At 41.3% G+C, this 288,358-nt stretch overlaps 2 protein-coding genes and 1 pseudogene across 9 annotated transcripts; 1 reads left to right on the top strand and 2 right to left on the bottom strand.

The window, feature by feature from the left end:
* The first annotated feature begins 13,072 nt into the window (after positions 1-13,072).
* HAPLN1 (hyaluronan and proteoglycan link protein 1) lies at positions 13,073-106,227 on the top strand. Of its 3 annotated transcripts, none has more exons than XM_075128560.1 (5): positions 13,073-13,399; positions 62,727-62,850; positions 76,876-77,244; positions 91,987-92,289; positions 102,125-106,227. In XM_075128560.1, the coding sequence occupies exons 2-5, from the start codon at positions 62,754-62,756 to the stop codon at positions 102,412-102,414; spliced, it is 1,059 nt and encodes a 352-aa protein (XP_074984661.1). In that variant the 5' UTR covers positions 13,073-13,399; positions 62,727-62,753; the 3' UTR covers positions 102,415-106,227. The 3 variants fall into 3 exon arrangements, with proteins under 3 accessions (XP_074984661.1, XP_074984660.1, XP_048707305.2); XM_075128559.1 differs by having other exon boundaries at positions 13,073-13,492; XM_048851348.2 differs by lacking the exon at positions 13,073-13,399 and adding an exon at positions 61,974-62,117.
* Positions 106,228-135,189: 28,962 nt separating this feature from the next.
* On the bottom strand, positions 135,190-135,270 carry LOC125637473 (U4 spliceosomal RNA; annotated as a pseudogene).
* A 13,519-nt stretch (positions 135,271-148,789) lies between these two features.
* VCAN (versican) lies at positions 148,790-284,991 on the bottom strand. Of its 6 annotated transcripts, none has more exons than XM_048850440.2 (16): positions 273,355-273,602; positions 272,027-272,102; positions 264,003-264,380; positions 249,579-249,753; positions 249,327-249,454; positions 235,792-236,085; positions 221,517-224,999; positions 186,628-192,183; positions 184,539-184,652; positions 182,610-182,723; positions 174,987-175,145; positions 173,546-173,628; positions 154,527-154,671; positions 151,897-152,079; positions 151,224-151,364; positions 148,790-150,783 (listed from the first exon to the last, which is right to left on the bottom strand). In XM_048850440.2, the coding sequence occupies exons 1-15, from the start codon at positions 273,379-273,381 to the stop codon at positions 151,234-151,236; spliced, it is 11,046 nt and encodes a 3,681-aa protein (XP_048706397.2). In that variant the 5' UTR covers positions 273,382-273,602; the 3' UTR covers positions 148,790-150,783; positions 151,224-151,233. The 6 variants fall into 6 exon arrangements, with proteins under 6 accessions (XP_048706397.2, XP_048706398.2, XP_048706399.2 ...); XM_048850441.2 differs by having other exon boundaries at positions 148,790-150,679; XM_048850442.2 differs by lacking the exon at positions 273,355-273,602 and adding an exon at positions 284,681-284,991 and having other exon boundaries at positions 148,790-151,364.
* Between the last annotated feature and the right edge of the window lie 3,367 nt (positions 284,992-288,358).

Here is a 288,358-nt window from a genome sequence, read left to right as displayed (position 1 = left end):
TCTTTTATGCTATAAAATACCAAGGATCAACTGTGTCCTTATAGATTGCAAAGTTGTTATCTAGGCTCTGAAGAAGAATATTTGTTATCTGCTTGGAAATACAAACATTTCTCTCATTCACACACACATACAGAGAAATCACCAGTCTTCATAACAGAGCGTACGTTCACAGATTTTATTTCTTTGAGTCACACAACACCGCAGTTATGTTTATTACTTTAATAACTCAGTGTGGCACAGACCACTTGAAAGAGGCAGAATATCTCAACTTTTTATCTGCGAAAAACAGAATTCAAAGCAAGTGAACTTGGTAGCTTAAAAGCTGGCAATGTGCAAATATATTATGGAATTTCCAATCGAGGTTTACCTGAGTTGATCTTCTACTATTGCCATTTGAGACTGCAGGTGTTTTAGACACCCCTAAATAGGATGTTTTATTTAAACGTATTGGAAAGCTCAACTTACTAGCCCTGTGAATAAAAGTTCAAATACTTTAATACCTTGGGTTTGACTCTATTTTGCCTGGGTGGGGGAAGGGTGGTGAGAGGATGCCAGGAATCTCTCACCCCCTTGCACCTTACACAGAGTTAGGTGCATTCTTGTGAGAGACCACAGCCACTGTTTTGTGCTACTCCTAAAGTGTCTATCCGAAATGGTGAAGATATGGCCATAGCCCCTCAATCTATGTAGTGGCTAGCAGAGATGGCTTGGCATGGAGGGCACTGTGGTGTACACTCAAAAGAGTATTTAATTGGCTCTGCATCCTGTGTTCCTTGGGACCTCCTATGAAGAATGTTGTGGGAGTCAGTCAGCCAGACTTCTTTCTTGGGTTTCCTGCGGCAGCTTGGCTCCTCTGATCTTCTTCCAGCTTAAAAACTACACTATGACCCTTTCTGGTAATTTAGGGGAATACTGCTCAGACAATAAATGCTTGAGAAAGTTCTGTTCTTAAATTCCCCTGTCACTTTTGAATGGTGAAGAGAGATAAGGGATGAGAAAAAACAGAATGGATGATCTTGTGGTTAAAACATAGCACTAGGAGTCTCAAAGCCTGGGCTCCCTTTCTGGATCTTCCACCAGGGGCCTAATTTTTTTTTAAAGGTGAAACCTGAGGTCTGAGCATTTGGGTGCCTATTTGGGTGCAAAATATGTATTGCAATTAGGTATGCAAATAGCTGATCTATGCATACATTAGCTGTAATTGTGCATGCAAAAGTAGGCAAAACAAATATATGTTCAAGATTACATGTGGCTCATGTATCTCAGATTATAAAAATCTGTCTGTTAATTTCTCTTTGCCTCAGTTTCCTCATCTGTATAATGAAGATGAGACCTACCTATCATACAGGGCTCTGTGATGGCAAATACATTAATGCTTGTAATGCAGTTTGAGAACTGCAGTAGGTGTGATATAAATGCAAAGTAGTCTTATTATGAATCTTCAGTTTGGTGAGAGAGACGAAAAGATAGTGTTGACGTGCTCATATTCCAGCTCATAGATTGCCTCCAGTAAATTTCTGAAGCACACTATCTTGTTTGTTTGAGTCTAACCACTGATCTACATGGTCCTCCAATGAAAACAGGACCATAATTCTTCTGAGCAAAACATAGGGAGCTTAAGCTACGCCTACACTACAAATTACTTTGGTATAATTTACATCACTAGAGGTATGAATAATCCACACACACCCCCTCCCCCGAGCGACATAAATTATACCGACCTAAGCACCAGTATAGTCAGCACTAGGTCTGCAGGAGAGCTTCTCCTGTTAACATAGCTACTGCCTCTGGCTGAGGCAGGAGTTATTAAGCTGACGGGAGAGCTCTCTCCTGTGGCTTAAAGTGTCTTCACCAGAAGTGCTACAGCTGTAAATAATCTAATGTAGACATAGCCTTAGAGAAGAGCAGGGCAAAAATACAAATGGCTATGCATCCCAGAAGAGGTACTAACAAAAATTATTTGAAAAGATTTCACAGAAAAGCCTGGAGCAGTCCCAATTTTAGAATACCAATCAACTTCCAAGGCAAGATAATATAGATCAGAAGACCAAAAAAAAAAAAATGAATATTCTGGAAGGACGTGTATAAAGGTTGTGGGATGAAGAGCTAAGTTGAAAGTATATTTATATGAAAATGTTTGTGTTTTTCCTGAAATGATCAGACAAGATGAAGACCACAAGCTTTTTTATGAGTCCTTTATAGCTCTTTCTAGGGAATGTGTCACTAAAGTAGCATAATTTGGGTTTGTTTGAGGGTGGTTTTTGTGTTGCATTTCTTGAGCAGTATAAATAAAACTGCAACATACTGAAAAAAAATCAGTTAAGAATACTAAACTGGATGATTTACCTTTAGTTGCATAAACACACCAAGTTAGTCCTCCAACGTGCAACCTGGAAAGAACAAACTGATGTTGTATAAGGTCTGAACGGGGAAGAAACAGCAAGGAAATTTATTGGTTGATAACATATTAATAATTTTAAATAATTGGAAAAGCTGGATGCTGAGCTGCTGTAAAACAACATGGCTTCATTAAAGTTCTTCCTTCTTCTTTAGTGAACTTGAAAAACTAGAGTTTTAACATCAGACCTTTTGTTATAATTTATGTCTGCTCCTTGGCTTCCAGCTAAACACATTTTAATTACACATTATAAATATTTGTGACCATATTTATTGTTGAATTTTCTCCATTTGAGGATCTAGTTGCAAAAGTGTGGAATTTTCACTAATGTTTATGTTGTATTCTACTTAATATACTGTCCTTGTTTTTCTGCAGATCTGTACTGATGGATCATGCTGTCAGCTGAGTATCTATCCCTGCACATTTGCTGCACAGATCAAACATTTTTTTAACCCATGCTTTCCCCCATTACTTCATACTTTGTTCCTCAACAAGATCAACCATGCCTCATTCTGGCTTTCTAAAAAACAGGCATCTTGGCAGCTTCTTTTTATAGATTAACTTTGAACATCTCACGAACTGTGAATACATTATCAGAAGAATAATCAGTGTTCAACTGAAACAGAACAGTCCAACAGCTAATCCTAAAATAAACAGATATATCTTTAAAAGCAAGCAAAGATCATGTTTGTCTTGTCTGGTTACTCCATCCAGTAATGTAGTTAAGGATTAGTTGTCAGAACCCTGGAGTTCCAGCTTTAGAATGTAATTCACAGCTGTTAAACCTGTCTGGTTAAAGAAGATCACTAACAAAATGAACTGGAAGCTAGCTGAAAGACAGTAAACTGAAGTAATGATGAGTGGCAGTTAACAGAATTGAAGGGAGATATTTAGTGGGGTGTTGCCAGGGTTGGTGTTGGTGTGATGTTAACACATTCATTAATGATCAGGAAGACATGAGTAAGAAGAGTGTTAATTAAATTTGAAGAAGATAAATTGGGAGGTGCTAAAAACTGAGGACAAACGATTAATGAGAATGGGCAATATATTTCCTGCTGGCTAGTAAAATAACAAGATGTGTCTGGCACATTGTCTGAAAGGCTGGGTTTTTGGCAAATCACACATGGAGTGAATTCCAGAATTGAAGGACCCCTAATCGTCTCTATCAAATAGATATGTGTGTATGTTTATTACTTTGTTTTTCTGAATAACTACTGACTAACTATGCCTAATTTTTAAATTATTTTGAACCCTGTAAGAAGAATGTTGGCATGGCAAAATTTTGTAGATGAAAATTAAAAGGTAAATAATGTCTTCAAGAATGCACCCAAGTAGAGTGCATTAAAATAATCCAATTCAGTAGTGGGAACTGTGGTGAGGTCCATATCCTAGAGGAATATTCACATTCTCTGAGCCAGCCAAAGATGTTGAAATAGATTTCAAGCCACTGCTATAACTTGGAGCTCCAAGAGTGATGATGGATTCAATTCCATTATCAGCCTGTTGATGATTGAGATGTTCTCAATTAAGAGCAATTTTAATCCCTGTCAACTCATCTGTAGGTTCCCTATTACATACCAGCATTGTTCCCTATCATGTCTGGCTTGACTTTAATCAAGCTAGCTTTCATCTGGGATCCTTTCCTGACCAGATACTGGGAAAGCAAAGACTGCAGAATATGAAGTTGAAGCAAAGGAAATGTAATTGACTTTCATCAGCATTATGGATACTGCCGCTGTGTATGCTATAAACTATGCTTATATCATGTATTATGTGGGAATAGTGTTTTGCATGTTGAGAAATGATGGGCTAGATTCACAGAACTTTTTTGTGCTTAGCCTGGATGATTGAAAGTTTTTTGACTTATGCCTTTTGAACCACATTATGTATAGTATTACTCTCTGCATTTAGATGGTTTGTTCTGCACCTATAATTTCACTCCTCCAGATGATTTCTTAAGTCTTTCCTGCCATCATTTAAAAGAAGTTCAGTGTCTTTTTCCAGGCATCCAGTACTTAATCTCTCCCCCACATCTGTAGCCCCCAGGCATGCTATCATTCCATTTGAGATCTTTGGTTGGTAACAATTAGTTGCAATTATTTCTCATAATACGCACACTTTTTTGTGTTACACTGTTATCACAGACATATTTCAGTTACAGTGTTATGTACACATAGCACACAAACAGTAAATTCCAGCTCCTGTATGTAAAACTAGGAACCTGCTAACAACTAAGTGAAGCAGTACAAGCTGGGTGTAATGAAAGGTTTGTGACAAGGTGACACATACCACTCCCCCCCACCTTAATTTTAAGACATTTGCTTGACAGACACTGGAGTCTGAAAGTTTTGGCAAAGTGAATAAAAAATAAATAAAAAGGAGGGAATTTTAAAATTAAATTATTTATTTAATTATAGCACCTCCAGGCCCCAATCACGATTGGGATGCCCTTGGGGTGGGTACAAACATGTAAGAGAGAGCTCCTGTCCTAAAGAGCATAGTCCCACAGACACAAAGGTACTTAGGCACCTAAATCAAGGGGTTAGGCACCTAAGTCCCAGTTTTAGGGTTCACTGTGAAGCAAAATACTCCCACCCAACCCTGTATGTATCTAAACTCACTTGGCCCCTAAATTTTTCAGGGTAAACATTCCCCAAGTGCCTACATTTCTGCCTCTGGACGTACACACTGCTGTCTCCCTCTAGACATCCAGCTGCCTATCTCCCACCTCCACCCCAGTGCAATCCACAAATCAGGAGAAGATAGGCATTTTCCCACCTATCTCACATGCAGGGCCCAATCGTGTGTTCTGAGTCTGCTCACCAGATCGGGTCCCATTCACCATCAGAAGAAGGAGGTAGTTGTGGTGGTGCTGCCCCTCACCTTATAATCTCAAGAGCTAGAGCAGTGATTCTCAACCAGGGGTCTGGGTCTGCGAGCAGGTTTCAGGGGGTCCACCAAGCAGGGATGGCATTAGACTTCCTGGGGTCAGGGGCAGAAACCCAAAGTCCCACTGCATGGGGCTGAAGGCCGGGGCCCTGAGCCACCCCGGCCTGAAGCCGAAGCCTGAGCAACTTAGCTTCACAGGGCTTCCTCTGGCGTGAGGCCTCGGGCAATCCCCCTGCTTGGTACCCCCTACCACTGGCCCTGGTTTTATATGCAGAAAAACAGTTGTGGTACAGGTGGGCTGGGGAGTTTTTATAGCCTGTGAGGGGGAGGGGAGCTCAAAAAGCCCTGGGTTAGAGCATTCACCTGGGATGTGGGAGATGCAGGTCCAACTCCCTTCTATGCCTGAGGGGGTGAAAGGATTTGAATCTCCCACCTCTCGGGAGAGCGCTCTAACCACTGAGCTACAGGATATTCTGGTATGGGGCACTCTCACTCTCTGCAGTTGAAGCTGTTCCACTGTGAATAAATAGTCATTGGAGCAGGGGGACTAGTCTAAGGCGCCTATCTCTCTCCATTCCTTGGAGCCAAGGTGCCTAACTTAGGCTTTGTGAATGCCCCTCTGCCATGTACATTGGCCAAACCGGACAGTCTCTACACAAAAGAATAAATGGACACAAATCTGACATCAGGAATCATACCATTCAAAAACCAGTAGGAGAACAATTCAACCTCTCTAATCACTCAGTGAGAGACTTAAAGGTGGCAATTTTGCAACAGAAAAGCTTCAAAACCAGACTCCAACGAGAAGCTGCTGAACTTGAATTAATATTCAAACCAGATACTATTAACTTAGGTTTGAACAGAGACTGGGAATGGCTTGGTCATTACACTAATTGAATCTATTTCCCCATGTTAAGTATCCTCACACCTTCATGTCAACTGTCCGAAATGGGCCATTGTGATTATCACCTTCAAAAGTTTTTTTCCCCCTGCTGATAATAGCTCCTCTTAATTAATTAGCCTCTTACGGTTGGTATGGGTACTTCAACCTTTTCATGTTCTCTGTATGTATATCTTCTTACTATATGTTTCATTCTATGCATCCGATGAAGTGGGCTTTAGCCCACGAAAGCTTATGATCAAATAAATGTGTTCATCTCTAAGATGCCACAAGTACTACTGTTCTTTTTAGTGTTATTCCTGTGATTTTTTTTTTTTAAACATCTGTGTTTGGTATTGTGATGCTGAGCCTTGTGTGGATCTGGGCCTTAGAATCTAAATAGAGGACAGAGGACTATTGCTATTCCCATTTTACAGATAGGAACCAAGACACAGATTAAGTGATTTGCCCAAAGTCACACAGGAAGCAGAGCCAGAAATGAACCCAGAGTTCCTGAGTCAGAGCTTTAACCACCTCTCTACACTACTTTGGAATTAGAATTGCAGGGTGGACTTACAGTAGAGCAGTGCAGCTTTTAATGTAGTAAATAAAATTAAATAAGTAGCAGATAATCAGAATGGATACTTATGAATTAATAACAATCCATCCAGTCAGTATATTTATGGGAGCACAATATTTAAAAGGAGTGTAAACCCTGTGTCACCTTTTCAAGGGAACAAAAACATTGGTTGCTTGACAGAGGTGGTCTTCTAATAAGGTTACCCAAGAGCTGTATATTTCTATGAATTAGCGACTTTGTGCCTTGGGAAAAGAGAGCCCCCATCCATCAGAATATAGATCTTTCAATTACTGTACCTCCAATAAGCAACTGTTCTAACACTCCAACATAATATTGCATTTAGTTTTTAATCACTGGGTCTAAAAAGATAGTCACTGAAGTAGAATGGCACATGCTGAACACCTTCTGCTTTGAATCTGTGCCTAGCTGATATTTTTGATAAATGCGTTAAGCTAGAATCTTGGCTAGGGCTCTAGCTGTTTTGCATTTTTGAGGTGCTCTAAGGAGGCAACTGTGGATTCCCTGTGATTGAAGAGAAACCTGTGGTAAGACAGAACGGTGATAGCTCACACTACACCACCTTCTCCTTTCCATCCCCACATTAGAGGGCAGGGAGGGGGAAGGACAGAGTGTAGTGATTCTTGACAAGCACAGCAGACCCTATTGAACTGCTGCAGCTTGTGTCACTCAGAGGGGTGCTTCAGCTGCTTTAAATTATGCCTGTGGAGCCCATTTCAGCCCCAGCTGGCCCACACTCAGAAGAGAAAAGGTGCTATAAACCACTGCTCTCCTCAGCATAAACTTGACACTTACAATAGCTAGCAGCAAACATTTGATACTATTTCATTATCTAGTTTTACGAACCCATAATGCACTGGATTGAATGTTGTTTTTCAAGGTTTTCTAGATGTATTTACGTCAGACAACTTTTGTTTATTGTTCTCTAGTTACCTGAAACTGTTTTATAATTAGAAGATATATTGAATAGCACTAAACTTTTATTTTCTGGATATAACTTTTTTTCTTTAATACCTTCTCATATAATAAATAGGGTTCTTAATACATCTCTTGCAGTGAAAAACACAGTAGAGTCATTAGGCCAGATCCTAAACAAGAGCTTTTCCCATTGGTGTAGGTACTCGATCTCCCGAAAAGGCAGTAGCTATGTCAACAGGAGAAGAAGCCCTCTCATCAACATAGTGCTGTTGACACCGGGGATTACGTCGGTATAACTCTGTCACTCAGGGGTACTGATTTTCCAAACTACTTAGTGACATAGTTATTTTGACATAAGTTGGTAGTGTAGACCAAGCCTTGGAAGACTTCATAAATAAATGCATTGGGCCTGATTCTCCTCACATTTACTCTAGCTTTCAATCACTGTAACTGACTTAATTACTCTTGCTTTACACTGGTGTGAGTGAGGCAAAGCAGGCCCATTATATTTAGTGCTAGGCAAAACTTTCATAAAACTTCAAACAGGATCTTGTTGCAGGAGTGGCGTGGAATCCTCTTCCATGTCTTCAGCATTCTTCCATCTCCACTAAACACTACAAAGAGGGTTAAGATAGGTGAGACAATACCTTTTTACTGGACCAATGAGAGTTGTACTTTTGGAAAGGAATAGGAGGCAAATTCTTCTTTCCCCTATAGGAGCCCTCTTTAGGGGAGTCTAAAATAATCTTTCCTTCCTCTACCCTGACACAGGTGTTGTCAACTGGGTGGAAGAGCTGATTGTTGTGTCTTGTTTCCAGCTCTCTTCCCCTCTCCCTTTACCAGCACTGGCAGGGAAGCTGGCTGCTATGTTGTCTGTCCCCAGTATGGGTCTCTGATGACAATAAGGATGCTCAATGCACACAGCTAGCCTTTAATGGGTGCTATTGTCCTTTTGGGATATCAGTAATGCAATTCCTGATAACATCAGCCAATCCACCAGTCTGGCTGGATGCAGTATATTACAGCAATCTGTCACCCACTAACACCCCTTTTTGTTCTCAGAGTAGCAGCTGTGTTAGTCTGTATCCGCAAAAAGAAAAGGAGGCCTTGTGGCACCTTAGAGACTAACAAATTTATTTGAGCATAAGCTTTCGTGAGCTACAGCTCACTTCATCGGATGCATTCAGTGGAAAATACAGTGGGGGAGATTTATATACACAGAGAACATGAAATAATGTGTGTTATCATACACACTGTAAGGAGAGTGACCAGGTAAGGTGAGCTATTACCAATGGGGGGGGGGGAACCTTTTGTAGTGATAATCAAGGTGGGCCATTTCCAGCAGTTGACAAGAACGTTCTTGTCAACTGCTGGAAATGGCCCACCTTGATTATCACTACAAAAGGTTTTCTCTCCCCCCCCCCCCCGCTGGTAATAGCTCACCTTACCTGATCACTCTCCTTACAGTGTGTATGGTAGCACACATTGTTTCATGTTCTCTGTGTATATAAATCTCCCCCACTGTATTTTCCACTGAATGCATCCGATGAAGTGAGCTGTAGCTCACGAAAGCTTATGCTCAAATAAATTGGTTAGACTCTAAGGTGCCACAAGGCCTCCTTTCCTTTTTGTTCTATGACTCTGCAGTCAGCGGTGTTAAGGGGCCACTCCACCTTGAATGGTCCCTTCGAGTACCTGCTAACTACTTATGCTAAAGAATCTGTTCCTTTGTTGCATTTTGCTGTGATGGTGGGAGTACTTGTGCCAGACCTGAGCTCTGTGTGACTGGAAAGCGAGACTCTTTCACCAGTAGAAATTGGTCCCATAAAAGATATTACCTCCCCATGTGTCTAGCACACCATGGGCTAGTCATCAGAGCCCAGGCTGGGCACGCAGTCAGGGGCCTGAGTCTGGCTGGCCATGACTTGATCAATGACCTTGGGGAAGTCTCTCTGACTTCACCTGTCTCCGCTTCCCAGCGTGTGGTGCGCACGGCCACTGCCGCCTTTGTGACGAGCTTTGCGCTCGGTCCAGGTGTAGTGTCTAGACTGCTCCCCTTCCGCCTGTTTGCTCAGCGCCCTGGCTCCCCCGCATCGGCGTGGACTGAAGTGCGCGGGTCTGAGTCAGTGGGGGAAAGCGAAGCCGAGGCGGCGCTGGGGAACGGCAGCCGCGGGCTGGGCCTGGCTGAGACAATAGCGCCACCTACAGCTCCCGGCCCAGAACAGACCAAGCCCGCGGGGCTGGAGCTGCTCGGGGAAATGTTGCTGGCTGCCGCGCTTCTCCCGGCAGCTCGCCCCAGCCTGGCTCCGGAGGGCCGCTCTGGGGCGCCTCGCTCAGCCACCTCCCGTCAGAGATCCCCCCCCCCCCCCGCCACCTCCACCCCAGGCTTTGTGCCGGCTCTGCTTCCTGGCTTTCTTAGCATCTCCCTGCTGTTTGATCTCCTTCCCCCCAGCTCTGCTGCTGTCCCCCCGCCTGCCCCTTCCCCAGCTCAGCGCTCCCCGAGGTGGGTGTCCACTCCCTGCCCCATCAAAGGGAGTTCTGTCATGGAAAGCCGCGGCTGTTTCCTCTCCAGCAAACGCTGCTTGCTCAAGGCGGGACTCAATGGGCCTATATGTGCTCCCTGGAGTTATAAATAAACCCCTGTTTGTTCTGGAGGGAGGTGTGTGGCCCGGGAGCTGTCTTCTCCACGGTTATTTTGGTGAAGAGACTATGTGTGTGTGCTTAGCTGGTTCTAATACTGGCCCCTGTGGCCCACTCCTCAATCACCCCCAAAGCATTCCTCTAGATAAACAGAGCCAGCTTGTCTAGCTCCCAGCAAGGGAATTATAATTGTTTAAATTACCACAGACACAAAAATCCCATACATATCAGGGCAAAACTAAAATGGGAGGGCTTGAGATCAACTTTATTAGATGTCTCCTCAGCTTTGGTTCCTTATTTGTGAGTTGGGGCCCATATTCTACTTTATTGGATGAACAAGAGCAAAAGATGGTTCCTTTTAAACTGTGGCCCCCAAGCCCACAAATTGTACTATCAAAATGCAAGTCTAGCTACTTCTATGGCATTACACAAAAAGCACAACAAAACAAACAAGACAGCCCCCCTCCCCCCCCCCCACACACACACAACCCTGCACTCTCAAGCATGAGCATGGCAAAACCCTGAACCAACACCTGAATCCAGCCAAATTTTGGTCCTGAGCCCCTATATCCTGATGCCTATATAGGTTCTGTCTGCTCCTATAGCACCAAGCAATTCCAGCCCCGCTGCATCCCAGAGTGAGTGACATAAAACATGGATCTGACAGGAATCCTGCAAGATCCATCCTCCATTAACGTAACATAAGAACATAAGAAAGGCCATACTGGTTCAGACCAAAGGTCCATCCATCCCAGTATCCTGTCTGCCAACAATGGCCAGTGCCAGGTGCCCCAGAGGAAGTGAACCTAACTGGTAATGATCAAGTGATCTCTCTCCTGCCATCCATCTCTACCCTCTGACAAACAGAGGCTAGGGACTCCATTCCTTACCCATTCTTGAGTACAGCACAAACATAATCATTTGATGCAGTAGGAGAGATTCTAGACCATGATGTTACTATCCTCTCCTATAAAATAATTCCATGCATTGTGTTTCAGTGAAGTCACAATAACCCAAATCTGTCATCTTGATCTGTCTGGATACAAACAAATTTCATTCCATAACATGGGAATTTTGCAATTGGATTGGTCTATCAGATGAGAATGATCACATTATATGTAGTTTTAGTTGATCCACTCTTGACAGAGATTTTCAAAGCAGTCTAGGGGAATTAGAAACATCTTCAATTTAAATATTTTTACAATTAATGGAAGATGTGTCTAAATCCCTTAGATCTTCCATGATTTTTAATCCCATTTAAATGGAAGATGTGTGACTAGACTTCTTTGACAATCTCAGTGGCACAGGGCATAGCTTTTCTACTGTAAAAGGATAGCTACATTTACTGTCTCTCTAGAAAGAAAACCTCTTTCAGTTGGAAGGTATGGCCTGGACCTTGCTGGACACAGCCTTGTATTTGAATATTTTCAAGTGTTTGTGTGCCAGAATGTATCAGGGACCAGTTTTTTATCCTGGAAGCAGAACAGCTAAACTTAGTTTCTATTTGTGCAGTAAAGGTTAGAGGTTGGTGGTCAAAAATTTGTTGGATCTGGCAAGACCCAGGTGCCAGGTACATGCATTTGTACGAGTCTTGCGCCAGGATTTGTGGAATTTTCTAGTCCAGTAGTCTTGACAACATGTATTGCCTATTTTGATTGAACAATTTAGAGACTTGGGGCCAAAAAATGGTAAGATCCAGCAGGCTTCAAGTGCTGGTATTCTGCTGATGCATCAGCATCTGGTTTTCTGCAGTGGAACTGCAGTAATTGCACTTCTGTGTTTAGCTGGTAAATTAAGGGGGGAGCGGGTGCGGGGGGGGGGCGGTTGGGGAAAACATCACTGACTGAATCCAAGAGAATCCAGGTGCTGGATACACGTTTTGCAGTGTTAATGTGCCAGTTTCCAACAGAGTCTGAGTTTTCCAGTGTAACAAGTTACAGACTAACAGGGCTGCTACTCTGAATTCGCAAAAAGAAAAGGGTGCCACAAGTACTCCTTTTCTTTTTTTTTTTTTTCCTATTTACATTATATGATATGGGTCCAAAAGATGCCAAGATCTAGATGAATCCAGGTGCTAGATCTGGGTTTGTGTGCTGTTCAAATGCAGGGTTACATCAGGGACCAAAAAAAACAAAAAAACAAACAAAAAAACCCAAACAAACATTAGTGCAGTAGTAGCATCTAGATTTCCACTCATTTCATGTCATGGAATTTGGCATAGTGTCCCAGGTGAGGGACAGCCATTGCATGGATCAAGCAGCTAGGTTTTTGCAACGCTCATCCCCCATGATATGTCCGATATTTTTGGTGTCCTAGGAGCAGCGAGGCTGTTTTCTCTTTAGGGGGTTAAAATTGGGGCGTGGAGCCAGAATTTCTCCAGATCCAGGTTTTTGTGACACTCTTGCTGTGGGTCAGTGAGGCTCTCCTTTTTGTCATAATTGAGGCTTGAGTTGTTCTCTGGTTTGATTGTACAGTTTGGGGCTTGGGACCAAAAACCAGCAAGATCCAGTTAGATCCAGCTTTCCCCTTCTCCTCTTATCTCAACGCTTCACTCACTTTCTTTTCCAGAAAAGAGCATCTTCCCATCTTTAGATATAAAGGGGGAAAAGGGCTTGGGGGGATGGAGAGACAAGTTGTGCCAAGTATCGTGTTTCGGAGGGTGTCACTCACTCTCACTTGAGTGATCCCTTCCTGTGAAAAAACTCTGTCAACTGCTCACTTGGCTTTTAACCTGGGGCGTGCGTGTGGTGTGAGGGAAGTTTTTTAGCTGCCGAGGAGGGCAGGACATCAGGACACTCATAGAGAGGAGGACGTCAGGACAGATGTGAAGGGACAGTGCGTTGTATTGAGACTCCGCGGTGTTCCAGCCTCTCTGGGCACTCATTCCTGGGGTTTGAATGCGCGTTGGGCTGTAATTAAGAGCTCTTGGAGGCGTACTTAACTTGTGACGTGGTGCTTTTCTTTCCCTCTCGGTGAGAAAGTGGCTCCCTCTTCCCTGAATCAGGACCTCTGCCATTCAGAGCCACAAAGAGCCATTCTGGACATATACTTACACACACGCACACACAAACTTAAGGTGAGCACCAAAAACTTCCTCTGCATTTTGCGTCCTCCGTTCCCAACTGCTGGGGAGTTTTGAGAGCATCTTAACTTTGGAGCTCTGGAAAAGGTAAAAACAAAACAATTTTTTTCGGAGAGTGGGGGGGAAGACTTTCTTTCAGATGTAGAGTATCCAGCAGGTAACGTCTCAAGGCATCAGCTATGATAGTGTACTAAAGGGATTTTGAAGAGATCTACTTTGGCAAAAGTGGGAGAGAGAGCTTGAAACTGACTACCCTCCGTTTATCTGACTTTAAGTGCGCTGTGTTAACAGATGAGATGAGGGATCATATTGCAACCGCAGATTTCTGTTTGGAATATGAAAATGGTATAGTTTAGTCCACTGGCTTTCTCCTGTGAGATTATACATTTCACAGAGATTAAGGTTTCCGAGAGGTAACTTCCCCATCTGTTAAAATCCTATAAAGAGTTTACAGGACTTGGGAGGGGGAAGATAGTGTGGGTTGAATGAAAAGCCGAAGAGCTGTGAATGTGTTTGTCCCACCCATTGCTTTAGGTCTGATCGTATTAGATGGGGAAAGAATCTGGTATGATCCATAGGTTTTTTTTTTCCCCAACATATTTTGCCTATTGTCAACGGAAATTTGAGATAACATATCTTTTGGGCACAGGCTTTTTTATTATCTCCACTTTAACAAGAACGCTAGGTTGCTGTAGTGTCATGAAAGTTAAATCTCTGAGATTTATCGATGCTATAATAGCTATGTAGCCTCAAAAAGTGTTTATTTGCTTTTCATTGTTAAAAGTAGAAAACTCTCATTCCAAATGCTCCTCATGCCAAAATCAAAAGTGTTGGCTATGGATGGTTGAGATGCAAGTGTTTAGTTGGAAAGAACTTGTATAATGTGTTCAAATTCAGTTGTCATAATGCGTTACATTCCTTTATCCCTGGAAAAATACACAATACAGATATTGCAATTAGGAATTTTCAGTGTGGAATGTGTACATGGATATGTTCCAGTATGACATCACACAGTCAAACAACCTTTGAAGAGTTTCTTGAAAGTTAGCAGTACTTGAAAAAAAAAATCATATGAATTAATGTCTGAAGTTGAATGCAATATTGATTCACTACAAATTAACTTTACTAAAATGTAATGAGTTTTTAATATTTATGCAGTCATGTTTCATTGAGTATAAGTATGAAGTTAGCAATACAATTTTCTTTAGTTTTGTTAATGATAAGAGAAACTTAACATATGATATTTGAAAATATAGATGCCGAAGAAGCGTAACTGGTGAGGGTACACGATTTTGATAAAGCTGTTCTGAGGAGCCAAGCTCCACTGAGTTTAACTGGCTAAGGTTCTTGCCCATATGTACAATCTTTTAATGTAAAAAATATATGTAATATTTCATTTCAGATTAGCTGTCCACTGAACTGACAATCACTATAAAAGGGAAAAAATGAGTTCAGTGGAGAACAACTGCTTTCTTAAGTGAAATAAATAATAAAGTCAATGCAGTAATCAAGACATTGCTGGTCTGCAATGAAAATGAGCCAAAAGGCCTGTCTTCCTAATAAGAGCCCTGAATATCTGAGGAGTTTGAAAGGAGAAAAACCATTTTGTTATGAAGTGAAGCATTTAGCTGCAACAATTTTCTGTTTCAGAGAAATGACTGACAGTATAATTCAAAAGTATTGAAGAGATTTGCACAGTAAAGAATCATTTCATTATATCCCTGATGGGTTGTTTCCTCTCACTTTCTTTTGGCAGGGTTAACACAGCTAGTGCTTGTAAGAAGGGTCTAAGTAGTACATCGAGTTGCGCTTATGCAGGATGGTTTCTGAAAATACAGATTTGAGAGGATCCTAACATGCTTTATATCCTTGTTGTGCACTCAGTGTGTAATAAGGGGTGGGAAGGGTGTTTTCTGGCAGATTGGGAAGACTCCAGAGTCTTAATGTGGACTTAATGTAGAAATGTGACAGGAAAAGGGTATTGGGGTCTCTATGCATGGGCTTTGGAGCCAAGAGAGCTGAATTCAAATCCTGACTTGCTTTGTGACCTTGATCAAAATCACTTAACCTCCCTACCCCTCTATAAAATAGGGAAAATAACATTGGTCCATCCTTTATGAAGTGCTTGGAGATCTTCTGGTGAAAAGTGATTACACAAGTGCAACGTGTTATTATTGGTATCATATATCTTAATCATATTGAGAGATATAGTAAGTAATGACAAGAACTAAGCACTTAGGTCTGAATTAATATTTGTTTCTTTTTATATGCTTTTCTACTGAAGTGGTACCTAAATTATCATTAGATGTTGAAATACTGTGCACTTCATATATTGCATTTTTAAACGATTTATTCTATCAATTAAAATTCCCAGAAAATTAAACGTAAATTTTTGAAAAAATCATTTTCAGATGACAAGCTTCTTCTGTTGCTTGTAAGGAATTATTAGACATTCTGGCTCCACTGTGAGTAACTGTAGAATACAGTCATGCAGTTGAAAAGGTAGCTTGTAATTTGTAGGTAACAAAATGTTCTTTGGGGTAAAAATGTCTGAATATATTTAGGATTTCAATCAATGGCATTTAAGGAGGATTAGAGGAAACAGCTGGCTAAATAAATATTAGGTGTAGGGTGGATTCAATGGTATAAATTAATAATGCTGTTCTTTATTTACTCTATGAATGGGAGGTTTTGTGAAGATAAGATGACTTAAACGTGGTCACTGTATGCCACCTAGTGGATGCTGCAAATTGGGCTTTCACTACAGTATCATCTTCTATTTTTTTAACTATCCACACATCTGTAACTAATCTAGTGCATTACTTAACAATAACAAGTCAACTTTATTCAGTTTTAGCATAAGAGGCACCAGCTAACTTTGTGTGTGTGTGTGTGTGTGTGTGTGTGTGTGTGTGTGTGTGTGTGTGTGAAATGCCAGTTGGTTGCAGTAAAGCTCAGTTTAATTCTAGTTTAACATAATTTGACACCAATAGAGCTTTAGCTGTTTCCAAGGGATAATTAAATCATGCAGTAACTAATACCCACAGCTCACATATAGTCAGGCATTTACGGTATTTTAAGCATATATTAAAGAAGTGAAGTGTTTAGGGCTTTTGTGCTAATATTACAACAGGAAGGGATAATGATCAGCAGTAAGTGTTTCAAAGGTACCTCCAGCAGTGCTTCCAAAAACTCCTTTACCAAGCAGAATGTGGTGCTAATAAAACTATTGTTTGGCACTAAATATTTCTTTCCTTGCCAGTAATAGGCAAAGGAAATATTTGATCATTTCCCCAGAAAGGGTCCTCAGCCTCTCCCTCTCCCTTTTCCTGATTTCCCCCCCCCCCCCATCTTTTTCCTCTCTGTTCCCCAGCCTCCCTAATGTTCTTTCCTTCCCTTGGACCTCTCCATCTCTTCCCTTCATTAGGGAAGGGGAATATGTCTCTTGGTCCACTGGTTTCCTCATTCAGGTATAGATCCCCAGCTGATGTAAATTGTCATTGCTCCATGGAAGTTAATGGAGTGGTGAGAACTTATACCAGCTGAGAGTCTGCCCCTCAGTCTGAACTTTGGGAGTGAGCTTCCAGACCATGTCATCTTCTGACTTCCTGCCTATCCATAACTCAAGTGGCAACCACTGAAACCTGGCCTATGGAGCCAACTACAAGTCTCATTTCTGGGAGGCACAGCAAAGCATCCTCAACTCAAGACTACTCAATGTTGTGGGATCAGGCCCTATACACTTCAGCCACCCCGACTTTTGTCACAATCTGAATAGTAAAGCAAATGGCAATGCTGACACTGTATAGAGCAAACTGTCCTTTTCATTCACAGAGATTCAAAACAGGTTCTTTGTTTCTGTAATTAGCACAACAGAGTGGAAACCTTGAACATGATCAGTTGCTCTGAAAACAAACATTTAAAAGAAGCATTAAGAAATCACAGAACAGTAATCTGTCTGAAGCCTCCACTGGGTGCTTTGAAAAGTTTTCTCAAGAGCTGTAGTAGGCTGTTAATGTGACGCCTGAGCTAATGGCTGAAGGGGGGTGGGGGGAGGCAGGAGAGAAGGAATTTGCTCTCCCATGAATCAGGCAATTTAAGTTGGAGAAGATAAAATGGCTCATCAGAAAATGTGCTAATTGATTTGATTCCATGCTTCATAGCTGGAATAACCTGGAATTGAGAGCAGTTGGAACCACCACTGGGAATCAAACCCAAATCGAAATAAAGAGAATCCTTGATAGGCCATAAAGTCTGTCCCACAGTAAAGCTTTTTTACTAATGGCACATTGAGCCACCGTCATTCTTCTGCAGCAGTGCACATCAGATATAATGACAGAATCTACATCATTAATCATGTGATAGAATGAAAATAAAATCATTGGAACAGAAAATTGTTATTGGATATGTACCTCCCGCTTGAAAAAAAATGTAATCTTGACATTTATCTAATAGCAAGAGACCATTATCTTGCAACAGCATTCCATTAACAGTATCTTTTAATTATTTTAAAGGCTTACAGGATACAAGGAACATATGGGCAATGGAGACAGGTTAGATTAGAGATGTGTTTGGCAGAAATCTGAGTAGCAGAAAACAAATGCTTTGATGGAGAAGAGAGAAAAATTGTTTAGTGATGGTTCAAATTTAGGGTTGATCATTTTCAGCCCACATTTTTACAAGGTGATGGCTGTATTAATGAAGCCTTTCCATTTTTAGTTTTATGTTACCAATATTGTATTTCCTGGTGAGTTATCAAATCAGCTAAACTGTATCAAAAAAAGCCTAATTCATTATACTAAATTATAATGATATCTATGAAAGGTTTATAATATATTTTCTTTACTCTCTATGGTGCCTTACACATGGTAATGCCATATATATATGTGGGCATATATATGCATGCATATATATTACCATGTCTTAGGCACCATAAAGGATATGGAATATATATATGGGGCGGGGGAGGATTTGCGCCCTCAAGCATACTCCCTTTTGGAACGTGTAATTTGTTCATCAGACCCTGATGATTGAAAATCTATTGTTTTAAATTTCAGGCTGTGTCTGGTTTTTGGTTTTCAGCACATTGACTATTACTTCAATGTTTTTAAACTGGCATCTCCCTTGTTCCCATGATTGGTGGCCAGCGCTGCTTGTCACTGTTTTGAAACCCATCTCCATGAAACCCATGGCACAGTGCAGCTTCATTCACTTAGGGCCAGATCCTACAAACCACCATATGAGTAGCTTTGCTCACATGAGTACTCAATTGAAATTCATGGGAACTCTAATGGGATTTAAAGGAGGTTACCCATGTGAGTAAAGTTGCCTGCATAAGTGTTTGTAGGATTCTGGTCCTTTATTCACAAATTGGATGAACAAAAAGAAACATGTACAATTCCAGTCCTGCAAAACTTTATGTACATTGGTAATTCCATTGACTTCTGTACAGCTGCTCTTGTGAGTAAAGTTATGCATGTGTTTAAAGGTTTGCAGGGCTAGGGCCTAAAATGGTTATATCTGTAATCAATGAATATATATGCTTAATACGTGAATTGACTTTACTTAGGCTGGCAGTATGAGAAAATATTGAAAGGCTAAATTGCTGAAGCAACTCAAAAATTGAAAATGAATAACTGTTCAGCTATTCAGGTTTCAGAGTAGCAGTCGTGTTCGTCTGTATTCGCAAAAAGAAAATGAGTACTTGTGGCACCTTAGAGACTAACCAATTTATTTGAGCATAAGCTTTCGTGACCTACAGCTCACTTCATCGGATGCATTCAGTGGAAAATACAGTGGGGAGATTTATATACATAGAGAAGATGAAACAATGGGTGTTACCATACACACTGTAATCAGAATGATCACTTAAGGTGAGCTATTACCAGCAGGAGAGCAGGGAGGCGGGAACCTTTTGTAGTGATAATAAAGGTGACCATTTCCATCAGTTGACAAGAAAGTCTGAGGAACAGTTGGGGGGGGGGATAAACATGGGGAAATAGTTTTACTTTGTGTAATGACCCATCCACTCCCAGTCCCTATTCAAGCGTAAGTTAATTGTATCCAGTTTGCAAATTAATTCCAATTCAGCAGTCTCTCGCTGGAGTCTGTTTTTGAAATTTTTTTGTTGAAGTATTGCCACTTTTAGGTCTGTTATCGAGTGACCAGAGAGATTGAAGTGTTCTCCAACTGGTTTTTGAATGTTATAATCCTTGACGTCTGATTTGAGTCCATTTATTCTTTTACGTAGAGACTGTCCAGAATGACCAATGTACATGGCAGAGGGGCATTGCTGGCACATGATGGCATATATTACATTGGTAGATGTGCAGGTGAACAAGCCTCTGATAATGTGGCTGATGTGATTAGGCCCTATGATGGTGTCCCCTTAATAGATAAGTGGACTCAGCTGGCAACGGGCTTTGTTGCAAGGATAGGTTCCTGGGTCAGTGGTTCTGTTGTGTGGTGTGTGGTTGCTGGTGAGTATTTGCTTCAGGTTGGGGGGCTGTCTGTAAGCTATTCATATTTAAGAAAATCTGACTCTGACTGAAGTCTTGCACACATGTTCCGTACTTTACTTCCCAGAATATCAATGTCAATGTTAATTTTACCACAAAAAAATCTGCATAATTCAATAAATGAAATAAAACTCCATATAATATTTAAAAATACATGTAGAATATTAAAGATACATTCCAAAGTTTTTGGTGTCTGTAGTAACATAAATGTGAACATATTATAACATTCAATCCAAAATAAAGTTTTAAAAGTAGCATATCAGAAAGAATAATTCAACTAGGCGGTGTAATTATTAGACTTAAATTCCAATTACTTCTTACTCTAGGTACAGCTACACTATTTATTTGTTTGTAACACTATAGCATTACTGTACTGCCACCTTGTGGCAGCAACACAACACTGCAAACAACTTATACCAGTATTTTTACTTTACAGGTATAGCTCACGAAAGCTTATGCTCAAATAAATTTGTTAGTCTCTAAGGTGCCACAAGTCCTCCTTTTCTTTTTGCAAATACAGACTAACACGGCTGCTACTCTGAAACAATAGAGAAGTTTCATATTTTAAATGTAATGGCCAGACAGAAAAACTAATGAATATATAATTGTTCTTCTTACATTAAATGTGCTTCAAATTTCTAGAAATCTGGACCATGTCAGGTTATGCCTACTCATAGGAACTTAAGCTACTGCATATCCTTGATAATATAGTTTTCTTCTTTGTTCTTACAAATGCTTGCTCCTAACTGGATTTCATTGTGCACTGACTAGTCAGACAGATTTTTTACTAACCCACTGTTATGCGTTGCTTTTGGATCACTGTATTACTGAAAATAAAACTTTATTTATGTGGGTGGATGTTCATGTGTATGTGTGACATACATGCACAAACATATATAAGCTCTCCTGCTGCTCTAATGTATTCTGGAGACCGGATGGGCCCTTCAGTACCAAAGAAATGATGGGAGGGAGAGGAAGAATGCAAAGGTGGCCTAAGGCCACCTTTCAGTTCCTTTCTAGATTTTATTTTTAAAGTTATATTATTACAGTATTTATTAAAACTATTTAGAATGATTTGTTTAAATCTGGTCAGAGTGGGTCAAGTTCTGTTCATACTTGTGTTGGTTTAAATCCAGAGTAACTCCACTGACACAGTGGAATTTCTTCAGAGTTGCACCAAATTGAGAACATATATAGGCTCTCTGTCTCTCCAGAAACCACCGGTGCCGCCATATTAAAAAGTGGTGTGAACCAGGGGTGAAAAATGTGCCTTTATATCTGAAAATGCATGGAGAGGACCATTAACAGGATAATAAAATGTCTGCGCATGAGGCCAAAGTCTCCCTTTACCGCCAGTGGTTGCACCACCAGTTGGTATTTTACCAAATAAAATTAATCCTGAATTTCTTTCATTCCCTGTTCATAATTGAATTCCTATTTAAAACACTGACAGTGAGTAGTTCTTCCTAGTCCATTGTATTTGCCTGTGGGAAAAGATGCCACAGCCTCATAACACAGTGAGCTCCATTTTGATTTACTTGTATTGCTTTGCTAGTAGTTTTGTCCACTAAGTGTCACTTTTGTTCTTGATATTTTTAATGTGCAATTTATCCCAGGAATTCCCCCTCCACCCACCCTAGCTCAGCTGTTGCATCTGCTTTTCAATGAATTCCTGCTTTTGACACATTTATTTTCCAGATGAGTTAACTGAAGTACAACGGGATAGAGTTTCAAAAGTAGCCTCTATACCAGGCATGGGCAAACTATGGCCTGTGGGCCACATCCGGCCCATGAGCTGATTTAATCCAGCTCTCAAGCTCCAGCTTGGAAGTGGGGTTGGGGACCGCTCCGCGTGCATGTGCCGTGGCTCCGCGCAGCTCCCGAAAGCAACAGCATGTCCCCTCTCCGGCTCCTATGTGTAGGGGCAGCGAGAGGGCTCTGAGCACTGCCCCACCCCAAGTGCCGCCCCTGCAGCTCCCATTGGCCAGGAACTGTGGCCAATGGGAGCTGCAGGGCAGTGCCTGCGGATGGGGCAGCGTGCAGAACCGCCTGGCCATGCTTCTGCTTAGGAGCCGGAAGCGGGACATGCCTTCCCCTCCCACACCTTGAATTCCTCATTTTTAGCCCTACCCCAGAGCCCACACCCCCAGCCAGAGCTGTTACTCCCTCCTGCACTCCAACCCCAATTTCATGAGCATTCATGGCCCACCATACAATTTCCATACGCAGATGTGGTCCTCAGGCCAAAAAGTTTGCCCATCCCTGCTCTATACTCTAGTTGAGCCTGAACTTTCATGTGCATTAACAGCATACCAATTTAGAAAGATGTAATCAGATGTCTGATTGCTTGGGGGAAATTTTCAAAGGCACAAAAGGCAGTTAGGACTAGGGAGACAATTCCTTTTGAAAATCGATGGGAATTTAACACCTCACCCTCATCTGAAAAATCTCCCCCCCCCCCTTCAACCTGCATGCTATAATATGAGTTTTTACATGTTCAAAATTGCAGGGGTTTAGAAGATGGGTTGAGGTTCCTTTGAAAATGTAGCCTAACAATTTCAAAAGACTTCCACGGGGTCATACAGTGAGTGTCTCCTCCAGGAAAGGATTGCTACCTGTTGTCTGTACACATTTAACTACATGATCTTCTCAACTACATTTCAGCTCCCATCTGACTCCAAAATAACTAACTCTAATCCAAATAAATGTACCCAAAGAATTATTCTTTTTATCTCATATTGAAATTCTGAGATGACATGAAAAAGGAATCTTTGTCTATTCTTTTCACTGCATTCAAGCATTCATCATGGGAAAATGGGTTGATAGAAAGTTTAGATTGACTATACTTCAGAAAGGATAAATATCAGCAAAAATGTAGAGGTAATTAGGAGATAATGTCACTTGAATAGAGCATTGTCACAGGATAATGTTCTCCTGCTATCAGAGGAATAGCTATACCATTTATGGAAAATACTGTAAATGTCAAAACAAAGCAGAGACATTTATTTGCAAACCAGAGGACATTGATCCTGTAAAATTGTTCAGTGATCATGATTTTTATTTTTGGTACACCAGATGATTGATGGAGATGCTGTTGTTTTATCCAAGGGTTGTTGGGACGGTATTGCACCACTACTGAATAGCTTCATTTTGTTTGACTTTCAACTTTCTCCTGGTATTACAGCATGGAAATATGTCTACTTCCTCTGCCTGATTGGGGTTTGTCCAAATCTATATATAGTTCTGTGGTATAGAGTGTACAAAAATCTATCTCAGAAACACTCTATCCTCTTTGTTGAAAGTGTCATGCAGTGACTCATCTTTTATTATACAGGAAACTTCCAGTGAATCGGTAATTTACATATTTTATACACTCTCTGTCAGTCATTTTTATTTCTGTGATCACTATACAATTTTATAGGGTGTCGTTCATATAAAAGGATAATAAAAACTGCAAGAAAACAGCAGCCTGCTCATGGGGCAAAAACTTTTGATCACAAACAGCAGCTGAAGGGAGGGTGGCTGTGTGGCTGGCAGGAGCCGGTTTAGCACCCAACCTAAGTTTAGCCTCAGAGCTGCTCTAAATTATGCCAGTTAGCAGCAGTCCCCAAAAGGCTGTTATACCCATTCCAGAGCTCTGGTTCTATCCCCTCCTGTCCCCCTGGCACCAGGGTCAGGAGGGTGTGGCATAGACAAAGCTACACTGTCTCTTCCTGAATCAGGGATTCCTTCATGTCCAATTAGGGGAAGCTTACAGTCCTTTCATACTGCTCCAGGGCTGCAGCATGAGCAATAATCTGGCCCTACTACTGTGATTAAGGGTTTGCAGGCTCAGGGCCTAGCTGTATACTGTGCAATATGCAATTACGATTTCCAATATGCAAAATAGGCAAATTAAGGGTTTTCTTCAGCCCACAACTACTACTGACGTTGCTCCTTTTTCTTAGGTGTCTCTTTTGCAAGTGGCCATTTATAACTTGCAGATTTCGACAAAATGAAGATACCAACTCTGGTCTTATGCAGATGCATAAACACCTTGTATATGGGAATGAAAATCATGGGGATGATATGGGGGATCAACGCTGGCATCATGGCGGAGAGCATCTGGCTCATATTTTACAAACATGACAGTTTAAATTTAGCGTAAAATATAGTGTCAGATTCCCCAGGAACTGCAATGGTCAGTGTTGCCCACTCTTGCAATTCTCATATCTAGTGTGTTTTTAGATCCCCAGCTTCTGGAGTCATATGATTATATGAGAAGCTCAATTTCCATTTAAAATAAAAGTTTCTAGCCTTCATTCCTGCAGAAAAAAGCTTGAACATGTGAACCCTAAAGTTTAAAAAACCAGGAGGCAAATAAATAAAAAACCCTCAACATTTATCATTTTTAAAATCTCATTATTTTTAGCTGATCTAATGATTTTTCAATGCTTGGAGTTGTCAGTTCTAGAAGGGAGACTTTTAAAATTCCTACAGTCAAACTCTATTCTGCATTATTTCAATATGTATCAATTGGGGTCATGGGAATACTACCAAGGGAGTCATTAATTTTGGCTAAAATGGGATGGGTACCTTCACAGCTCTTGGATATTCCATAGCCAGAGAAAAGGAGGTGGGGGCAATATGAGATAATAGTAAATCTCTCTGATTAACAGCTCCTTTAATCTGGGGATTATCCTGAGGGAAAAAGAAAGGGCCATGCAACCAGAAGTTCAAACTTTACCAACCCCTTCAAGCATTATGATTGGGGTTGGCTTACAAAGAAGGACTCCAAAGAAGAGGGAAACTGAAGCTGCAAAACTCTCTTCCCCAAACAACACAACAGAGATGGGGAAAGAAAGCTCCCATTTCCAGGTAAATATTTTTTAAGACATTGCCCAGTCCCATTCTCTAGTTTTAGCTAGTTCCATATGATCTCATTTTCATGAGCTCCCTTCCCTAAGGCAGGTCTTCGATTACTCTCTCCCCATGCAGCTTTGAATTGTTTTTGGCTTTGACTTTCAGTCCAGCTCCTCCCACTAAATAGAAAGCTATGGATATGTCATATTTGATTCAGTGCAGAGAGCATCTTTTGTGTGCCATATAATCTTTAACCCCACAATGCCAAGGCCCCATCACTTCACATGGGTGTATATTCCTAAACAGTGACTAGAGTAAGCCAAATAGAATTGACCCTGGCACCATTTTCTTCAATATGAAATAAAACAACATAAGAATATGTCCAAAAACACAGGTGCACAAAGTAGATAAGTTAAGAGCAAGGTAGAGATCACTGCACAATTTAGTACAATTTTCCATTTAATTGCTGGAGGAAATTATAGTATAATTACTAATCAAGGAACTTGAGTGATATTCCAAGCTCCATTACCTTGCTGCATATTAACTATCTGCCACTGGGATTGAGAACTTCTCCACGCAGACTGTAGTGCCAGCAAAGTACTTGCAGGGAACCATTATTTCTATGGAGTTAATACCTTGCCATTTAAGAGTGGTAATTGTAGCTGCTACACCATAGAGAGAATATAGAATAATATTAATTGGAAAGAGCACACAGGGATCTGTGAACAGACATTATTTATTTTCTTTTAATTATTTCCCTTATCTATTAATTGTTCTGGGGAGGAAGGATAGCCCAGCAGCTAAGGCATTAGCTTGGGACTCTCAAAACCCAACCCTAATTCTCCATTTAGCCACAGACTTCCAGTGTGACCTTGAGCAAGCCATGTAGGTCCTCATGGGGAGAGTTAGAGCCCTCAAAAAAGCCAGCACGCTGAGCAGAGATCTGCTAACCAATATACAGCCAGAATAACTGGTGTTATGTGAGTAAAATGCATGGAGTCTGGGTTATTACATTCACCTCCCACATGCCAAAGCAAGAGGTGGGACCTAAGCCCCTCCCCACAAAGGGAGTTTGATGCCCAATGCCAGGCCCGAGAGAGGTGCCTTTCTCCACTTGGGGTTCACAACTGTGCACCCTCTCTTGGAGTTGGGCACCTAAGTGAGGTTAATGGGGTTTTGTTTATGGAAAATGGGATGAGGAGGTGATGTTGCAGTGGTTATAACCTTATAAGAAGGGGTTGAGGCACTCACCCAGGATGTATGGTATCCAGGTTCAAAGCTCAACACTGTCTGATGTAGAGCAGAGATGAACTTGGCCCTCTGACCCTCCCACGTAAATGCCCTAACCACTGGGCTATAGGGTAGTCTGGGGCAGGTGTCTCTCCATCTGAAGCTGTTCTATTTTGTATAAGTAATTAAATATTCACTCACCCAGAGAGTGCATTAGAATGACTTTGTAGCCCGCTGGGAGATGGGAGACCCAGGTCCAATGAATGAGTGAGTGCTCTGACCACTGGGCTCCTCTTCCAGCATCTTTTATACAGAATTAGGCATGCTGTAAACATGCTTACTGGATCAGGCCCCAAAAGGCAAGATAGGTGAGGACAGTTTGTAGATCCTGTTGGGGCGCATGTGTGAGTTCGGTAAAGAGCTGCTGGGTGTCAGGACTTCAGTGGCTTCACACATGCCCACACCCTAAAATTTAGACACCTCGGGGACTTTATCAGTGTAAACTTAGGCACTAAGGGATCTTAGGTACCTACAGGGTTAGGCACCAGCTGAGAAGTGATTTTGTGAATGCCAGTGACACCTACATGTTGGAATTATGTACCTAACATGGCAGTTAGGTGCCTAAATCCCCTTTACAAGTTCTACCCTCTGTGCCTCTGTCCACCATCTGCCAAACGGGGATATAGCACTTCCCTACCTCGAGGGTGTTGTCAAAATAAACACATTAAAAATTGTGAGGCACTCAGCTACTGTGGTAGCGAGGGGCCAGATTAGTACCTTAGTTAGATTGAATACAGCACCCAGAGAGTTTGCTTTACTGTAAAAATAGGTCATGATACCTGCCCCCAAAACCTTATAACTTAATTTTAGACAAAGTATAACAAATGACCAAGAGGAGAAGTGGAGAAAGGGCAAATAAGCTCACACTTATTCAATGTAGTTGTGCACACATCTTAGCGGCCCAAGATAATGCGGTTTAAAAAAAAAACCCATATGTAATAATTACAGTAATGAATTGTTGTCCCATATGGACAATTCTATTCATCTTTTAAATACAGGGGACCTGATTTATCATCCAGTTTGGTACGCCCACTTCATACTCACTTTGCACAGGTGTAAATGACTACACAAGGAGGAAGACAGTGAAGAGTTAGGTCCAAAATGTTTGACGCATTCAGGTTATTGTTCCACACAAAAAGACAATCCTAGCTCATATTTGGCTGAAAATGGTCACATGGTGAGTCAGTAACTTTCCACTGTTTACTTCTTCAAAGGTTAATACAGTGGCCTGAAAAATGTTACACAGTTACCGTAGATTGCATATGCAAATATCTTTCGGCTGGTGGCTTGGAGGCCAATAATAGATCTTTCTGACCTTCTAACTTCATTTCCCCTTTGGTAGTTTAAAAATAGTTAATGTACAAATTCCTGGCTAAAGGGGGAAGATTTCTATATATTTTTGAAAATATTCAGAATGGATGAAATAAATGATTTCATTTTTATGAACGCCAACTTCCCCTCTCAGGTCTGTAAATTTTGCTCCCCATCTCAGCTCAATGGCTTACCATCATTGTTACTGGTACAGTGACAATAATTTTTACAGCCTTGTACCAAAGGAAGGATTCAAGCCCCTGGTGAGGTGATCTCCTCCCTGGGATGCCATCAGAGGAAGGCTGATTTAAGCGAGAAGATATGCTGACTCTCCCTGATGCCCTGGCTATATCCCCACCCCAGTCAATGTTGCCCACTTTTGTGGCAGCACTGGTTGGCTCCAAGCCCTCAGTGGAGCAGGAGTTGTGGGTGGGATTGTGCCATCAGGCAGACTTTCCTTCTTTGGCATAAAGTGTAGCTGGTCTGAGTAATTAATGTAGGCCCAAACCTGGCAATCAGCACAAGGTCAGACCACCAAGATTTGTTCTGGTGATTTGTTCTTCCCCAGGAACCCGAGGAAGGAAATTCTCCCTCCTGGGTCCATGCAGTATTCCCTTAAGGCACAGCAGCCCCCATACTACCTGCATCCCCACTGCCCTGGGTTGCAGTGGCTTATGGATCACCAGGATGCAGATGTGTGCATAAATTACACACGTGTATATACAGATATATTCATATGAATGTGTACTTGACAGTGAAGGGGTGGACAAACTGTGGCCTGCGGGCTGCTTCTGGCCCATCAGATGTTTTTATCTGGCCCTCGAGCTCCCGTCGGGAAGCGGGGTCAGGGGCTTGCCCCGCTCTGCCAGCCTGGTGCTCCCCAGCCCCTGACTCACAATTCCATTGATGAGCACCACCTTCCAGCACGCAGAGCCACACTGCACAGGTGCGACTACACTGCTCTATTTCCGGGATCGGAACCCCACCCCTACGCAGCAGCCCCTCACCTCCCACGCGGCAGTGCGCCCAATCCTCTCCCGGTCTCCTATGGCCCCCGCCCTCGAGAGCCTGGAAACCGCCGTGGGGCCGCACCTGTCCCAGCTGGGGTGCCTCCATCCATGGCTGTGCATGGTATGGCTGCCTTGGTGTCACTGCTGGCAGGGCCCCTAGGAGTCTTCGGTACCACCCCTGCGGAGCCCACCCCGCCACGCCAGAATCCATGAGTCCCTCCTGCCCCCACCTCGGTAACATCCCTTATGGAGCCCCCCATGCTACACCCGATAGAGTCCCCCTCCCCCACCAGACAGTCATGGCCCACCATACACTTTCCATACCCAGATGCGGCCCGCAGGCCAAAAATTTGCCCGTCGCGCCGTATCTATGTGATAGAGCAGTATATAGTACAGTACGGTGCAGGATAATGTCACTGGATGCATCCAAAACGTGTATGCAAAGCCCTGTGTCCTACGCAACTCATTAGACCTAAAATATATGGCCTGAACTCTGGAATTACGTGGCATTATCCCTTCAGCTCCTCCAGTCATGACTACCTACCCAGTTCAGTTCAGCCCAATCAATATAATGTCTCTTTCTTTATTTATTTCATTTGATATTCAGTTTAATCTCTTTTATTCTGTGTCCATATGTTCTGGAATTTTGTGTGCTGGAATGTTTGTCTTGCAATACATGACTGAACTATAGAAGTTGCCAGGGGAGAAACTGGTGTTTTTGACATAGGGTAGGGGACAACTAAGGCTTTTGGCACCCGGGAGAGTATGAGAGGTATTCTGGGGTTTTGGTAATCAGGAGGCAATTGAGATTTTTTTGTACTGGGGTCAGAATGGATCTCCATTTTCTCCCCTTTTGCTCAGACACAGAGCTGACCTTCAGTTTGGGGTGTTGGGAATTGAATTCCACATCTCTCACCCCAAAATCATTGATATTAACTAGCTGTCCCCTACAACACTGCCCCGGTATCTGCCATTATGTCTACGAGCAATGGCTAAGCATGCTAGCTTAGGGTTGCTGCTAAAATGATCACCAATGAAATAGTTAACAATATTGATATTTAAATTGTAACCAGTAATCTTTGACATTACTACCCCTTTGAACTGAATAGGAGTAGTATACACTGAAGTGGTTCCATACAGCTAACCATATGAAGGTTACCTTCATAGCCATGATAATAATAATACTTATTCCCATGTGGCACTTTTCATACGTAAATCTCAGATCACCTTATACTAAAAAGATGAGTAAGTATCATTATCCCTATTTTGCAGAAGTGGGGAGGGAGGAAGCAGAGACCTCATTTTGTAATGTATATTTTTAAATAAAAGCTTATATTCCAGAGCACAATTATGTGCCAGTTTGAAAACAATAGGAAATTCATAGATCCTAAGGCCAGAAGGGACAATTGTGATAATCTAATTTATTAATCTTCCTATTTAACACAGGCCATAGAACTTCCAAGAATAATTCCGAAAGCACATCTTTTAGAAAAACATCCAATCTTGATTTAAAAATTGCCAGTGATGGAGCATCCACCATGATCCTTCGTAAACTGTTTCGATGCTTAATTACTATCAGTGTAGAAGAGTACACTTTATTTCCAGGCTTTTCTGTGGCCATACAGTCACATTATACATGGGACTCTGAATGTATTCATGTATATCCAGCGGTCACCAACTCCCTTCTAAGGATTGTGGAGGGGTTGCAGCCTCTGTTCCTGTCCAAAGTTGTCATATAGAGCCATCACAATGTCATAAACCACAGACCAGCAAGCAGTACAATGGCGCAAACTATTTTCTGTCATTAACTTGTCTCAGCTAACTTGGGCTGTTGAAAACTTTTATTGACCTTATAGCTTATAACTGCAATAAGTTGTGAATGAGACATATGGACTGAATAATCCTTGCTCCAATGAAAAGGGAGTACAGTGCTATTTAATCACTGTCATGAAATGTTTGTCCTTGCTATTAAGAAACAATATTCATTTTGTCAGTCGTCAGAATGTCCAACCAAGAACAGAAGCAATATCCCTCCATTTCTCTGGTTGCCAGTTAACTAGAGCCTTTAAAAGATACTGTACTTCCCCACACACTCCTCTTCCCCTGTGTTCCATCCCTTTAAATTATTCTGAAAGAAATAACTCAAGTCTCTTGATAAAGGTTAGACAAATTTTTTAAAGTTTATATCTGTTTTAGGGTGTTGATTTTTTTCTCCTCTAATTGCTTCCCGGGTAAACATATGCATACCAAATCCTTTAATCAGCAGCAAACAAACAGGGTAGTAGAAAGCTGAAATATCACATTACAGACAATATAGTTTCTGAAGGAAGGATAAGAGGTTGCTTGAGCTATACTTACAATTATCTATTAACAGAATGAAGAAGCTTGAGCGTAACAAACGTCCAAAAGGAGTAAATAGAGTAACAGTTTAGTCTAGAATAGAACCATTAACATCATATCTAGATGTTCAATTAAAAGATACTGGCTTGGACTTTTGGTTGTTCTTTCGGGATCTGCTTCTGTTTACTGTATGGCCCAATAAGTATCTACAGACAGCTGAACTGAAGGTGTAAGTCCTTCCATTACAGATCTACACCTTATGTTCTTTGTTTTCCAGGCTAAACGAATCAGATATTATTCATACGGAACAGTGTTATGGTACAGAAATATCCAACAAGTATATCATATAACCGGGAAATCACAAAATGTACCTTCCATTTTTATTGCTCCTGAACTCAGAGTAAATAATGAAAATTAGTGCTGCAACTGAGATACTATGAATAGGCCCTGAAAATATGGGTATACAAGGGAAATACTGCCAACCTATGACTGTGCCAGTATAATTTTTCCAACAAAGTCTAATTTAGGACATTCAAATAGATTTGTTTGCAGTAGTGGACTTGGGCATAAGTCTTTTGCTTATGGCAAATTTAAAAGGTGTCATTTAAGGATAATTCCATGGAAAAATCCCTCATAAAATGTGACTGCAAGTCCTTTTATAGTAAAAATTAACATAAATTCCCTCTTCTCAAACAATCTCTGCCATTACAGCCATCTCTCCCCCTCCCCAGTATATATTAAGTGTAAGGTGTGATGCATAGCTTCAATTCCTTCTTTGCTCCTTGGGAAACAATTGGTCACAACCCCCTATTGCCATCCCTCTCTTTCCCTGCACTAGTTCAGTTCTGGTGGCTAGTGATTTGTAGGTGTGGGAGCAGGGATTCTATCACTTCCAACTCCTATTTGCCCATTTACGTAAAGAGAGAAGTAGCAGCAGCCATGCGAAGCCATCTCTTCTTCCTGCACCTGGAGTCTTATTTGCCCCTACAACTTTATGTGTAAAACTGGATTACAATCTGTATCTAAGAAACTGCCAGCTTTGTAGTGGTAATATTTAAACATGCAAGGCTACAGTGTGAGGGAGGAACTCCCCCATTCCCTCCTAGAGTTGCTAGGTGTCTGGTTTTCGAGTGGAATGCCTGATCCAAAAGGGACTAAAGTGGCTCTGGTCAGCACTGCTGATGCGGCCGTTAAAAGTCTGGTTCTGAAGGCTGGCAGGCTCCCTACCTGGCTCCGCGCAGCTCCCCAGAAGAGGTGATATGTCCCTCGGCTCCTAGGCAGAGGCGCGGCGCTTGGGGCCTCATGCATCCCTTGCCCCAAGTGCCAGTTCCACAGCTCCCATTGGCCGGGAACCATGGCTGCCTGGCTGCGCCTCCCCTTAGGAGACAAGGGACATGTCACAGATTCCGGGGAGCCTCCCAACTTGTCGCCCAGAGCCCACACCCCAAAACATCTCCTGCACCTACAACCTCACCTATATTGTGCCCTAGTCAAGTAAATTCCAGATAAAGATATCAGTATTTGAATGCATGAAAAGAACTTGTCCCAATACAATGTGATCTTCCAATGATTCTTTAAAAATGCAAATGTAATTTAATTAATGCTGGTGCGTAATTTTTTTTTTTTTTTTTTTTTTACATATATGCTTTTAAAACTAGTAGGTTTTAATTAGAGTGGTGGCCTGATTTTTAGAAATAGAGTTCTACTGTCTGCATAATTTCCAGAGAGAATAGAGTATTGTAAAGCCCATCTACTATTTCAATGCTTTTCTGTTATCTCCACTTTGAGGCACATTGAAGAAATTTTACAATAAGATTAATTCTTTAAGTGGCTCAAAGGAGGAGGGTTTTCTTTTAAAACATCTGTCACTGAAAGATTATTATTGTGATGAAGCTAATTAAATTATTTTGTTTTAACCTTCCACTAATTTCGTTGAAATTTGCTTTTAGTATTATTTTGATATATAACAACCTACGGGCTTTACTGAGACTAAAATTTACAACCACTTCCTGCCCTGAGGTTTATGGGACCCAGTGAGTCACATACCATAACTGTGCACATGATCAACCTAATTCAGAAATAAATTAGCTCACTGTGCAGGGACAAAGGCTGGAGTGGAAGTTTGGATCTTGGTGTTGCAGAGCTGCTCAAGGGACTGAAATAGTCCATTGGATGAACTCCCCAATCCCTGTGTGCAGCGCATTGCTACTAGTTAGGTCATGTCTACACAGGAAAGCTTTACCGGTATACTATACCAGCAAAGAGCTCCCACTGTGAAGAAAACTATAGTTCTGGAACCACTTTCTCCCCTGGCCCATTGGGGCTGCATGGGCTATGAGAGTTAATTCATTTTTAGGTCAGAAATAACTGTTTATGGTCCTGGTGGAAAGGAGAGAGACAGATTGCAATTAATTAATTCTTGAGGAATTAAAAAAAAAGACCTTGTAGAAGATAGGGCTGGATGTGGGGGGCATCTCATTCCAGTGATTGGAAAGAAGATAAAGAGGTCGTGAGGGGGCACATCTACACTAGAAAGTTTTGCTGGTATAACTACGCCAGTTAAGGGTGTGACTTTTTTGTGCCAACATAGCTAGGTTGGCAAAAGTCCTAGTGTAGATACAGTTATACTAGCAAAAGCACTCTTTTGCAGAGCTTGTTTCATTTACCAACCTGGTATAAACTATCCTGGCATAAGCACTTTTTGTCAGTATAACAGCGTCTTGAGTCAGTTGAGCCCGTACCAGTAAAGCTATACCAACAAACCTTTTCTACTGTAGATTAGATTGTATTAGACATGAGTAGTAGGTCCTGAAACATAAACCCTTGTATCAGAGGCCCGATATGAGGCCTAAGACCTGAATTAAAGTAATGGTCTAGACTTTGTTAACATAAAGCCAAGTTAAGCTGTGAGCAAGAGGCGGGCCCTGCTCAGAGTCTGGCAAGGAGAGGGCTGATGTTGCAAAACACACATACCTAAAAGGTACTGGGCACTAGAGATATAAACATATGCCAGAATGGTACCAGAACACTCTGATACTAGCACATTCCACACAGATAACAAGGAACATGCTGACCCATCCTAAAGACAGGGGCAAAAGCGTAATATGATGGATGGGGTTGTTTTGATCGAACCAACATGTACAAGGTGATAGGCGGCACCTTACTACGTAGAGGGATTGTACCTCAATACATCAGGAGTGAGGTGTAACTTGTTTGTACCTGTGCATAAGAATGCACCCCTGAGGGGCTGTCTTTGTCGGGCCTAGGGGGCAGTGGTAAATCCTACTACTTACTGAACTGGTCCATTGTCAGGGAGCACATATGTACTAGCAGAACTGTAGATACCTGTGTGACAGGTTGGGTCGCAGAAACCCCCTTGGGACTGTCACCTGATGTGCTGAGACTACCTCTGAGCCTGTTTTCCCTGCCAGCTTGGGACTTCAGTACCCTGTCTTGTTGAGCCAGACATGCTAGCCTGCTGCAAACACAGACCCAGGTCTGAACCATGTCCCCCAAAAGCTGCAGACTTAACTGAAAACTGCTGAAGAAGTGCTCCTGTCTCCTGCACCCAGATACCCCATTCCCAATGGGATCCAAACCCCAAATAAATCTGTTTTACTCTGTATAAAGCTTATACAGGGTAAATTCATAAATTGTCCGCCCTCTATAACACTGATAGAGATGCATAGCTGTTTGCTCCCCCAGGTATTAGTCACTAACTCTGGGTTCAATAATAAGCAAAAGTGATTTTATTAAATATAAATATAAAAAGTAGGATTTAAGTGGTTCCAAGTAATAATAAGTAATAATAAGTAATTACCAAGCAAAATAAAACAAAAACATGCAAGGCTAAGCCTAATACAGTAGGAAACTAAATGCAGGTAAATCTCACCCTCAGAGATGTTCCAAAAAGCTTCTTTCACAGACTAGATTCCTTCCTAGTCTGGGTCCAGCAATTATTCACAGCCCCGTAACAAAACACAGTCTCTGGCAATAAACCTGGCCTGGTGCCTTTGTACCTTATCAGAGTCTGTGGCCTTTGGGGTTTCTCTTGGGGTCTGCTGTGCCATCTATCTGCTCAGAGCTGGGGCAGCACGCAGAGGGAACACACACACACAACCGACTGTTATCAACATTGGATAGAGCAGAACAGCACACTAGTGATGCTTGACAACCATGAGTACTACCCTCCTGTCTGTTGTATGGGAAGCACTGTCAGGCATGAATGTCATGAGTTCTTCCCCACCTCCATCAATTTAAGGGGATTGGTATAAGGAGATTTCAGATCAACAGTCTCCTGTACTCCCTGCTGCTTGGTTCCTTAAAAGCTCTTCCTCATCTGAATGGCACTCAGCCAACCAGTAAAGAACTGTTCCACCTCACCACCGCCACCACACACTTTAGAGACACTATAGCTGCGGTAGTGCTGTAGCATAGACAATTACAGTGACAGAAGGTGTGTTTCCTTCACTGTAGTAAATCCATCCTCTTGAGAGATGGTAACTAGGTCAACAGAAAAGGTCCATAGCTGCTTCTACAGTGCGGGTTAGGTCGATCTACTGTGTTCCAAAGGGCATGACATTTTTCACAACTCTAAGCAATGAGGCTAGGTCAGCCTAAGTTTTAGGTGTTGGCCAGGCCGAGACCAGTAAATTGGGCTGGACTGAGTCTTCTCATTTGGCTTCTGGGATTAGGAAATAAATTTGTGTCCTTCCCTGTAAAACTGAAACTAGCATTAAGAGGCACACAATGGAGCAGCCTCCATTGCTCTGCTGCTCATATGGCTCATGAAACTTCCACAAGATAGCAGCAGCTGAAGTAAAATGTGGGATGGATACAGTCCTATATCTTTGTGGTTTTTATTTTTTTCCAATGTATTATCATAGGCTCAAACCCTAATCCTGATTTATATAAGCAGTATGATTGCCCTTTAATGCCGCTTAATACAGCTCTGTACTGGGCTAATTAATCCTGAGGATAGTCAGTGTTAATACATAAGTGTGGTGGGAAAATTGCATCTGTTCCATAGCTGTGAAGGAACTTAGGGTACAGAAAATGGACACAAACATAGGTGGAGGGTTTAATAGTTGGACTCCAGGGAGATTACTGATGAACCCAGGAAGCTGAATAACACATACTGCCTCCTCAGCTGCCCTGGAACCTGCATGACACGTATAAAAAAAGCTTAGGTTCTTTGGAAGAGACATGAGTTTTTCCTGCTGGGTGGCTTGGAGGTCTCAAGAGGGGAAACACGACATGACTGCGGGGGTGGGGAGGCATGCTGTGGGCTTCTCCAGGCAGGAGGGTGTGCTCTGGGCTCTGGCCGTGGGGATGTGTGCAAAAGATGGGGCCGGGGAGGGGGAAGTGCTAGCCTCCCCAACGGGGCTCCACCCACCGCTCATGGATGCAAATGAGCTCCATCATTCCAGAGCAGTCCTTTGTCGATCTACAAGCTGTGCCTTTTCCCACATGGGTCAATTAAAGTTACTGCAGCCCCCCCACTAAGCACTGGCAGGAAAGGACAGTTCCATTCCTGTACAGCGACATTGGGGCATGATGTATCTCCATTCCAGCAGTTTTCAAGAGGAGCTCCTTTGCTTAGTAGCTCCACCACTTCTATATGCTTCTCATCTCTATTTCAAAGCTATCACCTTGGCAGTTTTCTGTGGACCTCAGAGCCAGTTCTGTCTCCCTTGCGGTCATTGAGGAACGAGGAGTTTATAATAGGAGATCCCACTCTCTTGGTCTATCACATTGCTAATCCATAGGACCCAGAATCTGCCTTCCCAATTCATGTTGCAATGTAAATCCTTACTCACACAAGTAATCCCAGGCCACAGAACAACTCAGATAAATAAGATGCTACTCAGTGTGAGAGAGGGTGGCAAATCTGTGCTTCATATCATTAGTTATATGGCAATTGGAGGCAGGGGTGCCAGAATGGGGGGCAGAGGGGTGGCAGGGAAGCATGGCCCTTCCACTTTTCGCCACGGGTTCCCCCACCCCTCCTCTTCCCCTGAGGCTGGAGCCCAGCTGGGGACTGGGCCTCATCAGTGTGGGGTGCCATGCTGTGGACCCCCACCTGGCCGAGGCGGGAGGGGCCAAGAGCAGCCCCCGACCCGTGTCTCCACCCTGCGGGCCCTCCACCCAGGGCAGGTGGAGGGTCCACAGCTCCTCACAGCTGCCCAGCAGCGCAGCTCTTACCATGGCCGGGCTGCAGCTCCAAGGCTCCACCGCCGGCCAGAGTCAGGTTGGGGTAAGAGCCATGTGGACAGCTGTGGGGAGCTGCGGACTCTCCTGCCCTGGGTGGGGGGCTTCACGGAGCTGGGTCATGGGCCAGGGCCTGCTATCAGTCCCCCAACCTGGGGCAGGTGGAGGGTCCTTGACTCCTGGACCACTGTGGCTTCTGGCTTGGCTGGGGGCGGGGCCTTGGGCAGAAGGGGTGGGGAGGGGCCTCGGGCAGAAGGGGCAGGGTGCAGGTAGGGCCACGGAGGCAGCGAGAGCCCCTGGTCCCTCCCCACACACACACTTTTCGGCAGGGTCTTCCACCCCTGATTGGAGGGGGGAGGAATTATTGTTTGCATGACCAATAAGCGTTATATGGTTATCTCATGAGTATGCATATAAATCCATGGCAGTGAAGCCAAAGTAACGGAAACAGATCCTGAGGACATCACAGCACAAACAAAATATCTTACTTTTTGTCTGAAACAACTACAGTGCTGACCACTGAAAATAGGGTTGGCCAAGTGAGGCCCAGGAGCCCAGAGTAGGTGAGTCCTGCAAGTTTCCTATTCATTTCTACTGAAGATCTCACAAGATCCCACTTGTGTCCTTGTAGAACTCCACTAATTTTCAGTCAGTTGTTATTGTTGCATCTCAAATTGTCATACTCTATATTTCTTTTCTAGCCCAATAGGCCAAATTTGTTGTCTGACATATTTATGTTGTCTGACATAATTAAAACCATTACATTTTTTTGGTCAACCAGAGGTTCCAATTCAGAGAATGGCAAAGCAATCCTTTTCAGCAGGGAATTGGAGCAATCAAGTTTTTGAATTGCTCTGCTCCAGCTCCGCTCCGGCACCCATAGTACTGCTCCAGCTCCGCTCTGACTCCGCTCCACGCTCCACCTCAAATTAATTTTTAACTAAATAAAAAAGTGCATACTGTAATTTTGCAAAAACATTATTTTTATTCAGACTTTTAAAACAATTTAAATGTCATCAACAATGATATAAACTAGAATCATTCATAATTCATTTTGTAAAAAATTATTGCAGCAATCAAGTCGTCTTTCATAGCCTGCCGCAAATCAATTAGAATTAACTTTAAAGCCGAAAACAGTCGCTCTACACTAGCTTGAGTTGCTGGCATGCTCGAAGCAATTCTACAGGCAGCCTGAATGTGGTGTGGGTAGCTGTGAATGGCCTCAAAAACAGACTTAAGTTTTAGCCTACCAATAGACTCCATTGCCTCACAATCTTCCCGAAAGTTTCTCTCGAACAATGCTTCGTTACAATTATGAATCGCAGAAACTCGCCGGTGTTTTTCTTGTTTATCCAATTCCTTTTTGAAGGCGTCATCTTCTGAAGAATTGGTGCTTGAATTATCTCCATTTCCCTGTGATGGCTGAAGATGTCTCAGGGATGGACGCTCCAACAAGTTCAGAATGGAGAGGGAAGTTTGAGAACAGCCTGCTATTTCTGAAGGATGTGAACTTTCTGAAACTGCAAATTCGATTGTTGATGACTCCTTTTGTTGTGTTGCATTTTCTTCAACCTCTTTCGCCAAGTTCAAATGTAGCGATAGATTTTGTTTTTTGAGTCATCGAGCAATATCAAGGAGCCCTTCCTTTGCTTTTGGTATTTCCCTTGAGGTAAGAAGAGTCTGATACCTTGGGTCAACATAAACTCCAGCAAGGAAATGAATATTGCCAAAAAGCTTCTCTTCGCGTTTCTGCATGGAGGATAGAATTCCTTCTGCAATTTTTCCACCACTTTCTTGCAAGAATTTTGACACTTTTCACCATTCCATCATTAAAACTCCCGGGGTTATATTGACAGCTTGAAGATTCATGGTTGTTTGGTTTGGCTTTGCCAAGAGGTCTTGCAGGTTCTTCACTTCGTCCCATTCAGCTTTTCTTAACTTGAGTTCTCTTGTTCTAGCAGCAGCCACTTGTTCACAGTAAGATTGAAAAATGAGAAGCTGATCAATCATTGCAAATGTTGAATCTCAGCAAGTCACAGTAATCAATGATTGAGTTACACCATATAGATCAAGCAGAACACTTCCAATACTTGGGGTTTGTAGTTTGACAACGACTTGTTGAATTTTTGCCAGAAATTTCTTCGCATGTTCTTTGTTCAGTCCATCCCAGATTGCCAACTGAAGAGTGTGAATACCACACCTCATCAGTTGGACTTTTGAGTTGTCCTCATGAAGCCATGTTGGAAGTATGAGGCTCGGGTCATTAACCCATTGCACAACAGCATCCATGTTGAGTTTGATTTCATCCATTCCTTTAGTTCCTTCATCAGGCAAAATAGCTTCAGTTCTGTCCATATCCCTGTTCTCAGAGGTAGAAATGGTTTCATTGTCCTCACTGAAATTTTTGACAGCACACATCATGTTTGCTGGATTGTCAACACAGATGCTCAGCACTTGCATTTCACTGATCCCAAATTTTCTAAAATAGCTTTTACTTGACTTTTCACGTACTAAGAATTGTGATGCCCTTCAGTGTCGATTATGTCCAGGGTTTTTACCACAGCTTTATCTTTTCCTTCTTCATAGTACTGAGCATTGATTGCAAGGAAATTGCTGTTTCCATGGGTTGCCACATCCATTTTCAGGTAGCACAATTTTTGCTCCAAAGCTGTCTTGAGCTCTTCGCAACCAGACTCAGCTGTGCTGACAACTAAATGATGAATCGCATCGTGCCCCGTCGAAACGCCAAGCTGCCGACCCATTTCACCTGCAATTTTTTGGAATTCTTTGTTCTTTAGCCTGAAGGTAGTGAGCGGTGTCAAACTCAAACAAACCATTTCCATCAGCCCTTCATGGAAAGGCATCCATGGTGACTGTAACCTTTGAGGACTTCAAATAGGAGTCAAGTTTTGTTTCCTCAGTTTTGGGTTTCTCTTCAGATGAAGCTCTGCAAAAAATCTTTTCTCCAGGAGTTTTCAAAGAGCCAGATGAACATTGTTTAGCCACATCAGCTTTCTGTTTTGCCTTCCTGGTCCTTTTTTGTAACCAGAGCCGCATAGTTTTCAGGATGGTTACATTTTACATGCCGCTAAAGGCGTGAAACTTTTCACGGCACTTGCGTCACTTGTCTTGAAGCTACATGGTTTGAGCTCACCATTCACTTCCTTTTCCACCTTGCATGTTGCCGATTTCTTCTTTGCTTTTCCCAAAAGCCCAGATTTGGGCTTTTCAAATTCAAAAGTAAAGATGTCATTGAGATCCTTTTCTGTAAATCGGCTATCAATCATGAGGGGCAGATTTTTTTTTTTTTGAAGCCATGGCCAAATCTTCTTGCGCTGCTACCATATCCAAATGTTTCTTGTTATGATCTTCAACAAGCAATGAACAAAAGCATTACATTTTTTTATAATGTACCTGCTTGTGATATCTTAACCACTTAAGGAACTTCGAATTTATTTTGGATTTTCTGGACAAAAATGATTGCATTTTCTTTTTACTATTATTATTATTATTATTATTATTTTATTAAAGTATATTTTAACATTTTTACATGTTTTTTGCAGTTTTAATGAAGTAAGAAGTATTTTTAATATACATAATGAATATAAATTTTTATTTATAAATTGCAAGTTAGTTTTTCTTATGAAATTTTGCTGTAAAATATTCAAAATATTTTATCTCAAAAACGCTTTAATATAGATATATCAATGAAATTTGGTTTGTGCCATAGCGTTAGTATGTGTTATCACTGTTCTACAACATTAATTGTTGGGAAGTAACGAGGCTACATGTTACAAGGTTGAAAATAAACTTTAACGGGAAAGTGGCTTCAAATTGCAAGCACAGTCCTTTTAGTAAAGAGATCAAATTTTCGGAAATATGTTTTTGCTTCATCAGCCTGAATAGATTATACAAGATAGAGCAAATAACAGGTTTTATCTTGTATACTGTTTCCAGCCTGATGAAGGAAAAACATATTTCTGAAAATGTGTCCCTCTTTACTAAAAGGACTGTGCTTGCAATTTGAAGCCGCTTTCCCGTTAAAGTTTATTTCCAATGTTCTATCATTCAAATAAAATTATTTAAACTACAGGTGTCGTGAAATGGGGGGACTGGGCAAATTTTATTTAATATTTTTTAAATCTTTGACTATTTAACAGATACAACCCTGGAATATGATTTAATGCTGGAACATGCATTAAAATGGTACTCTTAATTTATTTTTTATAATTAACCATTTCTGAGAAAACTTTAAAAATTTTAATCTGCTTAGATGCTTAGAATGATACAAACAATTTTACTTATTACTTATTTTTCAACTTTGGAACCATAAATTTTAAATGTAATAATAAATAATAACCAAAATTTATTAACTTATTATGGAACATAATATTACACTTGTAGCCAGGGGCAGTCGACGACAAGCCTTTCTTGAAATATGAAATAAAAATGACCAACTGCCAGTTTGGGACGCCTATGGTTTAAATAATTTTGGATAATGTAATCTGCTAGCACATACTAACGCTGAGACACTAACATAATTTCATTACTTTATATTAAAGCATTTTTGAGATATTAATCAGAAATTAACTTTTATCACCTCCTTGAAGGGACTGTAGCTCCCTTAGGAAGAATTTTAGGATACGTGTTCACAGAAACGTTTTTTCTTAAAATGACCTAAGGATTGTGTTGGACATTTTCCAGTCACTCTGGATATATCACAAAAATCACTCCTAATTTATGCAAAAATGTTTACTGTATATTTATATGCCTGCTGCATGCGACTTTTTCAGTAAATTTAAAATTACAAACAATGCTACCAAAAGACCATTGAACAGATGACATATAAAATAAGTCCGCCAGAGTGACACAGGACCATGTATAAATGAACAAATGTACTGGTAACAGGAGCCCATGTGAGAAATGAGCTTAAGTGGTTAATATTTCTTGCGATATCTTAATATATCAATAAACAAAAACATTATTTTTTTTGCAATATACCCATTTGTGATATCTTAAATGTTGCGTCTTGCGTCACACTTTTCCGTAATCACAGCACTCAGCGCGTCTCGTTGATGAACCCTTACAAAAGAAGTATCAACACATACCAATCTAACTAATCTATGCGAGTACGTACTCGCCTAACCTTGGCGCAAGGGTGGGGGCAGTCTTCAGTGTTGTCGGATGTCTGATCATTATCTGATTCTTTAATAAAACATATCTCCAAAAAACGTTGTAATTTTGTATCTGTACATTAAATCTTGATTTCGGCCCAAGTACGAATAACCGTGACATATTACGTAAAGTGGTAAAGTAGGTGTTAATATCAATTGTTATACCATCTGAAACTTTTTGGCACCTTTAGGACTTTCTTGCTAAATATAATTCATTTTGGACTGAAAATGAAAAAAAACCGGAGCAGTGGAGCAGTCAAGATTTTCTGTGCTCTGGCTCCGCTCTAGCTCTGTACAAAAACCTGCAACTCCACTGCTCCAAAGCCCTGCTTTTCAGAAATCTACACAGCTTTGTAACCCAAAGAACAATAAGCATTTCAATCCTTAACCTGTTTTACTAACCTATTAGAGTTCTTTGAAGGGGTCAACAAACATGTGGACAAGGGGGATCCAGTGGACATTGTGTACTTAGATTTCCAGAAAGTCTTTGACAGGGTCCCTCACCAAAGGCTCTTACATAAATTAAGTTGCCATGGGATAAGAGGGAAGATCCTTTCATGGACTGAGAACTGGTTAAAAGACAGGGAACAAAGGGTAGGAATAAATGGTAAATTTTCAGAATGGAGAGAGATAACTAGTGGTGTTCCCCAAGGGCCAGTCGTAGGACCAATCCTATTCAACTTATTCATAAATGATCTGGAGAAAGGGGTAAACAGTGAGGTGGCAAAGTTTGCAGATGATACTAAACTGCTCAAGATAGTTAAGATCAAAGCAGACTATGAAGAACTTCAAAAAGATCTCACAAAACTAAGTGATTGGGCAACAAAATGGCAAATGAAATTTAATGTGGATAAATGTTAAGTAATGCACATTGGAAAAAATAACCCCAACTATACATACAATATGATGGGGGCTAATTTAGCTACAACTAATCAGGAGAAAGATCTTGGAGTCATCGTGGATAGTTCTCTGAAGACGTCCAAGCAGTGTGCAGCGGCGGTCAAAAAAACAAACATGATGTTAGGAATCATTAAAAAAGGGATAGAGAATAAGATGGAGAATATCTGATTGCCCTTATATAAATCCATGGTATGCCCACATCTTGAATACTGCAAACAGATGTGGTCCCCTCATCTCAAAAAAGATATACTGGCATTAGAAAAGGTTCAGAAAAGGGTAACTCAAATGATTAGGGGTTTGGAACGGGTCCCCTATGAGGAGAGATTAAAGAGGCTAGGACTTTTCAGCTTGGAAAAGAGGAGACTAAGGGAGGATATGATAGAGGTAACTAAAATGATTAGTGGTGTGGAGAAAGTGAATAGGGAAAAGTTATTTACTTGTTCCCATAATATAAAAACTATGGGCATCAAATGAAATTAATGGACATCAGGTTTAAAACAAATAAAAGGAATTTCTTCACACAGCACACAGTCAACCTGTGGACTCCTTGCCTGAGGAGGTTGTGAAGGCTAGGACTATAACAGGGTTTAAAAGAGAAATGGATACATTCATGGAGGCTAAATCCAGTAATGGCCATTAGCCAGGATGTGTAAGGAATGGGGTCCCTAGCTACTGTTTGTCAGAGGGTGGAGATGGATGGCAGGAGAGAGATCACTTGATCATTACCTGTTAGGTTCACTCCTTCTGGGGCACCTAGCATTGGCCACTGTTGGTTGACAGGATACTGGGCTGGATGGACCTTTGGTTTGACCCAATATGGCCATTCTTATGTTCTTAACCTACCTTTAGCTCAAGGACAGCAGATATTACTGGCATCTGAAATAAATTACATTGTTATTCAGGAAACTCCAATTACCCATGGCATCCATCCTAAAAATCATCAGTTTGGAGCCACACACCACAACGTACAGCATGGCTTTTGACTATTGTTTTCCCAATCTCTCTGTCAGATGGTGAGTTCCCCTCAACTCTGCGCTTTCTGTGGCTTTCCACATATTCCATTTCCTGGTGGATCATTATAGCGGCACTTATTTTTGTAACACAGAAACAAGGGGGTTCCTGAATATAGATTTTCCAGCCACACTTCAGTAACCTTGACAATATTTCACACTGAAGCTAACTGGTGCTATAACTTTGCTTTTGTACTAGACAACGTGAGCTATGGTTTTTGTATTCTATTTTGTTTAAGCAAGTTAGAGAGTTTTACTTCCCAAGATATCTTATTATGGCATTATCAAATGGCTACACATTCTTTAATTAACCTTAGTTCTGCATTTTTCTATTCATTTGAGAAATTACCCATAAATCTTATATTAATCCGCTATAAAAATAGTGTGTGGGGGGAGGGTTTGATGAGTCAGAACTTTCACAGTATTTCTCTCTTGTCCTTGACCTAAGACATTCTGTGTTATCTACCTTTTCAAGGCAATGACAAAGGATGTTAAGTTAGTTAGTAGTCTGGTAGTGGTAAGCTTCCCACCCTTTCACTTTGAGCTGCTGTTTTCCTTTCCTTTTAAAACCATCCTAGATCCCCAAGTCAGTAAAGCTATTGTGCATATCTATAGCTAGGAAGACAGACAGTTTATGAAGATTTTGTATTGCAGTTCTAGGGTTGCCAGGCATCCAGTTTTCGACCTGAATGCCTGTTCAAAAAGGGACCCTGGTGGCTCCGGTCAGCACTGCTGACCGAGCCGCTAAAACTCCAGTCGGCAGTGCAGAGGGGCTAAGGCAGGCTCTCTGCTTGCCCTGGCTCTGTGCAGCTCCCGGAAGTGGCTGGCATGTCTGGCTCTTAGCACAGGGGCAGCCACAGGGACTCCATGAGCTGCCCCTGCCCTCAGCTCCCTCTCTGCAGCTCCCACTGGCCAGGAACTGTGGGCAATGGGAGCTGCGGGGGTGGCGCCTGCGGGCGCAGGCAGTGCGCAGAGCACCCTGGCCCCTCTACCTAGGAGCCGGACATGCCGGCCACTTCTGGAAGCCACCTGAAGTAAGCGCCGCTGGTCAGAGCCCACACCCTGAACCCCCTACCATACTCTAGCTCCCCCCAGAGCCCTCACCCCTCTTGCACCCCAACCCCTAGAATCATAGAATCATAGAATATCAGGGTTGGAAGGGACCCCAGAAGGTCCCTATCCCAACCCTGAGCCCCCCACACACTGTAAACCCCTCAGCCCCAGCCCAGAGCCCCCTCCTGCACCTCAAACACCTCACCCCAAGCCCCACACCAGAACCCACACCTTAACCCCCTGCACCAGCCATAAGCCCCCTCTGCACCCAAACTCCCTCCCAGAGCTCGCACCTCCTCCTGCACTCCAACCCCCGTCTCAGCTCTGCGTCCCCTCCTGCACCCTAAACTCCTCATCCTGGCCCCACCCCAGAGCCCACACCCCCTGCTGGAGCCTCCCACACCTCAACCCCCTGCCCCAGTGCTGAGCCCCCTCCCACACTCCAAACCCCTCAGCCCGAGTCCAGAGCTGCCTCCTGCACCCCAACCCCTGCCCCAGCCCTGAGCCCTCTCCCACACTGTGAACCCCTCAGCCCCAGCCCAGAGCTTCCCCTGCCCATCAAATACCTCATCGCAAGCCCCACCCCAGAACCTGCACCCCCAGCTGGAGCCCTCACCCCCCCGTACCTTAACCCCCTGCCCCAGCTCTGAGCCCCCTCCTGCACCCTAAACTCCTCATCCCTGGTCTCACCCCAGAGCCCACACCCCCAGCCAGATGTCTTACCCCCTCCCACACCCCAAAGCCCTGCCCCAACCTGATGAAAATGAGGGAGGGTGGGGGAGAGTGACTGACGGAGTGAGAGGAAATGGAGTGAGTGGGAGGTGGGGACTCATGGCACGGGTGAGGTCTTCGGAGGAGTGGGGGGTCATGACTGTTCATTTTTGTGTGATTAGAAAGTTGGAAACCCTATTCTGTTCTATGCATATCATTAGTGGTGGTCTCAGAAGCAATGTAAGATGCCTCACCATGCTTTGAGCATAATTTATGCAAATCTTCCATTGCAAGAGCCAAACCATTAGACCAGCCACGTGTGCCTGCGTTCATTTGTATCTTGCAGATATTTACTTGTTTGAGTCAGAAATAACAACACTCCCACCTCCAGTATCAAGTCTATTTAGTAAAGTTACAAAGGTTTGCAAGCCAGCCTTAAACTGTTGATGTATGCTTTCAGGAGACTAATTCTAAGAGAAAGCAATGATCCTGCATCTTTTAAAAGACTTGTAAATGATGGCATCATGTGTATTCCAACATCTGTAGGTAATCCAAGCACAGTAGGTAAAAGTGTTTCAAATTTCATTGAACAAAGAGTAAACATCAGCTGAAAGATTGCAAGTGTTTTAGGAAAGCTTACATAGAATACCTAATGCCTTTGTTACTTTTTAACCAATGAGTCTGAATAGTTGATAAAATCATGTTTTGAAATAGGATATGGAGTAATACGCAATCTGATTCTGCATCTTGGAACGTCTTATTTATGACAGTCAGAAGAGTTTGGGACTGCAACAAAAGGAGAAACAGAGAAAGTTTCTGCTTTTAGTGAGGATTAATTATCCTACTGTAATCAACGCCTTTACCTTGAGTTAACTATATCAAACTATAGAATTATAATTGCTATCTGTCTACATCTATAATATCTGAGCTAGTCATTCACAGTTTGGGATATCATAGCCTGATCATCTGCATCTTTGCAGACTCTGACTGACTGGAGAGTCTGTGGAAGTTACCTGCTTGTTACCATATCTGTAAATCAGCTAAGTTTTATTTTTATAGTAATTCCATGAGTCTGATACTTACTTTACAAGAAATATTGAATTAGATCACAGAATTGCTTTCAGGCTGTACGATGATAATTTCATGATATTCTCATGAGATGTTTATGCTGTTGGAACTATTAAAATATTAATTTGTACACGATACTGAAGAAACAAAGTTTAGCAGTAGACTTTGAAAGGATTTTTTTTACTTTTAGGCAAATGAAGACTATTTGTCAGAAATCCATGTTCTCAGCAATATTCTTTATCTGTTTCCAACATAATTTATCGAAAGAAAAGTTAACTAAACAATTATATGACTCATGTTTTCCAGAATATTTCTCAGTATCCATCTCCCTACATTCTGATGAAAACATATTAAAAATTAAAGAAAATGTTTTTTCTGAAGAAATATATGTATACACACACACACACACACACACACACACACACTGCATGGTGCCTCAGGAAAAACAAAATCTGCTGTTTTTAGTTATAATTGATGTGGAAAAGTCCCCCTTCCCTTTCATCTATCTTAGTTACCTATATCCCCCTCTCCCATAAACACAGTATTGGAACACCTCACAGTCTTTAATCTATTTATCCTCAGAACACTCCTGGAGGTAGGAAAGCACTGTTATCCCCATTTTATGGGTTCTGAACTGAGGCCCAGAGAATCTAAGTGACTTGCCGAAAATCTCACAGAAAGTCTAAAGCAGAGCAAATCCGTAGCAGAGCAGGAACACAAGTTCTAGGCTCATGTCATAGCCTCTGACATAGAAACCATCCTTTCTTCCCTTTACAGTAACAGATCTCAGTAGAAAGTATATTTTATTGTAGTTTCAGTGAAAAAATACTTTCAAAAGAACATCAGATTGTGTTTTACAGTTAATCCATACGTGACTTTCATTCAGATGTACACATATAATTCTTATTGTGGTATGTCCAAATGAAACTATGTATCACGGCAGTAAGAAGCAGATGTTTCATGAACACACGTATGTTTGTCAAATTAAAATGTTTATTTAAGTGATGATTCAATAGAAATTTGCCCATGCAACGTGTACAGCAGTTTAAAGAAATACACACTTTTAAATATGTTTTGCAGCAGATTTATTGCATTACCGTTACTATTTCTTTAGAAGACTGAGCTGTCTATGAAATAATTTCTTGCTACAAGCTGCTATTCTTCAGTATGTTTGGCAGCACGTCTTTATGCACGTGTATATATAGAGAGTGTGTATGTTCCTGCTTGTCACTAATTCCTCTTGAGTGCATAGATTTCTGGCATGTCTCCAGAAAGGAAACTTCTGTTTTATTTTGCAGCAAAGGAAAGTGGTTTTTTTTTAAATATGGAAAATTATTTTTCCCAGCTATTAATAGCCCTTTTTCCTGATGGAAACTATGCAAGACCTGGGCCTCGTAAAACTTGTAAGTCTTTGCCACCTGCTCTCTGCCCTGCTCAATCAGGAAGGGGAGGGGGGAAGGAGGAGTGTTTGTATGTAGGTGAAAGCATCACAGGAAGTTTGAGGGGTGGAACCATATTACACTGTATGGAGGTGTTTCCCAGCCAAAGGAGAGGTCCTGAAAGGATGCTCTAGCCAGTGTAAGTTAGAGCAGCCCTTAGGCTGCTCCGAATTATGCTGCAGATCAGTTCAGCCCCCATTCAGGAAACCAGAAAGGTGGCTTAAAGTGATCTTTCACTTGCCACCCTGGTTCTTATACCTAACAAAGCTCAGCTGGATCTAGGTATATGGCCTATAGTTAAGCAGTTACATATCTGCTTTAATCCTTAGAACCCTTAAGATGAACACAGTACATTGAAGGTGAATGATGTGAGTTGAGTTTCTTCTCTCCCTCCTTTGCCATCAGTCCCACATCCTCCCTACCCATACATCAGGGGCTCTCAAATTTTTGCTGGCATGAGCTCATTTTAATGAAGTATTTCCTGCCAGAACCTCAGACAGCATGGATGACACCATTTTGAAGAGCAAAATGGCATCCTACACATAGTACGACAGTGCACACAGCGTATGTACAATGTCACACCACATGGAGGATTCCATTTTGTAGAGCAAAATGTCATCCTCCTTACATCATGACCTCACAGACACACACCATACATGTGAGTTCATGCTATGCAGAGCAAAATGGCATCCTTCATAGACTAGGGATCACCATGAACCCATCTGCTGATGGCACAACCCCATTTGGAGTCCTGACTCACATTTTGAGAAACACTCCCATAGGGCCTGATCCAAAGCCAGTGAAATCAATGGGAATCTTTCTATTCACTTCAGGGAGCTTTTGATCAAATCCTTAGTCTCCTCCCTCTCCTTCTCCTGCTTTGGATGAGTACCCTCCCACCAGGCATAAAAACTAAACCTTTAAATTTTTTTTCACAGCAGAAGAAGAATCTGATTTTTCACTGTCAGACAATTCACAAACAGTTGTGGTTTATAAGTAAACTTCCCAACAAAAATTCACATTCAGCCTAGAAGAAGTATGAAAGTTTGGACTGGAAAGTTGGACTGAGAATAACCACATCCAAAAGGAGAATTTGTTCAAAACTTATGAGCATGTAAATACAGTGGGTTGTAATGTAAGCCCACAAAGAACCCAGCCAATGCTTTAATACATCAGGCCTGGCAGTTTCTAAAGGACCTGAGGGATTCAGGCACCAGCTTCCATAAACTTTCAATGTGAGTTAGGAACCTAACTTCCTTAGGCCCCTTTGAAAATCCCAGTCAATGTGCAGGCACTGGAAGTCTCTTGCAGCTATACCTGCCTATGGCATCAATATATGCATTGTCACAGTACACGCCATGAGCCTGTCCGATCATACCTCTACTCTACTGTAGAACTCCTGCTGAGCTCATTGAGGAATTCCGTGAGCAGAGCATCTGGAGGGATTATGTTATGATGCCTACTCTAGTTGCACTTTCATGACACTTGCATAGGCAATACTAACAGTCTAAATACAAGAATCCTATTCTCTTTGAGGTACACCAGCTTGACATCAGAACATCTCCAGTGTCTCCAGGAGTTACTCCTGATTTACACTAGTGCACATAAGAGCATAATCAGGCCATACATTTTCTTCTTATATGAAGACACGTAGACCAGAGATAGCTGGAGGAAAAAAATATAGTGATCATTGTATAATGAAAATTGATTTATAAAAACAAATGTACCAAAATGTTGGCTTACAAACAGTAAAAGCATTTGAATAAAAAAGGAAGAGCTGCTTCCTCATCATATTTCCTGTCATACTCTTTTATCCTTTCTTCTTTTTCTTTGTCCATCCTCCCCTTTATTCTCTTTGTCATCCCATTGGAAGACAAGGATACTCATACAAGATGAACCCTAGGGAGACAAGATGAGAATGCTGTTACTTAATGACACAGGAAGAAATCATCAAGCTATACAGGAATTATTTCTTGCTGAGCACATAAAGCATGCCAGGGCTGTCAAATGAATGCTTCATTTTAATGAGAAACAGTGCCAGAATTATGACTTGTGCCTTTAAAAGTGTAATTGGTAATAACAGAGATGCTATACAAATGTAAGCCATTGATTATGGCAACACAATTCTTCTTTATTATTCCTCTTTCTCATCTAGTCCTTAATTTTAAATTTAAAATAAATATTAAATGACTATTTATAAAGGCATCCCATGCCTTAAGATTCCTGGGTGTCTGATAATATCATAACTAATATATACAAATAGTACAAACTATGGAAATGAAAGTACCCAGTTGAGGAAAAGGTACCAATGAAAATGCTTAGCACTTATATACTGCTTACTCTCTTGAAGGCTCTTTGCAATCATTCATGAATTAATCCTCACAATCCTCCTTCTCCTGTAGGTGAAAGTAATTTATTGTCAGCTCAAACTTTCAAATGTAGATGGGTAAATTCATATTTAGGTTCTTAACTGAGTGGCCTGAAGCTCGGAGGTGTTGGAAACCCCATAGTTCACATTGGATTTCAGTGGGTGCTGTGTGTACTCAGCACTGCTGGAAATTAGGCCCTTCTGCTAAGAACCTAAATGTAAATCTAAGTGCCTAATTTTAGGCACAAGGTTTTGAAACGTTCAGCCACATTGGCCAGACAAGAAATCTGGGACATAGAGATTAATGACAGGTTTCAGAGTAGCAGCCTTGTTAGTCTGTATCCGCAAAAAGAAAAGGAGTACTTGTGGCACCTTAGAGACTAACAAATTTATCTGAGCATAAGCTTTCGTTAGCTACAGCTCACTTCATCAGATGCATACCAGTGAAGTGAGCTGTAGCTCACAAAAGCTTATGCTCTAATAAATTTGTTAGTCTTTAAGGTGCCACAAGTACTCCTTTTCTTTTTTTAGAGATTAATGACAAATCCTGCATCTTGGAAGGGGGTTGGACTAGATGACCTTTGTGGTCCCTTCTTACCCTATGGTGCTATGAATCTAATATTATGAAACACAGATAACTAAAATTAGGCACCTCGGGAGGAGAGTTTGGAAGCTAGGCACTCAGCTCCCATTGGCTTTCAGTGGGCACCGGACATCTAACTGTCTTTGTGACTTTGAAAATCTCCCCCTAAATCTATATCTAGGTGCCTAAATAAGTGGTCTGATTTTCAATGTTGCTGAACACCCACAAATTCCATTGACTTCAGTAGTTGCTCAGCACCTTTTCAAATGAGGCCACTCATTCAGTTGCCTAAATATGTGTTTAGGTGTCGCACTTTTAGCACAAGTGCCAACATTTTTGCCTAAATGACTTGCCCAAAGATATTTATTTATTTTATTTTAATGTAAATATTAGTAAAAAGATACCTATCCAAGGCTCTTGGTGTCCAAATAGAGTAGCAATTAAATCGCAGCATAACCATATTCTGAATCAATCTTAGCACCAGGCTGAAAACACAAGAGTTCTTGGCTGCCTGTCATATTTGACCTTGCTTCTCTCAAATATATGAATAATACACAAATTACTGTTATATCATGTCATATTTGAAGGAGGATCACTTCTGAAGGCCCTGACTCCTTTCCTCTCAAAAATATAACACGAGTCTGTCATCGGTTCCAATTTGCTGAGGACCCTAACGAGAGGTGAGACACCAAACAATAATTTATACAGATTGAGCCAATAATGTTTAAGGTTACGGCTTTATGTACTAAATATAGATCTTGAACTACAATGTTTGAATTACAGGCAGCCCCTATAGCAGGGATCGGCAACCTTTGGCCCTCAGCCTGCCAGGGAAAGCTACTGGCTGATCGCAGCTCCCAGTGGCTGCGGTTCACCGTTCCAGGCCAATAGGGACTGTGGGAAGCGTTGTGGGCCAAAGGATGTGCTGGCTGCCCTTCCTGCAGCCCCCATTGGCCTGGCCTGGCAAGCTGCAGGCCAAATGTTGCCAATCCCTTCCCTATAGCTTGCAGAGAATGATCCTCTTTGACTTTCATGCATGAAACCCTTGTATATTCATGGTGTACCATTTTGTATTAGCTGGGGTCTATGAGTTATTATTTTCCAGGATGGTCCCAAAATATTAGTAATCTGTCTTCAAGGTTGTGAACGCATGAATCATTGTTGTAAGGTCCACAATTGGAAGAAAAAAACCCAACAGCCTCCAGATAGGTCAGTGATTAAAAAATAAAAAGCCAGTTCTAATCTATGCTAAGTGTGGGCTTCCAGTTTCAGATGATGGTCAAATATGGGTCCCCGTGTGTTCAAGATAAAACTCATCTATCCTAAGTCACTGCAGAGACACTTGAGATATTTCCCTCACCCTGAAAGCAATTTATCTGCCCTCTTGCTGGAGGACCAATAGAGGTACAGGGGGTTTCAGCTATCTCTGAGGAGTCATTCTGCATTTTCATTGAGCTATTCTGTCTATGGTTAGAAGACTATTATGGCAACTTGTTATCCACAAATACTGGCAGTCTGGCACTTACATGTCCCACATCCTCACAAGTTTACAAATTATCTAAGACTAACGAAGTGGCAAGGGAGAAGCCAGTGGAAAACTTGTTTTGATTCAGAATGACCACATCATAGATAGAGCATTTTTACATTCCTATTCTGTGGCTATGAGAGGCAAATCAATCATTCTTTTCCTTTACCATAGCATCAGCAAAATCCCATCCCACCAACTGTTCAGAGTGGTGGACAGCCTGCTGATCCTGACCGGCCTGAACTCTGCTGCGCAGCAAGGTGTTCTCATGACGAGGAATTTCTGTGTCTATTTTTGATGCAACGAAGATTGGATTTAGGCTGACTTAGCTAGCAATTAAGAGGGCAGTATCAGGCAAGAAGTTAGAAATATACCAAATTCTCCAACTGAGTTTCATTCAATTTTGCTAAATGAGGTCTTAGACATGTTGGTGGAATTGTATCCTGTTACCTGAATACCCTTGCCCCAGTAAATGGTAAAGACTATGATGAGAAGGATTGTTAGCTTTATGAAGAGAGGGTGCCAGCTGCCCTTAAAGAGGAAGTATAGCTGCACAGGCTCTAGAAAAAAAACCTCTTGCTTAATATCTTTGACATTTACTGCCCAGTCTCTATCCTTCTATTTTTAGGGAAGGTTACTAAGGGTATGTCTACACTACAAAATTAGGTCAAATTTATAGAAGTCGATTTTTTAGAAAGCGATTTTATACGGTCGATTGTGTGTGCCCCCACTAAGCGCATTAAGGCTGCAGAATGTGTCCAGTACCGAGGCTAGCGTCGACTTTCGGAGGTGGGGTTGGGGAAGGAGGGAAGCACCAGGTGGGGTAGGGAAGGACAAGGCCACACTGCACTTCAAAACTTGTTGAATGCCAGCCTTCTGTTGCTTGGGCAGTCCTCTGGGGTGGAGGGGTTGGGTGCCCAGAGGGCCCCCCTCTCGCTTTCGTGGGCATCTGGGTGAGGAGGCTATGGAACTTGGGGAGGAGGGCGGTTGATTACACAGGGGCTGCAGTGCGGTCTGTGCCTTTCCTGCACCTCAACCATACGCTGGAGCATATCAGTTTGATCCTCCAGTAGCCTCAGCATTGCTTCCTGCTTCCTTTCATCACGCCGCTGCCACCTCTCTTGTTGCTCCAGCCATCTATCCTCTCACGCGTCCCTCCTGTCTTTGCGTTCATTTTCTGCTTTCCTGGACTAAGCCATTGTCTGCCTCCACGCATTCTGCTGGCTCTTTCAGTTTGGGTGGACTTAATGAGCTCAGAGAACATTTCATCACGAGGGCGTGTTTTTTCTTCTTCTTATCTGCGCTAGCCTCTGGGTTGGAGATGGTAGTCGCAGCGTTGAAACATTTGCAGCTGCAGGAGGAAAAAAAGGGAGATTACAATTGAAAAAGACACATTGGCCATTTAAAAGGAGGGGCTGATGTTTTCGGGTTAACGTGCAGCACAAACCCAACTAAACCCCTCCCCCCCACACACACACACAATTCTCTGGGATGATTGCTTCACACCTCTCCCACCGTGTGAACAGCGGGGATGAATTCTTTACAGCCCCAGGCAAATAGCCCAGCAGGAACGGCCACCTCTGATGTCCCCTTAATAAAATTCCCCTATTTCAACCAGGTGACCATGAATGATATCACTCTGCTGAGGATAACACAGAGAGATAAAGAACAGAGGTTGCTTGAATGCCAGCAAACACTGGGACCACACGCTGCCATGCTTTCTTATGCAATGATTCCAGACTACATGCTACTGGCCTGGCGGGGTAAAGTGTCCTACCATGGAGGATGCAATAAGACTGCCCTCCCCAGAAACCTTTTGCACAGGCTTTGGGAGTACCTCCAGGAGAGCTTCACTGAGATGTCCCTGGAGGATTTCTGCTCCATCCCCAGACACAGACTTTTCCAGTAGCTGTACTGGCCACGAATGCATCCCAAGTCTTCAGGGCAAATTAATCATTAAACATGCTTGCTTTTAAACTGTGTATTATATTTACAAAGGTACCAGTCACTAGAGGTGACTTCTCCGCCTTGAAGGTCCGGGAGCCCGGGTTGGGAGGGTATTGGCTCCAGGGTGATAAACAGTTCCTGGCTGTCAGGGAGAACGGTTTCTCCGCTTGTCTGCTGTGCGCTATCATCAACCTCCCCCTCCTTATCAACTTCCTCTTCCCCAAAATCCTCATCCCTGTTGCGTGAGACTCCCTTGCAGGAGTCCACATACATGTGTGAGGTAGTTGTAGGGGCACCCCCTAGAATTGCAAGCAGCTCATCATAGAAGTGGCATGTCTGGGGGTCTGACCCAGAGTGGCCGTTTGGCTCTTTGGTTTTTTGGAGCTTAAGGAGCTTGCCTGAGCTCCTTAAGTTTCACGTGGCACTGCTGCAGGTACCTGTTATAGCCTCTGTCCTTCATGCCTTTGGAGATTTTTTCAAATATTTTGGCATTTCGTCTTTTCGACTGTAGTTCTGATAGCATGGATTCATCTCCCCATACAGTGATCAGATCCAGTACCTCCTCTTTGGTCCATGCAGGAGTTCTTTTGCGATTCTGGAACTCCATGGTCACCTGTGCTGATGAGATCTGCACTCACCTGCAGCTTGCCACTGAGGCCAAACAGGAAACGAAATTCAAAAGTTTGCAGGGCTTTCCCTGTCTACCTGGCCAGTGCATCTGAGTTGAGAGTGCTGTCCAGAGCGGTCACAATGGAGCACTCCGGGATAGCTCCCGGAGGCCAATACCGTCGAATTGCATCCACACTACCGCAAATTCGACCCGGCAATGTTGATTTCAGTGCTAATCCCCTCGTCGGGGAGGAGTACAGGAATTGATTTTAAGAGCCCATTAAGTCAACAATGGTGCAGGGTTAAATGGATCTAATGCTGCTGAATGCAACCTAAACTTGTAGTGTAGACCAGGGCTAAGAAGATGGTATCGGCACAGCTCTAGCTGATCTTTATTTCATTATCAATTACCTACCAGTTTAGTTGTAGGCATGGGATGGTACTGCGGTGCTGTTGCTATATGTAGCTGGCAATCATCTCCGAGAAATGTATGCATTTATTCTTATTAATAGGCATCTCTATGGCACTTATTACTATTTTAAGATGAGGAAGCACAGACATAGAGAAGAGCACTGACGTCCCCCAGCTAACATAGGAAGTTTGTGACACAGTTGGGAATAGCACTGAGATCTGTCAGCTCTGAGCCTTGTCCTCTCCCCTCACCAAAAGATCAATCTTCTTTTTCCCCTGAAGTAGCCACTTTGGTTTTATTGAATCTATCATCTGCATTTGATAGTATTGACCACTGGTTTTCCATATAGGGTTCCATCTTATCACCTTTCCTGTTCAATGTGTGCGTACAGCCACAAGGGACAATGTGAGATGTTTGGTCCTGCAGTATTAGCTATATAGCAGACACTCGGAACCATATGTGTATTTACTCAAACCTAGAAACTGTGGTCACTCTGCTTTCCTTGTGTCTGTCAGAGGTGTGTAAACAGGTAGAAACAAACTGGCTTAGGTTCAAACCAGATAAGATGGAAGTGGCACTGAGCGTGGTTTGTTGAAGATGCCTTCTACTGGAGGTATATAGCTGAGCTTTGCTAATCACTTGTGGTCTTGGGATCATTTTTGAGACATTGTTGCTCTTTAGAGTCTCCGGTAATAGCTTTGGCATGCAGTGCATTTTCTCATTACAATGGGCCAGGAGGCTGCAACCATGCCTGTCTGGTGCAGACCTTCCCATGGCAATCAGCACATTTGTAACCTCCAGGCAGGAATACTGCAACTTGCTCTACTTGGGGGCTAAAGGGCTCAGGAGTGAGAGCAGAATGCAATGGCTTGTATCTGTGAGCCACTATGAGTACATAACACTAATGCTCAGCATTCTGTCGACTTCCTGTTTGCTTTCAGTCATAGTTTAAGGCGTGGTTATAATCTAGAAAGTCATAACTGCTACCTCAGGGATGCCTCTCTGTCCCATTTACCCAGGCTGCTGTTTCCTGGGATTAAACACTCCAGGGTGGCAATAGGGTGTTCTTAGACCTGCTGCCTCCAGTTGTCTGCCAGAACTCGAGTTTGTTGAGTTTGTTCAGGACAGTGAGACCAGTTTGCCTAGTTTAGCTCTTGAGTGATATTAAGGAATCATAAGGAATGGGGGGAATTGATTAGTAAGCCTGGGTTCTGTTACATTTTCTTATTAGCCACTGTGCTTCAAAAATGTAAAGCCAAAAGGTGCCCCACTGGTGATAAACATGTATGCAGGGGGTCAATCGTGCACTCCCATACAAAAACCTACAGGAAAGGAAAACTGTGAGATTCCCCATATACAGTTTCCTAAAGATTATTCTTTGTGGAAGAAGCGGTAGGTCTAGACCCAAACCCTGAGGACTCCACAGCAGGTCAGGACCATCCATTCAGAGACCCTGTGCCTCTGCATTAGCTCCAGGAGCTTCAGCTTTCCTCCAGTTCCTCATAGTGCCGTTATCACAATTCCTTCCTCTGCCTCTGCCTCTGCCTCCTTCTGGCGCCCGCCTAGCCCCCAGATACACACATACACACGTAATGAAGTGGGAGTTCTGCTGCTGTGAGGTTCCTATGGGATTCTGGGTGGTAATGAATGTCCTCCTTGCCATACCTCCCTACTCCTCTCCTTCCCCAGAGGAGCAGATGGTTCCACAGAGTCTGAGGCAGTGGGGATCGTGCACCGATCCCCACCTGTCATCACACAAGTGAGGTGAGAGACAAGCACAGAGGTTCCCCTCCATGTGCATACCGAGGGAAAAGATTTGCCATTTAAGCTATTCTACCTCCATTTTGCAGTCTAATACAGGCAGCGTGGCAGTGCAGACACAGAATCACTGGTGTGATCATGAGAGATGGAGACAGAGAACTGCCTTGTAAAATGATTGTGTCAAGGTTCCTCCCCCACTCTGAACTCTAGGGTACAGATGTGGGGACCTGCATGAAAAACCTCCTAAGCTTATCTTTACCAGCTTAGGTCAAAACTTCCCCAAGGTACAAAATATTCCACCCGTTGTCCTTGGATTGGCCACTACCACCACCAAACTAATACTGGTTACTGGGGAAGAGCTGTTTGGACGCGTCTTTCCCCCCAAAATACTTCCCAAAACCTTGCACCCCACTTCCTGGACAAGGTTTGGTAAAAAGCCTCACCAATTTGCCTAGGTGACTACAGACCCAGACCCTTGGATCTTAAGAACAATGAACAATCCTCCCAACACTTGCACCCCCCCTTTCCTGGGAAATGTTGGATAAAAAGCCTCACCAATTTGCATAGGTGACCACAGACCCAAACCCTTGGATCTGAGAACAATGAAAAAGCATTCAGTTTTCTTACAAGAAGACTTTTAATAAAAATAGAAGTAAATAGAAATAAAGGAATCCCCCCTGTAAAATCAGGATGATAGATATCTTACAGGGTAATTAGATTCAAAAAACATAGAGAACCCCTCTAGGCAAAACCTTAAGTTACAAAAAAGATACACAGACAGAAATAGTTATTCTATTCAGCACAGTTCTTTTCTCAGCCATTTAAAGAAATCATAATCTAACATTTACCTAGCTAGATTACTTACTAAAAGTTCTAAGACTCCATTCCTGGTCTATCGCCGGCCAAGACAGAATATAGACAGACACACAGACCCTTTGTTTCTCTCCCTCCTCCCAGCTTTTGAAAGTATCTTGTCTCCTCATTGGTCATTTTGGTCAGGTGCCAGCGAGGTTACCTTTAGCTTCTTAACCCTTTACAGGTGAGAGGAGCTTTCCCCTGGCCAGGAGGGATTTCAAAGGGGTTTACCCTTCCCTTTATATTTATGACAGATTGTGTTCCAGGCTTCCTGCAATCACATGGTAACTTTCTTCTCTCACTAAGGAAAAAATAATTTGGAACAGCACATCATAATCTCTTCAGAAAAAAATTAAACCTATGAAAATAACTAGTTAACATTACACTTTATACATCACAATGTTTGAATACATCTTCAAACAATATTTCTTACCTAAATGGTGGAATTGTTGAATAAAGGTCTGTTACTGATTTTTAGACTATGCTACCAAAAATACAATTAATAATGATAGTAGTAATCTAGATTAGTAATGGCCACTTAAATATAACAAAATGTACTCTGGTTGATGAACCAAGGGGGAGCAAATTGAGACAATTTATAAACTGAACACAAAGTAAAGCCCTAAAAAGAGATTATGTAAACTAGAACAATCTAAACCAGTGCAAACTTCTTGAGCCCAGAAAACCATTCTCATTTTTCCCCAACATTCACTGACTCCCATAGTTGTATTCATTTTAATATGAAAATATTCACACCTATCATTTCACCCCTGGAGTCTTCCCGGACTGCTGCAGAAGCAGAAACTGAGATGGTTTTTTTTTTTTTTTTTTTGAGGCTAGAGTGGAAGATGCAAATTGCTTTGGCTAATAGTTTCTAGAAAACCTACAAAACACTGAGTGTCAAATCACTGGCCATGATAAGGGGCGAGGTCAGAATGCACCTTGATTCCGAAATTCTCAATATCCACAACAGCGCCTTGAAGGCCATTGTAGGTGGTGATAAACTAGAGAAGTCTTGAGGCAGCTCTAGTTTATGCTGATGGTCGAACTGTTGCCTGGCAGCCCTAAGGATATAGCCACTTTTTTCCTGCTGCAACTTAGTCCTGCATTGATCACAGCTCAGCCAGACCCAAGATTAAGATGCTGCATGACTTTTTCAGGGGAGAAGGATGAATCTTTAGTGAAGGAATCTTAATATATTCTCCCCCAGGACCTATCTTAAAGTCCCCCTACGATCTGGTGTAATTCCGGTGCATTTCAAAAGCAAAGTCAGCCTGGCAGGGATGGTAACCATAGCAGGAGATAAACTTGATCAGAAGCAGGAAAAGCACACACACAGATCCTAACTTTGTGTGTGTGTGTGCACATGCATGCATACGCACACAGGCATGTATACTGACCATTTCTTGGCTAGCCCCTCTAAACATAATCATTTGGGAAAACCCTTTTAATGACCTATTGTAAATTATTTCCATTAAGAAAGCTGATACAGCACTGCCATCCTCAACATATAAAAAATCATGAGATAGAGCTTCCAAAAAATCAAGAGATTAATATAAAATACACAAGGGTTTTTGGTTTTGTTTGTTTGTTTTAAAATCACATTTTGGGCCTAGTGTGTGATTTCTGCATTTTGAACTCTTAAATCTAAAGATCTGGACACCCATTCGTGTGCACGTTTCAGTATGCAAACTGAACCTGAAATAAACACAACAATATGGGGGGGGGGGGACTTCCCCACCCATTGTGCTTCACTTCCTCGGGTGGTAATGGGATCATCACATTGCCCCAAGTCTTATCACACCATAATGAAGCTGGAGAAGGGTAAGAGCATGCAGCTGTCTGCAAGTAGGACAGCAGCTTCTAGTGGCCAGCAGTAGGGACTGCAGGCAGTTCAGCTTCTAATTCCTGAGTTACCTCCTCGCCTGCGGTTTCTCACGTGGTTATGAGAAAAATTTCAGCACCTTCAGTAACCTCATGAGTTTGCAGCTCTGTTGTAGAAGTTAACTATACATTCAGTCAGACTGTGTATCAGAGGGAAAAAGATGCTCCTTACCACTGAGATATGCAGACCTAGCCTTGCACTCTGCCACTAGGATCGGTTGTGCAAAGCCTGCCTGACTGAAAAAATTATGGAGAAGAGTCATGAAAAAGAAAAAAAAGTATGACTGTGGTATGCAACCTGATGGGAGATTAAGAGGGAGAATTTGAGAAGTGATTCATGTTACTGGACATCTAGGCCCTGATATTTCTGATTCTTTGCTCCTGCACCAAGCACATCAATGGCAATGGGAGCCATATTTGTGCTCCTGATAGCAGCTGGTTCAGGAGTGTGACTAGTTCTCAGTATACATTAGGTTAGCCTCAGCATTTCTCTAATTTATGTTCTGGTTGCAACCACCCCTTATGGGCCATTTCCCAGCTTGGAATAGCTGGCAGCATTATTTTGTGTAGGTGGGGGGAGACTGGCTCTGAAGACATGCATTAAAATCCTGGCTTAGTCCACAAGCATGCAACTTTGCATGACTGGTACTTTCTGCTTAAGAAAAGCTCATAGTGGGTTAGCTGACATGTCTTGGTAGAGCTATTGTGGTAAACTTGTACAATGCCTGCTGACAGAATGGGCCAGTTTCACCCCGGTACGTATTAGAGGGAATGTTATTAGAACATTGGGAGTCATCAATTGGCAGGGCAGGTGGCATGACATTGCTATCTGTCTTTCCCTATTGGTTTCACCAGAGAAAAGCATCTTTAAAAATTCATCCAGGAAACATAGGACCCACTCCAGCAGAGGCTATCCAAGAGATCACTGAACCAATGCATCAAACATTGTTAAAGAAAGCAAAAATCAAACTTTAAAGTCAACTCACTCTAGAATCCATGATAACACTAAGATTCATCTTTGTCAGAGGTAAGGGTCCATGGACAGTTGGACCCCTGTTTGTTAACATTCTGCCCTTGTTCTTGTCCCCAGCATTCTGCAGCAGTGCTGACGTGAAAGTTCTATTATAGGGGGAAAATAGCCACACAATTGCTCAATTTGTGCTTGTTAGCACATGACGAGACATAGGCTCAAATCACATTTGGATCTGGATTTGAAGCTCCTTTGTGTTCATGATTAATTTGTTTAAATCCAGGGGCTAGTGTATTTTAGGGATAGAGACTGTTTGCAAAGTTCAGATTTTGATCTGGGTTCTGACTGTGAGCACCCCCCTAAATTTGGTGGTGTTTGGATCTGGGGTTTGAGGTCAGACTCATGTCTAGCTCTGATATAAGCAAACAAGAAAATAAAATGTGTTTTTGCTATTAGTAAGCTATATTCAGTAAGAATATACTAAGTATGTCATTAGTAGTTGTGATTCATAACATTCTCATTATTTGAAATTTATTAAAAAAAAATCCTAGTCTCTTGAAAGGCGAAGTTTGAGAATATGTTCCTTTATTTAGAGAATCCAGTGTTATAATAGTGATTGCTATGAAGAGTACATGAGCTTAAACCCTCTGCAAAAGACCTCTGGTATGTTATGCCCTGTTATCTATTTCAGGTCTTCATTTGCCTAATTATTACTCTGAGGCTGGCAGAGATTTTCCCTGCAGCGCTCAGCTCTGCTGACTGCAGAGACCCTACCTGGCACACTAAGTTAGTGCGTCAGCATTCTAGGTAGAAATGAATGAAAAATCAATCAGGGCAACTGCAGTGAGAGCGTATACAACTCTAACCTACTTTGTGCATGGTTCCCAACATTTCACTGTATACTTAGGCACTCTTTAAAATGGTAAGTGGATCTGAAATAAAATATACCTTTTCTGATCTGTCTGACAAATATTCTGTCATCTTTTCTGTTTGGATCAAGTAAACTTAACACCCAGTTTGCTAAGCTAACTTGCAGCCTGGACTAAAATGCCAAAAGCCATGAAAATTCCATTTACTTGCTGAGGATTCATTTGTATTTATTTGTATTATACAGTGTATGATTATAGATTAGATCATTGTTACTTGCATTAATAGACCAATATGGAGTAATTTGGGAAAACCAAAAGTACACTAAAACGTTTTTAGAAGCACAGTTATTGCTTATCTTTGGTCTTCCAAGTAGTTTATTTTGTGTATGTTTGTGTACTTGTATATATTCATATTTGCACTTCTGCACAGATAGAGTTAAATATTCTTTGATTTCTCGTTTCATTTAACAGGATATAGGTAACTCTAATGAGAAAAGCTTCAGTCTTCATGTCTAAAATACTAGCTACTGTAACTTTTTCAGCAGAGAGGGTTAAATATTTTATAGACCCAGTATCCCATGATCAGGCTGTAACAAGTTGTGCAGTGCAACCCTAAAGATTTCCAAAATTCACAAGCCTTTTTGTGTGTGATGCTCTCACAGTGAAGAAGAGTCTTTTGGCTATAAAAAATGAAGAGTCTGCTTTTCCTGGTGCTGATTTCTATCTGCTGGGCTGAACATACTGGCAACTACGCTCTGGAGCGCAACAGAATTATTCACATCCAAGGTAAGGAAATACAGATGAATGCAACAGAAATTACCAATACATTCATATTCCTCAGAGAGATGATGTTGGGCTTATTGTTCCTTAATTTTCAGTACTGCTGCACTGACAATTTTTTTTTTTACACTGTTACTATTGAGCCCTTTTTCTTCTGTTCTATTGCATTATTATACTCTGAAAGAAATTTGGAAAATGAAAGTTGTGTTGCTTACTTTTAACAACAGTTAGTCAATAATTGCAATAATTTGTGAGTAAAAGTCAGCATATTTTAAAAAAAAAAATAGAATGCAGTCTAAAGTAATCAGCAACTGCAGCAGATTTAAATACCTTTACTTTATTGTGGCATAAATATGATTTAAAGCTAGCTCATACCAAATCTTCACATCACAGATTATGATAATGGCTGATTATTACTGAGAAAGGCAGGCAGTGAAATGAAATCAGAATCAGGCAACACAAACATCAGAAAAAGTAGCTTACCCCAAAATAAATATGTCCTTCCACATAGCTCTAATTAATGTGTAGAGTTATACTGCCCCTGTGCATAATCTTGTTGGGTTCATTCGAATCCTAAAGCTTAGAGCTGTATCAGGATTTGAGGCTGCAGCATAATGCAGCTGTTTTTTCAGTCCCAGCTTCATTTGTTGAGGGTCATCCTGTATGAGGAAAGCCAGGACATTTATGCCATAAGGACAGGCAGAGATTTGCCTTCCCTCATGTATATGTTTACTAGCACTGGCTGAGATAATAGCTCTAACATATAAATTTTGCAGAATTAAGAAAGGTGGTGTTTTACTGCTCTGTGTATATGTAAGGGAGAGAGAGAGAGAGAGAAAAAAGTTTGGTGCCTTTTTCTTACTACTCATCAAATTATGTTATTTGAGCTTCCTTATAAAAGTGAAATATCAAGCTAGGGCTTGATACCGAGAGGTGCAGAGCACTTACAAATGCCTGGAAAGTCATTGGGAGTTGCAAGTGCTCTGCACTTGTTAGGACCAGGCCCTTATATCTTCAAGGTCAAATAAGAATCACTGAGAGCTGGTTTCACTATAAAGAAATTCATGCTATGAAGGTCAAAGAAATATGCAAATCAAACTGAAGACATAATGGTACTGTGAGACAGTGAGCATTCATTCCCAAAAGTGAATTTTATATTTGACATTGGTGTCTAATTAATATATGTCTTCCTTTCTCATCATAACACTTCATTGCTTCATAGCACTGTACTTCTTTATTTTTTGGAAGATCACCCTTACTCCTGAAGCAAACATTTAAACAAAGCCAAAGGCAGCTGTGCCTAAATTTCACCTCTTAAAATTGCTTATTCACCTACTAGTTTGAGTTTATTTTTCAAGCTGCACAATTCACTTATTGTCAGTATCCCTGCATACAATCAATTCAGTCTATAAAAGGGTATAGCAGAATAGTTCAAAGCTGGCAAAACATCTGCTAAACCTCTTCCCCACCCACAAAATCTGAGCTCTTCTGCTCTCAACTCACCTCCTCAGAATAAAGCCTGAGTAATTATTATAGTCCATCTTTACTATGAGCCCTGAAAGTCAGCTGATTCCGGCTCTCTAAGACCATGTGGGAGAGTGAATTTCACAGTTGAGGGTCATCCACTGAAAATGCCCTAATCCCGCTTGCGGATATACACAACATCAAGTGACTTTATTTAGCTGTTGCACATCATCTGAACTGAACAGCCAGTATAGAGCACAGAGAAGGTGGGTGAGATAATATATTTTATTGAGCCAATTTCTGTTGGTGAGAGAGAAAACTACACTGCACAGTATAGAGGCAGTTCTGCCTGTCTAACTGGTCCTGCATGGAACTGGTAGCATTTCTAAGAATGTATCATGGAGGTCCTGGACTGCAGTCTCTTACCTAAGAGCATAAATTTGGCCTCCATGACTTATCTCCTACCTGTCCCTGTGTCATTGGCACTTGCATGTACCACAATCTCTGGCTTCTTCCCAGGACTGCACATAAGTTTGTTTCGAGAGGTTCTCAAGCGTCGCACCTGGCAGACAATTCACCATGAGGTTCTCCTGGTCATCACAAACCCAACTATCTATATTTCTAATAATTGAATCCTCCATTACTATTACCTTCATGTAATTACCGTCATGTAATCAAGAAGATAATTACTATTACCTTCTTCCTAATAACTGGATATATGTCTATGTGTATTAGTGTGCCTTATACTAGTATAGCTTATTCTCCTATGAGTTTGTTTACACACAAAAACTGTACTGCTATTAACTATACTGGGATAAAGATAATGGAAATATAGGAGAATGCGCTAAACTGGCATAGTCACATTTATACTGGTATACCTGTGTCCGCACTAGGGATTATACTAATTGAATGTTCTTGGAGGAAAAAATCACATCTCTAACCAACATAGTTAAATTGGTATAAAACTGTGTGTAGACTTGGCCTACATTTACAGAAACAAGTTATAGCAGTATAAGCACCCATATACTGGTGTAACACTGGGAGGACTGTACAGGTTTAACTGTACTGGCATAGTTAAAGCAGTATAATTTTTGTGCAAAGACAAACTCTTAGGGACTCTGAGAAACTGCAAATAAGGAAAAGTATGATTTCCCCCAACACTCTCTTTTGGGTATCTTTTGAACCCATTCAAAGTGCCACTTGCTATGTAATAATTCAAAGACTCAGGATATCTATTAGAGAGAAGAAATACTCCTCTTCTAAGTAGCAACTCTGCAGTAAACAAAGTTGACTCAGCTAAAGCACTATCTGCCAACTTAATTCCTTGAGGGTGGTAGGAAGCTTTAACATATGCATCCAATTTGTCCAAGATTTAAAAAACAAACAAGAAAGCCCAGGGAAGAGAATGCATGGGACTTGTTTGGCTAGGCCCATGCTGTAGCTTTTTCTCAAACAGTTGTGATTTAAAGTTAATGTTAAGCATAATATCTCTACCCTTTATATAAAGAGTAAACCCTCTACATGTACAGTAGCAAGTTTTCTGTTGTGTACACCACAGTGTAAGCAGCAAACTTGCAAATTTGATATCTTTGGAAAAAGAAAGACATATTAATCAACCAAGAACAGGCAAAATTTCCATGTATGGAGAGGTCCTCTACACTCAGAGCTCCCCCTTCCTCACAATAAGAGCTCAGCTAGTGAGGGGCTGCTGGCAGCCAGAGTCGCAATACAAGGTATCTGATACCGGCTACTTTCCGAATTAGCATACTGACCTGGAGTGTTTTGCTCTTTTGTCTGGGAGGAAGTGGGGGGGAGAAGAACCCTGATTTTACAGTGGTCTCTATGGCCCAAATATAGCCTCTTTGCAGCAAATCTCTCAGGCCTATCTCTGCCCTCTCATGGCCAACTGTTTCCCAGCAGTCCTTACTCAGACAAAAAAAATCTCAACACAGATCAATAGCAAGAAGAATATCTCTATTAATCCTTCTATGCTCCTGCTTCATTTTTCTTGGGTTTGCTGCATTTAATTGAACTGAATACTTATCTGCTTTCTCTTCATAATATTACCAAAAAAGTGTAAAATCATCTAAATTAGAGGCAATCTGGTGCAAAATAATAGTTCACTACTTGAAACTTGAATACAAGTCATAACTTAAGGGCCATCTGATCTTAGACCCCTAGTGGGTATTTATCCAGATAACCGATCCATCACCTAATTTGGCCAAGTTGTCAGTCTATGCTCAAGGGCAGCACAAGATAGTGGATTCTTTCCTTGAGAAGTGTTGATGAGCCATTAACCTCTGTCTGGCTACTCCACTGTTGTACCTGAAAAGCTGGTTGTGTGTGTTGCCAACCTAACAACATATTTCAGTAACACGCACATAAGCAAAATTTCATAACTTCACATATAATGATAGCACATAAAATTCAATAGGATATTAATGTTCAACAGATCAAGACCTTTAAAATGATACCTCACAAGGCATACTTTGTACAAAACATATTCTAATTATCTGATAGTGGTGAATATGGGCATTCCAGGGTGCTACTCTGAGGTACAGAGTGACATAGCATTGTTGATTGGTAAAGTTTTATGTGAACTTTCAACCTAGATTTATCTGGCATCTCTATGACTAGATGATGAGACACTGTGCATCAGAGGCTTATATCTGGCATTAATACTTATAAAAATAATGTGTGGAAAATAATTTTTCCTGACAAATTTCAATCTGGAAGAATACAACTTTGACATTTATGCATTTTTCTCTCTCTTGATACAAATGAAGCGTAGTTGGTGTTTCAGCCAAATAAGAACAAAAATGCTTGTGTTGGCCTGACAACAAATTTTGAGAGGTGTTTCACCAAAAAACAAAACAAAACAAAAACACAGGGGAAAAAAAAAGTTTCCATGCATAATTCTTCCTGGTTTGTGTTAAAAATGTGTCACTACCACAGATTCTTCACTTCAGATACTCAGATGTAGTCTTATTAGTATCAATATTTCCTAGTTATAATGGCTGATTAGTGTTACCTTTGTAATGACTACTGAATCCTTAAATAAAGGCAATATGGCCCACTTTGTTGCCCTATCTGAGGAGCGAGTGATTATATTTTAAGACTAAGGTTAAGCTCAAATTATATAACGGAATAGCAAGGCTCTTGAAAGCAGGAATCAAATCAAGCTAATAACTCCATGCATGTTTTACCAGTGGGAGCAAAATAGTATTCGTCAGCTGAAACTATAGATCATGTAGGCAGTACAGAGAAGCTACCTGACAAAACACACTCAGTGTAGCTGAAGGAAAAATTCTTAAAATTGTGGTTTTCTTCCACTATTCACATATTTTGTAGCTGGACTGTAAGTTCTTCCCTTCAACTCTGGCCTGTGCTTATTTATCATGTTGAGTGGCATTACAAACATTACATTCTGAATAATTTTTGATGGATAAAATCTAACAAAGACTATTCTACAAGGGCCATAGCTAGCAGCATGAATGGTGTCTACACACTTTCTAGACTCTTGCCTCTTGCCCTGCAATATTCTCATAATTTCCCAAAGCAGATATGCCATTAGTCATAATGGGCTAAATTCTGTTCTCGTGTGCAGAAGTCAGTGAGAACCACTGAAAGCTATTAGTGTGGATTGAGGGCAGAATTTGAGCTAATATGTCAATAAACCAGCAGGTGCAACTAAACTGAGAGATCAAGCAGTGTGTTAATAAATCAGTCTGCTAGCCATCCACCTGGGAATCCACTGAAGTCAATGCGGGAGGTGTATGCATAGTGATAGCAATGATGGGAACAAGAGTGCTACTTGTATGGCAGAGACAAGGTGGGTGAGGTAATATATTTTATCTGTTGCTGAAAGAGGCACCTTTCGAGTTACACAGCGCTATTCTTCAGGTCAGACAAGGGAAACAGTGAGGCAAGACACAGGAGAGGTGGGTAAGGGTATTTGCACGCCAGAGCAAGAGGTGTAATTTCTTACCTAGGGTTTCAGATGGGCTCATAGGAAGCGCAACTAGCCCATCCTGCTGCTAGCACCCCCACTGCTACACTTCTATTTTTAACCTGCTAGCTTAATCAGAGATATCACTTGTAAGTCTATCCAAGCTGGCAATTACACCTCCAGCTCTAGGTTAGAGGTACCATAATCCAACTGAACAAATTCATTTCTTTAACAAGTTGAGATACTGCAACCTACTCTTTTGATAGAAAGGAATTTCTTCTTTTAAATATTCTTCTCACAGGAGCTAATTTGAGAAGGCTCCAGTAAGTCGTTCTACAAATTTTACGAATTTTAGTGCAGTGAGAGTCTCCTTATGGGTCATTCTAAAATGAAGGAAATGGTGATTTATTCCCATGCCTATTTCTGTTATCTGATGTATTGAACTTCTAGAATAAACTGCTGCTTACCTTATGAGGCAAAATGTTTTATCCCTTTGGCATGGCCAGTGCCTGGAATTACTCCATTGAAAAATCTGCCCAGCGAATTTCTTTCAACCTACTTCTGATCATATAGAGGAGGATAAGAGTAATTGCCAGGATATTAACTTTATCTTTGTTATCAGATCTCTCTGCAAGTCACAAGGAATGTCTAGAGGTTATCCAGCCCCTTCATCCCTGTTACCCCTTTGTAGAGGGCTCAGGTGCCCATGTGAATGGCTTATTTAATCTCAAAAGGAGATAAATAGTCGCAGCTCAAACAACCATTGAGCTAGATGTCATTTAAAGCAACATGAATTTGGGTTTACAGTTGGACATGTGATGTAACAGTTATAAATTCTTTAATGGATGCCTCTGCTGCCACCCAGCTTTTCCCTTTTTTAGTTTAATTGTTTAGTCTTGAGAAAAGAAGACGGAGGGGAGACCTTAGAACAGTCTTCAGATATGTTAAAGGCAGTCATAAAGAGGATGCTGATCAATTGTTCTTCATGTCCACTGATGGAAGGAGAAGTAGTAATGGGCTTAATCTGCAGCAAGGGTTATTTAGGTTAGACATTAGGAAAAACATTCTAACTATAAGGGTAGTTAAGATTTTAAGAACAAGTTAGACAAACAGCTGTTAGGGATCATCTAGGTAAACTTGGTCTTGCCTCAGTGTGCGGGGCTGACCAAGGTGAACTCTCAAGGACACATCCAGCCCTATAGGTCTATTATTTTCCCTAATGTGCTGGTCAGCCTGAATACACTCAATTCATACACTCTCTGTCTCTTCCCTACTCAGCACACCACCTGGATCCGTTTTGTGGTTTTCCTCTGAACTCTCTGCAATTTTTCCACATCCTTCTTGAAGTGTGGACTAGAGCTGGGTGAATAATTGATCTTTCAGTTTGCTGACTGTTCTGATATATGGCGGGGGAGACGGGGGGATTGTTTTGGGTTGGCCCAAAACAGAATATTTTCAATTTTTTCAGTGAACCAAAAACAAAATGTTTCATTGTTGAGGATCTTTACCCTTTAAAAAAAATAAAATTTGAGTCAATTTTGTAAACAAAAAGTCTCTTTGAACAGAATAATCAAAACATTTCATTCTGAACTTTTTATTTATTTATTTGTTTTCAGATTTCTTTTGTAATGTATGTTTTTGACTGAAACAATTCAGTAAATTTGACATAAGTTTGCAAAACATTTTGGTTGACCTGATTTTTTTTTATGGCAAAAAATAGAGTTTTGGCAAAAAAAATATCATCCAGCTCAAATGCAGACACCTGAACTGGACACAGTATTCGAGTGAGACTATGTGGATGAGGTAATACGCTGAAGAAGAGCTCTGTGGCTCTCGAAAGCTTGTCTCTTTCACCAACAGAAGTTGGTCCAGTAAAAGATATTACCTCACCTACCGTGTCTGTCTCATATTCTGGGATTAAAATGGCTACAACAATACCACAAATAATAATCTAGTAGCTCTTTTAACAATGCTGTGTACTGGGACAAGATCACTTCTGTAAGGTGAAAAATTAAAATAACTTTTATTTTTCTTATTTGAGTAGGAAAGTTATGAAGAACAACATGCTCCAATGTCTTCAATGTCATATTCTTATCTTTTCCAAACATGGGTTTTCAGGAGACTTTCCTTGCTCAAAGTTTAGCAGGCTTTGTGAGCACTTTCACTTATTGCATTTTGAGGGATGATTTTTCAGTTCAGACTTAGCGCTTAGCTCTTCTCCAACACTTCCCTACTTCTGCTTGATTTTCCTCTTTTTATACACCCAAGGATTTCATTAGCCCTTGTAGCCACAGCGTTTTATTGAGAGGTCATGCTGAGGTGGTTATCACTGATGATTCTGTCCTTCTCTGCTTTCTAAGACAGAGTCTTCCATCCTATAGGTAAAGCCTGCATTCTTTGTTCCTAGATGTATTACCTTCCATAACTTCCGCTGGCAGGGCTCCAGGCTGAAGCGTCCTATCCAGGTGTATATTGGTGATGGATATATTGCCTGCCTTCCTCCAGAGCTCGATTCTCTAGTGCAACAGGTTTTGGTGGCACAGGAAGTAGTGATTTCTGATTCATTCTGTTGAATCTAACCCAGAACAATAAAAACTCTGCAACTAGACAAAGGAAAATAAACATAACAACATACAAATGTGACGACCACCATCTTGGCTGACACAGTGGGGACTGAATTGTGGACCTCCAGATTTAAAGGCTGAGCTGCTACACCTTGAGCTAAAGCTGGTTTTAATGCAGTCAGGTGCTCTGTGAGTCAGGTGGGGGCGGGGAAGGGTCACAACCAGGGCCGGGTCCAAGCACCAGCTTTCCAAGCAGATGCTTGGGGCGGCATTTAGAATGGGGATGTTGCGGCGGCGGCAATTCGGCAGTGACTGCTTGGGGCGGCAAAATTGATAGAGCCGCCCCTGGTCGCAACATACAGTCACCAGAAGGTTACCCAATATTGCCAGCTCCAAAAGTTCAAAAATCATGAGTCAGACCCCCAAAAATCATGAGCGTTTTGTTGGATTTTTTTGTTTACTTCTTTTTTAAAAAAGATAATCTTCTGTATTTTTGGTTTTTCTTTTGATTTGTGAACTCCCTCCTGCCCAATCTGTGTGTGTATGAGGGAGAGACAATTAGTGTTGCTAATTCCCTCTGATTTACTGAGTAAGGTGATTTTGGCCCCGGCCGTAGGAGCTCTCACTGGCTGCCTGATGGTACAGAGCTTCTAGCTCTCCTCAAAATTCAACACTTTAATTCATTCAACTTGTGCCCTCCCTAGCCACACATCTGCCTGTTTCTGAGCCCAGCAATTCATTGTGCACCCCCTGCAGACTGCACAGCCATTCCTCCCCGATAAGCCCCACATCTGTCTTTCCCACAACCCAGCTCTGCTTCTTCAGCAGGTATTGGGGCTTGTCACCCTCCTATCCCAGGCCTGCGCAGGCGGAGCTACTGTGGAGTTCAGTTCTCTCCTTTCCCAGGCTTAAGAGAGAGGCAGAGTAGCTCCAGGGATTCTCCTCCTGCCTGCCCCTTTTTCTCTTGCCTGGCCTGGTGTTGCCAAGATGGACACAGGAGCAGGGGAAAGAGCAGCCCACAAACAGATGCATTTTTCACAGGGGAGTAGGGGGAGGAGTGAGCAGAATCACCTGAGTTGATGGGGTCTTTCTGCTCCCTCCTCACCTCCTGTGAGAATGGTGTCATCTGCTCTCTCTACCCATCCTCTATCCAAAAAACTTCTCTATCCTGAGGGGAGGGGGAAGGAATTCTGCCTTCCTCCTGCAGCAGCCCTGATTGGTGGTGGGAGTGGGGAAGAGCAACCAATCGGAGGGGGGGTTCCCCCAGGTAGAATAAGAGGGATGGAACGTCTCTCATTATAATGAGACTGGTTACAACTCAGCTCAACCTACATTAGTCAGGAGGAAATTGAAAGAGCTGCCAACACTGATTACATAGGCATTCTGCACATACATTAGTAATTTTTTTTTTTTTTGCACATTCCCTCCTGACTAAAAACGAAAGTATTTGGGATGCCGTATATCTTACTCTTAAATCTATCTCTAGTAAGTTGCTGTATGAGTTTGTCTCTGTGATTACACCTTCTGAATGTGAATAGATATGCAAATTATGTTACGATAAAAGGCAGCATTTCCTGATGTGCTTACATGTCTTTTGCTAAGTTTCATGTACCCCAACATGTAGTGCATACGGGAGTCAAGCATATGCTGCCCATTACTGGGGAATGAATGTATCATTTACCCAACAGATTTTTTTCAAACGATCAAAAGCCTAGAGCTGCTTCCAAAAATATTGACGTTATTGTGTGGCTCCTGCAGTCACTGCAATGGCGGCACAAAATGAGTGCTTGCACTGCACAAATTGACAACTGGATGGGTAAGGTGTGGACCACAGTATAATGTTTTTCATTCAGAACTTATCTTGTCTGATTCTTTTTTTACCCACTCACTCACTCACCCACTCCCTTTGGGGGGACGGATAGCTCAGTGGTTTGAGCATTGGCCTGCTAAACACAGGGTTGTGAGTTCAATCTTTGAGGGGGACATTTAGGGATCTGGGGCAAAAATTGGGGATTGGTCCTGCTTTGAGCAGAAGGGGTTGAACTAGATGATCTCCTGAGGTCCCTTCCAGCCCTGGTATTCTATGATCCTAGGGCAGGGGTAGTCAATAGGCAGACCATGGGCTGAATCTGGACCGCCAGATGATTTTGAACAGACCCCAAATCTTTTTATTTATATGTTATATTATTATTATTATATTTATTATTATTTTCTTTGGAGTCTTGACTATACCTTGACCAAGAAATTTTGACTTTGACAAAAAATAATTGACTACCCCTACTCTAGGACATCCACCTTTACCCAGTTCCCAGGGCGCAAGGCGTAACCCTCTTAATTTAGGAACCCACCCGTACCCGATTCCTGGGGCTCAGGGCATAACCTTCTGCCGGTTTGCGGGGTATTTTATCAGTGAAAGAACCTTACACAGTAATATCCTAAACCTCTATTTATTAACAATCACCAAAACAGAATGCACACACTAAGCATACAAGGCTCACCACTCCCAATAAGGCAGATGAACTTTTCCTGGTGGCCAGTCAGGTTCAGGTCATCTGGGACTCCAGCGTTTGAATGATATAGTTGGCAGAGTGTTGAGGTCTGGTAGCTCTGATCTTGGGCTGTGTCCTGGAGTTGGTTCCAAAGAACTTCCTTTTGGAGCCCAGTTTATATAATGAACCTTAAGTCCTGCTTAGCTATACCGTAACCCATCATTTTACTAAAGTATTACAAAATAATTCTTTGGCCAATTCTAACATATTGCAAAACAATTATTTAACCATACCCCATAACCTTAGTTGATTTAAATCTTGCAAAATTAGTAATTTAACAGAACAATCAAAGAACCAGGCAGAACCCATACAGATAAACAATAGAGAAGTAGGGACCCTAAAGGCAAAATGATAAAGTGGAGATTTCACAAACACAACAGATGATAAGTGATTCCTTGCCAGACAGAATGCTATCAAACAAAGGGTTTTTTTAAAAAAATATCTTAAGATCTGTTTCCTTATCTAGTGGTGGTGGGTACCATTAGTACAGGAGTGCCTTCGTAAAAGCCTGATATTTCGTTGTTCTAATGCACTTGAGATGGAATGTGAGGATGTGACTTTCTGCTTCTTGGCTCATGGCTGCTGCTGTGGCTGCAGAAAAAGGCCTCATACTTGCAGTTCCATAGTCTTTTCTCCTGCTTCTCAAAGTCCCATCTTACTCCTTTCCTCCTCCAGGGCTTCTTTGCCTATCTGGACTGCATGCCTTTTGTGCATTCAGTCATAGTACTTGTGTTTACACTTTTTCATGTGTCTCTAGGCTTTTGGTCCTAAGGGCTTGATCCAAAGCCCACTGAAGTGAATAGAAAACTGCCATTGACTTCAATGGGCTTTGGATCTGTGCAATTAACATAGGCAGTGTGTGAACCACCCATTCAGGGAGGATAGCCCCCGGCCATGCCCTTTCTGCCCGAGGTCACTCCCCTCCCCTGCTAGAGCCCCGAGCTCCCCTCTGCAGCCTCCAGTGCCCCCAGCCCTGGAGTGCCAGGCAGGCTGCATGACCATCAGCACCCGCAGCCACAGAGCGCTGGGCTGCACGAGCACCAGCCCCAGCTGCCCTGAATCCCAGTCTACCGGCCAGCCTGCCCTAGTCCCAACCACAGCCTAGGCCCAGGGGAAGAGTGGGAAGCAGGACAGGGGCCTCAGAATGAAGCATAGGCAGCCCACACCTTGCTGTTTGGGGAGGCTGAGCATCACCTGGTCTGTGATACTCACCGCCCATGGCCATTAACTTCAATGGGAGCAAAATTAGACCCTATATTTGGGATGCACATTTCTAGGCAGTTCAGTTCAGTACAGACCACATTTGTGGAATTACAAAGTCTTTTTTCTTGTCCTATTTGTACAGTGAGTTTAGTAATTTTCTTGTAATAAGTGGATCTTCGGTGATTCCTTACTTAGTATTAGTCAGTGTCTTTAATGATAAAAGACAACAGAATCTGGAGCTATTTCCAGAAGGACTGAGCTTACTACATCCATTTTGGCAAGCTACGCATGGAGCAGAGGTGGGGGTGGGGGAGGTGCGCTGCAAAGGGAATTAATCCATCTACTGGGCAGCTGGGCTGCTGCGCTGATTGCCACCTCAAATCTTGTGCTTTCTGGGGTTAGCCTAAGGCAGGGATCGGCAACCTTTGACACGTGGCCCTTCAGGGAAATCCGCTGGCGGGCCGGGCCGGTTTGTTTATCTGCAGCGTCCGCAGGTTCGACCGATCGCAGCTCCCACTGGCCATGGTTCGCCATTCCAGGCCAATGGGGACTGCAGGAAGCAGCAGCCAGCACATCCCGCGGCCCGCACCACTTCCCGCAGCCCCCATTGGCCTGGAAGGGCGAACCATGGCCAGTGGGAGCTGCGATCGGCCAATCATGCGGACGCTGCAGGTAAACAAACCATCCCAGCCCGCCAGTGGATTTCCCTGATGGGCCACATGCCAAAGGTTGCCGATCCCTGTCCTAAGGCAACACAGTCTATTGAATGATGTATGTTTGACACAGAGAAGCTCCAGAGCACACGAGATTTGAAGAGAACAATTGGTTCAGCTGACTGTACTAAACATGATGATCTGTCAGAGTACCAGGAATAGCGGTCTGCTGAAGGCAAAATGGAGCTTGGAATAGGGAATCTGGGGTAGAGGGGAAAAGGAGGAGTTGATGACGTGTGCGTGCGTACATGAAGGGAAGGGGAGGGGGGATTTCATTGGCTTGAAAGAAGGCTGGTGATAGCATAAAGAAAGGCATTTGAAGAGGAGTTGACAAAAGTTTTAGATAAATTTGGATAAGCTTCCAAACACTAGGGAACCTCAGTCAACTGAATTTAACGCTAACTCCAGGGCTACAATAAAATATGAGGAGAAAATTGGACATCCTTTCATGTACTGGTGCCTGCTGTATTATTATTTTAAAAAATGCTCATCAGTAATACAGTTTGGGCCAAAACAAGCCTCAAATGAATAATCTTATTCCACCCTGTCAAAAATCTTCACTGACTGCAAGGTCGTGATGCCATCAAAGTAGTATGTGAATCAAGGGTCAGATTGTGGAGTTCTTCCTCACAGTGGTTGAGCGCTCTTATCCACGTGTAGTCCCCGTTGCTTTTAGTGGGACTATTCACATGAGTAAGTGCTCACCAGTATGAATAAGGGTTCCATAATCTGGACCCCAAAGGACCACACATTTTAAGAGAATGATCCATTGTGAGTGACCACACTTGTGCATGACGGATTTTTGATGGAAGGGCACTGGGTGTTCTCGAAAACCATTGTTGTGTACAGGGTTACATTGAGCAAAGACATAAGGTTGTAATTTGTACAACGTAAAGGATCTCTGACTCTTTGGAGTCATGGGAGATTAACTCTGTGCTGACCACTGATGACAAGTCTTTTGTCCTTTGCCTTCCTGAGCACACTTGCTGGTTCCTTTCTTTATTCAAGGGAAAGTAATCTGCCCCACTCCTATACTTGTCATAAATTACTTCCTGCAGGGTGGCAGCTCAGCTGTGCGGATTGGCTCCTTAATCCTCCCTCCTGCCTGCCCACTCCCTGACCACCAGTGTTGGAAGGAGAGTAGTGAGACCACAAACTGCTCTACCTTTTGAATTGTTACCTGTTACAATGTAGCCTTGTACCCCATCCTTCATGCATTCGCTGGGTCACAGTCTGGCCCTTTGTAAGTAGATGAAATCAATAATTTACTTACTAATGTTAATTTATCAATTATGTATTAGTAGCCTATTCATCAATGAAGCAAGGACTACATTAGAGGTACCTTCTCATTTCAAATTGTAGAGATTTATTATCAAGGATAAAACTAGTATAGTAAGCCTGGTACTAAATACCTGCAGTATAGTACAACACAGCTGTAGGAGAGTGATCATGCAGAACTATTGTATCAAATAGCTAATGTTTACTACTGCACAGATCATGTATCCCATTTTGTAAAAGCTAGAATGCAGACTAATGGTTCTTTTTATTTATTTGTTTGTTTTGTTTTCTTTTTTTTCAAATTCTATCAGAAAATGGACCCCGTCTACTTGTGGAAGCAGAACAAACGAAAGTCTTCTCACACAGGGGTGGCAATATCACACTACCGTGTAAATTTTATCGTGACCATACATCAGCCGGCTCAGGAACCCACAAGATCCGTGTCAAGTGGACCAAACTCACCTCAGATTACCTCAAGGAAGTGGACGTCTTTGTCGCAATGGGACTCCACCAGAAGAGTTATGGAAACTACCAGGGCAGGGTGTTTCTGAAAAAAGGCAGTGAAAATGATGCTTCTCTTGTAATCACAGATATAACACTGGAGGATTATGGGAGATATAAATGTGAGGTGATTGAAGGATTAGAGGATGACACAGCAGTGGTATCTCTGGATTTACAAGGTAGGAGGCATTTGCATTACAGATTTGTGGGGCATTAACAAGCACATTCTTTTCCAAGTAAATATGGAAGAACATAATGGTAACTGTAATGGCAATGTGGAAAAGAGATTTTATACTTACCCTATTTAGCAGTTACATTTATTATTCTAGTGTATATTGTAATCAGTTTTTCAATATGAACTACTGTCTACCCTAATGACAGATTTCAGAGTAGCAGCCGTGTTAGTCTGTGTCCGCAAAAAGAAAAGGAGGACTTATGGCACCTTAGAGACTAACAAATTTATTTGAGCATAAGCTTTCATGAGCTACAACTCACTCCGATGTTAGTCTCTAAGGTGCCACAAGTACTCCTTTTCTGTCTACCCTAATGATATGCTTATGATCATTGGAAATCTATTCAGGAAGTGATGGTTATGGTTATTATAAAATTTCAGTACGGATATTCACAGTGAATAATAGTCAATCAAAAAAGTGGATTGATCACACAGGGTCATATTCTGCCACACATACTCACATTGATTAGTACCATTACTGATTTCTGATTTCTCTGGGGCTATTGAAGAGTAAGGTATTACACATGACTGGGGGTGGCAGAATTGGTTTGCTAGCTATTACCTGCTTCTTTTGCATATTGGTTGCTCTAATAGCTAATGTACAGTGTATTCTGACGTAGATTCTTCTCTTAAAAACATTTATTAAGAAAAAAGAGAGAATGTTTGTTCCTAGTCTGCAGCATATCAAGCCATGATTGTTTTAAGATCTAAACACATAAACTCCACCCCCATCCGCTTACCCACCACTACTACATTTAAAGCTGTGTTCCTGTGTCAGTAAAAGCAGGGGCTTCATTTAAAAATTTAAGAACTGCTCTGTACTTTCCAGGGAACCCTGTTTAGGAAAAAGCACAGGTCATACTGTATTTTTTGTAGTTCAATTCATTTTAACCCTCTTCCTTTGCATAGGCCCTTATGTCTTCTTTAACTTATGATTTCTGGCCACATATATTCATGCTAACATGAAATGTAGAATTAATTCCAGAATACCAAAACTTCAAACTCTCAGGAGCTTTCAATGAATAAAATTTGAATGGCTCTTGCACAGAATTCTGCAAATTGTGCTTATCTTCAAATGGTAATTTTGCGGAAACATGACACAGTATGTCAGCTACAACCATTTGGTTTCATACTTATTTTATTAAGTTCTTCTGAGTTACTGAGCCGTGCTTGCAATGTGGGATGGCCAGAGTTCTTTAGGGACAGAGAAACAGCTGTCAGATTGCTAACACCACCATATCAGACCAAATCATATCATGAGTGATAGAAGCGTTACGGGAAGTGTCTGGAGTGCATTGTACTCTGGGAATCTTGGGCTACTAGACTGTGATAGCCATCATAAATTAGACCAGCCTTGTTTATGTGAGAATGGGGCCAAGTTAGCCCCCAGCCCATCCCTGTATCAGAGGAAGCAGAAGGTGACTAAGATCTGTGCTTGAAACTCCTTAAATTTGGGCCTATGACTTTACAGACAGCATTATGAATTACTACCATAGACACAGGGTAAAGTCATATTTTATAAGGCTTTCTGCCATTCACTTAACCAAAAGGACATGAAGAGGGAATATGTTTCAGTAGTTTCCTAAGAAATGCCAAAATTTTCTTTAAAGGTTGGTAAAGTTGAATATTTTTTCCCAGCTCTAGAATTAAATACTGCTCTAAAATACATTTGCAAATGATCTGCAAAAGCATCTGCTATATGTAGTCAATAGTTATTTCACTCAATGGGGCTCTTGCAAACAGTGAGTTTAACATACAAATAAAATAGAAAAATCTGCAAAATGGGCCTTAAGTTTTTTGTGCTATAAATAAAGAACAACAAATTCTGATCTCATATATATTGGTAAGTCAATGGAATTACATCAGATTTTTCACTGGTGTAAATGAGATCAGAATTGACCCTGTTTTTTCCAAGGTATTCAATATTGATTTGTGTAATGAATTGAAAAATTTTACATTCAAGAGCGCTGTGTCTGTTTTTGTGGATGCCTCCCTGCTGTCCATACATGCCACCAGGTGTGTGTCTGAGAGAAGACCCTTACAGATGCCAAGTTATCTCCTGACACTGTTTAGAAAAATATCTGACTTGTGCACCTGCAAATCAATGAAAGATGTGAATCCTTGACCTTCACAGTGGTCTATTGTATGCTTTGGTATTTATTTTATTTGCAAGTAAGACTATCTCTCTGTTTGTTGAAGCCAGATATGTGGAATGGCCTTGCCTTAGTTCTCCATGTTCATTTCTCAACTCCTGGTGCATTCCACCTGTCAATACAGAAAAACCCACATAACTTCAATGCTATTGTGAAAGGCAAAAGTATTCAACTTACATTTTTTCACCCCATCATTATTATTAGTCTCTATCTCTTCAATATCACAGAATAATGTAACTCTTTGTTAGAGAAAATTAAACTTGTATACAGGTTAAGTCAACTAAAACTCATTTTTGGAGAGAAAAAATGACTAGGAGGCAAAAGGCATTTGGCTTTATAGAGCAAACCCAACTTATGCAAATCCAAGCTTACGGAAAAACTTCCGTAGGCTAGAAATAGGAGGGTTTGGGTTGTTGGGTTTTTTTGCGTAATGGCCGGAGATACGTTTCTGACTTATGCAAATTTCGACTTATGTAAGGTGTTCCGGAATGGAACGCTTGGGTAAGTCAGGGAGTGTCTGTATTATCCTTTTGCCAGAGGCATCCATGTACTCAGTCACATCTTTGCACAAGGAAATATTGTATTAGCGACTCAGTGCAGCTGTTCTGATTATGCTGTTCTGATTATAACACGAATCACTGAAGTGATATATCAGGTTCAGTTATTGATCAAAGAAAGTCAAACGCTGACTGACTGATACCTAGGTGAGATTCTGTGATGAGCCTCTTAGAGGCTCAAAGCCCAGGAGGAAGAGGGGCTATGGTAGTCTCCCCTTCCCTTAAACAACCATGAGGGTTGCTGTATGGACCATAGTACTGCTAGGGTGACCATACCTCCCTTATTTTAAGATGTATTGAGAGGTATTAAAATTGATACTAAGTACCATGTTGAACACTGAATTGACACTTATGATAATTGAATTGTATACTTGCGAGCAGTAGAAATGTACACTTGAGAGAAAAATATATGATATGCTAAGGGAAATGGTGTTTCCCTAAAATGTACCTTTAAAATAAAGCATTATCCCTTATTTTCACATGGTTTACCCTTATTTCCATCCAACAAAGGTGGTTACCCTAAATTCTGCCCAGAATCATTGCCTGCTGAGATTTGACCCCCAACATGCCCCAATCACCCTCCACCCCATATCTAGTGTGACCAGATGTCCTGATATTATCAGAACCGTCCTGATATTAGGGGCTTTGTCTTATATACGCAACTATCGCTCCCCTTTCCCCCTCTGAAAAAAAGGTATCTTGATTTTTCACACTTGCCATCTGGTCATCCTGCCCGTATCAAGTGTGCTCCCTGTGCCATGGCTAGCAAAAGGTCCTTGAAGTTCAGCTTTACAGCTGTCTTTTGCAGTGCCATCACTGGGGAGAATCCTTTCTTAGATGGATATGGAGCTTTTAGGACCTCTTTACACCACTCCAGCCCTTTTATTGAATGTAAAGGGGCCAGAGTGGGGGTAAGATCTCACCGATAATTTTCTGTCCTTAAAAAGTATTCTTCATCATATTACAAATTTGAAATCAGACAGTGCAAATCAGTGTTGCTCCTTTGAATTCAAAAAAAGAAAAGGAGTACTAGTGGCACCTTAGAGACTAACCAATTTATTTGAGCATAAGCTTTCGTGAGCTACAGCTCACTTCATTGGATGCAGCTCATGAAAGCTTATGCTTTTTGCGAATACAGACTAACACGGCTGCTACTCTGAAACCTTTGAATTCAAAGTTGACTAGTTCCCTCCTATTTAAACTGAAAGGGGTTCCAGCTCACTAGCAACCACTGTAAGAGGAGTGTATGAAGTGATCACTTAGATAAATGAATGGGAGTTCTTGTGTGAGTGAGGGTTCTACAATCATGCCTGTACATAAAAACGCTTGTACATGCATTCAGAGCTGTGAACTTTCTGAATTATCTAGATCAATATTTGGAAGTTTTCAATATGTTAAAAAAAATAGTGATCTTTTTGATCTACCAGACATAGCCGCTTAATAACCAAGATACACTTTCCAACATTTGTTATGAAAATGACAATAGTTTCTCCTAAGAAGATTAAATTTGATTAAACACACTTACCTTTGAAGTGAGCATATATTTAATGTGTTGTAATCCTCATACTCTCCCTTTGCGTTCCTCCATACTCATTTCTTAGCTTCACAATACAGGCTTTGATTGCAGTTGTATATACCTGTACAATGCAAAAGAGATCTCTTCAGAGCAAATCAGTTTCTTGAGGGGAAATAAAGGGTATCAGCCCATCCTTTGCTACCCCAACATTCCAGAGCTGCTACAAATAGTAAGGTCAATCTCAGAGGAGGAAAGTTCCACATCTGTAGTGCAGTGTCCTTTGATGCTAGCCCAAGGATGCTAATTGGCAGAGAGACAAAACATTTATTTCCAAGAATGCCCCGGCAGTACAAAAAAGCTAATCACTTCAATGTGAGTTTACTATACAAAACGCTAAAGCTTTGGCTAGGTGAAGGTGTATTTATATCTCAGTGACCTCGTCCTCTACTTCAGTTCAGATTAGTGTTGTTATTCTTGTAGACATATTGGACTCCTGGAAACATAATTAAAATAAACTGTCCATAGTAATTGGACAATATTTCAATCCTAGCTTTCAAATAGCAATGTAAATAAATTCTTTTAATAATTGATATACATTTTTAAACAGCTTGCTGTATTATATATTATTCTATTTCATTTTAATAGGACAAAACTGAATACATCCAAGAATACACCAAAGAATATCACTTAGAACAGTACTAAAGTCAATTGACTCCACTTTATTAAATACTATTATTTTCTGTCTGCTCTCAGAAGCAGTGTAGTCAGGTGGATAGAGCATAGGTCTGGGACTCAGGAGACTTGGGTCATATTTCTGGCTCAGCCACTAGCCTGCTGGCCGACCTTGAGGAAGTCACGTCACTGCTCTCTGCCTCAGTTTATCTATCTGTAAAATGGGGATAATGAGCCTTACTGCATTTGTGAAGTACTTTGAGACCTACTGACAAATAGCATAAAAGCTAGGTATTATTACATTACTTTATTACATTAAGCAAAAGCCAGATGGCTTAAAGTTTACATTTAATGTTCTTTACTTCAGCTCTTCCCCTATATTTAGGGCCCTACCAAATTCAGGGTCCATTTTTGTAAATTTCATGCTCATAGCATTTTAAAAATCTTGAATTTCATGGTTTCATATATTTAAATCTTAAATGTCATGGTGTTGTAACAAAGCATAAATATGTATTTAAAAACAGCAAGATATAAACACATAAAGCTCTTAAATCAGCATTTCTCAAAGGGGGGGAGGGGCGACCCAAGAGAAGGGCGCAAAGCTATTGTTTCGGGGGGTGTCCCTGTATTGGCACCCTTGCCTCTGCACTGCCTTCAGATTTGGGTGGCCAGAGAGCAGTGCAGTGATCAGGAGCAGTGCAGACATAAGGTTGGCACTACACCAAACTCTCCGGCTGCCCAGCTCTGAAGGCAGCACAGAAGTAAGGGTGGCAATATCTTCCCCCTGCCCCCACCACACACACACAATAGCCTTACAGTCCCTTTTGGGTCAGGACCCCACTTTGAGAAATACTGTGTACTTTTGTACACATTTATGCTCTAGTATAGTATAGGGTAAAAGTACACAAAAGACCAGCTTTCATGGGGAAGACCAGATTTCTCGGTCTGTGATACGTTTTTCACGGTCATGAATATGGTAGAGCCCACCTATTAATGTTGATGTAATGATATCCAATTGAGCTCTTCACATTTTCATCACATACAGTACTCTGCACCCTGGGCTAACAGTAGTATTGTAATATTTTCCTCTTAATTTATGTCTAGCTAACAGTGGATCTGTAATTGAAATAAATGTTCTTCTGTGTGCATACTTTTAAATTCACACACCCACAAACTACTTTAAAATAATATTAAAAACCCACTTCTGTGCTGCTGCCTATAGTGAATCTTGTTTGCAGTGTAGCTGTAGCCATGCTGGTTCCAGTATATTAGACACACAAGGTAGGTGAGGTAATATCTTTTATGCGACCCAGTTGGTTCATTAAAAGATATTACCTCACCCACTTTGTCTCTCTGTAGTGAATTTTGTTGGGATTGCACAGAAAATCCCTTTTGTTGTTCCCCTTCTCTGGCTCATCCCTTTTTGTATTTCTAGACAACACCTATCACATCATGGGGAGCTACTGCAAAGAAATATATGCATTGTTATTACTATTGTTTATTAGAGTTTCAGTACTGTGCATGGATATATATATAGTCAATCAGACAACTGCTTTTGGTCATCCATGCTCTACTCCTGGGGGAATTCTGTGCCACTGCACAGAATTCATGTCTCCCACAGATTTCTTTGCTTCCCCGCAGAAAAATTACTTTCTGACGAGGAAGCAAAGGGAAGTCACAGGAGCGGTCATGCACCTCTCCCCAGCAGCACGGGTGCATCCTTTTGGGCACACAGAGCAGCTGGTAGAGAGGTAAATTACTGCGGAGGAAGGGGAGGGGAGGGAACAGGGGGCTGGTGCTTGCTCAGACCCATGTGGGGTCAGGTCAGACCCACCCTTTGACTGCCCAACCCCTGTGCATCAGAATCCCCATACCCAAACCCCACTGCTAAGCCTCACCCCTGCACCCAGAACCCCTACCCCTGCACAGAGCCCCCCACACTTGAACTCCCACTCCATCAAGCTCCACCCCCCACATCTGGCTGTGGATCCTATCCTGTGCTGGGCTCAGCTGCTAGTCCTGGCTGGGCTGGGAGTAGGGGAGGAGTTCACTTTCCCAGCATGAAGTGGCCAGGGCTCGGGCAGACCCACCCTCAGAAACCTCTCCGGGCTGCAGAAAGCTCCCTCCCCCGACTTTCTGCCTTCATCACTCCTCAGCTGCAGGGGGAGGTGTCACTGTATGGTGAGCTGCTCCCCCATCCACCCAACCTCCATGAATCTGGACCTCCCCATACCCAGGCCCCTTGCTGAGCCTCATCCCCCTGCATTCAGAACCTCCCACTGGGCCCCCCTGCTGAGCTCACCCCCCCCCACCGATACCCAGAACTCCCCACTGAGTTCCCCATACCCAAACCCCCACCATGCCGAGCCTCACCCCCTGCATCCAGATCCCCATCCCTGCACCCAGACCACACCTCCGCTGAGCCCCCATCTCAAACCCCAATCCCGATGAGCCCCACTCCCCTATGCACCTGAACCACCTTGACAAGCCACCCCACACCTGAACCCCCATCCCATTGAGCCCCAATCAGCTGCACCTGGGCCCCCACCCCACCCTCTACTGAGCCCCATTCCCCCACCCCCAGACTGCCCCTGCCAACCCCATCCACCCACACCCAGACCCCCCCCCCCGCTGAGCCCCAACTTCCTTCACTTGAATCCCCCACTGAGTTCCATTGCCCCTGCACCCAGAACCCCATGAGCCCCTGTACATCCAGCTCCCTCCCCCCTCCCACACACGGACCCTCCTACTAAGCCACCTGCACCCAGATTGCCCCACCCAGAATCTTTTCACCCCACACCTGGTTCCCCCCCCCACCCCATACCCCTCCACACTTGGCTCTCGCTGGGCTGAGCCTGTCTGCGCACACCTGGCGTGCCTGGCGCAGAGGGGCAGGGCCCTAGGGTGTTTCTGGGGCAGGCCCAGCCCTTGCTCTGTGTCAGGGTCAGGTGCAGCCTCACCGCTGAGTCCATGTCCTCGGGGGGGGGGGGGGGAGGGCGAGGGCTGCTGAGTGATCTCCCACCTGCCATGCTGGAGCCTCCACATTTATTTATTTATTAATTAATAATGAATAAAATTTGCAGAATTTTAAAATGTGCCCAGAGTTTTTTTATTTTTTTAGCGCATAATTCAGGCAGGAGTAATGTTCAAGAAAGATGAAATCATATTGGAACAGGGGCAGAGAATTGCTGCTAGGATGATCAGGGGAAAGGAGGCCTTATCTTATAAGAGGAGACTGGAAGAGCTTGGCTTGTTTAATCTAGCAAAATGAAGGCTGAGAGGTGATATGATTATGCTATAAATATATCTGCAGGGTAGACACCAGGGAAGGTGAAGAGCTATTTAAGCTAAGGGACAAAGCTGGCCAAAGAACAAAGAGGCATTAAACTGCCCATGAACAAATTAGAAGACGGTTTTAAACATCAGAAGGGTGAGGTCTGGAACAGCCTCCTAACAGGAGTTGTTGGGGTAAACAACTTAATTAGTGGTAAGTGAAAGCTGGACAAATATATGATTGGGATTGTATGATGAGGTTTCTTCTCATGGTGGGAGGCAGGGCTTGCGAGCTTTGGGAGTCCCTTCTGCTTTATAAGCTATGTTCCTAAATCTCATGCTTCAGAGCTTCAGCTGGTCACCTGCAGGTAGGGTGACCAGATGTTCTGATTTTATAGGGACAGTCCCAATATTCTGGGCTTTTTCTTATATAGGCACCTATTACCACCCCACCCCCATCCTGATTTTTCACACTTTCTATCTGGTCACTCTAACTTCAGGAGTCAGGAAGGGATTCTCCCTCCTCCAGAGGGTTTGGGGCTTTTTTTGTCTCCTTCCTCTGAAGCATGAGGCATGTCCATGGCTGGAGATGGGACACTGGATGGGGTGGATCAGGGCACTGATGTGATACCAAGCATTCTCCCTCTCAGGTATGTAGCTGGCTGGTTTTTGCTCACATGCTCAAAGTCGAAAACTGATCATCATCTGTGGGGTCAAGAAGGAATTTTCCTCCAGGTCAGGTTGGCAGTAACCTTGGAATTTTTTTAGCATTTTTCTGAAGCATGTGGGTGCAGATTTCTTGCTGAGATTATCTGGGTATCTGTCATTTAATCAATTCCTTGACATTGCAAGTGCCTCGGATACTGGTGCACTTTGATCCCTCCTATTCTCTGCCTGTGGCACATAATAGTTTGATCTCTTGCAGGCTGTAATGCTTTGGTCTAATTTTGGTTGCTGGGTTTAGTGTGTGGGTACTGTGTGGTATTGGTGGGCTGTGATATTCAGGAGGTCAGACTAGATGATCTGGTGGTCTCCTCTGGCCTTAAATTCTATGACTAACTGCTTTTGAAATAAATGGAATAGCATAGCTAAATCTTCATACATCACACTGGAAATGTGTTCAGAAGAGTCTGGCTTTTAATACCCATTGAAATATGGTTTGAATTATATATGCGATTGAGACTACTTCCAAAAGAAAAGTTTAGCATAGCTTCCAATGAATTCCCTTTCATGCAGCTCATAAAGCTTCTGCCTGTGAACCAAACAAGTCCCACTTTGCATCTCTGCTGAGCTGTTATGCAAGTCAAATAAAGAATCCATACATTTTGTTGCTGAGGTGAAAGGGTTTGGCACACAGTCTCCTACAAAACCTGCCAGGATTACGGGAGAGTGGAGCCACTTGATGAACTGGCTGCCCAATGATGGCTAGATCATCTGGGATCTATAGAGCAGTGTGAGAATGCCCAGCAGCCCAAAAAGTATAGCAGATTGGGAGACGGAGATGGATTCTGAAGGCAAGAGAAGGAGTTTCCATGTTCACTCTGAATTATAAAAACATGAAGTGGAAAATGCTGCTTAGGCCATCTAGTGTATCCCCCTGCCAGTGTAAGGTTGCTCCCTGCAGTACAGTATATAGGGAGCCTTACTGTATCCTGTGTTGACTCTGGCTACAAGAAGCCTTGCTTTTCTGTTTAGACTAGAACTAAAGGAAGCCTATTTCTTTACTCTGGCTATGGATAGCCTCTCCACACTCCCACCCACATCTAGGCTAATAGAATTTTGGGTTTCAGAGTAACAGCCGTGTTAGTCTGTATTCGCAAAAAGAAAAGGAGTACGAGTGGCACGGCTGTTACTCTGAAACCTGGCATTATGCAAGGCACTGCATTTAGCCGTATGGAGTGGAAATCTATTTAAAATTGGTTAGTCTCTAAGGTGCCACAAGTACTCCTTTTCTTTTTGAGAATTTTGGGTTGTTGCCTTCTGTCTGTAAATACAATGGTCACCCATACAAGCTTGCTGACTGCATATAATGGTACCTCAGTAGATCCATGACTCCTATTTACTGCTGTCATTACAGTCCTATTTAAGCTTACTTCATTATGTAAGGCACAATTGTGATGGTTTTAAGGGTGACTAGTGTAAACTGCACTTGTTTACACTAGGAGCATGACACTAGCGACTAGAGAATTTAAGAAGGCTAATACTGGGTTTGTATTTAGAAATATTGTATTACATTAGAAGCACAAATGTAATTGGCACTTCTCAAACAGGCCTGTTCATTTAAGATGGATTTGCAAAAGTTCCTTAGGCACCCAATTCCCACTGATTTTCAATGGGATTTGGGCACCCAGCTCCCATAAACTTGGTCAAAAATCCCATCCCTTAATACATGCGTAAAGAAAACATTTCTCAGCCAGAATAAAGAGTAAACGTAATAGGCTTCCTTCTCCTGGTATCTCCTCTACTGGTATACAAAGTAATAGACTTCCTTCTACTGGTATCTCGAGACCCCAGATGGAAGATGAAATTAAAGAAGGATGGGGAGGGAATGTAGCCATCAGTTGTTGTCAGTAGTTTTCAATGCACTCAGTTTAATAGGGGTTTGAATGTGCACTGTGAATGTTCACGAGCCAAAGATCTGTCTGAATAGTACCAATATTCATATTATTGGGTGAATTTGATATTTCTCATCCCTAGCTAATTACAGTCATTGCACTCACTTCATTTCCCCCCCCCCCCCCCCCCCCGAGAATTGTTAGGTGATTCGGCACTTTCCTTAGCTCACCAGAAGTATTGCAGGAAATACAGTTCTGTACTCCAGTGTCACAGAGTAGTCAGTGAATTTGGTTGTCATGTGAGCAACAGTACTTCTACACAAAAGGGTGAATTTTATGGGGAGAAACTCAGCACTAAAGAACAATCCTCAAAGGTATTTAGGCACCTAACTCCCATTAAAATCAATGGGAATTAGGTTCCTGGGTACTTTTGAGGAAGTGGGCCCAACTGTGTTCCTTTTCCCTTTTTCTCTTTCTAAATATTTATTTGACTAAGCTTGTAGTAAAAGCCAAACCATGTGTTTGTCCACTAAAATGAATCATTCAAATAAACACAGGAGTGTTTATTGAAATGTGCATTACTTCAAATAGTTGTCATGCTAACTTAATGGACTCATTCTAATTTCCGTTACAATCACCAGTTCTCAGGACTCTGATTTAATAAGTACAGAATCCTAAAACAAGTGCGATTGTGGGTCTGTCATTTAATTACAAATATCTTCAACAGCAACCTGAAGTGGCCTTGGTTCTTCTTGACCTTCTTCAGATGTAAAGAGAAGACAAACTGTTCTTTGAGAGGGTATATTTAAGTGAACTGAGTACTTATGAAAGGTCCTATATTGACAGTACTATAAATGGTGGTGTTGTAGCTGTGTCACTCCCAGGAAAGTAGAAAGAGAAGGTGGATGAGGTAACATCTTTTACTGCACCAACTTGTGTTGGTGAGAGAGAGCTTGAAAGCTTGACTCTCTAGTATTGTAAATATGTAATGCTCGAAGGATTTCTAACCTGCTTCACCAAAGTGAGGAGTTGCACCACTGAGGTCAATAGATGTACAGGTTTGGGGCCCTGACCTTCCCCAAGTCATATCAATGTTCCAACACATTGGCATGATGAACTCCTCCAGGATTAAGGTAGACGGTTGCAAATAAGTGTCCTACAAAGAAAAATCCCTTGAGTGGGTGGTAGAAGCACATAGATAGTGTGGTCAGCATGTTTTTTGTCTTGGAGGAGTTACATTTGACATGGTGACATGGAAAAAAGGGTGGGAAGGGAAATCACAATGCAGTTCTTTTTAGTGAATCAGGGGCAAGACTAAAGATGAGAATTATCATAACCACTACATTTGGTGGGGACATGCCAGACTCTTACCAGCATAAGATTTATGTGGTATTTAAAGTGCCCAAAGAGGTATCCATAGGCAGAAAAAGACAAATACACAAGAAACTGTCTTCCTTTTCCCCAAATCCTAAACTGAATTTATCACCATTATGGAGAGGAGACGTTATCTAGTCATGGGATGAGATACGGACTATAAATCAGGAGTTTTTGATTCCATTTCCAGCTCTGGAAAAATGTAACCTTCAGGATGGTCTTTTGCTCCATCCAAATATGTATGTGATGGATTGTCGTATAGAGATTGGTGACAAGAACTGAAGCTGAAGATGTTAGGTAACTAACTAGTGCACAAAAGCGTAGGAAGGGTAGCTACAGTAGTAGAGAGGTTTGTAAAAAAGGTCATCCCTATTAATTCAACATTAAAAGCTATAGGGAAAGAAGGCACAGCAGCAGTAGATAACAATTAAATGCAGGGTAAAGCGGAGCTACACAAAGCCTGGATCACAGGACAAATCCAGCCTAAACTATCATCTAAATCACCCTTAGACAGCATCTCCCTGTAACTGCAGAGGGAAGTCAGTTTCATCAATTGCAGGTTTTTATTGTAAATGAACTCCAGCAAAAAGCAATTTCTAATCTGTTGAGGAAGATACACCCACAAGCTAATATTACGGTTGTGCGCATAGTTCTGTGTTAAAACATTATAGCCAAAATTATTAAATGTGAGTGGAAACATTAAGCACCTAAATCCATAGTTAGCCACTTAAATAAAATTGTGTTTTACAGCTGTACACAATACCTAAAGATCCTAAACTCACTTCAACAATAGTCACTGGGTGGTCTGGTCACTGCTCGGCACCTCTGAAAATGAGGTTTTTTTCCATGCCTGTTTGTGGATTTAGGTACCCAACTTGGACTGTTCACATTTATATGCAGAATAGATACAATCCTTGTTTCTGGTAAATTACCAGTATTACCCTCAGTAATTCAATCCTTGGACACCCCTAAAGTAAAAAGAATAACAAGGAAAAAGAGATCCGGATTGAATTTAAACATGTAGAATATGTATACCTTATTATTTAAGATATCATAGTTAATAACATGATATGTATTACCTTTATTTTCATAGTTTTTAGTTCCGAATAGCTAGTAATTGAATCTTCTTAAACAGAAGAGACTTGCGAAGGATAAGAAAATTAGCAACTAGAGTTCAAGAATAGGGAGAGAATAAAAAGAAAGGTAGATTTCTATTTAATCTTGGTGCCTTTTGGCCCTTCTCCTAATGCTCCATCTCATCCTCAACTTCCTCCCCACCCTACTCTACTCTGTTCTACAGTTGAGCAGAAAACTTCAGCTCTGGATCTTGTTTGGATCAGGTATTTTGTTTCACCTTATAGAGCCTGGGCTGATGAACTTTGTCTGCTGAATTCAGATCCGAGTTAAGTTTTGAAACCCTACCAAAAGCTGTGATCCAAGCTTTTGCTTTAGTGCTATCTCTGCTCTTCACTGAATTTTATGAGAGCCAGATGGGGAGGTCTCTTCTGAGATGTTGTCTGCCATCTCTCTCCTGTGTCCAGCTGTGATTTTGTTGATTGAAGTGCAGTGGGAAAATCTACAGGGTTGAGGGGGGTGAGTGAGTGTCAATAAATATTGCTGTTCAGACAATTCTGAAATTTCCCTAGGTTCCTCTGTCTCTACTTAGATACTCCTTCTTTTTAAACTGAAGTTATCTGTGTTGTATCCCTCTTCAAAGGCTAAGACCTGATCTCAGAGTTTGGGCCAGTCAATGATTGGTCCTCATGTGTTGTGAGGAAACATCCCACAACCTTGTGTTCCCTGCACTTGGGCCAGCCACAATCTCTGCTCGCACTCCTCTGAATGCCGTCTGGCTATGCTGTTAGCCGCCCAAAAGGGGACAGGGAGAAGGTGGCATCCCAAATCCTCCATGGTGGCTAGCAGAACTGTCTGGCTGTGCAGGAGAACACGTGCTGCATCCCCTTCCAAAGTGTGGCAGCAGAAAGGGGGAGATGCTTCTCTCTGTGCTGCTGCCATTGAGGGGCTGTGGCTAAAACCCACACTATAGCCATTTAACAGGATTAGCTGACCATTCTTTTAAATGGTCCCTTAAACTAAACCCACTAAAAATAATCCATTGATTTTCCTTGCTTGCTTTGACATTTTCCTTCTAAAGATCTCCAGTCCCTTAACCACTGCTGCTGCCCTCCTCTGACCTAACTGCAGTTTGTCTGCATGTGGTTGGTAATAAGGGAGGCAGAACAGAATGCTGTCAGAATGTGCAAGGGTGAGGTTCTGGTGTCAGTACAAAGACTGCAGCTGAGAGCAGGAGACAGAACTGGTGAGGTTCCAGCAAGAAAGAGTGTGAGGCTATCAGGCAGGGAAGCCTGCCATGTCAGGAGATAGTCAGACAATATTCTCAGACCAAACAGCTGATTTGCTGACAGAATTTCCCTAGAAATAAAATCACCAGTTGCCGTTATATTATTCTGGCATCTCACATAGTTAACCTTAAATTTGTCCTTTTGAGGCCAGTAAATGATGTTCCCCTCTGTTGTGTTTTTATATGGTTAAACAGCTAATAGCCTTCTTTTTTCCTTTCTGATGTAGGTGTTGTATTCCCTTACTTTCCACGGCTGGGCCGCTATAACCTAAACTTCCACGAGGCTCAGCAAGCTTGTCTGGACCAAGATTCTGTTATCGCCTCCTTTGACCAATTGTATGATGCATGGAGGTCGGGGCTGGATTGGTGTAATGCAGGCTGGCTCAACGATGGATCAGTTCAGTACCCTATCACCAAACCCAGAGAGCCCTGCGGAGGAAAGAACACAGTGCCTGGAGTCAGAAATTATGGGTTCTGGGATAAAGATAAAAGCAGATACGATGTTTTCTGTTTTACATCAAACTTCAATGGTAAGAGTTTTGAATCATTTCTGTGCTTCAGAAAATAAACTAACTCCAAAGGTACTGAAAAGCAGCAAGAGATATTTGATTTGTCAAAGTGCATGTTAGTTTTGGAAAGTGTTATCACTGAATTTATGAGGAAATGAGTCTGAAGTGGAAAAAGAACAAATTTTGCCACGTTTTCATGTCATTCATTTTTAAAAGCAATAGTCAGAATGAATATTGGCAGCACATTCATGTGTCTCTGTTTTCATTCCTAGAAATTTGTGCAGGTATGTTCCATATTGATACACTGCCTAGTTTATTTAAGTTAAAGCAATGGAGAAATCAGTGTTTCCTTTCATTGAGTTGGCCCCTTAAGTAAATAGTGAGAATATACTACAAGTTAAAAACCTACCAAAAGGTAAAAAACTACAACGAACAAGTGTGATTAGGAATTCACTGTTCCTATGTAACTTTAATGCCACTTTATACTCTCTAATAAAGTATCAAACAGTTCCATTTTGTATGGTAACCCTCGCCTAACAAGGGCATACCATATTTGACAGGGTAACAAGCGTTGTGGATGGGGGGAAGTGGTAGATGTGGTATATCTTGACTTTAGTAAGGCTTTTGATACTGTCTCACATGACCTTCTCATAGACTAGGGAAATACAACCTAGATGGCACTACTATAAGGTGGGTGCAGAACTGGTTGGAAAACTGTTCCCAGAGAGTAGTTATCAGTGATTTACAGTCAAGCTGGAAAGGCATAATGAGTGGGGTCCCACAGGGATCAGTTCTGGGTCTGGTTCTGGTCAATATCTTCATCAATGATTTAGATAATGGCATAGAGAGTACACTTATAAAGTTTGTGGATGGTACCAAGTTGGGAGAGGTTGCAAGTGCTTTGGAGGATAGGATTAAAATTCAGAATGATCTGGACAAACTGGAGAAATGGTCTGGAGTAAATAGGATAAAATTCAATAAGGATAAATGCAAAATACTCCACTTAAGAAGGAACAATCAGTTGCACACATACAAAATGGGAAATGCTGCCTAGGAAGGAGAACTGCAGAAAGGCATCTGGGGGTCATAGTGGAGCAAAAACTAAATATGAGTCAACGGTATAACACTGTTGCAAAAAAGCAAACATCATTCTGGGATGTATTGGCAGGAGTGTTGTAAGCAAGACATGAGAAGTAATTCTTCTGCTCTACTCCACACTGATTAAGCCTCAGCTGGAGTATTGTGTCCAGTTCTGGGTGCCACAAATTTGAAAAAGTCCAGAGAAGAGCAACAAAAATTATTAAAGGTCTAGAAAACATGACTATGAGGGAAGATTGAAAATATTGGATTTGTTTAGTCAGAAGAAGAGAAGACTGCGGGGGGGGGGGGAGGAAATGACATGATAACAGTTTTCAAGTACAAAAAAGGTTATTACACGGAGGAGGAAGAAAAATTGTTCTCCTTAACCGTTGAAGATAGGACAAGAAGTGATGGGTTTAAATTGTAGCAACTACAGTTTAGATTGGACATTAGGAAAATACTTCCTAACGGTCAGGGTGGTTAAGCACTGGAATAAACTGCTTAGGGTGGTTGTGGAATTTCTGTCACTGAAGATTTTTACGAGCAGTTAGACAAGCGCCTGTCAGGAATGGTCTAAATAATACTTAGTCCTGCATTGAGTACAGGGGACTGGACTAGAAGACCTCTCCAGGTCCCTTCCAGTTCTATGATTCTAATACCAATCTTGTTAATTCCTGGCTTTTGTGACTAATAATTTAGGCTCTTTTGTCACACCTTTCTACACTGCCATTGCTCTGTTCCTATATAGTTTTGTAGGCTACCTGCTCTCATCTTGGGTTGCTCTAAACTTCAGTTTTATGACTGCAAGCCTTGGATTTGGAGCAGTCTAATCTTCGCTAGACATTAGTATGGGTGCAGCTGAACAGAAAGCAGTAGTCACTGCTTGCTGTAGCTGAAGGGTTAGTCTGAGAACCTTGTAGCATTGCTTAAAAAGATGGCTACAACCAATAGCAAGGATCAGGGCCATCACAGACCACAAGCAAAGACAGCTTCCCTCCTCAGCATCTCCACTGACAGCTTCCTGTAACCATGTTAGGGCTTCTTGCTTGTGAATAATTTTTATCCATCTTGGAAAGCAGATGTTTGTCTTTTAGCCCACCAGCATAGGATGAGTGCACTTCTTTACTTATTTACCATGAAATGTGTTCATCCTCAAATACACAAGATTAAATACATCTCTTGCTTTAAGCACAGGTACTTCAATTTCTTAACCTCAAAGAGGTCTAATTTTTAAATGCATCATCTGCCAGAGTTAGTAAGTCTTTGACAAAACTCAGTTCTCTCTCTTGAAGAGGATGTTAAATATGGACATTAAATTAAATCATGAAATGGAAATACCCTAGTACTGCTTTAACTGCAAATTTGAATGTAACAACTTAAACTCTGGAGCTTCTAGGTCACCTCCATGGTGGATTGGGTGAATCATATAACTCAAAAACTATATATACACTTCATAAAGAACTAAAGATTGCAGCTTTGTAGCATCTATTCCTAAGAGCTCCTTAAGGGAAGATGTTGCAGCAAAACTCTCTCATTCTCTTTAATAACACAACACACTATAAAATTAGTTTCAGGACTTTATGAAATTAGCTGTTATGATCTCTGATTAATGCCCTTTATTGGATCTACTACCTGACCACTGTTCAATCCATCTGCAGCCATTTCACTCTCAAAACATATTTTATTAGATTGTATAAATACAGGCTTGTGATTTGTACTTATGTAGGCAAAGTAAAACACACACCTTATGCAAGTCCTAATAATGTCTGACCATGGTTTATGCTAATACTGCATTTGGCTGCTGGCAATCCCTTGGTGTTGTAGTATTCTTAGGGCTAGCCTGAGAACACTGGGGGGAAGTGGGGTGTAGGTGGAACTGCATCAGGAATGTTGGCTGGCAAGTGACTGAGATTCAGCCCTAGAAAGGACGTTGAATGCAGTCCACTGGTTGGATCATCATTGTCCGCAGTATGAATTGGGAACTCGTGGGTTGCACAATGAGAACACTGAGCCATAAACCCCCATCATCCAGATTAGCCCTCTGCTGGGCTCCGGTCTGGCTCCATTCATCTCACGTCAAGTTGGTTGATATACTATTATATTCAACCAATTGCATCATAACTGGGATGATTCAACCAACACTAATACCATGGCTCCCCCTGTTAAGCAACATCACTCCTCCACACATCCATTGTGAGGGTGCCACAGTCAGAAGAGTTGAGAAGCTCAGGGAAAATCCAAGCCTTCCACTATACACAGGCCCCTTCAACCACCTGAGACCTCACTTATTGTCGAGGCACCCACTATGGGCCCACTTGCCCTGCCCAGACTGCTCTGCGACATTGATGTGCTGGGCTGCAGCTGATGTCAGAATCTGTCTCTTATAATTGACCTGACCATAGGCATACCCAACTTTGATTTGCCACAGCACTAGTGAGCCCTTCCAAACAGCTTATGAATGGACCAGGGTCAATGTGCAGGCAGCCATTATACCTTGGACCAATAAAAGACCCTCTCCTGTGGTGGTGGCCAAAGACAGATAGCGTCTCACATCACTGTCTGCCCTCTGACCAGGTTTGATGGTGGTTTGAGGGTCTCTGCAGTTCGCTCTTGTGGTTGCTGCAAATTGGCTTGGCAAGCACTGTTAAAAGAAGAACTATGATTTACAAAAGGTCATAGTGGAACATTTTATAAATCTAAACAAACTTACCATTAAGAGAATTTTAAAGCTGTATGGTTAGCTCTCAACAGTCAAGAAATACCAAAGTTAAAGATGTGCACAAAAACCTTACCGCTGCTCCTTTCTACATATACATTACAACAGTCTTTCATTAAGTGCGCAGATACTACAGGTTGTATATATGTATGTAGCTAGGTAACATGATTGTATACAATATATAATTTTTCTGCCTCCCTAAATACACATCTAGTGTGTTTTTCATTCTTGTATGTTTACAATTAATTTCTTTCTAATAAGAAAGACTATTGGAAATGAATATGCACAGGGGAGCACCATTAAAATTGTACTTGAAATCTTGGCATTTCCTGATGTCTGTGTGTCCCTGCAACTTTAATTGGACCCAGACCCTATACTTTTTACTATCTAGTTAAGTTAGTCACACATATGTGCACATTGCACCTTTTCTTAGATTTAGCAGTCTTGCAAGAAACGTGGAAAATGCAGTGTACGTTCTGTAGTAAGTGGTTATTAGAGGCAAAATCAAAACTAATTTATATCAGAGAGCATTATACCTCTTTCAACTTTCAACCTCCAACTGTTCCAGCTGTAAATAAAAGTTCACAAAGTGAAACATGTTTTCTTCACAGTCCTTGTACTCAAAAACAGCTGAACTGTTTTTACTCAGACGTCCCAGTGAAAAAGTTACTTTTGGGCAGATACATCTTCGGGGCTGAAATTTTTCATTCAGGGTGTGTTTCAGAAAGTTGTGAGCTACTGAAAATAAGGATTAGGATGGAAACTATCCTGCAACTTTAGCTAAAGTGGTCATTGCCGATCAGGGTTTCTCAAACTTCATTGCACTGCAACCCTGTTCTGATGACAAAAGTCACTACATGACACCAGGAGGTGGGACCCAAGTCTGAGCCTGCCCGGGCCCCAGCACCCTTGCAAAGCCAAAGCCCAAGGGCTTCAGCCCCAGGCTGGGGGCCTGTAACCCTGAGCCCCTCCACCAAGGCCTGAAGCCCTCAGCTTCATACCTGTGAGGTGGGGCTCGGGCTTTGGCTTTAGCCCCGGGCTCCAGCAAGTCTAACACCAGCCCTGGTGACCCCATTAAAATAGGGTTGCAACCCACTCTGGGATCCTGAGCTACAGTTTGAGAACCTCTGAATAGTAAAAGTCCTTTCTAGTCTAGGTACTATATTAGTTTGAGTGGGTTGAATGGGATGCTGGACCCATGTGTTTGTTCCAGGATGGGTCTAAGAGGTGGAGGGTTGGGTGAAACTCAGCTCAGCAATCTCCCCTTACTCCTATTACAGTTTTTCTGGAAGTTACCTGTGCAGTGTCTGCTGCTTCATGTCCAGTCCTTTAGAACATGCCATGATTTGACAGTCTGCATGTGAGAGGCAAAGAATGCTGATTTTTTTATACTTCAGTTAAACTTGAACAGAATTTTATAAGACAAAGAAAATATAGACCAGCAAGTTTCTCCCTGCCAAATTTCAAAGGCCTGCTGCAAACGATGGTGCTTTTAATGCTTCTTTAAAAAAAGAAAAAAAGTCACCAGTATTCTTTATACTGGAAAGCAACCTTAGTAGAGGGTTACTACCAGCTTCCTCTATAAAATATAGATGAGGTATGAGTGGAGTTTGCTTTACACATTCTGCTCATTAATATGTATTTTGTTACATGCTTTGCACACTGAACAGCACCATATAATTGACTTTTTTTAAATCTGTCTAACAGTAAAATCATAAATTTCTTGTGTTAACAAGTTACAAAATACAATGAATAAATTAAATGGGATTTTTTGTAAAAGAGCAGCAGCGAAGTGCAGTTATATCAATGCTGGAGGATACAGACATCAGACGTTAAGTCACCATCTTCCATTTAATGAAAGAAATGCACAGAAAAACCTTTTCTGGCTTATATATTTTTATTGCTCATTTTACCATTCAAGAAAAATAGGACATCAAGTAATGAGTCATTGTTCCTCTGAATGAGAGACCAAAGAAAATGAGAAAATACAACAATATTAAAAATAAAATGGATTCAAAAAGTCAGTGAGTGAATTAGCCTATGGAATGGAAGGTTGCTAAGCACCGACCTCGCTGCTGAAAGCTGGTGCAAAAAGGACCTTTGAAGAAATGTCCCTTTTCTAAAGTGGCAGAATAAAGGCGAGTTACTGTAGTTCTCCAACATAGGGAAAAATAGATGCCAAACCTAATAAGTAACTTTCCCATTTAATGAGTGAGGAAGCATTTCACTTCTGAGGCTCTTAACAATTATGAAGAACACTGGCTTTGATCAGCAATTCACTGTGGATATTAAGATGTGCTGAACTTGAGTCTGTTGAGCAGATGACGGGCTAACGTAGGGCTAACATTGTGCGAATGCCAGCAGCCTTCGGGATACATCCAAGAATATGAAACACTCCCATCTTTTACTGACATGTTGCCATCTGACACTTGGAGAACAGTTTACTTTTCCAAAAACACACAATGATGTGATTAGTTGGGTTGGGTCACAGTAAAGGCAGTATTGCCAACTCGTGATTTTATCTTGACTAGCAGTTTTACGGTGGCTTTTATAACCTGTCATATGTGCCATCTATGAACGCTTCGCGGTGAAGGACACAGCCCTGCCCTGCTCTTCATGTATGGTCCTATAGTAGTGAGAGGGTCCTGTGGGAGCAGGGCTGCACTGGAAGGGGAATTCAGGGAAAAGCCCAGCAGCAACACTTCCTGCTCTTTGGGATGTCTTCTCTGGTTCTGGACCCTGGCGGGGGCAGTGGGAGGCACCGATCGATCAGGTGACACACATAGGCAGAACAGTAGAGGGGAGTTAAAAAGTTAAGAGAATAAACATATTTTGATGATTTTTTAAAATCATGTGATTTTGGGGCTGTAACATGATTTTTGATCTCTTATGGTTGGCAGTACTGTGAGAGTTTCTGGGTTTTTTTTTTTTGTTTGTTTGTTTGTTTTGTTTTTAATTTTCCTAGCTCACTTATTACATATCTGTGGTGTAGTGGCAAAAACTAACAATCTGGCTTTAGCCTTCAGTAATTCAGTTACTCCAGGCAAAAACCCTAAGAGGACAATGTTTACATCCAGGTTTGCCAGCCCCACAGAACTGTCCTGGAATCTCCAGGAATTAAATAGTGATCTTTAGTTAAAAGATTATGTCATGTGATGAAACCTCCAAAAATATGTCCAGTCACAACTGGCAACCTTTTTTCCATTGGTCTGCATACTCCATTATGTCTTCCATTCCCTCCTCCCCACCAACTTTACTTATAGCAGAATCCTACTCATTCTAAACTGAAAGCAGCTGGAGCAAACAAAAGGTATCTGGTTGCCACTGGAAAAGTATAACAAAGATGTAACATGAAAGAAGTTACAGTCAGACGACTGTAGGGATCAGTGACCAGGATTGTCAGTACGATGTGAAGGAATTCTACAGACAAGTGGTTTCACAGCTATCACAAAGCAAAGTTTACCCCATTGCTCAAGATCAATTCAAGAGCCTCTACATTAACAAATGTCCCTGAACGACCCCCTCTCCCCCAACACCTTTCTGAACCTGGAGTTTAAGTGGTACATAGGGCCTTCTGTAGTACCTCTTTATTAGTGTGCATTTCATGCCTACTGCACAGCAAACAAAAAAATGGGACAAAGGAAGAGGAAAATAAGGAATTAACAGACAAGTTCTTGGCTTTCACAAGTGCAAGGTGAAAGTTTCTACTACCACATCCTGATGGGTTACATATTAGAAAGATTTCAGAGTGGTAGCCGTGTTAGTCTGTATCAGCAAAAACAACGAGGAGTCCTTGTGGCACCTTAGAGACTAACAAATTTATTTGGGCATAAGCTTTCATGGGCTAAAACCTACGTCATCAAATGCATGATTTTTATATTAGAAAGAGAAAAGTGTAGTTCTAGCCAAAAAACGGTCAGGCATCACTTCACACTTAAATCTTCTTAATATTTGGGGATGAGATTACACCAAATTGGAGTATCTGTTCACATATTGTCTGTACACATTGTAAAGTTTAACAACGTTTTATTTACTCCCTGGAAATCCTCTTCTCAAGGGGGCCAGCAGATGTGCACACAGTTGATTGGTTGTTTTTTAATTTAACAAAATATTCTGGATACAAATGAACATTTTATGCACAACGTTTACTGTAGGCGATGGCCTATTTAAGGAATGGGCATATTAAGAGTGCTGATATTACTGAGGTCATGGGTCAAATGTACAACCTTATTGCAAATCCATGGGAAATTGCCCTTCCACTGACACATGGCTTGACCAGCTGCGAATAAACTCAGTGGGATTTGCAGCCCATCAGGCAAATCTGAAAGCTCATTCACTCCACAGCAAACTATCTTCGACTCTTAACAGAGTATGAAGAGTTTGTATCCAGTCATAGAAACCTTCTACATTAGCAAATGTTATAAAATGCTTTCAACTGCATTGAAATAGAAGCAAGCATGTGCTTTGCTAAATAGATATATTACCTGATGTCACCATTACTCGTCTATTGAAACGCCATTTGGAAAGTTCTTAGCGATACCGCTCAGTGAATTACAACAGATCTGTGAAAACAAATATGAAACAAAGGAAAAGTTCTGTAAGTTACTCACCAGGGCCACAAAAGTTTGTGCTTTGTTAGGATTTGTGCTCGAATATAAACAAGTCCTAATATAAAAAGGTGCAAGCCTAAAAATGGAGCTATTCCCTATTTCCGTATATATTCCATCCAATCTGGCACTCCTTAATTAGGCAACAAGCCCTTTTGGGTAGTTGGCGCCAAAGGGACAGATCCTTTCCCCAGAGAAAATCATTTGAAAGGAGGCCGAGATGGTTTTCTCACAAGGAGAGAAAAACAACAACAATCATTTCTACTCCTTAATAAGGAAACATAGTATTTCCTTCTGGCATTAAAACAAGAGGGCCCCATGCAAAAATAACCTAATTTCTTATATAAATTGTTCTCTGGAAGTGCATCAGTTTGAAAGCCTACCATGCATATTTGGGAATTGTAAGCCCATCAGCTGACTGCAGTTCCACCTAGCAGTTGCTTTACTGTCAGTCCAATAATGATGAATAACCCTGAAGATATTGAATAAAAGGAATACCATTAATTTACGGGATATCTTTCCTTGATGGATGAAATTAATGTTTATATTGTTGCTGCTTACAACTCAACAAAAGAGCCCCCCACCCCACCCCGCTTAGTTTTACTAGTGACATATATTTGTATTACCTTGGTCAGAGACAGTTTTCCTCATAGCACTATCAGTGTTATAGCATTCTAGGATGAGAACATACTCTGTGATTCCTAAAAAGAAACCGTAAATGTTTTTGACTCTTGTAAGGAAGACTTATGACAGGCAGGTTTTTGGTCTACTACGAGCTCAAATTTTGCTTCTCAGAAGTTGTGCACTATTTCAGCCGTCTTACGGCAAGACTGGAAATGGTGCTTGTACTTAATCAGGGACATTGTGTCTGCCATATCAAGGAATGGTTCTTTCTGTAATGAATTAATAAAACTGCATCTGTTAGGCCTAGTTAGCTTTATCTAAATACTATCACAGGTCAGCTATAAACATACCACTCTGTGACAAGAAAATGGATCATCATGATGGGTTTAATTTAATTTGCAATGTAGATTGCAAAACCAACATAATGTAAGCATTGAACTAATTTTTCATCCCCGTAAATAAACTAGAAATGTATGAATCTTGTATTGTCTGAGATTTGCAAACCTCTAACTATTTTCTGGGACTTGGCATACATGGATAACCTATAGATTGGGGGGAAAGGGGGAAAAAGGGTTCAACAGAAAATTTCTGTCTTCCTCCCCCTGCTCTGTTCCTTCAGACTCCCCCTACTCAGAATGTGAACTTAATGTAGTTGAGTCTAAGTCCCAGTTTTGAAAGAATGAAGTGGGTTTGAATCAAGTTCCCAGCACTAGAATAAACAGATTGTTGATATTCTTCATTTTTGTATGATTTTGTAGTAAAGACTCTATTTATAGAATTTCTTAATCATTTCATGTGACTGACAACTTACCTTCTCTCTTTGCATTAGGCCGTTTTTACTACCTAATACACCCAACCAAGTTGACCTATGATGAAGCTGTGCAGGCCTGCCTCAAGGATGGATCCCAGATTGCTAAAGTAGGCCAGATATTTGCTGCCTGGAAACTTCTAGGATATGATCGCTGTGATGCCGGCTGGCTGGCTGATGGCAGTGTCCGCTACCCAATCTCCAGGCCAAGAAGACGCTGCAGTCCTGATGAAGCAGCAGTGCGCTTTGTAGGCTTCCCAGATAAAAAACACAAGCTATATGGTGTTTACTGTTTCAGGGCATACAACTGAAAGTACCTAGAGCACAATTTTAAATTCATTAAGAACATGTGAAAGATTTTTTTTCAATACGAACTCATGCAGGTTACCAAAACTGTGATAAACCTTTTTTACTTACTGTAAAGAGTCATTTTCATAAGTCCAACCCTTTAATTTGGTTTTGTTTTGTTAATTCAATAGATATTTTAAATTAATATAAATTGAATGAAAGCTCTAGGTAAGGAAGCTTTAGAGCCAAATTCTTTAAGCCACACCATCCCAACGAAATATATTTTTCATGAATGGGGCATGCAATAGCTTGACAATTGCTAGGACTAAATTAAGGAATGTAAGGCTACTCAAAGCAGAAGCTTTTACAAGCACAAATTTTACACATTTGTACCAGTTTGAGATGCACTACAAAAATAAAATTAGATCTGCAGTTTTGAAATATGGTAATTTTTTCTTAACAGAGGTTCAGTGAGGTTTTGCAAAATAAAAAAAACAAAAAATATTTTCACAGGGGGACAATATATACAGTTTGATGAAAACAGCAATTCAAACAGTCCACAAAATAGGACTTGTTTTACCATTTAAAATCTTGCCTTTCAGAAAAATAAGCTCATACATGAGCCCATGCATAGCAAAAAGCACAACTAGATCTCCTGAACATTTCAATTGTGTTTTTATTGTGTATAAAACATTGATGAGTGGGTGAATAATTAACTAATGAGTGAACCCTGCTTTCTTCTTAATTCAAACTGAAGATGCCTGAGAAGTGTTGTATTACCTTTGAGTAGCTTTACTGAGTTATTTTTAAACTCTAAAGGCCATTTGCTAAGTAGCATTTAGCATCTACTCAGGGCAGTTGTATAGATGAACTGCTGGACAGACAAATTGTAAAATTTAGCAGCTTGACTTTATGTTAGCCTTTGAAATGTTATTGTCTTTATAAAAAACACAAACACATATTTCTCGCTTATTTACACATCATGAAAGATAAACATTTGGAAAAACTCATTAAAAATCAGTACAGTCTCTACAATGAGAAAGAAAAATCTAGTCCCAACAAGCAAAGATAAAACAAACAAAAACCCCCACCTTATTTCCTGTTTGTATGCATACTTAAGCCCAATTTATATCCCAATACAAATATTACTGTTTCTAAACCCATCAAATAAAGATAGCAAATGTGGTCAATTCCACCTGGTTTTATGATTGATCTTTATTAAGATTAATGGAAATCTCTAGAAATTCTTAGCAATTTCACCACAATCTGCAGAGGTCTGCATGGGAGACATTTACCTTTGTCTTCCAGTATCTCAGAAAGAAAACACCATGCACAGTTCATGGAGTTTCCTGAGGGGCTTGGGCACCACAGTCTCATTAAATTAATATCAAATTCAGGGGAACTGGGTGTCTGAGGCCAAGATTTTCAAGAGTGACTAGTGATTTTTGGATGCTTCAATTCTGGGTGCCCAACTTCAGACACCTTAAAGCAGTCTAGTTTTCAAAGGGTGAGTGCTCAGCACTTTCTGAAAATAGAGACCTTAAAGGTATTTCAAGTTGGGCACCCAAAAATTGGTCTACCCAAAATACTAGTCACTGTTGAAAGTCTTGACCTTTGCAAATCCGTTAGACAACTTTGAAATTCCCATCCGTATTAGTATATCTATTAAAAACAAAGCAAATGTAGAAGTCTGTTTTCCTACACCATGTTTGCTGACTATGAAGATTTCAGAGGACCAATATTTGTATTAAATGAAGTTTTACAGTTTCCATAGCTAAATGAAATATAGTGGTATTATCCGAGTACGACACAGCTGGTATGCTTTCATGAATGTTATTGTGTAGATTTTTTTCCCACAGATCTGAGTAAATAAATCTCTGATTCCTGAAATGATTGTGGTTCCATTTTAAATGCATGACGGGATTGTAGTAGAAAGGTATTGAATTGATGAGCATGTTGCCATTCCCAACAAGTGCAGAAGGCAAAATTCCTTCCTGGTGAGACCTTTGTGAAATATGGATATTGGCTCATACTTTCCAGGTGAAACAAAGTCATTAAAAAGAAAAAAAAATACAACACTATAATAATATTTGCTTCCACAAGAGCCAGGGTTTCTGGAAACTCAAGCACAATGTAATCATAAGTGATTATAACATATTAATTAAGAACAATTAAGAGGCAAATCATACCTCCCTATAGCCACACACTCTCTCCTCCTTTCCCTTCAGAAGGAGGGCTCAGTTACTTTCAAAGCATCCCTCCCCTCCATATACCTCCCCTCTCCCCCCGCCCTACCCACTATCTCTCACACACATACACACACACTCTGCAAAGACTTTTCTGAAGGTTCTGAAGTACATCCAGGGGAAGGAGCTGGAGAATGATTGAGCCAGGGAAGGTGTGGGCAGGACAGGGAAAGGAGTAAGGCCAAAGGGATGCAGATCATCCTCCTTCCAACCCATGGAAAGTGGACAAGAGAAAACAATGCCTTATCTTTTCTGGACAGCCCCCTCAATAGTCCTGGGGGCAGCAAAAGCCAGAGGAAGTCACTCATAACATGGTTCCAGTTCCGAAGCAAACTGTTAGTCCACTTGGGGTGACATAAAGCCACAGACCCTTCATACAAGTGACCCTCTGCTCCCACACGATCCTTCACATTTGGGGGATGTGCATGACTCTTTCATACGGAGACAACTCACCAGACAGCTTTCTGCTGAAGTTGTCTCAGCAATCTCTTTTTCCAGAGCCCTTTCCCACAGGTTTCTTCTTATTTTGGAGGAAGAGAGAATCTGGCCAAGGATTCTACTTGCAGAAATGTGAACATCCAAGTCTAGATCCTTAGGTCAGGCCAAGATGCATTTGGATCCACAGCCAAGTGGGGCAAGTCAGCTTTAGAACACTTTTGCAGCTCCCCGATTCTGAAGCTAGCCAGCCTCCACCATAAGTTAGATTCAGGGCTATTCTAGTTTGTGCCCCAGTACCCAAGAAGCCTTTCTGACAGCCAGAATGCAGCAGCACATACATCCATGGCCATGCTCTTTACATAAGGGGCTATGATGCAGCTGGTGGCTAAGCTGGTTCTATGCCAACCAGATACTCCCCCTACAACAAGGAAATACCCAGGTGGACACATCCTCAAGTTTTGCAGCACAAAGAAGTCATAGCACAGAAGAATTTGGGACCCTGGAATGACAATGAGCTGTAATATGATCACTGTTGGCCAAATTCTACTGTTCATTTACACCTATGAAACCCCACTGAATATATTCATTGTCAGGAATCAAACTCAGACCCACAGCTTTGTGAAGGTCTGTGTGTGAAATTTATTATATTATTTTAGGAAAGGCCTGATGGCTTTCTCAGAAGTATTCTAATTGAAGAAGGCTAGTCTTAGCTCACCAGAGATATAATATCTATTTATCATTATAACAGAAACGTTAATGGGATAGTTTGCTGGGAGCACAAATGTATGGAGCAGAAATTATTAACTACACTGTAAGCAGTTTTAAAGAGAAACCCATCCAATTATGTGTGAAATGGGCATAAATGAATAGTCAGAAATTATATTTATTTTTTACAGCTATGGATGTAGCTCCATTTCACTTTTATAATGTCAAAGTTAGAAAACAGCCTTAACTTTTGAATACGTTTGCTAGGTGCTTGGATCATATCTGAAGAGGATGCTTAAGACTTGTTAAAAATCTGTGCTATTTTCTGTTCTTGAGGATATAAAACCTTCATCATAAGAATGAACTCATGTGCTGTGTCATCTTGTATTTCATAATGTATCTGAATTTTAATGCCCATGAACGACAATTAAATCACATTTCTTTTTATTGACTGGCCCTTCTTTTCTTTCCCAGAGAAGACAATAAGAAGACTATGAAAGCGCTTACTCTGCCAGAGTAAATAGAAAATTGTCACAGGTATAGACATTGTCAAAAAAAGAACCAGTCTACTCTGTGGATATAAGTTATAACCAAAAGAAGAAATAATGTGTCGTTAGTGAGCACAAAGAATTGTTACACACACAAAATGCAGCCAGGTAATGATTTCCAAGGTCAGGAACCAATCTGTATTCATTCAAAATACTGGGCCAGATTCACAACTGTAGCTCCACTGTCTTCTATGGAGCATTGTTGATATAGCCCAGCTGAGGCTTCAGCCCACACAGTTTTACAAGCAAAGATACTCTGCTTTGCTCAGAACTGTACTGGCGCTATTTGGATGACTAACCTAATTCATATTTGAAAACAAACAAACGCATTTACCAAAAAAGAAGAGGGCAAACACCTAACATAACTAACATGCTATTTTAAGATCAACAATACGTTATTTTCTAACCATTTATTCAAACCAGTGTCTTGAGGAAACCATCTTAGACTTTATGGGCTGGGCACTGGTGTCACACCATCCACACTAGTCTACTTACCTTGACGCTGACAGGTTCCATTGAATGACATCCCAACAGGCAACAAATGAGAAATTGTGCCGATGTTGGGAAGCCTCTAGTGGTGAATCATGTATTTTTCTTTCCACCACCACCACTGCCAAAAACCACCAGAGATAAAAGCTTCTGGAATTTCCTGACAGATTCAAGGAGCCCTGCTGATAGGGCAGTGGCTAGAATTGGAAACTCGATTACCTTACGTCAGTAAGCTTGAGTCGCTGGCAATAAAACTGATAAGGCTGCCATTTAATTTATCCAGTCTATACTTTGAACACACAGACTACCAATAATAAAGAGATTTATTGGCTATAACTAAAATTAAATTGTCCTGGAGAAAGTTTTATGCTCCTGGATCAGACTCCTGGGTCTTGCGCATTTGTGAGCATTTTTCCCCAGCAATACTTACTGAAGTCAAGCAAGCCCATTGCAGAGCAATTCAATTCAGATGATGGATTTTATTGTGTGGGGAGATGCCAGATCTCAAATTTATTAGGGCCCTAACTCATCCACAAACAGAGAAACAAATAAATAGTCTCCATTTTAACAGAACTGTATGAAACAGTCATCCATTCAAAAGGTAATGTTGAACTGACAAAACATAACTGGTATTAAAACCTTTTTCTTTTTTTGGTGTGCCACATATTGTGATGTTTCTCCTAACATCAGGATAACCTGACAGGTTCCTTTTAAATCCCCATAGTTCCGTTTCTAATGATCTTTCACACCAAATTCACCCTTCCTCACTTTGCACCTTAGGATAACCCTTGGTCTTTAATTTTTGGGAAAAGAAACACCACATAGTAATATTGGATACAATATTTGTCTTATATTGTGTGTCTGTCCCCAGACTGCAGCACCTGAGCATTGAAGGCAGAGAATCATCAGTGTAGGCCCCTCTTGAGTCTGGTATTTGTTTCCTCCTTCCTTTGGTCTGAGAGAGTCTGAGTCTGCAAATCTTCAGGGTAAGGTGAAAGGCTCAGCTATTTCCTCAAGCTTTGGCCTGGAAGTGGGTATTTGTATAGCTTAATTGTTCACTGGAAGTTTACTTATGGTGACACTGGTCAATGAATTATTGTACTGTTTTTATTTTTGTCATGTGCTCAATGACTATATGATGGGTCCATTTAATAAATCTAACAAAACCACACGAAAACATAGCTAGCAACTTATCAAATAAAAAGAGTTCTTTTGTTATTCTTCAGTGAATCCTTACAGTAAAAGACTAATTCATACACAATTGTCCAGACTTAAAAATGATACACTTTGCCTCCTAGTTAGATATTTTTCTTCAGACCTCCTTCACATTTGGGATATCAAATCAAGTTTGTGAAAGGAAGAGAGTTGAGATTCAAATTCAGTCAGTCAATCATTTAATCAGTCCCAAGAGAACCTGAACTCATATATCTTGTCAGACTCAAGGAGACATTAAGCTAAGTGAAAAACCTAGTCAATGTTATAATGAACTCATGAATTACTGTTCCAGTTTTCAGGTATTTTTACTTTTAACCAACAATAAAATATACCATCAAGAACCACTCCCAAAAAATAAATCACATACAAGGGAGGAGCAGAAGGTGGAAGCAAACAAACTAAGGAATTGTTCACTACTTGTGGTGATATATCTTTTCAGAAATTATAGTGGTAATGTTAAAATATGAGAACCAACAGAATCATGGCAGGTGACCACATTAATCTTCGTAATTTCTGTGGATGAAGTTTATCCATTATATTGGGAGTTGTGGACATCCCCTAACATAGCTACTGTGTGTGGTTTTGGTGGGTTTCTGGCAGGTTCATGATGTATTCTGAAGTTCTTCAGTTTGCCACAGCAGGGCCCCATGCCAGTTTTGCATAGGATAGTGTGAATGGGATATTTGGGGATTAGGAGGGGATGAATGGATGAGTAGCCAGTCAGTTCACTGTTATGGAAAATGGTAGCCACAAACTGCCACCTAGGGGTAGGGCAACTCCACAGCCTCTGTTACAGGGGGGGCTGTAAAGTTGCCCTCTGCCTGCAGATTACAAGGATGAATTTCATCCCAACCATCTTCTGCTTAAATCCGCAGTAAACCCACTTATTAAGACTTTGTGTCAGGAACGGGTTAGATGGGTGAATTTGTCCCAGTGAAACTCTGTAAAAGATGAGCGTTCTCATACACATATCAACATTCCCATCATGTTCTCCCAACTTATGATGCAGTGACCTGCCTATCTGTATCACTGATGCCCTCTAAGAGGTAAAATATATCCAAACTGTTCCTTCTACCAACTGAGCCAGTAGACCTATTCTTTAAGCTCTAGTCAACATTCATATTTTTGAAGCTGAAATTGCACACTAATCTTAATGCCACTTTTGTGCAGGTTGTCTGATAAGTCTGGTTATCCAGATGCATGCAGCCACACAAGCCCACCAGTATTTCATACTAATACTGGTTTCCAAACACCAGAAGCAATCCAAAAGGTTTGGCACACTTGAGCATGCAGTAAGTGTCTGATCCATCTCCCATTGAAGTCAAAGAAAAGGCCTCCACAGCATTCAATAAAATGTGTATTAGGCCACACACAAACACACACCACAAAATCGTAGGACTGAAAGGGGCCTCAAGAGGTCTTCTAGGCCAATCCCCAACACTCATGGCAAGACTAAGTATTATCTACACCATCCCTGGTGTGTTTGTTTAACCTGCTTTTAAAAATCTCCAATGATGGAGATTCCACAACCTCCCTAGACAATTTATTCCAGTGCTTAACTATACTGACAGGGAGGAATTTTTTACTAATGTCCAACCTAAACCACCATGGCTGCAATTTAAGTCCCTTGCTTAAATACACACACAGTGCTTTGCACTTTTGGAAGTTTTGTTCTCAGTTCTAGGGTTTTTTGGTGCAATTTTTCAAAAGTGTTCTGCAGTTTTGGGTGTCCAACCTAAGACACCTGGGGAGATCCTCCTTCTGCTCTGGCTCTTTTACACCAGATAAAAGGCTGGGTGGACAAAAAGGGAGTTTAAACACCCCAGATCCAGTCAGGAGAAATTCCCCATGCACAGATCCTGGAAGACAGCCATAAGGCCACTTTCCAAGAACACCTTGCAAATTCTGGTGTGTGTGTGTTGGGGGGGGCATACCTGGCATGGGGCTGAGGGCAGGAGGGACATGTAATGGTGGGGCCACAGCATGCAGCAGCAAGGAGCTTCCAGGCTATGCTTTGGCCCATAATCAGCTGGGGAAAATACCATAGCTTAGATAAGGATCCTGGGGCTATCTAAATTACACTGTGGGCTGAGGAAAAGCCCAGGATTGGGACGGCTGCAACGTGTCTCCACCACCCCACCCGCCGAATCTCTTAGAAGTGCAGTGCAGAATCTCACCCTTGCTTTTCAGAAGTCCGGAGCGTGTGAAGCTCCAATTTATCTCAGTATCAAGCACCTCTGAAAATCAGGCCCTAGGGCCTTTGATTTAGAGTGACTCCATTTTTGGGTGCTCAACCTGAGACACCTTAAATTATCTGATATAGACCTATAGATGAAAACACCTACAAGTAGAGGCTGCTTTTGGAAATGTTGTCAGAGATATCTCAAGTTGGGCACCCAAAAATTGAGAACCCCAAACTCACTAGACACTTGGGAACGTTTTGGCCCTAGTGCTCAGAGATGGGCTCCCAAAACTAAAGCCCCTTTTGGAAAATTTGGCTGAGAGTGATTTACCCCAAACCACTCAACAAGTCAGTCCCAGAGATGGGATTATAATCTAGGCCTTCACGCAGCCACTCCTGTGCTCTAACTAGGCTGCAATTTTAATAGTTCTGTTCTCATCTGGTTCTTTCACCTCAGTGTAGCATGTGGGTACATTAGTTTGGGTTTCTAGCCTTCTGTCTTTGAAAAATGTAAGGTCATTATGTAAAACTAAAACTATTTCCATTTATAATGATAGGTTTCAGAGTAGCAGCCATGTTAGTCTGTATCCGCAAAAAGAAAATACAGTGGGGAGATTTTATATACACAGAGAACATGAAACAATGGGTGTTACCATAGACATTGTAACGAGAGTGATCAGGTGAGGTGAGCTATTGCCAGCAACGGGGGGGGGGGGGGTGTGTGTTGGGGAATCATGGTGAAATTCCTCAAGGGCTTCTTTTCAACAATTTCCATCCCACCATCAACCTCAGCCTGGACCAGTCCACAAGAGATCCACTTCCTGGACACTATGGTGCTAATAAGTGATGGTCACATAAACACCACCCTATACTGAAAACCTACTGACTGCTATGCTTACCTACATACCTCCAGCTTTCATCCAGATGACACCATACAATCCATTGTCTACAGCCAAGCTCTACTATACAACCGCATTTGCTCCAATCCCTCAGACAAACACCTACAAGATCTCTATCAAGCGTTCTTACAACTCCAATACCCACCTGCTGAAGTGAAGAAACAGATTGACAGAGCCAGAAGAGTACCCAGAAGTTACCTACTACAGGACAGGCCCAACAAAAAAAATAACAGAACGCCACTAGCCATCACCTTCAGCCCCCAACTAAAACCTCTCCAACGCATCATCAAGGATCTACAACCTATCCTGAAGGATGACCCATCACTCTCACAGATCCTGGGAGACAGGCCAGTCCTTGCTTACAGACAGCCCCCCAACCTGAAGCAAATACTCACCAGCAACCACACACCACACAACAGAATCACTAACCTAGGAACCTATCCTTGTAACAAAGCCCGTTGCCAACTGAGTCCACTTATCTATTCAGGGGACACCATCATAGGGCCTAATCACATCAGCCACACTATCAGAGGCTCGTTCATCTGAACATCTACCAATGTCATATATGCCATCATGTGCCAGCAATGCCCCTCTGCCATGTACATTGGCCACACTGGACAGTCTCTACGTAAAAGAATAAATGGACACAAATCAGACGTCAAGAATTATAACATTCAAAAACCAGTCGGAGAACACTTCAATCTCTTTGGTCACTCAATTACAGACCTAAAAGTGGCAATTCTTCAACAAAAAGGCTTCAAAAACAGACTCTAATGAGAGACTGCTGAATTGGAATTAATTTGCAAACTGGACACAATTAACTTAGGCTTGAATAAAGACTGGGAGTGGATGTGTCATTACATAAAGTAAAAGTATTTCTCCCATGTTTATTTCCCCCCCCCCCCCCAACACACACACGCGCGTTCTTGTCAACTGCTGGAAATGGCCCACCTTGATTATCACTACAAAAGGTTTTTTGTTTTGTTCCTCCCCCCCTCCCACCCCCCCGGTAATAGCTAATCTCACCTGATCACTCTTGTTACAGTGTGTATGGTAACACCCATTGTTTCATGTTCTCTGTGTATATAAAATCTCCCCCCTGTATTTTCCACTGCATGCATCCGATGACGTGAGCTGTAGCTCACAAAAGCTTACACTCAAATAAATTTGTTAGGCTCTAAGGTGCCACAAGTCCTCCTTTTCTATTTCTATTTCTATTTAGTTAGTTATCAGTGCTACATGATCTTATTAGCATGCACTGATTGTTGTTTATCTGGAAAGCTGATAAAATAAAAATGTTTGCACTGTTACTGACTGCTTTCAAGCATAACCAAGCTGCGCTGTACTGTTCTGCCTCAAGGGAGGCTGCTGGGTTCTTTAGATTGGAAAAAACATTCTAAGCACAAAACTAATTTGCAGTCTATTTTGTAACCCTTGTTTTCTCTCCTCTGACCCTTGTTACGTTTCATACAAATTCACCTTTACTACACTGGAAAGTGAAATTACACCTTTTCTAATCCACAAAGAATGTTTCCTACTGGGAAGCAGAAAGCCATAAAAATGTATCCCTTGATATAGCCTGTCCACATTTTTAATTATAATAAAGATCTTAAATGGGGTACTGGTAAGGCTGTGCCATAAAAAATACTTACGTTTGCCAGAAATGTTGTATCAACATTACTTTAATGATAGAATAGGATTATTTACGTGTTCTAAGCAAAAGAAAATGCTTTGCACCAATGCCATGAACAAGATTATATTAAGCTATTTTATAAGACTGAGAATCATATTTATTGCACTCAGAGGCTTATTTTTCAATGCATCTTTCAAACTGAATGGTTTTCACAGTGAGCCAGAGTTGGATGGACCTGATAATTTGTCAGTCAATACTGTGATTGGTGCCTCATAAAAGCTTATACTAGGTAGTAGTAAGTGGTAGTAGTAAGAGTAGTTAGATGTACAGCGTTTCCCCTCATTCAGTTACAAACATTTTTGGAGTAAGTTTAATATTTCCTAATTAAACTTCACACGGACCAGCATCTCTTTTATTCTCCTGAATGGCTAGCGCATAGAATATCAGGGACTTCAAAAATCTGTAGCATCAGTATAATTTTTTGCATTATGAATATTTTCATGTGATTTTATTTGTTAGTTTATAGAATGCTGTTAGTACTATAGGCAAAAAATATAAAAAGCATATGAACAATGTCAAAACGAATTAAAAATGCCTTATCTCAGAACTAATTCTCTGCATGCTTTCAGATGAAGGTGTAACCATAAGAATAGGTGTTGCATTGTGACCTGAATGGTCAATACATTCAGGCTTTGTTGTACCAGCATGGAAAGAAAATTCAAGAGCTGAAGCCTTTCCACCGAAAGCCACAAAGAGAGATCTCTAAAACAGTCAGGACCCAAGCCATATAAGGTTTTGCAGGTTAAAATCCATCACCTTCAATTCCATCCAGAAACCTACTGGAAGCCAACACAGTCTATGATATAGGAGTAATAGGATTCTTGCAGAGAATCGTAAGGCTGGTATACACTTAGAGATTAGATCAACCTAGCTATGTCTCTCAGGGCTGTGTACAATTTCATGTCCTGAGCACCATAGTTAGGTTGACTTAATCCCTAGTGTAGACACAGCTGAGTAGACGGACGGATTCTTCTGTTGACCTAGCTACTGCCGCTCAGAAAGGTGGATTATCTACATCAAGAGAAAAAAACCCTTCTGTCACCATAGGAAGTATCTACACTACAGTGCAATAGCAGCAGAGTTGCATCACCATAGCTGTGTCATTGTAGTGTAGATGTGCCCTAAGGAAGAGAGCAGTCCTGTTCTACACTAGCTGAAGTTTCTGAGGTTAAATATACATTAACCCTAAGGAGAGTGCAATGTAGTATTCAGTCTGCAGTTGACAAAGGTATGAATCACTATGGCAGGGTTGCAATAGGAAAGGTTGCAACATTCTTGCCAATCAAAGATTTAAAAGAATACAGTTGGCCACTGCTATTATCTGAAACTCTAAGGACAACCATACTGCCCATGTTGTGAAATGTATTAATAAAAACTAAACTAAACTGAGATAGTACATGCCACCTTTGATATGTGATGCTGGTAACCAAGTGCCAGCTCTGGCCAAGGCCATAGGCATTAGCTAAGAACTGACAAACTTGTAGCTGGAAACCAAACCAGCTCACCTCCATGTTAGTTTTGTTCAAAATAGGTATTAGTCTTATAAGAATGTATTTAGTGTTTAGACTCTAATGCATGCAGCAACTCACAAGCATTTCATAATCTCACTTGTAACATCTGTATTCCATGCTACAAGGTAAAATATAGATTTGTTTTATAACAGCAATAATGCCTGCTCTGAACTTGTGAACTCAGATAGGAAGTGTGGTTCCCCTACCTTTCAAGAAGGACTATTAAGACTTAATGGGTCATCTAGGTCACAAAGCTTTTTTGCTTGCCCTGTCAACCCATGAAGATGTTATGTGCAGGAGCTCTCATCCCATCAGTTAGAGCTCTGGGGAAAGATGATATAAAGGAACTCTCAAGAAAAAATGGTTCTCTCTGCTGTTTGAACTCTCACAGGGACGGCAACACTAAACTAAAGCAGAGATCTCCTGGGTCAACCTGGGTTCGCCCTGGAAGACATTTTGAATGGACAGATTACTACATCTCTGTCACCTTTAGGAACCATAGATGTTAACTCATTTATGTATATATATTTTTTTGCTTGCTTTAACCTGAAAATCTCTCTTATTTCTTTTATCATCTTCATAAACTTTTAGATAGTTTATTACAGGGTTGGGTACAGCTGTTGTCTTTGGTGTAAGATCTAGAGTATAATTGATCTGGGGTAAGTGACTAGTCTTCTGGGACTAGAAGCAACCTGAATAGTTTGTGATCTTTAGTGCAAATGATCAATTATCATGAAGTCCAGCTTGCCTGGGTGGCAAGACAGACTGGAGTGCCGGCCCTACGGGGACTGTCTGTGCTCCATGTTAAGACTGTTACAGTGATTCAGGAGTTCATATTTGTTACTGGGTTGGTGAAATCTAATTATAGACCACACCACCAATTTTGGATGTCTGTCCTATTTTTGACAGTCTGCCCTGAGGTAGGCACTCATGGTCATGAACCTCTCCAGAGAGTGTGACAGCCATCTGAGCACATCTAAAACCTGATACCTGTCAGAGTTTGCATCAGGAGGGTTAGATGCAGGCCACCAATCAGTGGGGAGGCAGCACAACACCCACACAAAAAAGACAGCCGGGGCACAGGGAAATGTAGAGTGCACATGTGAAAAGTAGTGAGTGTAAGTAGAAGACAGACGGAGATGGTTTTGGCTGCTAGGGGCTGGGCACCTAAGCCAAGACAGAGACTTAACTCCAGGAGAGGGATCATGACTGAAGATCCTGAATGGAAAGAGATGCCTATGTGTGGCCCTTCAGCCAGGTGCACTAAGTCAGATGCCCCTCTTCTCTCTCCCCAGCATTTCACTCCTGGCTAGTTTAGGTGGCTCCCTGCTCAGCTTGCTGGCTTCTGAGGATTCCTTTCTTAAACTCCTAAGTCTCCCCATGCACTGTATGAGGAGCTTGGGCACCTAGGTCAGGGCCCAAGGATTCCACTGGACAGCAGAATGCCTATGGGTTCGTCGTTGCAACACTACCTTTGAGGATCTGGGCCACAGTGCTTAAGAAGGGTGATACATTAAAACTCTGTGATGCCACACATGCCTTCAGGGCAGATGTGTGGCTCCCTACCAGCACCTCAGAGACTTCTAGACAGGAAGACTGGAACCAGTCAGATACAATCCCATCTCCTTCTGCTCAGTGTCTTGTACTAAAAGATGTTGAAATCTGCTAGGTTTAACTTAGATGACTGCCAGTTTCTGCCAGTCACTAGTTGGATCATCAGTCACTACACTACACTGAAAAGGGACAATGAAAAAATAAATGAAAAAATTAGGCAGTTTAAAAAATGCTTCTCCACAAGCTCTGAATAACCTTCCCTAAAAGAGGAAGGTTATATACTAGACAAGACATGTAGAGATCATCAGTATCAAAAGCTAGCTTTCTGAGCATAAATTTGACAATCACTCATTTAAAAGATGCTGGCACCTTTCCCAGATAGCGGCACTGATATTCTCCTCTAACAATGAAACCAAACACCCTAATTCCAGATTTTGCCTGCCAAGAAGAGTAAAGGTCCAACTTAGAGGTCATAGGAAAAAGTCACTATTTTCAGTTAAAAGATCAGGATTTAGGATGGGCAAATTGACAACAAGATAAGCAATGACCTGAAAAGTCACCACACAAACCAGTTTTGGAATGGTTTATTTAGCTTGTTCTACTTCTTCAAACAGGGCCCAGCTACCAGGCTATTTAAATCCACTGCTTGCAAATCCACCCGAAATGAATATGACAACAGAAATGAGACAATAAGGATTATAAAAATTGAAAGGGTATTGAACACATTGGCAAAATAAAGTAATAAGAGGAATGATGTGTACATTACTTAGAAATATGTGTAAATTGATGAGAAAAATGTATAGAAGGAAAGAAAAGAGGAAGGAAAGTTAAGGAAAATGAAAGGATATTTTATCTTTATTTGAGACCACTGATTGTCATGTACTGTAAAGTATACCCTCAGTAGAGCATTCTCTAATCACCACCCGCTTTTGCAAACTCACAGGTCCAGCAGACCCCTGCTCCTTTGGTTTTAAGGTGATGACTGTTTGGACTATAGGGGCCATGCCCCAAATTGAAGGGATCTATAGGTAGGGAGTAGCCCAGGAAAGCAATTTAGGCTATGTCTATACTTGCACTTTTGTCAGTAGAATGTAGGGATGTGAAGAAAACCACCCCTCTGAGCGACATAAGTTACACCGACAGAAGCACTGATGTGGACAGCGCTATCTCAGTGTGAGATGCTCTCCCATCAATATAATTAAACTGCCTCCAATGAGCTGCAGTAGCTATGTCGATGGGAGAGCTCTCTCCTGTCAGCATGGCTCTAGGATCGATCTTACAACAGGACACTTGCATCAGTACGGCTGTGCCTCTGTAAACTTAGATATGGCTAGTGTAGATATGGCCTTAGACCCATTGCAGTGAGGACCCTGCCAGTGTTGTGGCCCAGTGGAAAGGGAAGGCCTGATCCCCCTACCACACCCTCTCAAGGGCTTAGGCCCAGATGTGTTGTGGAAAGCTGAAGATCCCAAGCTTTAGGTCAGAAACAGTTACCTCTACCAGAGATGCCCAGGGCTGGAAGTTGGGAGTTTTAACCACTAGACCACCTGGCCCTCCAAGCTCCCTATCACATGCTATAAGATTTGAACATCTGTTAAAATAGGTAAGTTCCAAGAGAAATCTTTAAAGTTACTTTAAAAATGCAGATCTATATATATCTATATCTATATATATCTATATATATATATATAACTGAACATATTATATTTTACCCCCTCTCGTTTGTCTAACGTATACCGGGGCTAGACCATCCCCAGGACTCAGGCTACGTAAAGATGTCTTAGAGCCACCCAACCCTGTTTACACTCCTGCATGTGCTACTCAGACTGTAGGCCCTGATACATAGGAGTCAGCAATAGAATGTTGATGCTGCCATTAGACATCTGTGGTTGGCCCATGTTAGCTGACTCAGGCTAAGAGGCTGTTTTAATTGTGGTGTAGACTTTCAGGCTCGTGCTGCAGCTTGATCTCTGTGACCCCCCACTTCACAGATTCCTAGACCCCGGGCTCCAGCCTGAGCCCAAATATTTACAGCTCAGTTAAACAGGTGTAAGGTGAGCCGAGCCCTGCAAGCCCAAATCAGCTGGAATGGAGCAGCTGCAGATTTTCAATTGCAGTGTAGGCATACCCTCAGTGGGCAGGTAGCAATGAGAAACAGGCGGAGTCTTAGCTCCAACCCCTCTTCTTACTAACCAGCTGGGGTACTATTTGCTACTCCTAATGGCCAGCAGCAAATTATTACTGCTCCCTTCCATGGAGAAAGGGAAGCTGTCTGGAGTACAGTTGCTCCCAGCCAGGGCTCCTTTGGGGTGCTCCATGGTACCGTCTCCATGGTACCGTCCATGAAGTTACAATTTAGTCACACCAGTCAACTGTGCTGAACTACACAAAACTTAAATCAACCTCCTTGAAGCTCACACTCATGCACACCTTTTGGTTACTTTTAACTAATGGAAATTCAGAGTCATTCACCAGAAAGAATAACGAGAAACATTATTTGGTTTTCCAGACAATTGGAGGTTGCCTGGCCAAACAGCACAGAAAAATGAGAGACCCAGAAACAGGGCCATCCTTAGGATTTATGGGGCCCTACACAGTATTATTAAACTGGTGCCTGCGGACCCCCAAGAAGAACCCCTCCCCCCCATTGCTGACACACACTGAGTTTCATATGCAGCAAACGCTATGGCAGCCCTGGCTCACAGCCTGATGGGGGGAGGGGAGGTAGCAAAGGATAAAGTGGTGGTTACAGTCCATTTCCTACTGGACAGGTGACCACATTGTAAAATCAACATCACAAGAGCTAGAAACTGGCTGCATGACTAATCGCTACTGTATAGATAAGGCTAGGAGAGAGAGGAGTTGTCTTCACACAGCACTTTCTCAAACACTTACCAGAGAGTGGAGCTCACAAGTAGGGCAGGGTGAAGAAGCTTACACCGGCACTGCCCAGGCTGTATTTCTTGTGTGCATACAAGGGAGCTCAGCTGCCAGTACTGCCAGTTCTGGAACCATGGCCTTTCACTACATTTTCATTATTATATCGAAAAAGTAGAAAACTAATATGGAACCAGTATTGGTGTGATGCTAAGGAGATATTTACTTTTTAGACTGAAGCTGATTAAGAAGCAGCCATACTTTGACTCTCTATAATGTCTATGTGTGTGGGTATGGATGGGAGCGATCTCTAGGATCACCAGAAACACTGAATGTGTTGGGGAGAGAAGTGCTTAGGCAAAGTAAAACAAAGGCGTCACTCCCTGTGCACCAGATAGACCCTGGACAGCTTCCCTAGATATGTAAACACCATGGCTCTGACTTTCTAAAGTGACTGGTGATTGGATGCTTCTGTTTTTGGATGGTATCTTAAGGGGGCCTGATTTTCTTAAAGTGCTGAGCTCCCATGCTCAGCAAATCAAGCCCCTGAAGGTCCCTCAAGAAAGATGAGGCTGAAGCCATTCAGCAAATTCATGTCAAATTTGTGAGTAGTCCCAAGTTGGCTGAAACGGCATTTTTCAGCAGATAAACTATTCACCTGAAAAATGTCACCTGGCTGTATTCCACACAGTGGTGTGTGGATCCAGGTACAATGGTCCAGATTTTTAAAGGTATTGAGGCACCGATAGATGCAGATACGTGCCTAGTGGGATTCCATGGAAATTAGGCACATAGGTTCCCAGGTCTTTTCAAAAGTACTTATCTGTAACATTAGGCACATAACTACCTTTAAAAAACCTGGCCCTGTGATTCTGGACACCATTGTTTATACCACCTCCCACGGTGACTCAGGCTCCCAGACTCTTAAGTTAGTCCTTAGTTTTCTCAGCAATTACAACTCAAGTCTATGTCCTCAAGGTGTAACCTGAATAGGCTTCATGCAGGTAAACAGCTTTCACTCAGCCTAGAAATCTTCTGTTACATACAAGGCTTGTTATCAGGCTAATCTGCCAAGGATTCATTTCACACATGTGGAACAGCAGGTAAGGTCAATTCAAGCCAACATTTCCCCATCACAGCTGTCTTTATAAACTACTAAAGACTCTGCTTGTGTCACTATGGAATGGTTCATTCTATAAATAGGAGGCTTAGCCAAACAGAGCAAGGGCGGGAAACAGAAACAAGCCTAAATTCAGTATTTAGAGAAGAGTGGAAACCATTCAACAGAGCTGTTCAGTTTAGCGTACATCAAGGAAACCATAACCTTTAATGCTCTTACAAATAAAGTCTGTACGAAGAACTGTGACACGTTGCAATTTTCTTTGTGCCCAATGGGTTATGCATTTTTCCTTAGTTACAGTATGGTCTCTCTATCTCACCGTGCTTTAGATGAGGAGGTGAGGGGAAAGTGGGCTTATTTATTTAACATCTCCTCCCAAAGCACTAAACCTTTCCTCCTCTAGTTTACTGAGATCCCTGAGGTAAAATAGCAATATAGTGTGAAGACAGAGATTAAATTTGGGTTTGCTGTGTGGCCATGTGTTTCGTTCAAAGCCCTTGATATATGCCAAGCCCCCAACACCCTGATCAGAGCCAGACATTGAATGGAAATTGTTTTCAGCCCTTATTTCCCATTGCAGGTTTTCTGAAACACTCTCTGTGAATTTCTCCTAAAGGAAACTGTAATAATATTCCATGTAAATATTTATTTAAGGGTGTGGAAGAGGAATCACCTTCCGCACCGCACCCTACAAAAATGTTGGAAAAAATGGTACATTTTTGGTAGTTTGTTTTAAACAAGGACAGTCTGTTAAGTTATTTTACTTGCTGGCTGTGTGCCACTTCTGACTTTGCTCAAGCCAACCAATATGGAGAATATTCAGTGTATTTTGTATAGAGCAGAGAGTTTCATTTTTTTCCTTTCATTTTCCCTGGGTTTGAGCTTAAAACTTGCTCACAAAAAAAAAAAGTCAGTACTAGACTAAAAAAATGCTTACCTGGTTTATGACTTTTTAAAGGATGTTTCCACACTGTGAGTATAAAATAAGCCCCCTCTGTACACTGTATAGAGGGGAAAAGATCCCTAGCTGCTGATTCAGGAAATTGCAGAAAAGTCCCTATATGATTTTCTCATGGAACAGCAGAGGCAAGGGTATTTGAGAATGGAGGGGTGGGTCCTGCCAGCTGCTCCCAATACAATTTCCTTGGGCCCAGCCCCTGCCTTTCTGCAGGGATCAATAGCTGCTACCTCCTGCTGCTCCTCTACTTTTCATGGGATGCAGGGACAATTCAAATGGAGCAGGCTGGCCCAGTACACTTTCCACAGGTGGGAGGGGAGAGGAAGTGGTGAAGCCCCCTAGCATGTGAAGATTTCAGGAAACTGACTCCTCTCCCTGCACCCCATCCCTTCCCTCCTGTGAAGAATGTAGCCCCAGCCTGCCCTCTTCAAATAAATCCCTGCTGACTTACTGAGTTTCCTGCCTAGGACCCTCTTCCAGCTCCTTGGAGTGGCAAGGAAAGGCAGAGAGGGACAGGAGGTGCACAGCTGCCAGGGGCAGGTCTCTTCTTTCCTCCACCCTGCCAGCCACCTGCTGTTGCTCCGTGTCCTGCAGGTCACTACTTTAGTTTTGGGGCACAGGGTGGGAGAATCTGTGGTGATGTTGTAACCCACACACCGCCTGGGTGTGGTGTTCTGTCCCATCTAGTGGCACTAAGACCACTTAGAGAGAGAGAGATAAACTGAGTCTGCTCTACAGCCCTAGCTAACAGCTAGTTGGCTTTTAGCTCATGCAGTAGAGGCTCATGCACTGAGGTCCCAGGTTCAATCCTGTGCACCGACAACTGAGGTCTGTCAGCATTACAATGTACCCCCCACAAATGTGGTAAACATGACAGGTCTGTTTAAGAGGTCAATTTGCATAGCTCTATTTAGGGATAGCACTTGGTGGATTCTTTAGCATTCTTTAGCATTCTCAGCAATTTGCATAGCTCTATTTAGGGATAGCACCTCTTCTCAGCTAGTTTAAGATAAATGTATACTGCTGGAGGTGTCCCAGGAGGAAAGATTTGTCTGCAGTTTCCTGTGTCAGAGGGAAATCAGGAAGCTGGATCTCCTTTTACTTACACCATTTACTTCTGTTTATTCCGTGGAGTTACTCCTGATTTACACTGGTGCAAGTAAGAAGAGCCAGACTCCACAACTCCTACCAAAATAAAAACAAGTCCTTTACCTAGTGTGCATGTATGGTTCCTAGGCATATGGCATTCTGCACTTTCCAGCCCCTTGCAAGTTAGTCCAATATTTTTGATCTTGCTGTCTGTTGTCCGGGAAGGAAGCAAGGTGTATGATAATTATGACATTCAATCAAAGTGTCTCTCTCCAAACTCCAGAAAAGATGCTGGTGTACCAGAATATTTTTAAAGGATTGCATTCATATTTTACCATTCTGCCCTGAACACTGGGTCTCATAGAAGAGCTCTGAAAGTCTCTAATTCTTAAAGTCTGGGGCTGCAATGTACGCACCCCAGGAGACATTCTTCTTGTCGGTCTGAAAGTACAGTTGGTAGAGCCTGAATATTATCCTACAACCTCATCGAGAACAGAAGATTCACAGTTTGCATGACTAGAGTTACAGTATGTGCTATATTTAGTGAAAGGAAGCAAGAGAGGAATGTGTGTACTGTAACGAATAAACAGAAGAATCAATAAAAAATTTTGAGTCAGGACTTAGCTCCCACACTTCTTGAACTGGCTTCATTTATTTTCTGACCCACATGGCTACGACTCCATGTCAGTTGGTGTCCACAATGAATTTGGACAGACAAAATGAGGCTGTTAAATACCTATCTTTTTTTAAACAAAATAAAAAACTCTCATGTTACATAAAAGGTTAATAGTGCATGAGTGCCTAACTTCTAATTTAAGAAGTAATTATCAGTGAAAATTTAGCATTCTCAGTCAGATTATTGAAGACTAAAAAATTAGAATATTTCTTCTCTTACCCAGAAACGAATGAATATATACATATAAATTAAAAAATTTCTAAAGTTTTTGTTTAAATCAAATTGGGGGTGATATATTTGGTGAAATTTATAATTTGTGGTAAATTCTCAGATTAAGTTAAGGCTCCTGGCTTTAAATTAAGACCAGATATCTTTCTAAAATATATATTCCAGTTCATCCACTAGTTATTGGGCTAGGTCACTGATGAAATGTTATGGCTGCGTTAAACAGGTGGTCAGATTAAATTTTCTAAATGGTCCCTCCTGGGATTAAAATCTATGGGTCTAATTCAGAGGTGGGCAAACTATGGCCCGCAGGCCACATCTGGCCCACGAGGCTGTCCTGCCTGGCCTTTGAACTCGCGGCCAAGGAGGCTAGCCCCAGGCCCCTCCCCTGCTGTCCCCTCTCCCCTGCCACCTCAGCTCGCCGTGCTGCCAGTCCTCAGGCCCGCCACTCCGGCCAGGCAATGCGCTCCTGCGGGGCAGCGCAGCAGCATGGCTGGCTCCGGCCCGGCGGTGAGCTCCTGCTGCTCTGAGAAGCATGGTAAGGGAGCAGGGAACAGGGGGGTTGGATAAGGGGCAGGAGATCCCGGGGGACAGTCAGGGGACAGGGAGCAGGGGGCAGTTGGATGGGGTGGAGGTTCTGGGGGGAAGGAGGGGGCAGGGGAAGGGGAGTGGGGGGGTTGGATAGGGAGTGGGGTCCCGAGGGGGGCGGTTAGAGGCGGGGGTCCTGGGAGGGTGAGGTCAAGGGACAAGGAGCAGTGGGTTGGAGGTTCTGAGGGGGGCATTCAGGGGGCGGGAAGTGGGAGGGGGTGGATAGGGAGCGGGGCCAGGCTGTTTGGGGAGGCATGGCCTTCCCTACCCAGCCCTCCATATAGTTTCACAACCGCGATGTGGCCCTCGGGCCAAAAAGTTTGCCCATCCCTGGTCTAATTGCATCACTGAAATCAATGAGAGGTTTTTTTGTTACTTCAGTAGGAGCAGGATTAGAGTTTATGAATCAAGTCATGTGTCCTTGAGGACCATGGCAAAAGGGTGGAGAGGGAACCTGCTGAGGTCTGAAGCCTCAGCAAAAAGTGAAGCCTAAAATGGGGTATGTTTCAGAAGAAAGAAGTGTCTGGGAGCTGAGACTGAGAAAAACTGAGCAACAGCTGTAACAGAGTGAAAGAGAGCCTGGAAAGAAGGAGACTGTAGATGTGAATTTTCTAAACATATTTTCATACAATAGATTTAAGAAGATATTTTAAAATAGAAAACAACTTCACAAGATAAAATTCAGACTAGCAACAAAATTGCTAATGCTCTACAGGTTGAATCAACTCTTCCTATTGAGTCTTAGAGGGCAGTTAGAAAGATGATATATACAGTTTGCTCCTTCTGGGCTCATTCTGCAGCCCACTGACTGATGCTGCAATAACTGTAACCAGCATCTGCTCAGCACCTGTGCAGAGATGCCTCCGCGTACGGTAGAGATACATGTGTGGTGCTCAGGAGCATGAGCAAACATCTATGCCTACACTGAACTGATTGCTGGGGAGAATGTGCATGAGGGAGGGGGAGCATAGTGTTTTAATGCAACACAGTGAACACCCATAATGGGTGCTGTTTTTAAGATTATCACTTCTCACTGCTCCCACCCAGAAGTAGTGACTTCAGAGCTGCACTCAGTGGCTGCTTCTGCTTTCAGTTACTTCGGAGACAGATACATGTCAAAAAGGGGTCCTACGAAAACAGCACCAGCAACAGCCAATTTCCTTTGTTTTACAGGACCACAAGTACCTAGCACTGATGGTCCTCTTACAACCCCCATCTACCGGTTGGAGCACTTACAGAGGAAGTTGATACAATGACTCAGGGTTTCCCAAATTGTGAGTTGGGGCCCAGGGAATTCAGGGGCCTGGTGATTACGCAAAAGATGTAAACTAGGACTCACTAGATTTAATATGATGACAATTGGAGACAAAAGATAAGCTCTGTAATGCTGTGGCCCTTTAAGGCCACTATTTTGTTATAATCTGAGAAACTACTTAGTGTTTCAGTGTACGTTAGTGCAGGATGTGAGCATATGCAGCAGATCTCTAATAATAAAACAGTATTAAACGTGTGCATACTTGGATTTACCTTATACAAAACAGTACAGAGGGGAGTAAAGAAAGCGGTTAAGAAAACTTGAAGCCTTGAAAACTCCACAAGACCAGTTACTCAGATTGGCAGTATCAAGATGGATGCCGTCAAGTGTTATCTAGTATTTCTGTGAATCATACAACACAATAAGGTTAAGGTGCATAACATTGTAGAAAATTTTATTCTTCTCTGTGCAATAAATATAATTTCAAAAGTTATTGGGCCTGAATCAGGTACCAAACTGGAAACAGAGCCTTTGTTACATTTCATTGCTTCACGCTGCATTAGCAGCATTGCTGAAGATGCCCAAGAGAAATGAGGTTGAATCCTCAGCACTGCAGCTCTGAGCAGAGGCCATTCTCTTCTTCTCATCTTCAGAGCCAAAATGGCCCTGGGAGTAACTTAGAGCAGCCCAAGGTCTTCTCTAAGTTCTGCCAGTTACAAGAGTTCCACACAGACTTTTCTACCAGATGAGGCTCAGCTAGAATGCAGTGTATTCCATATGCATACCCAACACACCTCTAATCATTTCTGGCATGCCTCTTTTGCATAATGCAGGTGAACAGGTGGCTGGCACTAGATTTCCTGGGGGATTCCCTTATGCCAGGGACATGCCCAGCCACCCTTTAGGACAATTTTGTTGCACTGTCTGAGCCCAGAATCTGACCCACCACTTTCCAACTTCAGGAAGTGATGAAGCAAGGGGTCAACTGATGTCTCCGGTGCTGCACACAGTGTGTTATGCTATGTTTCTGATAGTTGTATTGAAGATGATTTGTAAAGACATGCCAGGGTGCACAACAGGAGAATGCTGATTCAAGACATCTCGGGAAGCGCTCAGGATTTTCACATTCAGTGGCACCAGTGAATTTCAACCTGTACCAAGACAATGAGGGCAAAGAGTAGGGACCTGGCCACACATTGAAAACATTACACTGAATGTTTCATGGGTTCAAAGTTTCATACAAAATCAAGTTCTTGTTGCTATGAAAATCCTTGAAACTTCTGCCAGCTGGTAAAGTAGCAAACTTCACTGAAGGCCATACAATGAACTTATGGCTTTTGCATTGCTCTTTGATGACAGGGGTTCTCTCTGCACCAGCAAGTCCTCATGAGGGAGAGAAGAAGGATAGTCCAGTGGTTAGGAGACTAGTTTAGGACTAAGAGATATAGAATCAAGTACCTGCCCCACCACAGACTTCTTGTGTGACCTGAGGCAAGTGACTTACCTGCTCTGTGCCTCAGTTGCCCATCTGTAAAATGGGGATCATAATGCCATCCTACCTCAGAGATGGTGTGAGGCACTTGGCTAGTATAGTAATGGCGATCACTTATAAATAAGGATCAAACTCTATCACAGATTCCATGACTTCAACAGACCTCTGTGACTTTTTTGGCTTCAGCTGAAGCAGCTGTCCACAGCCCCCACCCCCAGCCCTGTGGTCAGTCCTTGGGGCTGGAGCAGTGACCAATGGTCAGAATCCAACTGTTAGTCCCCCCATGGGGTATTTTTAGTAAAAGTCGAGGACAAATCACGGGCTTCCTTGAATTTTTGTTTATTGCCTGTGACCTATCCATGACTTTTATTAAAAATACCTGTGACAAAATCTTAACCCTACTTATAAGTACCTAAGATATATAAATAAGCAGAGTACAAACTTGACTGAAGAGCACAAGTATAGGCTATCCTGAAAAACCTGCACTCTCCCCTTGCGGACCCTTTCAGTAATCCCCTGTGGGTGGCATACTTCTCTTCTCTTCTCTGGGAGTCTTCTCACCTCTAGGGTGGAATATGAATGTTCTGTTCAGGTATAACATGGTAGAAACATTTATCAGAAAACTTGGAAATTGGCTTTTCTAAGTGCAATGGAGAAACTTGGATCTGCGGCCTCTCTTTTAGACTGCACAGAGGGAACCCAGAAGCCATTTGGGAACCATCAGGAACTCATAAATCAGTATCTAAAGCAACTTCAGACCCACAGAGGGGAAAGAGGTGGATCACCAACCCCTTCATCCTGTTTGTTTATGACTCAGCAGCACGGGCGAGATCATTGCAAAGAGAAACATCTTGAGTGATGAGACCCTGCTGCTGACTGTCTCTAGCCAGGCACAAAACTGATTTTGGCTGTGTCTAAGCAGGAATACACAGAAGTAGTCATAGAAGCCTTGAATGTTTTTCATCCTAATTTTGCTCTCAGATCTCTACAAATCAGAGTTCTCTTTAATAATGGCAATAACACTGAAGTATCACAACTAGCTAGCAATCAAAGACTACTTAAGATGGGGGTCATTCCCCAGTTCAACCTTACATTTGGGCTGTAAGGCAATGAAAGAGTTTAACTGTACATTACACTGAACACATTATACTACTTTCAGCTTATTTTATCCATAGGAACACAGAACTGCTGTTTTTTGCTCCTGCCTGCACCAAAATGCAATAATGAGGAAGTTGTTGTGGTTTAGGTTAAACCCTGTTATTATGTGTTGGGGAATCTTCCTTTCATGTCAAAGAAGTGATTGAAGCACTGCATCCAAAATGCAGGCAAATTGAAAAGCTTGGCTAGAAGTTGAATGATGTGGCCCAACGGGTATCAAATGCAGGGGCTAAGGAGGCATTGACTGGTGGAACTGCTTGTCTACCCACCCACACAGAAGGCCAAAGTGGGAAGGAAGGTTTGGAACAACAAGCAAAGAAACTGTCTTTCCTGCTGTTTGATTTCTTCCCTGTTCAAGGAAATAGGTCTTTATGTATAGGGTGACCAGACATCCCGTTTTTAAAGGGACAGTCCCGTATTTAAGTCTTCCTGCAAGTGTCCTGACTTTTTCTTAAAGATGAGCCCTGCAAAGACGTGGGCAGGTCATCCCTCCCACCTCCCCAGCTGGAAGCAGCTCCCGTCCTTTCCCTCCCGCACAGTGCTGAAAGGCTGCTGCTGGCCACATTCTGCTGTGAACCCTGGCAGAAAAGTGGGGAGGGGGACATCTGACCCTGCGTGCCCTCCCACATGTGTTGCCTCGGGAAGACGTGGCGTCAGGCACCAGGAGAGTCAGGTCTGTCCCAGGAGCCCAGCCAGGCAGGGAGTGCGGTGAGCGCCGGGTTGGTCGGTCATCCCCAGTGTGAGAGAGGTGTGTGTGAGTGTGTGTATGTGTACCACCTCTCCCTGTGTGAACCTTAAAGATGAGTAGGTAAATAAAAAGAATCCAACTATGCAGGGTCTCAGTTAACAGGGTCTCAGTCAACTTGATGTTAATTTAAACGTTTGTACTGCACAGTTCTGATTGACTGCGGTTGAACTCACTTGAATATGAGTAATTTTACCAGGTGTCCCATATTCAGCATAGGGAAATATGGTCACCCTATTTTTGTATTATTTTTATAAATAAACAAGACTGCACCAGAGAAAATACCTGGCTCGATCAGTAGTTTCTCCTCCTAGTGGAAACAACTTGCAAGGCCCCAAACTTTGACTAGCTGCTTGGGTCAAAAGGGGTAACAGTATCTTTCATCAGCTGCCTCTTCCACCCCAATGAATTGAGAGTGTATTTAAAATGTTGTACCTTCTTTACTAATGAATGACACTTGAAGTTTCATTATTAGTTGTTATCTCTGCTGTAGTCCTGGCTACAAAATGTCACCTGCTCCTGGCAAATGGTGGCATTCTCGGAAATGCAGATCAAAAAATATTTCTTACTAATTGTGAGAGCATCAGAATCTTGCCCTGCCTGGCACCTGACTGCAGGAGTGGCCTCACTGATTCCAGTAGGAGTGCTTAGGATACTAGTCACCATGAATAAGCGTATCAGAATCTGGCTTAGTCTGGAAGGGAGGTCACCAGCTCTGAATCTCCCGAAACTCTGCTATAGCTGATGCTGAAAATTGTTATTAGTTGTGATATGGAACCTGATTCTGAATTCTTTCAAACTCCTATTGAATCCACTGGGAGTTAGGAGTGCATGGGCAGAGAACAAGAACCATTTTTCACTGATGCAGAAAGTGCTGCTTTTTAAATAAGAAACATTTACTCCTCCTCAGCACCAGAGCTTTCACATATCTTAGCACAACCATCTCATTGCATTGGCAGAGTTTAAATCAACATAAATGAATGCCTTTTGTTAATGCTTGAATCATACTAAAGTTTACATGATTCATCCAAAAGGAAAAAAAAACATGATTTTGAAAAGAAATCATGTTTACATTAATCAAGTCAATAAGAGTACAAATATCTTGGCCTCTCACTGTAAAATTTTAGACAAACAAATTTCAGTCCAGCAAAGATTCAAACTCTTGGAATTTGTCTTTGCATCTGGAAAACAGCTGTTTTAGGAAAATATTCCAAACCTTGGGCTTGATCCTCATTGAGTCCCATTCCATCCCTTCACACTACCCTGGCAGCACAAAGATGAGAGAAAGTTGGCTCAGACGTGGCAAAGTTGGCAAGCAAATATTCCTCTTGCCATGGCAACATGAAGCCTATTCAGACAGTTACATAGTCTGGGAGGGAGTATATCATGGGTGTGTTGGGTGCCAGGGGGAAACACACACCACTGTGGAAATTCAATACCAGCGGAATTGCCTCATGAGGTCATTACTGCTGTCTTAAGTTAGAGCAGCACTGGGGTTGGTGTTTCTTGGAAGTCAGACCAGCCCCTGGCTGCCTGAGAACAGCGGTAATTGAGTAACAGCATCTCTATAACCCCACTTCCCTCCCTCCAAATCCGAGTCCATACGTAACTCAGCAAAACCTGAGGATCTAGCCTTCTGTCACTGCTATGTCAATAAAATTGAAACTTTTTTTGTAGTCCAAATTTACTGTATAGTGGCTCTCCAAAAGGACTCAGTCCTACAGTGCGTGCACTGCCAAAACTTCCATTAACTGCTATGGGTTTTTTAGTGGAGAAGGCATGGAGGAGTGGGCCAAAATGTGTAATGAAACAACATGGTTTGATTATGTTCTTGTATCTTTAATGTTACTTACCCTAAATGCTGTAATCAACCTTAATTAACTTTAATGAGTATAATCAAACCACACATGCTCCTCCCCAAGAAAGTGCATGTGAAATGCCACAGCTCACGGAGAATGAGTATATATTCATGTCATCTTGTAGCCTGTCTCCACTATTTAATTTCCTGCAGCAACCCACAGACTGCAATAAGTGAATTGTTGCCCAGAAATCCTCACAGCTGTATGAAATCTGAGTGGATGGAGGATTTTGAAGTAACAGCAAACCAAAGACCTGATGTGTCTAGCCAGAGATGTGATCCGGTCTCTAATCGTTTCGGCATTATGCAAAATTAATATTTCGGTTTGCAATTTTTTTTTTGCAGATGGAACACAAATGGGGACCCAGTGCAAAAGTGTCAGTACTTTCTTTGCTCCCGTCTGCTTTGCTTTCGCACAAACTGTTCAGATACCTTCCTTTTGTAGATACCATCGTGTAGTTATTTACAGTGCTTCACTTTACCAAGTTTTACATACTCATGCAGCCATAATATTTATGGAGTCATTCAGCCTAACTACCCCTTCTCCCAAGGTGGGGAAGACGGGAGAGATTAGGGAAGGTCTCTCCTCACAGAGAGCTCCCTTTATCAGAGCAGGTCTCCCTCCCTCCCCTTGCACTTCCTTCCTTTCCTCTTTCATCCAGTCTCCTTGTTAGTGAGCTCATTAGCTATCTAGTCCCAATCTGATCTGGTAATCAGGAACTCCTCTCCTTACTCAAAAAGAAAAGGAGGACTTGTGGCACCCTAGAGACTAATAAATTTATTTGAGCATAAACTTTTGTGAGCTACAGCTCACTTCATCGATCCAATGAAGTGAGCTGTAGCTCACGAAAGCTTATGCTCAAATAAATTTGCTAGTCTCTAGGATGCCACAAGTCCTCCTTTTCTTTTTGCGGATACAGACTAACATGGCTGCTACTCTGAAACCTCTCCTTACTCAAGGTCTCCCAGGGGCTCAGCTGGTTAAACAATGATTAGCCTGTGGATTCCCAACACACCGTCACACTTCCCATTATTGCCAGAAGAAGTTATGATAATTTCAAAGGTTGGGTGTTCGGTTTTGCTTTTTTCTTTTATAAAATTATTCTTTGCTGCATTCATTTTCATGCTGACAAAAATGGGAGCGAGAGACCTGGCTGAAGTTAATATCCAAGTTAATACCCCCACTTGCCCCCCTCGGGAAAAAAAATCTCCTAGCTCTCATGCAAACCATCCTGGAAAAAATGTGAAGCAAACAAGCCAAAATTAAGACTTTTGTAGTTCTGGAAACCCCTTTTTAAAATACACTCACTTGGTTTCTAGCATTGAGCATTTTTTTTACTAGCTCTAGCTCATTGGTTCTCTTTGGTTGTACCATCTAGTTCAGTTAGTGACCTGTTCTCACAGCCAATAGGCTGTTAACTGAATAATTCCAATACAGATTCTTTGTGATTTCATGTCACAGAAAAATGTCCAAATGATATTTTCTTTCCTGAATGAGCAAGACATTAAAAAATTGCTACCGAAAATATGGCCGTGCTTTGACTGTAGCCACTCTTGCCCTGTGATGGGGACATAATCCTGCCTCATCCTATATGACTGGGTCAGGACATCACGTTCAGGATCTTCCTGTGTGTCACAACTCCACTGAAACTCTTTAGTTTAGGTTGCTTTTAGGGCTGTCAAGCGATTAAAAAAATTAATCGTGATTAATCGTGCTATTAAATAATAATAGAATACCATTTATTTAAATATTTTTGAATGTTTTCTACATTTTCAAATATATTGATTTCAATTAAACACAAGGATACAACGTGTACAGTGCTCCCTTTATATATTTATTTTTGATTTAAAATATTTGCACTGTAAAAAACAAATAGTATTTTTCAGTTCATCTCATACAAGTACTGTAGTGCAATCTATTTATCATGAAAGTTTAACTTACAAATGTAGAATTATGTACAAAAAATAACTGCATTCAAAAATAAAACAATGTAAAATTTTAGAGCCTACAAGGCCACTCAGTCCTACTTCAGCCAATTGCTCAGATAAAACAAGTTGGGTTACAATTTGCAGGAGATAATGCTTCCCGCTTCTTGTTTACGTTACCTGAAAGTGAGAAAAGGTGTTCTCATGGCACTGTTGTAGCTGGGGGTGCAAGATACTACCAGATGTGCTAATGATTCACATGTCCCTTCATCTTCAACCACCATTCCATAGTACATGAGTCTATGCTGATGATGTGTTCTGCTCGATAACGATCAAAAGCAGAGTAGACTGATGCATGTTCATTTTCATCATCTAAGCCAGATACCGCCAGCAGAAGGTTGATTTTCTTTTTTGGTGGTTCGGGCTCTGTAGTTTCTGCATCAAAGCATTGCTCTTTTAAGACTTCTGAAAGCATTCTCCACACCTCGTCCCTCTCAGATTTTGGAAGGCACTTCAGATTCTTAAGCCTTGAGTTGAATGCTGTAGCTATTTTTAGAAATCTCACATTTTATCTTCTTTGCATTTTGTCAAATCTTCAGTGAAAGTGTTCTTAAAATGAACATATGCAAGGTCATCATCCAAAACTGCTAGAACATGAAATATATGGCAGAATGCAGGTAAATCAGAACAGGAGACATACAGTTCTCCCCCAAGGAGTTCAGTCACAAATCTAATTAACTCATTATTTTTTTAACGAGCATCATCAGAATGGAAGCATGTCCTCTGGAATAGTGGCTGAAGCATGAAGGGGCATACGAATGTTTAGCATATCTCTCACGTAAATACCTTGTGTAAGGGGACTGTTGCCCCCTTACTAACATTCAGTGGAGATGTTAAAAGTACAAAAAGGGAGAAGGGTCGATGGGGAATCAGAACCCTGAGACTGACAGCCCCCAGGTACAATAGGGAGAGGCCAATGCTCCAGGTCAGCCTGAATGACAGGGCGGGCAGGCTAATCAGACAGTCAGGAGGCCAGGGAGGTCCCGTCCTCCATGTGAGCTGGATTTGCCTGGGTCAGACAGAGTGGGGCCAAGCTAAGGAGAAAGCAGGGGCCCAAGCTAAGCTGGGGAGCAGAGCTGGGCCAGATCCAGAGAGAGCAGACCCTATCCTGGGAGCAAAGCCAGAGGCACAGCCCAGAGAGAGCAGACCTGTCCTGGGAGCAGAGCTGCAGCAACCAGAGGCAGACGGGCCAAAGAAGCAGCCCAGGGAGCTGGAGGCAGAGCAGCAGCAGCAGCAGCAGTGCAGAGACAGAATGGTGCAGCTGGGGCTGGAGCAGTCCGGAGCTGGGTGCGGTGAGCAGCTGGGGAGACCAAGGGGGACCCTGGGCAGCGGGCCCAGCACAGGGAGACGCCTCAGGGAAGGGGTCTGCAGGCCAGGCTTGGATCATAACCCTGACAGGGCGGGGGCAACACTGGGAAGAAGGGTCCTACCACTTAGAGCCTGAGAGCGTGTGGCCACCACCAAAGCGAGTGTCCAACCCACAGCATCCCTGCAGCACAGCCAGGGCCTGAGAAGAAGGCCGGGGACTTACAAGGAACAGACTGTGAACTGCCCAGACATTCCAGAGACGCTGTTTGTGATGTTCCCTGCCACAGAGCGAGTTGATGTGTTTCCTTTAACCTTTCCCATTTTTCCTTATTCTTTTTAAAATTAATTGTTGATTAAATAACTTGCATTTGCTTTAACTTGTATGTAATGGTCAGTGGGTCAGAGAAGTGCCCAGTGCAGAGAGAGTACCCCGGAGTGGGGACACCCTAGCCCCTGTCCTAGGTGACCACAGCAGGGTTAGGGGTCAAGCCCCCCAGAAATCCTGGGCCCAGCCTTGTTGGGGTTACGAGGACTCTGCCAGACAGGAGAGTGGAAGGGGAGTCCTCAAGGTCAGGGAGGCCACTGGGTAAAGGAAGTGGGAGTGAGGACTCAGATCCTTTTGCTAGCCCACTTCACCGGGGTAGTGCAGAAGCCAGGAAAGTTCCCCACAATAGCAGGACTATTCCCCCGCTTACACTTGCAATACTGGCTACAAAAATGCCATGTGAATGCCTCTTCTCACTTGCAGGTGACATTGTAAATAAGAAGCAGGCAGTAATATCTTCCATAAATGTAAACAAACTTGTTCGTCTTCGCGATTGGCTGACCAAGAAGTAGGACTGAGTGGACTTGTAGCCTCTAAAGTTTTACATTGTTTTGGTTTTGAGTGCAGTTATGTAACAAAAAAATAAAAAATCTATATTTGTAAGTTGCACTTTCACGATAAAGAGATTGCACTACAGTACTTGTATCTTTTATTTATCATTTTTACAGTGCAAATAATTGTAATAAAAATAATAATATAAAGTGAGCACTGTACACTTTGTAGTCTGTGTTGTAATAAAAAAAATCAATATATTTGCAAATGTGGAAAAACATCCAAAATATTTAATAAATTTCAATTGGTATTTGATTGTTTAACAGTGCAATTAATTTTTTTATCACGATTAATTTTTTTTAGTAAATCGCGAGTTAACTGAGATTAATTGACAGCCCTAGTTGTTTTATATTATTTGTATATGATTTTTCACTAATCACAAACAAATACAACTGATTAACCATAAATAGAAATATCTAGGCTAGAGGTCAGGGTGTTGAATATCTGTTAGCAACTTATTAATGGAATACTACTTTTTTTTTTAAACTGGGCTGTGGTATACTGTAAATTGTAGTCTGCTCAGCTTTAGATTCCAGCTGAGTTAACAGATAAAAGGCCACAATACTGGCTCATTTTGTCAATTCTTTTTGATATATTAGTCCAAGCATACTGATGCAAGTCCTTACTATGGACAGTGAAATGAGTTAGCAGAAAAGTCAAGACAAACAGAGAAGTTCCCTAGCGGATACAAGGAATTCATACTTAACATTGTTAGAATATCACACTCAGCCTCACAATGTAGTAGGAACACTTACGGGCAGATGAACAAAAATCTCAGTGCCAACATCTAACAAGCTTCTTAAGCCAGAAACAATTAACCCTAAAGTAGTTACAAAAGAAACTAAAGAAGACTTTCTAACAAGAATGCCAAACTGTTACCCTTTTCCAACTAGGAGAGAATACCAGATTCCAAACAGAAAAGGATGAGCAACTGTCAGGATAGTAACTATACACTTAGCTCTAAGGTCATATATTATAACTACCTGTCAGGATCAGTCTGACAGAAGGAACATAATTGCTATATAATTCTGTAAATAAACTCCATGTGAGTCCACAGTTCTAACAAGGGGTAATTTGTCGTCCGCCCAAAATCTTCAGGTCTTCATTGGTCCTGGAAAAGTTTCAATTAGCAATAATCATGCCTCAGTTGAGCCTCACAGACTATGATACTGCCACTGCGCACGGCAGAAGGTAACCACCAAAGTCCAGCTTTGCCAAAATTAGGGTTACCATCAACTCCACTCCAGCAGCTTTGGGTTTGAAACCAACTGGAATCACGTTTCAATTTCTGAAGCATTAGCCTTGAGTTAAGTGCTACCACATTCACATTAATACAAAAAGAAAAGGAGTACTTGTGGCACCTTAGAGACTAACAAATTTATTTGAGCATAAGCGAATACAGACTAACACAACATTAATACAGTTATTCTGCTTCTTATGGTGTCTAATTCCCAGACCATTGTAACATTATACAGAAGCCCTGAATTATTTATTTGATTAAAAGGCTATCTAATAACTTTACTTGACAGATAAACTATTTCACAATGCCCTTAGGCAAAGGATATTAACATCTGGCTTTTTCACATAACACCATAACTTACAAATAACCTTTGTAATATTTAATTATGTAGTAGTCTTGTGCCGAAAAGCTCCACCATCTGTAATACGGTTCATTGACTTTGTCTGTTCTTGTACACATAGTTTGTTGAGACACTGTAAATTCATATACTAACCATTGTAAAGCCCTATTCATTCTGATGTTAATCATGTAGGAGTAAATCCCGTTCTTTAATCATATTTAATCTGCATTTGAGCTTTGCAATTTTGCTAAAACAAAATTTAATTACTCACTATTAGGGGCAATTCCACGATTTATAAAAAACAAAAGTCCCTAGCACTACTTCTATCAGAGACTTCTGTAATGAAGATGGTGAAGTTCATGGATTTAAAGTATTAAGAAAAGGAGTACTTGTAGCACCTTAGAGACTAACCAATTTATTTGAGCATGAGCTTTCATGAGCTACAGCTCACTTCATCAGATGTAACTAACACGGCTGTTACTCTGAAAAGTATTAAGAGTTATTGGTATACAGCATTTATAGCAGTATTCTTATAGAAGCAAACAATAAATACATTGCAAAGGTGACTTGCCAGAATTTAGCTTAATTTAGGGAAACTTTATGTCATATATTCTAACAAATAAAGATACTTACTGACCTTTAGAGAGACAGAACTATTCATGGAAAATGCTTTACGGGTGATTGCAAAGACCCACATTTTCAATTTTTTTATTTTTTTTGTGTTCTGCCTATTTGATGAAGGTCTTCCATTTACATGCAATATTCAGTACTGAACTTAACAGTTTGATTAGTTAGAGAGCTACATCTATGCAAAGAAATTAGTGCCCTCTTTTTGCATTGTCTATTGTAGAGACACATTTTAATTAATGTTGTATTTGTTTTCAATTATATCATGCACATTTTTATAATAGTAGTTTGCATTTCTTCAGTTACTTTCATCCAAGGATCTTTGCAAACAAGGTACTAATCCTCACCTCAGCTCTGTAAGTATTTTGACCCCCACTTCTAAGAAACCAAGGCACCGATCTATTAAAACAGATGCATATAAAATCTGGGTCAAAGCTGGGAGTAGAATTTAGATCTCTTGACTCCCAGTCCTATTACTTAACTGTAGGATCCGCCTTCCTCTACCAATAGGATATTTCATGCCACACTATCATGTGTCAATTTTGTTTGCAATCCTGGCATATTTTTGTTATTTATTACGAGATAACACATCTATTGTTAAAGAATGCAAAGCAAAACAAACCCCCCTCACACACTCACACAAAATGCCTCCAGAATTCCAGCTACTGCTCACCCAATCTAATACTGTGAGCCATCTGCACCAGTGCTCACATAAAGGACATGAAAGAAGTCTGAAAATCAGTTGATTTATTTTCCTTTTTGAAGTAGGTAATGTAGGACACAATCCAATAAACCTCCTGTTTGTGACATCTAGTGGTAGTTTGTTTGAATGACAGTTTCTAGAAGGAAAAGCGATAGGTCAGTCCAAGGCACTAATCTCTCCACAACGCCCTCATAAGTCTCCAGCAACTGGTATGGCATAGCTATGGGTTGGGGTGCAGAATTTCAGGACCCCCTCCCCGTCCCCAAACACAGGGTTTGTGTACCTCCTAAGCAACAGAGAATTCTGCTCTGCCAAGTGTCCCAGGACCTCGTCTGCAGAGTAGCTCTACCCCTATTCCACAGCTTGGCAGGAAGCTTTCTGGCGCACTAACCTCTGCCACTGCCCTCTACCACACCCAAACACTTGTCTTTAGTGCACTGGGGAGAATTTGCCCCTTGAAGGATTGACTGTGTACATATGTTTGTCAATGACTCTAGCCGTATTCTTCAGTACTGTATCAGTGAAATAGCGTGGACTGCACTCCATCTTGCCACCTGGAAAATGGAATTCATGACATCACCCTGATCGCGGGCTCTACTCATGCTGAGTAGAGAGGACTGCTTCGTGGGAGGAATGTAGCGCCATATGTCCAAGTGTTTTGTCAGCAGTGGGGATCAAACCTGTCATCTGAGGGGGCAAAAGACCTATCTGGCTTTGAGATTAAACTCGATAAGTTTATGGAGGAGATGGTATGATGGGATAACATGATTTTGACAATTAATTGATCTTTAAATATTCATGGTAAATAGGCCCAATAGCCTGTGATGGGATGTTAGATGGGGTGGGATCTGAGTTACTACAGAGAATTCTTTCCTGGGTATCTGGCTGGTGAATCTTGCCCATATGCTATCTGATGCTGATCGCCATATTTGGGGTCGGGAAGGAATTTTCCTCCAGGGCAGATTGGAAGAGGCCCTGTAGGTTTTTCACCTTCCTCTGTAGCATGGGGCACGGGTCACTTGCTGGAGGATTCTCTGCTCCTTGAAGTCTTTAAACCACGATTTGAGGACTTCAATAGCTCAGACATAGGTGAGAGGTTTTTCACAGGAGTGGGTGGGTGAAATTTTGTGGCCTGCGTTGTGCAGGAGGTCAGACTAGATGATCATAATGGTCCCTTCTGACCTTAATATCTATGTATCTATGACCTCTGGATTTTGAAGCACGAGTCTCTACTACCTGAGCTTAAAAAAAAGAAACAACCAAAAAAACAAAAACAAAAAAACCCTCTAGCTTTTAGCCACCACTGTGGCTGACTCAACCTTTGTATGTGGCCTCACTAGAGAGGGACAGAGCACTACACTGAGTGGATGTGTGTTACAGCGACATAATTAGTGTCCAGGTTGGGAAACCTGCAATACAATTCTTCCACAACAGCCTCAGTGCAGAGTAGCCTGGGGAAAAGGTGGCTGAAATTATCATCCTCTTGTTGGTGGAGAAGTACGCCCTGCCAAAGAAAGGCATGGGAAGAGAGTTTCGGAATATAAAGTTCATCCCCAAAGAAGGCAGTGGAAAACTACAAACTACTTACTCATGCCCGTGCAGGGGAGGGAGGGGGGGGAAGGGGCATCATTGAGATACATTTGATAGCATATATGAAATTGTTCTATGCTTTGTAGCAAAAAGAGTAATAGTATTTTATTCCATGTGTATAGGGGGAAAATATTTCATAGGAATTCTCTCCAAAATTGACAATTTTATCAACTCAATCAAAAACTGACTAAAGTAGTGAACATTGCTGAGTGTTATTGCTATCATTTACAGGCAAATTGCCAACAGGATTGGAATTGTATTTTTGGTCTCAAACTGGCTCCCAGCATAACCCATACCAGTGGATACCGATTCTTGTCATGTACCAGGTATATTAATGTTTACAAACCTGACCTATGCCAGGTGAGTAGAGCCAGGAAAAAGTATAGGGAAGAGGCTTTCAAGAGCATCTAAGGGATTTATGAGCGCAAACTGCATTAAAAGTTATCGGGACACATCCATGCTTTTGAAAATCTCCCCCTATCTTCTTACCAGCATTTCAGTGTGTCCGACCTTTGACAGGTATATCCATGCAAAGGGCAAATGAAGCCATCTGACCCATCTGCCTGGGAGGGGAGCTGGCAGATAACTGCCAAAAGGTGATTACAGAGCTTCCATATTTTCCTGAAAGTAAGTAGTATTCAAGACAAACTAGAAAGGGTGAAATATTGTTCTGTGCTGTAGGGCCATAAGCATTTGAGAGATGTACGGCATGCCAATGGGAACATGAAGAAGGCTAGAGACTACTGGACAAAGTCATTCTAAAATTTCAGTAATACTTTTATCCATGCAAGAATGCCACTTGAGAAAGTATACAGTACATTCTCAACAAAAACCCCAGCTGCCAGTTGAGACAATGACCATTGTGTTCTTGGGGTACATAATTACTCTTTTTGGCATGAGCAACTTGCCAAATATTCAGGGTCTTCTAGGTTGTTCCAGTTGGGAGAAGAAATTGGTGAGAGTCAGATAGTCTTTCTTTGCAAATAAAAACAAATTGCATCAGTGTACAAAAAGTCCTGTTTCCGCGAGCACAAGAGGAACCAAACAAGAAGAGTCTCCTTGCTTACAAAGCCAAGCCTCTTCCAGCTGATATCCCAACCCAGAGCTGAATCAGTGAACTGATAAGTTTTGAGACTGAATTATGTGTGGAATAACTGGAAACCCCAGGTCAAAGCAAGGTTATTGTAAGAAATGAACCTCACATGGTACATATTTGTTAATTCCCAAATTAAAGTGTTAACAAGCAGTGAGAAAAAAATAATAATGAAGGAGCTAGCAGAAAGTCCGAATAACAGAGAACCTGATTTTAAAAGCCCTGCTTGATCCAAAGGATCCATATTTAGTACTGATTATTCTATCACATAACACCAGTCATAATACATCTTCTGAACTTATGGACAGAAGGACAGAAACTTTAGTGCCACAGCTAACGAGTGTCTTGAGCCAGGCAATTAACACTGAAATAGTTACAGAAGAGGGCTATAGCTGGAAAGAAGAAAGACTGGACAAGACTGCAAAACAATTATCCCCACTGCAAGGAAGATAGAATATTAGATTTCAAACAGAACATGGGTGGCAGCCTACCAAGAGAACCAAGATTTTCTGTATCAATGTCATATGTCATGATCACCCCTGAAGGTCAGTCCTATAGGAAGGCAGCCAAACAAAACAGAGGAGGACAGTAGTTTTCTGTTTCTTGAGAACATCCAGAATGCTACTGACACTGCTTTGGGGCTGACAGAAGCAGCACATGCCCTCCCAGTCAGTGACAATGAAAAACACCAGGAGCAGCAAACGGACTCCAGTCCTGCATCAGCCACTCTATTATTTTGCCAGAGATCAATGTCTAGCTGACAGGTCTATAAGTCGCTGGGTCATACCATTTAATCTTTTAAAAAAATTGGCACAACATTAACTTGGTTCCAATCATCTGGAACTTCCCCAGTACTACAAGACAAACTGAAAAAAATAAAGTAAAATCAGTATTAGTGGTCCAGTGAGCTCTTCAGCCAGCACTTTTAAAATTTTGGATGCAAATAATCTAGACCTCCTGATTAAAAATCTCTACCTTTAGTAGCTTCTGTTTAACATCCTCTAGAGATATTATTGGAGTGGAAAGAGTGTTCACCCTATGTATTACCACATGATTAGACTATATTATCTGTTTCCCCCCCCAAATAAGGAACAAAATATTTATTGAACACTTCTTCCTTTTCTGCATTATTGATAATTCTACCATTTCAATCTAGTAATGGGCCAATACCATTGTCAAGATTCGTTTTATTCCTAATTTTTTTTTTAAAACCCTCCTTGTTATTGTCCTTAATTCTTCTGGCCACTCTTGGGTCCCTTGACTTCTCTTATCAATTTTCTACAATTCCTAACTTCTGATTTATATTCATGACTACCAGCTTCTTCTTTCTTCTATTTGGTGCATGTATATTCATTTATTCTTACAGCTGCCTTCATTTTCCTTCTAAACCAGTCAGTTTTTTTTTTAAATCAGCATGATTTTTTCCCCTCAATTGGGGGATTGTGGCTTTTTGGGCATCTCGAAAGGTGTTATTAAATTATTCCCAATCATCATTTACATTTTTCTGATTAAGTACTTCTTCACTGTTGATTTGGCTCATAATTGTTTTCAGCTTTGTGAAATTGACCCTGTTAAAGCACCACATATCTATAGTATTGGTCTGGACTTTGGTCACTTGTATCATGATCACTTGTGACTAAGCTTCTATTAATTTTCCTCTTTATGTGTTAGGACAATGACTAATATAGTATTCCCTCATGTTGATTACAACACTTTTTGAGTGAGGAAATTGTCATCTATAATGATTAGAAAAAGGATATTTTAGTACTTGCAGCATGAGAATTCTAGCATATATCACTCAAATTGAAGTCCTCCCTGATCACACTTTCCCCCCTCCTACAAATTATAGAGGCAGTCATCCTGTTCCCTAGTGTGATTTGGTTGTCTGTAACAGACAACATTTAGTACTCCATCTTGTGCATTAGCTGTTAGGACATCAATCTATAAGCATTCAAGATCATTTTCTTCCACATCATCAGTGATTGGTAATAGGCAATACCATTTTTGATTTACAGTGCAATGTCCAACTCCCCTTTTGCCCACTTGATCTTTCCTAAAAGAAATGGTTATAACGTATTTAATATTCCAGTTGAGCAAATCATCCCAGCACGTTTCAATAATACCAGCTAGCATAAATTTGGTCTAATCAATGAGCAATTCCAGTTCCTCTTATTTGCTACCCAGACTCAGAGTGATAAATTCCTTCCCGTAGTACTGAACATCTGTTTTGTTAGAATTATTTTCTTCACTCATTTCAATAGAGCATACCTGATCCACTGACTTTTGGGGGGAGGGGGAGGATGGAAGGGGGAAGGGTCCTGACTTTTCAAACCTGATCTTTTTTGTGTGCGATAAAGATGTGCTTTATAAATTTAAAATAATGGTGGGAGCAAATGAGGACACAGCGGAATAGAAATTTATACCCACAGACAACTAGACATCTACATGCCTTCAGTTCTGCCCACAAACAGAGGGTGCAAAAAAGAAGATTCAGTTATGGCTCCTTTAAAAAAAAATAATCAGGCTCTTAATTGCCTTGTTCTGTTATGCGGATGAATATTTTGCCCAAATTTGCACTGGAGTGTTACTACTTAGACTTCATTCTTTGTGAAAATGCAAAAATAATCAACTTTAATACAAGCCATATACTACCATAGTTCTTTGCTCTTTTATCACATTCTTGATTGCAGCAAGGCTACAACTGGAAGGGGGCTTGGCCCTGTATATCAAAAACATATCCACAGTCATCAAGGTCTTTGAAAACTTCCTTTAGTCTTTTGCTCTTCTTCCCAATTTGGACAGGCAACAGATTAGTGAAAAAAGGATGTTTATATTAAAGTGGATACTTCTTTGCCATTTTAATGCAATGAGAGAAAAATAACTAGTTGGTTTTTTTGTGGACTTATACAATGTTAGTATACATTCCTGGCTCTATTGAATTTACATTTCATTATTCATTTCTCACATCTTTCCTTTTCAGACTGAGGGATATCTTAGCTCCCAGACAGCTTGTTATACTGTGCGTGATTATCCCAAAGTATTTTTGGTGTGTAAATGAAATGCAGTTTCCCACTTTCAGTGGCAGCAGTTTCTTAAAGTCAGTTTTATAGTGCTCATGAAAGCTGCTGTGTTGACAACATAGGGGACTAAGTCTGTCTCTCCACATAACAGACAGTTGTAATGCAAGCTTACCACTTGCTACTCCATCAATGTACTTCAGTCACAACTTTCAGATAAACACCTCTAGTGATGTGAGTAGTTCTGTCTCCATGACTACTCAGTTCTTGGCTTCTTTTCTGAGACAACCAATAAGGGTGCCAGTTGTGTTGTTTTTTAATTAGGAAAGGATTCGTGTGCACTGTTAAATTAAATCCTAAACCTCTTAAATAGGGGCTACAATGTAATCCAATTCCAGTATAAAGAATTCTGTATGTTCAGGACTCCAATTGTCATCACGGTAAGACAGTTGATATTAATAAACAGTTGTATTTACAGAAGTTCCAGACTTAAAATACGTGCATACTCTTTACTTTGAAATTCATCTACTTTTCCTTTCATCTCTAATCAACTCTTTTAGTTAACACACATGTACTTCAGCCTGTTTCAGGTGTTAATTCCACAAAGCCAGATAACAATAAAACAGCCTATGTTTTTTAGTTGCTTTCTGCTGAAGATTTTCCGTGGTTCCCTGAACAAATCTCATGGACATATCTGTCTTCACCATATTCCCTAAACCCCACGCGATGGATGATCTGTAGTCTTTGAATACTAAGGAAGGAATACTCCACTGGAGATTTAGAGTGGCTATCTATAATAGTACCTTCAAGTTCCTTTCTAGGAGAGCCTGCTAGGTTTTTCCTACACTCAAAATTGCACAAGAATTAGTGAGTTGGAGAGCATCATGTTTTACAAGCTTTAGAAGAGACAGCTATATAGCTCTATCCCACAATGTTTTAAGTTAATCACCATAAAAAGCCTATGTCACAAAAGTAACCATTGCTGTTTTTTTTTTAACCGGTTCCAGTTGGCAATTAGGTATTGGAATCAAGCAATAGATAATTTAATCCCGTGGTCCTCCACTTGAAACCAATAGAGCTCAAAGGAATTGAACGTTTTGCTAGAATATCCACTAGAAAATAATGTTTGGAATGTTCAGAAACAACTCAGGGTTATCTTTCCACTACACCCAAGCATTCAGCCTGAGAGCTCAACATGCCTGACAGAGTGTTAGCCCTATTTCACAGATACGGAAACAGACATATGGTGATGAAGAGACATGCCCATGCTCACAAAACAGGTCAATGGCAAAGCCCTGACTCCCTTATTCCGAGTCCATTGCTTTAGGACAATGAGGAGGACTGGAAGCAGAGAAGTGAAACCCGCCAGTCTGTTTTCATTGTCCAAGCTGAGTGAATCACAAAAAGTAAACAGCAAACCTGTGAAAAGCTAAAATAGATTTATTAATTTAAGAAACTGAGATTTTGTTCATAAAAGTGGTGAAAGTCTCTTAAAACAGAGATTGTTGACAATATGTAAAGGACTGATATTTGCGTCACATCTGGGAAAGTGGTTTCAACCAGTTATTGAGTCCAGTAACTTATAATTTAACTACATGCTTTGACACATTTCTGGAAATTACATCTTGATTATTCCCGTAAGGAAGACTGGCTAATGCTACTGTTGGTAGCAGATGTAGGAAAGGGGGCTCTTAATAAATACATTGACACACAAATACATGTATGTTTTGATACTACTTTAATTGAAGTAATTATGTCTATGAATGTATTTACTAAGAGCCTATTTTCCCACGTCTGCTACCAACAGTTGCATTAGCCAGTCTTCCTTATGGGAATAATCAATGCATAATTCCCAGAAATGTGTCATCATTTAACTCCGTGCTTTGCAAGCTATTGGACTGTAATAACTAATTTAAACAACTTCCCAGATGTGATGGAAATATATCTGGTGACGACATGTATTGAGAAGTACGGTAAGCTTTGCATTTAAACTAAGGGCTTTACTTTGAAGTGGCATAATGGAATATTTAAGTTGTCATATTTGACTATACACAGGTTTATAAGCAAAACAATACAAAGTTTGAAGATTAAGGAAACAGAAAGAATGAGTTTGCATTATTTATACAATGACATATACTTGCTGGTGCTTGACAGATTAATTAAAGTCTATTCATAGGCCAGCAAGGTGTTGGTGGAGATCTGAGATTCACATCACACGAGAAAGCTGCTTAACTCCCTCTATAAATCATAATTAAAGGATGTGACGTTAGCTTAGGGCTATGCAGCTAAAAGGTGTCTTTCAGGGCTTAGAGGTGAATTAAAGGCATTTGAATCCCAGTTGAGAGCTGATGTTACAGCGAATTTACAGGACAGGATATGGGACGATGTACCTGCACTGAAGAGCTTGCAGAAGACACCAAGAGGCAAATTGATGTGTGATCATTATAAGCAGTTGGAGAGAGGTTCGAGAGGACAAGAGAATCACCAGTAAGATAACTGGTTTGCTTTGGTTGGTAATGCATGCATTACAGAGGTACCAATAACTGTTTTAAATTGATTGTGAGCAATAAAATGCCTTTGAAAGGGAACACTAGGATCTCTGGGCCTCACAGAAGTGAGTCTTAAGAAACTCAGATGAGGACAGGGTGCACACAGGTTAGCAGGCCAAACCAGAGATAGCAGTAATGGTAGGCTCTATGACATATAGAGACAACAATTTTTATCTAACTCAGTTTATGAAAAGCCATAATGACTTTATAGAAGATTGTTAGCTTTTGCCTTTTGAGTGAATCTTAGTGCTACAAATGACTAGGAAGATTATTCATAGCTGACAATTAGTTAAAAAAGGCGAATATAATACTGGTGCACTCCTTAATGCCAACAGACTAAAAGGCCCAATTCTGCAGTCTGGGGATTTGTGCTGATCAGGACCGGAACTTTGTTTACATAGACACCATTCCTTAACAATAAGATAAATAATAAAAAACATCACCTCCCACAAGTAATGATTACAAAACATGTTACTGCCAACTTGGGAGGGGGCGGGGTGTGCCTCTAGGGAAATAAGCTCTGGCTCACAAATGCCGTTCTCATGAACAGGAAGCTAAGTAGTAGCTACAGAAAGAAATGAAAAATGCAGATTTACAACAAAATAAAATTCTAAACTTACAACAGCAACAACATTACCCAGCTTTGCACAGGACACAGTTCAGCTCTGAAATGAAGTCTTCTTCTCAGGTCTTCCCCCTTATGTGGGATTTTCAGAATGTACACAGCATGTTAGCTGACTCCTTTCCCTTCAAAGACCTTTCCTTAATTGCCTTGAGTTGCTGTTCTGCTGGGCTTGTATAGCTCTGACTCCCAGCAGCCATTGCAGTTCTGCCCTATCACCTTCAGGGAGGTGCCTTTGCATTTTGTTGTTCGCTTTTGCTCCCATTCCCTTGCTTTTGTAAGTACTTTGGCTATGTTAATTCAGGTTTTTTCCTTTAAAAAAAAAGGATTGGCGCGGTAATTATTGCACGCAGGTCATAATCCAAACAGCTTTGGATACATCGGGGGGGGGGGGGGGGAGAGGCTGGGTTAACAGCTACCACACCATCACAGGAATAACCATTGTGTCTTCTGTCTCAAAATCATTTCCCTCATGGCAGCTGCTGAAAATTCCAGTTTTGTGACTATTCCAGAATAGTCACATAACTATTCAAGTTTCAGAGGAACAGCCGTGTTAGTCTGTATTCGCAAAAAGAAAAGGAGTACTTGTGGCACCTTAGAGACTAACCAATTTATTTGAGCATGAGCTTTCGTGAGCTACAGGATCCATTTCTGAGAGTCTAATGTATCCCCATGAACAACAGGAGAAGGAACTACAGTATCAACAGTAGGGCCTGAAGAGGATCCCACTGATGGTGATTCAGCATGAAAGGTGAGTAAATTAAATGTTTCTACCTCCAGCCCTGGCCACCTGTGTTGCCAGCTGGTAACACAGTCACACAAAGGACCTGTGTCCACTGCTGATGCCAGAACTCCTGATCTGCCAGTACCGGCTCATGCTGCATGAAAGTAGCTCCAAATCACTTTCATCACTCGACAGATGAGTGATCTTTCATCACAGTAGGGCTGCTCTCAGTTACCATGACAGAGCACTGGAGGACCCTACCTCACTTAGTGTGTGTATGTATATATACGAATATATTAGCAATGCTTGTGTGAATGTCTACAAGTTGCTGTGTCACCCCCTGTCTTCACTCCACAGACCAGGATTACCATGGTAAGTGTGTGCAACATGTCAAATGTGCAAAATTCCAAAAGCTCCTTTTTTCAGAGCTAGAAGTGGATTTTGCAAGTTGATGTGTGAACAAATATTTAATACATTATGACCCCCGTCCTCTCGAAAACAGAACTGGAGTGCCTGACTCTATCTAATGTATTTGTCCCCACAACACCCTGGGGAAGTATCACTATCCTCATTGCGTATATGTGGAAATGAGAAACTAAGTGATGTGCCCATCACACAGGAAGTCTGGGGCAGACCCAGCTCTCACAAATCCTAGGCCAGGGCCATGAGTAGTGGACTGTCCTTCCTCTCTTTAGACCCTCACAGTTTAACACTAGGGATTACTGGAAAAGAACGGAAAACACCACACAAATACTGAATGCAATTTTGCCATGAAGATTTTTTAACCTATTTTTACCCAGCTCTTTTTGAATCTGCAAGGCTGTGCTGGAACAACAGACTCTTATTACATTTCTCTTTCTGACCAGGCTTGAGATAAAAGTACTGTGCCAACAGCCTTTCTTGCAGTGCACAGACTCTTTTTCTTCCACTCCTGGTCTGTAGTCCAAGTTTTCAGTGAAGGTTCTTCTTTTATCCAAGATGGATCATCCATCCCTAACACGTGCACTGCAAGTACAAAACTGGAGGAGATTCTATTTGTGTTGACATTCCAATTCCAACTTCATCATCTCTGACCACAGACAAAGTCAGGTATGCAGTTCAATTTGCCTCTATTGGTTCTGATTTCAGGGAGGTGCCCACGGTCATCAAGCTTGAGCAGTGTTTCATAATTGAAAGGAGGGGTGTGTGTCCCTGCGGACAGCCTGGATAGAAATATAGGAACCGTCAATCCATGCAGCATACTTCTTTGCTGAAGCGTTGCAACGTATCCTGCAATATGCAGCAAAGTTTACTCCTGCTGTAAGTAGTAGCATCCCAACTCGCCCTCTGGAGCATATAAACACAACCAGATGAAGCACATGTCTGCAGCCAGATTTACAAGAGCCAGATGTACTGCCAGTATTGGAGGGAAGGTGCACAGAATAATAGTTGCTCTGCACAGATATTCACAGATCCATGATGTTGGACCTTCTTTCCTTGTAGCATTTTGGGCTCTGTGCACAGGCTTCAGCCCTGACCGCTGTCTGTCCCAACCATCTGCTGAGCCTGCGTACAAGATGGGAATATGCAATAGATTTTTGACCTCTTCCATACTGTCAAATTTTACCGTTAACATCTCCCTTCCATATCCAACCTGATGTAATCAGCTTCTGTACTGTGTGGAATAGCACAGACTGGGCAAATAGAGAGGAAAAGTTTAGTAATTAACCTTGTGGTCGAAAGTAAATTTAGTGGCAATATTTCTTCTATTAATTTGGTCTTTATCTGAAAAAAAAATATTTGCAATACTCTCATCTGACAGAGATCGGTTTAAAAAAAAATAAAAAGATTGTGCTGGACTAATTTGGTAGCCAAGAGGAAGGATCCATGAAATGCTGATTTTGACATCTATATTCAAATCTCAGACTCCTTCTCCTTTTCCTAATTTTGACCTCAATAACCTTGAGTGTGTTTGCGTTTAGTGCTCCTGGAAGTGAAGGCTAATACTACTGGCTTGAGTAGAGTTTGGCTTCTCTTGAGCAGAAAGATTAACAAGCATACGTACCTAACTGCTGTCCTCATCACAAAACCGCCAGGCTGTGCCTGATGGCCGAGAATGTGACCATCTAACTAACTTTACTTTTGGGATTTAAATCAGGAATTAAATTAGGTTTCCAGAGGTGAAGAAAGTTCAATTCACTTTCTAAATAAAGAAACATGGGTTTGTTTTTAATAAGGAAAGTTGTCAGTCCTATTTTATTATGAGCGACAGAGACAGAAATGGAAAGAATCAACATAAGCGTTATACCTAACTTACTTAAACTACAATCACCATGGTATCTGAATGCCTTACAACATTATTTAAATCCAAAAGCGAACAAGTAAAACAGATTTATACAACAGATTTGTACATATTGTAAGAAAGTTGACAGAGTGCTAAAACCTATTCTATGATCTATATGTGTTTGCACAACGAAATGATGTATAGTATACTCTATATTGTGAACAGAGCCTTGATTTACACAAGTAATAATCTTGCTCTATATTTTAAAACACAGTCCAAAAATTCTGTACAGCTACTCATCTAAAATCTAATCCAAACCCTATTAAAGTTCAATCAAAAGACTCCCTTTGACTTCAGTGGGCATTGGATTGGGCCCATAGTACCTGTGAATAACGGTGAGTACAAACAGCCTAGCACATGATCATATGTAAAATATCACATTGCATAGATTTAAAGTGGAAGACATGCAATAACAAGACAAGTCACAGTATAGCAAAACCTTGTTTCTTTGGTGAAACAGAAGCAGATATTAAAGTTACAAAGATTTTAACTTTCATTCACAAAAAACCCAGACATTCACATTATACACTATACAAGTTATAATATAAATAGAGAAAAGCATTATGTGTGCTGTAGAGGGGAAAAATGTACAAGTCAATGCAGTGGGGTTAAGTTCCACTTGGTTTAGCAGTCAATGGAATTTCTTAAAGACACCATTTGCAATTGTAGCTACTGTATTTGCTGAGAAGCCATAGAAAGTTGACTTTATGGACAGCTCAATAGGATACAAATGCCTACATGTTAGCTGGATTTTCACTTTTTTTCTTTTGCTCGCTACTCTCTCCATAATTTTTGTCTACATCAATAATATAAGAGACCTAGACCGATGTCTTTAAATTATTATTTTAGAAGATGTATCAGAGGGTATTTATCTTTTTTTTATTTTCATACAGCCCAAAAGTGTGCTAGGTGCTTTGATGAAACAACCAAATTGACATGATCCTTGCTGTGGAGAGCTTATTTTAAATACTACCTTACTATGCGTGTCCAGGCCAATGACGAGCGGAATGGGTCAAAGTAAAATAAAGCAATCAAAATAAAGAAGTCCTACATGCATACTTCATTCACTATGATCTATAATCTTTTTGTGCATTTCTTTTTAGATCACCAACATGCAGATGCTTCTACAAGTCACCCATTTCATCACAAACAAGTGATCCTGTTTGCTAGGAATTTAGTTCATCAGGGAAATAGCAGTTGAGGCGGAATATGATTCCAAATGCATCAAGGGAGCTCAGGGGCTAACACTGAACTACCAAGCGCTTTCAATTTTCTTTGCATGGGTAAAATAACATCCAATAAGTTAAATCAGTATGGCTTACTTCATTTATTTATGTACGCTTCACAGCTGCAGCATTCATACACAAACATTCATTACTTTATAAAAAAGATTAAAAATGGTTATATATACAAAATTATTTACTTTTTTGACTTTTTTGTTTGTTTGTTAAAAAAAAGAACACCCCAAAAAACCAACCCTAGGTCTACCTCCATTATAAAATGCAGAGACTTGTAACATAGACCTATGGTTAGTATTGTGAAAGTCATTTTAAGAAAGTAACCCTGGTTGAGAGAGTTAATGTATTAGCCCTTTGACTCTTACAGGCCACCTTTGCCATATACAAGTCCTCCATGCAGTCCTTTCTCACCAGTGATGAAGCTGGAATGGAGAGCAGGAAAAGTTCCACATTGCAGTCCCTAATTCAGGCAGGATCTCACTTTATGTGCTACTTCTAAGTTTTGCATCACATGGACAAAAACTGTTCCTCTGATGGGAAATGGCAGAGATAAAAAAAAAAGACATATAACTTGCGTGTTTATCTTCATCTGGCAGTTTTCAGTCAATACAATTATATTTAAACCATCTCCAACCTAGGTGAACGACAGACAAATAAGGAAATCAATGATTACAGACCTCTGAGGCCATATAACCATAAATATGCCTGAACTTAGTGTGACTTTTCATTTTATATACAGGATTTTAAAAACAACACACAATTAAACATAATAAAATCATCTTATTTACATTTTCATTGGTGCTAAAATTGAGCTGTTTAAATATTGCAGTAGGCTGGTATATGTTATAAAATAGTCCCCACTGGTGGCATATAGAAAACTAACATTTCTGATTGGCTGGAAATGGTTCCTCATATTTTTATTTTTGAATTTGCTGATAAACCCCAACATTTTTGCAAAATGTGTTGTGAATTCTGGAGTCCATAGTTCCAAACAATTTGCTAATACTTCTATAAGTGATAGAAAAGGCACAGTAAGTTAGGACTTTGGCTGAAATGGTGAAAATCCCCATTCACCATTTAGCATTCAGCGCCTTGAATCCTGCCACGTCCTGATCCAGCGGTGATAATGTTTTGATGAATTTAAGAAAGTTCCCTTTCCTGGTGAAGGATGTTTATAGTAATATTTCTTAGAATAAGTCCTTTGGAATGTGGATGCTGCAAAGAAGGGGGAAAAGAAGGAAAATATTAAAAGAATACCTTGATCTGAACAATAAACTGGCTGATAGATGGACAATATAATGAGTCACACTTTATATAAGTTTATTAATGGTTTATATTTGATGTATTTTTAAAGCCCCTGCTCCTGACATTAAGTGAGTATGGGAGAATTTCAGCTTTCACTGTCATTTGTTTTTTTTAAAATACATTTATAGCCCTGATGATTGTGGAGAAAAGCTTGAAGACATGATCCAGGGACATCCTAAAGACTGAGAAACCAGAAGACAAATAAAAGACCCCCCCACACCCTTTTTTTTAAATTATGATTTTTTGAGGCCTGATTCATGGTTTGAACACCTGAGATTAATAATGCTGCTGGAACAATCTATATCAATTGATTAATCCTGTATTAAAACATCTATTAATCATTTATTAACTCTTCATACACAATCTGAAAATGGATCCTTAATAAAAATTTTGACCAAATTGGATCTATAGTTTCCGATACAGCTCATAGTCAGCAACTTACGATTCATGCAGGTGATTTTAGGCATATCCCATCTTCCATTCCCTTGACACCGGATAGTTGGAATATGGCGCTGGATGAAACCATCTTTGCAGTGGTATCTAATCAGGGAGTTGATTTCATAGCGAGGCTTCATCTTCCCAAAAGTCTTTGCATTTTCTACAACAGGAGGCTGACCACAGGCAACTAAAGACCAAAAAGAACCAAGTTCATAGGTGTCATTCCAAAGTGAGTCTAACCCAGCAGTCCTTACTCAGGAGGGCACCAACTTACTTCGTAGGAGTCTTGCCTGAATCAGAACTGCAGGATCGGCCCTGTTGTGACATGGTTGAGCAGATTTTAATGTCACAAGAATGTAAATGGAAACTTGCAGACAAAACTGATGGAGTTTCCTTTTTGTTTTTAATTTACTATGTGGTTTGATGGCCAACAGAAAATGGGAATAAAGTAGCAATTTCTGCAGAACTCCAAAAGCCATTAACTCTACATGAATAGGTTTTTCAAAAAGGGCTAATTCATAAACTTAGTCTGGAATTCTCCTTTTGAACAAGACTATATGTGAAACACTGGAAACCTATGGATCCATCAGTGATATATTGATAAAGCACTTAGAGGAGAGGAAAGTGACCAGGAACAGTCAGCATGGATTCACCAAGGGCTAGTCATGCCTGACTAATCTAATTGCCTTCTATGACAAGATAACTGGCTCTGTGGATGAGGGGAAAGTGGTGGACATGTTGTTCCTTGACTTTAGCAAAGCTTTTGACACGGTCTCCCACATTATTCTTGCCAGCAAGTTAAAGAAGTATGGGCTGGATGAATGGACTATAAGGCGGGTAGAAAGCTGGCTAGATTGTCAGGCTCAACGGGTAGTGATCAATGGCTCCATGTCTAGTTGGCAGCCGGTATCAAGTGGAGTGCCCCAAGGGTCGGTCCTCGGGCCGGTTTTGTTCAATATCTTCATAAATGATCTGGAGGATGGTGTGGATTGCACCCTCAGCAAGTTTGCAGATGACACTAAACTGGGAGGAGAGGTAGATACGCTGGAGGGTAGGGATAGGATACAGAGGGACCTAGAGAAATTGGAGGATTGGGCCAAAAGAAATCTGATGAGGTTCAACAAGGACAAGTGCAGAGTCCTGCACTTATGAAGGAAGAATCCAATGCACCACTACAGACTAGGGACCTAATGGCTAGGCAGTAGTTCTGCAGAAAAGGACCTAGGGGTTACAGTGGATGAGAAGCTGGATATGAGTCAACAGTGTGCCTTTGTTGCCAAGAAGACTAACAGCATTTTGGGCTGTATAAGTAGGAGCATAGCCAGCAGATCGAGGGACGTGATCGTTCCCCTCTATTCGACATTGGTGAGGCCTCATCTGGAGTACTGTGTCCAGTTTTGGGCCCCACACTACAAGAAGAATGTGGAAAAATTGGAAAGAGTCCAGCGGAGGGCAACAAAAATGATTAGGGAACTGGAACACATGACTTATGAGGAGAGGCTGAGGGAACTGGGATTGTTTAGTCTGCGGAAGAGAAGAACGAGGGGGGATTTGATAGCTGCTTTGAACTACCTGAAAGGGGGTTCCAAAGAGGATGGATCTAGACTGTTCTCAGTGGTAGCTGATGACAGAACAAGGAGTGATGGTCTCAAGTTGCAGTGGGGGAGGTCTAGGTTGGATATTAGGAAAAACTTTTTCACTAGGAGGGTGGTGAAACACTGGAATGTGTTACCTAGGGAGGTGGTGGAATCTCCTTCCTTAGAAGTTTTTAAGGTCAGGTTTGACAAAGCCCTGGCTGGGATGATTTAGTTGGGGATTGGTCCTGCTTTGAGCAGGGGATTGGACTAGATGACCCCCTTTCGACCCTGATATTCTATGATTCTATGACTCTATGATATCAATAAAATGCAGTAAATCTAAGGATGTTACAAAAGGCAGCAGTGGTGAAGATTTGGGTTTGGGTTTTGACTGCACCAGTCTGTAAAGGCTGAGAATTTCAGATGATCAGCTGAGTGCACAGCTTCTAGTAACAGCAAAGTTTCATAGTCCCACCCATTCTAATGGAGCAAAGCCACTACATAGCTGAGCTGTATGAACCCAAACATGGTTCAGGTTTAGACAGCATGATAAAATAATCCTGCTTTGGAAAACATGTGGATAAAGGTCTGTGAGAAAATGCCTTCAACAGGAGCTGAAACTCCAGCTCAGTAATAGCAGGCATTGACTGTACGCTCAGTGCAGCCGATAATTCTGTTAACTGAAGAGAGTTCTCAGGGCAAACAAGCTCTCTCATTGGTTTTCTTTTCCATCAGCCTAGCAGTAGGAGTACTCCAGTACTCTCTGCAGTTAGAAGGGTGACTCCACCTTCTGACCCTGCCCAACCAGTTGTTTTGGGTTAATTTAGGCTACTGAGTTGGTGGAAAGCTGTACAATCTGCCCAAAATATAATCTTTCTGGGCTAGAGAAAAAAGAAGCCGGTTTAAAGCTGGTAAGCGTAAACCCATATGAGGATCCATTATGCCGGTCTCCAGCCAGAATTTGTCCGCATTACTTTATAAAGCAGGGTCACTCAGATGTATGAATTCAGGGAATCATGCCTATTTTAGTCACTATCACATGGTGATGGTTTCTCACCTGTTCCTTTCTTGCAGGTATATGTGAGGTGGTAGTTGCATGGCACATCATTCCACTGGCCATTCTCATGCCAAATTATAACAACACAGTCTTCTCCAACAGAAAAGAAACTGTCTGGCTGGTTAGGTCGCCAGTTTTCATATTGCTGCAGAAAAGAGGAGCAAAGTTATTATTTCCAGAGTCAGGGCATATTACATTCTGTATTAGAGAAGATCACATAATATTTCCTCAGAAAGGGAAAATTCAATAGTTCAACACAGGCAATTCAGCACAAATTAAACAAAAATGGATGTACAATTAATAGAAGTGGGAGGGAATTGATTATCTTAATGCAAAAAAAAAATAAAGCTTCCTCCTCTTGCCTCGGACCTGCTTCTACCAGTCCATTTTTATTAATACCACATTCATACAGAAATTGAACAGGAGCAATTCCTGACATCTAAACAATGCAGTTAAAAAAGCGGTTCAGACACAGAGACACACAAAGGAAACCAACGACATGCAGTTTGGAGCAAACCAAACCAAACACAAGGATGCGTTGCTCTTGTTTGTTTGTTTGTTTGTTTAATTGTAAGCCTGGGGTTGAGCCTAGCGAACAAATAGAGACAAACTATGGACCTGACCCTGAAAAGAGTTCCATCCCTGGCAGGTTTTGATGGGGCTCCATTCACAAAATTGGTCCACACATACCTCATTGCAGGACATGGACTTAAGATCATTCAGTGATGTCATTTGTGGTGGTGTGGGGGAGGGGAGAGAGAGAATTCAATCCGCTCTGTTGAACAACAAGCCAGGAGTGCATGCAAAGTTGCAATATAGGAACAGTCAATACTGGATCAGATTCAAGGTCCATCTAGTTCAGTACCCTGTCTCTGACATCGGCCAGTACCTGATCCTTCAGAGAAAGGTGTAAGAACCCCACAGTAGGCAGATGTGGGGTAAGTCTCATCCTGGTTTCCAAACAGATACAGCAACTAAAGACATATTTTCCCCTCCATTAATGGAGACCCCACCCTTTTTGGACTTCTCTGACCCTATTTTAATTTCTTCTTAAAAATACATATATCATAAAAAACAAAACAGAATTTTTTTTTGGAAAACTACATATAATAATTTTATTCTGTATTCCTTCTATGTCACTGCTGGAAAAATTGTACGAAGGATAAAAATAAGTATCTGAAAACAGGAATTCATATAAATGCCAGAACCCAGCCAGCCAATCAGCTCCTTCTATGGCCAAAGTGGCAAGATCCCCCCAGTGTTCACATTTGAATTTGGCACTTACATCATCCTGACTGGACCTTGTCCATATAAATGTCCTTAAAAGCATAGCTTTTAAAAAAAATAAATAACTTTATGAAGTTACCACAATTCAATACCCATGTGAACACATTTAGAAATAAAGTTAACGAGCCACACACAATGCTGAATCAAGCTATTAAAAAGCTGAGTTTAATGCTTAACCTCTTCCTACAATATGTCATTACAAGTCTTTAATTATCTAAGCACTTCTCAACTGTAATGTTCTAAACTGAGCTGCACTGAATTTATTACAGGTGCCCAACTCGTAAAACATCCTCCTTGATGGGTGGGACTAAGTTAATTTAGGGTTGCCAGGTGTCTGGTTTTCAACCAGAATGCCCAGTCGAAAAGGGACCCTGGTGGCTCCGGTCAGCACCACTGACCAGGCCGTAAAAAGTCCGGTTGGCGGTGCAGCAGGCTTAAGGCAGGCTCCCTGCCTGCCCTGGCTCCGTGTGGCACCCGTAATCAGCGGCATGTCCCTCCAGCCCCTAGGCGCAGGTGCGGCCAGGGAGGCTCTGCGCACTGCCCCCACCCTGAGCACCAGTTCTGCAGCTCCTGTTGGCCAGGAACCACGGCCAGTTGGAGCTGCGGGGACTGCAGGCAAGGGCAGTGCACAGAGCTGCCTGGCCACACCTCTGCCTATGGGCTGGAGGGACATGCTGGTCACCTCCAGGAGCTGCGTGAGGTAAGCGTTGCCTGGCCGGAGCCCTCATCCCACACCTCCTCCGGCACCCCAACCCCCTGCCCCAGCCCTGAGCCCCCTCCCGCACTCAAACTCCCTCCCAGAGCCCACACCTGCACTCCGAACCCCTCGGCCCCAGCCAGGAGTCGCATCTTGCACCCGAAACCCCTCATCCCCATCCCCACACCAGAGCTCGGACCCCCAGCTGGAGCCCTCACACACACCCTCCCTTCCGCACCACAACCCCCTGCCACAGCCTGGAGCCCCCTCCCGTACTCTGAACCCTTCGGCCCCAGCCCAGAGCCCCCTCCTGCACCCTAAACCCCTCAGCCTCACCCCCACCACAGAGCCCGCATCTGCACTAGAGCCCTCACCCGCTCCACATCCCAACCCTCTACCCCAGCCTGGTGAAAATGAGCAAGTAAGCAAGGGTAAGGAAGAGCGAGGGTGGGGGGATGGAGTGAGATGGAGGCTCAGGGAAGGGGCGGGGCCTCAGGGAAGGCATGGGGCAGAAGGTGGGGCAAGGATGTTTGGTTTTCTGCAATCAGAAAGTTGGCAACCCTAAGTTAATTTCACCTCTGCACTTCAATGTTCAGCATCACTAACGTAAGACATATACAGGTCCTTCTTCATTAAGGGCCAGAATTCAGCATTTTGTGGTGGGAGTGCAAATCCTCCAAGCACGGCAGCTAAGCACAATGCACAGCATGCAAACATGAAAAAGCAGGGATCTGCAGTGTGCATGATTTTCTGTATCACTCTGTGCACAAATGCAAAATGGATCTGCATGCATCCCACAGTGCAAAGTGGTTGGGTCAGGGAGGCCTTACCTGGGCATGGTGGTGCAAATGTTATTGAGGATGCATAAGCATGGGTCAGAAATTCTGCCCTAAGTAATGCCAGTAAAAGAGTAACTCCATGGAAGTTAGTGGAATTACTCTGGACTGACAAAGTAAAATCCAAAGTGGATGTTCTTCTATGCCTGCTCTGTCCAATGTTGGGGCTCTTTTACAGCATGCTCAGATAAGACACTTAGGAAAACCAGATATTAATTACAGCCAGGATCCTGGTAGATGCCTGAGCCAAAGTGTATTCAATAGAAAGAATCTCATTGATTTCAATAGGTTCTAAAACTGGCCCAATCTTTCAGCACTCCTGGAAGGTTCTGTGGACTTGTGGAAGTCGAGGGTGCTCTGCACCCCAGGTGTGTGAGCTGAGGAGGGCTCAGCTCCTTGTCGGATTGAGCTGTAATCATGTAGAGCAGTTTGTGGGAGTTTTACATCATAATGGATTCAAACTTTTTGTTTTGTTAGCAGGGCTGCAGCCTAATGGTGCAGGATCATATCTAGACTCTGTAGTTTGTGCAAGAATGTCTGATATCCCTCGACATGACACGCCATTGCCTCACATCTGATATCATCATTGCACAGATTTCTTTTGGCTGGGCAGCTCTGATTTTGCTTGGTGTTAATGCCGGAATTGCTTAGCAGAGGAATTTCCAAACTGTTGAACTGCTTTCCTAAGTCTCCACCCTGCTCCTCTGCAGTTTTTCAGTACCTTATTTAGCCACGCTTCACTGATTGGGAGATAAGGATGTGGAGAGAAAGTATCTCACCGTTTTGGATGGCATGTGTTGCTTTACAAATGCATTAATATCCTTTTTCTTGTTATGGGAGAGATTTTGGGGAACCATGATTCTCCTCTTACTTACAATGGCGTAAATCAAGAGCAACATTATTGAGATCAGTGGAGTTACATCAGCATAAAACTGGTGGGAGAGAAGACTCAAACCCCACATGTGTCAGTTACTAGGCTACAGCGTTTGCGTTCAAAGATATCCCATGTCTACAATCACTGTACTTGCGAAGTTTAAAGGCATCTCCTATATTTGTGAAAATGCATCCAAAATAGTTGATTAATAATTCATCTGTTGGGAAACACTGCTCAAATATCCTAAACAAAGCATCTTTCTTTTTAGTGGTTATGTCATTTGAGATCCTTATATTTCAACTCAATTGCTGTATTTTACAAAAATACATTTTACCGAAAAATAGCATATTTCAGTTCCCCATTCCTTGGCACTGTTTATTGTGCAGATATTTTTTTTTAAGATCACGTGTAAAAGAGTTCAGCAACTGAACTCACAGATGGATCCAAAGAATACTGTCACTGTTCCAGTCACTCTGCAGCTAGCTTATATCTTCATGTAAATTGTTACTGTCTCCACAAATCATGAAGCCATTATTAAAGGGCTCTTACTCTTATCCTGACAGTTTTCAAACCAGCCTGAAGTCATCAATCAAATGTCAACTGACATCTTACCAATATCATTAGTCTTCATTTCTGAAAACCTGAATACATTCACATTTCAAGTTAGCTCAAGGTGGAAGAGCTACTATGGGCTTTTTTATCTACAACAAAAAGATTATGGAGTTATACCATCAAACAGACCGACCTAAAAAACAATATGGAAGCAAGACCAGGAGTTACAATCACTGTAACATATAATGTGAAATGATGCCTGAGATCAAAATGTTAAAGCACATCTAGGCAGCGTATATAGGGACCTATACTCATGGCCATTTGTGCAGCCCTGAGGGGAGACCAATGCCAGACAAAGGTTGGGCTCACTGCACTTGTTTCCTCCAGCCACACAGTGGATCTGCAAGGATGATGTTGATGGAGGGGAGCTATACACTGGAATTAACACTCCAATGAGATGCACGGAGTAGTTCAACTCTCTCAATGCTATTGTTTCAGTCTCTCTGCAGACTCGGGCAGACATTGCTCTGTTGGTAACACCCAGGTCACATTTTCAAGCTCATCTTCACAACTGTGATGGCTAGAGATTTAGGTCTTGTCTATTCTACAAAGTCTTTGCTAGTCATGTATACATTATGTCAGCAAAACCTCCTAGTGAAGACACAGCATATGCTGGCTAAACTTTTCTGCCAGAATAGCTACACCTCTGAATGACATTAGCTATGCCAACAAAACCACTCTTCTGTCAACATAGCTGCATCTACACTGGGGTTTTTTTACCAGCATAGTTATGTCAGCTGGCAGTGCATGATTTTTTCATTCTCTTAGCTGACATAACTATGCTGGCAAAACTTTGTAGACTACACCAAGTCTTACTCGTTTTCAATGACAGTTGAAATGCTGGTGTCATCGCATGACTCCAGGAGCTGGTCCTAGGCACAGGAGTAGAGTGTCTCTATGCTTTAACCTGTCTCTTAGGAATCACACAACAATACTGACCTGCGATCACGGTCAAGCTGAGAACAAGAGTAGGCCCTTAATATATCTTCACTGCTTATAACAATAATGCGTCCCTTCAAGGCTTCTGTGTAAAGTTTGCTGGTGAAATTGGGGGCCAGAATTCTTGGAATTAGACATCATTAGACTAAACTTTGCTAGCTTTCTTTGCTACAAAGACTTCTTTTGTAGCAAGATGAAGGAGGGTCCAACAGTTAGGAGTCTAGTCAGGGACTTGGGAGATGCAGGTTCAATGCCCTGCTGTGCTGCAGGCTTCATGTGTGACCTTAGACTATGTCTACACTGCAATTAAAAACCCACGCTGGCCCGTGCAGGTGACTCAGGCTCTCGGGGCTCAGGCTGCAGGGCTGTATGATTACAATGTAGACTTCTGGGCTTGAGCTGCAGCCCAAGCTCGGGGCCCTCCCCCTTTGCAGGTTCCTATACCCCAAACATCTACACCGCAATTATGTCCCTTAGCCTGAGAACCACAACCTTGAGTCAGCTGACATGGACCAGCTGCAGATGTCTAATTGCAGTGTAGACATACCCTTCCTCTCTTGGTTCCTTATCTGTAAAATGGGAAGACAGTGAGGCACTCAGATATGATGGTAATGGAGACCATATAAGTATCTAAAATACATTTACTATTCTGTCCCTCAGGTGCATGGATTTCTATAAACTTCATTTCCCCCCATATTTTGCTTTGAATTAAACTTAACCAGACCCTGACAACTGAGTGACAGACTGTCTTTTAAATTAAGTCTAAGGAAACAAATAGTTAACAGAAAACCTTTGTCATTCAGAAGTGTCACTAATCAAAATGAGCAAGCACAGTATTCCCATCATGAAGACATCTCTGCAAATATCCGAATAAATTCTGCTTTATAAAAGGTTAGGTACTTATAATAGTTTATGATAACCACCCATACTTTGGAAACTAATAAGTAATCCACTTAGCTCTTTAGCTGTTTGCACACTGTCAAGGTGAATCTGTGGGGAACAGCATCTAAGCATTGTAATAGCCATCCAGCGATAACAGCCGTTCCTTTATCACAGAAATACATACCAAGTGGCTGTGATCAATAGCTAGGATTTTACATTCCAAATAGTCAACAGACACTGTGTGTAATGAACCACAACAAAATAAACCTCTGAGCAAACAAAACTTAATTACTTGACCTTTTTCTTGTGTAAAGGCCAATAATCCCTTCTATAACTAAACCCAAGAAATTATTGACTAGAAGTATGTCTAATCTTTACACTTTCAGGGTTGCTGTTTTTTCTCCTGGGGGAAGGGAACATTTTCCGCAACCTTATATGACTCTCCAGTATAAATTTATCCTGGCGTGTTTTTGGCACTTGTTATTATGAATGTGATCTGTATTCCCGTGGCTGTTCTCTTTGAATGCTTCACAATGAGAAACTGATATGGCATATCATAAAACTGAGAAAAGGACATCAGGAGTGGGCTGAATGATTTCTCTGTGGTCTGTTTTATCTTAAATTAAAGTTAAGCAACATTTCCTGACTGTCATTTATCAGTAAACTGGTTTAAACTGAGCACTAGAAGCCTTAACAACACCATGACCACTTGCAATTGTCTCCTTTTCCCTAATGCTCCCTGAGAATGGGAATATGCTCTTCCATAATGACAGATAAGCCCTTAGAAGTTCTTATCAGGAAAGTCTGCTGACACAGTCATCCACTGGTGGGCTTCTTTTGAAATTCATTTACCTAGGATAGCTCAACTCAGATGTTATATCTGCTTTTGAATGAGGTCCTGCTATTAACCAGTTTTACAGCTGATGCACAAGGAGGTCAACTGACTTGTCCCAGGTTACAGTGAGTCAGTGGATCAGTTCAGACTTTACTGGCAGATTACTCTGTTAGACAACATTGCTTCTGTTAACTGAGAGACCTGGAAGAAGACTGGAAGGAATTTCACTTTCCATAAACAGCAAGAAAAAAAGGCCAAGGGTTTATTTGTAAAGATTCAACAAAGATCATAACAACATTTCCATTATAATCATAGCATCACTTAATATTTAAATTAATCTGATATTTGCTCTGGGAAAGACAAGATGTTACATTTGAACTGTTGCACTGAATTAGGTCCCAATCCTGCAAACAGTTCCACATGTGCTTAACTTTAAGCATGTGAGTAGTTCCATTGACTTCTCTGGGACTATTCATGCATTTAAAGGCCCCCCCGTTCAGTCAGGTATTTAAGCACATGCCTAATCTTAAATACATGAGTAATCCCATGGAAATCTTTGAGGCAACTCACATGTTGAAGCACCTTACTGAATCCGGGCCAGGGGTAAGTGTGTGTTTTTCAGACTCAGAGCCTTAATCATTAAGGATGAAATTGTGGCCTCTTTGAAGACAATGGGAATTGCCACTGGCTTCAACGAGGCCAGGATTTAACTCTAAGGATTTAGGCCCCGAAACTGCAACTGGATTTGTGCAGGCAGACCACTGTTTCCCCATGAAGCAGCTTGCAGGATAGGGGTCTTAGTTAGCGCATGTTCATGTCTTTCTGGAAATATCCCAGAAAGACCACATGCATGCCCTATAAATATTTACATCTAAGTAGAATATATATCTTTTTGAGAGAATATTACCAATGCTATATAATGAAGATCCAATCCCAGCTTAGAACCAGTGACTAGCTGATGTATAAAATCAGTGTGAAACTTGTATTTTATATTGCAAGGCTAGGTGTTTGTTTGGCTGCTTGGCTTATTTTTTTTATCTGAGAACTCGTGAAAAGGAGAAACTTTGTGTTGAGCATGACAGGAAGCTTCCACTAGATGGAGCTGTCTACCCATTACTGTGCCTAGATATTAATGATCAGCTGCTGTATTACACTAACTTGTTTGAATAATACTAAAAAAATTAAAAGTTTCTGAAAAGATATTAACTTCTCCTTTCAATGCTTGATTCAAAGCCCATTGATGCCAATGGAAAGACTCCCACTGACCTCACTGGACTCTGGATCAGACCCTCACAGATTAGTTTTCATCATGCTTCATATATTTAGCTTAGTGAGAACAATTTAGTTTGCTTTATTTGCATGCATAAGGGGGACTTTCAGAGGAAGTTCAGACTGCTCCATACAGAAATTAATGAGATACTGGCACTTTTGGTAAGAGGGGAGTTTCCTTGATGTCTTTGTCTACTAGCTAAGGCTACATTAGAGAAATGTGAACCCCTGTAACTTCGTCAGTGTACAAAGCTTCTCTAATGTAGATAGTGACTATCTATATGTGTATAATCCCCATCTTGAGCAATATGTTAGTTATCTACCTGACTGCTGCTCTCCACCCAAGAAGTAGTTGCATCTATCAGAAGTGCTGTATGTACAAAATGTGTAAAATATTTTAGGATCTTTGGGATGAAGTCCACAATATAAATGATCATCATGATTTAATGTAACTTTGCTCTCTATTCGGCTTTTTTAAAAATAGGAATATAATTTAATTAATGTTTAGGTCTGCCCTATGAGAATGTTGTAGAAGGACCAATCTAACTTGACTAAACTAATTTGCCAGCGCGAAGGTATCTTTGTTTTGAGGAGTATGACAGAGGCTTGTTAATAGAGTACATGAACTCTGGGAATTATACTAAAGTAATTATATAAATCAATACCTACACAATTGTATTTTTCACATGTGACTAATTAGAGAGACACACCAAAAAATACCCCATTTTGTCATTTATTCCAACCGTTATTGCAGGTTGTAGGCTGCAATGAGTTTCAGCCTAAAGCCAAATGTAATGCGCCTCAGAAGTAATTGCCTAGACCTTTGGAGAAAAAAAGAGACACCCCCCCTCAAAAAAAAAAAGTTTAAGAGGCCTCTTACTAGCCTGAGACATTCTGAGCTAACAACATACCTGCCATTAAACAATATACTTTAAATAAGAATAAGAATAATACATAGTTCTTCTGGCTTAAGCAGGTCAAATGAGCATTTTAGAGAGGGGCTATAATGACTGTTATATCTGAAAATCAAAATATTTGGTAGATTTAAAATCCCTGTCTTCAAGAAACCTATGGATCTCTGGCACAATAGCCTTTTTGTTTGCAGTTGACCACAGTATTTTTTAGTCTGTTTGTTTTATTTAACTCACAGGCAGCCTACCTCCCTACAAAGTTCTATGCATTTTTTGGGTCCTTTTGTGTTCAATACAGCTATTCTTTCTGGAAGGGGAGGTGTTATAGATTTAAGGTAAAACAGTCTGATTCACTGACCAATAAAGGAAAGAATAAGAGAGGACTTTGTTTTTAACAGAATTAAACTTTTGTTTTTATGGAGCTACCTAACACTGGCAAAGAAGTCCAGTATTACAAACATGAAGCATAACACTCTTGCTGAAGGGAAGAAAAACTAACGTAAGGTCTCTGGGTAGTTGTTAAAGTGGCAACATGCCCATTACTTTCCTGGCTGCCAGCATTCTATGAGCGACAGACAATCTGGCCACAGACACTAGCCAGCTCCTTAACACAGCACTAATCTTGTGTAATGGAAGTGAGCTCACTGCCATACAAAGCACTAATTATCAACAGCATTTTCCAAAGGATATGAATAGACAGAGGTCTGAAGCACCACCCCAAGTAGCTATATGTGCTTAATCCATGCCAGGGAACATAGAAACATAATTCCAGTGGGCTCCTTCACCACTCTACTTGTTTGCAAGGGTGCTTAATGGTGAAATGCTAGCAATCCAACTACAAACAGAAGAAACTGCCAAAAGTGACACCAGATTTTTCTATTTAGACAAGTGTGCTTTATGGCTATAAAGGTTGCTATTAAACTTCAGTTTCCCTATGAGATTTTCAAATGCCACACAATATCTATTTACTGGCCTTTGAAAAATAGTTTGGAGAATGTCCCAGCTGATTAGGGCTGGTAATATTCATATCTAAGTCTTTCTTGCACTTATCAGCCTTTGTTGCTGAATTTGTCCTAAACATAGCTGAACTGAGCACGGTTTAAGATATGCAATCATCCATCTTGATATGGTCTACCTATTCCTTGCAAATAATTATTTGAGGACTCTAGTCCTTGTTCCCTCTTCATAGTCCCACTGTGATTTTCCCAGATTTGTTTGGTTATTATTAGTAATATTTTTTACAGTATATTTGCAACTGTGGATTGTTCATAAACAGTTCTTAGCAAATACCTCAATGAGCATTCAATAGTCAAACTGTGTGATTAGTCAGTTAAATCACATGGTATGATTCCTATTCCCTGATGGGATGACCTAATCTGAACTGTTGCCGAACAAATATTTTATTTGCATGAATAAAAAATCCTACCCATACATTCTGGTGAAAGAAAAATATTCACAAAAGTGCTTGCAGAAAAGTGAATAGAAGTGGGGGGAATATGTTTAAAAGCAAATCACTATTTTGATTTTGCAAAAATGCTTGTGAAAACAAACCTTTACATATGTCTGTTTTAGTTCCTAAATAAATTAGAAACTAGTAGAAAAGAGCCTTATCAGAGGAACACAAAACACCCAACTACAGGACAACATGACATGTAATATGTCATGGCTTCCAAATCCATGGTTAACATATTCTCTCTGGCATAGTGTATAATTCAAATGCAGCCTGCTGCATCCAGGGTGCAGGGCAATGTCTTGAGGGGAAACTGCTTCAGTTTCAGCCAGTACTGCATAATGAAGTTCTGGAAGTATTCTGGAAGTTAGTACTCATTCACTAACAGGACTTCAACACTTGATGCTGAGGACCTTGCCAACTAGAGGCTGCTACTGAATCTCCTATTTTGTAAAGATTATTGAGAAGATTGAAGCCAAGCAGTTATGGCAATATTTGTAGCCTGCAGATTTCCTGGATGGTGGCCCATCTGGTTTTAGACATGGCTATTGATCTGAAATTGTGTTGGTGGCATAAGTCAATAATCTCTACCCTGAGACCATTTACAGCAGTAGCCTACTTGTTAAACAGAATTGTTTGCTGGGATCAAAGAGCACTTGCGATCTGGGGGCTGCACTGGCTACCTATGAACTTCTGGGTAAAATTCAAGGTTGTTTTTGTTCTTTACAACGTTAAGTTTTTTTGGTCCAAGTTATCATATAGAGACATCTGCTTTTCATGCTGCTCTAACACAGTTGCAATCAGCAGAGGCTCTGAAGCTGGAGCTCCCTTGATATACAAGAGAGGGAACTGCTGGTAGAGTGTTCTCCATTGGGCACCTAAATTCCACATAATGCTTCTTGTTAGCACGGTCTGCCACTGCCTAGATTTGTGAATTTTCTGGACATGCTGCAAAGGTCATGATTTGCTCAGGAATTTGGAGGAAGGACTGGATGATGTTGGACAGGGTTGTTTGTTGTTTCAGTGTAATGGTGTTACAGGCCAGAGCAAATTATGATTATACTGGTGATTTGGCAGTAGATTCACACCATTTAGTGTAAGTATTGGTTATTATGTTTTAAATACTGGAAAAAGTGCCCAGAACTTAGGGCTGGTGCTTTCAGCACATATATTTTAGGAGTAAAAATAAATGTGTCAAATATAAATAAAATATGACCAAGTCTATAAATTCAGGACAGTAAAATGGCAGTTATGTGCAAAATAATTTGTATATGGAAAACTGGCACCCGTCTCAATGAGCACTTGCACTGCAATGCCCAAGTTGTATGATAATAAGGTGATAAGTAACAGTCAGCATGGATTTGTCAAGAACAAATCATGTCAAACCAACCTAATAGCTTTCTTTGGCAGGGTAACAAGCCTTGTGGATGGGGGGAAGCGGTAAATGTGGTATATTTTGACTTTAGTAAGGCTTATGATTCTGTCTCGCATGACCTTCTCATAAACAAACTAGAGAAATACAAACTAGATGGAGCTACTGTAAGGTGGGTGCATAACTGGTTGGAAAACTGTTTCTAAAGAGTAGTTATCAGTGGTTCACAGTCAAGTTGGAAGGGCATAATAAGTGGGGTACTGCAGGGATCAGTTCTGGGTCCGGTTCTGTTCAATATCTTCATCAATGATTTTGATAATGGAATAGAGAGTACGCTTATAAAGTTTGCACATGATACCAAGCTCAGAGGGGTTGCAAGTACTTTGGAGGATAGGATTGAAATTCAAAGTGATCTGGACAAAATAGAGAAATGGTCTGAAGTAAATAGGATGAAATTCAATAAGGACAAATGCAAAGTACTCTACTTAGGAAGAAACAATCAGTTGCACACATACAAAACTGGAAATGACTGCCTAGGAAGGAGTACCGCAGAAAAGGATCTGGAGATCATAGGGGATAGCAAACTAAATATGAGTGAATAGTGTAACACTGTTGCAAAAAAAAGCAAACATAATTCTGGGACGTATTAGCAGGAGTGTTGTAAGTAAGACACAAGAAGTAATTCTTCCTGCTCTACTCTGCATTGATTAGGCCTCAACTGGAGTATTTTGTCCAGTTCTGGGCACCACATTTCAGGAAAGATGTGGATAAACTGGATAAAGTCCTGTGAAGAGCAACAAAAATGATTAAAGGTCTAGAAAGCATGACCTATGAGGGAAAATTGAAAAAATTGGGTCTGTTTAGTCTGGAGAAGAGAAGAATGAGAGGGGACATGATAACAGTTTTCAAGTACATAAAAGGTTGTTACAAGGAGGAGGGAGAAAACTTGTTCTTCTTGACCTCTGAAGATAGGACAAGAAGCAATGGGCTTAAATTGCAACAAGGATGGTTTACGTTGGACATTAGGAAAAACTTCCTAACTGGCAGGGTGTTTAAGCACTGGAATAAATTGTCTAGGGAGGTTATGGAATCTCCATCATTGGAGACTTTTAAGAGCAGCTTAGACAAACACCTGTCAGGGATGGCCTAGATAATATTTAGTCCTGCCATGAGTGCAGGGGACTGGACTAGATGACCTCTCAAGGTCCCTTCCAGTCCTATGATTCTATGACCTCACTGAAATATTTTACAACCACTCTCTTATACTCTCTTGTTTCAAGCTGAGCATGTCTCTGGGTTGTAGGGAAAGTGGCGTGCCCAAAAAAACACCTTGGTGCCAGTGGATATGTCATCTTATCTAGCCAACTCAACCTTTCATGAAACTTTCGGGTTATTTTGCTATTTTTCCACACAACAGGAAACCACAAAGAACTACTACATAAAAGCAGCTTTAAGGCTAAGAACCAAATTCTGCCAAGAAAACAAGGGCAGACCCTGCATCCACACTGAGCCCCATTGACTTCAATGATATTCCACATGGGTGTTCAAGGCGACCTGGACAATTCTTTTTGCAGTATCAGGGCATAAGACATGCCTATTTCGATTATACTAGGATATCTCCCCCATCACAAACAAAAAGTTATTTTTTAAAGGAAACAGTGGACAGATGGATAAACATTATTTGGGCCACGAAAAAATATTTCCTTTTATTACTTGTATTCACAGTGAATCCATTTGTTCTTGGTTGGTTCGTCAATGACCTATGTATTTTATCTCAGAAATTCTGCCTATCAATCAGTCCATATATTTACAACCTGTATCTTCATGGATTCCAAGACTTGCCTCACTTAGTGGAATTGTCATTGCTAGCCACATACAAATGCCAGCTGATTCATGAAAACTATGCACTGGGAAAGAAGAGCACTTTTATTGTTGCTGCTTTTGATAAATTGCCAATAGCTGACCATTTTCATGAGAAAACCAAAGGCCAAGATTTTCAAAAGGGGCTGCCTACATATAGGCTCTTGAAAAATGGTACCTAAACAAATGGCCTGATTTTCAAAAGTGCTGAGTGCTTGCCAGTGGGAGCTGGTAGGTGTTCTGTACTTTTGAAAAGTAGATCTCTTACATAGAAGCTTAACTTTTGGTTCTCATTTTTGAAACTCTTGGCTGGAAACTTCCCAAACACATTTAAAAAAAATTTTTTTTAAGTGATGTGAAATGATTTTATCTAATCTGCACAACAGTTCTCAATTAATTGAAATGGAACTTTTCATCTGATTATATACTGTCAGATTTTTTTCCTCGACTGTATCTTGTCACTTAAACTTTTCTGCATTACTAACCTGATGAAAAAGCTCATTTTATCCATCCATCACATTTCATCATGATAACATCTCAGCGCTGATCTCACATGAGCTTACAGGGAGAGTATAGAGAAATTTTCTCTTTTTTTGGGGGCAGTGAAACTTAGAGAAGGCAAGGCCAACATTTTGGTTTTGGGCCGATGTAGTTCTCACTGAAGTCAGTTAGAAATGGATGTGCACATCCAAGGGATGGATTTAGTCCTGGTACAAACTAATCAAAATAAGCATATATTTATGTCCAACCCTGATCATATTTAACGTGGTTGGCACTTACAGTTAAAAAATCTGGAAAAACACAACCTATGATGAATATAAATCGAAAATGTCAAAAGAAAGTCCTGATTTCCTTCCATTTAATTCACTGTTTTAAATATCTTTTAGGTGCAAATAAAAAGTACATTTGAGCCTTTTCCGAGAAACTGTGCTAATAAAATACATGCCACCACTTGGCAAAGGAGTTCCCTTCAATAGATTGAATAATGATGTTGTAGATTTCCTCATCTCCATGGAAAATGTGCACCAAAGTAACTCAAACCTCATTCACAATCTCCAGTGGTAGAGTTTGAGGTTCACAGATTCCTAATTCTTGCTCTCTTTGCCCAGAATGAATATAAAAGGCTATGTCTACACTTGCAGAGTTTTTGCGCTGTCAGTTTCACCAGTGATAATGAACGGGTGAAAGAAAAGCACTGGTACTCACTTACTTCCACAGGCATCAGAGCGCTTACATTTGCAGCACTTCCATCGCCGATGAGAGCAGCTCACTGAGGGCAGCTATCCCACAATGCAGCTCTTTCCATTTTGATGATAGGTCTTGTGGGAAGGGGTGATCGCGGAGCATCCTGGGTCCCTGCACTGATTAGCTCCAGTAGCTCAGCATTGATTCCAGCAGGGGATTGTTTGCTCCGTGGAGCAGGCATTGTCACCTGGCCAGATGGTAAGTGAGCACTTGCCAAGAAAACAGGAAGGGGAGTTTCAAAGTTCCTGGGGCTTGACAGGGGAGGGGTGGATGTCTGTTTACCTGGCATCAGAGCAGCAGAACTGCTGGCCAGAGTGGTCACCTAGGCACTGTGGAATATCCCCCAGAGGCTAAAAGCTCTGTAAACAGGAAGAACATGTCTTCACTTGCACATCACCACAAAAGCATCACTGGTAAGAGCTGTACACCTCTCATGGAGGTGGTTTTCTTTTTGTGGTGAAACTTCTGAGTTTCACCACAAAAAGTTATTGGCAAGTGTAGACACTCCCATGGTTTTTGTGCAAAAAAGGGAATTTTTCTGCTTTAAATGGCAAGGGTAGACATGCCCTAAGTGAAGGAGAAATCTTGGTGATGTAGTAATATATACTATAGTTATTTCATTTCGGCAGTACTGGCTAAGAATGTGTCAGGATTTCCATTTCCATTATCACCACCTATTTCAGAAGGTTAACTTAAAGGAACTATGGGCATAATCTTCAGCTGCTGGCTGAGCTGCTCTTGACACACTAATCAAATGGGCAGTGAAACAAAATCAACTTTACATCGCCTTTATATCCTTGACACCGTGAGGCCAACTGAAGACTGGTTTGCCCTCTGGCAATAGTGAAATAGTCTTTAATCCAGTCAGAGAACACTGGTGCAGTACAGTACTCCAGCCTCATTCCCAAGACAATTCTAATGCCAGAGGAGTCCTCAGCTGAGTTGGTAAATTAGTGCCTTTAAAGTAACAGCTAAGAAGTACTCTAGAAGGACAATATTACTATGTTGCTCAGAGCAGAGCACAGCAAAGACAATACTAGATCTCAATCAGAGATAGGCCTCCGCTATCCCCCGAAATTAGGGTCACGCTTTATAGGCAGACTCCTCTCTAATCTAAGAAACTGAAGTAAAGAGGACATATTTCTGAGTTTCTTCTTGTTGTAACCTTACTTATGGTGATATAATCATGACAGTTTTCATGATTATAAGTTGGATTGATAGGGCGAACACTTTATTCAAACCAATGGAATTTGAAGATGCATTTGATCAAGATGTAACTGGAACATTTATTTAGCAGTCCAATAATTAATAGTGACAAATGGTCCATTGAAGGGGGCAGAAATTATGGCAAATAATCTAAAAAGTAGGATACTGTGAGCAAACAGGAAACTCACGCAGAGTCACTGCATGCACAGAATAATTAACACATGGAATAAATGGCCATGGAAAGCTTTTGAATCTATGAGTACAAATGAGTTCAGGAGACACATAGATTGTTCCCAAAGGAAAGGATTGAGAGAAGTTGTAAAAAAAGCAGGAAAGTGGGATAAAGATCAATAAAAAAAAAGAAAAAAAGGCCTGTTCAGCAGATGGTCTTATAGTGTGCTGGGAATGTCTCTTCTTCTTAAACGTACAGTTAAAGCAAAAACTTAACACCCATCTTTTCCCAGCAACATGAGTTGCAAATAGAGCATCAGCTCTGTCTTTTAATTTCCTGGATTTTGTCCATTTGTGTCACACCAAACTTGCCTTTGCAATGTGCCAGTTTACAACTCCCTTAGTATTTGCCAGTGCAAAGATATGCTGATCCCACAGATAAAGCTAGATTATACTTGACCCTATCAGAGTGCTTAGGGAAAGAGGGATCAACAAAGTGAATGGAGTACAAGGACTATGTAAATCTGATGGAGCCAAAGGTGCTAGACTCCCAAGAATAGGTGAAGAGAAGGAAGTGATGTAGAGTAGCAGACTTCCTCTCCCTACACTCCAAGAGACATGAAGCCTCCAGGCACAATTAAGCACATTTGTTCCAGCACTAAAGCAAGCACATGAGAGAAAAGTTTGATTTTTCTTTTCTTTTTCTCTGTACTCTCACCTGCAGCACACAATAGTTCTGCAAGAAATGGATCATTCACAAAACACTGAGAAATCTTGGAAAGGCCTTTAAACCTCTATCTATTTACATCAAGTGGCAATTAATCAGATCAGCTTTGTTTCAGCCTTTTTACTAAATACACCATATCTATGTGATAAGCAGCAGTGATCATAGTCCATATGTATGTGACCTGAGGACCAGATGTTTCCTGGTTATAGAAGGGAAAAATACGCATGACCAATCTGTTTATATAGTGTGTATCAATGGGTGTTAAACTGGCTGTAAATCACCTGTCTCTTCCAAAGAAGAGATTGAATACTTTGGCTTGGATGATACTGAATCAAATCCTACAGCAGACAGATGGTTGAGTTAGTTTAGATGAAAGTGGGGAGAAAATGCTTTCTTTCTCCACCTACTTGTTTTTTCCTTATTGCTTTGATGCTATAAAAAAGTATCAATAGTACTCCAAAATCTTAGTGATAGAGCATTGGGTCCAGACCTTCTAAACCCACTTCAAGTCAAGAAGGAGGTGTGCGGCGGTGGTTTTAAGATGTCATTACATCCCTTCCAACTGTAGGATTGCCATGCATCAGAACAGTCTCAAAGCATGATTTAGAGCAGCCCCAGGGTAATCTTCCAGATAGGGAACACTGGAGTGCAGAGGAGCTCCTTCTATGTCCTGGTCTACACTACACAGGCCAATGTAAGGCAGCTTACGTCAACCTAATTATGTCAGTGTACACACTACAGCCTTGTCCCACCAATGTAAGTGCCCCACTATACCGACATAATATCTCCATAATATCTGTATTACTTACATCAGCTATTGGCTGTCTTGTCAATTTCATGGCTCCGCCCAGCTCCTGGCTCCCCAGCCAGGCAGCTGCTGGGTCTCCACTCCAAGCTGGACTTCCTCCTAGGCTCCTGGATTAGGCTGCCCTCGGGGCTTCCCGCTCCCCACACGGAGCTCTGCTCCCTGGGGTCCCAGCTCCCTACTCCTTTCTGGAAGCCCAACTGCACGGAGGATCCCAGCTCCAGGCGGGGAGCCTGGCTGCCTCCTCCCCCACCCCACCCCAACTCACCCCAGATCTCGGCTCCCCACCAGGAGCACGGCAGCTGACCGGACTCCAGGAATGGATCTCCCCGCCAGAGGTGAGAAGCCCCAGGTGGCTTTCTCCCACTCCCAGCTGGGAGAGGGGAGGCAACAAGCCCTGGAGGCAACTGGGCTCCTAGCAGGGAGCCTGATTTCTCAGCTCCCCACACTGCCCCTCTTCAGTTGGTAGAAGCGCTCTGGTGAGGATATACACCGCCAACAGAAGGAGGGTGATGTGGACATCAGCCACTGCAGTAGTTACATAGGTCGATTTAAGACTGCAGGGTAGACATGCCCTATGTCTCCTTCACCCCAAGAATGCCCTCTCCATGGGAGGCCGGGAAGAGGGGAGATATCGGAACCATTATGCTCACCCTGTACAACCTGAGAATTCCCCATGCTGAGGGACTCATCAGGCAGCTGAATACATCAACTTTACAGCCTTTTTATACCAGAAAATAAGCACAAAGCAGTTCCACCAGGGATCAGAATCTGGGCCGTATATGATAAGTGTCTCAGAGTGTAATCTCTTTGAAACAATGTCTGTGCGGATTTGTACAGCATATTTTCAGCACTACCACAAGAAGAAGATGAAGAAGAAGAAGAAAAGGTAGCAGTCCCAAGCAAGGAAGTTTGCTGGGGTAAACATCTAGCTACTGCATTGATTCTGGAATTTGACCTATTTTTTTTTCATTTCCAATGGGTATTCGATAAACCACCAATAGACTTTTAAATTAACTTTTTCTTTTTAAGACATCTTACCAGTGTGCTACCATCAGTCCAGCGGAAGTCATGCTCAAACATCTTATCATTGAGGCCAATCCACTGGTAGTCATGCCCGACACCTAACAGGAAAGGAACCACAAAGATATTTTTATTAACTTTCCCATAAAAGGGAGAAAATTCATCAAAGAATATAAAGAATTTTCACAGAATGAATCAGACTTCCTGTTCTTAAATAGCTTTCACTAAGCATGCAAACAAATATTTACAGGCTCTTCTTTAGCCTTTTTTATTTGAATTCAGGAAATCTACAAAAATGTAGTCTCTTATCTAATTGTTTCAAACTATTGCCGTCTTCCCTTTATCCTGCACATCCCAAAAGATCAGATTAGATTTCTACCTAACTGTGCAGTTTAAATGTCAGGCAATTACATGGGAAAAAAACTGCCTCACCAGTTTACTATAATTAAATAAGTATTTTCTCTTCCTTAGTAATGTCAAAAGTTTTTCCGTGACATTTACAGGAGAGATGTGCAAAGCTCTGTGGCAGAAAGTCAGAGACCTGCAGACTTGTCAGGAGTCCCTGCCAACTGCGTTAAGAGGGTATGTCTACACAGTATAAAAACCTCCTGGCTGGCCCAGATCAGCTGACTCGGGCTCTGGTGCTTGGGCTCTGGAGGTGAAAAATCTCTATGTAGATGTTTGGACCTGGACTGGAGCCCGAGCTGTGGGACTCTTACAGGGTGGAGTGTCTCAGAGTTTGGGCTCTAGCCTGAACCCGAACCCAGAAACTTTTAGTTACACAGCCTTGCCAGTCCAAGTCAGCTGACCCGGGCCAGCCATGGCCATGCCATGCATCTTTTATTCCTGTGTAGACATACCATGAGAGACTCAAAGAGTTTTCTTACAACATGATATTCTGGGACTGAACACCTGACCCAAACATTAGTACAATTAATGAGGACTATTAGAAAATAACCATCTCCAAATGTTTTAATCAATAGCATTACTCAGTTTGTGCAGGCAGCACCTAATGCTGTGAAGAGTATCACAGGCTGAATCTATCTTGTAACCTAACATGAAGTGACTGATACTTTGTGCCTGCGAAACAGTATTTAAGATGGCTTGGAGAACGAGATTGTCTAAACAATGAGCCTAGAATAAAGTCTCCAGAATAAAGGGCTGAACTTCTTTGTCTTTTTTTGTCTTTTTCTCAGGACCTAAAACTTTAGGGGTTAAAAGCAGATTTTCTCTGAAGATCAGACATTTTTCCAACTGCAGGTAATGATTAATACAAAATTAACAGCAAAAGGAATGGTCGAGAATATGGAGTCTTCCTTTTAAAAATCAAATGATGATGCATATTTTAGAAGGGAAAGATCAAAACTATTTAGAGGTTTGGAGGGTGTTTTCTCCACATAATTTACTAGCTCTATATCCTCAACCCAGAGTTGCTCAGAGGAATCCTAATGGTACGTACGGTTCACAAATATTTGCTCTTCATGAGACAAGATGCTTGTCAGGTGGGCTCCCTGGAGACGACATTCTCTTTCAGCTGTATCCCATGTGCGGCGATGGGCAAAGTATTTGTAGCATTGTCCTTGGAACTTGTGCCAACCGTAATCACAAGTCTCTGTATCTGTGACAAGTAAACAAAAACCAACCCTTAAAATACTCAAGAAAGGCACACACTTGAGTTTTATGCAAGTGGACAGAGGATTCTGCTATTTAAAGGCTCAGGAAGACACACAACCTAAGCCCCACAGATGAAAAAAAAATCACTGATCCTGTAATTCTTATTCAAGTCTTAGATACTTTTATTTACAAAATTTCACCACTAGCCATAAGGAAAATTATGCTTTGCTTGTTAATACCCATCAAAAATCTCCAGATTATCACATTATGCTGGATCTTGAATATCCCAAAAGGGCATTATTATCCCGTAACTCTGAAAGAATTAAACGTAGGCGCTCTGCTTGGACATACGACTGCAGTGGTTCTATACTTTTTGTTTTATGTTTTTTGTTTACTTCATCAAATAATTCTTTGAGTTACTCTGTTCCATTACTATGAAGGACTGATGATTGAAAATGGCCATGGAGAAAAGTAACTGTCATTGTTCAGCTAGCAGATGCAAAGCTGAAGTGCTATCTCAGCGAAGATTAAGGTTGGCCAAAAAAAGGGAGTAGATTTAAGTAAACGTAAGGTATCAATTTCTAAAGACAGCTGTAAAGCTGGAATATAAAGTAATGAACTGCACATTGTCTGTGCTTGGATGAGGAGTGGTATTGATAAGAATACACTGTAGATAGAAGCTCACAACAGCCAATATTTCCATTCAGCTAAAGAGAAATAAACGTGAGCTTTGGAATTGTAGCAGTTTCTAGGGTTGATGTCAATTACAGTGTCAAGCTAAGGCAGCCACAGACAGAACAGATGGTGTAAAACTTCCATATTTATTTTGGTTCTGTGCTTTCACTGTACAAAGTGATCACAAGGAAAAATAGTTTTATAGTAAGAAGGGTATAGAAAGAGTGAACCAGCTCCTCAGGTTTGATGCAGGACCCAATGGGAGGAAATGGCTTTGAGGAGGAGTGCAGGAAAGGTGGTCCCATCATGATTTAGTGAAATCTAAAGACTGCTCTGAGTTATGCTGGTTGGAATAGTACCACTTCACCCACTGAGAATCACCAGAGCGTAGCATGCTCTCACCCCACCCCTTTCCAAACACATGAACATGTCCCTGGCTCAACCTCCACCCAGTCCCCATGGTCCCTCTGCCAGAAAGCAGAGAGCCAGCTTTCCACCACCTAAGGATTCTCCCACAAAGCTCTGCATCACTCCCAATGCAATGATGTAGTAGTTGTGTATAAATTACATTTATCTGAGGAGCTTGGTGGGGAGGGGGATTGAGATTTTTGCTTAAAAGTCAATGGCATGATGTGGCCCAAGGGACTCCAGTTGCACGTGAGGGAATGATAGCCAGATATTTATACCACATGTGCCAATTCCTTAACTAGGACATTCCTTAGCTTTTAACTGGAGGTCACGTGTCAAAGCAATTGCCATACTGCAGTAAAACTGGTTAGAATATGCATACATTTTTATATTGGACAAGTCAAGCTATAAAGAACTGCTCATACTTTAAAGAATCTCAGCTATGGAGAGAGTATGTAATCTACAATACTGAGGGGTTTTTCTAGCTCCAATGATGTAGGCACATGCAGCAGTTGGAACTTAATCTCCACGGTCTGGGGCAGTTTTTAAGTTTAGTCTGTCTGTGGTTGTCTAGAGCTTTTGTTTAACCACATAGCACTGACTAATTGTGCTGTATCCTTCATGGTGATGCTTCAAATGTTATTACTCATCTTGTTTAGGAGCCTCGTCTCACAGAAAGGAAGTCAAATAACAATAAGCAGATGTAACACACAGAGAGAGGGCTCGGGGATTACGCAGAATTGGGCCATCCCAATCCAGTGACTGTCCACCAGGAAAGCCAGCTAAACAGTGTGTGAGGGAGCAGTGAGGCTTCAACACAAGGCAGACTGAGTTCAAAATAGTAAGTAATATGAGGCCTTGACCTACCGCCAATGCTAGAACCACACACTGTATCAAAATTCTTCTCTTTAACCTAAGCAATTGTTATTAACCTTGAAGAAAAGAAGGACTGTCATTTGTTTATCAGCCTCAGAAGATCATCGGTGAATATCCTTCCCATAAAACTAAGGCTTTGCCTACAACGGGATTTCAGCCATCAGTGAGATTGTGCAAACGCAAACGCCTAACAGAGACACGGGCATTTCAAATCAGGATAGACTGCATGGTTGCTGCATTGCTGTAAATGGTGCCTATGCTGGAAGCCTGGACTGGTGCAGCTAAGGAGACACTGAAATCCCACTGTAGTTAAGGCCTTAGTGGCAGCATTTGATAAATTTAGGTTTTTCTTTGTTTGTATCACTATATAATTATATATATAAAATTATTCTTTCAGTAAGTAAGCAAGCTATAAGAAATGCAAACCAACCCAACCAAAAAGCAATGACATATGAAGAGCCTGATTCATCACTGCATTACATCAGGTTGAATCAGTTCCTTATTCTATTGCCAATGTGCATACCTCCCATTGACATTGCTGTGACAGATACACACGCATTAGCAGGAGCGCTATATAACGGCTTATGCCTTTACTGCACATGGGATTCTAGCTGCAGCAATGGCAGTACGTTTCCGATCTGATCTTTGCCCACTTGTGAACAATTGATGTGGGAGGACTTAGCCAGCCTACACTGCATGCATACGCTTTATTTCCTGGAAGGTAATCACAGCGTTCTGGAAGCGGATCGCAAAATGTGTTGGAAAGACTGAAACACTGCTTGCTATGTTTATGGTGTTTTAAAAGTTGTCTTGCTTGCCCAAGGTTTATTATAATTTAGAGGTTTGTTTTCAGAGCTGTGTGCCAGGAGGTACCAACATGCTTCTGCTTCCTCATAAGAGCAATTGTAGCTGTATAGCTCTCCAAACACTGCATTAAAAATATGCCCCTTCGGTGCAGTATATGGCCACGTAGAGCTTTTTCAACAGCAGCAATAGGCTGCGGCTAGTAGCTGCCGTGTCTTCAAACAAATTCCAGAAGAGGCTTAAGAAATCAAAGGCTGAAGCACAGATACTAGAATGTAAAGTGACTTGCTCAGCTGTGGATTCTCTGTGTCTCTGGATTCAGGTAGTAAATGAAAATCAGAGTCCCATTAGCCCAGACATCTCAGAGTGAAACTGCTTCTCTAATAAATATTCAAGAATTCTCCACAGCTGTGAGATATAAGCTAGAAACTGCCTGTTTCCAAAGAGAATCCTTGCAATAAACCTTTGTCCACCGTCCGGATTTCCCAAGGTACTACAACTGGGAGAAAAAAAGTGAGTCAGCTGAGGAACCAGTATTCACAAACATTTGGACAGGGATCTCAGGTTTGAAAAGCAATGTTGTTGATAATGAAGAAAACATTGTTTTGCTTTGGGAACTTGGAAGGAAAAAGAAAAAGTCTTGTTGTATTACCCCAGTGAGGGATGTCTATTAACAAACGCATATGTGCCATTTTGGCAGTCCGTGAGCACAGCTGCATTCAGTAAACAGGCTAAGCTATGTGAGTGTCTGCAGAGATTCAGCAGTAGGGAAGCCAAACTTTGCTTTAAGTTTAAAGCAAAAATGCAGCACCTTGAGAGCAGGTGGACCACAGTCAGAATAGCAGAGAGGGAAGAGATGAAACAAAAGGAAACTTTTGCCAGAGCACAAAAGTGCAGGAGGAGCAAATAGCAAATCTGTTTTTTAATGCTAGACATTCCAGTACCATAGTCTAGAAGATAATGGCCAAATTGTGGGCCTTCTATATCATGTTATATGGTATCTTACTACCCAAATACTCCCACTGATATCAATGGAGTTATTTGTGGAGTAAGGTACTTCTCAACCTGAGTAAGGATAGCCCAATATTGAGAAATCATCATGAGCTATATTATGATGCACTTACTTACACTGAATATTAACTTATCCTATGACTAGTCCCACTAACTTGTGGAGAACTGTTCCTCATTGTGAGGAAGGTTATTACAGTGTAGCCCAATAAAACATAGCATTTGTACAGCAGCACTTTATATGTTACAAATGAAAGACCCCAGGTCATGAGCTCATTTGTCTAGACTTCTGTGGAGTTATTGCCAACTTACGTGGCAAGTGAGTGGGTTCAGATCCACTGCCCCAGTCTGCAGTCACACATTTCTTGGATATTTTGCATTGAAAAGTGACAAACAAAAAACTATCTGCTCTGGTGACCAGATACTTTAAACAGATATAGTTGTATTTTGAAAAGTTGGGGAGACTGGGTAAAAAAACAAATTAAGTGACAGAAAGGGATATTTAGAAAAGAGAGCAGGTGTATTTAACTGCACCGGTAGTTTAGTCTGAATTGGAAACAATGTTGCCTCTCTGAATTATTCCTTGAGTTTATAGAAAGGATGGTATCTTTATTTTTTATGCCTGACAACTTTCTCTCGCAGTATTCAAGAAGAAGTTCTTGGCCCAGATGCTCTGATTAACTATGTTTCAATTTGGTGAAACAGAGGAAGGTGGCTGTCAAGGAGCCAGTTATAGTTCACTGGTTCCCAGGATGGATCTGTTCCACCCTAGGCCCCAGCATAGGTGAGAGTACGCAGGAGGCTGCTCATCCTTCACCAGCTGGCAAAGGTCCCTAAAGGACTATATTATCTGCTGAGCACAGCCAGAGTGTATGAGCTCTGGCCATACTATCTCCCTAACCCTGACATGCCCAAAATTGTGAGCGAGTGGGGCAGGAACACACTACACTAGCTGAGAGTTCCCTCACGCTGGGGGAATTATCAGCTGGCCATATCTGGCTGCTTTCTGATCTCTGACTCCCTTTGTCTCCTATCTGCAGGCATGATATTCTGTGCACTCATCTCCCATTAACTACAGTGAGATTGTGGATGCTCAGCACTTCTGCCTAAAGGGCCCTTAATCTTTATTTTGAAAACATGAATAGGATGTATTGCAAACAAACATAATAAAATAAAATGCAAGTAACGAAACATAACGTTTGCATGCTCACTCACACCCTTTCTGAGGCATTGAGGTGACATGTTCTGTCATTCTGGCTGTGTTTTCAATCTAGCAAAGTCAGGGTTGATGCCGTGAAATAAAGACTCCTTGCCAGACAACTGTGTCTGAATTGCCAGCACAGTTTTATTTTGTCTGGTGAAATGGAAATTTGGCACTGATGCTTTTCCCAGGTCCCAAACCACTGCAGGACTTTAAGTGGAGGAAATTTAAATTCCAAAGCTGAGTGAGTAGAGGTCTGTTTCTCATTGACAAACTAGGAAGTGTTCCCATTAACCACCTAAAATGTATTCTCAGGTCGGTCATAAAATGCAAATTAAAGCTACCATGATGCTGAAGGCCATTCAGTACTATGGATTTGCTGGGGAAAAAAGAGAACATTTATTCCTTCTGTTATAAAAACATTGTCAAATTCTAGTCTTAGAGAACAGATTCAGAAGGTCTTTCAAATCCTGGGCTGCGCCAGACTACTGAAAAGTTGAATTGTGATGAAAGCTGGAGCTAGTCATTCTTCAGAGGTTTCAGTTCTAACAAACAAGCCCCTTCCCTTTAGGCTCACTTGGAAAAACTTGTGAACTGCATTTCACCCAATAGGCTCGGGATGAAAGGTAAGCCTGAAACTGCCAACATTTATGCAACTATAAGTAGAAAAAGAGGAAGAAAGATATTTTTGTTAGCCTGGAAAAAAGTGCACCTTTAAGCACCATTTCTTTTTCTCTTGGACACCTCTCCAATAATTTTAACAATGGGCCAGATTTTGCCTCTCTTACATACATCGAGGAGTATCTTACTGTGTGAACAGTCCCACTGAAATCAATAGGACTTATTGTGGAATAAGGTACTGGAACATGGAAGAGTAGTGGAATGTGGCCTGTTTCTCTGAGTTTACCAGCTTGGAGAGTTTCTTACATCTCTGTTGTCATCTTCATCTTGCACCCTTTTTCTAAACTATCACAGCATAAGTCAGCTTGGAGAAGCTGGGAATGCAGGTGCCCAGGTGATCCTGCCTATCTACTTATGTAGGCCTAATATACAGTTCGTGGTGGCATCTTGGTTTCCAGCTGTCCATGTTCTAAATCAGGGGTTCCCAAAAGTCTGTCATATTGTGGGCCACTTTGCAAAACATAAGCCCTGTCACAGACCTGCTCTCCTCCCAATCACAATCCCACCCTTCACTGCAGCAACTTGAGTGCTTAGTTACATGATAAAGTGATATTAGGGCAGAGTTGAAGATTAAAAATGTACTTACTTTAATATGCTTACTGTGGCTATTTGGATATGCCCTCCCCCCACCCCATTTTCATTTTGTACTTATGTTGTTTATTTCCTCTCCGTGAGGGTAGCACTTAACATTTATTATTGCTACAAAAATCTGCCTTCATTGCTTGTGGTCTCTGTTGTTTGATAGTCTTCGGATCAATTTACAGTTTGTTTGTTTCTGTCCTGCTGTACATTTTCTACCCTTCTCATGCTGGTTTTGTTCTAAAATTTGATCATGGGTGAAGTGAATGTATACTAAAGAAACACTTGACATTGTTGAAGTAGTCATGCACAACCTGCAGAGATGTGCTGGAGGTTTTTGTTTTTGTTTTTTGTTTTGATTCAATTGGATATAAGAGCCTCCAGAATTCCTCAAAGAAACCTGGAATGGGCTAGCAACAAGTGCCACTGCTTGAAAATGGATACATGCATCACCTTACCTTTAAAGCCCTTCACAACATTGTTCTGCCCTACTGATCTATTCTCGCATCCTATCATGCTTCTCCTTGCTGCCTCATCTGATCCACCTATTCATTAATTTCTCCCACAAACACCACAAGTTGCTTCTATCCTGTCTCCTGTACAAGGAATATTCTCCTAATTACTCCAAATAGGGGATGGATGGGATAGACAGCAGAGCCATGGCCAGCCATGCAGGTGGTGGTATGCTGCACCCTTTAAAGCAGTGTAGTAGCTTGTACATTTCCTGGCATACTGGAGAGTTGCAGGAGGCACTCAGCTCCCCTTAGTGAGGGGCAGTTGTGTAGCACCACCAATGGGGCAATACAGCTCTTAGCAAACCACAAACGGAGCAGATTTTGGAGGAGCAGCCAAATTGCATGAGATCAGCATATTGCAGTTTCCTTAGAGATCTGGAGTAATTAGGATTGCATGCCCTGAGGAGGCTAAAACCAGACCAAAAGATGGTCATATGACTTTCGCAATAGCGGAACCATAAACAGAGACTGAAATTACCTCTCCTGGTTGAATATATCAATGATCATAAGCAAATGGGAAAGAGAATGAAGGATCAAGAAACACAACGGAGAGTTCACAAAAACAAACACACCCATAAGAATGGCCTATTCCTGATGTCTTTGCTCATATAAAACTCCCACTAATTCTAATGGGAGTTTTGCCTCCTTGATGACTACATAGTGGGCCCTGGCTAGCCACAAATTGAAAAAAAAAAAATCAAAGTATTTGTTAATGTCTTACCTTGTTCGCAAAGAGCACCTACATAGCTTGGCAGACAGAGACAAGTAAATAGATTGAGACCATCAATACACGTGGCTCCATTCCGGCAAGGATTGGACTGGCATTCATCGACATCTATATAAAAATGTAAAAGCATATTTAAAATATATTCACCTCCTTAAAGGGAAACAGTGTTTACCCTTATTCAGAATTAGTACTAAGAACAATTCCACTCATGAAAGATAAAGCATTGCAAAAGAGACTGCATAACCGCTTTTCTCATATGAGAATGATGACTTCTACATACAAAATAACCTCAGAAAAGCTATAGATGCTGAACAACAATTTCACATTTACATGCTTTTGAATCCTGCTGTGTGACTCATGGATTCATTTCTGTAATTTGTATATTCATTTCCTAGCTGTCACTCCTTGTGTACCTCTGAAAGAAGATACAGTGTACTGTATCTTCTCTTCAGCTGGTTAATTATCTCTGTGAAGAGTATGACCTTCTCTAGACTGTGACCATGGTACACATCTTATCTAACAACATAAACAGTGCTTCTAGTTTTTCCCTGTAAAACTGCAAGCATTAGCATCTTATTGTATTGTTTATCCATTCCTTTCATGTCATGCTTTCTGCATGATCGGAACAAAGTTTCTTAAAGGCGTTCTCACTGTTTATTATTAGGTGTCTTGATTGATGATAATCTTCATAGAGAGATAGAGGAGACCTTTACCAGACTTATAATCCTGAGGCAAACAAAAGGTTCCTCTCTGCTAATCAAAATGTTAGCACCTGGTATTAAAATACCCAGACAGCTCCAATTTCTTTCTGTACAATAGTGTCTCCTGACCATCTAGTATGAAGAATTTGTGAGTCTGAGAATGAGAGAGAGCTGCGAGACAGATAGATCTGTATGTGCAAACTGAACCTACAACTGTAATTTTTTAAGGAAATTTACTCTAGCACAGCTAAAGTTTAAACTTTCACCCAGATTTTGTGCATCAAAAATCTTGTTCAAAGTTGAATTGCTGATAGCCATTGAGTATCAAAATATAAAAAGAGTATTTTTATTTGACAACAGTGCTCAATGCATAGTTTCACAAGCACTTAAAACAGTCCTAGGTTAAACAACCTCACTGTCTAAAAGATCACACATACATATCATATAGGTTGGAAGTGTGTGTTTAAAGCCTGAAAAAATGTTACTTTCACCAGATTTTTGCTTGCTAGTTAAATGTAACAAGCTGTGTTATCCTGGGTTGTATTGGAATGTCTCATGTAGCCATATGTTGCAGTGGAGAGAGATTGGACATTAGACCCATGTATAGTCTGGTCAAGCTCTCTTAATTGGCATCAGAGTTGTCTAAATATTGATTTCAACCTGGAACTGATTTCTCTCTGCCCACATCTGCTATTTGGCTGGTCAAATATCAGCAGGCATTAATATAGATAATGCCCTATTATTTGGGGGATTGAGGATTAAATAAAGTTTACCGCCTTCCTGAACCATTAGAAAAAGTTTATAAGAATTTACTGGTTAATTCAAAAGGGTTTAATCAATATGATAATTAGATTATACTGATTATTTGATATTAACCCACTTTATTTTGATATGATTTATGTATGTATTTTATTTGGTGTCTTTTTTTGTTTAGTTTAGTTAATAAATTGGACATAATTTGTGAATATTACCCTCTAGAGGTAGGTAGGTGTGTGGGGAGGGGACAGGAGGAGGCAACATGGGCAGGGAAAGAGAAGCAGGTGTTTCTTTCGCTGCCTCTCTCTACCTGGATCATGTCCAACTACAGAGTCTTTCAAAGCCTCAGCATCTGTCAGTGTAACGATACATAATTCCGCTTCCAAAGCTAATATATGAAATGTTATTCTAGTCAATCTGCAGGCAATCCAGTACAAAAAAAGCTTTCAGGTTGGAATCATCTTACCCAATTCACACTGCTCGCCACTGAAACCTGGCATACATGTGCAGATGTAGTAAGAGCCACGTGGATAACAGGTACCCCCATGAAGGCAGGGATTACTTTTGCAGGGATCTTGGCCTGTGATATGAGTTAAAGAAAGAAAAATTGATACATTGTCTAAAATACTTGGTTAGTTGTTGGTTCTTTTAAGGAAGAAAGGTATTTCCTTATTTCTGCTTTGATGCTTCACTGCAGTTAAAGATTAAACCATTAAAAAAAGTTCTGTACTGCCTGGAGTTGTCAGTTTCAATCACCATAATTTTCAGCCTTACCAATAACACTATATTCACGATAGAGAACAATAACTCATTTTCAGAGGTGTTTTATGTTTTTAAAATGACATTTTGTACTACTCCTGGAAATTGAAATATTCTATTGAGGATTTAGTTGGCGTGACATGGCAATTAATTATAGCCAAAAACAGTTAAACATATGTGCACAGTGAATAGAAAATGTATTCTTTTGAATGGGGTTAGTTTATATGGAATGGTTGGGTACCCAGAACATGCATCTTTTTAGCATACTGACTTGCTGTCATTTTGGAATGTTATACTTAACCATTTACTGCTCAGACACTCTTATTTCTTTGAAAGAATCTTTTGCTAATTAATATTCTTTCCACAAATCATGCCCCAGTTGTCTTCCTTTAAAACATACTTTTAGAAAACAAACATAGTAGCTATATACGAGACTAAACCAAAATATTTAGGTAAAAACTTACCTGCCATGAAATCCCAGCATTTATTGGAATCATCATTTTAATACTGTTTTCTTACAGAGTGTAGATGTGTTCTACTGATCTTTATTTGAACTCAGTTCAAACTTAAACATTTGTACGTGGTATAGGCAAATAGGAACAATCACTGATACATATATTCATACAAAAGGTAGCTACTCTACATATCACCTGTGCTTTTTGCACTCTTAAGCATTCAGTAAACCAATTAATAAAGTGCTTCTGACCTGCAAGAAGGAAGCCCATGGCTATATTGGGAGTCTGAGAGAGCAGATATGAAACAAAAGGTCCTATTTTAATCTAATTTGATTCAAAGACATGGGCAAATGTTTCAGACATTGTTTACATTTTCCAAATTAGTTTGTTTGTCCTTTATGGTATATAGGACACAATCCAAAGTCTTTCTATTGAGTTCAATTAATTACCCAAACTGTTTGAAAAAATGATCAAAACTAGGATATTGACCACCTTTAAAATATTAGTCCAGTTCTTACCTCAACATGCCAGCCATATACAGGTAAATGATGAATAGTAGCTATTGTACACAGAAATCATTCTATCTGTATAGCTTGTGTTATGCCAAATGCTGTCCAAGCCAAGGATCTTTGGTTTATATTTATATCAGACAGAAGCTGTATCAAACCAGTCAGATTGCTCAATAGCCAACCATTATTCAATAGCTGAATTTTTTTAAAACCTCAAACTTCAGGCAGTCTTGGGACTAATCCTGTGTATATTTTTTTTAAACTTGTATTATAGATAAGCCTGTCTGCAATTACTTGATGAGTTCCCTGGCTTTGTTCTCCAAATAAATTGGAATATTCCATGAAAGCCACTAGAGTTGTAGAATAATTGTACATTGCAATTGTCATGCTAATGCAACAACATTCATCAAATAAATTAATGATATCTACATATCCATTAGGAACATGAAAATAAAGTAACTACAACTGGATACTGTGCGAGGATCAATGTTCCTTTTCTTCTATATCATCACCTCAGATCTGAACCAAAACCCATTGATGCAAATGGAAGGTCACTTATGAATTAGTGAGCTTTGGATCAGCCCCCTAGTTTTCTTTGAACTTGTACTCAGTAGGCTTCACCATTGTATTGATTTCAGCATTGTATAATGCTTTTATGTGTATTATCTTCATTGCCTTCCAAATGTAGTTTGATTCTCATATGCAAGCACATGTTTGCTACCACCTAGTGTTTTAGTATAAAATAAAGTCTTCAAGTGAAAATAAAGAACAAATTAAATGTTTACTGGTAACAAAACAAGTTTATATGGTATTTATCAGATTGGGATCTCACCTGGTATATGGACCGCTGTGCCTTCAACAGAATCTCCACTGTTGCCAATCAGGAAATCTGATCCATTAGTGACGTCCAGAAGGAAAAATGATGAAGTTACAAGTTCAGTAGTGTTTAGGTCCTCTGTGCTTATTGTTGTCTGTTTATTATACTCAGGAATGTTTTCAGGGGCTGGAATCTTTGTTGCAATGTCAGAAGAAATTGTTGTGGACTCCTTCTGTCCTACCACAGTTGTTTGTGTTTCCAGGCTTGTATCCAAAGATGGTAAAGATGAAGATAACATTGTAACAGTTGCCTGGCCAGGCTTAAATACTCCACCTGCTATACTTTCATGTGGCACTGAAGCTGGTGTGGTGTATAGCCTGGGCAAAGCTCCCTCAGTGCTGCTTTCATCTACTTGATTGGGATCTTTCACTTTCTCTGGAGAAGTTTCATCTTCTGCGCTAATTTCTGGAATATCTGTGTCTACTGTTTCTCCAGAATGTATAAAAGCTGTTGGTATGACATATTTTGATAGAGAATCTTCAGAAATGGTTGCTAGTTCTTCAGTAACTAATTCTATTATGGAAGTTTCTTTCTCCTTTGTTCTGTCTGTTATCTGTCCACTAAAATCAGGAGTACTTTCAACAGATGTGCTTTCTGATTCAGGTTCAGGAGAAGAGTCTAGTGGAGACTCAGTTTTAGTGGACAGCACTTCGGTGGGTGGTTTGTAAGTTGCTGCAACATCAGAACTAACTTCTTTGAAGGTTTGGCCTGATGTTTGATTAGACCTGTCTGAATCAGTTGATGACAAAGTATTTGGAATGATTACTTCAGGGTATTCTGATACTTCATTAACCAACTGGATAGTTACTGGAGATTTTGGCATTTGAGTTACAGGAAAAGGTTTGGCTGGATCTGTTTCTTCAGATTCTGTTGATATGGTTTTTGTTTCTGTATAAACTGTATGATGTTTTACTTCACTTATATTAGGTGACTCTGTTAAGTTTTGGGATACAAGTTGTGGGGTAACAATACTTACATCAGACATGTTTGCTGTGAAAGCCTGTTCTGTCTCAGTAGGTAAGTCGGGTCTAAAGGAAGGAAACAAAGGCTTCTCCTCATCAGGCTCTTCTTGTCCCATTCCTGAATACCCAGAGGTAGAGACTATTTCACTTTGATCTGCTATCACTTGGTTGTCTGACAAAGTACTTGATTCAGGGAGGCCTTCTGTTTTATTTTCTGGTGCTACATGTTTAGTTTCAAATGGAGATTCTTTGGCCTCTTCGCTTACTCGGGGGGGCACACTAGGGCTGGCCACTGATGATATTGTTGGAAGCAAAATATCCAGTTCAGAGAATTCACCAGTGATGGGAGTTTCTGTTGTGAACTGCATGACATCCCCTGAACCAAAATCCGTGTCATCTGATCTGGGTCTGTTCTCAGCTGTTACTGATTCATTATTTATTGACTTACTGGAAATAATCATGGAAAGATTATCACCAGATCCATATAATTTCTCTTCAGCTGTAGAAAGATTAGATGTTAAATCATACTCCTTCACTTCTTCAACATTTATGCTATCATTATTGCCATATGTTGAATGAGTCTCTGTATCTGGAGTTGTCTGCACACTTAGTATATCTTCATGCGTTGGTTTAGAATGATCCACATCTATGATTGTTGTTTCATCTGATGTGATTCCTAGTCGTACTTCAATTAGTGTGATCTCATTAAAAGCAGAAACATTCCCTGTAACATTTCTGAAGTCATCAAGCTTTGGGAGGATTTTGTTTTCTATCCTTGTATCGTTTATTAAACTCTCATCTGTAAAGGTCTTCGGTTGAACACTAGTCGGGTTTGGTAAGATCTCTTTTTCTTCTGTGTGGGTGGAAAATAACACTGGAACAGTTTGTGATCCATTTAATACTGTCTCTGTGTTCAGTTCTTCAGAAGAGTTTTCCTCATGAGTATGAGGAGCAACTGTTATTTCCAGCGTTCGCAAATGGGTAGTAGATGCATCTGGGTGAAATGACCCCACAATGTCTACCCAGCCAGATCCTTCTCCAGAACTTTCATATAGTGGTGTGGGAGGCATTTTTGGTGTTGATGTTGCAAGTGCTTCCTCTGTTTCAAGATGAGGAGTTCCATTAAAGAATACAGAAGCAGCAGTTATGTTTTCATTAGTCATCAATTGTGAAGTTTCCTCTTGAGTAACAACTCGATCAGTAGCAGCTGGTGCTCCGTATGTTTCATTTTCTTCTACCCATTGAAAAGTTTCTTGTTTGTGAGAGTCTTCAGTGATTAAAAAAGAATGTGATGTCTCTTTTGTGGTAGCTTCTTTAGTACTGAAGTTCCTAGAACTTTCTTCAGCTAAAGCGGAGGTACTAGTGGCCATTTTCTCTGTTGTTTCGGAAACTGCCTTTGTTATAGAACTGAATAGCCTGAGTTCTTCACTGGAATCCTTGTTTGATTCAGTCTGACCACTTTCAAATTCTTGGGCTTTGTCAGTAGAAAGTCTTGGTCCCACACTTTCAGGATGAAATGCTTCAGGACTTAAAGTACTTGTGATTTCTTTTATAGTCACAGAATTCAGTGGCACTGCTGATGGAACACTAATAAATTCATCTCCTGATCCTTGTCCTGAAAACAATGTATCACTACTGATCTCTTTATTAGTTGGCTCGTCACCCTTGGGGATCAGAAGTGATCCATGAATGTCTTCTGTAGGGAAAATATTTTGTACCAAGTCTTTTTCTTTCTTTGTAAGTGTAGCTAGAGAGCTTATATCTTTGCTTTTAATTTTTATGGCCTCAGTTACTAGAGTAGTATCACTAAATGAAAGTATTTTTTCAACAGATTCAGTGCCAGAAATTATCTCCAATTTCTTTTCTTCTGAATATGGACTAACTGTGGGAACAACTAAAATTTCAAGTTGTTCTAGAGTAGATTCTGTACTTTTAATGACAGGATATTTTGTTGTTATTCCAAAGGCTTCTACAACTTTTTGTGAAGTTTCTGCAGAAATATTCTGGTCAGAACGTATATCTTCTTCCAAAGGAAGATTTGTAGCAAAAGTTCTTGTTATGGATTCAGTAGGCATTTGCTCTTCTATCTGTACCTCAGTGATGACTTTTCTTGTAATTCCAGTTCTAACTGTGCTGACTTCACTTTTGGTACTCATGACTAAATTTGCAGACTCAACAGCAAAGGAATAACCCACAGATGCTGTACTGATAATTTCTCTTTCATCTTCTGTTGCTTGTGTTTCTGGTCTTCTAACTGCTGAATGTGGTGAAGCTGTAGTTTTTGTAAAAGACTCAATGTCAGAATCCACTTCTCCAGAACCCTGATCAATTAATGGGAAATTAGTACCAAGTACTTTTTCTGTAGAACCATCTGGCACTGGTACCATGGTACCGCTCTCATCTCTGGATTCTTCTCCAGAGCCTGCCTCCATACGGATAATGTTCTCTGCTGAGATGGTTGGTGAGCTGTCTCTTCCACTTTCACTTTCTGTAGATTCAGTTACTGTGTTTATACTGCTGACAGCACGTGTCACAATGGTGTCAGGAGAAGTGATTTTAACAACAGACTCCACAGAAGAGGTGACCCCAAAGTTTTCTAAGTATTTAGTTTGCTCTTCTGTTGCAATATGAGTTGTCATCTCTTTTCTAGATTGAGTAAAAGATTTTTCTTGAGAAGGAAGAGTTGTAATCAAATAATATGCTTCTGTTTCATGTTTTTGTTCTCCTGGCTTACCTGTACTAAAAATGTCCTTAGATACCTGCCTTCCTATTCCAGCTTCCTTAGTTGAGTCATCTGACTCAGTATTTAACACTGACTTTGTTGCTTCAACGGTTGTTGTATATTCCACAGATGAAGTATCTGTGCTGTAGACATCTCTTTCTTGCTTTTTCGTTTGAGTTTCAATGCCCCCAGTCACAGACCCCAATAGAACTGAAATAATGGCAGTAGAATCAATAACATCTCTTTCTCCAGAACCTAGATCAATAAATGGGGGATCAGTACTTACCACTCTTCTTGTGACACCCCCTGAAATTATGTCTCCAATGGTTTTCTTAGTGTATGTTGGTTCTTCCCCAGATCCTTCATCTATAAAAAGGCTTTTCTCTGTGGAGAAAGGAGCAGCAGTAAACACTTTGCTTTCAGGCCATGTGGAATCTGTCATTGGTATTGTTTTGCTGAGAGTAGTGGATTCCTGACCTACAATTCCAATTGTGTTACTAGAGCTTTCCTGTCCATCACTGAATACTGACTTTCCTATCTCAACAGTAGAAGAATGTTCCTTAGTTGAAGAAGCGGTGTTCTGTGCTTCTTTTTCATCTTCTTTCATTGTCATTTCCGTTCCAGTCGCTCCTTTTTCAGTCGCCAACCCAACAACAGATGTGGTAGTAGCAGTTTCTTCAGAACTTTGATCAAAAACAGAAGAAGTGCTGCTAGTTTCCTTACGCAAAGAAAGGGTGGCTCCTGAAACAGTGGCAGTAATTTCTGCCGTCAGCAGTTTGCCAGACCCTAAGAAAGTTTCTTCTACTGAAATCTTTTCAGTAACTACAGTCTCTGTCACCATAGCTGAAGTTTGAGCAACATCCTCCTCTTCTACATCTCCAGAGCCTTCTGGTATTATAAATGAAGTAGGACTTGCCACAGACTTCACTATATGACTTCTTCTTGTTGTTTCTATGAGGGTTTCCAGTGGAGGAAGTCTATCAGGCTTAATAGTTGATTTATAATCATCTCTTAGAATAGAGGTTTCCTTTTCTGGCATACGGTCTTTTAGGCCTATGTCTATGGTAGCGGTATCAGACACTGGACTGGGAGCAGAAGTTGCGGCAGAACTTTTTTCTGCATGTTCTTTTATTGTCATTTTCACCATTTCTGAAAAGACAGGACCAGGGAACTCAGGGTCAATGGCAGCATCTCCAGAAGACTCTATAGTAATCAAAGGCAAGGTTTTGGGGTCTTTAGTTGAACTTTGCTGAAATTCAATTCCATGGTGTTTTAAGGTCTCTAAAGTTTCTGATGAAGATTGCCCATATATAGATGGTACCTCAGATTTATTTGTAGTGGCAACTTCTGATTCACTACTTAAAACAGGTTCCAACATTGCAACATCTGCTGTAGGTTGTTGTGTAACTTCAAATGCCCCTATTATTTCTCTAGATACATCTGGTTGCATTGTACCAGAGGCCTCATTTTCAGATATTATGGTGTTAGTTTTGTTGATTTGTGAAAATTTGACATTTTTGGAATGTGTAACACTTTCAATTTGGTCACTTCTTGCTTCTTCAGCTTTTGTGTCTTTAGGTGCACTGGTCACCTGTTGCTTTCCATTGATGAACTGCAATGCTGGAGGAGTTGTAACATCAGTAGTATTTTCACAGTCTTCATCTTCTTCAAACTCAAAAACTGGAAATAAAGATTCCATAAAGATTCCAGCAGGGTACTCAGAAGACTCTTGATCAGGGACTGAGGTACAAGGTTCAGCCTGTGGTGAGTCTGCGTCTATGGGGGGTTCATCTGTTGTGTGTGAATGTATTTCATAATCAAATAGATCTGCAAAAAGAAAGAGCTTTTCACAATCCTTAAATGACAAGTGTGGTAATGAATTATATTAGCCATAGACAGGACAAACAATTTATCATAGCAAAAATAAATGCATTTCAAATTAAATAAATTAAATATAGTATGTTATTTTATTAGCAAAATAAGTTAAATATAACCTGTTTTAAAAACTGCACACTTGCTTTACCAGTTCAAATGGTTTTGCACACAGAGGTCACCAATTTTTAAATACCATTGATTGTCATAAAACACGTGTGTTTAGTCACAGAAATAGCCTTGTGCTGACTTCTCCTTCAGTAGATTTACACTATTCTATACAGATGTAAAGGGGGGCAGAGAAAAAAAATCAGTTTTAGATAGAAGAAGCTATCTGCGGTGCCCAACTGCAATATTACTTCTGTGGATTTGTGGCATAAACTAATCTTCCTTAGCAACTGAGGTGAAGCCTCCCATGTTCAAAAAAAAAAAAAAAAAAAGTACAGCACATGTCTTCCCAATGCCATTTGTCCTGAATACATGCTAGCTTGAATGAAAGTAATTGCTTCAAGGCTATATGAGACACTCTGCTCTGTACTCTTGACCATTTGGTTAGTAAATGATAGGTCACTCCTCAGGTGCATTATGGCTATTGAGAAAATATATTAAATAATAAATCATACATAAAAATATATTGTACGCAAAAATGATGCCATAGAACATATACATTTATTAAATTCAATGAGACTTGATAAATGCCAGTTAATTTTTTCTGCAGTTATACCTTGAATAGTATCACTGTTTACATATACTGCAAAAAATTTGATGTTTTTCTTTAGGGCAATTGAACAAATATTGAGATGGAGATTTCCAAATGCTTGTAAGAAATTTGGGTATAGAAATCTCATTGAATTCCCCTGGGATCTATGATCCTAAATTCTTCGGGTGTTTTTTGAAAATCTCCCCCGACATGTACATTTTATCTCAGATCTTCTGGACTATAGGATGCCTGTCACCTTCAGATAAGCAAGAGTTATAAGCTCTCTTTGTCTTATACTTGGTCTTATAGAACTATTTGCTCCACTGACTTGTAGACAGAAAGTTTTGTGCTGCTGTACACAACTTTTAATCTACAAATTTCTCTTACATGTAATTCTAGACAAATAAGATAAACCAGATCCTTAGCTGGTGTAAACTGAGGTAGCCAATGGAGCTGCACCTGTTTACACCAGTAGAGAATCTGGCCTGACATAGCTAGCTTCTACCCTTTAGCATGATCAGATAAATGCTACTCACCCTATGAACCTGAAAAGCTAAATTAAAGGAAAGATTCTGTTCCTGCTATATACACCGTGAATGACATAGTACAATAACTCCTCACTTAACAGTGTAGTTATGTTCCTGAAAAATGCGACTTTAAGCTAAACGATATTTAGCGAATCCAATTTCCCCATGAGTATTAATGTAACTGGGGCTGGGGAGTTAGGTTCCAGGGAAATTTTTTCGCCAGACAAAAGAAATTATGTGCAGTTTGACTCTCAGCTGTGACTAGGTAAGTGAATATCCTCTGGTCCCAGAGCTCTGGTGAGGGTGTGGGTCAACAACACCCCCACTCCTAGGCCTGCAGAGTCCTCCCTGTGCAAGCTCTGTGGGTTTGAGCTCAACGGGAGCCAGGCAGAGCGGGCAAGTGGCAGCACATAGGAAGGGACACTGCTGCATCCTTCCCCAACAGCCGATGGAGATGTCTCCGCTGGCCTCTGAGCAGCAGATCACACAAATGCCTGCTCCAGTTAGTCATTGAATGGCCCCCCAGCCCCCCGGGGTGCTGGGGAGACCAGTCATCTCCTAAGGGAACTAATCTGCCAGGTTGCATGGTATGCTTGGGACGCACAACGCAGAGGCACGTGGCCTCTAGATCTCTGCAGAGCTGGAGACAGCCACAGGCTTCTGGGCCACAGGCGCCTACTTTTCAAACTGCTCGGGTGTGCTCACCCCCAGGCTCTGCCCCAGGACCCGCCACCCACTCCACCCCTTCCCCCGAGGCCCCACCTTGCCACTTCCCACCTCCCTCTTCACTTCCACCCCACTTCTTCCCATGCAATTCCACCCCTCCCCCGAGCACGCTGGGTCATCGTTCCTCCCTGCTCCCTCCGAGCCTCCCTGCACACCGTGAAACAGCTGATTGCAGCGGGTGGGATACGTGGAGGGGGAGTGGGGAAGCACGGATCCGTGGGGCCTGTTGGAGGTGTTGGAGGTGGGTGGAAAGTGTTAGAACATTGCACAACTTTCATAGAATCATAGAATATCAGGGTTGGAAGGGACCTCAGGAGGTCATCTAGTCCAACCCCCTGCTCAAAGCAGGACCAATCCCCAACTAAATCATCCCAGCCAGGGCTTTGTCAAGCCTGACTTTTAAAAGCTTCAAAGGAAGGAGATTCCACCATCTCCCTAGGTAACACATTCCAGTGCTTCACCACCCTCCTGGTGAAAAAGTTTTTCCTAATATCCAACCTAAACCTCCCCCACTGCAACTTGAGACCATTACTCCTCACTCTGTCATCTGCTACAACTGAGAACAGTTTAGATCCATCCTCTTTGGAACCCCCTCTTTCAGGTACTTGAAAGCAGCTATCAAATCCCCCCTCATTCTTCTCTTCTGTAGACTAAACAATCCCAGTTCCCTCAGCCTCTCCTCATAAGTCATGTGTTTCAGTCCCTTAATCATTTTTGTTGCCCTCCGCTGGATGTTTTCCAATTTTTCCACATCCTTCTTGTCGTGTGGGGCCCAAAACTGGACACAGTACTCCAGATGAGGTCTCACCAATGTTGAATAGAGGGGAACAATCACGTCCCTCGATCTGCTGGCAATGCCCCTACTTATGCACCCCAAAATGCCATTGGCCTTCTTGGCAACAAGGGCACACTGTTGACTCATATCCAGCTTCTCGTCCACTGTAACCCCTAGGTCCTTTTCTGCAGAACTGCTGCCAAGCTATTCGGTCCCTAGTCTGTAGCAGTGCATGGGATTCTTCCATCCTAAGTGCAGGACTCTGCATTTGTCCTTGTTGAACCTCATCAGATTTCTTTTGGCCCAATCCTCCAATTTGTCTAGGTCCCTCTGTATCCTATCCCTACTCTTCAGCGTATCTACCTCTCCTCCCAGTTTAGTGTCATCTGCAGACTTGCTGAGGATGCAATCCACGCCATCCTCCAGATCATTAATGAAGATATTGAACAAAACTGGCCCCAGGACCGACCCTTGGGGCACTCCACTTGATACCAGCTGCCAACTAGACATGGAGCCATTGATCACTACCCGTTAAGCCCGACAATCTAGCCAGCTTTCTATCCACCTTATAGTCCATTCATCCAGCCCATACTTCTTTAACTTGCTGGCAAGAATACTGTGGGAGACCGTGTCAAAAGCTTTGCTAAAGTCAAGGAATAAAACGTCCACTGCTTTCCCCTCATCCACAGAGCCAGTTATCTTACCATAGAAGGCAATTAGATTAGTCAGGCATGACTAATCTAACTTTAAACAAGCATATTCTCTAATAAACAGTGATGTAATAACAAAACAACTTTAACCAGGAAGACTTTAAGTGAGGAGTTACTGTACCATAAATAAATTAACCTTCCTGATTAAAAAATTCTTACAAGATGTAAAAAAGCAAATTGTGACAAAGTGCTATTCCTTTAAAATAATTCTCCTAAATGTGAGCATCAGTTAATTACAGGGATTTTGTAACCTTTGGTGGTATAGTAATCACTTTGATCATTATGCAGAAGAATGTGTTAAGTCAAATGAAGATAATGGGCAATATTTTGAAGTCTGTGATTTTCCACAGATCCAGTTTCATTATTTTGTTCATGCAAACTATGCCAGAACAATCTACATCTGCATTTTGAGCCTGGAAAAAATAGTTTCAGAGTATTGCACCTCGTATGACCAGATTTGCACCTGCAACTGGATTTTTAAAAATCTTGCCCAGTGTCTTGCTAATGACTATGGGCCAAGTCCTGAAGAATTTACTTGGTCCTTAATCAGGTAAAACTTCAGCTGAGGAGACAATGGGAGGCTTGGGTGAGGAATATAGTAAAAACTAAGTAAGGGCTTCGGGATTTGGTGCAAGCTAATAGTTATGAAGTGTATGCAATCATGACACACCCCAACCAAAACTCTGGACTTAATCATCACACAAACTGTGGGGAAATTGAGATCCATGTCCAATGTTTGTAGGTCAGCCCATCTCTAGTATTCTGTATTTCTATTAAAATATTATAGGACATGTTTGAAAAACGCTGGCTGAGACTCCGTGTTGCATCTCTCAGTGGCACAGCACAAACCTCGTAGCCTGGGGCAGAGGGCTTTAAGATGCTTTAAACAACATCTGTGCCCTCCCTATGTAGTAGTAGGATTTTATGTTTGTATTTTGTATAATTTAGAATGAAGGATAAAGAATTTTGTATAGCATGTATTAAATGTATTGAAGTATGGTTTGATCATATCCTGCCAGCCACCCTTTCTGAAAGCAGAAAGGAATTGGCCTAGTGTGCCATTGGTAAAGATGCATCAGACAGAATCTTGTGTCTGAAGTGGATTTCAAGGTAGTGACAGACCTTTAGGGTCACCACTTTGTTATAGGTTTAGCATTTTGAAATAAGTAAAAGAATGCAATGACTGTTTTCTTCTGCATTGCAAATTGATGTTCCTGTTCAAATGCTCTGTGTAAATCAATCCTGTTTTGTGTGCAAATGAGGAATGTGTGTGCTAAAAGATAAGTGTGAAGGCCATCACCGGACCAGATGTTCTAGGGATGAATCGAGAATGGACTGGAAGCGCCCGGAGATTGTCATGACCGACAGAACCCGGCTCCTCCTTAACCGTGATCAACCTAGCTGGCCACTAGATTGATCCAGACTCTGGACAGGTAACTATAAAATCGACTGGATGGACAGAGAGAGAGAGAGAGAGAGAGCGCGCGCGTGTGTGATTGAATGCATATGCTAATTGCGGTGTATCCAGTAAACGCGGTGTATCGCCTTTTCCCTGGAAAAAGATCCCGTGTGCTTCTTATAAGCATAACAACTATTCTCTGCAGCTCTAGAGGCCAACGTAGCCCCATGCATAACTTACACAGCACAAATTATGGTAACCTACTTGGGCTGCCCTGTGGGTGACTGTGATGCTGAGACTTCTCCCTCCCTTACAGTTGGACTTTTTGGGAGCCCTTACTGGGCAGGGAAGGGCTACCTAACATAATGCCTCCTCCAGGGGAATTCTCCTTAGCTGGCTTCAGGGTGTTTACAAACCCTTTTTGCTGCCACAGGACCATCCAGGGACACAGCGGGAGGAAGGATCCTGCCCCTCTATTTTCTTCACTATCAAAAAGATTTGAAATACTGATCGCTGTACCTGTTTGATAAAAGATTAAAACCACTTGCTGTATTTTTGTCAGTTTTATTCATAAAGACAAACCCACTGTGTATTATATTTTGTAATGAAACTATTTTTCTAAATAGATCCTACAGGATTAAAAATACATTTATAAATAAAAGAAATCAAAATAAATCTCCTACCTGACGAGAAACAAACCGCAAGAAACTCTAGGACATGATGATGGAATCATATTCCACCACAACACAGAACCGATAAGACAAAAGTGTGCTATATGACAGCCTATGAGCAATCCATTAAATGCCAAAAATCTGGGAAAGAATTCAACATGACTAATTACGTTGACAGACGGTAGAATTTAGGCACATAACCCCCATACACTGTTATGACAACGTGTCCCAGTACATTAGATTGGGCTAATGTACCTCCCTGATTTTCTAAAGCTTCTTCATTCATACTGCTCATGTTTTGCCATTGCTACTTCAAACATTTCTATTAATCTCCCACTCCACTTGTGCATTTTTCGGTCTGGCTTGCAATGCAGGAGAACAAAGTATCTTCCTCTGAAGTGGTTTCTAACTTTAATCAGAAATGGGGGGAGGGTCTACATTCTTCTGTACCTTAGAATTTTTTTTAAAATATATGGAGTAGAGATGTAAGTTGCCATCAAAATATTCCTGACCCAATGGGCTTTGATTTGATTTTGGACCTACTTTGTGACTATGTGAACAGTGCCATATCTGTTTCCTCTCTCTCAATTTCTTATACAAATACACACACTCAGAATTCTGTAATATCTTAAATCTGCCCCAATTGGGGAAAGACAGAATTATTTTGAGATTAACAAGGACTCCAGCACATATAGCCAAAGAGCGGTAACCGTTCCCACAAGCTTACTGATTTTAACCAATTGTTGTAAATCATTTACCTCAAGTGACTTCATTCATACATTTTTTCCGCGTAATAGAGTGCTATATCTATTTTAGCTTTCAATGGCAGACTTCATGGTATAAGTATGATTATGTGAAAGTACTGTTCAGTTCTGCTTGCCAAATAAAGGCAAAGAAATATAGATACTGAGAATTTTCTTGTGAAATTTGGCGACTAGCAAACATAGAGGGAAGGAAGGAGTGAAATGCCTGCCAATTTGCAGGATTAATGACCATAATGCTACCCATAAATCAACTTTGAGAGACGTGTCTACTACTCAGCAGTAAAGCCATTTTTGGAAGACCCACTTCGGGAAGGCAGTATTTCTGGGCAATATATTAAGGGCTTGATTTTCAAAATAAATATGAAGCCCTAAGCCATGTGCAATTGCACATCTTCTTTATAACACTATTAATGCCACCATGCATGGAAACTGGGTATATGCAAGTGCAAATGACATATTAGACCTACTGTGGGACTTTTGACTAAGAAAGGTCTTCAATATTTGGGTAGTAGAGAATTTAGTATAACTGAAAACAAAATAAATCACAATAAACAAAGCACCACACTTTCAGTACATTGCACACACAAATGTGGATATGCATGACTATCTTGTGGAAACAGTTACTATGACCATACACACAACTGAAGTAGTTGTAAGAGCAAATGCCCAGTCAAACTGACTAAACAGGGCTCAAGAAATTACTATGATTTCACCCATTGTCATAGGAATTGTATTCGCTAGTTAGGCATGAGAATATGCACATGGTTTTGCACAAAAATGTACACTGTAAATTCTGAAAATCTGGACTGAACTGTACAAGCAATACTTTGTGGGAGGGTAACATGTCTAACAAGTTCTGACCAGTGCATTATTATTGTAATAACGCACACCTGGGAACCACTCAGATTACTAGCTCAGTCTAAATCATTTATGGTAGATTTATGGTAGATTAATGAATTTAATGAATAACATCTGTTCCAAACTCACCTAGATGACATGTACAAATGCATATAATACTGAGGCAAGCAAAGATCTCTGTCAGACCATACTATATTTTGTTAGCTTTTTCAAGATCTAACGTGACATGACGGTCCTGCATAAAAGCAACTCTGCTTAGGTATGAAACTATAATATGGCTCAGATAAACTTTCAGGTTGACTCCCTTCTGAAACATTCAGCACTGTTGCATGGCAGAATAACTGGCCTATAAGAAAACAGTATCATAAAGCAGTAGTACCCCAACCTTATTACACAGGAGGACACATAAACCTAAGCATAACCTTGTGTGAGCTAAACAGATTCTACATATTCTAATAAGATTTAAAGTAATAGAATCATAGAATATCAGGGTTGGAAGGGACCTCAGGAGGTCATCTAGTCCAACCCCCTGCTCAAAGCAGGACCGATCCCCAACTAAATCATCCCAGCCAGGGCTTTGTCAAGCCTGACCTTAAAAACTAAGGAAGGAGATTCCACCACCTCCCTAGGTAACGCATTCCAGTGTTTCACCACCCTCCTAGTGAAAAAGTTTTTCCTAATATCCAACCTAAACCTCCCCCACTGCAACTTGAGACCATTACTCCTCGCTCTGTCATCTGCTACCACTGAGAACAGTCTAGATCCATCCTCTTTGGAACCCCCTCTTTCAGGTACTTGAAAGCAGCTATCAAATCCCCCCTCATTCTTCTCTTCCGCAGACTAAACAATCCCAGTTCCCTCAGCCTCTCCTCATAAGTCATGTGTTCCAGTCCCCTATTCATTTTTGTTGCCCTCCGCTGGACATTTTCCAATTTTTCCACATCCTTCTTGTAGTGGGGGGGGTCCAAAACAGGACACAGTACTCCAGATGAGGCCTCACCAATGTTGAATAGAGGGGAACGATCACGTCCCTCGATCTGCTATAAATCAATAAGTCACCTGTATTGATTTATAGTTTAAGTTCAGCTTGTTTTATGTGTAATTAGATAGGTTGTTTCTATATACAGTATTGTCTATTTACGCACTTGTGTAAACTAAAATGATGTAAACATGACAACAAAATACTAATGAATCAGTTGTTAGTATATTGTGTTGAAGCAGGCCGGGGCTTTACGAAATAATCTGGTGGGTGTGTATGGCTCATGGGCCACAGGGGGACACTTCTGTCATAAAGGATGCAGCTCAATTGTCCTTCATTAAAATATCGTTCTTTACACTAGAATTTCAGTGACTCAATGTCAGTAATCAAGTTGCCAGTCCTCAGGCCTATTAGGTGATGATAAATTGTCTAACACTTACAGATGGCCAATGAGCTATATTATAATATTATCAGCATATAATGTATAGCCATGTTATTTATAAATAAGCAAGACATTGGGCTGGAAACCTGAAATCTATCATAAAATAAGAAAAGGAAAAAAGAAGAAGTACTATCTATTAAACTGGACTCTTGTCCCCTAACGCCAAACACTCAACTATTTGTAACAATTTAAAATATACTAGTTATATCTGACATGTATTGTCAACTTTTATGTTTACATCCTTTTCAACTGCCCTAGTATAACTAGGGCCCTACCAAATTCACGGCCACGAAAAATGCATCACAGACTATGAAATCTGGTCTTTCCCCATGAAATCTGATCTTTTGTGTGCTTGTACCCTATACTATACAGATTTCACAGGAGAGGCCAGTGTTTCTCAAATTGGGGGTCCTGACCCAAAAGGGACTTGCAGGGGGGTGACAAGATTATTTTAGAGGGATCGTAGCATTGCCACCCTTCCCGCCTTCAGAGCTGTGTGGCTGGACAGCAGCAGCTGTTGGCCGAGCACCTAACTCTGAAGGCAGTGTCCCGCTGGCAGCAGCGCAGAAGTAAGAGTGGCAATACCATATCATGCCACCCTTACTTCTGCACTGCTGCCTTCTGAACTGGTTGGCCGGTGAATGGCTGCTGCTGATGAGGGCACAGCTCTGCAGGCAGCAGCACAGAAAGGTGGCAATACTATACCAGGCCATCCTTACTTCCATGCTACTATTGGTGGTGGCTCTGCCTTCAGAGCTGGGCTCCCAGCCAGCAGACACTGCTCTCCAGCTGCCCAGCTCTGAAGGCACCACCACCGCCTCCAGCAGCGCAGAAGTAAGAGTAGCAGTACCACAAACCCCCCTCCCAATAACCTTGCAACCCTCCCCCCCACCCCACCCCCCCAAAAAACCCCTCCTTTTTGGGTCAAGACTCTTATAATTAGAACACCATGAAATTTCAGATTTAAATACCTGAAATCATTACATTTATGATTTTTAAAATCCTCTGATCGTGAAATTGACTGAAATGGACCGTGAATTTAGTAGGTCCTAAGTATAACCAAAAGACACAGATTCTTCCCTATTAATAAGAGACAAAGAGAAGATTCCAAAGGTAAGGGATATGGCTACTGAATATTATCATAGTTTCCCACATTATGATGGAGAAAGGCAGAGAAAGTGGGCATTTGTTCAGAGGAGCGCTTTGGTAATATGATTCCTGGAAAAAGTAAGTAAAAAACAGCCAGCTGAAGGGAAGGTAGTTCAGATTGCCAATCCAAACAGGCCCTGAAGGGATTTAGACAATAAAGACTTTTGAGGAGAAAGATGGAGGTATGGACTAGAAACAGAGATGGAGTAGACAGATGGATAAATAGATATGAAGTATGGTGTGTTTCCTCTAGCCTTTTGTTTTTGTAAATATGTTTTTTTATACAGTACATAAGTGTGTTCCTTGAACATTTCTAATCAACAATATAGCAAAAATATATAAAAATATAAAAAAAGTGAAAGCTTCCCCAACTCCAGAACCCACTCACTGTGGTCATGGGATGCCTTGACTTCTAACACTGCTACCCACAATGAGTCTGATCCAAACCCATTAAAGTCTTTCCATTGACTTTAACGGGAGTTGGTTCTCACCCAATATTAATTTCTTACTGACTGTGAGGCAGATGTTGTTCCCATGCCATTGACTGGAAAACTAACTCAAAAAGATATGCAAAAAAGTTTTTAAAATGTTTCGTAGAGTTCTTTTTTAAGAGGGGTTTTTAAAATCTTCTTTAAAGAACTCTGAAGGGCTTTTCAGGGATCTCTTTTTATGGGCAGGAGGTATAAAAGATTTGTCTCCCCAGGACTTCAGCTCAGCAACTATTCAAGAAGAAATAGTGTTTAAATGAAAAACAGATTTTGAACATTTTAAAAACTTTCAAAAGAATAAAAGTATTGTTCAGAAGATTTATGGATTTGGTGGGCTTTTGCATAGATTCATTCATAGACTGTAAAAACAGAAATGACCATTTTAAATTTGATCATCTACATTGACACCCTGTATGACAGACAACAGAATTCCACCCAGTGATTCCTGCAACTTGCCTACTAACTTGTGGTGGATGGTGGAGCTCAGTTTTCTGTAAATGGAATTGGAGGGTTTTTTTTAGGAGGACTTTCACTGTTATGAGATGCCTGATCCAAGCCCAAGGAAGTAAACTGAAAGACTCTCATGGACCCTCATGAACTTCAAAAAATCAGGCCCTAAATTCTGAGTATAAAAGAGACACAGAAATAAAGATGAATCAAGCATTTTGGTGCTGTTGGTGTTGTGAAAGTGAGGTACATTGGACCTGGATTTCATTTCATAGTGTTAGAGTGTGTAGCAAGCTCCCCTAACAGGAGACACCAATATGAAAAGAAGAAATGTATCCTTTGATTTTGTTCAAATTTCACCTTATGAACATTAGTCTGAAAAACTGGTCGTTAGGGTTTCGGTGGTGTTACACTAGGGATGAATTTGGGTCAGTAGGTCTAATTCAGTGTTGTCTTAAACAGTGGCGTAAATTATGTGTGTAAGCATTAAACTACTGTAAATTACCCCCACTTTGGTACTCAGTGGTTGTACAAAATGACAGTAGTGAACTTTACACACTGGAAGATGAAAGGGTGTGATGTAGCTGGAAAAGCAACCAACAGGATGGTATAAATAAAATTGGAGGGAATCTAGTTTTTCTTCAAACACTTTGTTAATTACTTTACTACATTTCCCTATTCCTTCACCTTGGCATATATATTGCTCCCTTTGCACATCCATTGAATACCAAATCAATGCAGGTTGCACTTCTTTAGCACTTCCCTTTTTTCACACACAGTTTATGTCACTGATTAATTTAACCTAAAGACTTTCACAGGAACTTTTGCACTAGCTCTGAATCTGGCATACTACTCTGATTGAATTCCATAAAACTCAACAAGCTGCCTTATTTACCTTGATAGTTAAGCTAAAATTAACTCAGAAATAACATTTAGCCTCTCTTCTCTGAAGGGTTTTTTCGGTGTATGGTTTTTTTTGACATGTTTCAGAGTAACAGCCATGTTAGTCTGTATTCACAAAAAGAAAAGGAGTACTTGTGGCACCTTAGAGACTAACCAATTTATTTGAGCATAAGCTTTCGTGAGCTACAGCTTATGCTCAAATAAATTGGTTAGTCTCTAAGGTGCCACAAGTACTCCTTTTCTTTTTGTTTTGTTTTTTTTTGGTTCATGCTAACAGTTCTGCTGTTGTGGCTGTATTGAGTAGTTTCAAATTCATTTGCTCAATTAAAGTCCAGTCTGAGAAATACAGTCATGTTCGCCAAGAAGAGCCTCCTCTTCTTGTTCTATAGATCAAATGCTTTGAGACCAAGATTAGATCTGTTAGGGATAAGAACTAAAGAATTGTCAGTATTTTCATGACTAGTGATTGATGTGGCAGTTCAGTTCTCTGTATAGACATGGAGATCCAGATCCTCAGCTTTTGTAAATTGTCATAGCTCAATTGTAGTCAGTGGTGCTATATTTTACACCAGCCCGATGAATCTCGGATCTTGAATCTCTAGAATACACCTTCTAGACACTGATTCTGAGAATGAGGATCCAGGATGAAGATTTTGAAAATGAAAGATACTAGCAAATACAGACTAGCTAGCTAGCAAATTAGCACTGCAAGGAGGTCCATGAGATATATGTTAGATCTTCATAGATTTATCAGTTCTAAGTCCAGAACAGACCACTAGATCATCTAGTCTGACCTCTCATATAATAAGGCCACAGAATTTTACCCAGTTACTCCTGCACTGAGATAGGGGCTGAAGCCACTTTTAAAATTTGACCCTAAAATAAAGTCCATAGCATATTTTGTGCGTACACATGTTGTATCACACACTGATGACAATCAAGAACTTTCTTAGAATCTACACTATGTGAAAACTTACAAATTTAAAGCTCAAAAGTGAAGTTTCTGGTTACCAAATACTTGATGCAAGCCCTGATCTTCATGTCTGGATGAGCTATGTCCAGCATAGGATCTGTGCAAGGTGAAGCAAAGGTGGCCTTACATCTCTTTTGTGCTCCCCTGATCTTCAGGTCTGCAGGGACTACTTCGGCACCTTGTGCCAGTTAAAGCAGCCTTATCATTAGAGCTGGTCGAAAAATTTCCAACACATTTTTCCATTGTCAAAATCAAAAGTTTCCAGGGAACATGTTGATTTAGAAGAAATTTCATGTTGGAAAAAATTGAAAAAAATTGGGAAAAAAAAAGCATTTCAATAAAGTAGACCTTATCAAAACAAATGTTTTGATCTTTTGTTTCCAAATGAGTTTTTATTTCAAATGTATTTATTTAAAGTTGAAATCAGAACAGAAGAAAAGAAAATGCTCCTATTGACCCAAAATGAAATTTGTTGACAATTTTGTTTTGCAGGAAATTTTGAAATTTGTTTTCCTTCCAATCTGGAACAAAATCTTTAGCCTTTGATGTGCTGAATCTACTGTCTATCAAGCTGAACAATACTGTCTCATTGTTTCCCTGTACTTCCTTCCAAGTCTATCTCCATCTGTTGTCTCTCATCTTATACTTAGACTGTAAGCTCTTTGAGGCAGCAACTTTTTGTTCTGTGTTTGTACAGCATCTAGCGCAATGGGGTTCTAATCCAGGATGAAGGCTCTTAGGCAGAATGGCAATACAAATGAGTAATTATAATAATTTCAAAACATCTGAATTTCCCATATAACTGAAATTCCATCTTTTGATCAGCTCTCCTTATGACTGCTCTAACTTGTGCCATCTTGTAATACCATTAAGACATCCAAGCATGCAGGGCCGTCCTTACCCATATGCAAAGTAAGCAGCTGCGTAGGGCACCAGGGAATTTGGGGCACCACATTTCCTGGTGCCCTGAGTAGATGTGTGCTGCTCCAGCGCCTACTCCGCCTCTTTCTCATGGCCCCGCCCCTGCTCTGCCCTAGTCCCACCTCTTCCCGCCCCTGCTCCACCCCAGCCCCACCCCACTCCACGCCCTCCCCAAAGCCCTCACCCCGTGCTCTGCCCCCACCCTGCCCCTTCCTGCCCCCACCCCCACTCCCCTGAGGAATGAAGCAGGGTTGGGCCTCCACTCACCGACGGCAGGAAGTGCAGCAACCCAGCCCCAGTCTTGCCACCGGTGAGTGCTGGGGGGCAGTTCCCAAGCCAGCCCCTCCCACCACACAGAGACCTGGGGCCCCACACCCCCACCTTGTGTGTGTGTGTGGGGGGGGGGGGGGCTGTGTAGAGCCCCAGAATGGCGAGGGACAGCCCTTCAAGCATGGTCAGCATGCAACAATGCTCTGGCCTGCCTCCTTCCTGGTTATGAAGAGATGTGAATGGAACTAAGGATCTGGTCTTAAGTGTTAAAGAAACATGGCTACTCCTATACACACCTAAGTATAACAAAACAAAGAAAGTTCCAAAAATAATCAATTTTTTGATTACTTTAATCTTTCCTCCTCATATTAAATTGTTTAGTAAGTAGGATATGAACTAGTAAAACCCAATTCTTGATTACTATTCAGTCTAAATAAACAGAAGATTTTATTTAATTCATTTCAAAATGTTCCCCAGCTGGAGATATTTTTCCAGCAGTTTTCTGAGCCAAAGTTTTCTAACTTCTGAAACATTTAAAGGATACAGTGCAAGTTTCAATACATTTATTTTTTTTTACTTTCTAAATTTAATAAAAATGTATGTTTTGTTCTCCCTCTGACAGTTGTTCCCGCGCCCCCTTGCATAAAACTTAACTGCTCAACTCAGTTTCTGGAAGGCAACATCTGAAAAGAACAACTTTTGCATAGCTGGCTAGAAAGAAGTTGAAAGTCATACAAGGTGGGTGGTCAGTCTTGACTAGTCAAATTCATCTATCCAGCATGATTTTACAGTATTTGGGTGTCTGTATTTCCATGCAAGACACCGCACTGCTGAAAACCTGGGTTTCAGTTCTTGGAATGTTTTTAAATTCCAATCTTTTCATACAGTACCATTCTCACAAGTTCTAGCCTGACAACATTGTTGGCTATGACCAGAAACACCTGCAGAAAGTGGGTATCATCAATGTGGACATCTGTTTCCCACAGGTTTCTGGCCTGTGTCCTTTTGCTAACATGCCTCTGCCAAATTTTGATGTAAAAGCGATGATGCAAAAACCATATCAGAAATAAAGCAACATTCCGATTTTAAAAGAAACCACCATGAGACCTTTTGCTGATCTCTGAGCTTTCCTTTGCCCTTATTGCTTTCTGCATTTTTTCCCCCTTGGTGGTAAAATTATTACGAAAAACAGATTGAGTAATATATCAAAGGATACAACTTAACTGAAAGAATGTTAAGCTCTTAATTTTTAAAGAGGGGAAAGTCCTATTAGGTCAGATCCCTCGATAGAAGGTGAATTCTTGTCACATGCTACTCTAAGATCAATTATTTTCTTCACATTTCCTTTACAGCCTATAATCTCATTACCAAAACTCCATCAACAGTGGGTATCTCGTATTAAGAGGAACCTACTGCTGACACAATTGTCCCTAAATGAACAGTCTTCTAATGACAACTCACTATCTATTGCCTAAAAAGAACATGATTCTAACATATTGTAGTGTTAAATAACCCAAAACCAAACTGGCAAATACTAAGCCATTATCTCCAGCCAGCATTTTACAAAAAGCAATAAAGAAAATATGTCACAGAGTTGTGCAATCACCTGCTATTGGATGGTTTGTTTGGATATATGCATATAAGGCCAAATCCACAGACCAGCTCCCAGGCCAAGTACCCAGGCCAAGTGGTAAGACAGAGGTGCTGGTTGGGAGAGGAAGAATCCTGCTCTCCAGACTGTGGAGTAACTGCAGAGTTGCTCACAGAACCTGTTCCTGCCGGAGTTGTAGCAGCTTCTGTGAGCCTTCATGTGGCCCTTCATAGGAGGCTGATCTGCCCTTGCCCCCTCCCTAGCCCACTCACACCTTGCTCTCTTTTACCGCATGCTACCCAAGAAGGTGGCACCCAGATGCATCTGCTGTTACACACAGTTGGAACTATCCCATTAAAGTGCAAGCTCTACCCTTACTACCTTAGGTTTACACCATATCAGTGTTTTTGGGCGGGGGGGGGGGGGGGGGATTGTTTGGATTAAAAAAACCCCAGCCCTGCGAAGTCCGAGCTCTAAGAAGTCTATTTTTAAAAGCTATCTAAGTAGTTACACTGTAGTATTACTACAATGTACTAATTACATATCTTTACCAGAATGGTGTGGATGTGGGCCAGATCTTCAGTGGTACAAATAAGCGTAGCTCCATGAAAGGCACTGGAGCTATGCTGATCTACATCATCTGAAAATCTGGCCCACAATACTCTTTTTACTGATTTGTAGAGTGGTTAATGTGTACTTAATGTCACTTAATGCAAAGCTTTACTGAGATTTTATTGCCTGTAATTTTCCAAGTTTTAAGTACTTCATAGCAGAGTTTTAATTTAACTTCTATACAAGTCCACTAGTCATACAGCCAAAAGTCAAAATCACAGTTGATCAGATGCACTGTTTGGCTGCAGTTCCTGTTCTCTTTGTGGAATTTACCAGGTTAAGATGGTTACTGCTATTAATCATAAGGGAATGTGTACTTATTCAATCAAAGCAAGACTATTTTTAGATTCTCATTTTCTTCACTAAAATATGAGCTAACCATTGCACAAATGTAGCCCTGTTACAAAGGGAAAAATTTTCAGTAGGTACAGACCTACCTGTGTAAACAAAAAAATTGTGCACATTTGTGCAGCTACAGTTATGTGTTTATTTACTTCAGTTATATGTATATTTTCTGCAAATGCAACTGGGTATCTAGCCCTTTAAAAATCTATTTGTAGGCACAATTGCACATGTAAATGTGCATGCATCATCTAGGGTCTCCTTTGAGGGTCTCCCCTCAAAGGGTCTCCCCCTTTGAAAATTTCACTTGGAAAGCTCAGACGACGCTATAACTGAATTTTTAATGGAATATTCCTCATCCCATAACTTGTGAAAATGGAGAAAAGTTGCTGAAAATGTCTACACCCTTTTGAAATGTAATCTCATAAATGTGCAGGAACTCCCCTTGAGCTGACGGAATTACAGCAGTGTAAATCTGCCCCTACACTCTATGTTCTGTAAGGAAGGAGTACAGTGCCATGCACACTGATGGTATTCAGTAAATTATATAATAATAACTAGTTGATGATTATTGCTGGGCTTATTTTTTGAGCTGCCTTTGAGCCTTACTCTTCTCTCCACTCTGCATGGTGACGTGCACTGCCAGGCCCACTGACAGCAATTCCAGGTCCCAGGGCTGTTCCTAGTGGGGTGCGGGGCCAGGATGGACGTGACGAATCCGTCACTTCCAGGACCAACCCATTACTTCTGGGACTGACCGTGCTGGCCAATTGCACCAGCCCATGTGGCCCCCCAAAGCGCAGGGCCCAGAGTGAGCACCACCCCGTGTGCACCTAGGAGCTCTGCGGCCCATCCAGGAGATTTAAAAGGGCCCATGGCTTATGGATGCCGATACTGCAGGTAGCCAGGGGCCCCCAGACCCTTTTAAATTGTCCAGACCCCTGGGAAACTGCCCCTTTTGCCCCATTTCCCTCTACCCCCTGTCAGCAGGCCTGTGCACAGCAGATGAAATTGTGAGAAGAGCACAGAACAAAAAGCAGGCCTCAGTGGTACTGAGGAATTCCAAGTTGGGAGGGTCCCAAAGCTCAGGCTGCAGCCCAAGTAGGGTTGGCAATTTTGGGTGGGCATATTCTTGAAGGTTTCATCACATGACAATTTTTAATTAAAGATTAATCTTTTAATTCCTGGAAACTCCAGGACAATCCTGGAGGGTTGGCAACCATTAGCCCAAGTCCGAACATCTACAACTCAATTAAACAGCTCCTTAGCCCAAACCCCATGAGCCCCATCAGCTGTCATGGATTAGCCGTGGGTGTCTAACTGCAATGTAGACAAAGCACAATAGAAAATTATCATGGGCAGAGGCCTTTTATGTGAGAACTAATTACAATACAATGTACTTTTACAGATTTGAACGTACCACTGGGGTATTAACAAGAAGAAGTTTTGTAAGCTAGGGTGAAATACAAGAAGGTATAGACGAGAGGCAGAGACCAAGAGAAAGAAACTCTCACAGGGATCTTGTTCATAGTTATAACCTATTTAGGGAGATTTTCAAAGGGTTTAACTCCCATTGAAAGTCTATGGGAGTTAGGTGCCTAAATACCTTTGAGAATCTGGGCCCTAACTGCCTTTCAAATCAACCCCATTATCTTTTCTAGTGAAGATGTAACCATTTCTTAAGTAAAATGGAGGATTTAAGATTACTGAGCAAAGTAGCCCCTCTAAATTACCTATAGGGAAAAATCTCAACAGCTGGGTGCAAACAGACCTTGAACAAACACTGAAACAGCAGAGTATTTCATTTTAAGAAATGTGGTTCAGTTTTGTAACTTTAAACCAGAGCTGGCTGAAAAATATTAAGTGTTTCAAGAAAAATGTTGGAAAAAATCAATTTTCCATGGGAAATTATAGGTTTTTTGAAATTTTTTTGAAGGAAAAATTCCCCAAATATTTCTTGATTTCCAAAACCAAAAAGAACTGTTTTGTTTTTCCTATTTTTTTCTTTCACTTTCTCTCTCCCCCTCTTCCTCTCGTCTCCCGCAGGGAAGAGGAGGAGAGAAAGGAGGAAAAAAGAAAAAACTGAAAAACCAAAACCTGAAAACAGAATTTTTTTTTCATTTTTGGTTTCCATTTTTTTTCTGTTTTCAGCCTTTCCGCTTAAAAATGAGACATCATTTAAACAAAAACAAAATTCTGCCAAATAATTTTTTTCTAAAAATACACACCTTTTTTGTCGAAAAAAGTTTTGAACATAAAATTTCTACCAGCTCTACTTAAAACTATTACACAAAGTAACAATCCAATGCTCAGGACTTTAGGTTAAACCTTTATTAATGCTCTGTACAGCAAAGCTCAGCATTTTTCTAAGTTGAGAGTGCTGAACTGCTACCTACCAGTACCAATGCAAAAGAGCGGTTCCATTTGGCCACTTGCAGCTAAATCATTTCAAGGTGTAAAACCGATGTTATTTCTGAATGGGCAATTGTTATCCTTTTGCCTCAAGTCATGAAATTAACTAATGTCCATTGCTTTTCAGATGATTAATTAAAGAAATCGTGTGGGAATTTACACTATCTCCAGTTCCTTCAAGCACAAAGAGGAATATCTTCACCTGAGGTAGAAGTCAGATTAAGGATTCAAAGACTGGTACACTGACCCTTACAGCTCCATTATCACTGCTGGTTTTGTTTCACCAGAGAATACTTCGGGGGGTCTTTATCTGACCCTGTCAGCCCACATATGACCCAACCATATATAACAGTTACAGAGACTTCGAGGTTTATATTCAGAAAGATTTAATAGTCCTGCAAAAGATGTTTGGATCACTCACAATCTCACTGTAAGCAGAGTGGCAAAGGATAGGATAAGAAAGAATGACGTATTTTCACATTTTAAGGTAGTTAGTGCAGGTTGCCGGAAGGAGGAAAACTAGTTTAGATATCTACTCAGAATGGTGTGTGTGTGTGTGTGTGTGTGTGTGTGTGTGTGTGTGTGTGTGTGTGTGTGTGTGTGTGTGTGTGTGTGTGTGTGTGTGTGTGTGTGTGTGTGTGTGTGTGTGTGTGTGTGTGTGTGTGTGTGTGTGTGTGTGATAGATACAGCTCTCTTGACATAGAAAACCATAACAATGGGCCAAATCTTGTTTTTTGTTATTCAGGCAAAACTCCCACTGAATCATTGGGACTCTTGCCTGAGTAAGAAAAGACTGCATGAGGAATTCAGAATTTGACATACTATTATTACTAACAATAATCATTATTGTCTCTAGAGCATTCCCCACACTCTGCTCAAGGCACTTGGGAGCTCCCCAACAATTTAAAATATGGAACAACAGCAGATAGATAAATATATATCACCAGATGTCTTCGCTTATTCTGTAGCCTAATGATGGCAAAATACAAAGACAGTGATTAATTAAGAGGAGCAGAGGCAGCCTAAAAATAGGCATGGCTGGTTCAGAAGACCAAATTGCTCCTGAACAAGAACAAATTTTAAGTAAAGGAAAGACAGCACTGATCTTTTTTAGGGGTTAAAGATATAGCCCATTGATCAGAAGATTTCTTTTGCTGTGTGGTGACAGGAACTTAGTTTTCTGGATGGTAACAACAGTAATAATGCACTGGGTGGTCAGACAGTTAGATCATAATACACTGCATTCAACATTTTTCTTATAAATATGAATTATTCACTAGAACAGGACAATCTCAACTCCATGCTCCCAAAAGTTTCAGGAAACACAGCCAACACTTTGAGCACAGACTGACAATGCCATGTAAATAATTCACAAAAAACGTAAGAAAAGCACCAATATGTATTTTGTGTGTTATCAATTAGATCCACCCTGCCCAAAGGAGGGAGACAGATGTGGAAAAGAAGCTAACAATATTTACTGTGCTAGCAGGAAAACTTCAACTGTTTCAAAGTACTGCCATAGAGACCTGACATTTAAAAAAAAAAAACTGCTAGAGAAAATGATGAATAGCTCAAAAAGCATGAATTGCTGACATAACCGTTGTCACCAGAGTAGTTATTACCTGTTCTTCTCAGTGGCGCTACTTTTGTGAATCATTTTAACCTTCAGGCTACTTTTAAAGTGATGTTAGCTTACATTCCTGACACCAAACCACTTAGCCATCCTGAATTAGGCTTCATCAGCAGAGTCACTTCATGTAAAGTAAATCTTCACTACTTTTTGGTAAAGCAAGCATTTTCTGAAGATGGAAAAAAGCTTGAATAGCAAGAAACTTTCACTCACTCAACAGAGAAAAAAGTACAGTACATCTTGGCTACACACACCAACCTATTTAAAAACTACTGCTATTTTCCAAATAGAAATCATATTCTGCAAATAGTCTCCACATAAGAGAAAACAGCCATCTTGTACACATTAAAATTCCACAGGACTATCTCTATATGTTACTGAAACTTCTAAAAAAGGATTCCTTCTCCTAAAAACTACATTGTACCTATGAATAAGATGATCATTCATTTGTCTCATGAATAAACAAAGAGCTATAAGGAAGCTTGAAGTGTGTAATCCCTGTGTCTAGATCTGGGAGGTTTCCTTGGCAACAATGCACAAACAGCAGGGAATGTGTATGCATCCTCCGAACAGTATGTAACATGAGGGTACTGTTTTCTGGTCTCTATGGCTGTCTGTAAAGGAATGTAAAAAAATATTCATCATTCTATAATATGTTCCACAGAAAGAGCCAACAATCATGGCCAGCACACTATTCAGTAGTTTTTTAAATTAATAAGTGTGAGATTTCAAAGCTGTATTTCATTTTTTGAAGAGGAAGGAGGAATAATGCATTTACACTGGTTTTTGTTTTTTGTTGGTTGGTTTTTGGTCATACCAAATGACTTCTTCATTTGCATTTCAAACAGAATTTATACTGTATTTGTGTCTCATTTCTTCATAATGCTGGTTAAACAAGAGTATGGTAATATGGTGAAATTCTAGCAGGCTTAATTAAGCAATAGATCCTTCAAACAGGCTTATATATATATATATATTGATTTATGTCTCTGCTGCCAAATGGCCTTAAATGTATTTTTAAAAAACCCAGCTTTCAAAGTCATTTGGAAGTCATTGTGCCAGATTCTGATGCCAATTACAATGGCAAGATTCTGATCTCAAGTACCAGAGCGGAGATACTCTGGATTTATTCTGGAGCAACTTAGATGCGAATCTGGCTCTCTGTCTATATTTTCCAATTGTTAGGAATGGATACATAAAGGATTAGGTCATTCAGGATATGAAAATGATTCCTATAGTTCTCTGATAGATTAATTACCTTATTAACCAAACAAGTAGCAGCCGTGTTTCATATGGAAATGTGATTTTCAATATCAATTGATTTTCTGTCTTAGTTGAACAGACAAACTCAGCCCTAGCACTGACGCATTACTGCACAGAAACAAAAAGATGGGGGTCTACCGTTGACAAATAAATTACCATATCAAATGGCATCTTTGACAGCCAGTCAGAATACTGGATGTCTGGCCATGGCAATAATTCACTGCTGATGTAAGTCAGAACCCATTTGCTGAGCCTATTTACAGCAGTGATTAATTTGACCCCTTCTCTCTGTTTGGCAAAAGCACACAACTGATCCATTCTCAAGGTCATCCAGAATGGTACAGGTTAATGAGAATACAGTGCCTGGTCCAACTTCTAGTGAAATAAATGGGAGTTTTTGTATTAACTTAGAGGGGACCTTAATCAGGCCAACAGTGAGCTACTTACACACTACTGCACCAATAAGCCACCTGAGAGAAATGTATTTGGATCAATCTTGTGGCATAATACCCATGAAGTTATGGCAAGAGAACACTGTCACAGAACCAACTGGCTTTGCTTTCAAAATAAATGTCACCTCTCTGAATTGGCATTTACATAGCCATAAGAGACCATTTTCCTGTAGTACCATTCTAGTTCAATGATATTAACTTTTAAATATATGATAGCTTTCCCAAGAGCTAAGAAGTTGCTGATTAAGCTAAACTTGTTGCTCATAAATAAAACAATCCAGTTCACATATATCAACAAAGCTATGCAGAGGACAGATGTTCCATTTCACAGAGGATTTTGAGATTCATGCCAAATCGGAGCAACACCCCAAAATTTTGAAATTCTCTGTGAAGGAAAATTGGGAAAAAAATATAGTTTTGGGTCATTCCAAATGCTTTGTTTCAACAAAATTAAAATGTTTCAACTTAGAGTTTTTAATGTTTTTATTATATTATCAAATATATTATAATGTAGAATATAATACAACATAAAAATTCAAAATGAGAAACTGAAATATTTGTTCTGATATTATCAAAATGGTATGTTAAGACATTGTCCGAACTTCTTTTTTTAAAAACAAAATTCCAGCTAAGTTGACCCAGTTTGGTGAAGCATTTCTATTTCAACAGAACTGTATATTCGGATGGAATATGGTTTAGTCAAAATTTCTCTGACCATCTCCATACATCTGCTTTTTTAACCAATTGGATAACCACCATAGATAATGACAGGGCTACACAACAAGGAATGTAAAACTTTCTTTATAAAACACAAAGATAAACCTGGAATACCTCCTAAGAATAAATAATAGATTTGGGTAACATACATTTAATTTATCCTCTCAGTGAAGAAAAATGTCTAATATTTAGTCAATACGTGAGATATTACCGTAGCTGCTTCCTCACCCGCAGGACAAATATATTTCTCTCTAACTCAACAATGAATACATATAATTAAAATAACCTTGTTAAAAATAGCAAGTAGGTGGATATGTCCCACAGAGTAGTGTCCTGATTCATATATGCCACTGTGCATAAATAATCTTAGTTTTAAAAAAACTATTAGACTTATTGTTATATTTTCCTTGCAATATAACACTTAAAGGGGAAAATGCTACCGTGTATTACACAAGCATGTAGAGTGTAGGGAGTCTTTTACCACCCAGTACACACATGCTGCAGTAAAGTAGGATTCCTACTTAAGACTAAAGAGAGGGCCAGCAGGGTTTGGGGGCATTGGCTACCACGTCTACCATGCTTGCCAACATACCATGCCCCAAGGAAGTATGGTCAGCCTGGCTGGGGATGTGGCCACCAGCTAGCATGCTTGCAGGAGACAATGACCGGAGCCAGCCAGGAATGCAAACTGGTCCTTTTCAGAGGAAAAGTAAAGTGTGTCTTACAGTACTTAGATACAGGCCAATTCTATACTATCCTTCCCTGTGTGAAACATGTGAATATCTAATTTGTGTATGCATATATATAAAGACATCTAGCAAGACCCTGTGCTACTCTATCAAATCCCACTGCACATGCCCCTTTCATTGAGAACAGAGCACATGGGGTCAGATTCTGATACCCTTATACTGAGTAGTACCTAACTCCATCAATAGTCCCATTAGAGTCAGTGGTACTAGTTGGGGTCAAATCGTGAGCCTCTTACTCCCACTGGTATACTATAATTCATATGAATAGTTCCACTGAATCATTGTAAAGTACTATTTTATGTGAATAGTCTGGTCCATGATGGGTATTCTTAATGTCCAATGAAGAGCCCTAATGAAGACTCTACTTGCCAGTTTTGGGGTTAATGGCCGTGATTAATCCACATGCTGTGTTTAAGGTAATTACTTTCATTCAAATTTCACACACCTAGTTCCTTCTAAGGCAGGAAACAAACATATTAAACAGAAATCACACACACAACGTTCGCAATCTCTTTTCATAAAATTCCACACCCACAAAGCACAGGTTCCCTCACTTTCATTCTGTTCAAGGCTGGAGGGGACAAGAAACCAGACAGTGCAGTTGTCAAACCCTGGATCTAATAAGCACCTTCCAACCTATTCACTAAGTAAGCACTTTTAAATGTCTCTGAAAATGCAGGTGTGCAAACTACTCCTAATACAGACAGAAGCTATTTTTTCAGTATCCCCTCAACCACTGTTAAACCACACACACACCCCAACACACCCTCACTAGCATTTTTCAGCTAATAAAAGCTTTATGAGTTGAAAAGTTCCTTCAGGTTTTCTTCAGCTGCTAAAAAACCCTTCCAGCTCATACCCTTCCAGCTACAGCATCATAACGCACTGTTACAATCCACTGGAGCTAATGCAACATACAAGGATCATGAGTGGCATGTTTTGTTTTTCCACTGTGAAAGACAAGCCTCATATGACTTGCTCAATATGGTAGAAAATTACTATTATGATCATATAATGCAGTGCAAGGATGTTTTTCCTGCCCTTGTTGAGTCCATTTCAATACTGACCATAAGCAAAAGAGAATAGCATGAAGTTCTATACAAGTAAATAAAGTCTCAAGCACATTCCATTATGGAACTTGCACACCATCATTTTTATGACAAAAAAGGGGATGTTTCCCCACGTATAAACACATTTTCCTCATTAATTTGCACACCTGTCCTAGACCTGCCCATGTCCCATAGACTGTCAGAAAATGTTGTGCTTTATATTCCTCATTAATTTGTGCACCTGCCTCAGATTCATTCACATGCCAGTGCTTGGGCTGTTTGCCAATAAATTCTCTCATGGAAAACTGTTGCATTCTTATACAAATAAGCAGCTTAATCCATTCAGCTATAGTCTCTCTCTTATCAGCATTTCAGCGTAATTGCCAAAATATAACATAACGGGCTTGCTTTTCAGCCAGGCCTCATCTATCTTCTATTTCCATGGGTGCAATTGTACACCTCTTTGTAACTGAAACTTCATTTATGCACCCAAAATTAATTTTAGGCAAAAATACTTGCAGTTAGATGTCTAACTATTTAATTTGTGTACAGCACAAAAAGAGAAGTCATTGTGGAGAAGATATCTCTGGACATCTAGTCCAATATTTGAATGACACAAATAAACATTTCTCTTACATATATTTAAAATCAAAATTGGGGCATATACTGTACTATATGAGGCACTAATTTCTGACAGTCTAGAATAACCTAATATCCTAGTCAATATTTTTAATTCAGTTTCATTCAATCTAGTCAATATTCCAGATCATTCCTGTATAGGTCTATAATAAATAATAATTATTAATAATAATAATGTTCCATACATCTATAACATCTATACATCTATAAAGTGCTTTAACAAAGTTGGTGGCAGATTATGGCTGGCCCATGTGCAGTTTTTAAGCTGAGGGGAAAGGTGCAAGAAACCTTTCCCCATTCCACCTCCCACAGAGACCATAGGTACAAGTCATTAGCTCAAGAAAGCAAGGGAGTTCCTTCTGCTACAATTCACTCAGACTCTAGCCACCCCAAAGGAGTCTTGGGTTTGGCCTCAACAGCCATATACAAGTGCATGGGGAGAGAGGCTATATGTGTATGTACACTAAATGCTGCCAAAAGAAGCATTCAGTGTAAACGTACACTATTTTTCTTCGGTGCCTAGTACAATGGGGCCACATTCCTGGTTGGCCCTTAGGCACTACAATAATTAATAATAATAATGCTACACTCTCCTGAAAGAATGCATCAATGGACATAATCACCCTCTTTGCCTGGGAGTTCTTGCAAGAGTTAAGTCCAAAGCAGATTGTTAAAAGTTACAAAGGGATCTCACAAAACTGGGCAACAAAATGGCAGATGAAATTCAATGTTGATAATGCAAAGTAATGCACATTGGAAAACATATTCCCAACTATACATACAAAATGATGGGATCTAAATTAGCTATTACCACTCAAGAAAGATCTTTGAATAGTTCTCTGTAACCATCTGCTCAGTGTGTAGCAGCAGTCAAAAAAGTTAACAGAATGGTAGGAACCATTAGGAAAGGGATAGATAATATGACAGAAAATATCACAATGCCATTATATACATCCATGGTACACCCACTCCTTGAATAACACATGTAGTTCTGGTTGCCCCATCTCAAAAAAGATAGATTAGAATTGGAAAAGGTACAGAGAAGGGCAATAAAAATGATTAAGGGTATGGAACAACTTCCATATGAGGTGAAATTAAACAGACTGGGACTTTTCAGCTTAGAGAAGAAATGACTAAAGAGGGATATGATAGAGAAAGTGAATAAGGAAGTGCTACTTCACAAAACACAAGAACCAGAGCTTACATAATGAAATACTGAAGACAAGGAGGCAAAGGAAGGTAGAGAACTGACTCACACAAACGTACCAATACTGCTGAGGAGACTTTTATATACAATAGCTTGCATTATACATCCCTCAGCTCACCTTGTAATTCTTTTGCTATTTACATACCAGAGCTATTATTTTCAGGACTTGATAAGAAAGTTGCTATTTGCAAGGCGATATTTACACTTTTTGTACTTCAAAATCCTGGCAGGGTTTGTTCCATCCCTAGCCTATTGTTGTATTTAAGAGTGTTAAAAATATTTTATTGAAAATATGTTAATGCAAATGAGTCCAAACATTGTTTAATAAAGATAATTATAATTCTGAATACTGTTTCCTGTGATCCCTTAGCTGAAAACCAACAAGTCAATGACACTGTTTTATATGGTTCCCTGATGACTATGGATCAACTTTCATTTCAAAGCATATCAGCAAAAATAGACTGCATCATGTTCTGTGGTAACTAACTTCTGGTGAAGTGCATGTGTTAGTAATCTCTGTCAAATTCTCTCCTCTATAGCACTTACTGTATGTATTTCCTTCAGAATAAAAGAAAGTTTACATACTAAGAAGCAGTGAATTGAAAATGTGCTTGATGTGATCTTACAAATGTTTTCCTTGTGTGGAATGGAAAAAAAATGTTCAGAATATTGAAAAGAAAAGCACCTTTAATTGCGGTTATCTGATTAGATGTCTACAGTGCTGGGAAATTCACATACCGTGGTTGTCAGATTTGAAAACAGGCTGGGGGGAGGAGCGGAACAAACGTCCATTCTAATCCTGTGCTAAAAAGATGGTAAAATCCCTTCTTTTTGAACACAATAGAGAAAGTGCCATTTGGGGAAATTCCACCTTATTTTACAGAAAGAGTTATTTTGATTCATACTTGGTAGAATAAACCATCCTTAGTGACACAGTTTTAAAACTCCATGGCTTCAACCATTGACACATACACCCACAAACATACACCAATACATAAAGAGAGATTTTAAAAGTTTGAAACTCTAACAGAAGGTAAAGTTTGAAGAAATTCTGCTCTAAGGGCTAGATCATTAGTGTAAGATCTGGCCCACAGAAAATGACTGCACACTCTTGTGTTGCCGCTGGAGCATCCCAGGAGGGAATTGTGACTCAGGGAATCACAGCACCCCTCCTCCCCTGACTGCTGCTGCTCCACAGAAAGCGTGAACTGGGACCTGCCTCAGCATATGCTCCCTGATGCCCTGGCATACTTTCATCTTGGGGGAGGAGGAGTCAAGGCTACACTCACTCCCCAAACCCTCCCACCCTTCCTGACCCCAGGCATGAGGGAAGGATATAGCATCTCTGTGAAAATTGCTTCCTTCCATGCACAGTAAGCTGTGGTATTGTTACACTAGTGCATACAAGTAAATGGCCTCTTCTACTCCACAATCTGGTCCTTAGATAGACATTTGATTTATTCAAACTTTCATGAATTCAAAAGTATTTTGTATCTGACTTAAATCCAATCCACATACCTCAGTCATTTGAGGTGGCTCATCAGAGTGTCTCATCTAATTGTGACTTCCTAAATATAGGCACCAGGCAGAACACAAACCCACAATGCTGCTAATGTGTCACATATTCCAGAAACAAAAGTACTGCTCAATTAAAAAAAAATCATGTAATCCTTTCAAGTCTAGTATATTAAGGCCCAATTGATTTCAATGTATTTGTCAAGACTATGCAGTTTAAATATTGCAGATATATAGTATAAAATAAGCAAAAGTAAAAAATTGCACTCTGTACAAGCTCTGCTAACTATATTGTAAACATTTAGGGATCTACTTTTGCCTTTTGATTGATGCATACAACTCTATTAGCTCCCAAACTAACTCCCACTGAAATCGTAAAAGGACTTGCATTAATTATAATGGGAGTTGGATCAGGTTCTTAACACTAATGGTCATTATGGTCATGAATAAGTGGGAAAAGAATCCTCTAAGTAATCATACAGAAGCATCATATTCAGCTAGGCTAAAAGACAAATAAAATGTATATTTTTGTGGAAAAAAATAATTATAAATGAATTAAACATAGTATGAAATTTGACAAACCCTACAATATAGCTCAGTTAATCTCCCTTTTTTCTCAGCACTTTCATATCTCTTTTTCTGTAAACTTAATACTATGTGAAAGATCTCAAGTAATGGCCAGTTGTCTAATACAATACTGTAATTCAGGAATTGGTAGCTCAGTTCAATGCTACTTTAGTTCAAAGTAGTTTTGCAGTTTCTGTTCTGGAAACCCATGAAATTAAAGCTGCATATGCAAATACAGTGCCTTCAGCTAAAAAACTTCATGAACTTGTGCAAATTATGGTAATTTGCATCACAGACTCTGCAAAGTAATCAGGAAAATGATGATAATACACCATGGCAAATATCCTGTCCCCCAAATCCCACAACATCCACCTGTGGATGTAACAGATGTTCCCAAATGTTTTAGCTGACCACACTGTAAATGGCATTGTTAATGGCTACAGACGAATGGAATGTTAACACCATCTAATGCTACACTTAAGAGTAATAATGTATGGCATAGAAGCTGTGAAACTAAAATGCATTGTATCACAGATAACGAAAGTCCAATCAGTGATTTGAGTACATCGTATGACAAACACCATTCTTATGACTCCCAGTAATAAGTACAATACATTTGCACCTTCTTACAACCACAGTGAATTTAACTAAAAGACAATTATAATGTACATTTCTACATTATCTTAAATAATTAGTACCAATATATACCTAGAAAAAAACTTAAAAACTCCTGTTTAGACAAACCTGTGCTTCAAAGAATAACTTCTGGTATACTGTGAAACCTTACTGTTATGGCAAACTGTATGGACATGGGTCATAGGTCTAAAGGGCAAACTCTTACCTGTATTATTGCCCATAATGGCAATAACAATAAATCTTATGTCAGGTTTATCTTCCATGTCTGTTTCAAGATCTGAAATAGAGGGAGACACTTCCTGAGGTTCTAAAACCTCTGTGGTTTCCTCAACTTTGGGTGGTCTGGTAGGTCGTGCAACTGCAGTGGCACTTGATGATGTGAAATATTCTTTATCAATTTCTGGTTCCACTGTCTTGCCTGTCAGACCATCATCAGTAGTGGTTTTACTGGGAGAAGTAGATTCACCAATTATTACCATGTCTATGCTTGTTTCCTCCTCATCTTCCCTGTCAATTATACGTGGAGGCTTTTTAGTAACAAAGGATTTGGTAGTTGAAGTTGGTTGGATTTTGTCTGCTGCACTTAGAACTGTTGTTTTATCTGTTCCAATAGTTGAAAATATAATTGGTTCTGTTCCTTTAGGTTCCTTCAATATTCCTGAACCTTCCAGACTATGGGCTGTAAAATTTTTCACTTTTTCCACAAAAGTAGATTTCTCAATCTGATGAGTAATACCTTCTGGTGCAGAAAGACCTGTAGGCACTGTATGTGAAGGTAACTCAGATTCCCAACTCACCACACTGCTGTCTTCCGTTTCATTTTCTTGTTTGATGCGTGGTACTCCACCTTCATCTACTTGAGTTTCAGTGGTTGGTGATACTTGCATAACTTCAGTGGTATTTACTTTGTGGTCAGTAACAGCATCAACTTTTGGAGACAGTAAAAGCTGTATGGTCCCAGTGGTTGTTTCACCAGATGCTAGAACTTTTCCATAATCCCTTATCTTTATATCAGGCACAAAAGCTTCTGTAGTTGTATATATTTCATCATATGCTGATCCTTCAGTAATTATGTCCACATCCTGCCTTTCAGTAATAGCTGTGTGACCCAATTCAGGTTCTAAAGTTGTCTTTTGTTCATATATTTGAACAAATGTCACAGGCACCTTAGACGTAGTTGCAGTAGAATCAGTGGTAGTAACCAGTTGCTCTATAGTAATTCCATATGGTTTTCCTTCCACTGTTTCTTCAGTAATTTGGATCACATCTTGTCTTTCAGTAATAGTTGTCTGAGCAGATTCAGATTTGGATACAACTTCCTGATCATCTGTTTCCACGTGTACTTGAGTAGATGTCACATCCATTTTAGAAATGGATGCTGTGGACTCTGTGGCAGTAACCATTTGTACCAGAACTTCATCTTTGGTAGAGTGTTCCTTTTGAAATACTGTTCCTTCTGTATCTTGAGTTTCCACATGTGGGTGAATAGTAGTTATTGCTCTGGAGATTCCTAGGTCTTGGCCCTGCTCGATAGTACTTCCTTCCTCAGTCCAAACAACTTCTTGCCCTCCTGTTCCTGCATTAGGTTCAACCTTTTCTTCATAGGATTTTACAGTAGTGGATGTCATTGCAGATGATTCTTCTTTAATGATTATTCCAGTACTTATCTGGCCACCCTCTGTGACTGCATATTTTGTGACCTCTTTATCTGTAAATGTAAGGGCTTCAGTAAATAGTGCTTTTTCAGTGGCCTCTTCTGGTTTCATTTCTGGTGCACGAATAAATGTTCTCACAGTATCATGATACCTTGAAACAACATCTTCATGTTCTGTAAAACCTTCTGTCGGTTGTTCTCTGTCACTCACTTCCATGACAGGGGGCCTGGCAGTTGGTAATTTTGTAGCTTTTGATGCTGGCACCGATGGCAGAAAGGGCTTTATTGTTGCATTGCTTTCATCCAGTGATATTTTTGATACTGTGATCACTTCCATTTCTATAGCTCTGCGAGTAGAGTAGACACTTGTAATATCTTTACCCCGATCTATATGAGCTGATATAGCTGTAAGTTCTTCATCAGTTTTTGGTTCTGTTGGCTCAACACTTATCTTAGTTTTATCTTTTTCTGTTGAAATTGCTGTTTCAGAGTGCTTTGTATGTTCTACAATATAAAGTTGCCCTGGAGAAGCTGTAGAAAATTCCATTCCAGAGATACCATCTCCTGTTCTTAAAGCTCCATATGTTTTCACATAATGAAGCAAATCTTCTGTCACATTTTCCTGATCTTTACCAGTAGATAGTGGAGTGCTTGAAACTTGAGGAGCAAGTGTGAATTTCTCACTAGCAATATGTCCCTTAGGTTCTGTTTTGTCCTTATCAGAATCAGGAATAACTGTTGTGAGAGAGGGGGCTGTGACATCAATTGTTCTCAATTCTGGCTCTCTCGTTTTTTCTAAGATGATTGACCCTTCTGTTTTTAGAAATGGGTAGATGTCAGTCTGCATTCCCTTTACTACCCGTTGTGGTGAAGTGGTACCTTCTGAGACAGTGATGGCCTCAGCTTCTGTCTGATTAACTGTTAGTACAGATGTAGACATAGGTAGTCCAAAGGAAATTTCAAGTGCATCGGTAGGCTGCACATCCTCCAAATCCTCTCTGCTTCCTTCAGCTGATGCCTCATTATCAAATAGAATATGTTCCTCTGTAATTCTAACTGCTGGAGTTGACTCACTTGCTGTAGAAGGTGCCCTAGCAGTTACAGTATGCCCATCTAAGAATGTCTTTGATACAGTAATTACTTCTAATTCTGGGATTCTGCTAGAAGCCAGAGTTCTGTGGTGAGGCATAACAGTGTATGTGCTTGCTTTGCCACTCTCCTCCTCTGTGGTAGGTTCATGATGATCAGTGTGCAGATCTTTGGGAATTACAACAGTTGTAAGTTTCTTATGAGTTTTTGCTTCCATTGATTCTTTTGTAGGTTGAGCACTAAGATACATTTCCTCCTTTGTTAGTGTAACTGAAGTCTCTATTTCAGCAACCTCTTGTACAGGGGTTTGTGCTGAGGCATTTGCAGATGTTCTCATTGGACCCACCTCTATTTGTTCAGTCTGACTTTCAACAGTTTGTGTATTTTCAGTTTCAACATCTTCCCATGAATCTGTGACTGGAAGTGATGTGGGAATTGCACTTGTAGCTGCTCTATGCTCTGGAATTATTGAGGACAAATAAACTTCCTCTCTGATTTTAGACATATCTGATTTCTTAGATAATTCTGCTGCAGAATAAGTGTGCTCCAACTCCTCTTGTATAGGTGTACTCACTGCTAGCCTAGGTGTGGCATCAGCTTTAGTCATTTCCAATGATTCAGAAGTATCTACTTTGCCATCTGTGACAATCTGAGGTAGAATAGTGGTTAACTTAATGTTCTCCTTAAGCATCTTCTCTTCTTGTTTTTTCTCACCCCCTTTGGTAGTTAGTATTGTATCTTCCTTTATTCTTTCCAGGATCACTTTTTCCAAAGATGAAATCTTTGTTTTGGTGCCAACTGATTCAGTGATTGAACTATCAGAGATATCAGGTTTAAGAGTAGCTTTGCCAGGTATTATTTTTAGCTCTGTTAACAGATTGGCTGGCCCACTTTCCATAGGAATGTCCAGCTCAACAGATGCAGACTCTGATATATTTTGTTTACCTAAAAAAAGATGTTAAAGAAGCAGTTAGAAAGGGTATAAATAAGCCCATTTTTATACTTTTCTGATGCAAACTAAATGTTAAACCTGAACAGAATGAATGAAAGCAACAAAATGTTTTAGAGGAAAGTTTTGAATTCAGTACAGCTTTAAATGCCCACATAAAAACACTGTATTACAAATGCCACAAGATTTGCTGGAGTTCATACACAATACTCATAGGAAGTTAGATTAGGGCTGAATGTGAGAACAGTATTTTTTCACTGAATGGCTTTAATTAATTTGCCTTTAGCCAAAGTATTTGTCTACCAGGTTTTGAGGTTTTTTTAATTTAGAGGTGCTATTAAGTGTTTTTAAGTAATGGAAGGAAATTAAATGTTATTACTTTTAGTTTAGGACAGGGTTTCCCAAACTTGGGACGCCGTGCTCGTGCTGCTTCCCGCAGCCCCCATTGGCCTGCAGCAGCGAACTGTGGCCAGTGAGAGCCGCCATCGGCCAAACCTGCGGAGGCAGCAGGTAAACAAACCAGCCCGGCCCGCCAGGGGCTTTCCCTGCACAAGCGGTATCCCAAGTTGGGAAAACACTGGTTTAGGATATAATATTATTCACAAAAGTCCTGTCTTTGGCTCCCTGAGCTGGGAGCGCTGTGAGGGAGGCATCCTCAGACCTGGGGGAGGGAATCTCTTGCATTGCTCAACAACAACAACAAAAACAGGAGCAACAAAGCATGTCAGTAATATTAGTTTCATGGTGCTACATTAACATTATCAGAGGTCTTTATACAACATAATGTCAACAAAATACAAACATATTGCTCTTTATTGTACTGACTGAAATGCTGAAGTTGAATTTTTCATGTCATACTCTCAGTCTATAAGAAAATTCTTGCAGTTAAAGGAAGAGACGTTTCCCATTTCCCCTGGTGCCTTTATGCTATGCTATGTACTAGTTGCATTGCAAATGTCATGAGTGTTTTTTCAAGGCTTACTTTAGCATACAATTCACATGTATAACAGGAAGTAAAATACCAGTTTAGTATATTTTCAGCACATAATTACAAATCACAAAAGGGAACCCTGACAGCAACAGGAGTGTGCTTAGGCAACAGAAACTAACATGCCATCCTAAAACACTGTATAATAATGTCACAAGATTTGCTGTAATCCATCTAAACTGTACTCTCAGGCATTTAGATTAGGTCTGAAAGTGAGAACAATAATCCACGGAGGACGAAAAAATACCCACAGGTAAAATCAGAAACCTTGTATTGCAATGAAAATAATCCTGCTTCCCTTCACACACAAAACTGGGAGCATTATATATGAAAGGACAGCAGGATTGGGCCCTTTAAGACACCAAATAATAAGGGGACAGCAGTTGTGGATCAAGAGTAGAGTATGGCCCTTAGAGTCACTATTAGGACATAGATGATGATTTCAAGATTTTTAGTACATAAATATGTCAGCACTAGGTTGACCAGATGTCCCGATTTTATAGGGACAGTCCCGATATTTGGGGCTTTTTCTTATATAGGGTCTTATTACCCTCCACCTCCTGTCCTGATTTTTCACACTTGCTATCTGGTCACCATAGTCAGCACTAACTGTCCCAGCACAACACAATTGAACCTACAGCCTCTTTCATATGAAAGCATTGCTAAGTATCTAATCAGGTAATTAAAATCCCTACACAAACATGCAAGACATTTATGTAGTTACAATTTTTTAGGAAGACAGGCACAAAGGCCAAAAGTTGGGTTTCAGAATTAATGAATGAGCTCAGAGAAACCCAGAGACTCAGTGTATGATATGAAAGTTTTATCATTCCTACTTGAGGGCCAGGGATCAGGGACAAAGATGAGGTTTGAGATAGGATTCAGAGAGTCACATTTACAGAAAGGAGATATTCCAGAGGATGGAGCAAAGAAGAATCTACTATCCACTAAGACATCCAGAATTGAAGAGCACAGGGAAAAGATTGTTAGAACAGGTAATGGGACAGGCAGAGAAGGGGAAGAAGTTAAGGGAGAATATAGGAACATGCAAATTGAGCACATCCATCTGTTTAATGCTCAAGAGTACCCAATACATATGCACATATCAGGTATTTTCACATGCACATGGCTAATTAGATGTCTCTCAGGGCTTGTCTACACTTATAGTGCTGCAGTGGTGCAGTTGCACTGGTAGCACTTAATGAGGATAACTACCTTTGTCAATAGAAGAGCTTCTCCCATTGGCATAAATATATTCCGCCTCCCCGAGAGGCGATTGCTAGGATGATGTGAGAAGCCTTCCACACCCCTGAGCAACCATGTAGTTATACCAACACAAGTTTATAGTGTAGACCAGGGCGTAGGCATTTGTTCATGCATATAATATATTTGTGTGCATAAATTAGGCCTACACAAATGTAGGTTTGAAGTTTCACACACCTAATTTTGAAAATGTTGCCCTTACAGACAAACTATTAGATTATACACTGAAGTAGACAAAGAGGTGGTCAACCAGCTTTATCCAAATCCAGATCTAAACTTCTTCAAATTTCAGAGCATTAGGATCCAAGGGTTCGGTCCACACCCAGTATGGAGTTAGATCCATTCATTAAGTTTGGATCAGAAGCCAGAAGTTTGGGGGTGTTCTTGTGTGAACCACTCTCTAAAGTCTGTTCAAGTGGGAACAAAGATTATTGTTTGTTTTAAAGAATATTAAATAGAGGTGGGGAAAAATAGAAAATAAAGCCAGAATCAAAATATATTTATGAATAAAGAGACAGAATGTGATTCACCACTATTTGAGGGCTTTGTAATACTAGTTATTCGTGACTTTTTAGGTGACTGCCAGGTTTTCATTAAAATGTTTGCAAATCTTAAAAGTTTAATGAATTACAACTGAAGTCTCTATCTCAGCAACCTCTTGTACAGGGATTTGCAGTGAGGCATTTGCAGATGTTCTCATTGGACCCACCTCTATTTGTTCAGTCTAACTTTCCACAGTTTGTGTATTTTCAGTTTCAACATCTTCCCATAAATTCATGCCTGATATGCAGTTACTTACTATTCATGACTTACTAACTGCTAATCTCTTGATAAAAAGTTTCAGACATTCAGTGAGGGAGCAGAAATAAACAAACTAAAAAAATAAGGCCAAATGCATCAGATATTTGGTTCAGCAATTACTAATTGACCAACTCTAACAAACAAACAAACAAGCATTTTGTTTCCTAAAGAAGAAGAAGAATACAATATAAATTCTATTCAGTTTATAGATAGGTGGCCAAATTTTCTGCTGGTACAAACTGAAATCTGAGGAGCAGTGCTAATTTACACCATCTCTAGGATTGTTTCAGTTACACTAGGTAAGTGCCTTATCACTAATATGATGTATACATTTTTCATGGACATGTTTCAGATTTGTAAACTTAACTGAGAGAATTAGCTGATACACAGATGCTTCTTCTTAGTGAAGACATCTACCAGCATTTCTTTCTGCCTTGTACAAAAAAAAAAAAAGTTGATTTTTTAATAGGTTCCAACTCCAGTTTTAACTGGTTGCTTCTCTATCCAGATGTTTTGCATTACTGTATTCCTTGCGCCATGTGTTCAAGAAGCTGTCTTCTTTGTGCTTCTTCTGATGTAAGACATGAGACAGATTTTCCTAATAAAATGCATGAATCTTTTAGCAGCAAGAAAGCAAATTATCTCAACAACTGCTGCTTACATCAAAGGCTATCTTGTATTGCTTTCAATTGATTCCTTTTATATTAAGAACAACCTGAATGAAGTTGATTTTGGATGGACCTTATGTGAATTGGTAGAGATACTGTACTTTTTCATTCTCCAACTGTTTACTTTATGCTTTCACTCTGGAACAGCTTTCTTCCTTCTTCACTGTTGTTTAAATAAGGTCATTAAAATGAAGTTATATTAAGACCTAATAATTTTATCTAGGAAAACACACTATATGGCTTGAGAACAAAATGCTTTAACTTTGAGACCACAAACTGAGAAGTTTAATAAGAAATGTATCTCTAATTTACTCTCTAGAGGCAGACAATACTAATTTTACTTACATTTTACAAATAAAGTATGTCTACATTTTCAGGATACTTAGGGCCCAGTTCAATAAGACACTTAAGCATATGTCTAACTTTAAGCACTTGAATAGTCCCTTTGAAATAAATAGAAATATTCACATGATTAAGTTGAGGCATACAGCATTTAAGTATCTAGATGAATTAGGGCCTTATACTACTACATCAGTACTTTATGAAACACGCCCAGCAAACATGTCCATGCAGAAGCTCATCAAGTCCACTTTTTGAAGTGAGTCACAAAAAAAAATAACCCCTCCATACTCCAATCAATAGTTGATAAAAAAAGTAGTCCATGATTTACTCTCTAGCTGCTGCAGTATTAAGGGCCTGATACAAAGCCTAATGAAGTCAGTGGAAAGACCCCCACAGACTTCAGTGTATTTTCAATCAAACCCTAAGAGAAGAAAACAAAAAAACCCTTTTCCTCTCTGTAATGAGTAGCCATAAAACCAGTATCCATTAGAAATGAAGTCACTTTTGGCTGAAATAATATTTTGTTCCACTGCAGCTGAGCATCAGTGTTCAGCAAATTTTGCTTTCTAATTAATTCTTTTTTAACATTCCCTATCCCACCAAAAGCAGTCTTAGCTTTTAACAGATAAAAGACTTTTTTGATGATAGCCTTGATGCAGCAACGTCCTGGAGTACATGCCTAACTCTACGGTCAAAGTCAATGCTTTAGGCATGATCTCAAGTACCTTGCAGAATAAGGGACTAAACATGAGCTGTAGGAAATAAACACAATAAACCAATTAATAGAGGTTAAACTTCAAGAAGACTTCAGACACATCTGTAAGCAACCAAGAAGAAAATGAAAGATAATAAGCCATATGGTTTCTGTAGAGAAAAAAAAATACATGATCAAAGTGATGGTCTCTTATTTTTAAAAAACAAGACTTTAGACTTCACATCTCAAATTATTAGTCTGAGCCCATTTCATTTTCCAAAGTCAAGACTATTTGTACAGTATGGTTTTGCAACTGGAAAGCAAACTAAGTAAAATCTTAAACTTAACTGTACTATAGATAGATTTTTTTCTTGGCTCATGATTTTATCTGAAGCTAATAAATTGTGCTTTGTGCTAGCAATCTTCAGAATGTGGGTTGGAGGTTTCTTCTAACTTTAACTGCAAAATTAAATTCAATATATAGAATTTCCACCAAGGAGAGTTTGAATCACAATAAAGACTTCATGCTGGGCTGAAGGAAGAGGTGTCTCCTTTTTTAAATACAAGGTTTGTTTTGATAATGATTAAGACAGATGCCTACTCTGGCACAGATCTGTTGCTTTGGAGCATTTGAAAAATCTAATCCACTAGCTGGCTCCACAAGGGCCAGAGTCAGCCACTCTCTCTGGAGCGGAGAAGCATATGTTTACATGTGTCCCACATATTCCAATTGTACTACTCAAAGACACAGAGGATATTATTCAGCATGAGTGAAAGTGGTAAACTGAGGTCCTTAATCATTGCCATTTCACTTCATACCAAATGCATAATGTGCATTACATTCAAAAAGTTAAATCACTGGCTTTCAGGCAGTAGTATGAGAAAGATTAGGGAGCTGAACATGAGCACATCAATGTGATGCTGTGGCCAAAAGAGCTAATGCGATTCTGGATGCATAGACAGGGGAATCTTGAGTAAATCATAGAATCATAGAAGCAGCAGTAAATCATAGAATATGAGGGTTGGAAGGGACCACCTCAGGAGGTCATCTAGTCCAACCCCCTGCTCAAAGCAGGGCCAATCCCCAATTTTTGCCCCAGATCCCTAAATGGCCGCCTCAAGGATTGAACTCACAACCCTGGGTTTAGCAGGCCAATGCTCAAACTACTGAGCTCTCCCTCTCCCCGACTAGGAGTAGGAGTAGAGAAGTTATTTTACCTCTGGATTTGGCACTGGTGCAACTGCTGCAAGAATATTATGTCCCGTTCTGGTGCCCAGTATTCAATAAGAATATTCATAAATTGGAGAGGGTTCAGAGAAGAGCCACGAGAATGGGTAAAGGACCAGAAAATATGCCTTATAGTGAGAGACTCAAGGACCTCAGTCTAATTAGCTTAACAAAGAGAAGCTTTAAGGGTGACTTGATTGTCTATAAGTCTATAAGTATCTACATGGGGAACAAATATTTAATAAAAGGCTCTTCACTCTAACAGAGAAAGGTATAACACAATCCAATGGCTGGAAGTTGAAGCTAGACAAATTCTGGCCGGAAAAAAGACAATTTTTTGACGGTAATTAACCAGTAAGGGTAATTAACCTTTGGAACAAGTTCCATTACTAACCATTTTTAAATCAGGATTGGATGTTCTTCTAAATGATCTGCTCTAGGAACTATTTAGGGGAAGTTCTATGGCCTGTGTTCCATAGGAGGTCAGACTAGATCAGGGGTGGGCAAACTTTTTGGCCTGAGGGCCACATCGTGGTTCCGAAACTGTATGGAGGGCCAGGTAGGAAAGGCTGTGCCTCCCCAAACAGCCTGGCCCCTGCCCCCATTCATCCCCTCCCACTTCCTGCCCCCTGACTGCCCCCCTCAGAACCCCTGCCCCATCCAACCCCCCCACTCCTTGTCCCCTGATCGGGACCCCCTGCCCCAACTGCCCCCCCAGGACCCCACCCCCCATCCAAGCCCCCCTGCTCCCTGTCCCCCGACTGCCCCAACCCCTATCCACACCCCTGCCGCCTGACAGACCGCTCCTCCCCCGGGACTCCCATGCCTATCCAACTGTCCCCTGTCCCCTGACTGCCCCCCAGGACCCCCTACCCCTTATCCAACCCCCCGCTCCCCACCCCTTTACCTTGCCGCTCAGAGCGCCAGGACTGGCAGCCGCGCTGCCCGGCCGGAGCCAGCCACACTGCCATGCAGTCTAGAGCACTGGGGCAGGCCGGCGGCTCTGGAAGCCACACTGCCTGGCAGAAGCTTGCAGCCCCGCCGCCCAGAGTGCTGGCGGCATGGCGAGCTGAGGCTGCAGGGGAGTGGGGAGAGCAGGGGAGGGGCCGGGGGCTAGCATCCCCAGCCGGGAGCTCAAGGCCGAGGCAGGAGGGTCCCTTGGGCCGGATGTGGCCCGCGGGCCGTAGTTTGCCCACCTCTGGACTAGATGATCACAATGGTCTCTTTTGGCCTTCGAATCTATGAGGCAGAGGAAAGTTTACTGGGACACAGTAAAAATGTGACATTACTGCTTTCAACAATAAAAACATCTGTTTTGCAGACTTTAGGCCCTGGCGCTACCTAGATAACTCTGCTTGATTTTGCCACAGAGGAATGCTGTGTGTTTCCAATTAGCAGCCTCTGATCTAATAAATGAATGTAACAATTATTTAAACTTACTTTCCATTAACACAAGTCCCCTAAATGTCAGGATTCAAGTATTAGGGGGAAAATATAACAAGATACATTATGAAAATACTGACAGAGCACTAAGCATTTTACTGAGGTTTTGTGCAAGGGTTTAAGAAACCAAGATTGCAGTGTGGTGACTGTTGCAAAGGAGGGCTCTTAACCAGTTTCATATGGAACAGTTGCGCCTGAGCTGCAGATCAGGGATTATGGTATCACACAGAGCCTCACAGTGACTGTACATTGCATTTTCATGTGACACTCTGAGCTAGACTGTGACATTTAAGCCACAGTCCTGAGTGCAGTGTGGAGCTGTCTCACCTTAGGGAGAGCCACAGAGAGATTGTTAACTATGTCACAATCTCTCTCGTGTTGACTCTTGTACACAAAGAGTGAACAGTTTCACTTTCCATCAGAGCCAGCCGCTGCTACCAGTATGCTGGCCTTGTTTTGCAGGCGGAGTCAGAGATTAGGTAGGTTCTTAGCTTCTCCTCCTTTCCCCTCCCTCCTTTCTGGATCCTAGCTCTTCGAGGGAAGAAAGGCAAACAGGTGCACAGTCCTTGAGGAGCCATGTAAATATAAATATCCTTCACAAGAATTTGCATGGGGTCATTGTGTTTTTTTTCTTTGCTTTTGTGTTTCAGACAATGTTCACAGATGTAAAGATTTTATTAATTTGCAAACCAAAAAAAGACAATGTATAACTTCAACCCTTTTATATGAAAAACAATAAACAAAACTCATATGGTATGGAAATATAGTGAATTGCTTCAAAAAGTATTCTCTAGCATTTTGAATTGCATTCAATATTGCACCAGTACTAAATAAAACCAAATGCTACATACAATCTGGTGACACAGAGTTCACCAGTTACCTCTCTGTTTATGGAAACAAATACGTGAGTGTGTTTGAGCCATATTCTGTATTCATCAAGGGCCTGATCTTGCCAGGTGCCAACTCAGAGGAGCTGGATGCTCTTCCATTGACATCTAAGGCAGTGCTTCTCAAGCTATGTGATGTGGGGAACTGGCAATTTTTTTTTCCAATGTGCGCGCAGACTGGCAGCCGATGGCTCGCGGACTAGCACCGGTCCGCAGACCACCACTTTGAGTAGCACTGATCTAAGGGACTTGAAGATACCCAATCCCTCTCATAAGTAGAGCTATCTGATTTTTTCAGTTTACTGGCCGTTCAAAAAATTGAAAAAAGGTATTTTGAAATTTTTGGAAAGCTGAAAAGTGAAACTTTTTGTTTAGCATCAAATAAAACATTTTGTTTGACCTGAAATAAAATGTCATTTCACGTTTGAGCTTTTAAAAATGTTTTCCTATTTTACTAACAAAATTGAAGTAAATTTCAAAATGAAAAGTCATTTTGAATTGAAAAATTGAAACTATTCATTTAAAAATGTGGAAATGAAACATTTCAATTTTTTTCAGGGTTGTTTTGTTTTGGTTTGGTTTTTTTTGCGGTTTCTTTTTCTTCCGAACATAAGAACAGCCATAGTGGGTCAGACCAAAGGTCCATCTAACCCAGTATCCTGTCTTCTGACAGTGGCCAATGGCAGGTGCTTCAAAGGGAACGAACAGAACAGGTAACCATCAAGTGATTCATTCCCCCTTCGCACACTCCCAGCTTCTGGCAAACAGAGGCTAGGGACACTATGCCTGCCCATCCTGGCTAATAGCCATTGATGGGCCTATCCTCCATGAATTTATCTAGTTCTTTTTTTTAATCCTAATCAAAACAATTGTTGTGAATTCAATATGAATTCAGAAAATGTTTTGGTCAATCCAACTATCAAATTTCACGCAGGTCTCCTCGGTGCTCAGTATCTGGCAGGAACAAGCTGTAACTCTTCAATGATCAGTAGGAGATTTTCCTGAGCAAGTTATGAGTAAGGAGAGTGTTGAGTAAGGTCTAAATCTAGTGGATCAGATGGTGTGAGCCTCTGTGCAAATACACAAAAGTAAAGGAAAAAACCCCAATGACCCCATGCAAATTCTTGTGAAGGATATTTATAAGCCCCGGGGTATGTCAAAATTTGCTTTAAGAAAAACTTCCTGAAAGGATAAAGTACAAAGTGGAAAATACAAATTATATTTTCATAGGGTGAAATTCACTCTATACACCTAATGCGCAGTAGCCAGACTCTATGTGAGTGAAGAGCAACTGGGCTGGGGAGGTGAAATCCAATGTTCTAACTGAGGATAGGCTTCCAGCCTTCAATTCAAACAACCTCCTCCCCAGAACAGCCACTATTCCAACCCATTGGAGAGTCTTCTGCAGTCCCTCCACAATAGGGTGAATTTCACCCATTATACTTTAAAATGATCATAAACAAACAAATTGCAAATATATTGAGTCATCTCCCACTTGAGTTGTAAGACAAACTCTAGATGAGTAAGCCACCAATCCTGCATGAATATAGTCTTTATTTATACATGTAGTCCCTCTGAAGTCAATGAGACTATTTTTGTGAGCAAAGTTTTATAAGATCTGACCCACAACCAGTAGAAAAAAAACTATTTAAAAATACAAAAAACAAGAGCACCCAGTACAGCAATGTGCTGAGCATCTTCAGCTCCCACTACCTTCACTTAGAGTTGAGAGCAGTTAACATGTCATGTTATGCCACACCCTTGGGTATGTCATCAGGCACGAGGGCTGAACTGGGATATTGGGATCATAAAACGTAGCCTTTACTGTTTGAGCTAAGGACCTAGCTCTGTAGCAGGCCCATCAACCTCTATATGTGTCGCAGCCTCCACTAGACGGAGACAGAGTGACACACTGAGTGGGTGTGACTTACTGTCACTGAACAGGACCCCAAAAAACCAGAAGTCCTGAATTAAAGGCCCAATACTTCAATGTTTACTCATGCAAATACTTCTTACTCCTTAACTTTAATGGGACTAGTCATGGAAATAAGGATTTCATTGATGTCAATCAAAAGGAATACCACTGTCAGTATGGGTTGCAAGATCAGGCCTTGATGCCTTAACTCAGGCACACTTTCGCCAGGCACTGCATCACCTGCAATTCCACAGCACTAAGAAATCCAGTAAACCATGGGAGGCTGTTGAAAAATGTTTGCCACACTGTTGAGGAACAACAGGACACAGATTAACTTAATCTCAATATTTCCTCTCTCCATAGTTCTTTGCCTTGTCCTTAATGTTATTTTAACACAGTTGTTTCTGGTTGGCTTCTTTGTTTGTTCTGTAAAGCCACAGTAATGAAATGCTTTTGTCACAATATACATGCTTTGTAAGCAATGGAATCAAGCAAAATGGCAGGTTAAACCCTTTTGTGACCGAAATGCATGCTTAAAATCATAATAAAAAAAGCTTACGTTGAAAGCAGTAGGCATCAAACTTGCTATGTGGGTAGGGGAAGCCTGTTTGGTTCTCATAGCGATACAGGGTTCTCACCCCAAGTAAACCTCCTCCACACTGGATTCTGGCCACAGACACAGGATAACGCACACTGCCATCAGCTAACCAGCCATAGTCACATTGGTCAAAGCCACTCCTCCAGGCAGCATGCAGGTCGCCCACTGTAGCAAGAACTGCATCCCTTTTCTCACACTGCTTCTTAGCTTCTTCAAAGGTTAGCTTGTTGGGCAGTGTCACATGGAACACATCACCTAAGGAATAAAAACAATGGTGAGTTTTACCGAACAGTTCCCTCTTGATACTCCAGCTCCGACTGCCTCTCCATTATTAAGGTTGAGACTCACTTTCCATTACCAACTCAATTTAGTCCCATTCCCCCTGTAAGATATTTATAACATGGCCTTTCCCTTCAAATTTTGCATGTGTGCTCTGTGGCCAGAGAACTAAATCTGCCCAAAATTCACACTATATACATGCACATAAAATTCACCCACTCACCACACAGTACAGAGATTGAATCTGTGACCTTTTTGTGAGGGAATTATGCAGGTGTTGGAGACAGACTCCTCCCCTCAACATGCAGGCAGGGCACAGGGGAGCCAAACCATATGTGACTTCTACTTGAGCCCTGGGCTGAAACAGGCATTGTGACTTCAGTGCACTTAGTGAACCTGGAACATGGTTTGATAGTGCTTTTATTTTTCTCAGTGAAAGCAAATGTACTCTCTTACATCTGCAGGCCTCTTACTTGGCCCTTCTAGTCATCACTAGGATCTCTCTCAAGGCTCAAAGAATACAAATGCTCTTTACTGGCTGCTCTAAATCAATTTTCAGAGTGATACTTCTACAGGTCAACTACTGATAGCATGCCCAATGAAAAGAAAAAAAGAATCAGCACTGGACACATTATGGTATGCCCTGAGTCTGAGACTTTAGCTGAAATAGACAAATTAGTCCAGAAGCTCCCTTGTGCACTTTGGCTTCAAGTGAATATTAATCTCCAAGTAACACCTTTCCACTTATAAATTACTGATGGAGTTTGAACAAAATGATTCCTGTGTCTTAGAATCAGTTCCAATGTAAATAGCCCTTTTGTGAATGATCTTTTTTGGAGTTTTGTTTTAGAATCAGAGCTGCTCCTTCACCCACCAAAATAATAACAAACTTAAAACCCATATCCTGGGAATGGTGCAATGTTTGACACCTTCCTCTGTCTAGCCTTAAGATTGTAGCTAATGAAATATAAAGTTAAAAAATGTTCACTTAAAGAGAGTAGTGTAAACTCAAGATGCTTGTTATGAGAAGTTGATTTTTCTCCCATCTTCTCCCATCGGTGGACCAGAATACAAAGGTTCCTATTGCTGGGGAGAGCTGCTTAGCCACATTAGACATATGATCTGTCTCACCTATGTATTTGTCTCTAGATAACCTAGCAAAAGACAGATGGAGAGACTGCATCCCCATGAGCAGGTCCAGTCACCTCAATATTACCCTTGGTTTAGGCCTGAAAGGAATGCAAGTGTGAAAGCAGGCACTGGGCTAATTTTTTTCTTGTTCTTAGAAGCATTGTGATTTATTATTACAGCTGTAATATCAATTTCATGGCATGAGTTTCCTTATATAAATTGTAGGGAAATTCTAACCTAGGGATAAATCACTGTAGCCATTAAGGGTCAGACTAGACCTGCTAAGGATGGTTCAGAGTAAGGGACAGCACAGAATTGCATCACACTGAGTAGCATCAGGAGGCAAAATGCTTCTTTGAGCTCCTTAGATCACAAGGGGAGTATGCCTACTATTATAGGCAGGGTCCTACCAAATTCACAGCCATGAAAAATGCATCATGGACCATGAAATCTTGTCTTTTGTGTGCTTTTACCCTATACTATACAGATTTCCCAGGGGAGACCAACGTTTCCCAGATTGGGGATCCTGACCCAAAAAGGAGTTGCAGGAGGGTCACAAGGTTATTTTAGGGGGAACGGTGGTATTGCCACCCTTACCTCTGTGCTGCCTTCAGAGCTGAGTGGCCAGACAGTGGCAGCTGTTGGCCGGGCGACCAGCTCTGAAGGTGGTGCCCCACCAGCAGCAGAGCAGAAGTAAGGGTCTCAATGCCATACCACGCCACCTTTACCTCTGTGCTGCTGCCCTCTAAGCTGGGCAGCCGGGGAGTGGCGGCTGCTGACTTAGGGCGCAGCTCTGCAGGCAGCAGTGCAGAAATAAGGGTGGCAATACCACACCATGCCACCCTCCCCCATCCCCATACAATAACCTTGTGATCCCCCAACTCCTTTTTGGGTCAGAACCCCTACAATTACAACACCACGAAATTTCAGATTTAAATAGTGGAAACTTGGGGCCCACATTTTTGCACCCACACATTGAATCGTGCATACCATTCTGCATACTTCTGCCTCTTGTTACTGGATTTACACCTGCAAACGGTGGGAACACTTTTTCAAATTTTCATATTGTGCCTATGCCCTGCTGAAAATCTATCCATCAGTGTCACACAAAGAGCTGTTTATATGGAAGAAACCCTTGCAATCTGCCTGCATTTGCAAAGTTAATAATACTGCACATTTGAGTGGTGGGTAGAGTGTCCTTCTTTCTACTGAATCTGTCTAACGATAGACCAGAGGCCAAGTTATTTGGTTTGTTTCCTAAATTCTGCTGGTGTAACAAAGATGCCATCTGTGTCTGAAGCTCAGTTTATGAGCAAAAAATTCATAAATGCTGAAAACAAAAAATGCATTTAAAGAAAAATGTAAACTAACTAAAACGGGGCAATCTGCCCGAAGAGAGTCCAGCTTTATGCCCATTAGCACCTATTTGACATGATATTGGGCTTTTTGGAGCTGAAGGCACAAAGAATGCAAAAAGGTGGCAAAGCAATCAGCAAAATACTGTTGTCATTCCATCGTGTATTGTGTAAAAATTAATTTATTTCAAGAATGCTAATGTGAAAAAAAACTATGTTAAAATAATGGCAGTTTGCATTTGTTCAAGCCAAGAAATTAGATACTTAGAATCCAAAACCTCTCGTTTAAAAATACCCCAGTAGATTTGTCAAGACCAAATTCCAATTAACCACACATTGACACAACCAGAAATTAGCCTGCAATCAGCCTGTCCAATATGAAAAGAAACTACAAGTCTATGTGTCAGTGTTAATTTGACCTGCATTTACAACAGTGTAATAACCATCACGACCAAATATAAAACCAAAATCAAGCAAAACTCTCAAACCTGTAGATGAGTCTGGTTATAAAATCTGAAAACTTTTAAAAGTTCCCCTGCAGTTTTCCAAAACAAAAAAAAAGTTTCCTCCGTCCACTGGGCACATAGGAGAAATATTTCCAAGCCAATTATCAGGTAGTCCAGAGGTACTGATCTGACTTACACTAGTACCAAACATACCTGATTTCTGAGACTTAAACGAGAAAGAGAATTATAATATGTGCATGGGGCTGAGTAAGACCAGTGTCTGTCGTCCAGTTCCTTGGTTCTCACTTTAATTTAAAAGAAGTTTTAGAGCTCATTAATGGCTGTAAGAACAAACTACTTCTGGAAGAGGAGGAAAGAGGTTCTCTGCCCAAATGGTGGTTGATGAAGACATGGCGCTGTAGTGGCCCTTACTACTCCAATAGGAAGTAGTGAGCCATATACTCCCTCATTATCACCCTATAGACAAATGCTGGGGAACACAGGGGGCATGCTGCTACCCCTAGTCAAACATGTTGGTGTAGTGAGTGCAGAGGACAAAATTAATTGGTATCCTCTTTTCTCAGGAACAGCTGGTTGACAAATTATTGGAGTTTCTTGTGCATGTACTCTAGGGGAACGGATGGGAGGGAAGGACTTACTTGTGCTCTCTGCACCCCACCAGCACTCCACCCTCTACATATGTCCCAATTACAATGGGGAAATCCTTCGTATCTTGGGGTATCTGAAGAAAGAGCCAATCTCACTTCATTGTATCCCTGGTCCTTCCTTTCATCGTAGCACAACTTATACATGATGCTCCCCACTTGTGTCTTCTCCACATACTATTCCCTTAGCACTGAAGAGGTAAATGTGAGGAGTAAGAGTTAATGCTGAAAATAAGCTCATTTAACTCCTCTAGGGATTTCATATGGAAATCCCAAGACTGTGCTAGGAAATGATGCTACATAGAGCAGATGTGCTCAGGCTCTGCACCCCATCTCCTATTTCAAAATTGGCAGAGAGGCCATCAATGTGATTTGGGAAACAGAGTTCACTTAGGTGCCAGTCCTGGCTTCCACTGCTACTGGTCAAATTTGGCTGCTGTTGGCACTTATCCCCTCTGACCTACCAAACAGAAAGAAGAATTTGGCCCTTACAGACTTCCTCAAAGAAGCTTTAAAAGTTGCTGATGAAACTAATAAAATATATTTAACTAGCGGTGTATTCTCTCAAAATAACTCCTCCCTTGTGCATGGGGGCGTTAAGTCTCATACTTAGCAGAGGGATTACTGCCATCACACATCGTGAGCTGCTTAATTATGCTGTCTGGAAACTCCAAGGTTTCCCAACCAAAACATTAGGAGTGCACTTTTTTCACACTCACAGAAAACTCGTTTGGCAGGCGAGTGGATGACATAGCCCCCATCTCCAAAGCCATGAAGAATCAACTTTTCTTCTTGAAAAAAATGCCAAGAAGTTAACTGAGATCTGTAATGTTTTGATAGCTGGAGTTCATGCTGAGAGGTAACTCAGCAAAATTATTAAGGCAAACCCAAGGCCTGCAGCAGAAGTGGGAGGAAAAACTAGCTCTGACCATGCCCTGCAATAGCAAGGGCGAAATGGAAACCATGACAATATTTTGATTACAGACAATAATGCAACATGTATTATTCTTGGCCCCTTTCTCAGATCATGTCTCAAGTTGATTCCCTACCCTCAGCAGTCAGAGAATACAAAGAATCTCCGGGATTTTCCTGTTGTGAGTATTCGCATTGCTTAGTTTTAAAAAACACCTGACCAAAGCTTCTTTCTTTTGCTGTCAAATACAACAAGCTAGATGGGGAAGCCAAGCTTTTTGTTGCAGACAAAGGCTGATTCACTACCACTGCTATGCCAAAAAGTTTTGGATCTACAGGCTTATCAGTTGGATTTGGAACAAATTTCATTCCACTGAGGTTTAATTCACTTATTCACCCTCACTAGAAGAAGTCTCACTGAGTCAGGAGAGTAAGTGAGTTTCATGAACCATATGCTATAAAAGCAAGTATGAAAATAAGGGTGGGCCAGAACCACATCCAGAGAGTCCTCACACAGCACGGACTCAGTAGTCCAAAGCCCCTCATGGAAGAGGTTAGGTATGGGGCAGTGAATCTCAGCCATCAGAGCCAGCATCTGGGACCCATGATGTCAGTGTCCATTCCCTCTCCAGCACCAACCACTGTGGGAAAACTAGAAATGCTAAGGGCAAACTCAGATTTCATTTTTTTAAATTCTATCCTTTCCCCCTATGTAGCTCTGTCACAGTTTGGGGGTAACTGCACCTCTGATTCCCCTTCATGGTCTGCTCAAGGAATTCCCTCTTGGGTCTCAGAGCTCTAGCTGTCACCTCTCTCTGGGCAGAGACTTGTGACTCTTTTCTTTCTGACCAAGGGTTTAGACTCACAGCTTCTTTGCACTTCACTGTGTTTATCCCAGCCGGTCTGACTACTCTCCAGCCCCTGTGCTTTGCTTCCTCTCCAAAGGCTATGCCAGCAGTTGCCAGTAACCAAACAGCTTTTCCAAAGGTGGAGGAAAGAGGTTCTCTGCCCACAGCAAAGTACATGATTTTAGGATAAAAGCTTTACAGAGAAAGCATATAAAACCATAACAAGGTCTAATGCAGATTTAAGCTTACCAGTGCCTCCCCCTCCCTCACTCCTAGGGAGTCCCTGGCAGGTTCCAGTCCTTCCAACCCTTCGGCAGGACAAAAGGCATGTCATCTTTTTTTATCAAAATGAAGATCTCTCTGTCAGTTCAAGCTGGCCCTTTACCCAGGCTCTTCCTTTGTCTTCTGGGGCTCTTGAACCCAGCCAGAATCAGTATATCCAAACCCCCTCAGGGGGTGGCAAGCTAGATGGGGAGCTAGGAGGCAAGCATCTCTTGACCTGTTTACTGTTCCCAGGGTTTGCAGTAATTACCCACCACTGTTTTTATTTCCTGGAGGTGCTGCAATAGCCCTCCCCCATGGCATAGAATATAATCCCTAGCCAACAGAGATACCTATAACCTGTACAGAGAACATTCATGAGGTGAATACTATAGTCTCAAGAAAGATATGCCTGTGTTTGTCTTATCTGTCACAGCCCCTTCTGGGGGCACCTCTGCTCTACCAAGAGTGGTAGAGCTCCTTATTCTGCCCTCCTCGAAGGCTCAGCGACCAACCTTTGGACCAAGGGGTTGTTTGTGTTCACTGCTTCGGCCTAGTGCTTGGGTGCATAAACTAATAGACAGCTCAATGACCTCTAGGACATTATTATATATACAGGAAATCAAGGGCCAAAAGATAAGGATAAAAAAACATTTTATCCCTTGACAGGATAGGGATAAATTAAAAGCAGGGAAAGGGAACAGGTAAGGGAAGTTGGGATATTAAATAAGTAACCAGCTAATCCCACACTAATAAACACTAAATATCAACTAATCAGGTAAAAACAACAAAAATGCTTCAAAGTCTCCCCACAGGCTTTAGCTGTTTGTGGAACTAGAGCTCACTGTGAAGGTCTAGGGTCCCTTACTGGATATAGGCCTGGCTTACTGGGTGTAGGTTGGCTACCCCAACACTGGGAAGCCCAACAGCTCTCCCATTCAGGTGAAGGAGGTCCCTGGTAGCCTCAAGCCCTGACCACCATGGCTCCTGGAACTGGGTGGGGGAGTCTATTGGCTTAGCTGGCAGCTAGTCCTTACAGGTATAGTGGAGTCTTGGGGCTCAGTCTCTCCATTGTATAGCTGGGGCTTTGGTCACTATCAAGCTTTTGGGCTGAGAGAAACAAAATGACATCTCCCCTGCTGCTGCAGGAAGCAACTCCAGGGCTGCTTCTCCTCCAGCTGCTGTAAGTGGATGGCCTGCAGCCACCTCTCACAAATACTGTCCCTGTCTGGGCTCAGCTCACATATTGGGCAAGTTCAGCCACGTGCAGGCTCACTGAGGTTGGAAGTCCATTCATATCAATAGAAGTCAGGCACCAAAATATTATCTTGTTAACCTTCCCCAAAGCTCTTAGTCCTATTCTGTGCAAAGTGATGTGATAGTGCTAATCAGGGATTTATGACATTTGGAGGCGCTGGGAGGAGACATGTTTTCCACAGGCCTGCCCCCAAATGCTAAGGTGAGCTACACCTCATTAAACTCATAAGTAGCAGCTGTGACCCATCACCACAGTTTTACTGGTTCTTATTTGTTGATAGGGGCCAAATGAATTTTGAACCCTCCATCAGCTTTTCAGGCAAATTTCTTTCATGTGTGCCTTACCCACAGGAGGGGGATTAGGGTCTGATCAGTTGCCAGCTTTGTAATATTTAAATACTGGGCACTCCAGAAGAAGTGCCAGAACCTTCCCTGCCCTGCCTCTTCCCCCACAAAGCCCCACCCCTGCCCTTTCACCCTGAGGTCCCACTCCTAAGGCCCTATCTCTTCCCCCAAGATCCCACCCTGTCATTCACTCCTCTTCCTCTCCCCCCTCCCACACACCCCCCCCCCCGTCGTCGCTTGCTGCTCTTCCCTCTCTGCTCCCCCCACCACCCGCTCCCCTCTGCTCAGATCAGGAGGGACTCGCCTGCAGTGCCGGGACTGGGAGCTGCAGCTGCTCAGTGCAGGCAGGATGTGGCCCCAGCTGTGTAGGGGCTGGTATGGGTGATGATCTGCCTCCTCCATGCGTCTCCTATCCACACTAACCAGACTTTGGGGTTCAGTCAGTAGTACTGACTGGACACAGTCAGGTTCCCCTTTCGACCGGACTTTCTAGTCAAAAACTGGACACCTGGCAACCCTAAAAAGCCTATAGAAATCAATGGAAAGAGTGCTATTGACTTGGATGGGCTTTGGAGGAGGGCTTGAGTCCTCAAAAAAATACCCTAAGCATGAGGGTTTATTCTGAAAGGGTGTTCCTTTTTATTCTTATACAAATTTCAATGACAACAGCAAGAACTATATGAGACTGAATGGAAAATGTTGAAAGGCCATCTGGTTTTCTATTGGTTTCCTACACCAAGTGGGAAAAAAAAGGGTGTGTCACAGGAAAGGGGTTTCTGGAATCTTCCCAACCTCCACCCCAAAAATACTTTCCTAGCACAACTCCTTGTTTGCATGTTACACATACATGGCTCCTACATGGTTTTGGCCAGTGGACCTCATCCCCTACCCCTCCACTTCATCAGCAGATGTTGGTGAAGGGACTTCACTTAGACTTCACTGGTGCTACCCAAATTTCAAATTCATACGTATTATTTTCTAATCATTCATTTCAAATCAACAGGCATTGTAATATCACCAGTTGGACACTTGTTTCAGATGGAAGTGAAGTTAAGCAGGCAGTGAGGTCTTTAGAATAGAATCCCCTAAATTAATAGCCCATTTATGAGACCTTTAACTGTAAGCACTGGTTTATTAATAAACGTATTCAAAATCTCACATAATGAGATGAAATGAACTATAAAAAGTTTAAATCAGCCTATTATAAGTCACCATGCCCATGCCTAGTTTAATGAAAAACTGTTTCCAATCTCTTTTTTATCATTATAGTTCTGAAGTTTTAAACCTACATAATAATTCCCCCAGGTTTTTTTAACAAAATTCAAAATATTCTACTCATAATTATGCACAGCCTTTAATCTCAATGGCTTTGCTCTGAACAAGAAAATGCTAAGATTTAGCCTAGATGGCTGGTTTTAATTTAGGTTAATTGTTTGTATTGCATCTAGAAATTCATGTCTCAGGCAATGTAATTTTATAAAGCCAGAAAGGAAGAAAGAAGAAAGCTGAAATGCTGCTTGCTCACACACATCTTTGACTGTAACTAACCAAATACATAATGTGAATTCAGTACATATTTCAGCTAAAGTCTATTGCAAATATTTCCATGCTCTTTGAAGGCCATCTGGTCTAACATTGCCCCTGACACAAGGCTCCCAACTATTGAGCAAACATTTCCAAGATGAGCATCTTTATTATGGGCTAGATTCTGATACCCTTACTCAAGCAGCTCCTTACTCTGGGAGTAGTCCCATTGACTTCAATAATACTACTCATGGAGTTGTAATGGCCAGGACAAAGGCAGCTGGACCAGTAATGTCTGCTGGGTCGGGGTCAAAAGCAGGAGTCTAGACTAGCTACCAAGTCATCAGGAAATGGGCATCAGAGTCAAGGAAGGCCAGGTTCGAAGGCAAGAGTCAGGAGCAAGACGGGACAAAATATGAGGTCTGAGGCTGTAGCAAGCCAAAGTCTGCATTGTGGCTCAGACGCTTCCTGGACCAGCTTCCTGGTTTAAAAAGTTGGTGTGGGTTAATCAGGGGGCTGCAGGGTTCCATTGCACTGGCCTCTTCAGGCAGTACTTCCTGAAGTGCCCAACCCTCCAGTAACTGTTGGGTGTTGCTTTGCCTCATTCCCCAGTGGCAACATAGAGGTATCAGTCAGCCAAGACCCTCTAACCCCAGGTTCTAGACACAGAAATCCTTACAGAAGTAAGGTACTATTCAATGTGAATAAGGCTAGCAGATCTGACCCTTAATCAACATCTTAGAATAATATTTGCCTGTTCTTGGTTCCAAATCATAATTAAGATGGAAAATATCTTGTATGAGCCCAGTTCTGTGAGGTACTGATTACCTCCATTCCCTTTGTCTTTAACGGCAGTTGAGGGTGCTCAGCACCTCAGAAGAGAAGCTCTGTCATCCTGTTGCAGAATCAGGCCCGAAATGAACAGGGCAATAATAAACATTATGTGGCTTCAAATCCTAAAAGCTATGGCCTGCTTCCATGGAATTCATGTGTTATTTATGCAGCAAACAAAACATACAATGTCCTTTTATGCAGTGTTTACTGTACACATAAATTACTTGTGTCTTCAGTTTATCAAATTCTCCATGGGCAAATGGTTCCACTAGTTTATTCTCTTTTGTGCTATGTAGTTTTCTGAAATCACCTTTTGTCCTTCTAGCAACCATTTTTGTAGAAGCAGAGCACTATCATGGTTCTTTAACCCTTACGTGAAAAGGTAAAGAGCCCACTATCTTGCTAAATTTCTAGGGACCTGCTGGTAAGGGTATGACAAATTGCCATTCCAAGGTGTAGCAGGCTCACCTTCTATATCTTCTTGCATCTGGTTTCCTCCATAGATGGACCTATTGCATGGCAGTATATAATACTGATGCCATATATCCATACTCAGGTCCTAGAGTAGATTTTTCTCTTATCTTTTTCTGAGCCTGGACATTCCCATTCCATTGAAAACTTTAGCCCATACAAAAGTAGAAGGATCTCAGGCTATATGATCATAATGATACCTTCTGGGCTTGAAATCTATCAAGACTATAATGGAAACTATTTTGCAACCCTTACGTACAGTGGGTGCTACCACTTGCTCACTATCATTTGTCCACAAGCAAAAAAAATAGCATTAATGCATTATTTAGGTTGAGAAATCAAGCCCTCAGAAGTTAGGAAATTCCATAAGCAATGGTACTCCTCGACAGTTAATCTAGCCACACTCAAATCCTATACTTCTTATTAAATATGTTAAAAACATAGGGCCAGATCCTCAGCTGGCTTTGATGGAACTGTGCTGATTTACACAAACTGAAGAGCTGTCCCAGAAACAATACTATGTTAATGTTTATATTTTACAAGAAAAAAAGCAGAAATATCTATGCAACAAGGGGCTGTTAATGTTACCTTGGGGTGGGGTGGGAGTGGCAATGGGGTATTGAGGCTTTCACTTGTTCAGATTTAGCCCATTTCAAATAATGAGTAAGATGTGACTGTTGTTTGATGACTTATATGTGGTCTCAGTCCAATTCCTAAAGAAAAAATGTCCTCACCACAAAAGAACATAACCTGGATTGGCACTAGCTGGCATTCTTCTTGGCAATCTCAGCACAGAGACTGTCACCAGGAGGATGCCTCCTGAGCCAACAGCCCCTGCCTCAGTTTCCCCCTTCAAGGGGCTTTCTCCATGATTCATAGACACTTTTGTCCATTCACACGCTTCTCAGGTTCTGATTTGTTAAATTAACAAACATTCAACATAAAGTTTTCCAGTCTTTCCTCAAGTCCACCTCGTTACATCCCTATCAGGTCACTCCTATGCTTTTCCTGCCTGTAGTCTCACTCCGCAAACCCCAGGTGCCTCTGCTGGAGCCTACTCTCACCCATCAGCCTCAATAATCCGTTCTGTTCTCCCTGAGAACACTCTGAGAACTCTCACTCTGCAGTTTCCTGCTGCTCTTTATAGGAGAATCAGGTGATCCTTGCTCAGGTGTGCCTCATTAGAAATCAGGGTTGGCTAACCACAGGCCTCTAGCCCATAAAGTGCCAAGTCACCCTGTTACAGAGAGCAAGGATTGAATGGGCCACAGAGACTGAGCTACTATCTCACCCCTAGCAGTGGTCTCTCCAGATTAGGATGACGGCCCATTGACATTGCTACTGTTATCTGCTATGTGGCTAACTGGAGGACTTTAGGTTGGACTTTTCAGTGTCCAGTGTTGGCCTAAATCTGCTCCCACTGAAATCAATGATAAAACTCCCCCCATTAATATGCTACCCTCAATCGAGCATCTTTCATGAGCACTTCCTTTTTTTTTTTTTAATTTCAGAAAATCTGCACTACTGCCATGTGTACTTCATCTTTGCCTTTCAAAGATGTATGCACTAAACTCACATTAGTGGTGCTTTATTTAAAGCAATAACTGTCTCTTATCACCAGGGAGTGGCTGTGATATTCTGAACAGATAATATAACAGTAAAAGATGGGGAACCATTTCCATAGTTCTCTTCTGGGAGCTATTTTGGACCTGACCCTGCATCTACTGAAGTTCATGGCAAAACTCCCATTGACTGCAGTGGGTGCAGGATCAAAGTCTTTATCCTTCTAGATTTTCAGAACAGAAAGAGAATTTTAGACAATAACTGAAATATAAAATAAAACAATCAAAACCTTACAATCTATCATGAAATTATTATTCCTTTATTTAAATATTTGAAGACACATATGGTTCAGCTGGTTCAATGCTCCACGGACTTCAACAGAGCTATACTAATTTATATTAGCTGAGGAACTTGTCCATAAAACTTATAGTTTGGAATTGGTAAAATGCGTTACGATGGAAGAGTAGAAACCTAGTTGAATGAAACTCTACTCACAGGGAAACAAAGTGAAAGTCTCATACTGTTTCAGTGCATTGAAACATGACAGCTGTATGTCTCGTTACTGTGGACTTCTGCATATAGGGTAAAATTCACAGCACAAAGGCTGAGTATAAGTCTACACGGAGGTGGAGAGAGTGGGGAGAATCTATCTTTATATCTTAAGTGTTTATATTGAATCAATTAGTATAGTCTCTAAGCATGAAAATATCTAGAATACACCCCCAATCCCACTAGAGAAGTGTAGGGTAGTTAGCTATGCTAACTATAGCTGCTGCACTAGCCCTATAGGCTGAAGTGAGGGCACGCAGGGATCACAACATGATGTGGGAATGTGTGGCCATTGTACCCTCAAATCTCGAATCCTCCAAATCCTTGCTGTTTTGATCTTCATAGAGCTGGCACAGCATCTAACTTTGCTATAGACTGGGGTTCAGTCCCTTGGTTTTCACCTTTCATCATTGCCCATCCCCCACACAACAGACCCACAACTGTTGCATTGTAGTGGGAGGCCTTCCACAGACAAATTTCACGTGAATTGATGTCATATTGTGGTATCACAGACAGTTCTACTAAACATGTTGCACATGTCTCACCAGAACTATGTTATACTGTGAAAGCCTTTTATTTCCAAAATTCAATATTAAGCTTGGATTGTCATTTAATATCTATGTAATTCTGGAGTCACCGATAGGTAAGCACCTTAGCTGTATACTTTAGGAACCATAATATAGTTAGTACATAAACTAGATGCATCTTTAGTTCTCTGCAGTACCTCCAAATGTTACAAACATTTCTTGAAGTATCTTTCTTTTTTTAACACTCTAAAAATGTGAGGACATGTTCCAATAGCAGGTTTACATTGACTACTGTCACTAACTATAGAAGCTCCAAACCTGAATACCCATTTGTGAACCACCACCTCCACGGTCTCCTTTAATTAAGGCCTGCTATCCCACAAACTATAGGTTCGTTTCATCCAACCATTCTTTTTCGTATGCAAAATGACTAGGATGGTTTTTATAAAAAAATTCTTATTTTACTGTCTTGCCATGTTAGATTCTCCAATTATTTTAGCTTTTGAACATAAACGTGGGACTATCTTACCTTCCAGGTGATCCACGTAGCAATATACATCATAAGTTTCATTGGGAAGACGGAATCCGTATGTTCTAACTCCTTCCTTTCCCATTTTATCTCCATAGCAGCCAACTCTGGGTTGCCTGATTGGATATCTGGAATACAGTAAGTTAATATTTATTGTTACAGTTCGTTAACATTTTATTGCATTTTAAGTATGAACAGATCAAGCCTATTAATTTGGGGAAATACTCTCAAGAGGCAATTTGAACAACTCACCTAACAGTTTGATCAGACAACCAACCAGCATCGCATTGCTCAAATCCATCTTCATATGCAGCTTTCAGCTGATCAGGGTTTGCTATGACAGCACCATTGTCCAGACAAGACTGCTGAGCATGCTGAAAATCCAGGGTATACCTACTAGTTGCGGCACGATAGTGAAACACAACACCTACAAAGACAACAAACGCATGGTAGTGACACAAGTTGCATCACATTTGCCATATTCATTATACAGTAACGTTATCCTGATACAACAATAATTAAAAAAAAATAAGGTGACTCCCTCCTTGTACAATAATAATAACATGCTGTTACAAGATATTCCGTGGTAAGTATGATCATGCCTCCTTCTAGTGACTGCCACTAGTGACTAGATAACAGCCTGCTACTACTCAGACTTGGAGAAATTCTTTTAGCTCAAGTGGTAGAAACCTGTGATTTTGGTGAAGAAGGTCCCTGAGTTGATCTCTACATGGTGTCGGTCTCTGCAGCCCAGATTAGTTACAAATATAGTAATACTATTTATAAACATCTGAAGACTGGCCACTTTTTATATTCTATACAATTATATTTTCTTTTATGTACTAAAAATATTACAGGCTACATAAACCTTTCTTGTATTTGGGGATTCCTGATTATGGCAATTGGCAGAATTTAGAAATAAAAAAAATAAAAAACTTCAGAGCATTAAAAAAAGTTTTGTTCTAGTTAGGGGCCACTCTGTTCTCAATACAAGTGCAAATCCCACTGACAGCAGCAGCAGCTGCACATGCATATCTAAGAGCAGAACTAATGGATAAATTGCCCTGTTCTGTTCATTGCCTCCCGAAGCATCTGGCACCACTGTCAGAAGACCGGATACTAGGCTAGAGGGACCATTGGTCTAACCCAGTATGTCAATTCTTATGTTCTTATGACTGAAAAAGTGTACTAACATTCAATGGGCAGAAATCATTTTTTTATTACTGTTCAAGATCATTCGTCCCCTATTGCCATGCTTTTAAAGTTAAACAACAACGGATGCTGCATGATGATCTTTGAAAAATACTATATAGTAGAACCTCACTAATCACAAGTCCAATAGCAAGGATTTTTAATTAATCTGTAAATTTGGGGGTCACACCCTATGACTGGAGAATTGCTAATTCTCAGATATTAATTCTCAGGTATAAAAAAGTGACTCAGGAAACTACATGCCTGTTAGTTTGACCTCAATTGTATGAAAGGTCTTGGAAGAAATTTTGAAAGAAAAAGCAGTTAAGGACAGAGAGTAAACTGTAATTGGGATTACATACAACATGGCTGTACAAAAGGTAGATCATACCAGACCAACCTGATCCCTTTCTTTGAGAAGATAACTCATTTTTTAGACAAAGGAAATGCAGTAGATCTAATCAACCTGGATTTTAGTAATACATTTGATACAGTTGCACATGGGAAATTATTCATTAAATTGGAGAGGATGGGGATAAATATGAGACTTGAAAGGTGAATAAGGAACTGGTTAATGGAGAGACTACAATGGGTCATATTGAAAGGTGAACTGTCAGGCTGGAGAGAAGTTATTAGTGGAGTTCCTCAGGGATTGGCCTTGGGACTAATCTTATTTTACATTTTCATTAATGAATTTGGTACAAAAAGTGGGAGTGTGCTAATAAAATTTGAGGATGACACAAAGTTAGGGTTGCCAATATTGAGGAGGACTAGAATATCATGCAAAAAGACCTGGATGACCTTGAAAACTAAAGTAAAAGAAATTAGATTAAATTTAATAATGCAAAGTCATGCACTTAGGGACTAGCAACAAGAATTTTTGCTATAAACTGGGGATTTATCAGTTGCAAGTGACAGAGGAGGAGAAAAACCTGTGTGCAATTGGTGGTTCATAGTCATTCTGTGATCAACCAATGTGATATGGTCATGAAAAAGGCTAATGCAATCCTAGGCTGCATCAAGGAAAGTATTTCCAGTACATATAGAGATGTGTTAGTACCATTGTACAACACACTGGTAAGACCACTTCTGGAATACTGTATACAGTTCTGGTCTCCCATGTTTAAGAAAGATTAATTCAAACTGGGACGGGGCAGACAAGGGCTAGTAGGATGATCAGAAAACTGGAAAACCTACCTTACAAGACGGGACTCAGGGAACTTGACTTATTTAGCCTAACCAAATGAAGACTGAGGTGAGATATGATTGTTCTCTATAAAGACATCAGAGGGATAAATACCAGGAAGGGAGAGGAGTTATTTAAGTGCCAATGTTGACACAAGAACAAACTGGCCATCAACAAGTTTATGCTTAAAATTAGATAAAGGTTTCTAACCAGTGAAATCCTGGAAGAGCCTTACAAAGGGAGCAGAAAACCTAATTGGCTTCAAGTCTGAACTTGATAACTTTATGGAGGGGATGGTATGGTGGGACTACAATGGCATGTGGCCCATTGGTGACTGCCAATCCCCAACAGCCAGAGATTGGACACAAGATGGAGAGGGCTCTGAGTTACTATAGAGAATTCTTTCCCAGTTATCTGCCTGGTGTGTCTTGCCCACAAACTCAGGGTCTAACTGACTGCCATATTTGCGGTTGGGAAGGGATTTTCCCTGGGTCAGATTGGCAGAGACCCTGGGGGCTTTTTGCTTTCCTCTGCAGCATGTGGCATGGGCCAGTTGCTGGTTTAAACTAAAATAAATGGTGGATTCTCTGTAACTTGAAGTTTTTAAACCATGATCTGAGGACTTCAGTAACACAGACAGAGGTTATGGGTCTATTACAGAAGTGGGTGGGTGAGGTTCTGTGGCCTGTGATGTGCAGGAGGTCAGACAAGATGATCACAATGGCCCCTTCTGGCCTTAAAGTCTAGGAATCTATGAATGTATACCATCTATGGTTCAAATTCAGACCTCTGATTAAGACAATTAATTCCACAGAAGTCACTGAAATTCCACCAGATCTGAATTTGGCCTCATGGGCAAAATCATTTCTAAAAATTATAGAACTACTTTAATCTGCACTTTACTAATTTGATCAATTTCGAGTTCATACAGAAAATAATGGTCTTTTCCCACTTCTCAGCAAAGTTTTAATGGCAAAGAACTGTAGTGAAATCTCATATTACGAAGGCTCCATCATTTTTCATAATATAGTAGAGTACATTAATTAGTACATAATTAAATATTACAATAAAATTAAAATTTCAAAATAGAAGAACTAGCACATTGTGTAATATATTTACCTTGCTTTTTATTAAATGCACAGAATTATTTGCTAGTTCATAACTCTTTGTAATGTGCAATGATTTGGTCCCATTAAAATGTTTGAGTTTGACTTTCACCTCAGATGTGACAATTTCTACTTCCATATCCTCATTTCTATTACTCACCCTGCCATTAGTCCTAAGATCCTCATTACCCTTATTAAAAAAGGAGGCAAAGTATTCGTTTAGGTGTTGGGCCATGCCTAGATTATCTTTAATCTCCTCCCCATCCTCAGTGCTTAGAGGTCTTACTTCTTCTTTCGTTGGTTTCTTTTTATCTATATGGCTATAGAACCTTTACTATTGGTTTTAATTTCCTTTGCAAGGTTCAACTCTGTTTGGCTTTTGCATTTCTCACTTTTCCCCTATACTTTCTGACCTCCAAGAGGCAGCTTTCCTTGCTGACCCTTCTCATCTGCCATTCCTTGTAGACTTTCTACTTTCTCATAATAACTTGTATGAGAAGCTTGTTCATCCAATTTGGTCTGCAAGCATTCCCTATGAATTTTTTCCCCTTGCTTGGGATGCAGGTTTCAGCTAGCTTTGCAGCTTTGACGTAAAGTAAGTCCAAGCCTCCTCCCACATTCAGATCCTTGAGTTCTTCAGTTCAGTCTGTTTCCTTAAATAATTCCCTTAGTTTTTTTAAAGTTTCCTCTTTGGAAATCAAGGACCGTAGTTGCAGACCTGTTTTTGTTTATCCTTCCATTCAGTTTAAGCTGAATTAGCTCATTTCTCTTCCCTTGACATGTTTTACTGAGGAAATTTTCCAGTAAATAAAAAAATCTTGTGTAAAACACCCTAATCCTTTCTACATCAATTAATTTAATGGCACAAACAGAGAACAGGATCAGAATCTGGTCTCCATTGCAGCAGCGTACATGCACTATGGAAACAATGGAAGTTCTTCAAATATCTTCAGGTCTGGCCAACCTGTGTTTGACACGCGACCTAAGTGGGACAAGACCCTGACACAACTCCCATGCTGGGAAGGAGCTAAGCTGGCACAGTGTACTACACTACACTAGCGTTATGTCCCCTAGGAATTGCCCTAACTTGGAGAATTTACTGCTGTCCAGTTAGGGAAGGTTTACAGGCCATTTGCGCTTCCTGAGCGGTACAAACATGTCGGGCTTTGGCTTTGTGGATCATTTCTGTGCATGGTCTCTAACCACAATCCCAACAAGCACACGCCCAGAGTGGCATGCAGAGGAATACTGCAGAGCTCTGCCTTGAGATACCCACACGGGCATGGGACAGTGTGACAGAGGGCTATTAGCAGCTATAAACGCAGACCCTAGTAACGTAGAACACCCAGGACACTGGGTTACTCCTGGGAGAATTCTGCACCACTGCACATGTGCAGAATTTATGTCCCCTGCAGATTTCTTTGCTTCCCCACAGAAAAATGAATTTCTAACAGGGAAGCAAAGGGAAGTCACAAGAGCAGTCATACAACCCTCCCCAGCAGTATGTTTCAGGTGGCCAGGGCAGCCAGCAGAGAGGTAGATCACAGGGCAGGGGGCAGGACCGGGGAAGACTGCTGGCTCCTACCCTTGTGCTGGGCTCAACTGCTAGTTCCAGATGGGCTGGGAAGGACGGGACTTCCTCTTTCCTGTACAGCATCCGGGGCCAGGTCAGACCCACCCCCAGCTGCAGGAAGCTCTGCAAACTCTCCCCCCCTTCCTGCACCCATCACTCCTCAGCTGCAGGGGGCAGGATCCCTGTACAGGGGGCTGCTCCCCCATCCACCCAACCCCTGTGCATCTAGACCCCTTCATACCCAGACCTTCCTGATGACCCTCACCAGACTCAGAAACACTCCCCTCCAATAAGCCCACTCCCCCTGCACATGGACCACCCTGATGAGCCACCCACACCTGGATCCCCACACCACCAAGCCCCAACCAGCTGCACCTGGATCTCCACACCACTCCCCCAGCATCTGGAACTCTCACTGAGCCCCAGCACACCAGACCCCCCCTGCCAAGCTCTATTCCCCCCCACACCCAACCACTGAGCCCCAACCACCTTCACATGGACCCTCCTGCCGAGTCCAATCATTGTTGCATCAGAAACCCCAAACAAGCCTCTGTGCACCTGATCGCCCCCCCCCCAGATCCCCCACTGAGCTGCCCATGCCCAGACTGCCCCACACAGAACCCTCTCAACCCACACCTGGATACTCTCACACTAAATTCCTCTCCACTTGGATTCTGCCTTGCTGAGTCTGCCTGACATACTTGGTGCTGTCAGGGTTGGGTGCAGCCTCACTGCTGAGTACATATCCCAGGTGGGAGCTGCACAGTAATCTCCCACTTCCGTGCAGCCAGTGGCCTGTGCTCCCCAATGCCATGATGAAGCCTCCACATTTATTTGACAAATAAAATTTGCAGAATTTTAAAATATTGTGTGCAGAATTTTCATTTTTTAGCACAGAATTTTTAATGTTTTGGCACAGAATGGCATCAGAAGTACTGGGTGTAGTTAAAGCAGGAGGGACTTAGATAGCTTGTATTTGGAAGGGTAGAAGGGATCATTTGTACCTGTAGGGAGCCTGATGAGCTAATGAGGTAATTAGCTTACCAGCTGGGTAGTTCTGTGAAGAAAGCAAGCAGTGTAAAAGGCTGAGCCAGGAAACCCACTCCACCTGATTGCTGCTATGTTGTAATGTACCTGGAGCATACACAGTAATAAAGACACTGGGTAGACATACCCTGGAGTATTGTGCATGCTGCTTAATTCACAAAGAGGGATTACCAGACAGATTTCCAGAAGTTTAAGTGGGGAGCCTGTTCACAGGCAGCAACAGATTGTTTCTGGTATTTAAAGGAGAAATGCAACCCAACATCCAAGCTTCTGAGGTTTTAGAAACATACTGCACATTTTATAAGCTATTTTTAAAAACTCTCTTTATGCAGTAATATAGATTGATGCTAAGGGGGCAGAGGTGTATGCTGATTTACACCAGCTGAGGATCTGGCTCAGTGGGTTCTATTCTTAATAGTATGCACTAATGGTCCAGTTTTTTAACAGTATATGTTACTTGATATTGAGTTTATATAGCTCAGTCTGAAAACATGTAAAATGAGAATTATGTGAAATGGTTTGGCTGTCTGGCTGGTTTTTAACCTTCACAAAAATGTCATTTTGACACTGATTTGGATTCATGCCTCACAACAGTCTGCACTTCTGATAGATGGCTGACCTGATCTAAAACCGTTTCACTTCTGTAGATGAACTCTGCCATTCAGTGCAAACAGAAAAAGGCTTGATAAGGCATCAAATACATGGAGAGGTGATGACAGCACTTCATTTTCATTTTTCAAACTTCATTTTGCAGTAAGTACATGAGTGCATTCCTGATGACTGGTCATCTCGCCCCCCATGTCTAAAGTAACAGCTTATTTTTTTCGATTGGTACATGTTGCTAATCACTATAATATCTAAATAAAGCAGTATTTAAGAGTTAATATTGGTGCCAATTTAAAGTAGCCCTCTCGATGTTCAGAGAAAGCCTTTGGTCATTTGTAAGACTTGGACAGGAACTTAGAGAATGCTTTGTTCTCTTCACTCTGATCCAGAAGGTAAACTTCACCTATCCTAGAGGATAAGACTCTTGCTTTTCAAGTGAGGAGCCAATGGACATAAAGGAGCCTACAGGATGAATAGAGAGGAGAATATCAGTATGTATAAGCCTGTGTAATGGCTATAACAATTAGAAGACCCCCTGGGGCTAAGGAGATTAAATCACAGGACTTCCATTGTTTCAGTTGGACAGGGAGAGAGAAGGCAAAATCCATTGTCCAAGATTTAGCACTTTTAAAAATTTGTAAAGGATTTTCCCGAGTCTATTTGTTTTAAGAAAGAAAAGCCGACAACAAAGTTGTCCTAGGAGCAAATAAAGCAACTGGAAAACAGACTAGAACAGTGCAGTGTTGTCGCTGAACATCTGGCAAACACAATAAGTATAATTACAGGAAGATGCAGCAGTGTCTGTAGGCGAGAGCACTTAAGGAAAGTATTTTGCTGTATCCAAAATTTAAAATAACTCATTTTTGGGTGAGCACAAGAGTGACTTTTAATCAATTACCTGTTTCTTATATTTATGGAGAAAAATTTAAGGAAGGATTTAATTCTTAAGGGAGTAATTTAATTAGAAGACAACAGATCTGTTGTTTCATACCCCTGGGCTGCAATACTGCTTGGCTATTTGCCAGTGTATTATGCTGCAAAATCCCTGGGTGTTACTAGGAAGAGCTCCAGTAATACAGCTGTCACATTACTGTGGCCTACAAATCAAAGCAGACTGTCAGTGGTGGGCTCATGTCTTTGGAACCTGTGCCCTCCAATAGTCTGTCACAGCTGCATTTGGCAAGCTTCACAGAACACTGAAGGATTTCGTTGGTCGAATGTTTGATTTAACTTTTTAATAATAGGAACTGATGGGAGTGGGGGGGAGTTGTTAAAAAACAGGGGCAGTTCTTTTGTTGACTTGTATCAATGCTAGGTGCCCAAACTATAGAGGACGGGGGGAAAGATTTTCAAAGCTGGCATTGTGGGGAAGCAAACAAAGAGCTCATCTGTCTGGTAAGCACAGTCCTGATTAAGAGGCAGTGTGCAGACATACCTCTAGATGTCTCTCATTTTTGTCCCAAGGTTAACTATGAGCCACACAAATTTGGTGTTGAAAATCATATATATCAGAAATAAAGAATCGCACAATAGAGGTTATAGAAAGAGTCGATTATATGACTGGAGGGAAAATCACAACAGTTTAAGTTTCTCAAATGAATATTTCATTTGTGTCCTTCACTTTAGGGTTTGGCCACAAACAGCATCCTACACATGGGTCTTCATAGCTTGAGTGGGCTGGATACAGAGTTGCATGGCCCAAGCAGGAATACATTTGGCACTGATTACCAGTATGCAAGGGCAGTGGATCAACGGCTACTCTCCTGTGCACCCAACCTCCTCCTCCTTCCTCAGTGCCCCCATTGGGATGGCTATGATCTGTCTGCATAGGGACTAGGGTGACCAGACAGCAAGTCTGAAAAATCAGGACAGGGGGGTAATAGGAGCCTATATAAGAAAAAAGACCCAAAAACCAGGACTGTCCCTATAAAATCGGGACATCTGGTCACCCTAGTAGGGACTATCCAGAGGGCACTATGGGATCTTCTTGCATCCTCTCCACTTTGCTCACACGCACAGGAATGTGGACCTGTATTCTTATGGTAAGATCTTTGGCTATTCTTCCAGAGGCTTTGGCATGCTGAAGCAGTTTCAGTCAACTGGAAAGCTACACAGCACACAGGGACTGCTCTTAAATAGGGGAATACTCAGGGAGTGTAAAGCCCCACCCATATGACTAGGGGGGTTGGTAGGATGCGGCCAGGATGCACAGTCCTCCAGATTTTGGTTTGGATAACTTAAAGCAGTCTTTGGGCTGTATTCCAGAAGCCATTTTGCCAGTCTCAAATCAGAAGCACAGAACCGTGGCTCAAAGCCATCCTTCCCTCTCCTCTCCTGAGCTGCACTAAGCACAAACCTTTAGTCTTTTCAACCAGCTAATTACTTCCCTCCTTTCAGAATAGTTCCCCCTTGTTCCTTTTTACTCCTGGCAGACATACTGGGGACAGAATCAGAGACCCACTTTGAAAATTCAACCCAGAGACTGTGAGCAGCAGTGGAGAGATGGAGAAGCCTGTTCAGTTAAAAAGAAAGCCTAGGAGGTTAACTTCTAGAAATGATTGGGATATAAGATAGGCAGTTTTAAAAGATTAACTAAAACAGTCTTTCTACAAATGCTGGATTTAAGGGCTAATCAATGAGAGCTCAGATTTCGGAGAGAACAAATTAATTAGATTGCCAACATAAAATCTCCAAGGGCTGAAAGCACAATAAAGTGGCATTATTCCCACATTAGGAGCAACTCCCATTTATTATCATCATAATGCCTGCACCAAAGGAGGGTTTGCATAAAAATGAAAATGTTCAATTGCAATCTCTCACTCCTTTCCTCTTTACATTTACTCTACATCTTTAACAGCTGCTTCTCCCCACTATCTAGGTCAGGATTTTAAACTTTTTTTTCCCCATACTTGCTTTCTCTGTTTTTGCCTAATACCTGAAAAGTCTGCCAGTCTTGCAGCTGAAACAAATACAAACAAATACAACAAGATCCATGGAAACAGCCCCTTCCCCACGCCAGCCAGTGAGACAAGGTCAAGAAGAGAGGCTGCTGAGAGAGGCATTCATTGGTGAGATATAGACAAGAGCAAGAAATCTACAAGGATTCCACCTGCCACCCTGAACCTGCAGGAGCCCCTGGGCGGGTTATGAAAAAAACAGCTGAACTTTCTTTGTAGAGATTTTTCATTTTCTTTTCCATTATATTTGGCCCTACTGTTATACTTTAAAGCCTAATACCATGGTAGGATACAAGAGGGGCCATTTAATAACATATCCTACCATATTCTGAGGAGCATAATAATAAATACTTTGCACTTACATAGCATTTTTATGCTCAGATCTCAAAAAGATGGATTATTGTCCACATTTTTTACAAATGGTAAATTGAGGCACCCTCTGGGACCCTCCCCAACTTGTGGGGTCTCACAGCTTGGGGTTCAGCTCAAGCCCAAAAACAGCAACATTGCAATTTTATAGCCCCACAGCCCAAGCCAGGTGACCCAGGCCAGCCGCAGGTCTTTTATTGCAGTGTAGACATGCTCACAGAGGCCTGATTTTCTGAACTTCAGAAACACAAGGTCACACAAAGTTGCTTATGACTGGGCAAATGAGTATGTAGGTATAAAGACAGCCAGTTAAACTGGCCATTTGCATACAAACATATTTGCATGTGCATTTGCAGCAAATGCACATACAAATTAGACATGCAATTACATCCATATATATATATATATTGCAGGCAGCCTTAGGCTTCTGAAGTTTTGAAAAAATCAAGCCCTAAATGTTTTATAGTTTACTTTCAATGACTAGTAGCGGGAGTCCAGGTCTGTATAAACTGTGTTAGGATAATCCTGGATATCCTCCACATGGATAATCCGCAGAGACCTCTCCCTCCTTCCTTTGAAACTGCTGCTTTCACTCACAGCATAGTCCACCGCTTGTAACACATGCTCATTTGATGCAAGCGGGATTCATTGGACTTAATATACCTATTAAATCTAGGGGAAGGGCTGAAAAAGGCTATTCAAAAATATATGTTTACTTTTTATATGTATCCACTAGGAAGTACTAGTCAGTTTCTGTATGTTTTATTTTGTATGGGTCCTCCAAGTCAAAACCCAACAAGACAGCTGTCTGAGGTTATTTAAGTACCTTTGCTGGTACTGGAACATAGATTCTATGGCCAAAAGGGACCATCATATGTTCTTTATAACACCTGCCGTAGAACTTCCCCAAATAATTGCTAGAGCATATCTTTAAAAAAAATCCAATCTTGATTTAAAAATTGTGAGTGATGGAGAATCTCTCTTGACCCTTGGTAAATTGTTCCCATGATTAATTACTCTTGCTGCTAAACATGTACGCCTTGTTTCCAGCTTGAATTTGTCTAGCTCCAACTTGCAACTACTCAATGATGATTCCCCATTTACAGTTACATTTTGAGACCTATCAGTTAGCCATTTTTTAATCCATTTAATGTGAGCATATTATTTTTATATCATTCTAGTTTTTAATCAAAATGTTTTTAAGATGCATCTGTTTTGAACATTCATTCAAACAAATAGGACATCAGGAATTGCTTGCAACAGTTGGCCAGATCCTTAACTGGTACAATTTCATGTAGTTCAATTAACTTCAGTAGAGCTACACTGCTTCATAGTAAATCTACAAAGCTAGGATCTGACCCGGTATGGTCAGCCACTTCTAACAAGTGTATCAAATTTTATTGGCTGTATCTAATACATCACTGAACACGCTTAATAATGTTGGCATTTAAATAGTAGCAATATATCATAATGATTAACAATAGCAACTTTGATCATTTATAAACATCTTTCTTCCAAAAGAATCCCAGGTTGCTTTACAAACACCCATTTTTTCATGTTCTGTGTGTATATAAATCTCCTCACTGTATTTTCCACTGAATGCATCTGATGAGGTGAGCTGTAGCTCACGAAAGCTTATGCTCAAATAAATTGGTTAGTCTCTAAGGTGCCACTAGTACTCCTTTTTTTTTTTTTTGCGGATATAGACTAACACAGCTGCTACTCTGAAACCTATACTTATCCTTTTATCCATCATTCTAAGGGGTTTAGAGCTATCCTGAATGAAATGAAGGAATTCCACCTTCTGAATCACCAGTAACATTTCTTCCAACTAATGGAGAATTTTGCAAAAATTTCCCACCATCACTAATATGGGTTCAGCTTCACGGGCATTAGCAATTTTAAATAATCCTAGTATAGAAAAGGCTCTAAAGGTCTCTCATCCAAGAACTGTTCTCCACTTAGTTTATAAGATCTGACAAAAACACAGAGCAAAGTGGTCTAATGTTTATAGGCTTTGCAGTTAACATCCTTTAAGATGAAAAGGAGAAGGTGGCTCAGATGCTATACTAATGAAGAGCATATAAAATGCCACAGGCAGACAACCATTTAAACATGTAAAGCTCATCTTCACAACTAGAAGGACGTATGTTTTCTTTTTAAAATAAAAGCACGGGTAACAGCAAATATAGAAAAAATAATCGAAATGTTCAAAGGGCCAAACTTTCAGCTCGGCTACAACAGCTGTACAGTCAAAGGCAAATGCACTCCTCACACCTACAACAAAGAGCATCTGTCTGTGCAAACAGAAGAATGAACAATATGATTTTCCTCTTTTGTACCTGAGCAGGCCGAGTTTTTTCAAAATTTAGACATTTCAATGAAATTTCAAAATATAGAAAAAAATAAGGGAAGTGGGCAATTTTGAAACAAATATTTGTGATCCCCTCTCCTCCCATTTTTCTCCCCCCACCAGATCTAATTTGTGCACTGTTACAAGCTAGCTGGCCCTTCAAGGCTAGCCATACTCAGCCTTGCCTGGGACTTGTACCTAGTGTAACACCAACAGACCCTATTCATCAGCGGGCAGGATTGAACCAGGGACCTCTGGAGCTTAGTGCATAAGCCAACTGGCTGTTAGCAGACTTATTTTATCTCTCTCTTTAACTTGTCTCGGTGCTACTAGATGGGACAGAACACCACACGCAGGAGGTGTGTGGGTTACCTACTTCCCCTAGCTGAGGAAGCGCAACGGGAGCTTCAGAGTCTTCCCAGTTGAAATCCTGGATGAGCCCCCCCCTTGTAACACTGACAGATCCTAGTCGGTGACAGGCATAATCGAAACAGGGACCTCTGGAGCTTAGTGCATGAGCCTCTACCGCACGAGTTAAAAGCCAACTGGCTGTTAGCTAAGGCTGTAGAGCAGACTCAATTTATCTCTCTCTTTAAGTGGTCTCCGTGCCACTAGACAGGACAGAACACCACACCCAGGAGGTGTGTGGGTTATACTAGCACCAGCTGGTGGTGATATGGCAACTTAGTGATAATTACTGAATCCAGCTGTGAAAGGGTTAGGAAAAGACTATACAGAGTGGAGAATGCAGTTAGGAAGGGATAGAAAGACCACAGAGAAAGCAGGACTCTCCTGCAGGTTGGAGCAGGCTCTGGCTCCAGCAAGTGGTAGCCCTGAGACAGAGCTTAAATAGGTAGGAACTCAGGTGGAAGGACCCATAGGGAGCAGCATAAGTTCAAGTGGGGAAAGCCCTGAGCTAGAGCCTACAAGGAGTAAGGAGATCCCTAATGGAAGTTGCCAGAGTCCCTGGGAAAGGGAGGCAGGGAAAGAAAGCCTGTTAAGACAAGGAGCAACAAAGGACCAACTCTGAAAGAAGAGGGGAGGCCCTGAGGGAGGGCCAGTGAGAACACTTCAGTGGAGCCTGAGAGGAGTAGAGGGCTTATTAGTCTGGCAGAGAAGGGAGAAGCCAGAGGCCTGCAAACCAAAGAGATGCTGTGTTAAGCACAGGCTGTGGGGAAGCAGCACAAGTGGACTTAAAGGCAGGAAGCGGTCCTGGGAAACAGCAGGGTGTCTAAAGAAGCACACCTACCTGCTTAATACAGGATCCCTGGGCTGGAACCCAGAGTAGAGTGTGGGCTCTGGTTCCCCTGCCAGCCCCTGAGGAAGGAACATGCAAGCCCAACTACAGAAGCAAATTAGGCTCCTGTGAGGGAGGGGCAGTAGGAACACTTTAATGGAGCTTGAGAGAGGTGGAAGAACTATTATCTGGACATTTATTTGGATTTTAGGTGTCTTGGCCAGAGGGCTGAGCCATGGAAGACCTGGTGAGAGGCAAATGGCCAGTAGGAGGCACTAGATCAGGATCACAACCTGTGCTGCGGGTGGCGAGTATGGTACCTTACATGTACATAACTGTGGAGTTCCACCACAGCTTTTATCTCCCCATTATTGTGGTGAAGGAGGTACTTTGTGCCTGACATGACTATCACGGCACGTTTTACTGGGAAAACCTGGGAGAAAGTGTCTTCCAGCTAAGATTGCATCATGTTATCAGTATTAGGCAGTGATATAGTGTGTCCTACCATAGTTACAGTGGGTCAAATAAATAGTTCTTTATTATTATTATTTATTCCTCACTGAACCAACAACATTCCCAGTGCTATACAAACATTTAAAAAGACACTACTCCTACCCAACAAGCTTACAAAATTAGTAAAAGCAAAACAGTTCACACACACATTACTGTACATCACAGTCCTGGAGAAAGGTGGTATAGGAATCTTGTAGAGATCATCGTTGAAATGTGATGAAGTAGCAGTATGTCTTGAGGAGGGATTTAAAATTAGTGAGGCAGATCTCTTAGTGAATAAAGGAGGGAGATTGTTCCAAGTGTAAAGGGAAGTATCAAAAAAGCGTGAAGAGGAAAGTAGAAGGATACAACATTGGAGAGAGTCTTGGGAGAAAGAAGGGGAGCAGGAAGAAATGATAGCAGACAACCAGGAGCATATTTATCAAGGGTGCTGAAGCACCTCTAAATGCTTTGACTTTCCGGTAATTGCTTGTCCTTTCCATTTTAACTATATATATGGGATCATTACTATCTACAGATGTATTAAATGAATCCTTACCATCAACAGCCAAGGAGATGACATCTTGGGTGTCTTCAATTCCATACATAACATCACAGCGGTACACACCCGCATCGCTTGCACGTAGTTTAACCATAGTCAGCGAAGCATCACCAATATCCTCTGGGTGGGTTGGAACAGACACTCTGCCTTTGTAGCCTTGCCCTATTTTGATGTTCCCATTTTGGGCCACCAGAACAGTGGTTTCTTTCACATCTTTTCCGGTTTTATCCTGTTCAACCTTTGACCATTTGATTCGAAGAAATTCACTTGTATTGTTGTAGCTGGGGGGTAAAGTAGGCAAGGTTGAAAAGAAGCAAGGTAGAGTTGCTCTTCCAGAAAGGGAACCCTTTACAGGGGGGCTTTTTTCCACTTTAACTAAAAGAAGAAGGGGAAAAATCACATTAGTGGGCCAACAAAATAAGAACCAGTACAATTTCATTGCAATTTAAGGATTAAAGCTCACATGGGGGCTGATTCTCATGTCCTTTATGTTGGTGTAAATCAGGACTACCTTCATTTGAGTCAATGGAATAAACTCAGAGGCAGTGTGGTCCACTGGACTAAGATTTGGGAGAGTTCTAGTCTTGCCTCTACCTCAGCCTACTTGGGTGACCTTGGGCAAATCATTTTACCTCTCTGGGCCATAGTTTCCTCCTATGAAAAATGGGATTAATATTACTGGCCTCCTTTGTAAAGTGCTTTGAGATCTACAGATGGAAAAGGTAGGTATGGTTGTTATGCAGAAGTAAAACCAGTATGAGAGGAGAATATGACCTATGGCCTTAAGTGCATTACAACTCTGAGAACCCACCCATCGTTCTGTCAAAGGTTAACTCATTTTGATCTGTTAAACAATAGTCTTTCCAGTGAGATTCTCCTATTAGTTCTTTTTTTAATTGTTTGCCTCTTTTCCAATTTCAGGCCTTAACATGTAGCTGAAACCAAATATGTTCAAGTAAAGGAGGCAATGAAGCACATGGAGGTCCCTTCTTGGTTCAAACTTGTGATTATAGGACTTTTATCATAGTTTTATGACATCTCCAGCTGCAAATACTTTACAGGGAAATGCATCCACAAGACAATATCCTTAGAGGACAGTTGGCTACTGTTCACCCAGCTTGCCTACAGCATGTGTCTGTAATGATTTCTGGAGAAATGATTTCTGTTTGCTACCATTACACACCATCTCTTAATCCTCATTAAGTTATTAGATATGGTTCAATAACATCATATATGTATATTTGTCTCTTTCCTTTTCCACTGGCCTGCTCTATAACTCTTTCTCTGAAAGGCTGAAGATAATGGTAATTCATTTTAAATGAACTAGAGTTCATAGTTTAGAAAGATATCTGCAAACTAATACTGACCACCAAGAGTGTGAGGGAAGAAACAAGTGCTGCCAACACATGGAAACGATTTAGTTGTTCATTATTAGTTGTCAAAAATGACGTCTATGCTCATACTGTAGAAGATTCTAAAGAAAGAAAGATAACACCTGGCTATTTCAAAAACTACTATGTTGTAAGCATTTGACTATTGGTTAAATTATTTTTTTCAAAGAGGCATAGATAGCTCTATACAACATATACTTTAAATGGTCAAATCTCTCTCTATTTAGGCGTTGATATTATGCTCATCTCCTTGGTATTTGAGTGTCTCAATATTACAGAAAGATACTGAGATTTAAATAAGTCACGAACTACAATTAAGGTCTAGAGACCACAGTTCAACAAGAATGTATTTGTAAAAACAATGAAAGACCAAAGACAATTCAGATACAATAGCCAAAAAGAGTAAGGAATTGTTAGGATTATAGGTTGTTGGGTAAAAATCACCAAGGTCGAGGTTCAAATGCACTTACTCATGTTGAGTATTGCCTTATTGCACAAATATTCCCACTGAAATCAACAGAGCTATCTGGTGAGCGAGGGGCTACTCAACCTGAGCAAGGGTGTCAGAATCTGGCCCATCATGGCATCAATGGATAATAAACTAAGAGGGCATGATTCTAATCTGAAGTTTTACATTAGGATAAATGTCATTGGGTCTGATTCTCCACTCCATTATACCAGCTTTGTGCTAACGTAACTGCAATGAATTACACGGCACTAAAATTGGTGTGAGAGACCGCAAAATCAGGACTCTTGATTTCAATAGAAGTTACCACCAGTTTATACAGGTGTGAGATCAGAATCACTCTCAAAATATTTCATATTTCTTATGCTGTCTGGTTGCTTTTTTTAAAAAGGTGTATCTTCATTAGAAAGAGAATATTTAAAAGAATAAATACCTAGTTCTATTTATCCTGCCTGTCAGAATTTTAATAATCTTCAGAGACAGTTGGTGGTGGCTGCAGTGATCTGCAATATCCGCACTGATCCCCGAGGAAATTTTCTCCTTAAAATTGATATTTACATGTTGAGGTGACTGAAAGCTCTTGGCAGCAACCATATCATTATGATATACAGTTTATATCTGTTCTAATCTAGGGCAACAGTTTGGAACGAAAGGAGACCATGTGGCCATAAATGCATCCATCTACTTTACAAAGTAAGTATCCCAGAGCACTTTTATAATAAGAGAACTCTCTGTTCTGACTTGCAGGCTAATCAGCCTAAGTCTGTAATTAGGTAAAATAGGATTTTTTTTAAAAAAAGTTACTTTCCCCATTTGGGAAAAAAATGTTTGGCAATTAAACATGGGTTAAGTGATGCTCCTGCACACTGTTGCAAAAACTTTATTTCCTGTGGCAGCCCAGGCTAGCTATTCAAGCATGATTTATTGTCTACTGCTGAAGGCAGCCTTTTCTTCTTTTCTTAACCCTTACACCCCTTCTGCTGCTTCAGCATTTTCCCTCTGACTGAAAGCACAGAACGCTATCTCTTCCCCAGATATTCGGAATGCCACTTTGCAGACCATTCCTTAATAAGCACAGGACCAGCAAAACAAATGGTCACCAGGGACAGCAAAGGACAGGAAGAGGTTCAGTAACTGCCTGTGTGTTTGTCTGAAGCTGAGAGGGGCAGATATTTGCCAGTTTGCCTAGGTCAACAGCTCTCCTAGAGCTGACAATAGAAGGTGCTATGAAACCTGAACACCCATTTATCCAGCCCCTTTACCCAACTCCACAGCCAGGTGAGACGTAAAAGCACTAATGTCCTCTTGTATGTATTAAAAAGAAACATGGTTTTGAAATCACCAGCCAGGATGGTGATTAATACAAGCATTTTTCTATTGCTAAGTGGTATGTAAAAAACTTCTCAATACAACTGGTTAATGGAGGAAACACATGAACACACAGAGAGACTTAAGTCCAAATCACCACAAAGAGCCATACCTTGGAGTCCTTGCTCAAGCAAAATTCCCAGTTAAATTAATGGGAACTTTATCTGAGTTAGGACGGTGGGATCAAGCCCAAAGAATCACAGTGTAGTCAAGTTAGGGGGCCTCACTAAGTAATCGGCCAGAACTGTCTAGCCCTAGAATGGGTGAATGGGGAAGGAAGGCATAAGAAATCTTCCTACCCACTGTGGCCCCCTGCAAAGAAATGTCAACCTCAGTCCCTGTATTTTGAAGACTGCAGACACTGTTCCTTCCTACTTCCCTAAGGGTGCAAATCACTTCAAAGAGAGATGGAAAGAGGCTGAGCAATGGTTTCATCCCTTCCACATGGAGTTGATCAACTGCTCGGGTGGAGCAGGTGCACAGTCCAAAGGGATGGAGCATTTATCAGGGAACTGGGGAAAGGATCATGCCTTGGGATTATACCAGAGTGCTCCCCTGCTGTGGTGCCCAATGTGAGCCAGTGTCTTACAATGCAACATGGCCTCATGTTGCAGCCAATCCTGATCCTAATAAATGACAGATGAAGGTCTGTTTATTTTTCCTCCCACAAATTATCTGGGGGGTTCTTCCTTCATTTATTTATCCACACTGATGTACAGGATCATGTTAAGGGCCAAGCCTTGTGGATTTAATTGTGAGTTTCCCTACATTCTGGTGGGTTTCTTGGAGCCCTCTCATTACATAAGGATAGGGGTTTTTGGTGTAAATATTTAAAAGTTGCAGAACAGTTTCATCTTGAACCTGCTGTAATGTTCTACCAGTCAGAGTTAGTGTATCCTGCTGCCAGGCAGTTATAAAGATTGTGGGGCTGCATAATTAATTAAAGGGAGGTAGTTAAAAATAGGGAGCTCAGTGAGGCTATAAATTCCATACTGCTGCCTCCTGGTAGCTCCCTGATAGAATTTCCCCTTTGTGAGCTTCTACCTTGAATAAAGCTGTTTTCCTTTTGACTTTAACCAGAATTCCAGCTATCTGTTGTTTTGGACCTTGCCTCGGGTCCTCCCATTTCACAGTTCGGGTTGTAAAAGTCAGCTCATCTTATCAGTGAAGTAGGGCTTGCTCTCTTTCTTTTGAAGTTGGACACAAAATAAAATATTTGTTCCCTGCTTGAAAACAAAGACTCCTTCCCAAGAAGGTCTTGTACAATCTTTACTTTTGCAAAAGTTGCAAATCCCTGAAAAGTGAAGTAAGCAGAAAAAGGGCTATTTTAGGGTAAAAATAACACCACCACCCATTGGTCTGTATGGGGCAAAGTGGTCTGGATCCAATCAGAAAGAATGTCCTCCAGGAGGAGAAGGTGCTGAGAAGAATGGTCTTGCTGTGTAATTAAGTTTAAGAGAACAGAAACATTGACAGTGAGTAATCAGACAAAAATGTATTCTCATGGAATCAAAGATCCTATTTATGTTAAGCCAAGTTTATAGGGGAAGAACAATTAAAACCCTTTGTTGAGAGTTCATCAATAGTCTGACTACGCATACACTCTATAGTCCAGTCTAGTAGCAGCCATAACAAATACCTATGATCTCATGTGCTCTATTAAATCTAATTTCTTTATATACTGAGCCTAAGCAAACTCTGTTCATTAACTCTAAATCTTTTAAGAAGGAAATTTAATACTTAAGAATATAAGTGTTAGGTTGTTAAATTAATTTTTTTTTAAAAATCAGGACTACCTGCAAGAACACGTATGGAGCTTTGAGAATGGAGGTAATAAATTGAATCCCAACAAAAACTTCACTGTGTTCCTACCAGATGGTTTGTGGCCTGAGCTACTACAGTAAAGAGAGGAGGATGTAAAACAGGCATAGAGTACTGAAGGATCAGTTACTTCTCATACTCTGTCAGTAAATCATAGAAAACCAGGCAAATGTATATTCCATCTGCAGACCTGAATATTATAGCACACCCATACGTACATATATATAATATACAGGCACAAACAGATGTTTATTATGTATTAGTCTCAAGTGTCTCAAGACTCAAGTGTCAGACGGCTACTGAGGGGATTTTCTACTCTTTTCAGGTTTATAGGGTCTTCTTGAAATCACACTCATTCATGACATGACAAATGAATGTTTAAATTGGGGAGGTAAATTCCCACATTTATCACAGTCACTAGTCCAGTTTGTAACCTAACATACTACACCATCAGCTAGTTCAAAAGTGAGTGAATGTCATGCTAGCAACCAATGTAAACTTTGTCCAGTAACTTCTGTCATTAATCCTTTATGTGCACTAGAGCAAACAGCACAGGTCCTGTGATGGGGCATTCCTTTGACCCCACAGGCTTATGTGGTACTTCCTGCTGTTCCGCTCCCAAAAATATCTTATGGGAATTTAAAGGATCTTAAAGAAACCACACAAGAGCCTCTACAATTTACCTTTAAAACAAAAATGCTATTTTTTCTACATAAAAATTATGAGCTTACATTGCATATGTGCTAGGTATATATGGATAGGGCCAAGCTCAAGGATGAGGGAGATGATAAAATGAAAGAAAGACTAGAACAATAATTAATGGTGAATATATAAAATATTACATATCTGTAATCTGCTGTGTTACAAATAAGGTTGGAGTTTTGTCATGTCTATCATGGGAATATTGGATTTCAGGACTTATATGTTAAAAAAAAATCCTTATAAATATCCAAACTAAGCCCTTTGGTGACTTTGGCATGGCAGGGGGATTGGTTGGTGGGAAGACATGATGACAAGCAGTTGACTAAACCACACAGAGCCTAGGCTGCTGCAAATGTTTAACCTTGAGCTGGGTGACAGATTATTAGAAAACAAAAACACAGGACCACACCAGTGGATGATCAACAACAGTTTTTACTCCAAGAGAGATAATGGTTCTTCCCCAGGTATACAGAGAGAATTAAATCGCGAAGAGGCCAGATTGGGTCTGCAAAGTTTGGGTTCCAGGGAAGTAACTCCTGCTCTCTAAAATGGCTTTGCACACATGAGCTCTGTTCCTGACATTTGTTCTAGAATGGAAAATAATGGCTACTTGAGCTATAAACCAATCTGTTGACACTAGATCTTTTGGAAAGTATTTTCCCATTTCTTTTGCCCTCTTCACAATGGCCATTCTGTGAGTTTTCTTCAAATTGCTATGATAAAACTACAGCTCTAAATGAATAAGATACACAGCGTTCATACTGCCTTGCTAGGGGTGGGAGACTTTCCATCTGCTCCCACCAAGCCACACACATATGATCACTAGCCAGAATCTGGCCCAATATTATTGTTATCTGCTTAACTGGATGCTCATCAGTGGGTTTCTCATGTATTGTAAATCCCATACTGGAGAATCTCTGAGCCAAATTAAGAAGTGTTAAAGGGTGGTGTAAATTATACATCAGTAACTTGGTGTGCATGTGAGTGTGAGTAGAATTACACAGTATGGGGCAGGAGGGCACAAAGGTATCAGGAACAGAAACTAATAGGAATGTATAATGAGGCTCAGAGCTGCTTTGTCTTCTACATTCTTCCTCCTGCTAGTTGCTTTTCCTGCTAAAACCTCACCCTTTTGCCTCTCATCATGTGAATTACACCCCTTTACAGAATATAAATTACCTCCATTCATGACACTTTTGAAGTTAGCTTGTTATGCTTAATAGCTCATAGTTTCACTATAACTTATGCTAGATATTTCTATCTTAATGGAACAATACAGCTCACTGGATAGGACTTCTAAATTCACCACTGGATTCTTTAGCATGTAAACTCACTTTGCAAATCTAAAAACCCCTTCCCATAATGATTTCCCTTGCCTAATATCCCTCATATAAACAGTGCATTAAATGCAACAAGACCCAGATCTCTCCCTGGTATGCAGTACTTTCAGTTACATTGCTAAGTAAAACTTGAAAAGAAGGTTGCCATTTACTAACCAAAGAAGTCCCAGCTCTCTAGGGAAAAAACTTACAAACTTAGTTGTCTGCTCCTGACCTCTCACAAAGTCTTTGAGTCTATTGTCCCTGAGGACAACTCTAATCTCTCTAGCCTGCTGTGTGTTTAATGAAGGATAGAAAAAAATAAGGGAGGTTTTAAGTAAAATATAATGGTGCTTCCATCCTGCTCTTAGGAAAAATATATTTTACTTTTTATAATGGGTGGGCTCATTTAGGCACCACAGCCATTCACTTTTCTCTAGAAAAATCTTTGAACAGTTTTGTAAGAGCCATTGGACAAGCTGGAGAAAAGAATTAGTAATTTTATATGCAAGTGTTTGCCAAGAAAATAAAATCAGCTCAGAAAGCCCCTAAAAATAGATGTGTTTACCCTTTGCTGCCTTAATAAAATGTACTGTGTTCTTGGTCCAGAGAATCATAACTTCATTATTAGAACTGTTGAGGGGGGAAAAACCATTTTGCTGTGTCTGGTAATCTATATTACATAATCTTATGGCACTTTGCATCTTTTTTTTTCCCATTACTGTAGCATATAGAGTCTTCAAGGGAGAGTTTGAAATCCAAATACACAAGACAAACAAAGCATAGGAAGGGTACACAAAGGGGAGGACTCACACGAGGTCATTCAGCAAAGCAGAGGCAGAAATAGAACCAGGTCTCCTGAGTCCCACAGTATAAACCTCCCCTCTAGATCATGCTGCCTCTAATAGTCACTAAGGGACAGTTCCAGTAAATGTTTCCACGTCAAACACTTACCTTTATGCAGTGCATTTGTTACAACTAAGGTAGAGCACATCCATAAGACACTTTTTATATTTAATAACATCTTGACCTACAAATAAAGAAAAAATGAGTAAGTCAAAAGTATTCTAGTGTGTACTTATGAAGTGTTTTAGGTCAATACATCAATACCTGACCTTAATATTAAAGATGATGATATACTGTAACAAGCTATTTGTCAGGGGGAAAGAATTAATATTAAGATTCTTTCACATGTAAATCACTGGTTTGAATCTAATCCAATACAGTAGTGACAGAAAGTCATTACCATCTGGTGATTGATACATGGTCTTGGTGAAATGAGAACTAGTCCAAATCCAATGCTTAGTTGGTGTATATAGCACACAAAAACACCATCATTTAGAAACTTACAAACTGCCATACTGATCAAGGGTCCATTTCATTTCACAAAAGTTACCATCACAAATTGTTCATGAGTTCTGAAGGTGACTGAATGACAGCATCACAGTTCTTTCCAACATTTTGCTGAACACAGGTTCTCTTAGGATTTGCCGCTTGCAACATTTATTCCTTGGTGAAATGTCATTGTAATGACAACATGACCCCATTATTACAGAAGCATGGTGGATTTTAAGTTTCTGTTTCCAAAGTGTGATTTGGACAATTCAGTGCCTTTGTGTATACTTCCCTCCCCCTTTCTAAGCTATGAGCCCTATAAAAAACTGAAAGGTCTCTAAAATACACAGTGCTTCCATAACAACACATCTCCACTTCATGCCAGTTCCTAGTCAAATGTGTTGCCTGTATAAATAACATGAAAATCTGAGGTAAGTACACAAGTGAAATTAGAACGATTCCCACTAAATGATAGCCACTATCTCTTTATAAATATCTAACAATCATGAGAAGTAGCTTTCAGTAACAGTAAAGGCTTGTGGGGCACTGTTGTTAAGAGACTGTTAGTTTGAGTTCATAGGAATTTCCTGATTTTCTTCTCAAAATATGCCCCTCATGATCTCTAATTAGAGTAGTAGCCAAAAGTGAGAACTATTTCATGTCCTGAATAGAATATAACTTAATGTCCTTTAGAGAAATATGGAACAGAGATTTATTGGGAGTCAATCTACATTAGAACTATAAAACTATATATGCTTAAGTATTAAAAAGTCATCACTGGAATTAAAACATTGACCAATGCAACAAGAAGTCCTCACTAGACAAAGTGGACACTCACACATGATTGCAATAGACATAGTGTACATCCTCTGATAACAATGAGAGATACGCTCAACGTAAAGAAATTTTGTTACACAACATACAGATATGTCCTGAAAAGCACATACCTGTATCTGGCCTGGGATACATTCCATAATGGGAGAGTGGTTCAGAAAATAATGCAGAACATCTTAAATCAACCATTCACAATGTGGGGCTCTTGAATATCTGAACAGGACAATGTTATAATTCCCACTCGAAAGAGACTATATTCCAGGAGCTTTACATTCCCTGCAAATGGATGGTTAGTTTTACTCTGTTGCATAGGGAAACACATTGTGCAACATTTTCCTAGAGCGTGTGGAGGAGAAAACCAGCTGCTTTCCCATGTAGCAGCCCAAATGCTGCCAAGCACACCCCATCCTTTTATCACCAACTGCACTGGGCTGGGATTACAATGTGATAATATTTATGTTGCAATGTCAGTGTTCACCCACGCTGAACCTTGTGTGATGGCATTGACATTGCAACAAAAATGCCATCACACAAGGTTCACATATTTTTGTGGTTAAATCCAAGACAAGAATTACGACCTTAATGGGTTCATTCAACCTGATCCATATCTTCAATAAGATTTATCTTAGGGGGTAAAATAGCAGTGCTTGATCTAAATCAGTTCACAGGGACATGGCTAGTCCATACAGTTTTAGTTGGCGGTGGGGGAAGAGGATAAGATGATTAATTTTATAAGTCTAGACAATTATACCATCTCTTAGACCTTCATCTTGAAATGAGTGCATGAGTGAAATGGCTTCATAAGAAAGAGTTGCATAAGTCAGAGCTGATCATTTGCCCTTTATTATTCTACAGGGACTAATTTTCAAAGGTGGGTATCTCCAAAAGTTGTCCATATCCTGCATTTGTATGCATAAATCATTATTTAAAAGAAATGATTCCTCATTATTGTATATCATTACTGGTAGACTAGGGGGAAAAATGTGTTTGGAGCCTATGGGGCTGTGCAATGCAGAGGATGGTTCAAGCAGCCCCTGCGTCCAGACAGCTTGGGATCCACCATGCCCAAGGACTGTTCATGGTTGCTGCCCTCTGTGGGTACAACTTCTTCAAAGAGGGTATGGAAAGGTTAAGACCAACGAGCTATCCAGCCACAGAGGAGAGCACATGCTGTGCCCTCCTAAGGGGTTGTGCGATGGGTATTTTTCCCCAGAAGCTTTAGGAAACGGTGGCCTTCCCTGCAGCACAATATCTCCTAGAGTGCCCCCTTTTGGGTTGTGGCTGCACCTCCTCCCTTTATAAAGGTTGTGCCAATGGCTAAGCGGTCAAATAACTTTAACTGAAGAAAACAAGAAAAAAGTCTGTACTGACTTTGCACATTTCACCCTCAGGAGGTAGCCCTGGTCTAAGGGAGTAGGACCAGGATTCAGAAAGGAATTCAAAGAGAGAAAGGCCTGAGGGGTTCACCTCTGGGAGAGAAATGTGCTGCTTCTCAACAGTGTTGGTCACGGATTGCTCCCCACTTCCTACCCCACTATGGTGCACTGAGAGGCTGAGTGGGATGAGGGAGCCTTCAGATGTTTGCTCCGTGTATATAACCTCTAATAGGAGGAGAAGAGGAAACCTTGCTTAGTGCCTGCAAACTCTGCCTGCAGATGCGTGACACAACATTGTAATTCTGCAGGCCAGGGCTGTGTGCACAGATGCTGGCGTGGGGTCCTGCAGACTCCTCACACACCGCAGAAAAGTTCTCTACCCTGAAAAGCTCCCTGTAACAGAGCTGTGACAGGGCAGGCCAGAGAAGGGACCATGGGACCCACATTTCTGCAGCTTCAGTGGCCCCACCACTATGTACAAAAGGTGCAGGTAGCCAGTGGCAGCTGTTTCATCTGTGGCCTGGCATGCTGGTTCCAGGTTGGGGCTGGGATTTCACCTCCCCACCCCACTGCACTTCACCCCATTACTTGGAATTCATGCCAGGGAATGGATTTCACTCTGATTGTTCAACAGTTACAGAATCATCTCAAAGAAAGCTACTGTCAGATATTATTGCTGGATAGTGATTGAAGGCTGCTGGAAATAGCACCAAAAATAGAAAAGTAAAAGAGAGAGGAAAAATGATGAGAAAGGGTAATTGATAAGGGTCCTTGATTGTAGAAGTCCAAATGGTATTCACATGTCTTGCAGATGAAGGGCAGTACATGGGCATGAATGTTTTGGCATGTTTCATACACAACCTTCTATTTACTACTGCTGAATTTACAGTTGCTACACACAATGTTTTTTAACTGCTGCACAGTGGCTTAGCCATGCCCCACTGACTTTAATATGAAACACCCCCCTAAAACTCCTCACACACTCTGAAAATCTACCTCAAAATATATTAACTTTCAGACATCTTGCCCAAATCTTCTCTAAACTGTAGGACCTACCTCATCAATTTAACAGTGGTTGGTTCTATTTTCTCCAGATTCACGTGTGTGACTCCCATTGACATTAGCGGGGACATTTTCATGCAGTGTGGAAACAATATTCTATACTGTAACTGACCCCAGTACAGGGTGTCGCTGTTGTACTCCAGTCCTTACATGCCTGGTAGTATTCTGGGTGTACAACATGCTGAGGCAAGCTCTATAGCTGCTTCAAAATCTCAGCTCTTCAGACCCTAGCCCTTGGTGGGATCCCTTAAACATTCACAGATTCTAATGAAATAACAAAGGATTGGTTTACTGGGGCACCAGAAACAGAGGTGCGGTTACCTTAGGCAAAATGCCTTTAAGACCAAAGATCACAACAATTCCTAACTCAGGCCCTATGGGCAGTCCAGTCCAGAGGTATGAAGTGAGGCTCCTCAGACCTAATACCAGGGATACTCTCTCCCGCAACAATCACTCACTGACCTTCAGATCCTTCAGCCAGTGTCCAGTACTTTTATCCAGCACCTGAAGTCTCATTCAGACCTATCCACCTCACCTTCTGCTTGCAGGCCACTCCCAAGCATCTGTCATGGCTCCCGCTGGCCCCCCTCACCAGCTCCTCTCCTAGTCTTTTGGTCACAGCTCTTAAGATGACCAGCCTTCCCTCTCAGGTGTAGTTTGACTTCTATTTTTGGCAGGGCAGCTCCAGACAGGCCAACGGGGCCATACATTGGTGGGGGGGCGGGGAGGGGAGAATTCAACACCTGCCCAAGACTTGCAGTTTGGGGGGACAATTCCGCACCAAAACTACACCCATGGCCAGCTTCCACAATGCAGCCACCAGCCTCTTGTTCCTGTTCTAAATCAATCTCTGGCTCCCTTCTAAGCCAGGCTCCCTCTAACTTCAGTTTGTACATCCCTTCACTGTTACAGTTATGGATTCCTCGGCTGGCTAGATGAGAGGTTAACCAATGAACATTAACGAGCCAGCAGGTTCATTACAGGACCATATTTTCCCATAGAGGGAACCTAGATGGGCCATGTAGCAGTTGACCTGCTGAGAAAGAATTCTTCCCAACTCAAGATGGCAGGACTTGGGCATATGTTTTATTTCTGTCCTCTATTGAAAAATGCATGTGTGACACTTTTCAACTTGAAAGAAGCCAAAACACTTGACAAAACTTAACGTCTATAACAAGTGCTATAGACACTACACACCCAGCCTGAAACACTGCCTCCTTGGAGATAAAAGAGCAGCAGTACTCTAACAGCTCATAGTGATGCTACCCTATGTCTGAATACAGGAAGCGAAGAGTACTTTTTATGAATATTGCAGGAAGAGTCCAGATGAGCAAATATTACTCAAGTTGGAATTTGGTTAGCACATCTAGGGCTCCATTCTGATCTCACACCAGTTTTACACAGGTGTAACTGTTGATTTAAGTGGGATTACTCCTTATTTAAAGTGATGTGAGAACATAATCTCTGCTTCCCTCTAAGATTCTAGATCAAGAAAGAGAGGAAAGGCCTCCAGTGTGATACATATCTGTGGAACCATCAACGTTTTATCCAGCCAGAGAGATTGATGGTCTCTATCAAAAGGTGTTTGTCATTCCTAGCCATTTCCTCTGAGGTGACAATGAAATAATGGTCTCCTAGGGGCATTCATTCATTATTTTCTTCAGAAGAAGCCAGGTGTCTGAGGCATTGTGATCTGACAAGTAACAACTTTCCATTGTAAAAGTTTATAGTGGTTATGTTTGTTGTGAGCAACAAAAGAATGACCAGAAGAATTAAAGAGGGGTTAGCCTCAATTTTTCCTTGACTCACACCTTGTAAAGAAATGCAGCTTAGTGTTAGTAATGGCACAACATGGATCTATGTTAAATAGGGATTTACTGTCTCTTAGGAGACCCCAATCCCAAACCAAAAATCAATTTGATCCCCTCTGTGATATCTAAGAGGGAACATCCTGGGGCTTCCTTGTGGTAGCAGGAAAAGGCAGCTCAGGAGCTATGATCTTCTGTGGCCCAGCCCCAGGACCTAGTAGGTTCCCCAGGATAGGAGGCTCTTTAGCATGGAGGGTGATACTATTCTCCATGTCTCTTCTCCACTCCTCCACCTTCCAAAAGCCCTGCTAACTTCATGGTCATCTTGATTAGATCATATTGGCTCACAATTTTATCCACTGGGCTGCCTTTTATTGCCCACCTCATGCTGCTACCATGAGGAACCCCTAGGGAGCTGCCTTTCAGATGTCACAATAGAGAGTCTGGTTTATTCCTGCTTTGGAGTCAGGATCTCCTTGGAATCTAACCAGCCCCACCCACTGACCCTTCAAAATGTATTGCCAACCCCAAAAGTTCAAAACTCATGTTAGACCTAAAAAATCATGAGTTTGGCTCCAAAATCACAAGCATTTTAAAAAAAAAGATCCTCATGATTTTTGGTCTGCCTTTTGATTTATAAACTCCTCCTGTCCATCAAGTGTAAGAGTATGTGTGTGTGTGTGTGTGTGTTTTTACCGTGTTGCCAACTCCGCACAAAAGTATTAAGTAAGTTGATTCTGACCCTTGCTGCAGGAGTTCTCTGGCTGATTGAAGGTGCAAAGATTCCAGCTTCTCCTCACATCCCAACACTCTAATTGATTAGTTATGGGCCCCTTGCAGCCATATATTTGCCTGCATCCCTGACCTCTGCACCCTCTGTTGACCCCACATCAATTCTGTCCCCCAGCCCTACATCTGCACCTCACCCCTCGGTGCATCTCTGCTCCTCTTGCAGCTTCAGGGGTTCTTCCCTCTCCCTGCCCCACCCCTCCACACAGCCTGGGGTCAGCCACTGTGGGGTCCTCTTCTCTGCCCTCCCAGGCCAGGGGGTGAGACAGGTCCGAGAGTTATTCACCCTACTACCCTTTCCTAGGCCTGGTGTTCCTGGGAGGAGCAGAGAAGAACTAACCCATTTTTCACAGGAGAGTACAGAGCCACCAGGAATGTTGAACTATTTCTGCTTCCTCTTCCCCACCCCGCCCTAAACTCCTCTCTGTTCCTGGGGAGGGAAAGAGGTGTAAGAGCTCTGCCTTACTTCTGCAAAATATTGGCTGCTTTTTCCTAGGACACAAGGAAGTGGGGAAGGAAGCCAATCAGAGGGGGGTTTCCCCAGCAGTGTTAAAATTCTGAGAAAGCTGGAGCTTCTCAGGTCCTAGTGAGGTAGGCTCTAGCTGGATTTCAAATGGCCTCATGATGAAATTACAAGAGTTGGCAGCACTGCATGCATGTTTGTAATTTGGCCCTTATTGTGCAATTACCCTCCAGGGCAACATTTTTCTTTTAATAAAGTGAGGCTCAGCCTTACAGCAACACACAGGGAGAAAAAAATCTAACCAGCAGCTGCCTCCAGCCCTTAACAGGACTAGGCACCAGAGAAGTGAGTTAAGGCCACTCTTGCTACGGCTAAGGGGAACAAAGGGCCACTGCACATCGCAGAGACCAACTCCCCAGTGCTGTGTAGGCAAACTAGAAAAGCCCCATCCCAGGCATAACACATGTGCTGCCTCCAGCCCTCAGCAGGACTGGGCACCAGCTGAGCTCTGCACTTCCATGTCATAGCTGGAACTTTCACAACTGTTAGCCTCCGTAATCTACAAGCAGTCAGAATTTCATGTGCCCTTTTCTTTTACTTAATCCTGTCTTTCACCCTTTTCAAACCACCTGACTGACTGTTAATTGCTGACCCATATTAACTTTGCCATGCGTGCCATTTAATTAACTTTGCCAGTTTCTCCACATTACTTGCATTTGATTAATTGCTCCATTGCTGACACTTGGTTAACTTGGCCTTTGTTTAATTCTTCACTTATTATCACTTGCACTGTTATGCCCAGAGGTAGATTGCAAACTCTTAACTAGGGTGTCTGCTCCAATACCTTTCCTCCACTAACAGCCTCAGAAGGAATTCCTCTAGGCCACATACCTAGAGCCCCAAGCAGGGGGGTGTGCTGTGCTGGAGGCTGAGGTAAAGTGTCCCAAGCAGGGTGGCAATTCTGGGCTGCAGAACAATCTTTTGGCAGCTGTGATGAAGCTGCCATTAGATCAGTCCCAAGGCCACTTTGGTCCTTGAAGCAACTCCGAATCTGAGAGATGCAAAGGTAGCAGAAAGCCTCCTTTCCACCCACCAAGGGCTGAGGTGCGGCACAGAATCTGCCTCCAGTTCTTTTATATGTCTTGCAAAATACTATGCACATGTAGGGTTAAACTGGAAAACAAGTAAGTGATGGTATTCATCCAAGCTCTGCCCACAAGCCCCTTCATGTCTCAAAGCATGTCTCCCATTCTTGGCCCAGGCTTCCTCTACCCTTGCCCCTCTCAATCTTATTTGCATGGTGTCCTCTCTAGCATTATTATGGTGAAAAGGAGAAAGTAGGGAAGAGAGAGGAATGGGAGGGAAAGAAAAAGCAATGGGGAAGAAGAGAAATTGGGGGTGGGGGCAGGAGGGGGATCTGGACCCCTACCCCAGGCTGGGAGGAGGAGGGACAGGGAAGGAGATCCCTGGAGCTACCTTATCCCATTACACCAAGGAAGGCAGTATTAACTTGGGGGTGGGGCAAGGGAAACCTTGTAGCTCCCTCCCTATTGTACAGGGCAGACTCAACTAGTTAGTCTTATCCGAGGGCCGAATTTGCTGTGTGCAGATTACTGCAATTTAAATACAAACTATGGCCCTCACACTCCACAGGCAACAATTTGATTAGGTGAGCAAAAACGGATGTATCTCCGGGCAATGCGAGCAGAAGCTGTATTAAGCTGGTCTCAGCTGGATGCCTCACTTTTTGCATATCTTACAGACTTTTCCAGCCACGCTGGTTAGGAGCCACTAGGGTTGATTGGATTTGTGTTACCCGTTAGGTTCTCAAATACACATGCATATCATATACATTTTAAGATATCTACTGATGTCTTACATACCACTGTGAGTTTACACAACACACTCCAAAGACTCTAGCATGTCTGCGTCTGGGCTTCCACAAAGGACTTTGTGTTGCTTTTATCTTTTTTTAAAGCTGTCATTAGAAATAAGTAAATTATAAAAGGAAATCTGTTCAACCCCCTCCCTGCCAAATGAATGCTCTGTGCACATTCAGAATAGCAACACATGTGTGGCCCTGTTGTGCACCTATCAGCCTCATGTTCCAGTTTGCTAGTGTCAGTCGTGTACTGGCATGCCCTACACATGAAATTCCCCTTGACTTCAGTGCACATGTGAATCCAAGGGCAGAATTTGCCCCTGTGTTAAGAATCATGGAGGCTTGAAGCAGGCTTCCAGGCTTCTGTGTCCATACTGGGCCAAATTCACTAGTGCTGGAGCCCCAAAGGGGCAGTGCGATCTTCCCTTGGGGTTACCGCCATAAGAACCCTCTCAAAGGGGCTGCTGGGCAGATGAGTGGAGTTACCCCAATGTTGCCAATTTTGGAGCTTCATTGGCCTCCTATGGTCCTTGTAGACACAACCTCATTCCTGGCAAATTTTCCACTCTTGAAGCTCTCCGCCTAATATCAGCATAACCCTGCCCTGAGTGAACTTGGCCCATTGGTTGTGTTGTGCCTGTGACACATACTAAACAAATGTATGGGAAAAGAATTAATGGGTCAAATTTTGTTTCCCCAGTTGCATCCTCTTAAATCCAGAGTGACTTCAGTAGGGTCACTCTAGAGATTGTCACCTGAGATCACAATCTAGGCCAGGGTGCTGCCAGTGAGAACTTGGGCCAATGCCCAGAAACAGGCGGAGTTCAGTGGGTAAAGGTCATGCTGGAAAGATTCCCTGTGATAGGCACATTTGGCAGGTTAGGATCAAGGTCGCATTAATTCTAAGCTGGCTCCGCTTGTGTTACTTTGTGTCATCGAGCCCTGCTACCGCTGCGCGGTATGCAGCTGAGTGAGAAGATACCTGGCATGCTCTGTGCTTCCCCCCAGTTAAACAAAAGGCCCCACCCAGGCAATTTCTTTGCAGTTTCTAGCTTAACGCGTTACCCAAGCGAACAAAGAAACAAGCTGACTTCAGAGCTCCCCACCCCCAGATGAATTTCCCAGAGTCCACGTGGCTGTAGGGAACGAGATCTCACCGGCTCCCTCCCCATGAGCCCAGGAAGCCCGTAGTATACGTGCAGGCAGCTGCAGGAGCCACAGATCCCAGATCGCTAACCCGGGGGAGGCGCGGCTGGCATCTGAACGTGCTCAGGCAAACTGCCCGAGTCCAACTCCCTTCGGAGCTCATTGATGGCAGCAGCTGGTAACGCTCACACGGCGCTTTCCTGCGATACCCCCTCTGCCCGCCCGGCGAAGACCCACAACTGCCCTAGAGCGGAATTGAACCCAGGCACAAGCGCTCCAGCTGCTGCCGAACAAGCCCGTCCTTGGCCTCCGAGCGGCTGCTTCCCCTTCTCTTATCGTCAGATCTACGTTTCCAAACCCTGGCCGGGGTTAGAGGGACTCTGAAAACAGGCGGGGGTGGAAAAAACGTTATCTCTGAACCTGGTTTGTTTGCTTTCCCGAGCAGCTCTGTTTGAGCCACATGGAGGATTCTCTGGGACTTGTCAGGTCACCGTTAGAAGTTTAGTGTTAATATCTGTTCCGTCTTGAAGCATCCATCCCCTGGGAGAGGCTGGAGTGTCAGCTAAACCAATATTTAAAGCAGATCTAAGCACTTCCTTAGCAGGAAAGCTTTTCGGAGGAAGTGTTTTGGAGGCGAAGCTTAACCTGAAAGTAAACCACACCTTTCAACAAGGCGTCTGCCCTGATAATGGAGAGGAATACTCTACCGTATTTTAGTAATAACACATTGTTTGACTATGCAAAGGCACGATGGAATAAAACAAATCATTGCTGTATACAGGAGGAAAGTAACCCTGGCCCAATAAACGCGCGGGTTGGTGATTATTTACCATTCATTGATGATAACAAATAGGGAATAATTGACGCTGGTTACAAAGATGTGATCGTTGGTATTCCCCTTTTCACCAGTAGGGGGAGCCGAGGGTCTTCTCGAGGCCGGAAGATTCCTAGACATCAGCTCAGCGTTTAGCACCGATTAAATGCACCGCCCCCCACCATGTATCACTGCTCAACAGGAGGACGGAGCCTGTTAGCGATTTTACACAGGAACCGAGCCACTGAAGTCCTATCCAGCCCATTCATTTATTGGCGGGATGGGGGAGGGGTTTCTGCGCACACAGGCTTTCCTTGCTAGAGAAAATACCCTGCCTCTCTCCCGGAGGTTGCCTCAGCCACACTGCGTGTTTCATGGGAGGACGGATTCCTCTTGGACCAAGTCCCTGCAGTTCTCCAGCTTTTATTATTCCCTGTCTACCCAGAGAAATCCCCCCTCGCTTCCCAAACTCAGCAACATGCCGATGTGCTAAGCGAACAGCTGGATTTTCAAAGCAATTACTTCCAGCTATGACCTAGGTTTTTCCTTTTCGCTTGTATTGTATTGAAACGACGGTCCCACACCCTGTGACATTTAGAGAAATCTGGGCACGTTCTAATAGGATTGAGTAATAGCCACGGGCTTGAGGTTTGTAAATTTCACATTGCTTAAATCCCCTGGATTGTTGTGGGTATCTCCTAGCTAAGCCATTCCCCTAGGCTCGGAAACTCCCAGGAAGCCAAGTGAGGACTTAACCAAGAGAAAGGGAAAGTTCCTTAATTATTCTCCTTGGGTAACAAAAAATAATAATAATAATGCGCGGCTCTTTCATTTGCCCTGCAGTATGCTTCAGAGAAACGCCACTGACCCTTACGTTTGATTTTAAAGTTGTTTCAGATCTGCCAAGTCTTACTCATTTGGTAAGGAAACTCCCTCTTTTGGGAGGAAAAAGCAGTGTTTAAAACATCTCCCTCTTAGGACGGACTGTACAACGTGTTTCAATGGGACATTTCAAATCTCTCATTCCTCCAAAAAATCTCCACGGCTCCCTCATTAAAATTGGCTCCGCTCTGATGTATGAAGGCTAGATAAATGATAGATAGATCAGAGTGAACGTGACAGGTGGGGTAATGAGAGAGCATGTCCTCGCATCCTTCCTTACAATCCCTTTGTGTGCAGAAGTTTTAAACAAGAGCGGTTCAAAGGGGGAAACGGACGAGATCACAACAAATACTTCTATCTCTATGATTCTCCTTAGCAAAGGAGCTTTTTTTCCCGCCGTCTAAACTCCCTTAATTCCTTCCATGACGCTCGCTCACTCCCTTTCTAAAACAAAGGGGGAACCGAAGGACTAGGGAGAAAAGGCAGCGTCTTGTGTTCCTGGGGAGCAGAGAAGCTGGCTGCGGGTGTAACAGGGGGCGTTTTGCTCCACTAACCCTGTGATCCTTTCTCTCTCTCCCCCCCCCCACCTTTTACCAAGAAAATGTGGCTTAGAGAACGCCTGCTTTCTGTCTTCTCTGGTGGGATGCTGTCTAAGAGGGCCCCCAGCCTGAGACTGCCCTGAGAGCAGCTTTCCAGGAACACCAAAAAATCACTCCGGGCGTAAGAAACTGACCATACACTGTTCCACAGGCAATTAAACCTGGTGGCTAGAAAGGCTCCCCAGCCAGGTCCATCCTTCTACGGTGGTGTTTTGTGTATTTAACACCCCTACAAATAGTTCCTCATTTCTCCCTTCGCTTAGCCTCCTGAGCCCCATTACAAATCAAGGTGCAGCTATACCTTGCTATCTATTCAACAACCAATACCAGAGAGTTATTTCACTGTCGCCACCCCCAAACTCCTCTATTTCCCAGATTTCTTTGTTCCAGTCTTTCCCCCAGTAAACGTTGTGGGTCACCAACAAAATCTTTTCCTTTTCTAATTGCCCTTGAAAACTTACCCAGATTTTAAAAATTTACCAGATCTTCCGCCACCTTAGCTTTCCAGTTAAATGCTTTGTCTTTGAAGGTACCAACAGCAAACAATAGCTTTAAATATTACACGAGGTGTTTTCTAGCAGCCAAATGTAAAAAGTGCATAAAAAGAAGCATAGTTACCTTAAAAGGTAGTTTATTGCAGAGACTGCAAAAAATCACAACGTGGTGCTAGGGCTAGTCCAGAGTTCCCAGTGGCCGCATGAAAGAATAAATCCCCCGGTTAGTGCTGGAAGGAGATGCTGATTCCGGGGTCTCCAGCCCTCCCCACTGATGAGCACCTGATTCCAAGCTTCTGAGTCTGAACTGAGTTCTAGCAAAAGAAGGAGCAAGACAGCTTGCCTGCAAGTTCAAATGCGAGCTCTAACACCCATCATTACTATATCATTGTACCGTCAGAGCTGCAAGAGGAGGGGCCCAAGCTCTGTAAGAGGAGGGTGGACGCTCACACACGCTCTTGAAGAAGCCCGCAGCAAGAGCAAAGAGCTCAGAACTCGGTAACACAGGAAAGGGGGCAGGAGCAGCGAGCTCCCAGCGCTTGCTTCGCCAGGCACTCCTCAGTCCCTCCTGACAAAGTACCGGGGGAGGAGGGAGCTGCTTTCTCCGTTCAGCGCCCCACTTTGCACAGAGAAGTTGCTCCCAACCCCCGCACACGGTATGCTTCTGTAGAGTCAGCCCCGTACTTTGTGGGCAATATGCCTTACATGAACCCTAAGGAATCTGAGGGTAGCGGCAGATCATTCTGCCTGTCAAGGGAAAACTGGACGCGATCTCTTGCTGTTAGAACCACACAAACAAGTAGGTTTCAGAGGAACAGCCGTGTTAGTCTGTATTCGCAAAAAGAAAAGGAGTACTTGTGGCACCTTAGAGACTAACCAATTTATTTGAGCATGAGCTTTCGTGAGCTACAGCTCACTTCATCAGATGTATACCGTGGAAACTGCAGCAGACACGCTGAATAAAATTGTCGCTCATACACCATCTTCCAGCCAGAAAGTGGCAGGCTAGGTTTTTTTCCTAGTGTGAAAGAAGCATTGTATCCCTAATTAAATAATTAACTGAAAGAGAACGAAGGAACTCTCTCCTATCGTGTCTTCCAACACCAGCTAAATGGGGGGAGTGATCGGAATTGTAATCACTTTAAAAAAAAATCTCAACGGAGGTTTGTAATAAAAGAATATATTGGTGGTTGTCTGTGTCACATTCACAGGCAGTCGCAATCCACAGCACCGAGCCAGAGTTTCCCCCACCCCAGATTTACTCATCTCTCATCTCTTTTGAGATTAGATTAGGCATTTGCTGTCCACATCTCTTTAAAACGGCAGATGAAGTCACCTTTGCAGTGTAGTTGTAGTCGTGTTGGTCCCAGGATATCAGAGAGTCAAGGTGCACCCAGTCAAGGTAATTTTTTGGGGGGACAGCAATTTCTGTTGGTGGAAGGGACAAGCTTTGTAGCGTCACAGCGCTCTTCTTCAGGTCTGGAGAAGGTAACCAGTCAGAGTATGAAGCCATGGTCAGAAATATAAAACACTGTTTTATAGGGTCTCTCACTAGCTCCACCTTAGCAAAGGGTCTATTAGTGTTTCCATGGAAAACTTAAAATGTATATTCATGTTTATCACAGGCATTTACAAGGCACACATCAATGTACAATCTGGGTACACTATACCTAGCAAAGACCATACCTATCTGCAGAGTGCCAATTCCCCTGGGCACCATGGACCGGATCCTGATCACATTCATAGGGGGGTGTAAATCCAGAGTGAGTTAACTTGAGACAAGAAAAGGAGTACTTGTGGCACCTTAGAGACTAACCAATTTATTTGAGCATAAGCATCTGATGAAGTGAGCTGTAGCTCAGGAAAGCTTATGCTCAAATAAATTGGTTAGTCTTTAAGATGCCACAAGTACTCCTTTTCTTTTTGGGGATACAGACTAACACCACTGTTTACTCTGAAACTTAACTTGAGACAGTGAAGGTATTCTGGATTTACACTGATTTAAATGTGATCACAGTCTAGGCCCATGACTTCAAAAAGAAAAAGATTAAGAGTGCACATTGACAGTGTACTAGATGAGTGTTTCTCAGCCAGGGATACCATAGAACTGGCTACATCAACTCATCTAGATATTTGCCTAGTTTTACAACAGGCTACATAAAAAGCACTAGCAGAAGTCAGTACAAACTAAAATTTCACACAGACAATTAATTGTTTATACTGCTCTATATGCTATACACTGAAATGTAAGCACAATATTTATACTCCAATTGATTTATAATTATATAATAAAAATGATAACATGAGCAATTTTTGTGACAGTGTGCTGGGACACTTTTGTATATTTGTCTGATTTTGTAAGCAAGAAGTTTTTTAATGAGGTGAAACTTGGGGGTACACAAGACAAATCAGATACCTTAAGGAGGTACAGTAGTTTGGAAAGATTGAGAACCACTGTACTAAGCAGTAGCCCCTGAAACAGCACTCATAGAAAAACCTGGAGAATAGGTGTGTCTATTATTACAATGGCCAGGTTCGGAGTTGAGCAAATTCCTGGCAATGAATGCTATGAAAATGTGGATGGATTTCATGCAAAGCTTTCACGGTTATTGTTTCGACTAATGCACCCCTTGAGTTTCTTTTCAGTTCGGTATTTAAGAACCCCAAAACACACTGACAAACTAGGCCATAACTCGGGAGTATTTGGCACTTTAAGGGTCATGGCTACCTGAAACTGTCCAGTCTTCTCAGGTGTACCCAAAACTTGTCACTGGTTCATGAAAAGTTTTCACAGAGTTTAGCAAAAGTCGAGACGAACCTGAAGCATCAACTGTGTAGCAGTATCAGCGTTTCTTAACAAAATGGCTTAGGGTTTTATAAATTCTGACTGCTGTTAGTTACAGAGAGTTTTAAAGTCTGTTTAATACTATTGTATGTAAGAACAGATGGTATGTGTTTAAAAATGCCCTATGCCTATGTTTACACCATTTCTGTGTATTGTGTAAAATAATAACGGGTTTACTCTTACTGAGCACACCCATCGGCATTAAAATTAATGAGAATGCTGGTCTGGGGGAAAGAAGAGACCCGCAAAGTGTCTAGTTTTTAAATCCTTAAAGCTACTGCGGTGTAAGAGTTGTCACAGAGGTTCTAATATGTATGTCGATACTCAAAGGAAGCAAGGCGTTTGAATGTGTATCTTACAGACTCAAAAAGGCAAAGAAATTCACGCTCAAGCGTTACACCTGGTCCAGTTTAAACCAGCAGAAATCAGGACAATCAGCGTTAGTACTAAAACTCTTATCTTCATTTCGCCTGGTTTATGCTTAAATACTGCAGCAGTAGAGACTACCCTTATGATAGACAGTCGCCCTCTATACTGAGGCTGCATCAGCTGCAATGCTTCAGCACAATGTACTGATTAAAGGAAAACCTTTCACCTTTCACTCTGAATTCCCTTGGTTATGTTGATTTAAAGTCCCACTCCCTACATCTCTCCACCCCCACCTCCCTTTGGATCCTTGCCTGTAGATCAAACACTTACATGACATATGGGTAAAATATTTGCCAAGAGAAACCCAGTTCTCACGATGGGAATTTACTGTTCCCTTCTTTTGTTTCAGATTCATTAGTTCACAAGATGCCAACAATGCTCAGTTCCCTTTTCTGCAGCACCTCCATCGCAGCCTGAGGATGAATGAAACTATTTTCCTAGTGCCCCTTAACGTTTTGCTAAGCTTTTTATTCGCGTATGCCACAGGAAAAATCTCTTTCCACTAGGAAGAACGAGGACAAGAGGGAA

The sequence above is a fragment of the Caretta caretta genome, chromosome 5, assembly GCF_965140235.1.
Source record: "Caretta caretta isolate rCarCar2 chromosome 5, rCarCar1.hap1, whole genome shotgun sequence".
NCBI lineage: Eukaryota > Metazoa > Chordata > Testudines > Cheloniidae > Caretta > Caretta caretta.
Note: the sequence above shows the minus strand (reverse complement) of the source record. Positions and strands in the feature narration are given on the sequence as shown.

Bases quoted from the DNA above. Each gene is read 5' to 3' on its own strand.
- HAPLN1 (XM_075128560.1), top strand. From the start codon at position 62,754: ATGAAGAGTCTGCTTTTCCTGGTGCTGATTTCTATCTGCTGGGCTGAA. The intron at 62,851-76,875 runs GTAAGGAAATAC...AAATTCTATCAG, and splicing joins CAGAATTATTCACATCCAAG to AAAATGGACCCCGTCTACTT. The intron at 92,290-102,124 runs GTAAGAGTTTTG...TCTTTGCATTAG, and splicing joins TTTTACATCAAACTTCAATG to GCCGTTTTTACTACCTAATA.
- VCAN (XM_048850440.2), bottom strand. From the start codon at position 273,381: ATGGAATGTATCCCAGGCCAGATACAG. The intron at 236,086-249,326 runs GTAAGATAGTCC...TTTATTCCTTAG, and splicing joins CTACGTGGATCACCTGGAAG to GTGATGTGTTCCATGTGACA. The intron at 184,653-186,627 runs GTGAGATCCCAA...CTCATATCACAG, and splicing joins CACAGCGGTCCATATACCAG to GCCAAGATCCCTGCAAAAGT.